General features: G+C 38.6%; 28 protein-coding genes, 7 long non-coding RNA genes, 1 other non-coding gene and 4 pseudogenes across 75 annotated transcripts; 16 read left to right on the forward strand and 24 right to left on the reverse strand.

The window, feature by feature from the left end:
- Positions 1 to 5,282: 5,282 nt before the first annotated feature.
- On the reverse strand, positions 5,283 to 13,147 carry LOC126610923 (uncharacterized). Of its 2 annotated transcripts, none has more exons than XM_050279083.1 (10): positions 12,860 to 13,147; positions 11,785 to 12,062; positions 9,873 to 11,576; positions 9,332 to 9,791; positions 9,050 to 9,119; positions 7,350 to 8,914; positions 7,159 to 7,207; positions 6,805 to 7,052; positions 6,558 to 6,665; positions 5,283 to 6,132 (listed from the first exon to the last, which is right to left on the reverse strand). In XM_050279083.1, the coding sequence occupies exons 2-10, from the start codon at positions 11,936 to 11,938 to the stop codon at positions 5,904 to 5,906; spliced, it is 4,587 nt and encodes a 1,528-aa protein (XP_050135040.1). In that variant the 5' UTR covers positions 11,939 to 12,062; positions 12,860 to 13,147; the 3' UTR covers positions 5,283 to 5,903. The 2 variants fall into 2 exon arrangements, with proteins under 2 accessions (XP_050135040.1, XP_050135039.1); XM_050279082.1 differs by having other exon boundaries at positions 9,050 to 9,122.
- A 1,962-nt stretch (positions 13,148 to 15,109) lies between these two features.
- On the forward strand, positions 15,110 to 15,182 carry TRNAA-UGC (transfer RNA alanine (anticodon UGC)). The gene has a single exon. It is a non-coding gene; the product is annotated as a tRNA-Ala (tRNA).
- A 405-nt stretch (positions 15,183 to 15,587) lies between these two features.
- Positions 15,588 to 22,278, reverse strand: LOC126610925 (uncharacterized). The gene is made up of 15 exons (XM_050279088.1): positions 22,075 to 22,278; positions 21,305 to 21,462; positions 21,080 to 21,140; positions 19,493 to 20,990; positions 19,351 to 19,382; positions 18,948 to 19,080; positions 18,478 to 18,575; positions 18,129 to 18,173; positions 17,883 to 17,988; positions 17,419 to 17,545; positions 17,156 to 17,271; positions 16,865 to 16,941; positions 16,476 to 16,610; positions 16,234 to 16,302; positions 15,588 to 16,160 (listed from the first exon to the last, which is right to left on the reverse strand). Exons 2-15 carry the CDS (start codon positions 21,454 to 21,456, stop codon positions 15,888 to 15,890), a joined length of 2,922 nt encoding a protein of 973 aa, XP_050135045.1. The 5' UTR covers positions 21,457 to 21,462; positions 22,075 to 22,278; the 3' UTR covers positions 15,588 to 15,887.
- A 2,864-nt stretch (positions 22,279 to 25,142) lies between these two features.
- LOC126610937 (uncharacterized) lies at positions 25,143 to 27,761 on the forward strand. Its single transcript, XM_050279110.1, has 2 exons — positions 25,143 to 25,263; positions 27,051 to 27,761. The coding sequence occupies exons 1-2, from the start codon at positions 25,178 to 25,180 to the stop codon at positions 27,634 to 27,636; spliced, it is 672 nt and encodes a 223-aa protein (XP_050135067.1). The 5' UTR covers positions 25,143 to 25,177; the 3' UTR covers positions 27,637 to 27,761.
- A 2,714-nt stretch (positions 27,762 to 30,475) lies between these two features.
- LOC126610941 (ribosome biogenesis protein WDR12 homolog) lies at positions 30,476 to 35,690 on the reverse strand (annotated as a pseudogene).
- LOC126610943 (uncharacterized) lies at positions 34,854 to 50,303 on the forward strand. Its single transcript, XR_007618651.1, has 2 exons — positions 34,854 to 34,996; positions 50,162 to 50,303. It is a non-coding gene; the product is annotated as an uncharacterized LOC126610943 (long non-coding RNA).
- On the reverse strand, positions 36,598 to 57,984 carry LOC126610936 (uncharacterized). 7 transcript variants are annotated; one of them, XM_050279106.1, is made up of 11 exons: positions 57,557 to 57,983; positions 39,804 to 40,363; positions 38,825 to 38,919; positions 38,643 to 38,740; positions 38,451 to 38,500; positions 38,145 to 38,240; positions 37,955 to 38,044; positions 37,776 to 37,868; positions 37,535 to 37,630; positions 37,365 to 37,430; positions 36,598 to 37,043 (listed from the first exon to the last, which is right to left on the reverse strand). In XM_050279106.1, the coding sequence occupies exons 2-11, from the start codon at positions 40,026 to 40,028 to the stop codon at positions 36,915 to 36,917; spliced, it is 1,038 nt and encodes a 345-aa protein (XP_050135063.1). In that variant the 5' UTR covers positions 40,029 to 40,363; positions 57,557 to 57,983; the 3' UTR covers positions 36,598 to 36,914. The 7 variants fall into 7 exon arrangements, with proteins under 7 accessions (XP_050135063.1, XP_050135061.1, XP_050135065.1 ...); XM_050279104.1 differs by lacking the exon at positions 57,557 to 57,983 and adding an exon at positions 46,815 to 48,144; XM_050279108.1 differs by lacking the exon at positions 39,804 to 40,363 and having other exon boundaries at positions 57,001 to 57,984.
- LOC126610927 (exocyst complex component EXO70E2-like) lies at positions 48,270 to 62,737 on the reverse strand. 2 transcript variants are annotated; one of them, XM_050279092.1, is made up of 3 exons: positions 62,486 to 62,737; positions 60,486 to 62,287; positions 48,270 to 49,084 (listed from the first exon to the last, which is right to left on the reverse strand). In XM_050279092.1, exons 2-3 carry the CDS (start codon positions 61,958 to 61,960, stop codon positions 48,838 to 48,840), a joined length of 1,722 nt encoding a protein of 573 aa, XP_050135049.1. In that variant the 5' UTR covers positions 61,961 to 62,287; positions 62,486 to 62,737; the 3' UTR covers positions 48,270 to 48,837. The 2 variants fall into 2 exon arrangements, with proteins under 2 accessions (XP_050135049.1, XP_050135048.1); XM_050279091.1 differs by lacking the exon at positions 48,270 to 49,084 and having other exon boundaries at positions 59,717 to 62,064; positions 62,148 to 62,287; positions 62,486 to 62,733.
- LOC126610940 (ribosome biogenesis protein WDR12 homolog) lies at positions 49,900 to 51,053 on the reverse strand (annotated as a pseudogene).
- Positions 62,738 to 67,499: 4,762 nt separating the features above from the next.
- LOC126610938 (uncharacterized) lies at positions 67,500 to 68,570 on the forward strand. The gene is made up of 3 exons (XM_050279112.1): positions 67,500 to 67,813; positions 67,975 to 68,090; positions 68,193 to 68,570. The coding sequence occupies exons 1-3, from the start codon at positions 67,626 to 67,628 to the stop codon at positions 68,252 to 68,254; spliced, it is 366 nt and encodes a 121-aa protein (XP_050135069.1). The 5' UTR covers positions 67,500 to 67,625; the 3' UTR covers positions 68,255 to 68,570.
- A 155-nt stretch (positions 68,571 to 68,725) lies between these two features.
- On the reverse strand, positions 68,726 to 70,176 carry LOC126610942 (uncharacterized). 2 transcript variants are annotated; one of them, XR_007618650.1, is made up of 3 exons: positions 69,552 to 70,175; positions 69,096 to 69,300; positions 68,726 to 68,991 (listed from the first exon to the last, which is right to left on the reverse strand). It is a non-coding gene; the product is annotated as an uncharacterized LOC126610942 (long non-coding RNA). The 2 variants fall into 2 exon arrangements; XR_007618649.1 differs by having other exon boundaries at positions 68,726 to 69,300; positions 69,552 to 70,176.
- Positions 70,177 to 70,746: 570 nt separating this feature from the next.
- LOC126610935 (uncharacterized) lies at positions 70,747 to 72,409 on the forward strand. The gene is made up of 2 exons (XM_050279101.1): positions 70,747 to 71,668; positions 71,889 to 72,409. The coding sequence occupies exons 1-2, from the start codon at positions 70,815 to 70,817 to the stop codon at positions 72,079 to 72,081; spliced, it is 1,047 nt and encodes a 348-aa protein (XP_050135058.1). The 5' UTR covers positions 70,747 to 70,814; the 3' UTR covers positions 72,082 to 72,409.
- Positions 72,410 to 74,948: 2,539 nt separating this feature from the next.
- On the forward strand, positions 74,949 to 79,223 carry LOC126610924 (LRR receptor-like serine/threonine-protein kinase RPK2). Of its 4 annotated transcripts, none has more exons than XM_050279087.1 (3): positions 74,949 to 75,096; positions 75,218 to 75,356; positions 75,453 to 79,223. In XM_050279087.1, exon 3 carries the CDS (start codon positions 75,484 to 75,486, stop codon positions 78,913 to 78,915), a length of 3,432 nt encoding a protein of 1,143 aa, XP_050135044.1. In that variant the 5' UTR covers positions 74,949 to 75,096; positions 75,218 to 75,356; positions 75,453 to 75,483; the 3' UTR covers positions 78,916 to 79,223. The 4 variants fall into 4 exon arrangements, with proteins under 4 accessions (XP_050135044.1, XP_050135042.1, XP_050135043.1 ...); XM_050279085.1 differs by having other exon boundaries at positions 75,218 to 75,347; XM_050279086.1 differs by having other exon boundaries at positions 74,951 to 75,096; positions 75,260 to 75,356.
- Positions 74,957 to 91,022, forward strand: LOC126610933 (LRR receptor-like serine/threonine-protein kinase RPK2). The gene is given in 4 exon segments (XM_050279099.1): positions 74,957 to 75,096; positions 88,674 to 88,760; positions 88,878 to 89,088; positions 89,194 to 91,022. A coding segment is annotated over 1 exon segment (1,152 nt). The 5' UTR covers positions 74,957 to 75,096; positions 88,674 to 88,760; positions 88,878 to 89,088; positions 89,194 to 89,219; the 3' UTR covers positions 90,372 to 91,022.
- A 583-nt stretch (positions 91,023 to 91,605) lies between these two features.
- LOC126610934 (ninja-family protein AFP3-like) lies at positions 91,606 to 94,948 on the reverse strand. The gene is made up of 3 exons (XM_050279100.1): positions 94,758 to 94,948; positions 93,512 to 94,687; positions 91,606 to 92,296 (listed from the first exon to the last, which is right to left on the reverse strand). The coding sequence occupies exons 2-3, from the start codon at positions 94,176 to 94,178 to the stop codon at positions 91,890 to 91,892; spliced, it is 1,074 nt and encodes a 357-aa protein (XP_050135057.1). The 5' UTR covers positions 94,179 to 94,687; positions 94,758 to 94,948; the 3' UTR covers positions 91,606 to 91,889.
- Positions 94,949 to 99,282: 4,334 nt separating this feature from the next.
- Positions 99,283 to 101,472, forward strand: LOC126610944 (uncharacterized). Its single transcript, XR_007618652.1, has 3 exons — positions 99,283 to 99,711; positions 100,113 to 100,171; positions 101,207 to 101,472. It is a non-coding gene; the product is annotated as an uncharacterized LOC126610944 (long non-coding RNA).
- Positions 101,473 to 104,057: 2,585 nt separating this feature from the next.
- Positions 104,058 to 108,442, forward strand: LOC126610705 (receptor-like protein kinase FERONIA). Its single transcript, XM_050278816.1, has 2 exons — positions 104,058 to 105,101; positions 108,313 to 108,442. Exon 1 carries the CDS (start codon positions 104,058 to 104,060, stop codon positions 104,670 to 104,672), a length of 615 nt encoding a protein of 204 aa, XP_050134773.1. The 3' UTR covers positions 104,673 to 105,101; positions 108,313 to 108,442.
- On the reverse strand, positions 104,702 to 105,244 carry LOC126610939 (eukaryotic translation initiation factor 3 subunit M-like). The gene is made up of 2 exons (XM_050279113.1): positions 104,908 to 105,244; positions 104,702 to 104,818 (listed from the first exon to the last, which is right to left on the reverse strand). Exons 1-2 carry the CDS (start codon positions 105,162 to 105,164, stop codon positions 104,767 to 104,769), a joined length of 309 nt encoding a protein of 102 aa, XP_050135070.1. The 5' UTR covers positions 105,165 to 105,244; the 3' UTR covers positions 104,702 to 104,766.
- A 1,650-nt stretch (positions 108,443 to 110,092) lies between the features above and the next one.
- LOC126610926 (receptor-like protein kinase FERONIA) lies at positions 110,093 to 113,001 on the forward strand. The gene has a single exon (XM_050279089.1). The coding sequence runs from the start codon at positions 110,187 to 110,189 to the stop codon at positions 112,713 to 112,715; it is 2,529 nt and encodes an 842-aa protein (XP_050135046.1). The 5' UTR covers positions 110,093 to 110,186; the 3' UTR covers positions 112,716 to 113,001.
- Positions 113,002 to 113,986: 985 nt separating this feature from the next.
- On the reverse strand, positions 113,987 to 118,204 carry LOC126610928 (nuclear transport factor 2-like). 3 transcript variants are annotated; one of them, XM_050279093.1, is made up of 9 exons: positions 117,874 to 118,204; positions 116,778 to 116,964; positions 116,193 to 116,487; positions 115,867 to 116,099; positions 115,604 to 115,784; positions 115,317 to 115,438; positions 115,157 to 115,222; positions 114,692 to 114,755; positions 113,987 to 114,586 (listed from the first exon to the last, which is right to left on the reverse strand). In XM_050279093.1, the coding sequence occupies exons 1-9, from the start codon at positions 118,164 to 118,166 to the stop codon at positions 114,345 to 114,347; spliced, it is 1,683 nt and encodes a 560-aa protein (XP_050135050.1). In that variant the 5' UTR covers positions 118,167 to 118,204; the 3' UTR covers positions 113,987 to 114,344. The 3 variants fall into 3 exon arrangements, with proteins under 3 accessions (XP_050135050.1, XP_050135051.1, XP_050135052.1); XM_050279094.1 differs by having other exon boundaries at positions 117,807 to 117,915; XM_050279095.1 differs by lacking the exon at positions 117,874 to 118,204 and adding an exon at positions 117,123 to 117,735.
- A 914-nt stretch (positions 118,205 to 119,118) lies between these two features.
- Positions 119,119 to 121,004, reverse strand: LOC126609754 (BAHD acyltransferase At3g29680-like; annotated as a pseudogene).
- A 252-nt stretch (positions 121,005 to 121,256) lies between these two features.
- LOC126609755 (phenolic glucoside malonyltransferase 1-like) lies at positions 121,257 to 123,058 on the reverse strand. The gene has a single exon (XM_050277672.1). The coding sequence runs from the start codon at positions 122,926 to 122,928 to the stop codon at positions 121,369 to 121,371; it is 1,560 nt and encodes a 519-aa protein (XP_050133629.1). The 5' UTR covers positions 122,929 to 123,058; the 3' UTR covers positions 121,257 to 121,368.
- A 792-nt stretch (positions 123,059 to 123,850) lies between these two features.
- LOC126611709 (phenolic glucoside malonyltransferase 1-like) lies at positions 123,851 to 125,941 on the reverse strand. The gene has a single exon (XM_050280089.1). The coding sequence runs from the start codon at positions 125,372 to 125,374 to the stop codon at positions 123,983 to 123,985; it is 1,392 nt and encodes a 463-aa protein (XP_050136046.1). The 5' UTR covers positions 125,375 to 125,941; the 3' UTR covers positions 123,851 to 123,982.
- Positions 125,942 to 127,934: 1,993 nt separating this feature from the next.
- On the reverse strand, positions 127,935 to 129,531 carry LOC126609561 (phenolic glucoside malonyltransferase 2-like). Its single transcript, XM_050277408.1, has one exon. The coding sequence runs from the start codon at positions 129,529 to 129,531 to the stop codon at positions 128,140 to 128,142; it is 1,392 nt and encodes a 463-aa protein (XP_050133365.1). The 3' UTR covers positions 127,935 to 128,139.
- Positions 129,532 to 132,180: 2,649 nt separating this feature from the next.
- Positions 132,181 to 133,820, reverse strand: LOC126609562 (phenolic glucoside malonyltransferase 2-like). Its single transcript, XM_050277409.1, has one exon. It carries the CDS (start codon positions 133,789 to 133,791, stop codon positions 132,433 to 132,435), a length of 1,359 nt encoding a protein of 452 aa, XP_050133366.1. The 5' UTR covers positions 133,792 to 133,820; the 3' UTR covers positions 132,181 to 132,432.
- A 2,269-nt stretch (positions 133,821 to 136,089) lies between these two features.
- Positions 136,090 to 136,802, forward strand: LOC126609563 (uncharacterized). The gene is made up of 2 exons (XR_007618198.1): positions 136,090 to 136,280; positions 136,408 to 136,802. It is a non-coding gene; the product is annotated as an uncharacterized LOC126609563 (long non-coding RNA).
- A 2,115-nt stretch (positions 136,803 to 138,917) lies between these two features.
- LOC126610706 (uncharacterized) lies at positions 138,918 to 140,902 on the reverse strand (annotated as a pseudogene).
- An 872-nt stretch (positions 140,903 to 141,774) lies between these two features.
- Positions 141,775 to 143,455, reverse strand: LOC126609902 (phenolic glucoside malonyltransferase 2-like). Its single transcript, XM_050277831.1, has one exon. It carries the CDS (start codon positions 143,376 to 143,378, stop codon positions 142,017 to 142,019), a length of 1,362 nt encoding a protein of 453 aa, XP_050133788.1. The 5' UTR covers positions 143,379 to 143,455; the 3' UTR covers positions 141,775 to 142,016.
- Positions 143,456 to 160,450: 16,995 nt separating this feature from the next.
- Positions 160,451 to 161,472, reverse strand: LOC126610321 (uncharacterized). Its single transcript, XR_007618470.1, has 3 exons — positions 161,141 to 161,472; positions 160,960 to 161,057; positions 160,451 to 160,784 (listed from the first exon to the last, which is right to left on the reverse strand). It is a non-coding gene; the product is annotated as an uncharacterized LOC126610321 (long non-coding RNA).
- An 11,175-nt stretch (positions 161,473 to 172,647) lies between these two features.
- Positions 172,648 to 174,844, forward strand: LOC126610311 (transcription factor TCP13-like). Of its 4 annotated transcripts, none has more exons than XM_050278354.1 (2): positions 172,648 to 172,924; positions 173,286 to 174,844. In XM_050278354.1, exon 2 carries the CDS (start codon positions 173,433 to 173,435, stop codon positions 174,573 to 174,575), a length of 1,143 nt encoding a protein of 380 aa, XP_050134311.1. In that variant the 5' UTR covers positions 172,648 to 172,924; positions 173,286 to 173,432; the 3' UTR covers positions 174,576 to 174,844. The 4 variants fall into 4 exon arrangements, with proteins under 4 accessions (XP_050134311.1, XP_050134314.1, XP_050134312.1 ...); XM_050278357.1 differs by having other exon boundaries at positions 173,289 to 174,844; XM_050278355.1 differs by having other exon boundaries at positions 172,648 to 172,904.
- Positions 174,845 to 177,369: 2,525 nt separating this feature from the next.
- On the forward strand, positions 177,370 to 179,515 carry LOC126610313 (transcription initiation factor TFIID subunit 8-like). The gene is made up of 2 exons (XM_050278359.1): positions 177,370 to 177,644; positions 178,041 to 179,515. The coding sequence occupies exon 2, from the start codon at positions 178,160 to 178,162 to the stop codon at positions 179,291 to 179,293; it is 1,134 nt and encodes a 377-aa protein (XP_050134316.1). The 5' UTR covers positions 177,370 to 177,644; positions 178,041 to 178,159; the 3' UTR covers positions 179,294 to 179,515.
- Positions 179,516 to 179,695: 180 nt separating this feature from the next.
- On the reverse strand, positions 179,696 to 184,711 carry LOC126610301 (protein LONGIFOLIA 1-like). Of its 3 annotated transcripts, XM_050278321.1 has the most exons (6): positions 184,329 to 184,709; positions 183,786 to 184,008; positions 183,355 to 183,404; positions 181,231 to 183,240; positions 180,999 to 181,149; positions 179,696 to 180,911 (listed from the first exon to the last, which is right to left on the reverse strand). In XM_050278321.1, the coding sequence occupies exons 2-6, from the start codon at positions 183,937 to 183,939 to the stop codon at positions 180,121 to 180,123; spliced, it is 3,156 nt and encodes a 1,051-aa protein (XP_050134278.1). In that variant the 5' UTR covers positions 183,940 to 184,008; positions 184,329 to 184,709; the 3' UTR covers positions 179,696 to 180,120. The 3 variants fall into 3 exon arrangements, with proteins under 3 accessions (XP_050134278.1, XP_050134277.1, XP_050134276.1); XM_050278320.1 differs by having other exon boundaries at positions 180,999 to 183,240; positions 184,472 to 184,711; XM_050278319.1 differs by having other exon boundaries at positions 180,999 to 183,240; positions 184,329 to 184,711.
- An 11,186-nt stretch (positions 184,712 to 195,897) lies between these two features.
- LOC126610314 (uncharacterized) lies at positions 195,898 to 205,415 on the reverse strand. 2 transcript variants are annotated; one of them, XM_050278360.1, is made up of 7 exons: positions 205,281 to 205,414; positions 198,137 to 198,749; positions 197,961 to 198,042; positions 197,712 to 197,778; positions 197,152 to 197,337; positions 196,997 to 197,057; positions 195,898 to 196,386 (listed from the first exon to the last, which is right to left on the reverse strand). In XM_050278360.1, the coding sequence occupies exons 2-7, from the start codon at positions 198,645 to 198,647 to the stop codon at positions 196,187 to 196,189; spliced, it is 1,107 nt and encodes a 368-aa protein (XP_050134317.1). In that variant the 5' UTR covers positions 198,648 to 198,749; positions 205,281 to 205,414; the 3' UTR covers positions 195,898 to 196,186. The 2 variants fall into 2 exon arrangements, with proteins under 2 accessions (XP_050134317.1, XP_050134318.1); XM_050278361.1 differs by having other exon boundaries at positions 196,260 to 196,386; positions 196,997 to 197,044; positions 205,281 to 205,415.
- A 5,722-nt stretch (positions 205,416 to 211,137) lies between these two features.
- On the forward strand, positions 211,138 to 214,244 carry LOC126610312 (putative methylesterase 11, chloroplastic). Its single transcript, XM_050278358.1, has 5 exons — positions 211,138 to 211,651; positions 212,324 to 212,560; positions 212,991 to 213,134; positions 213,467 to 213,598; positions 213,716 to 214,244. The coding sequence occupies exons 1-5, from the start codon at positions 211,304 to 211,306 to the stop codon at positions 213,992 to 213,994; spliced, it is 1,140 nt and encodes a 379-aa protein (XP_050134315.1). The 5' UTR covers positions 211,138 to 211,303; the 3' UTR covers positions 213,995 to 214,244.
- Positions 214,245 to 214,829: 585 nt separating this feature from the next.
- Positions 214,830 to 216,493, forward strand: LOC126610317 (protein SPIRAL1-like 2). Its single transcript, XM_050278370.1, has 3 exons — positions 214,830 to 215,004; positions 215,627 to 215,914; positions 216,186 to 216,493. The coding sequence occupies exons 2-3, from the start codon at positions 215,645 to 215,647 to the stop codon at positions 216,267 to 216,269; spliced, it is 354 nt and encodes a 117-aa protein (XP_050134327.1). The 5' UTR covers positions 214,830 to 215,004; positions 215,627 to 215,644; the 3' UTR covers positions 216,270 to 216,493.
- A 992-nt stretch (positions 216,494 to 217,485) lies between these two features.
- Positions 217,486 to 248,693, forward strand: LOC126610310 (uncharacterized). 20 transcript variants are annotated; one of them, XM_050278336.1, is made up of 11 exons: positions 217,495 to 217,698; positions 218,299 to 218,428; positions 218,775 to 218,913; positions 218,992 to 219,204; positions 219,294 to 219,432; positions 219,844 to 219,994; positions 220,080 to 220,189; positions 220,272 to 220,369; positions 220,478 to 220,547; positions 220,692 to 220,803; positions 235,140 to 235,267. In XM_050278336.1, exons 1-10 carry the CDS (start codon positions 217,606 to 217,608, stop codon positions 220,779 to 220,781), a joined length of 1,233 nt encoding a protein of 410 aa, XP_050134293.1. In that variant the 5' UTR covers positions 217,495 to 217,605; the 3' UTR covers positions 220,782 to 220,803; positions 235,140 to 235,267. The 20 variants fall into 20 exon arrangements, with proteins under 20 accessions (XP_050134304.1, XP_050134305.1, XP_050134303.1 ...); XM_050278338.1 differs by lacking the exon at positions 235,140 to 235,267 and adding an exon at positions 235,040 to 235,091; XM_050278331.1 differs by lacking the exon at positions 235,140 to 235,267 and adding an exon at positions 234,947 to 235,065.
- Positions 221,199 to 263,282, reverse strand: LOC126610306 (receptor-like protein kinase FERONIA). Its single transcript, XM_050278328.1, has 3 exons — positions 262,920 to 263,282; positions 256,515 to 256,755; positions 221,199 to 223,290 (listed from the first exon to the last, which is right to left on the reverse strand). The coding sequence occupies exons 1-3, from the start codon at positions 263,251 to 263,253 to the stop codon at positions 221,343 to 221,345; spliced, it is 2,523 nt and encodes an 840-aa protein (XP_050134285.1). The 5' UTR covers positions 263,254 to 263,282; the 3' UTR covers positions 221,199 to 221,342.
- Positions 228,650 to 230,694, reverse strand: LOC126610320 (uncharacterized). The gene is made up of 3 exons (XR_007618469.1): positions 230,429 to 230,694; positions 230,243 to 230,341; positions 228,650 to 228,830 (listed from the first exon to the last, which is right to left on the reverse strand). It is a non-coding gene; the product is annotated as an uncharacterized LOC126610320 (long non-coding RNA).
- Positions 235,342 to 238,094, reverse strand: LOC126610305 (receptor-like protein kinase FERONIA). The gene is made up of 2 exons (XM_050278327.1): positions 237,228 to 238,094; positions 235,342 to 237,128 (listed from the first exon to the last, which is right to left on the reverse strand). The coding sequence occupies exons 1-2, from the start codon at positions 238,018 to 238,020 to the stop codon at positions 235,486 to 235,488; spliced, it is 2,436 nt and encodes an 811-aa protein (XP_050134284.1). The 5' UTR covers positions 238,021 to 238,094; the 3' UTR covers positions 235,342 to 235,485.
- Positions 263,283 to 264,779: 1,497 nt separating the features above from the next.
- LOC126610318 (uncharacterized) lies at positions 264,780 to 265,314 on the reverse strand. Its single transcript, XR_007618463.1, has 3 exons — positions 265,072 to 265,314; positions 264,936 to 264,967; positions 264,780 to 264,848 (listed from the first exon to the last, which is right to left on the reverse strand). It is a non-coding gene; the product is annotated as an uncharacterized LOC126610318 (long non-coding RNA).
- Positions 265,315 to 280,322: the final 15,008 nt, after the last annotated feature.

Here is a 280,322-nt window from a genome sequence, read left to right on the forward strand (position 1 = left end):
GCTTATTAATTCTTGTTTGTTGTTCAAGAAATTGGATTTGTGATTTATATGTTATTGAGGAATAATTAATCTGCTCAAAAGTGTTTTCTTATTCAGTACAACTATAAATCAATATATAGTGAAACATGGAATTGACAAGATTGTATATACTTCATCTGCTCAAAAGTGTTAAAGCTATATAAGTTTACCCTTGTATTTTATGTTTTAGCCATGCAAACCTAATATAATTAGTTTATGTCCAGAGATGATTATGGAATTATATGCTTTTGATGCGATAAGAAAACATTTAGTTAAAGTTTTCTATTTCTGTCAAATGTTAGATGACCAATACTAACCAAATGATTTTGTATAGTTTTTCAGTCATAAGAGTCACTTCCTTACAGATATCTAGAATAAAGATGTTGAGCTCACAAATTTTATGTTCTAGATCCCATGACTAATTGTTTTTCAATGGGAGTATGTGAAAGGTATCTGTTTCATTTTGTAGACATTTACAAAGTTTTGTTTTACTCTCTTAATCAGTGGGAGTAATAATAATTTATCTATATAATTTTGTCTCTGTTAATCAGTGGGAGTAAGAGATGACCTTTTGTGTTAAAAATTTTGAAGTGTTAGTGGCTGATACTTTAAGAGTAAATTTTGTTTAAATCTTGTTCATAAGTTTTAATAAGAGGTCCTGATTTTGTAAACAATATGTCGTATTTTACTTGTTCTCTTATTATATTCTAAATTGACAGAAAAGTTGAATTTTGTTACCAACCTTGTTGAGTTCTTTTGTGAACTACTTTTGTATTGAAATATATTTTCATATTTTCAGTTCGACTATTGTGAGCTAATGTTTTGACTATTAGCTCTTGACACCATGATTTTGTTAGCAACAAAGTGCTTTAAGTTGAATGTGTATGTGATCTTGGAGTGCAAGGAATAGACCAAGTTGTTCTTTGTTTTCTTTGGTTCTGCATTCGATTCAAAGTGACTGGTTGCTAGGAAAGGTTATTACATACTTATGAAGACTCAGTGATCACCATGAGTTCTTATTTTGTTAGGATGAATCATTGACATTCAAGTGGGAAAATGTAAGATTGTGAATGACAATGAATGTTGTATTGGATCATTTTGTTGTAAGCAAGTTGTTAGCAACCAAAGTGATCCGATAGTCCTAACATAATAAGGATTATGGAGTCTTATCCCTTGCAATTAACCTAGAGGAAATCTGATAGATTTTATTACGAAGATGTAGAATCATGGTGGGACTTAAACACTAGAGAGATAGGGTCAATCTTCACAGCCAATGATAGGTCGGCTGTGTTAAAAACCCTAACGATATAAATACCACGGTTAAGTCCCTACTTCCATACGCTTGTACTCTTAATCACGCCAAAACCTATTCACGGTAGAGAGACATTTTGAAGTACTGGAAGTAGAAGATAACCTATGAACTCAAGCCACCATGTCCCCAATCGGTACAGGTTAGTGTCATTCATCTCCTTCTTGTCATTATCATGATGCATGTTAAATTGTGATCCTAGAACCATGTTGTATTAGTCCACCTTACAAAGTCATCTATCATTTCTTCCAATCGACAAAACTATTCAAATTTTTGTTTGAGACGCCACCTTCTTCGACACTCCTTTTTCTTGATATCCAAAGCCCTTGGTCTTATTCCGTCATCCCCTAGCAGTTGCTCCACCTTGTTTCTAACCATAAGTTGAAACACATTCTTCTGCAGAGCCTTACTGCCAAGGCATGCCCACACAAACTTTGATGTGTTCATGCCAAGCATTTCTGGTGGTAATTTAATTACTTGTTTCTTTGTGGGAGTTCCTACAAATACAAGTCACAGTTGAAGGTTTCAATACAAGCACTATTATACTTTACACTAATCTAAACTGCAGCAAAGGGGATCCGAACTTGGGTGCATGGAGAGAGCACATTCGCTCTAGCCGATGTGGCTACGCCCACGTCTACAAGTCATAATTGAAGTTGGTCATGGTAAAGAGCTTTCATTTGTTTGCTACATTTAATGGTATATTCCTTGCAGACGTGGAAGAGCGGATGTTGCTCCCAACATCCACAAAACATGCTTCCAAAGTCCAAAAGCAAACCTACTTTTGCTTTTCCTTTGTAGCACTCCACATGGTTGAGAGAAAATGGTTGCCAACTCATAATTATATGAGCCAAACACAACACTACGCTCCGGAGTTTGAACTTTGAATCCCTTCTCTGTCGTTAAAAAGAAAAAAAAGATATATTTCATAATTTTCATCTGCTAGTGTTCCATTATATTGTCCTGCAGTTGACTATGAAAATTTAGACATAAGAAAGTGTTACTACTCACCATCATTCGCAACAATCCCTCATCAATCAGCTTTGGGATGCTAAATCCAAGCACCAAGAGTGCAGCTGCTGCCGGGCAGACGGCAGCGTGCTTGATCACCTTCTACTTGGAAATTTCCAGGGCCCATCCAAGACTCTGATCAGCAAGAACACAAGTGATCTGATTCCCATTTCCTCCATTAATCTGCTCGATAAGCTCCTCGAATTTTCCGGGCGTAACCTGGGCGATTGCTGCAGAAAACTTGCCTGGTTTTGCCCTATCTTCCAAGGATTCTAACCCATCAGAAATAAACACATGATGAATTTTACTCCCTATGCTCTGTTCACAAAGTGAACTTGATACCGTGTTTTGCAAGGCATCTTGAAAGCTCAGACAAAGGAATTACATGCCCTTGTGCTGGATAAGGAATCACCAAAACATGTGGGTTGGCCATTTCTCCTTTTGTTTTCTTGGCTAGGTTTTTTTTTTTAGCACAACGATATTCAAACTACTTTAATTTATAAGGAGAAATATTCGAACTTAGGTATAAGGAGATGGGAATAGTGACTTGATCAACTTGTCTAACTCATATATGTTTACGATGTTCAATCTCAAGTTTGTATCATTTTTAAAGAGAGGTTGGGCGTATAAGACCAAAAGGTCAAGAAGTTGCCTTGATATTAATTGGAATCAACTATTAAACTAATCCTAACCACCACGTTATGGCCTGTATTCCACACGATACGTCTTGGGTGCGATTCGTGGCACATGTGAATCACACAATTGTGGTCAGGAGAGACTGAAATTCCTCTGTCTTCCTGAGTGTCGTGGCTTCGAAATTCATTATTGTCCTTTATTTTGGTGTTATTTTCTGGTTTATATGCTTCATTGCTTTTTGAAACGGGCCTTGGGCCACATTTGTGAAAGTCTGGGCTGGTTCCTAGAAACTTTGGAAACTCTGGGCCTTGGGCCACTCCCCCCCCATCTTCTGACTTTGACAAATGTCAAATTCAATAAAGAGAAAAATAGAATTTCTTTATTTCGAAAAATTTCAAATTTAGTCTTACTAACATTATTTATTGATTAATAATACGCCAAGGAATTAAACTACAGACCTGATGAAAAAAAAAATCATAATTAACTAGAACAAGGAAACCAAAACATTATGGTACAAGGAAATACAAAATCACGCAAACCTTGATCTTTCTTACAAATTTAAAAGTCAAACCTATATTTTTCTAAAGAGCACTTGAGCGAGCAACGAATATACAAAACTAACTTGTTGCCCTTCCTTATGCCATAATTTGTTCTTGGACGCGTGCTTTCTTTGTATTTCTTTCTTGTCTAAGTATAATATCATTTTTTTTAGTTAATTCACAATTTTAATTTTATAACTTTACCCAACGGAGTGTTTTAATGTTCCGAATTTCCTGTCCCAAAACCCTCTTCTCTGTTAGGAGTTTTGCAACGTTGTAGACCAAATACCAATTCAAATTAAGCTTTTGACTTAAAAATTTTGCAGTTAGTAAAATAATCATAATCCCCAAAACTGACTAAAAGTGGAAATTAAGCCAAATATCCCAACATTCTAGTCCGATCAGTTTCTTGCTCTCATCGAACACATTCAAGCAGGAGTGGTGTGAAGTCTGTTGAAGTTCTCCGACTAGGAAGGCCAGAATCTCCTTGTGTGTGCTCCTAATTGTCCCCATCGCAACATCAGTTACTTGATGCACATCTTCAATAGTTTAGCCATTCGAAAGACGTAGCGCTATCATGTACAAAACCGTTGCCACGACAGATGCCGGGCTTCTTCTTATGTCGAACTTCTTCAAATTCTTCAGAGTCTCCTCCACAGCGTTCCTATCTCGAATACTATTCATACCAAGATTCGAGCAATATCTCCCCCAAAGGTTCTCGGCGTCTGTAGCTTTGGAACCGATCTCCAGCTCTTTCTCCAACAGCTTTACCATTTTGTTAATTTCTTTCCTAGAGGGTCCGTTGGGAGCCTTGGCAATTTCATTGGATGTTCGCGAGTTATGGTTTTCCTGGCAAGCAAGAAAGAGGCAAGCGGTCAATTATGTGCTTCTTGTAAGAAGCATTTCAAGTATTTTTTCAGGTACCAAAAACATTTTTCTTGAATCATCAACTGCTACGTAAAAAGTGAAAGAAAAAAAATTGTTTCAAGAGATTTTTAATCAGGTCAAAAATAATCTTTTAATAGCAGAACTAAGCGTAGGCTCGTGGCCGAACTAAATCATGACTACATCCTTTGCACTCAAGTTTCAAAGAAAAAAAAACACTTTCTTCCAAACGAATTAAGCTAGGCACAGAGTCAGAGACTCCCTCTTTTGCGCTTAAGTTTCAATAGAAACTCCTTTGTAGTTTAAATTAAAATATCAGTCGTGTTTGTAATTGTACGAGCAATATAGGGCTGACCTGGACCACACAAATGGTACACAGTCAAAGGAATTAACCATCCGACATACATTCCATGAGCAATCTAGGGCTTGGTAATTCAGGTCCCACATTCCACGTGGCAGCAAGTCCCATGTCCTAATCTAAACCCACGTGGAGAACAGAAAATGATGGTGAAATTTACAGTAAAAACACCAAATCCATGGTGTTGTCAGCAGTCAACATTTCTGTTGGGAAAGTGCCAAAAAATCCCACCAAATCCCAAGCTTCTTCGTACAAAACCAACCAATCAAGCAAGCAACCCCACAGAATTTTATCGTCATTTTCGTCAAAAATAAAAAAATAAAACACTTTGGTGGATCATCAAGTGATTAGATTCTGATGATGCAGACAGACAGACAGACAACACAAGTACTTTTCAAGAGAACAACAAAAGACAAACAAATGATTTTTAAAATCCCCATGAAGTTGGAAGCTTCGGCAACCTTTTCAGATAGATTTTCTGTGTTCCCCCACCGAAAATTCAAGGGCCAAATTATTAATGTCAGAATAAAGAAAGATACTATCATTAATGTCAGAAAAAAAAAAGTTAAAATTACAACCAACTTTCATAATATTATTCAATTTTCCTAACTAACTTGGAACTGTTTTTCATCTTCAACATCTCAACTCTCTCTCCCGGTTCATCCAGCACAGCTTTATGCAGAAAAAGACCTGTGAAAACGGTGAAAAGAGCGGCGGAGGAAGAGAAAAAGAGAGGGAATACGACAGTGACAGTGCCCGTAGCTACCGGAGATTCTTGTATAAATTAGGTATGGCTAGATTAAAATCTAATTTATGCAACTTAGGGCAACTAAGAGACACATCCAACGACGATCCTCCTGCTACTTCAGGCACTCTACCTATTCTCCTCAGCAACTTCATCAAAATATACAAGAGAACCATATGTACTTTCTCAAAAATGACAACAATAGGTGTTGGTTCAAAAATGAACGAGCCGCCTTTGTTACTTGGGGTCAACTTCCTGCATTCCATCTTTTTCAATCTTCTTTCTTCAATGCCAGCATATATGTCAGTAAAAGCGATCATAAACGAGTGCATGAGCGGGATATGGAATGCATATGGATGAAAAGGGGAGAGCATTCAGGCGGGAGGAGCATTCAATTCAGAATCACAGTGAAAGACAATGAACCCCTTCTGGTAGATGTCTTGGCAGTGGCTGTCCAGTGACATATCGTTGGGGAAATGGTTTTGGTGCGGTTGGAACTGTACCGGATGAAGAAGAGATGCCAGACGTAGCTGCTTGGGGGATATGGAACCTGGCAAACCGGTTGATGACGGAAAATCTTTCCAACTCCTGGCATTCCAGTCTTAAGTCTAGAATTGATACCTTGTCTAACCTGCATCATTAAAAGATAGCATGATTCATGATACAAAAGAAATTTAACTAAACGGCCGAAGACATAGCTACATATACCAAATGTGGTTATTCTGGCAGATTGACGAGGCATAGTTCTAAGGATTTATCCAATTTTCGCACATTCAAAGGATGTAGTTCTGAATCCAAAAGCACCTTTTCTTTTTACCCTTAGAAATAGGGTAAGTACCTGACGTCTGACATAACTAACATCTCTGACTATACCAGAATTTGAAAAAAAAATGGTTGAGTACCCCTGTAAACTTCTAGCAGAGTTGCAGATCTGGTTATTAAGGAAAAAGCATGCACAACCGAGCCTCAGTCCAACTGCTTACGGTCAGTTACAAGAAACATTTTTCTACCATTCATTCCCAATGAAGACTTCATGAACAGAAAACTTTGGCATACCTCAGTAAGTCATTTTCCAGCTTCTTCGATCTATACGTGAACTCTTCCACAGCTTTTGACAAGTACTGCTGATCAATATTTTCAGAAACTTTAGGCTTTTCCGCAATCCTACAAAACATTTGCAGAGGAATTAATTCTTAGAAGGCTAAAACCTCAAACCATACAACTCGAAGCACTAGAACTTTTTATAAACTTCATATTTAAATCTCTCTCTGGCTCTCTCAAAAAACCATGAAAGGCAACTTACATATCACTGTCGTTCAGTGGCGCATGAATACTTTTTCTTTTGCTGCAGGTCAGGGTGCATGCATCTCCTAATGATAATTTGGCAACAAAATATGCCACACTATCATAGTACAGCACAGCGTCTGCTGAGAGAATGGATGCTGGTGCAGGGCCGAGCAATTGCTGCAGAAACTGTGTTGTGAAGATAAGCCTTCTCTTAGATCGAAGGATCGGACGTCCATCTTCAATCATTTCAAACTCATGTCCAACCTGCCATTAAAAATGAACAATACATAAACACTTGGATCCAAATACCTGGGAAATGTTTTAAAGTGGAATGAATTGCATGGTGTGACCCATTTAACTAGAAGCTCACTTTCTCAATCAGCCGATTGCATGCCAAGGCCCATTCTTGCTCTGCCATACTGCATAAACAAATGCAATTCAAAAGTTAATAAACAAGCAGAAACAACCCAAGGGTTGTGCGCTTCAATGAACAAAGGAGTAACTCATCTTCTACACACCAAATTTGACATAAGAAAATAAATGGGGAGCAACAGTAAATACCTGACATCTTGAACCCTTTTGGAACCTTGTGTCACTTTGTGCCATGGTAGAAGTTCTGATGTTTCAATTTTGCGTTTCTTTGGTCTCACAATACCCATACTTTCATCAATGGTATCTGAAGGTAACACACAAGGATCTATGAAGGGTTCACTTGTTATCAAATTCGTCGCTGTACTTGGCCAGACTCTGTTGCTTTGACTAGCATTAGAAGCATCTATCTGTTCCACAGAAGAATGTATGTTTAGGCTCTGAGAAGGCTTCATAAGTGAGAACTGCCCCGTAGCAGGCCTTGCATCATACATTGGTTGCATCTGCCCATTTCTGAAAGTCCCATACTGTTTAAACCAGTTTGATGCCATGCTTAGATTGGCCTGAGAAGTTTCACCATTATGAGATAGCACATTATTGCCAGTAGATTGGCTCTGAGAATCACTTTCACCAAATGCAACCATGCCTTGGGCTTGGAAAGCAGCTTGTGAAGAAGTTTTTACACTTGGACCTTCTCTTGCATCTGCCAGGAAACTTGGTGCATTGGAATTTCCAAGTGGTGATAACTTGTGAGTTGATGTAGAATTCAGTTCACCATCATTGTTATGACCATAAATTGACTGCTGTCCTTCCATAGCAGTTACCTGTTGTACATCCAGATCCCTCCTACTTGGATCGGCCTCTTCATTCTTCGTAGCCTGCACTTGGTGTAGCCGGGAGTAGTCATGATGAAATCCATGTGAATGTTTTAAAGCATGGCCAAGAAATCCAAGATTTCTTGCAGAGGGAGCCAGGCCATTGTTGTTGCTATGTTGTATTCCACCAAGATCCTGCAGTTGCGAATGATTCAACAATGAACCAGAGGCAAAAGCACTAGGATCAGAGACATTCCTTACCCCTGTCTGTGAAGCATCAAGCATCCTCTCCTTCCCTTGCTGCTCTTGTGCAGAAATGAAGCCTTGTAAACTTGTAGTGGAATGGCCAAATTCAGAGGACCCATATCCACCATCCTGGGTATTCAGACCATTTAGCTCCTTCGAAGCCAACGAAGTAGTTTCCATGCCAGAAAGATGTTGCTGACTTGGGTTATTCGTCCATAAACTCTGTGGCTTCACTGATACTCCACCCCGTGCAGGCATGCCTGACATAAAAGGAGGCTGAGAAACTGGAGCAGCTTCAAGAACAGGGAATTGTTGACCACCAGAGTTGACAAAAGACTGCTGAGAAGTATCTTGAGATAGAGCAAGGTTGGAAGGTGGATGTCTTGCAGCAGAACCAGTTAATGTTGTCTGATTAGATGGACCAGGTACATTAAACAGATGTTGCGTTTGAAGTTGATTCCTTGAAAATGTAGGACTGGATGTAATTTCTGCAATAGAGCTTCCATGCATATAAGATGTAGGGATGCTCGATTGTCCACCGATACTAAATTTATCATCCCAACGGGATCTCGGTGATGATTCATGTGATTGGGGCAAAGATTGAGAAGGGGACGGAGTAGACCAGGTCTGATTTTTCTCTCTTAAACTAGAATCCATTTGCATTTGATTGGAATTAGTAGCTGGTTGGATCATACCCTGAGAAGAGAAAAGAGTGTTTGAATTGGATTATTGTTGAGATGGAGAAGCAAATTTCAAAGCAAAACCTTGAGATGCAGAAGACTGATTGTAGATATGAGAACCAGAAGCTCCAGGAGTTTTTGCCTCAGTTACCTCAGATAATGGATTAAATCCAGAAGGGCCAAACTGTGCGATAGAACTATTCTCCTTCGACTGGTCAACCCTGCTAAGAAGATGAAGCATATTTTGACTGTTGCGGTTAAGCCATCCAAATATTCCACAAGAATATACAAAATAGACGAGAGTGAATGTACAATAAAATTATATTGGAACAACGCAATAGTAAATATGCTAACGAATGCGAATACGTAAGGTATAATAAGGAAGGCTGCAGAGAGAATGTTTAATGTTCATTAGTATTCAAAAGAAAACTACCTTGTTTGTGCAGTCACACGCATGCCACTAGAATCCTCTGATTTCCAGTCATACAAGTTGTCCCTCTGGTAGCAATTTTGCTGCTGCTCATATGTTCCACCTTCCCTCCCATAAGAGTTATGCATAACACGAGAGCTGTCACTCATTTGACGCTGTTTTTCTCCAATGGCCTCATTATCCTCCTTGTTGCTAGATATAAAATGTTTCCCGTAATCAAGCTTATTATTATATTGGACTTGGTGACTGGTTTCTTGATGGACATTAGTCATGTGTGAATTTTGCACGGAATGAAAGTTAAAAATATTTGAATTTTCTCTGTTCCTAAGAGTATCCTCTGAGCCCGATTGTCCTTGCTCCAATTGTCCAGTTGGTCTGGAAAATGAAGTTACCCTGGAATCACCTCCCCTATTCCACATATGACTCTCAGAGTTCCTATTGTACGTGCCTTCGTGAATATCACCTGTCCAACAATCACCCACAATGTCAGGGAAACGTAAACAAGCTTCATTTCCATTACAGGGTCGAAAATGAACAATCTTACCTTCTGGTTTACTGCTTTGACTGGTCCATGTGCCGTCCAAACGCATATGTGGCTGAACCTGCTGAGGGTTACAATCCAACCACTCGCTAGAGTTTTTGGGAGACTTCTGATTGGATTCATGAGATTCATCCTGGTGAATCCCTTCTTGATGCTCAGATGTGAATTGGATGTCTGGCTGCGGAAAGCCGGGGAAGCTAGAATTAACACTTGAGTCATTAAGCATGGGAAAAGGTTTTGAACTTAAGGAAGAGACACTCTGCAGATTGTTATCAGCCCAACTTCCTTGTTGGTTCTCATTGTCCATGATGTTTGAAGGCTGATTACCAGTTGACAGCTCGGTATTCTGAAAAGTCAAACCACTCCACTCTTCTTGTTGGCCAGTATCACTACTAGAAGCTTCTGCTACAGCAGACTGCATAAGCGCACTCCAGCTTCCACTTTGGAGAGAAGGAAATGAACTTTCGAATGCATCTCCAAAGCCTCCAGCCCCAATATCACTGTGCTTTACCATAGAAGGATCCCAAGTACTATCATCCATGTTAAACAAAATCTTCTCTTCCATTGGATCAAGGGGAACCAAACTCTGTGAAGGGCCATGCTGCATTGTTTTTTGCTGACAGGTTCCCAGCCAGCCAGCTTGATCTTGCTTTCCACTGAGTTCTTGAAGTGATGTATTTGTTTGCAAGGTATTCCCTAGCTGGAGGTTACCCAAAGGGGATCCACAATTTGAACCCTGAGTAATAACGTGTCCAAATACATTTTTTCCCTGAAAGTCTTGTCGGGATACGAAACCCCCTTGAGGTGAGCAAATCTGGTCCGGAGAAGCAGTCATACAATGATCACCTACAAAGGGGTTACTGAAGGCTGATGACTGCATAGCAGGCTTCTGCATTTGATCATTAGCCTTGGTCAACAAATTTTCAGAATCCTGAGACATCGCCGGGAGATGGTACTGATTCATAGTCCCTCTTCCACTAGCAACAGGAGTACCATATAAAGATACATCAAACTGCTGAGAAGCAAGACCCATTGAGCTCAAAGTTTGACCTTGCTCTTGAGAAAAAATAACTCTATTAGAAACATTTTGTCCTGCTGGCGATCCACCCCGCTGCATCCAATTCATAAACATTTGTGGCGTATCATTAACGGGTGTTCCATTGATTAGTGGTGAAAAATGAACCCCAGAACCCTGCTTATTGATTGCAGAGAGCTGATTTACTGCATTATGTTGCCTCACATCTCCGAACTGTTGCACTTGCTGCTGCCTCTGAAGTTCTTGCAGTTTCTTAAACATCAGGTGCTGCTGCAACATCTGCATGTCATTGTACCCAGACTGCTGCATTGAGTGAAGCTGTGGAATGCCTTGTTGTTGTCCCCTCACAAGTTGTTGCTGCCTTCCAATGAAGTTAAACTCGCTGGAAGCTTCAGTAATTTCAGACCTTTCTGAATTGGTAGTTAAAGTGGGACTATCGCATGATGCATTTTCTTGCTCTGATTGAAGGATAGATAAGCCTCTTGAGGTTAAAGTATGTGGAATGAAAACTGAGCTATCACCAAAAAACTGGCTTTCCTGCAAATCCTGCCGTCCAAGCATAAACCCATTCGTCTCCAGAAGTTGGTTTCTAGACAATTCCGGTCTCTGAGACAACTGTGTATAGTTTTTATCAAACCTCAAGGACTCACCACCCCGTCCTCTCCCAGAATCTGCAAATACCACAACAGATACATTAGGGCATTCAAAAACACAAACTTGGTATTTAATACATTACATTATGCAATTGTCCTGGGGGAAAATTCAAAGATTTATCCACTAATTGGGAAACAGATTGCGAATTCCAATGCAGACATGACAATGAAAACACAGAACCTATAAAGCAATCAAGAAGACCATAAAAGGTGAAGCCACTTATACCTAGTTGCTGTACATTACTCGTCTCTCTTTGATTTCCCTGCCATTGATTATATATATGCGCAGGCCAATTACCGTCTGCAACTTGAGATTGACGGGAATAGTTGTCTAGCTCATAAAAATTATGGATCCTGCCTTCAATTTCGTTACCAGGCATTAAATTCCCAGGCACCAAATTTTCTCAGCTAATTGTTTCTGTGAAAAATAGCTACGACTATATATGAGACCATTATGCATACGGCACCTTTATCCCGCCAATTCTGGGCACTCTCCAAATTGTCCTGCATATTTCATTGGACAAATTGAGATGAGAAGTACTGACAGACAATTTGACAAAAGACCAAATAATAAATATTGAAAATTTAAACACGAAAACCTCGAAAATACAGTTACATCAGATTTCAAACTCAAGCCGGTCTCATTACAGAGAACCGCCAAAACAGTTTGCCAATTGGTACCCGCTACAACAAAGTTGCATGTGTCTTATTCGATTGCTTGCATAATAAAATTTATGAGAGAGAGAGAGAGAGAGAGAGAGAGAGATCAAATTAGGGACTTGGATGTCCAGCTACAAGATTCAAACTTTCTTCAACATCTGAAATGAAAACAGATTCGAACTTTTCGATATTCACAGTTTCTTTTCAGCACCCCAAATTTACGAATCTTATGAGAGTATGACAGCTAATATCAAAACATACGAAAGATAGCAAATTCAGCAGAAAATTATGTTAATGCGAACTCGGGATTTCAAAAACAAATCAAAGACTAAACACAAAGCACTTAAACTCTATAATTAAGCAACAGAAACCCAAATTAAATCAAAACCAAGATTCAAACTTTCCACTCAAAAACCCTAAAAAAATCCAACAAAATCTTACCCAACAACCAATGGAACCTCAATTCTCCCAAAAATACTAAGAAACCACTTGAATTTAACAAATTCCCAGGTAATTTGACTAAAATTAGAAACAGAAGACCTTAACAGCTCCAACTCTAATGTCTCATTCTTACAAGCTAAAGCAACAGAGTGTGAACTCAAAACCACAAACGAGCACAAAGCGGAGAGTTGGGAGCTCACAGTGTGATCCAAGCCAGGAGAACTAGGGTTCTTCAAAATCGCGGACAGTACGGCGTCGTTCTGCTTCTTTGCAGCTCCCAATTCACACAGCAGTTGCTTAAGCTCCAAAACGACGTCGCAAATGGCTCTCTCTCTCTCTCTCTCTCTCTCTCTCTCTCTCTCTCTCTCCGGTACTGAAGTTTCTCTCTCTAGGACTGGAGGAGTGAGAAACCGAAATTCATTTTTCGGACCCGAAGCCGAAGATAAAGCGATCCAACCAAAACACCGCTCCGAAAAATTTGTCTTGCAACAAACACTGCAGAGAGTCTCAGAAGAAAACGCCTCCCCAGCCTCGGAATCCGCACCTCAGGTTCGGACAAGGTTCGAGTAACCGAACCTACGGCAAGGGGTTAGAGGCGTTAGTGTGCTTCGCGGGTGTTCGTGCGCCGTGATTTTTCAACCGTTTGATCAATAAATTTGGATGATCGACGGTTGGCTTAGTGGGGAGACGTACTCTGTAGCAAGAGTGCGTATTGCTTGTGGCTTTGAAAGGAAAAGTGGACGGGATATTCGGATGTCACGCGCTTTTGTGCACGCGTGGAGCGGTGCACTTTATTTTCAAGCCAAACTTTTGAGCTTTTTGTTTTTTTTTTTTAAGAATTTTGTAGATAATAAGTTTATATTATTTCTTATTATTTCGGTTTATTTTCCCGCCGCTGGTTTAAGCAATCCAAGTGGGTTTAAGGAAATACATCTTTTCCGGATCTCTTCTATTAAGATCACGGAATTAAGTGATTTATACTTTTGAAATTTGATCAAACGGTTAAAAATATGGGTCATTTTCATTTGATCAAATTTCAAAGGTCTGGATCATTTGATCTGATGACCTAAGATCTCTTTCTTGGGTTTAATGGCAATAGATAAGAGAACACGTCAACAATAATTGTGTTATTTGAGATAAACTTTAGAAAGGTGTATTTTTATAGTCGAGATAAACAACTTTAACATAAATATAATTTTGAATCCACCTCCTTCCAACTCCTAATCAATTAAATTTAATTTCTCTCATTTTAATTACTGATTAAACAACGAGCCGTAAGTGTTTAATTGTCTGGGGTTGTTATAGGTTTGGGCCAAGCCACCTAACTTTCAAGGCCCAATAGTGAATAAATCGATAGATCAACATTCTTGGCAACTATAATTGTGGAAGAGAAACACAAAAATGCAACCATATTTGGTCAATTCGTGTTTATGTATTGGTTAAGCTAAACCAAAACATGGGTTTAACTAATCTGAGGACCAACTACGAAATGAGGTATATAACGTCTGCTGAATTGAAATAGTGGGCTTTATCATGAAGCTTTATATTAGCTAAATTAACAAGTTTCAGATGAACGGAACTCAAACATGACATTTATAACAGTGTACATCATCGTCTTCTAGGCCCCAGTTGATTCTATCATAAAGGTCAATGATGGACAATAGCATTCCCATGAACACAACTTACAAGTGGACTTTTGTAACCATTGATGCAGGTAGTAAACAAACTCAAAATGTTGATATCCACTACAGAGTAGCTATTGCGTTTTAGGCTTTGTCTATAATAGAAGTCAATGATAGACAACAACCTTCTTCCAAACACAGCTTAAAATTGACAATTTCGAACTGTTAGTGCATGTATGATTCGTAATTTATGAACAATGCGTTAGCAATGATGAAGAACATCTACATAACCAAGTTGTTTGATTGTAATATATAACATGTGTTTATGTAGTGGTAGAGTGGATTTTGATACTTCCTAGTCTAGATAAAAAATTTAGTGTGCTGGGAACACAATTTGGTATACTAAGTGTCATAATATACGTGGTTGAAATTTTTTTCAAGTATCCAACTACTTGTATAACACTTAGTATACTTAATTGTATTGCCAACACAGTAAAAAATCTCTCTCTCGTTTATGTTTAAAGATAGGGAAAGAGAGATCCTCAACAATCTCTTCCACTAAGGCCACCGGATTAAGTGATCCGAGCCTTCCAAATTTCATCCAATGGTCCATCTATTTTGATCCCTTAAAAGCTGTGATAATTTTTGATTGTTGGATGAAATTTGGAAGGCTCGGATCACTTGATTTGGTGGAAAAGATCCAGAGATGATCTCTTTCCTAAAGATAGTAGAGTATTGCAGAGTTGGTGATAGAGATTTTGATTCTTAGCACACCAATCATGCCACAATAAGATTAATTATAATTGTTTTTAGTACAAACACCAAAACGGGGATGTAGCTCAAATGGTAGAGCGCCCGCTTTGCATGCGGGAGGTACAGGGTTCGATCCCCTGCATCTCCAAGTCATTTAGTTTTTATGTATGTTTTATTATTATTAATTTTCTAAAATAAACAGTTTTGCTGCTATCTCATGCTCACAGGAAGGAGAGCGATTGGATGTCGGACAAGTATATCAACACATTATTGACTATCCGCATGTCGTTCACATTGCTTCGTATGTTTTATACATGTTTGAAATGTTTGTGAGTATAAATGAAAAGTAAATAACGATGTCATCATTCAGTTTTTATGTATTTTTTTTATTATTATTTTTCTAAAATAATCAGTTTCGCTGCTATCTCATGCTCACAGGAAGGAGAGCGATTGGATGTCGGACAAGTATATCAACACATTATTGACTATCTGCATGTCGTTCATATTGCTTCGTATGTTTTATACATGTTTGAAATGTTTGTGAGTCTAAATGAAAAGTAAATAACGATGTAACATCATTTCATCATGCAGTTAAACAATCCAAACCTAAGAATTCCCCCACGACCACAAATGTAAATGACGATGTGATATCATTTCATCATACGGTTAACAATCCAAACCTAAGAACTCCCCCACGAACACAAATCCACAAACATCACCGCGTAAACAGAGGCAAATGTGGGTGAACTGATTTACACACCCATCTATTTTGCACTTATTTCTGGTGCCAAGGAGTTACAATTATAAATTAATCCCAGGTTTTACAAGTATATATGTATCCATTTGAATCGGACTATTGTCGTACCCACAATTTATAATCCGATCCTTTGTCAACAAACGTCTGCCAGCTCCCTTCCAAATGGTTTTCCTTCGACGGATTCCAATCGAAATCTCCAAGCTTCATTACCAGTGTATCACCTATCTGTGCAACGTAACCTTCATTGTTCGCGTGGTATATCTTCACTGAGCTCCGGCAATGGATCCCGGCCCTTCTCCGAGCGTCTATTAGCTCGGTTAGGATGTCATGGAGACCAAAGTCGTATAAATGGTCATAGAAAATGACAGGCTGCAACAGAGGTAAAGATTGCAAAGTTAAATAGCAGCCATTTGTAATGGCAACTAAGGGATTAAGAACTCACTGTTCCAGGATGCGTCAGGATGTATGCGTATCCCTGCGTAAGCTTATCTCGTGGAAACGGCCAATGGCCCTGAAATAAAATGAAAGAAAGTTCCTACATTAGGTGTCTAGCACTTAAAAACCAGTAATTGGCTTCTTGTGCTTCGTTAATGGCACCATGACATCGAATAAGGGGATATTTGGGTTCAGTGCTCGTGTGCGTGCGTGTGCATGCGTGTGTGCGAGAGAAAAGGGAAGAGGGACCTGTGTTGATCCTGTGTCGTGGTTCTCCAAAAACGTGACAGCACGAGAGGGCCACCATCCCAGAACTCCAGTTGGTTTACCTTGAGGATCTATTAACCTCCAGTATTGGTTATGAAGAGCGGAGTGGAGTATTCCCTGAAAAATGCAATACTAAGTATGCATTGGGCTAAAATATGCAGCCGCATAACATAAATTTCACCATTAGGTAAATTATCAGATATAACTTTCGTTTTTATTTATAAAAAGATAACAAAGGTTTGACAAGCAAAACCATATCAATTGTCACATTACTTTTCAAATTTTCCCCGTGGCCCGAGTGACAATGTTCTTAGCCTTGTTTCTGTGGGTCAAACTAATATAGGATGTAGCAGATGCAGTCTAGCAAGTACCTTTGTAGTGACATCAAATGCAGAGGAAGTACCGCCTGTGGCATTGATCCAATTAACAATTCGTTGCCGGTGAGCATCTACAGAACCAGAAAAGTTAATTTTTTTCGTTAAGTTCACCATGCTAAGAAAAACAGTAATCACATCGTTGCTTCTGGCCACAAAGGAGTTTTACTAAGTTAAGGAGGCATATAATTGTATCTCGCAGTAACAATATTGTGGTTATCTTCTTTGTTACTCTTCTATCTTCTTGTTCAACGTTGTAAATTCAATCTAGGGTTCACAAGTTCATACCTTGATTGTAACACAAGTTTCCATTTTCATAATCCAAGCTGTCCCAATATTCTCCAATAGCAAACGCAGGAACCGAAGCTTCAATATATTCTTTTACATAGGTACCCGAAAAGCCTCTGGAACAACACAAAAGGAGTTAATCGCATGCTATGGATTAAAAGGAGAAAGAAATTTCTAAAGAGTTCAGACATCTGCACTTTGGGTCAAACTAAGAAAAGACCTTGAACCTTCGCCCCCCCCCCCCCAAAAGAAAGCACTTTCACCTTACAAAGTCAAGTCGCCATCCATCAAAACCAATATCACTTCGAAGCCAATTTAGCAACTCCTTTATGTCATTTCTTACGAAGTCCTTCGAATGATCAATATTGGGTGCTGCATGGAATATATCCCCTACGCACAGCATTAACAGCAGATGAGTACACGGGTAAGCTTAAAATTTCAGCAGCCTCTAGGACATGCATATACTTGTAAACTTCATGAGGTTATCCCAACATTCCCACACTGATGTGGGGTGGTAAATAGCATGTCTTGTTCAGGTCTGAACTGTTTTAGGTAAACTAAACCAAACAATCAAGACCAGAAGTGAAGCGTAGATTATGTCTCATAGACTCTCACCCTTTCCATCTTAATCATAAAGTCGATTGGAAGGGATTCTAAAACAATCAAAACGATGAACCCTTCCAAGGATCATAAAATTTACACAACAATCAAAGAAAAAATAAAGTACCACTTGAAGGATTTCCTTGGCCCTGAAAATTTGGATCATCACAAACAATTGCTTCAGGCCCCCAAGCAAGCTTCCCACCAAAAATGTTCCAAATGCCATTTGGACTCTGAAATCGGCAAGAATGTGAGTTTTACCAAGAGGAGTGACAACACATATGACCAACCGAGCATGCAACATGAAAATAATGATCTAATGTCATAAAATACCCTAAAGTTTCGAAACAGGAACAGTAAATCAAGTGTTTACCTGTTTATGTGCACATCTATGATTTAGGACAACATCTCCCAGGGCCTGCTCACAGGAAAAATACGTTACTTATCCAACACGACTATTCACGTGATAATCAAACAGAAAAAAAATTAAAGCAGATAATATTCCTATACATATCCACTGCATCATTCTCACTTGGCCCCATGATTTGATTATCCAAAAACGATTTCTGTTTTGAGCCTATGATGAGCCAAATTCACTTTCTTAACAACTTTTACTTTTTTGAACAAAGAGAACAAAAGAATAATAAAGGAAACCTCTTATCAAACAAAAAACCCATTAAATAGTTCAAGAATTGACCTTCGATGCCTAAGATTATACATACCAGAAGATTGTGGGAATGCATTTCCTGAATGCAGTGTTTAAGTTCATCCACGGTACCATACGATGAGTTCAAATTGTACAGGTCAGAAGGCATATAACCTGCAGGCCATTTCATATTGGTTACAAATTCTGTACAATTATTGAAGAGCCGCAAACTTCATCAAATCATGTTTTAATGCTATCAAATATACTAATGCAGGTCCTAAGTATATTTCTACAGTTAAACACACACATGCAGGGGGCATGTTAACACTACACAAATATTAAGAACATAAACAAAAGAAATGTACTTCAGACAAGATAAGTTGTTAGGAGTGCAACATTGTTAATAACACCTAAACGGTATCATTGCCATCCAGAATGATTATATGCATGCACAGGAATATCTAAAAAAGGCATTAATCTTGCTATATTTAAATTCGATAACAAGACAGATAAAAAAAAAACAAAGTGGACGAGGAAGAGATGAACCTTGAGGAGCAACAGATTCTGTTGGTGGTGGGAACCACACTGCCGTTACCCCAATTTTTGATAAATCAGCAGCTTTAGGAGCTAAGTCCAGGTACCACTGCCTTCTCCAGCTTTCCCAATTGAAGCCTTGAAACTTCAAAAGCAATAGAATAACAGTCGGTAGAAGAAACAATCTAGGAATTGCATCTTTATCCCGTGTAAAACAATCAAATATAGGGAGGGAGGGAGAGAGAGAGAGAGAGAGAGAGAGAGAGAGAGAGAGCAGGCACATTTTGATCAAAGTAAACTTGAAGACCTTTGGGGGAAAAACTTGAAAATCTAGTCTTGCATAACCAATCTTCACTACAATTGGGATGACATATTGGTATTTCAAGATTCAACCAACGGGTATGAAAATACATACCACGATTTCACGTCCGGTTCCAGTTCCTGGCTCTGCATTGAAGTCAATGCACAATTTCAAGTCAGGTACAGGCCTTGTTTGGGAATTGGGACATATGTTTTCTCGGTAACATTAGCAATTTTACGAATACAAGAAAACTAACCTAAATTTGTTTGTTCCTCGGTGCTCTGCCATTGTATGGTCTTCCTCTCAAGAACATGCTCCAGAGCTTTTCGTTTCTTTTCTATTGTTTCTTTCTCACGCACATGCTCAATAAGGGTATCGCCCTCCTTTGGCTTTTCCTGAGCTATAGACCATACTTCATCTGGTTTGGGCAAGTTCAAAGATCTGAACTTTGAACTGGAGGCTTCAGCTACATCGATCTTTCTTGGTGGGAACCTGGGACGGATAGTACGAATTTTCCTAGCCATCCATTGAGGTATCTCTCGGCGAGGGCCATCACTTAAAAGTTTCCATTTCAGTGAATCATCATCTGTTAAAAGATCTATCCGTCCACCATTAACAACATAAATGGAATCTTCATCCCCCTCACCCAGCAGTCTTTCCTTCAACAACAATGATTCTGCCATTTCTCCTCTCTGTCTCCACATCTTTGTAGTAGCTTCAGATGCCTTCAATGATCTTTGCAGTGCTTCACATCTTCTCAAGTATGCGTCATCTTTCGCACTTGCCATTTCTTTGGCAGCACCAATAGCATCCATAATGCTTTGCAACTCAGCCTTGAAAGCCTTGGAAGAAGACTTCTTTCTTTCTGATGAATCTTTCTTCATTTTCTCCAACAAAGACATAATCTCCTCCTCTTTCTGGAGAGTATTTTTCCTGCTTGATTCCTGAAATTCAAGCAATGATTTCTCAGCGTCGTTAGCTCGGAGCTCAAACGCATTTGCATGTGCATGGGCCTTTTCCAACTCCAACTTCAACCTATCAATGTCACTTCTTGTAAGCAACGACTGAGATTCTAAATCATTTATGGCACCCTGTAACATCATATTTTTTGACTGGAGGGAAGCAAGCTCATCCAGTGGACTCATACCTTCAGTATATTCTAATACTGCTTTTGATGCATGCTCACCAGCTTTTTCCGCCACATCCAGTGCCTTCTCTATTGCAAGTTTTGACTGTTCCACAATTGACAATATACTACCTTCTGTCACCTCCTTAATTTGTTTTTCGATCTGATAAGCTGCTTCAGCAGCTGTAGTTTCTGCCGCCGAAACCCTCATCTGGGCATCTTCTAGAATGTGAGATGTGGCCTGCTGGAAAGCAATTTCCGCTAACTTTTCTACTTGTACTGCAAGTTCGACCGCATCCTGTTTTGCAAGAACTAACTTAGATTCTAAGCTGAACTTCTCTTCAACAGATTCCTGCAGCTTCTGATGGAACCGTGACTTGGCTGCCTCAAGTCCTGCAATAGCCAATTCCTTGTCGTGCAATATGCTAGCAACATATTCCCGTTCTTTTCCCTCGGAACAGGCCAACTCTTCAAGCAATTGATCTCTCTCTTTCTCAGTGGCTTCTTGTTTAGCTTGGGCCTCCAAAAGACCTTTTCTAGTTGTCATTAATTCATCTTCTTCTATATTCAACACTTCACTACTTCCTGAAGTATCAACCACTTCGCTAAAAGTGTCATTGGAATCATCCTGTCATAAAAATCAGAAGCCATGAGTCGCAAAAACCGTGAATACTATGAGGAGAAATGCATCCTTCCTTTAACATGAAGAGACATTACCATGCTTGAAAAAATACTTGTTCTTGATTTACATAACCAATGCGGCGTGCAGAAAAGGTTCCTGCACGAATTTCATTTTGGTCATGATATTGAAAACGCAACCTTCACATAACTTGCAACAGTTTCCGCCACACGTAAAAGAAGGAAACATAGTAAAATGTCAACAAACAATACAGGAATGAAATTACAAATTCACAGGAGCATCAGTGGAGAGAAATTGCGCACTTTTCTCTATTCGAATTAGTTCTGAAGACAAGAGGGCGCAGCCGCCCCAGGCGGCATAAACTCCTATCATACTTGCAATGTGGACCTGAAGATGCAATGGGGCAGCGGTGAATAACCCCAACTGCCATTTCAGGCAATGAAATTGTATTCATCTCTTCCTGCAAGGAATTCAAAGTTTTGATCTTTAGCAAGATATCAGGCACACAAAAACATAAACATAAATAAACGATCTTGTACCAACAAAACCCAGGTTCTACAATTTAAGTTCCACAATTTTCAATTACAAGTAAAATTTAAACAATGTAAACACAGAAAACTTATTTCATCAAATTACAGAGTAAAAAGAGCGATCCAAGCCAACTAGGCTCCCCGCTTTGCGAGGGTAGAGTTAACGTCTATTGTACGGAGGCTTACCTTGCTTTGCAAGGGACTGAAAGGAGAAATATTCACTTCAAATTGTTTGATTTTACAATAAAATATTACAAACAACAAAAATAAAAATATGATTTTTTCCAAGAAAACTCAAATCTATAATTCCAGGTTACATAGTATTCAAGTAAAATTTCAAAAATTCAAGCAACAATAACCCAGAAAACCAAATTCATCAAACAGCATGCATGTGTACATTAACGACCACAGAACATTTTACATCAAATTTTCACATCAAACACTTGATCAGCTGATTTGATCCATTTTTTTCTTGAGATTCCCAATAAATTCATGCGCAGAAAGAAATATAATCATATATAAAAATGTATAGATATAAAAACCTGATGGAAAAATGGTGGAGCTAATCTGAAAGGAACTTGAGAGACCCCATGATTTTGGGAAGATAAGAAAAATGGTGGAGAATTGTTAGTGTGGATGGATTATTGGATTCTTGTATTAGGATGCGAGAGAGAGACAGAGCAGAGAAATAGGAGGAGAAGGAAATGCAATGGCGCGCAGACTGAGAGGCTTCCAATCAAGCTCGGGGCTCCCTTGTGTTTGACCATCCTTGTAATGACATTAATGCCCCTCGATTATTTGTATGCATCTTCACAAAGAGACCGACAAATGTTAGTGGGTTAAATAGTTAGATGCTAAGAAAAAGAGGAAACGGAGGGGGTTGTGAACTTGATTGCAAAGAGACGGACAATTTTCCTTGGGTAATCGACCTTCCAATAAATTAAGGACAATTGGGCGAGTCAAAATTTAGAGTCTATCGAAAAGGGTCTAAATATTAACTTCAAATTAATTTTTTTTACTATTGTCTGAATCAAACTATTAAAAGTTCATGTTTTAAATAAATTATTATTGGTTAAAATTAAGCAAATTTGAAGTTTTAAAAATAGCGTAAGCGTACAATGAGCAAAAAAAATGAACTCGAAATGACACACAACAATGTAAATTTTAAGAGACCTTTTTTAGTTACAAAACACGACAAGTAAGAATTGATTCAGAAGATCGAATTAAAATTTTAAAATTATTATTTGATACAAGTAGAACTGTTTCCTACAATAAAATGATCAAAAATATCTATTAGAATAAAAAAATTAATAAAAATGTTTCTCGATGGTCATAGTAATTAATCAATGATTTTGAACAACATGAGGAAAAAACTGAAGAAACTGTGATAGAGAATCATCTCAAAAAAATCTTTTTTCTCGAGCAACTAGAATGCTACTCCCCTACCCAAGAACTCAATTCATTTCTTTAGTAGTCAAATTCTTGATATCGTGTGAGCATCGATTGAAATTTTGAGATAAGTAAACACGTTATTAGAGTTTAAAGTATTTATTAGTTAATATGAAAATTACTTATATTATCACTCATTAATGATATTTTAGTCATATTGTAAGGATAGTTCGGTCATTTTAACGGTTGTGCTTAGGCCTGGCAAACGGGTCGTGTTTGTCGTATTCGTGTCGTTTTCGTGTAACACATGTTATTTTAATGGATCGTGTCGTGTCACACCTTGGGTAAAGTGACTCGACTCTTTATGACCCGTTAAGAAAAATATTTTTTTTTCTTAAATTTGCACATACCATACTTTGCCACATAAATATTAATTCAAAACCACCTCTTAAGCTCTTAAGCTGGCGTGTCCGGATCTCTAACTCTCTCTCTCTCTCTCTCTCTCTCTCATTACACTGATCGGTTAAAACCGCCTCTAACAAACTTATCAACGGAAGTCGCTATATATCCATTAACACTCGGCTTTTGTCTGCAGGGGTAAAATAGGAATTTGAAAATATATTGGGATTGGGTAGGAAGAGAGATTTAATTGGTACAAATAGAACCTGTAACTCCATCAGGCACCTCATGCCACAAAAAATGAAAGTAATGGTTGTGAATTTGTGACATAGGCAAGTTTGTGCTATCCTTATACCTTTATGCCCCCTCACTTCATGCAATAAAAAATGTTAAACTAAGAATTAAATAATTTAAAAAGAAATTATAAAAACACAGTGGGCCCCAAAAGAAATTATAAAAACACAATGGGCCCCACTCCATAGGCAAGTACATCCTTTCTAGCTTTTTTTTTTTTTTTTAATCAAACGATATTACAGAGAAGGTTAATTTAGTCTCATAATGGGCTAGCAATAATATGGTTTAAATTCGTCTTTGGTGATAATTGGACCTAAGACCTCTCACTTACAAGTGAAAAAGAATATCACTAAATCGTAGTATTAAGTGAGATGCACGCACGGTAATGATCAAAAAAAAAAAAAAAGGAAAAAAAAGATGCCCAGTAATTTTATTATTCTTGTCACTTGCCATGTATAAACGCTTCTTACCTGAATATAATTTTGTGGAGAAAGGGGTTTGGCATGTACAACAATACGAATATGATGATTGAAGCAGCTGGAAACCTTTCTGTGACAGTGAGCAGTATTACCCCTTCATCTTCGTCTTCATCTAATCATGCGTAAGTACATTCTATCTAGCTTCTTAAATGCCCAGTAATTTTTTTTTCTTTTTTTTCTTTTTTTTTTTTGCCTTGCTATGCATAAACGCTGCTTACCTGAATATATTTTTGTGCAATTCGCAGTTACGATGCGGCTTCTTACCTTAATATATTTTGGTGGTCTTTTTGACCATTTGGTGGTTATTTGGCTGCAAGTGGTTATTTGACTGAGTAATTTGATTGCAAGAAAGAGATGGTTATTAAGGCGCTTTCATGCAACAAAGAGATGGTTATTTGACTGAGTAATTTGACTTTCATGCAAGAATTAAAGAAAGAGACTTTCATGCAAGAATGAAAGAAAGGAGAGATGTTTCAGTATAACCGAAACACGGAGTGTTACATTATATGTCATTATGCAAATAGTAAGGTATATGTGTTAAAAATTTAATGGCTTAAAAATTAAAATTTTCTACCACTTCAAGAAAGACATGGTTATTAAGGGGCTTTCATGCAAGAAAGAGATGGTAATTTGACTGAGTAATTTGACTTTCATGCAAGAATGCAAGAAAGAGACTTTCATGCAAGAATGAAAGAAAGGAGAAATGTTTCAGTATAGCCGAAACATAGAGTGTTACATCATATATTATTATGTAAATAGTAAGATATATGTGTTAAAAAGTTAATAGCTTAAAAAATAAAATTTTCTATTACTTATATAAAAGCTCGTGATGTATCAGAAAAAATTTCTGACAAGAAAGGGACTGATAATTTGATTGCAGGAATGCAAGAAGGGGAGTTTTTGCCGAGCAAGAGGGCAAACGACTTCTGACAAGAAATTTTCTGAATCAGAGTGGGCCCCACTCCATTACATTTGTCTGAACAATTTTCAGTTGCCGTGCTATAAATAGCTTCTTACCTGAATTGCTTTCTGTGGAGTTTCCAAAAAAAGAAAAAAAGAATCGCTTTCTGGGGAAAGATCTTTTATGAATACGATGATTCAAGCAGGTGGCAACCTTCCTGTGACTGTGAGCAGTAGTACCCCTTCATCTTCATCTTCATCTCATCAAAAGTAAGTACATCCTATACATCTGGCTTATTATTGCTTAGCTGCTCTTATATATATACTTTAAACTACTATGTTAAACAAGTATTTTTGCCCAATATCACCCTTGTAGATGTTGTTGTTGCAGAAAAACTACCCTTTGTCGCCATGAACTTTTCAGAGATCTGCTACTATCTTGATTACAAAAATGCTTGCAAATATTATCTCCCTATTAGGAATATATTTGCAACTAGCATATTTATCACTGTAGAAACTTCAAAATCGAAACAATTCACTTTTTTTAATTATGATATAATGATTATCTTTACAAAACATCAATCAAATCGAAAATCTTAAAAAGATGCATATAAATTGATTAGAAACAATCTCCATTTTTCTTTTTTAGAAATGATCCTTAAATGATAATTAAGAAAATAAACAATTTTAATTATAAACTTCGTGATAAAAACACGTTACTCTAAAAAAGATAGATAAGATCATGCATCACTTATACTTTGTAAACCCCATATCTTAGATGTGTGGCAGAGTACGTATGTGTAACAAGAGATTTCACTCATACGTTTTTTTGTCTAAGATGGGCTTGAAAAGTAAGATTACAAAATATTTTCCAACAAAAGATATGTTTAATTATAAAGAATAAGTACAATTTTTCTTCCTTTCACAAAAATAAGTAGAAAGTTCCAAATTATTAGCATTTGCTTTCTTCAGTCAATGTATCCAAGCACACAATATCAAAGCGCAACTTACAAAATATTTTCCAACAAAAGATATGTTTAATTATAAAGAATAAGTACAATTTTTCTTCCTTTCACAAAAATAAGTAGAAAGTTCCAAATTATTAGCATTTGCTTTCTTCAGTCAATGTATCCAAGCACACAATATCAAAGCGCAACTTAATAGGTTCCCCATATAATAATATATAGACTTACCTCTATTTCTGTACAAATGAGGTTGTCACTATATCCACGATGCAGGCATATGTTTTTAATTATTAGGAACTTTAACGAAAAATTTATGATACTTTTTATTTTAACGAAAAATCATATTTTTACACTAAAAAATCAATCCTGATACTATTCACTTTACCCTTTATTTTGTCCTTATCGTTAAAACTCAAAGTTTTCAAACCCTTTTCATTAGTTTTCCTTTTAATTATTGGTTGTTTCTTTTCTTTAAATTAGTTGCCAAAGTTTTACATTTAAAATACGGGATATTTTATTTTTAATATTAGCGAGGTTTTTTATGATAAAATTCAATACATAGTAATATGTATTTAAGTTGGAACCATGTCGATGATGTTATTGATGATCCATGATACGTTTAAAAAGTTTGTCACTATAAACCTAGAAGGAAAATGCTTATAACGCATTTGCTTTCTTCAGTCAATGTTATCAAATAATAGTAGTGACTTACATCTATCTGTGTACAAGTGAAGCTGTCACTATATCCACCCGGTACTGTTCACTTTAACGAAAAACCACATTTTTACACTAAAAAGTCAATCCTGGTACTATTCACTTTACCTTTTATTTTGTCCTTATCATTAAAACTCAAAGTTTTCAAGCCCTTTTCATTAGTTTTCCTTTGTTTCTATTCTTTAAATTATTTGTCAAAGTTTCACATTTGAAATACAGGATATTTATTTTTAATATCAGCGAAGCTCTTTATAATAAAATTCAACACTTGGTAATATGTACTTAAGTTGGAATCATGTCATGATGTTAGTGGTTAACTATGATACGGAAAATGCTTATAACGCAATATAATTTTCTAACCATATAATTATAATATAGCACAAGCGGGGGTTGGCAACATTATCGTCAAAGTTCTTCAAAGGCATTGCACAAGTATATTATCCCTGCCATCACCATTCTGGCCGTGTTTGTCCAGCTCAGGAACGGAGTTGGAGCCGCAGTATCTCTGTTTTTCACGGAATACGTCACGGTTGTGGCGTTTATTGTTGCTTTTTTGGTTTACATCAGTTCATTGGCTGTCGAGATACTCCAGGCTCGTGAAAATACAGATTTGTCTGAGTTCATGGATAAGATTAGCCTATCGTCTGGGACACTTGCCATAACCTTAGAATTGTTGATCATGGTTCCAGCTTTGGGGTGGTTCACCATCACAGCATGGAGCATTTGCCTTGTGATTGCAGTAACAAAGCCGTACCGTGAAATTGCAGTTGTTTTGAAAAGATTGTATCAGAGAGCCCTTGAACATCTTCTTCAGGTGTTTGACAAATTGAAAGAGTTGTTCATGAGTATTGGTGCAAGCGCATCACTTTCTAATGCCTTTAACAGATTGAAAGAGCCCTTCGTGATCAGGAATGTTGACAACCAGTTGGCCATGGAATCCGATCAGCAGAACGGGCTTCTTTAATCAGTTATATGGCCTTTTGATCTACTTAATTAATAGTTAATATGTATTATACGTTTTGCCACCTCTGTGTTTTAGGGGCTTCCCTATATGTATACTTATAATGTAGGTGTGAATGTAATGAATAAAAACTAGAGAACTTTAAAGAAAAGTTTTCGATACTGTTTATTTTAACGAAAAATGTGATTTTTTTTAAAAATAAATAATACCAGGAACTTTTTGTTAAAGTTCTCTAAAAACTATTGGTCAATCTACTGTTTATTTTCAATCAATTCTTCTGGAGAATTTTTCGCAAATAACATCTGCAGCCTAAGAGAAGATAAGTAAGCTACCTTTGCATACTTCCCATGTAGGGACCCACTCCTTAAAAAAATGAAAAAATAAATAAAGGGAAATTGACGGAAACACCCATTAACATTGCTAATCCTCACTCTTCCTTGGGTTACTTACCGCAAGCTGATCGCGATGATCTCAACATCTTAGCATACGATGATCTCCTCCAAACAAAAACACAATTATTCGAAACCCAAACTTCCTCAAGACGTTTAATGACACTGGGTCGTCTTCGGTTTCGTCGAGTATGCCATTCTTGGAGAGCCGCTGTTGATAAGTAAATGTCAGTTGCAAGCAAGGGCTCAACCTCCGTGGCTTATGCTACGCTCTCCTCGCTTCTCCCTGTACAAGAAGACGGGATTGGTCGCGCTTAGCGGTGTCCTCCTGAGGATTTTCTGAAAAAAGCTCGGTCTTTCGACTTCTTACTGCCTGATCATGATCAGGAATCTGTCAACTATTTCTAGAATCCAATTTGAAAATCTTTAAACAAATAGACGGTTCATCACGGAAGACACAAGCATTATCCACTAAGTAAAACGTAAATTCTTCTTTTATTATTATTGTAATGGATTATTAATACATCAAGATTCTAAAAAGTACCAATGTCTCAAGAAGTCCGATACAATCACTATATCTCCTCACCATGCATGCACCTTCTTGACCTCGCGGAAAGTAATACAAACCCTAAGCCAAGCCTAGCCTAATAAGCCAAGCCTAGCCTAATAAGCCTAGCATAGCCTAAGATCTCGCGGAAATTAAAGAAACAATCATCAGAGGCCTCCTACATAGCCGGAAGAATGTTTTTGATGATGAAAAAAGCGCCCACACCGACTGCGATAGCAAAAAGTACGACACAGAAGAACTCGGTGCCCGGAGAAATGTGCTTGATAGGAGTCTTGATGGGGCGGACGATCAGCCTTTGTTTCCTTCCACGGCCCACCGTCTCCACTGTACAGATGCGCGAGTAACCACGGGCAATGAATCCTCTCAAGTTGTCGAAGCCGAGCGCTTGGTGATCGATTTCGAAGCCAGTCTCGAAGCGGAAATCTTGTTTGAGAGACGCCAGTGGATATCCGTCGGCCCAACTTCTTTCAGTCTGGCAGAGGCGGTCGAGCAGATTGAGAAACCACACCTCAAAGTAAATCAGCCAGTCAGGTCTCAGTTCGGTGGCCGCAGTGGCGGTTCCTTCCATGATGTGCAAGAAGCACGGAAACAAGAGAAAAGCGACAAGGAGAACGAAAGAAGATGAGAGAGAGAGAGAGAGAGAGAGAGAGAGAGAGAGAGAGAGAGAGGCAGAGATGTAGAGGGTTTCTGGGAAGGTTTGGGAAATTCAGAGAGAATCAAAGTTGAAGGCCAGTGTGCTATGAAGAACTATGAAGAAATGAACTAGCTACGTACTGCTATATATATTCTCTCTCTCTCTAACTCACTCTCACACTCTCCCTCTCTCTCTCTCTCTCTCTCTAATTACACTGATCAGTTAAAACCGCCTCTAAGTAACAAACTTATCAACGGAAGTGAACCGCCTCTAACAAACTCATTAACGGAAGTCGTTATCCAATAACACTCGGGCATTGTCTGCAGGGGTGAAATAGGAACTTCAAAACACTAGGATTGGGTAGGAAGAGATATTAATGGGTACAAATAGAAGCACCCGTAACTAATTAACTGAACTCTCGCGCCAAAATTCATCCCCTACCCGAGAAGGGGTGGCAATTTCAACCCAACCCAATAACCGGACCGCACCCAACTCATCCGTTTAAATCAACATTTGGGAGGAGAATTGATGGATCGGGTTGTTAACATTCCGGTTTGAACCTGAAGTTAAACATGATTTGAAAATCCTAGCTACGCCATGCATTCAATACAAATTCTCGATTGGACCTGTTAATCATTTGTTTTTTTTTCTGGCTGGTCTCAGGTGAATCCGCAAACCCGTTAACCATCTGTTAACTTAGGGTGTTTTTGTAAATTCGTTAAAACAAAAAACCTATTCTCCTCTCCCGCCGACTTCGATTCTCAGACTTACACAGTTACAAAATTCAAGCAAACCTCCAGGAGTACAGAATTACCAAAAGAATTTGTAAGATATAAATCATTCAATTGTACATCGAGCGCACGTATAAAGAAGTCAGTCTGTTGCTGTTGCTCAAGCCATAGTATCCGCCTTGGACCGAAATATAGCTCCGAGACTAAATATATCCTCCGGCCATGTTACAACCGAGCACCAAAAATCCCGGTCAAACCTCCCCACTGGACACAATACTTAAGACGGCCCATTCTCACTACCAATTTCCAGAAGATCATGAAAAATGTAGAGAGAGCTCCAACGACGTGCCAAACTATGCAAAAGTCCTTCCGCCTTCAAATCACTCTTCTGCTTATAGATGGAAACAAAGGCAAAAGTACCGAAATTATAGCCCCAGAAAAAGCACAAATTAACGCAAATATGCACCCAGATGAACAAAGAAAAGGCATAGAACTGATAGATATATGTTATCTTGTTCCTCTAATGAGCGTAGTAACTTTCTGTGCTTTGATAGTTGGGAGGGACAGAAACCCCGGACGTCATGCAAAGCTTGAAATCTGCACCACCACTAAGCACAGTATCACCTTTCCACCAGTCGGCGCATAGCGCCTGATTACAGCAAAGATCACCGAATTATAAAAAGTAGATTGAATTTTCGAACACTGACGGAAAAAGAAAAGAAAAATGATAGAAAGAATAACATTGCATCTTGTCCTTGTGTGAATCAAAGATAAACAAGGGCCACTGCAAGAGAAAACACTATTATTGAGTAACGAATTTATCTACAGTTCATGCTGGGCAGCGGTCGTGAACTGTTGATAGAAAACAAAAACAAGAAGAAAACATACAGCAGTTCTCGTATCCCACAGCATAACTTTTCCATCATGAGATGCAGAGACTAAATGAAACGGAGACTTGTCATGCCACTTGCACGCCGTAACCCAAGAAGTGTGAGATGAGAAAGTTTTGATAGAAGCAGAGGTTCCTACAAAAATAATAAAAGCTTTTATGTCAGATGCTTGTGTTCTTCAGTTTGTTTGTGTGCATGGAAGAGAGAGAGAGACATGGCCGGCCCTGAGAATTTGGGGGTTCTAGGCGAACCTTCGAAGTGGGGTCCTAAAATTCTCTGATCTCCGGTTCTTTGTGTATTGATTTGTATAAAAAAAAATTTGCTAAATACATAAAAAGTTCTATTTTCACATCAAATATCATTAAAAATTAATATCAAAAGAAGATAAATATACAAACATTATTTAAACATTACATGATTCACGTTTTTAGACACAAATGTACTAAATGTTTGCAGTCAAAAGTTTAAGATTGAGAGTGAAGAACAATAAAACTTGATGATCAAGAGAGTAAATAACAATAAAACTTTATTGACGAGTATAATAAATTCAACGCCAATTGTTTCTATTGTGTTTATTTTTCTTCTTCTAAAATCAACATCACACTAACGAATTGAATACTAAAATAATCCATTGAATACAAAGTTATTGAAAAGAAAAATATATAATTCAAAGTTTTGATTACCTTAAAGTGCAATCTGTAAGACAATATGATAGTTGGTTTAAACATTCAATAGAAATGGAGAGAATGTGAAGTTGGTTTAAACATTTGATAGAAATGGAGAGTTGAGTTTTATAACTTTATATGCATTTGGACAGATGGATTGGCAGTAAATTTGAAAAACAAGAAAAATCTAGTGACTAATAAGGCAGCTTCGTGTTTCAAACTCAACACCCCAAAGAAAAATGAAGCCAACATTTCCACTGCACTAACAAATGAATTATGATATTTCTTACTTTTTTTGTATTTATATGTTAATTACAGGATATAAATTTTTTTTGGGAGCCATTCCGAAGTGGGGGCCCTAGGCGGGCGCCTACTTGGGCTACCCTCAGGGCCGGCCGTGGAGAGAGAGAGAGAGAGAGAGAGAGAGAGAGAGAGAGAGAGAGAGAGAGAGAGAGAGAGAGAGAGAGAGAGAGAACATATCACTTGACTCATCTAACGGACCTGGTTTACGAGGATCCCATACCCTAACAATAGGGTCAGAACCACCAGCAGCAATCAAAGCAGAACCTTCACCTCCAATATCAATGCAGTTGAGTACTTTATCATGGTACTGTCACCAGGAGAATGTTTATCATACAAACATTTATTAACTCTGAGAGAACAAATGCCAGATATTGAGTGATTTGATGCCACAGAACGAATGCAAGCATGATTATGAAAAAGACTTCAGACAACAGAAAACTAAGGCTATTTGTACTTACAATTGTCGACGTGGCTGTGCCTCTCTCGACATTCCACTCTTTAATAGAATGGTCCCATGATGCAGAATAGATTGTTTTAGGCTCTGGCCACTTTACGGAAGATACGCATTGTGTATGACCTACTAGAGAAGAAACAGCCTCTCCTTGTGACGTAATATAATGTACAATAACTATCAATGAACAGGGAAAACAATCTGGCTCACTAAAATCTTAATATTATAATATTTTCATAAGAAAAAAAAATTGTCAAAAAGGACACAAGCTAGTCTAATTTAAAATGAAAATTTTGAAAAAGTAAAGTGACATAGGATGTCAGACCAGGATGATTGATGCAATAATCTTTTAAATCTTAATAAAAAGGAAACATTTCATTTATTTCTAGCTCAACAACTCTCAAAGAAATAACCAAGCAGTTAGACATCCTGTTCAAGGAAATAATTGAACCTCTTTTTCTTACATAGATATTTCCTTTAAATGACAATCTTTCCATTACTTATGGCAGAACCAAAGAAACCATCAAGAATTCACTAGTGCAAAAATTTCAATCGATAACAAAATGTTAAGCCATTTGTTAGGGCTCGGAAGTTGTATATACCGTGTGCACCCCGAGTTAAATATTTAATAAGCCTATCTAGACTTAGTCAACTGGTCACCCCAAAATTATTAAACCCCTTTATAGAAATTAATAAACGCATATCACATACCTCCAACTGCAATTCCTTTTCTTGACCAGTCTTTTTTCTCTTCTTTGTTGACACAGTATCACCTTCTGCATCAGGCTCATTTGTCTGCCATAAATTGATAGTGGAATCCCAAGAGCCTGAACATACCTAAGCATATGTAAGAAGACAAAAGAAAAGGTAAATTATAGACTTATGCCAAATCCCAATCTCACATACATTACTTGTCAAATTATATATTGGAAATTAGAAGTAGACAAGACCATGTTTCCAGAGGTCTGAGCAGCAACACTTTGAACAGCTGCTATATGTCCATGTAAAATTTTGAATGCTCTTATCCTCAAAGGACTTTTTCGGGTCTCTTCTGCATTGAACTTCCCCAAAAAACAAATAATAAAGATTTAGTATACACGTCATACTATCCTTATAAAAACAGTATGGTCGTCCAATTAAGTTCCACAGCCTCAGTGTCCGATCTTTCGAAGCAGTAGCTACGGTAACACTTTCTCCACCTTCATAAAAAAATGAATACCAGCTTAAGCACTTGCGACAAGATAGATACTGGGAACTGCACTACCCAAGCAGCTACCATGTAAAGACCACCTCCCTAACACAAACAGAAATTCATGCACAGAAGTATCCCATTAGACATGAAAAGGTTTTCAAATCCAAAAGCAAAAACAATGAGGATGCCATAATAACTTGGTCCTCTAAAGGCCAGAACTGAAAAATTGTAAGTAGTTGACAGTGCCAACTGACATTCACTAGAGAACTGATAACAACAGTATCCTGGCCATATTCAACAAGGAATAAGCCAATCGTGAACACTTATATCTTGTAGCTACCTTTTGGATTGATTATACTAACTGAAGTAACAGGTCCTCTGTGTCCTTCCAGTATATGTGTACATGCTCCAGGGGCTTTCCACACCCTAAAAGATGATAAATTCAAAAAATCACATATCAAGCTTCCGTATTATGTATCCACATAAGAAATCGCAAGGTACACAAGAAAAGAAAAAAAAATAGTGCAATTACCTTCCCAAGCCATCATAGCAGCCTGTCAAAAAGAACCTGCCACATAATACAAATTACAGGAGTTTCAAACTACTTTAGGGCCAAAACAAGAATATAAAATTTAGAATAATGTTTTCAGAGATAACTTCATATTGTGCCGGGATGCAAGAAAATATATCCAATGAATACCAAACATTTTGAAAAAGGACAATTGGAGGTTTCCTCTGAAGAGATTTGGAGTTGAACTGAAAGGAGCTACTCCATGCTACCTTATTTAATAGTACGAGGACCTAACTAAAACTTCCCAGCTCAGATAAATCACTCTAACTTTAAATTTTATTAGCAACAGATATATCCTTATTGTTTACTTAAATCACCTAGCATCATGTGAACAGTAAATTTATTTGAGAGGTGAAAACCCAAGCCATGCAGATTGTAGGATAAGAAGTGAAGCAATGAAGTACACATTACAAATTGTGATGTGCGTACCTGGGACTAGAACCATCAACTGCACTAACCCATTCATTGTGTAAAGAAGGTTCTTCTTCTTTCCGTGGGACCACAGCCCGTATATATTCGATCTCCAATATCCTCTCCTGTCATAGTCATAAACCCATCATTAGATATCAAATAAGAAGGCGGGTAAAATGACAATGATGAAAATTACTTCTCTCAAATCAGCTTGTTAGAGCAACAAATGCAACCCTAGAGCTGCACTTGACACTAAAGCACCAAAAATAAACCCTAATTCCAAACTCAACCAGTAAATTTAAACGCAAAAATAATCGGTGAAATCAATTTTTCATAGTTGTGAAACCGAAAAAATAATTGAAAAACTCATATTATGTGGCTAACTGGAATAATTTATCCAATTAGCTTAACTCTTGTTGGTTTCTTAGCCCCAGTTTGGATTCAGAACTTCAATACGGGATTTAATGGTATACGGGATGTACAAATCCCAAATCTTTCACGTATCCCATTTGGCAACTCTGAAACTGAATTTCCTGAGTTCAATTTACGCCTAACAAGGTGTAGTTCAGAAAACCCCGCTATCGTTAACCAAGCTGGTAACTTTCTAACTTCCGCTGTTCCAATCCCGTCATTTATTACCATTCTCTCACTTCACTTCTATCCATTCTCTCAGCATTGCTTTCTATTTCACGTTGCTTGCAATTGCATAACATACAGCATTTTATCAGAAAACTTATGCACACAATTCACACAACAAATTACAAATTGCAAATTGAATCCGAAAAATTGGAGATACACACCGCGGAAATGTTCTTGGCAAGAAGGAACTTTTCAATCGACATCCGAACCAGCTCATGCTTGATAAGGAAATCGAAAGGCTCCGATTCCCAATCAGGGTTTCCTGATCACAATCACTAATCAAAGCTTCAGAACACCAAAAAGTAAAATCTTTTTTTTTTCCTCAGACAGCGGCCAATCAGAGAATCAACGGCGGAGGGAAAAACACGTGTAAGCACATGAGAGGCTACCTGATGTAATGAGGTTGTTGACGACGGTGGAGAGGCCGAAGCGGGTGAGACTGGCGGGGATGGAAATGGAGGATTCTGGAACTTTGTAGGGGTGGCCGAGGTCCGTTTTGAAGCGGACGAGGACCAACCGCGATGGCTCTTCGGAATTTCCGTCGGCGTCCATCGCTTTGCTTCTGGTGGAAGAGATTGTAGAGAGAGAAAGAAGAGAGAGAGAGAGAGAGGTGGTAGCAGGTTAGCAGCAGGGTTTAAGACGAAAGCGAGGGAAGGAAACTAGGGTTTAGTAACTGAAAGTAACAAGAGCCGTTCGAAACGCAGCGTTTTGGTTAAGAGAGAATTATTTTTCCAATATTTAGTAGATTTTTGAACCAATAATTATTTAGTTCTTCAATAGTAAATATGAACACAAATAAAATAAGGAATTGTTATTGTGACTAAAAAAAAATCTCATTTTGTACTTCAAACTTTCTATAATTAGAAAGAAAAATACGTGTAGAATGAAATTTTGAAGTGCTAATAACAGTTCTCATAATATATTAGCTAGAGCAATGTTTTGTTCTTGCACCAAGCTCGAATCTTCTCTCGTAGTTTAGATTAATTTAAACTAGAGTGTGAGAAAACATTTGAAGCTTAAAACACACCAATGTTCTAAACGAAATCAAAAATAGAATTGACTATGGATTTGAGCCATAGCACATGGTTTAAAAAACCATAAGATTTTCCCAATCTAAATAAAGTAGGTTTACCGAATAATATCTAGGTCCGGCTACAATAGTGTGTATTACCCAATAGTATAAGTTTTACGCAAGATCTAACTGCTACAAAAATCTATAGTTCTATTAGATTCATATATGCAAGATCTAACTATTAATTTTTCGGACCACTCAATCATATGCACCATTGAACAAACATTGCAATTTTTCTTTCATGTTATGTTAGAAGTGTGAAGAAAAAGTAAGGTTGCAAGTCTCTACAAGTCTCTTGATATTTTACTGAGTGAAAGATGCAAACCAATATTTTGCTATTTTTTGTATTTTTCAACAGAAGTGATATTCGTTGAGGGAAATTCGAACACAAGACTTGTATATCGAACTATTTAATCGTAATTATTTTGTGTCTCTAATATTCATAATATTTCTTGGCTAGCTGTTCAATCTCTTATTCAGATTCAAATTATATAAGAAAATATGATAAATGTGTAAGTCATGGAACTCCAACTATAAAAATAAGTACAACAACAACAACAACAAAACCTCATCCCATTAAGTGGAGTCGGCTGTATGAACTATATAACGCCACTGTGCTCGGTTTTGCGCTAAGTCTTCCATTAGCTCACAACTATAAAAAGAAGTGTTTAAAGAGAAACTTAGTATTGCCAAGAAGAAGAACGGGCCTCTTAGCAGGGAGTAAGTCCTATAATTCTGCCACAAAGGACCAGAGGAGGGATTCTCTCAGCAACGACCGTTCAGAGCAAACCCTGCAATTAGTTTTGCGATGGAGGCGGGATTATCAACGTGAGGGAGATGTCCGCTATCCGGTATTAGCCGCATGATTGCAGACGAAAGCTCACAACGCAGCCTCTGCATTTTGATTATACAACAAGAAGAAGACTCATTAAGGAATGCATATATGTTGACATCTTAGCATGTGTTCCAGTTTCTACTTTATAGCAACCGGCAATGTCAGTGGTCGCACAATATATTTCGCCTCAAGTTTTCCAAAACACTTCAAACAGGCCTATCGAGTATTTGCAACGATTTTGAAGTAGGGTTTGCAATCTCTCGTGCGCTTTTTAAGATTAAGAGAATAAATTAAGTCCTCCATCTTAAAATGATTGCGAAACATGCTTGGTTTAAGTACGACAGGAAAAGTTTAGTAGCAGGTAGGAGCTCAAAACTCACCAATATTTGTTTGTAGCTGATAATATTGTCTTGCTCGCTGCAAATCACTAGTACTTTCTGCTTCACCTGTAAAATAAGGTTTCAGAATACAAGCTTACTATTGCCTACCCGACCTGCCGAATTTTGCATACCACTTATATACCGTACTCATTAAGATGGCGAGAGTTTACCTGTTTTATTTGGGAAACGACATTATAGCCTCCGCTACTCATAAAACTGACTGTTGCATCTTTCCACCAAGGCAGCAGACAGTGTAAGCGTCCGACCTAAATATGGCACGATCTCTGTTAGCTTTCCATTACACATACTTCAAAAATCTAAGACAAAGATGCCAAGATAAAAATTTCGACAATATACTAGATGCCTGTTTCAGTTGGAAACTTGAGTATATTAACAGAAATATTATCTTACATTAGTCCAATCAAAGGTTGTAGCTAATGAAATGTCGTTGAAGGCCAGCATATTTGCGTAGAAGCGTAGAGGGGTGCTCTTCAATAAAGAAACCTGGTGAATAAAAAGATCAGAACATTAGGCAAGCAAGCTAAGAGAATTCACATAGGGTTGAAATACCACTGTAAGGGGACACCAACCCCAGCGTAGGCCGCAGCTTTAGGTAGCTTTGCCATGTCTCCGGTGCCTTCTGCGTAGACGCTTGCGTTGATTAAAACCAGCTTTTCAACCTGAAAATAGAAAACAAGAATTAAATTTATCAAATGGACACTATATAATTTCTGAAACAACGCATCTAGAGCTAAGGAGCTCAATATGATAGACACTCACAGCTACTGGATAGTGGTATGCAAAGTCAATTGCAACAGAACCACCGAGGCTTGGCCCAACTAATACCATCGGTCTTCTGATGTAGGACTTCCAAAACTATAATTCGAATGTGAAATCCAGTTATATCTCCGAGCTCAAACAATAAGATTAGATTCGAATTTTCTCAACAGATGATGAAAAATGTAGACCATTTTCGACTTAAAGTAATTAACATAACAAAATATCAAAACCATTGCAGATAGACCGAAACAATATTCACTGGAGCAACAAAAGAATAAAGAAAAGAATATCACACTCAATATATACCTGATAGAGGTGATGCCGCTTGGTTGCCGCGCTGCATGGTGGACACCTTTCTAGTACAGATAACAGATAACAAATGATTAAACGGATGAACATTAAGCACTTGTTGCTAGAAAGAGACTGGAAGTATATAATCATATCCAGCCGGAAAAAAAAAAAAAAAAAAAACAATGAGGAAAAGGCGGGTAAACGAACCTAAATCAGAGAAGCCCCACCCAAGAACATCAACAGCCCAAGCCTCCAAACCGGCCTCTTCAAGCAGAGGGTACGCGCACCTCCATTCTAAACAAGAACTAAAAGATACAAACATGACGAAACATGTTCAGCACAAAATCACCTTGTAACGGGTCAATCTGCAATTAGCAAGCATTACAAACCTGTCAAAGCAATGGAGGAGAACCACCGGATTGATCTCACTTTGTTTTAGAGGCCTTACACAACTACTCATGATACAACTTTCCGACGACCCAATCTGCAATCGCAACCGGCTTGCCCCATTAGTCACACTATGTTAGTACGGGTAATACCCCTACATTAAAGAGAGAAATGAGAAAAGATTCAAAGTCAATGAGTAACTTCAAAATGGACAAGAAAATTGAGAATCATCAGTTCATCACATGCCACGTGCCACATACAGTTTCAATGAATATTTGAACTCAATCACATATTGAAAATCCTAGTTCCGTCACTGATCGCAACTAAAGTTTTATTAAACAAAAACTTGGAAAAATTAGTACCTTTAGATTGATTATTTTGTATTCACAAACCATAGTTTCATGCAAAGAATATTCCCACCATATGGAAATGACTATTATCACCTTGTATCGATCACTCCAAAGTTGAGTGAGTTCACTGTTCACCATCCCACAAAAGGCAAAAAGTACTTATTCCTTTCGTTGAATCACAACAAATAATCAAGTAAAAACAAAAATGCACTTATTCAACCACTTCCCAGTTTTGGCTGCATGCTCAAGTACTTCCCAGCTTTTGAGTCAGATGTTCTCGAAGAAGATGATGAAAATGATAAGAACAGAGAATCCCCTTAATCGGTAGAAAATTGATTTCGCACATTCATTTTCTTCTTAAAACTTCTTAAGAAGTACACAAAAAAATAATAATAATAGCATGCGAAAATCATCTTCAGAATAAGCCCAAGTACTTTATGAAAAAATACATCGTAATTAGTGGCATTAAGCATACATGTGTTATAACTTATATGTGGATTAGACCAGTTTACGAGTTCATCAAACTCCCTCTAGTTCTAAATTAGTGAATTAGAGTAGTTTAAACTATTGTCTTCGTAAAGAAACGAAATTAGTCAGATTAACAAAAATGAGAACGAGATTAGTGGGTTACCGACACAGGGAGCCTCTCCATCCTCTGAGCCAACTTTCTGGCATATGGGTCCTTAATTTTCTCAACCTCCTTTGGAAGGAACGATGGGAACCCATTATTTGTACCTGCACCCCTCATATTGATCACCACACTCCTAAAGCTTCCATCTTTCTTTGCCATTAACGTACCCACCACTGCTTCCGGCGGTGGCGACGGTGGCGCAGAACACCACATTAGCGGCATCATTCTGATTCTTCCGTTGATCTGGCAGCAGCAGAATGCCGTGCGGATTGTGCAGCTGGTTTTTGCTTTCCACTGGAAGTGAAAAACTAGAGAGAGAGAGAGAGAGTGTGTGTGCTGTCAAATAGAAAAACAAACAAAACAGAAAGGAGAGGGGATTTCTACTTGGATTGCTTAGGGCGTGACAGCACAGCAAGGTGCTCAGAAATTTGTCAACTTTTATAGCCGTAGTTTCGTTGAACGGCTTGTATCAATTTAAGAAGAGCAACTAACATTAAACACATTAACAGTTACGTCTCATCCTGATTTACAAACTTGATGGCGAACTCGTCTAAATTTACCTTACGTGCAAACCTCCGACAACTGGATGATAAAAGTTAATTTAGGTAGACAAGGGGTGTCAGATGTCAAATTTTGAGATGGGCTAAGTCTTCATACTATATATGCTATGTGTGCGGGAGCAGCAACTCGTATAAGGCAAGTAACTCAATCGCATGACATTAACATGGATTAGATGATCAACTAAATATAGAGAATCTTGCTATATTGTGAGGGGTGTCGGACGAGAAATTTTTCAAAGTCACTGGTATTCAAACGGATACTCTACGTTGAGAAGTTCGAGTTCCGATCTGTGCATAGGCTCTTAAATTTCAGGTAGATGGGTCATGGGCCCATTCCAACAACACCGATATTGTCTTCACTTGGTCACCTGCTCAATCCGTCATGTATGAGGTTTTAATACAAAAGGCCTCGATGTTAGTTAGAGTAGAGTAATTCTATTTAAAAGGCTTGTTCTCAAGCTCCATGGTCGATGTGGTACAGAGGAATTCTAACATAGGTAGTGATCATAGAAGGGTTGATCAGAGGACTTGACATCTTCTACAATGGAGTGGGAGTTCCATGGGAAGAGGGAAATTCAAAAAAAGAGAAAGAAAAGAAGAAGATTGAATGGATTATCCTGAACCCACCAGCACTATCGCACGAACCATTTATGATGACCGCATCTAGGTGGATTATGGTGTGTCATAAAATAAGTGGAGGGGCACGAAAAGAATATGTTTTTGTCACTGTAACGAAGTTGAATCTTATACAGACTTGATATGTTAATTTTATTTTAGTTTAGTTTAGTTTTAGTTTAGTTTGAAATGCAAATTTTGCGCTACTACTGATATTTCCAGTTGCATTGGCATAAAAGTCGCAGTGGTGTTGATGGTTGAAAATTGGCTGTCGACGTTGTTGGAGCAACTATGGGTCTGTTCTTGCTCATGGAATCCGTGGAGCAAGTCTAGCTCAATACTTGCTAATGAAACATAATATTTACAACTACCTTTTTCTATCCTTTTCCTCCTGTACCCTTCCAAGACGCAGTACGCAAAAACAACAATATTATAGAGAGTCGCTTGTTGACTACATGACGCATTCTTTCTCCTCTTTTATATGAGCTTAAGATTGGCAGTGTAAGATAAATTTATACAGACGAAGTTAAGACACAGTACACAACTAACCTTGTATTTTTTCACATAAACCTTCACTTTTTTTGGTTATTTAGCTGTTAGTTTTTGTTGTGCGAGAAAAGTGAAGGTTTATGTAAAAAATTCTTTGGGATTCAGCTTTGCCCCGACCAGGTTCACAGGTCATCAATATAACCATTGATACAACGGTCAATCCCTCTCATATGATGGGCACAACTGGTCTCACGCGGGTTCTACCACCGGTCATGTGTTAAGTACAACTGGTGAACACGAGAATTTATCCATGAAAATAGACAAATAAAGGAACGACTAAATCAAGTAGTTGGAAAATAAATGAGGTTGAAGAAGTGAGAAAAACAGAAAACAGTAGATTTTTACTAGGTCTGCTGCAGTGGTGCAAAATACTCGTTCAATGTCACTTGTATTTGTAATTTGAACGGGGTTCTAGGGAGGCACTCAGCCCTTAGGGCTTCTTCTCATCCACAAAATCATAGTACCTCTCCATTTATATCTCCAACCACCACTAGGGACCTATCATTACATTACAGGACATTGATGGCATTTCCTAATAAAAGCAAACTTTTCCAGGGACCTACAGGTTATAAAATTTCTTCGGAGATTCAGCTTTGCCTCGACTTGGATCACATGTCACCAATATAACTATTGATACAACGATCCAGTCCCCCTTTTATGATGGGCACAACTGGTCTCATGCGGGTTCTACCACCCTGTCATGTGTCAAATACAACTAAATCAAGTAGTTGGAAAATAAATGAAGTTGAAGAAGTGAGAAAACAGAAAACACTAAATTTTACTAGATCATGCTGCGATGGTGCAAAATACTCGTCCAATGTCACTTGTATTTGTAATTTGAACAGGGTTCTTTGGAGGCATGACTTAGCCCTTAGGGCTTCTTCTCAGCCACAAAAATCATAGTACCTCTCCATTTATATCTCCAACCACCACTAGGGACCTAACATTACACTACAGGACATTGATAGCATTTTATAACAATAGCAAACTTTTCCAGGGACCTACATTAGACCTGGCAGTTTCTAACACGATACGAAAACAACACGAAAATAATAGGTTTCGGGTTAACACGATAACTTATCAGGTCATTATCTGGTGACCCGTTAAGAACCCGTTAATAATGGGTTCTTAACGGGTATACATGTGGGTAGCCCGTTTCGACCCGTTAAGAAAAAATTTATTTTGATAATTTTAAAGTTTAATTACTAAAAGATTTATTATAGCCATATTAATCTATACAATATATTCTATATTAAATATATAGTTTTGTATTATTATTCTATATAAGTTTTTAAAAAAAAGTTTTAGTCATTATTTATTTTTATTATGAGAGTTCCTTATTATCATTATTAGGATAAATTTTACTTAACATGTTGTTGTCCAAAATTAAAATAAACTAATATAGTATTTGTATAGGTAAGCACTAAGAAGACATGCATACAAGTATAAAAAATGTGAAAGAATATATAAACACTAGTGATTCATCATTATTCCTCCACGAGTAGATAATGGTTACACTTACATTATCGTTTAGATTTTTAAAATCCTCCAAACCTTCATGAATAATGTTTTTTATTTGAGGGAAAAATTAATAAAATTAATAATAATTATTGTAGAAGTGTAAAAAATGTATAAAATAAATAATAAAAAATATATATATATATATATATATATATATATATATATAATCACTCATAATGACAACTTTACAACTTTTATGAAGGGGTCAGCTTCGAAATCCAACACTATAATTCATAAACCTTAAATTTATATTTAACCGTCGATTGTCATTTACGCTTTATTCTTCTTACTAAATTTCGTTTTTTAAATTTTCTTTTTTGAAAACATGATCATATGGCGGATGTAAGAAGATGAACGGTTCAGATCTTTGATCATTTCGATATTTATGGTTAACTGAAATATGAGTCGATGTCATATAATTTGTAGAAACTTTATAAACATTAAGTAATATTTTCACTAACCATATAACTCTGAATATAATATCAACGATCCAAACCGTTCATCTTCCTACATCCTCTAATAGATCAAGTTTTCAAAAAAGAAAATCTGAAAAAAACAAAATTTGATGAGAATTGTTTATATCATACTTAGGGCCTCCGTATTTAGATCTCGTACAAATACTCGGAGGACTTAAATGTAATTATGTAATAAAGGAATGAGGCAAATATGTAATAAGTGAAGAGCCCTTATTCTATAAAACGACTCCTCACCCTCATAATTGGGGGATGCCATTTCTGAGGCCACACCCTCACCCTCTCAAAGCTCTCACTCTCATAGAGAAGCTCTCTCTCTCCCTCAGAAATACAATAATCAGTGTGGACGTAGCCCAAACATTAGGGTGAACCACGATACATCTTGTGTTATTTACATTTCTTGCAGATTCACGGTCGGATTTACGTTGTTCCAATACCTCCGGTTTTGTGCATCAACATTTGGCGCCGTCTGTGGGAATCGATAAGAAAAGTTGTGTCGGTTCTCTTTCTTTTTTTCATCTCCGCCGTGAATCTGCAAACAACTTCCAGTACTATCAAATGGTCGCCTTACAACTCTTCTCATTATTTTTACTTTTCGTGATTTTCTTCTTCCATCCAACAGCTACGAAAACAAAAAGAAACCCAGAAAATTTTGAGCATATATTCTTTGACTTGACTCAAGCATTTTCAGATCTACTAACCTTCTTTCCGTGGGACCACAGCCCGTATATATTTGATCTCCAATATCCTCTCCTGTCATAGTCACAAACCCATCACCTAAATCAGAGAAGCCCCACCCAAGAACATCAACAGCCCAAGCCTCCAACCCGGCCTCTTCAAGCAGGGGGTACGCACACCTCCATTCTAAACAAGAACTAAAAGATACAAACATGACGAAACATGTTCAGCACGAAATCACCTTGTAACGGTCAATCTGCAATTTGCAAGCATTACAAACCTGTCAAAGCAATGGAGGAGAACCACCGGATTGATCTCACTTTGTTTTCGTGGCCTTACACAACTACTCATGATACAACTTTCCGACGACGCAATCTGCAATTGCAACCGGCTTGCCCCATTAGTCAAAATAAAAATCACCGCCTAGGCGCTAGACGGCTGGCCACCGCCCCGATTAATGCCTAGGCGTTTGAAAATTAAGAAATGACGCTTAGACCTGTTGAGGCACCCGTTAGACCCGCCTAGGTCGCGACTCAATTAGACATACAATATATAACTTTAATTTCACATTTTATTTTTTACAGTAAATTGTAAGAAACTTGTTGCATACTTAAATGAACACACATTATATCCTTGGTCCCCACGTTTTCATTATGTTCCAATACTTCATATGTCTTCTATTTTGTAGTTTATAATGAAATTATATATATTTTAAATATAAGCTAACACTTATTTATGCGAAATATAATAGATTTACTTAAGTTCGCCTAGGCGCTAGGCCCTAACCTGCCGCCCGATTAGCGCCTAGGGTCTTTTAGAACCTTGGGCAGGGGTAATACCCCTACATTAAAGAAAGAAATGAGATATTATTCAAAGTCAATGAGTAACTTCAAAATGGACGAGAAAATTGGCAATCATCAGTTCATCACATGCCGTACTAGTTTGGTACTAAAGTGCTTTTATAAAAAGTGAGTATAAAAAAAAACTGAGCTAAAAAAGGTATTTGGTAAACACTTAAAAACAGCTTATTTTCATAGTTTTAGATGAAAAAAACTGAAAACGTGAAACAATAAAAATGAGCTTATTCTCACAGCACAGCAGAAACAATTTTTTTTTTCAAAGCACAACAATACCAAACCAATCCGCCATGTGCCACATACAATTTCAATAAATATTTCAACTCAATCACATACTAAAAATCCTACTTCCGTCACTGATCGCAACTAAAGTTTTATTAAACAAAAACTTGGAAAAAATAGTACCTTTAGCTTGATTATTTTGTATTCACAAACCATAGTTTCATGCAAAGAATATTCCCACCATACGGAAATGACTATTATGACCTTGTATCGTTCACTCCAAAGTTGAGTTGAGTTCACCGGAAAAGGATCTATGGAATCCTAGGATCCCGTAATCGTGACCGTTTATCGTACATTATGCGGTCAGAAATCATTTCAAAATTTAAAATTTAAAATTAAATATAAATAGTATATAACAAAAATTGACTGCACGATGTACGATGAACGGTCACGATTACAGATGTCTGGATCCCCACGAAAAGAATCTGTCAAGGATCAGATCCTTTTCCGAGTTCACCATCCCACGAACGGCAAAAAGTACTTATTCCTTTCGTTGAATCACGTCAAATAATAAGGTAAAAACAAAATTGACTTATCCAACCACTTCCCAGTTTTGGCTGAAAGCTCAAGCACTTCCCAGCCTTGGAGTTAGACGTTCTAGAAGAAGATGATGAAAATGATAAGAATAGAGAATCCATTTAATCCGTAGAAAAATTGATTCCCTTACATTCATTTTCTTCTCAAAAGGTACACAAAAATAAAAATAAAAATAAAAATAAAAATAAAAATGGCATGCGGAAATCATCTTCAGAATAAACCCTCCAAGTTCTTCATGAAAAAATGTACATCATAATTAGTGGCATTAAGCATACATGGGTTATACTTGGATTAGACCAGTTTACGAGCTCATCAAACTCCCACTCCCTCTAGTTCTAAATTAGTAAATTAGAGTAGTTTAAACTAAGGTCTTTGTAAAGAAACGAAATTAGTGAGATTAACAAAAATGAGGAGATTAGCGCGTTACCGGCACAGGGAGCCTCTCCATCCTCTGAGCCAACGTTCTGGCATATGGGTCCTTAATTTTCTCAACCTCCTTTGGAAGGAACGATGGGAACCCATTATTTGTACCTGCACCCCTCATATTGATCACCACACTCCTAAAGCTTCCATCTTTCTTTGCCATTAACGTACCCACCACCGCTTCCGGCGGTGGCGACAGTGGGGCAGAAGACCACATTAGCGGCATCATTCTGATTCTTCCGTTGATCTGGCAGCTGCAAAGCAGAATGCCGTGCGGATTGTGCAGCTGGTTTTTGCTTTCCACTGAAATGAAAAACTAGAGAGAGAGAGTGTGTGCTGCCAAAAAGAAAAACAAAACAAAACATGAAGGAGAGGGGATTTCTACTTGGATTGCTTAGGGCGTGACAGCACAGTAAGGTGCTCAGAAATTTGTCAACTTTGACGGCCGTAGTTTCGTTGAACGGCTCACGTCTCATCCTGATTTACGCACCTGATGGTGAACTCGTCTAAATTTACCTTACGTGCAAACCTCCGACAACTCGATGATAAAAGTGAATTTAGGTAGACAAGGGGTGTCAGATGTCAAATTTTGAGATGGGCTAAGTCTTCATACTGTATATGCTATTTTTCTCTCAAAAAAAGCATGGGTTTGTTCTTGTGTGGAGCAGCAACTCGTATAAGGCAACTAACTCAATCGCATGACATTAACATGGATTATGATCAACTAAATATAGAGAATCTTGCTATATTTTAAGGGGTGTCGGACGAGAAATTTTTCAAAGTCACCGGTATTCAAACGGATACTCTACGTTGAGAAGTTTGAGTTCTGATCTGTGCATAGGCAGTGATCATAGAAGGGTCGATCAGAGGACTTGACATCTTCTTCAATGGTGTAAAGAGGGGGAGTTCCATGGGAAGAGGAAAATTCAAAAAAAGAGAAAGAAAAGAAGATTGAATGGATTATCCCGAACCCCGCCTTGCACGAACCATTTATGATGACCGTATCTAGGTGGATTGTGGTGTGTCATAAAATAAGTGGAGGGGCACAAAAACAATATATTTTTGTCACTGTAACGAAGTTAAATCTTGTACAGACTTGATATGTTAATTTTAGTTTAGTTTAGTTTAGGTTAGTTTGAAATGCAAATTTTGGGCTACTACTGATATTTCAGTTGCTTTGTCATAAAAGTCGCATTGGTGTTGATGGTTGAAAATTGGACGCTGGTGGAGCAACCCTTGGTCTGTTCTTGCTCATGGAATCCGTGGAGCAAGTCTAGCTCAATACTTGTTGATGGAACATAATATTTAAAACTACCTTTTTCTAACATTTTCCTCCCGTACCCTTCCTAGACGCAGTACGCAAAAACAACAATATTATAGGGAGTCGCTTGTCGACTACCTGACGCACTCTTCCCCCTTTTTTATTCAGACTTAGAACCGGTAGTATAAGATAAACTTATACAGGCAAAATTAAGACGCAATACACAACTAACCTTGTATTTTATCACATAAACCTTCACTTTTTCGGTTATTTAGCTGTTAGTTTTTGTTGAGCGAGAAAAGTGAAGGTTTATGTAAAAAGGGTGTGATATCCACACATCCTATTTTACTTCTCACACACTTTTTTAATTTTCCGCCGTCGGATCGGATGAATTGAAAAAGATCAAGGGACATAAATTATCAAGGGGTGTGAGAAGTAAAATGGGGTGTGTGGATAGCACACCCCTATGTAAAAATTTCTTTGAAGATTCAGCTTTGCCCCGACCAGGCTCACAAGTCATCAATATAACCATTGATACAACGGTCCAGTCCCTCTCATATGATGGGCACAACTGGTCTCACGCGGGTTCTACTACCGGTCATGTGTTAAATACAGCTAGTGGACACAAGAACTTCTCCATGAAAATAGACAAATAAAGGAAGAACTAAATAAAGTAGTTGGAAAATAAATGAGGTTGAAGAAGTGAGAAAAACAGAAAACAGTAGATTTTACTAGATCATGCTGCAATGGTGCAAAATACTCGTTCAATGTCACTTGTATTTGTAATTTGAACGGGGTTCTTTGGAGGCATGACTCAGCCCTTAGGGCTTCTTCTCAGCCACAAAAATCAGACATAGTAGCTCTCCATTTATATCTCCAACCACCACTAGGGACCTACCATTACATTGATGGCATTTTATAATAAAACCAAACTTTTCCAGGGACCTACATGTAATACAAGTTAGCAGTCCTACCAATTCTCGGTGGTTCAAGTGGTAAGGAGCTTGTTGCCCTTAAGCAAGATCTCGAGTTCGAGCCTTGCGAGCCTCCCCCAAATCAGGTCCGACTCGGCTCGAGGGATTAGTCCTCGGCAATATGCGGGGGATACCCTGGATTCATCCAAAAAAAGTTAGCAGTCCGGTCCTTGAGTCCTTGTCAAATGTGAACTTCTGTTAACCTGGACTGGACCAGAAAAAATGAAATACAATGTACTTTGGGACTCCATGTTGTTTGGCTCTTGTAGATCTCTTCGAACACAAGATAAAAGCTGCAGATCCTTTACTTGAGGGTTTTTGAGATAGAATTTGAACCGGGATTCTGAATGCCCTCCTCTTTGAGCAAATTAAGGATGGAACTCCAACTAGATCTCTGATAGTTCAATGCTTGCAGTTGAACTTTCCCGTTGCACTTCCTAAGCCAGCCGTCTCCGAAAATCGGCCTCAGTTCATCCCCCTTAACCTTCTGAGCCATGTACCGTAGATTGTTCATCAAAATTACGTGGTGCAAGGAAGGATCCTTATATAACCTGGACTTTTCGTCAAGGTTGCCTTCCAGAGTTCAAGTAAGTGATCGGAAGTGGCGAACCATTGGGAAAATTCTGCCTGGAGAATCAGTGCCTCGTCTGAGGTAGGACTCGTGTCAGGCGACAGCGAAATGGAATCAGCATCAGCACTGTCCTCAAAGAGAAAATTAAGGGTCTCTCCATAGTCTGTGAGAATCCTCAAGTAATTCATCACATATTTGGTGAGAGGATGTATTCCTCCTCCAGCAACAGGGTTACTAAATGTTGCCTTCACAGACTCACCCAATTTCATCAGAACCACATGAGATTCAATTCTTACAGAAGTATCCCATTAGAGGTTTCCTCTGAAGAGATTTGGAGTTGAACTGAAAATTATACTTTCCAAGAGAGCTACTCCATGCTACCTTATTTAATAGTACGAGGACCTAACTACAACTCCCCAGCTCAAATAAATTACTAACTTTAAATTTTATTAGCAACAGATATATCCTTATTTTTTACTTACATCACCTAGCATCATGTGAACGGTAAATTTATTAGCCATGCAGATTGTAGGATAAGAAATGAAGCAATGAAGTACACATTACAAATTGTGATCTGCGTACCTGGGACCACAGCCCATATATTTGATCTCCAATATCCTCTCCTGTCATAGTCACAAACCCATCAATAGATATCAAATAAGAAGGCGGATAAAATGACAATGATGAAAATTACTTCTCTCAAATCAGCTTGTTAGAGCAACATATGCAACCCTAGAGCTGCACTTGACACTAAAGCACAAAAAATAAACCCTAATTCCAAACTCAACCAGTAAATTTAAACGCAATAAATAATCGGTGAAATCAATTTTTCATAGTTGTGAAACCAAAAAAATAATTGAAAAACTCATATTATGTGGCTAACTGGAATAATTTATCCAATTAGCTTAACTCTTGTTGGTTTCTTAGCCCCAGTTTGGATTCAGAACTTCAATACGGGATTTAATGGTATACGGAATGTACAAATCCCAAATCTTTCAAGTATCCCATTTGGCAACTCTGAAACTGAATTTCCTGAGTTCAATTCACGCCTAACAAGGTGTAGTTCAGAAAACCCCGCTAACGAATGGAAATCGATGTTTCTTTTTCTCAAAGTTTACTTCAGTTTGTTTTAAGATGGAACAAGTAAATTACAAATCTGCAGTGAAACCCTATCATTAACCAAGCTGATAACTTTCTAACTTCCGCTGTTCCAATCCCGTCATTTATTACCATTCTCTCAGTTCACTTTTATCCATTCTCTCAGCATTGCTTTCTATTTCACGTTGCTTGCAATTGCATAACATACAGCATTTTATCAGAAAACTTAAGCACACAATTCACACAACAAATTGCAAATTGAATCCGAAAAATTGGAGATACACACCGCGGAAATGTTCTAGGCAAGAAGGAACTTTTCAAGCCACATCCGAACCAGCTCATTCTTGATAAGGAAATCGAAAGGCTCCGATTCCCATTAAGGGTTTACTGATCACAATCACCAATCAAAGCTTTAGAACACCAAAATGTAAAATCCTTTTTTTAGAGAATCAATCGCGGAGGGAAAAACACGTGTAAGCACATGAGAGGCTACCTGATGTAATGAGGTTGTTGACGACGGTGGAGAGGCCGAAGCGGGTAAGACTGGCGGGGATGGAAATGGAGGATTCTGGAACTTTGTAGGGGTGGCCGAGGTCCGTTTTGAAGAGGACGAGGACCAACAGCGACGGCTCTTCAGAATTTCCGTCGGCTTCCATCGCTTTGCTTCTGGCGGAAGAGATTGTAGAGAGAGAAAGAGGAGGAGGAGGTGGAGGTGGAGAGAGAGAGAGAGAGAGAGAGAGAGAGGTGGTAGCAGGGAAGGAAACTAGGGTTTAGTAACTGAAAGTAACAAGAGCCGTTCGCAACGCACCGTTTTGGTTAAGAGAGAAAATTATTTTTCCAATATTTAGTGGATTTTTGAACCAATAATTGTTTAGTTCTTTAAAATATATGATAGTAATTTAGTAAATAAGAAGACAAATAATATATTAGCTAGAGCAATGTTTTGTTCCTGCACCAAGCTCGAATCTTCTCTCGTTGTTTAAATTAATTTAAAGTACAATGTGAGTAAACATTTAAAGCGTAAAACACACCAATGTTCCAAATGAAACCTGAATTATCCGAATATCGGAAGTAGAAATAAATTTGACTATGGATTTGAGCCATAGCTGTCACATCCCGGCCCGGGGTGGATCACTTCCCGGGCCATCTTCACCACCGTAGCACGATATTGTCCGTTTTGGGCTTACCATTCCCTCACGGTTTTGTTTTTGGGAATTCACGAGCAACTTCCTAGTGGGTTACCCACCCATCCTGGGAGTGCTCTGGCCTTCTTCTCGCTTAACTTCGGAGTTCCGACGGAACCCGAAGCCAGTGAGCTCCCAAAAGGCCTCGTGCTAGGTAGGGATGGGAATATACATTTAAGGATCACTCCCCTGGGCAATGTGGGATGTTACAATCCACCCCCCTTATGGGCCCGACGTCCTCGTCCGCACACTTCCGGCCAGGGATTGGCTCTGATACCATTTGTCACATCCCGACCCGGGGTGGATCACTTCCTGGGCCATCTTCACCACCGTAGCACGATATTGTCCGCTTTGGGCTTACCATTCCCTCACGGTTTTATTTTTGGAAACTCACAAGTAACTTCCCAATGGGTCACCCATCATGGGAGTGCTCTGGTCTTCTTCCCGCTTAACTTCGGAGTTCCGACGGAACCCGAAGTCAATGAGCTCCCAAAAGGCCTCGTGCTAGGTAGGGATGAGAATATACATTTAAGGATCACTCCCCTGGGCGATGTGAGATGTTACAATCCACCCCCCTTAGGGGCCCGACGTCCTCGTCGGCACACTTCCGACCAGGGATTGGCTCTGATACCATTTGTCACATCCTGGCCCGGGGCGGATCACTTCCCGGGTCATCTTCACCACCGTAGCACGATATCGTCCGTTTTGGGCTTACCATTCCTTCACGGTTTTGTTTTTTGGAACTCACGAGCGACTTCTCAGTGGGTCACCCATCCTAGGAGTGCTCTGGCCTTCTTCTCGCTTAACTTCGGAGTTCCGACAAAACCCGAAGCTAGTGAGCTCCCAAAAAGCCTCGTGCTAGGTAGGGATGAGAATATACATTTAAGGATCACTCCACTGGGAGATGTGGGATGTTACAATAGCTCATGGTTTAAAAAAACCGTACGGTTTTCCTGATCTATATAAAGTAGGTTTACCGAATGATACCTAGGTCTAGCTACAATAGCGCATATTATTCAATAGTATAAGTTTTACGCAAGATCTAACTGTTACAAAAATTTATTGTTCTATTAGATTCATATATGCAAGATCTAACTATTAATTTTTCGGATCACTCAATCATACGCACCACATAACAAACATTGCAATTTTTCTTTCATATTATGTTAGAAGTGTGAAGAAAAAATAAGATTGCAAGTATCTACAATTCTGTTGATATTTTACTGAGCGAAAGATGCAAACCAATATTTTTTGTATTTTTCAATAGAAGTGATATTAGTTAAGGGAAATTCGAACACAAGACTTGTATACCGAACTATTTAATTCTAATTATTTTTTGTCTCTAATATTCATAATATTTCTTGGCTAGTTGTTCAATCTCTTATTCAGATTCACATTATATAAACAAATATCATAAATGTTAAGTCCTGGAACTACAACCACAACTATAAAAATAAGTACAACGACAACAACGAAGCCTAGTGGGGTCGGCTATATGAACTATATAACGTCATTACGCTTGGTTTTGCGCTAAATCTTCCTTTAGCTCACAACTATAAAAGGAAGTGTTTAAAGAAAAACTTAGTATTGCTAAGAAGAAGAACTGGCCTCTTAGCAGGGAGTAAGTCCTATAATTCTGCCACATAGGACCAGAGGAGGGATTCTCTCAGCAATGACCGTTCCGAGCAAACCCTGCAATTAGTTTTGCGATGGAGGCGGGATTATCAACGTGAGGGAGATGTCCGCTATCCGGTATTAGCCGCATGATTGCAGACGAAAGCTCACAACGCAGCCTCTGCATTTTGATTACAACAAGAAGAAGACTCATTAAGGAATGCATATATGTTGACATCTTAGCATGTGTTCCTATTTCTACTTTATAGCAATCGGCAATGTCAGTGGTCGCACAATATATTTCGCCTCAAGTTTTCCAAAACGCTTCAAACAGGCCTATCGAGTATTTGCAACGATTTTGAAGTAGGGTTTGCAATCCCTCATGCGCTTTTTAAGATTAAGAGAATAAATTAAGTTCTCCGTCTTAAAATGATTGCGAAATATGCTTGGTTTAAGTACGACAGGAAAAGTTAAGTAGCAGGTAGGAGCTCAAAACTCACCAATATTTGTTTGTAGCTGATAATATTGTCTTGCTCGCTGCAAATCACTAGTACTTTCTGCTTCACCTGTAAAATAAGGTTTCAGACTACAAGCTTCCTATTGCCTACCCGACTTGCCGAATTCTGCGTACCACTTATATACCCTACTCACTAAGATGGCGAGAGTTTACCTGTTTTATTTGGGAAACGACATTATAGCCTCCGCTACTCATAAAACTGACTGTTGCATCTTTCCACCAAGGCAGCAGACAGTGTAAGCGTCCGACCTAAATATGGCACGATCTCTGTTAGCTTTCCATTACACATACTTAAAAAATCCAAGACAAAGATGCTAAGATAAAAATTTCGACAATATACTAGATGCCTGTTTCAGTTGAAAACTTGAGTATATTAACAGAAAGATTATCTTACATTAGTCCAATCAAAGGTTGTAGCTAATGAAATGTCGTTGAAGGCCAGCATATTTGCGTAGAAGCGTAGAGGGGTGCTCTTCAATAAAGAAACCTGGTGAATAAAAAGATCAGAACATTAGGCAAGCAAACTAAGAGAATTCACATAGGGTTGAAATATCGATGTAAGGGGACACCAACCCCAGCGTAGGCCGCAGCTTTAGGTAACTTTGCCATGTCTCCGGTGCCTTCTGCGTAGACGCTTGCATTGATTAAAACCAGCTTTTCAACCTGAAAATAGAAAACAAGAATTAAATTTATGAATTGGACACTACATAATTTCTGAAACAACGCATCTAGAGCGAAGGAGCTTAATATGATAGACACTCACAGCTACTGGATAGTGGTATGCAAAGTCAATTGCAACAGAACCACCTAGGCTTGGTCCAACTAATACCATCGGTCTTCTGATGTAGGACTTCCAAAACTATAATTCGAATGTGAAATCCAGTTATATCTCCGAGCTCAAACAATAAGATTAGATTCGAATTTTCTCAACAGATGATGAAAAATGTAGACCATTTTCGACTTAAAGTAATTAACATAACAAGATATCAAAACCATTGCAGATAGACTGAAACAATATTCACTGGAGCAACAAAAGAATAAAGAAAAGAATATCACACTGCATATATACCTGATAGAGGTGATGCCGCTTGGTTGCCGCGCTGCATGGTGGACACCTTTCTAGTACAGATAACAGATAACAAATGATTAAACGGATGAACATTAAGCACTTGTTGCAAGAAAGAGACTGGAAGTATATAATCATATCCAGCAGGAAAAAATAAAAAAAATAAAACAATGACGAAAACGCAGGTAAACGAACCTAAATCAGAGAAGCCCCACCCAAGAACATCAACAGCCCAAGCCTCCAACCCGGCCTCTTCAAGCAGGGGGTATGCGCACCTCCATTCTAAACAAGAACTAAAAGACACAAACATGACGAAACATGTTCAGCACTAAATCACCTTGTAACGGGTCAATCTGCAATTTGCAAGAATTACAAACCTGTCAAAGCAATGGAGGAGAACCACCGGATTGATCTCACTTTGTTTTAGAGGCCTTACACAACTACTCATGATACAACTTTCCGACGACCCAATCTGCAATCACAACCGGCTTGCCCCATTAGTCACACTATGTTAGCAGGGGTAATACCCCTACATTAAAGAGAGAAATGAGAAATTATTCAAAGTCAATGAGTAACTTCAAAGTGGACGAGAATATTTCAAAATCATCTGTTCATCACATGCCACGTGCCACATACAGTTTCAATGAATATTTCAACTCAATCACATATTGAAAATCCTAATTCCGTCACTGAGCGCAACTAAAGTTTTATTAAACAAAAACTTGGAAAAATTAGTACATTTAGCTTGATTATTTTGTATTCACAAAAAATAGTTTCATGCAAAGAATATTCCCACCATATGGAAATGACTATTATCACCTTATATCGATCACTCCAAAGTTGAGTGAGTTCACTGTTCACCATCCCACAAAAGGCAAAAAGTACTTAGGCCATCTCTAACCGAAGGGTCCAGAGGGCCAGAGGGCCGAAAATAACCCTAAAACCGTCTCCAACCGAGGGCTAGGCCAGAGGGCTCGAGAATCTAGGAAGGCCCCACGGAATTTCAAAGGGCCAAAGGGCTGGCTGGCTATTTTTTTTTTTTTATATAGTTTTGTTATTCCTGTCAGTTAATACATGCTATTATTTAATATACTAAATAATGGTGTATTCCTGTAGGTTATAACCGACAGGATTTTTTTAAAAAAAATTCAAATGAAACGGCTACTAGCCGTTGCATTTGATTTGATTTTTTTTTACATTATTATTATTTTTTTTTATTTACAAAAATTTTCATATAACTTCTATTTTTTCCTATAACTTCTATTTCACAAAATTTGGTTCATATTTCTTTTTTAAATTCCATTTTTTTCCTATAACTTCTATTTCACAAAATTTGTTTCATATTTTTTTTTCCTATAACTTATATTTCACAAAATTTATTTCATATTTTTTTAACTCCATTTTTTTCCTATAACTTCTATTTTACAAAATTTATTTCATATTGTTTTTTAAATTCCATTTTTTTTCCTATAACTTCTATTTCACAAAATTTGTTTCATATATTTTTTTTAAATTCCATTTTTTTTCCTATAACTTCTATTTGAGAAAATTTGTTTCATATTTTTTTTAAATTCTATTTTTTTCCTATAACTTCCTAAGCCATTATACAACATTAAATTAAATTAAGTAACATGAAACAACATTAAACAATATTAAACAACTTTAAATAACATTAACCAACATAAAAATTATACAACATGAAAATTAAACAACATTTTAGTTGTAGTTTTTAAATTATAAATTATGTTTGGCCCTATGGCCCTTTGGCCCTCGGTTGGAGATGGTTTTTTGTGACAGGGCTAAAACGAGCCCTCTGGCCCTTTGGCCCTCGGTTGGAGACGAGGCAAATATGGCCATGTACTGTTCATTAAAATATTAATATCTTGGGGAATCTTGGAAGGCCAGAGGGCTAAAACGAGCCTTCTGGCCAGCCCTCGGTTAGAGATGGCCTTATTCCTTTCATTGAATCACGACAAATAATCAAGTAAAAACAAAAATGCACTTATTCAACCACTTCCCAGTTTTGGCTGCAAGCTCAAGTACTTCCCAGCTTTTGAGTCAGATGTTCTTGAAGAAGATGATGAAAATGAAAAAAACAGGAATCCCCTTAATCGGTAGAAAATTAATTTTCGCATATTCATTTTCTTTTTAAAATTTCTCGAGAAGTACACAAAAAGAAAAATAACAATAGCATGCGAAAATCATCTTAGGAATAAGCCCAAGTACTTCATGAAAAAATGTACATCATAATTAGTGGCATTAAGCATACATGTGTTATAACTTATATGTGGATTAGACCAGTTTAAGTGCTCATCAAACTCCCTTTAGTTCCAAATTAGTAAATTAAAGTAATTTAAACTCGTAAATAAACGAAATTAGTCAGATTAACAAAAATGAGAACGAGATTAGTGGGTTACCGACACAGGGAGCCTCTCCATCCTCTGAGCCAACTTTCTGGCATATGGGTCCTTAATTTTCTCAACCTCCTTTGGAAGGAACGATGGGAACCCATTATTTGTACCTGCACCCCTCATATTGATCACCACACTCCTAGAGCTTCCATCTTTCTTTGCCATTAACGTACCCACCATCGCTTCCGGCGGTGGCGACGGTGGCGCAGAACACCACATTAGCGGCATCATTCTGATTCTTCCGTTGATCTGGCAGCAGCAGAATGCCGTGCGGATTGTGCAGCTGGTTTTTGCTTTCCACTGGAAGTGAAAAACTAGAGAGAGACAGAGTGTGTGTGCTGCCAAACAGAAAAACAAAACAAAACAGAAAGGAGAGGGGATTTCTACTTGGATTGCTTAGGGCGTGACAGCACAGTAAGGTGCTCAGAAATTTTTCAACTTTTACAGCCGTAGTTTCGTTGAACGGCTTGTATCAATTTAAGAAGAGCAACTAACATTAAACACATTAACTGTTACGTCTCATCTTGATTTACACACTTGATGGCGAACCGTCTAAATTTACCTTACGTGCAAACCTCCGACAACTCGATGATAAAAGTGAATTTAGGTAGACAAGGGGTGTCAGATGTCAAATTTTGAGATGGGCTAAGTCTTCATACTATATATGCTATGTGTGCGAGAGCAGCAACTCGTATAAGGCAACTAACTCAATCGCATGACATTAACATGGATTAGATGATCAACTAAATATAGAGAATCTTGCTATATTGTAAGGGGTGTCGGACGAGAAATTTTTCAAAGTCACTGGTATTCAAACGGATACTCTACGTTGAGAAGTTCGAGTTCTGATCTGTGCATAGGCAGTGATCATAGAAGGGTCGTCAGAGGACTTGACATCTTCTTCAATGGTGTAAAGAGGAGGAGTTCCATGGGAAGAGGAAAATTAAAAAAAAAGAGAAAGAAAAGAAGAAGATTGAATGGAGTATCCTGAACCCGCCTCCGGCATTATCGCACAAACCATTTATGATGACCACGTCTAGGTGGATTGTGGTGTGTCATAAATAAGTGGAGGGGCACAAAAAAAAATATTTTTTTGTCACTGTAATGAAGTTGAATCTTGTACAGACTTGATATGTTAATTTTAGTTTAATTTAGTTTAGTTTTAGTTTAGTTTGAAATGCAAATTTTGAGCTACTACTGATATTTCCGGTTGCATTGGCATAAAAGTCGCATTGGTGTTGATGTTTGAAAATTGGCTGTCGACGCTGGTGGAGCAACTATTGGTCTGTTCTTGCTCATGGAATCCGTGGAGCAAGTCTAGCTCAATACTTGCTAATGGAACATAATATTTACAACTACCTTTTTCTATCCTTGTCCTCCTGTACCCTTCCAAGACGCAGTACGCAAAAACAACAATATTATAAGGAGTTGCTTGTCGACTACCTGACACACTCTTCCTCCTCTTTTATCCGGGATTAGGACCGGCAGTGTAAGATAAACTTATACAAGCAAAGTTAAGACGCAGTACACAACTAACCTTGTATTTTTTCACATAAACCTTCACTTTTCGGTTATTTAGCTGTTAGTTTTTGCTGTGCGAGAAAAGTAAAGGTTTATGTAAAAATTTCTTTGGAGATTCAGCTTTGCCCCGACCAAGCTCACAGGTCATCAATAAAATCATTCATACAAAGGTCCAGTCCCTCTAGTATGATGGGTACAACCGGTTCTCGCGGGTTCTACTACCGGTCATGTGTTAATACAGCTGGCAGACACAAAGAATTTCTCCATTTAAAGAGACAAATAAAGGAACGACTAAATCAAGTAGTTGGAAAATAAATGAGGTTGAAGAAGTGAGAAAAACAGAAAACAATTGATTTTTGCTGCAATGGTGCAAAATACTCTTTCAATGTCACTTGTATTTGTAATTTGAATGGGGTTCTTGGGAGGCATGACTCAGCCCTTAGGACTTCTTCTCAGCCACAAAAATCAGACAGAGTAGCTCTCCATTTATATCTCCAACCACCACTACGGACCTAACATTACATTACAGGACATTGATGGCATTTCCTAACAAAAGCAAACTTCTCCAGGGACCTACAGGTAATAAAAGTTAGCAGTCCGGTCCTTGAGTCCTTGTCAAATGTGAACTGGAAAATTCTGTTAACCTGGACTGGACCTAAAAAACTGAAACACAATGTACTTGTGACTCCATTTTGACTAGTCTTGCTGAACAATCTTACTGCGACTTGGACATCAACTTCGAGAGGAAAATGCGGATGCAGCAGATAATATATCCACGTATGTATATCTTGCTCACGTGACTTCCTTTATTTTGTTTGTGAGTGAAGCGATTGCTCAAATAAATTAGCCTTTCAAGCCTTTTTGAAGAATTTTTCGTGCAACCAGTGATTACCGTATGTCTGTCTCAAGCGTCACGTGACCTTATGATGAATCACCAGTAATAAGAGATGAAACTTTGAGTTGGTATGGACTACTGGGGCCAAATCTACAAACATGGTATCATAGTCTTGAGTTTGCTGCAACAGCTGAAGCATAGAACTTTATGACAGAATCACCACCCAATTTTGACAAACTTGAAGAGAAACAGATTCGGCAAAAGCACATAAAGTTGCATACGAAAATCTGCTTCGCTCAATCTTATATCAGTTAGGACAGCCAATGCAGAGGTCAGAAAAATAAACCGAATTCATCACATTAAAAATGATACACACGCGAAAACTTGCTTCATTCAATCTTATATCAGTTAGGATATCCAATGCAGAGGTCAGAAAAGTGAACTGAATTCATCACATTACAAACGTTACACACACGAAAACTACCGAGGGAAAGAATCCCTTTTCAATTTTCATGGGGCAATCCTGGCCAGTTGGAACAATCAAAACATATATGAGCATGAAATGAAAAGCCTTCCTCTGCTGTAAATAATAACATGACAATAGTCACAATACTACATATTATGCTGTCACCTCCTGCTGGAATTTTGTAATGATTTTGGGGATCCCTCAAAGAGATCCAAGAGGTAATTCTGCAAATCGTCCGCACTGTACTTGATGAGCTTGTCACTTATGTCGTTTGAATGTCTTCCCACAAATGTCCTATAAGCTTGGATTACATTCAGGGATGCTGAGATTTGCACATCTTCTCGAAGCTGAGGATCCGGAATGAACCATGTTGTTTGGCTCTTGTAGATCTCTTCGAACACAAGATAAAAGCTGCGGAGCCTTTCCTTGAGGGTTTTTGAGATAGAATTTGAACCGGGATTCTGAATGCCCTCCTCTTTGAGCAAATTAAGGATGGAACTCCAACTAGATCTCTGGTAGTTCAATGCTTGCTGTTGAACTTTCCCGTTGCACTTCCTAAGCCAGCCGTCTCCGAAAATGGGCCTCAGTTCATCCCCCTTAACCTTCTGAGCCATGTACCGTAAATTGTTCATCAAAAATACGTGTTGCAAGGAAGGATCCTTGTATAACCTGGACTTTTCGTCAAGGTTGCCTTCCAGAGTTGAAGTAAGTGATCGGAAGTGGCGAACCATTGGGAAAATTCTGCCTGGAGAATCAGTGGGTTTGTTTTCCTCGTCTGAGGTAGGACTCATGTCAGGCGACAGCGAAATGGAATCAGCATCAGCACTGTCCTCGAAGAGATAATTAAGGGTCTCTCCATAGTCTGTGAGAATCCTCAAGTAATTCATCACATATTTGGTGAGAGGATGTATTCCTCCTCCAGCAACCGGGTTAGTCGAGGGGTTTGATGCAATGGCGCTCTCGAATTTACTAAATGTTGCCTTCACAGACTCACCCAATTTCATCAGAACCTCATGACACTCAATTCTTACAGAAGAACCAGCCTCGTCTGCGTATAAAGCATCTATGTCGGGAAGAACATCTGCAAGCACCTCATACATGTCAAGAATGCGGAACAACTTTTCCGGTTGGTGGGGGCCAATAGACATGGCTTCACCAAAATTCAGAAGCTGCAGCATTGAAGCCTTTGATGCCTCAACAAAACAATCCAAATAAATCGCTCCAAGCTCCCCAAAAATCTGATCGCTGAGCGATCTCTCGCTAGCTAGATAAACTCGCACGAAGATCTTCATACCCCAGACCCATCTTCTGATTTTGGAATTCAAGGAGGCCCACTCCATCTTCAGCACATCCTCAATACTCAGCTTCTGGATTTCGAGAATGGAGAGGCACTCATCCAATGCCTCCTTTCGGATGATGGTATAAGCTTGCATGCACTCCTGATCATAATTGCAATTGAACATCAAATTTGCAATGCCTCTGAGCTCAGGAACTATATCCGGATGAACCAAATCAATGATGACTTCCTCAGACGCTCTGCTGACACTATCCCTTTGAAGTGAGTCCTCAATCGAATCATCCCCAAAAGAGATTATCGAGCTTCCATCCACAATATCGTCTTCACTCGAACGAAAAGACATGTGCTCGGGTTCAAAGGGTTGCCTGTTCTGAACAAGCATGTACTTGAACTCTTCCTCTAGCCTAGCCATTGCCGTTTGAAGAACATCATGAGCTCTATCTAACACCTCATACTCTTCATCATTTTTATCCAAACACGACCTTTCCAATCTTTCGATCAATCTCCGAGCCTCCTCCACAGCCTTCATATACTCCAGAGACTCATTCGGGCTCGAATCCCATATCATAGACTGATCGGCCTCCCAACTCATGATCCTCTCCTGAATCCAGTTAAGGCGATCTTCGACCTCACTGATCTTTTTATCCTTATTCTCATCATCTCTCTTACTGAGTCCCATCATGCTGGACAATTGGGTGCCAAGATTAGCCAAAATCTCCCTCTCACCATCTGTAAGGTTCTTCTTCGACCCCAAGGCCCTCACTATGTTCTTTGCCGAAGCAATCAAATCGCATTCTCCTTCCATTTCCGGGTTCATAGATTTACAATCCCAATCCCCCCTCAACATTCAATAAAAACACCCAAAAATGAACCAACAAATCCAACTCAAATCTTTTCGGTTTTGGGATCAAGGACAACAGTTGAACTTCAGGCCCTTCCTAGTTCAAAATCCTTACCAAGGTACAAGAAACAACTTCAGCAATTGAACCAAAACCCTCCAATTTTATCAAAAAAAACAGAAAAGTAAAAGATACCCTTTTGGTGGAACAACTGCAGAATCAAAGCTTTTTGCATCCACTGAAGTAGTCTATGTTGAAAATTGGCAAATACCCAACAAACACCACTCTCCAAAATTAAGTGGGAACCCAAAAGGCGATTGAGGATAAGAAAAGTCCTGCAATCAAAAGGAATCGTCAAATTAGAATAAAGGGGCAATCTTTTTATCGTCGAATTAGCAAAAAAGACCAGTCTTTTCAAAAAGTTGGTCATCAGTGGCAAATGGCAATCACCATAAACAATACGATGCAGAAAAAGCAACCCCAAAGTTGAACCTAAAAAAGCAATTAACAGTAGAAAAAAAAGGAAATCTTACCTCTTACTCTTTGCAGGATTCGAACTTTTTGCAGGTTGCAGATTTGCAATACGTACAAAAAGGAGAGACCCCAAAATTCTGCTTCAGAAATGGTTGAAGCAAAAGATGTAGCAGCCAGCAAAAGCATTCAGATGAACTGTACGGACATTTTCTCTGGGAAAACACAGAGAAGCCAACTTTCTCGGATAAGAATTATTGGGCTCTACTTTGCGTAACCTTTCTCGATTTGTCTTTTGCACTTTACGGTCTGTTTTTTTTTTTAATAACGCCAATTGGGCTTGGATGCTTTGACCTGCTCGGTTTGAGTCTACCCTCCGCCTAGTAATGCAGACAACAATGTTTTTTTTTTTTTTTTTAAGTTTATTATTAACGTTAGGGTGTGGTAGTTCGAAATTATTATCTCTATTAATCTCTACTGATTAATAAAACACTTATTATTAATCAAAATTATATAAAATTATCAATTTAACCCTCTAATTAAAATAGAACATGAATAAGAAATATGGAACAGAAATATAATTTCACACAATCAAATTTTGGTTTTTTTTTTTTCAAAACCTCACATACATGTAATCATAACATATTTCTAAATAAAAAATAAAAAAAATTTCTCACTCCCACATTCTCTCTATCACTCTCTTCCTCTCTCCTTCTATTTTAAAAACAAAAATAAAAAATTTTCTCACACACTTTGTGTGTGCCCATATGCTAGTCTGTTCTATAAAGAGAACCCTCCTTGTTAACTTTTTGCCCCTCTTTTTTCATATTTTGCCCTCATTTTGATACACAATATTGACATGAGGAGGGCAAAACAGTAATTTTGTATCTTTTGAGAAAATGACAATCATATCCCTATTTTTCCTATTTCACCCTTATTTAAAAAAAATGACAATCATATTCCTATTTTTCCAATTTTACCCTCACTTTTGATACACAATATTTACATAAAGAAGACAAAACATTAATTATGTAATATTAAGAAAAAATATGCACTTATTATCATTATTTCATACACTTTTTAAAATTTTAAAAATTAATCACACTCCTTAATAAAAAACAAAAAATAAAATGAAATTGTTCACACACACAAAGTGTGTGCTCATTTGCTAATAATAATTAAGAGAAGATAATTTTGAATTCGAGATGTTAGAAACCAACACCCTGCTATGCTTAACGAACAATATTATATTTTAATAAAAAAAGAATATTATATGAACAACTTATCTAAAAACCGAATATGTGACGTATTATTAGAAATTTAGCATAATGTTAGTCTTACCAGTTAACATGGTGGTGCCTCCACTTCTCAGGTGGACATTATTTAATAAAATCACATATTTCGATTTATTTGATATAAATCACACACACCAACTTCTTGTGCTTGAAGAATATTTGCACAAACCAAAAACCTCTATATACTTTACTATTGTTTTTGAAATCACTAGTTTTCTTTTACATAGTTCATGCCAAAGTAATCTTTAAAAATAATACCAGAGTTGTCAAATTTAGTTCTCAAATTTGTTCACTAATTGATTTGTTAATATTAAATATGTTACTTGTAAGTACTAATACTAGATTTCTAGTAAACATATTTAAATCAATTTAATAATGACATTATTTTGCGAACGAAAATTGGTGAAATTTATTTTGTTAGTTTAAATTCGTGTATACACATTAACAAAATAAAATCGTGTATATAGACATATTAACATAGTTTTTGAAAATTGCTTATATTTTCTGTAGCATTTAAATAATTCATTAAAATATTAATTTGTTTAAATCAAACATAAACGCATGTTAAACATGTGTATGTGTACTTACTTTTCACGCATGAATGTTTCACATATTTTTCAAGAAAGCTATCTTGTAATACTTTTAGTAACTATATTCCGTATTACCAAAACTAATGGTACTCAATTTTATTGCGTAAGGTATCTGTCTTTCCTTCTAAAAAAAAAGGTATTTGTTTTTCAATTAAAGATGGGTCTTAGCAATTTCATTTTTTTAATAACTTTCTTTTTAAAGACATTTTTCTAATAATTAAAATAATAATTTTCAAAATGAATTCTTGTCCTGGAAGTCATTTTCAAAATGAAAAAAAGTAAAGGAGGCAGATTCTCTGCCCTTTCGTGCCCTTTTGTTTATGTGGTCACGATTAAGCCACGTCAACATTTTATATTACTATTCATTTTTGTCTTATTATATTTATAAAAAATAATATAAAATGTTTACGTGGCTTAACCGTGACCACACAAAATAGGAGGGCACAGGAAGCGGAGGGCAGAGAATCTGCTTCCAAAAGTAAAAGTTGATTCCTTCCTCCTGTGCCCTCCTGTTTGTATGGTCACGGTTAAGTCATGTCAACATTTTATATTACTATTCATTTTTGTCTTATTATCTCTATAAAAAAATAATATAAAATATTAACGTGGCTTAATCGTGATCACACAAAACAGAAGGGCACGGAAAGTGGAAGGGCAGAGAATCTGCTTTTGTCAATATATTGACTATTTACAGAGACATCTGTTGTTGTCACCTTCACTACGTATCCTCACCTTAGTCATCGTCTCCAATTTCTCCACTTACACACAATATTATATATATATATATATATATATATATATATATATATTCATTTATATACACACACATATACATATACATATACATATATATGTGTGTGTGGTTGTAGTAATTTTCTTTTTGTCAAACAAAATATCTTCTTATCTTTTTCTTATTCAAAACTTATTCAAAAGGTTGTTTTCTAGAAGAAGTCATTGTTGTCCTTTATACAATGTTTTGCTTCCAAAACCAAACTCTCAAAAGTCCAAGTCAACATCCAAATTCATGAATTTGTAATTTCACACCAAATACACGTTTCTAAAATACCATCACGAGTGACTCAGTGGTTGGGACGAATTCCAACCTCATATTATACATGATACGTTTTAAGTTTGATTATTGACGCTAATAAATCACATAATAGTATATAAGGAAAGGCTGAAATATCTTTATGAATCTTCTCAGCCCCTAAAAAATAAAGTGAAAACTAAAAAAAAGTCCCAAAAAAACTTTAATTTTAATGAAAAATGACAAATAAATGTATAGTGAATAGTACCAGGGAAAGGTAAAAATGTGGTTTTTCGTTAAAAGTGAACAGTACCATAAGTGTTTTGTTAAAACTCCCAAAAATAAATTGTCGTGACAAAGCTACCAACTATTCTCCATTCTAAAAAATTGAATAAATAGACAAAATAAAAAGAAGCGAAAGTGTATGAAATCCAAATGAAGCTCTAAGCGAATAGTATATATTAAAGGACAAAGTAGTTTACAACATCTAATTAACAACCCCGGTTAATATATCATACGAAATGTTGGTTGTGAAATCAATTAGCATACGACTAATTGGAAAGAAAACAAGTTTTTAAGTAGAAAACCAACCATTTAATTAAACCTAGCTACTTAAAATTATAGCACTATCTACATTATAAGATTGGCTACTTATAATGTAGAACATATGGAAGAATGCATCCAAGAATAACGCAACTGATAAATATAAGTTCAACATGGTCCACAATCACTGTTATTGATATGTCTCAACTTAATCATCCATTAATAAGTGTTGAGTTTGATGTGGGGTCACAATGGAAACCAATTTCCACTTTGAGAATGGGTCAAGTCATTATACCGAAGCTAATGCAACTTTTCAAGAGCGCGATCATCATTCACAGATTATGGTCGAGGGTCTAGTAATTCAATATCCTTAAACTGGGTGCAATTTTTCGAAAACCCAACTTAAGAAGTCAAACTCAAGCCTAGTAAATGGAGGACTTGCTATGTTACCATGATAAACTTTGTAGCCTATGTGTCCACTACCGACATAAACGACATTATCCCAAGTTAACCACCTATTACTATGTATTGGGTTTTATCACAAAAGGGTCTTGGTGATATTAGGGGTGAAAACTCCCAAATATTAATTATGCATTATTTTGTTATATAACAGATGTGGGATGGTATTCTCCAACAATAACAAGAGCAAATCCAACAAGACGATTCAAGCATTGTAGACTCCAATGTCTGATTTTGACCCAAGTATATTGTTGTTTGAATATTTGAATCATCAATTGACACTTTAATAAGCATCAAACACCCCCATCAATGGAACATTTTCTTGTTTCTCAAACATAGTCATACCCTCTTTTCTCTCCACTTGTTTCTCTACACTAGTGGAACATTTTCTTATCTACCTGAGGGCAATAAAAATACAGAAGACCAATTGGGGTTAAAATTGACAAGCAATAATTTTTCCTGTTCATGATTGTATATTTATCATCTTTTTTTTTTTTTTCAATTTTCATGAGGATTTTGGAAGAGGCCTCCCTTGAATAAATGATCTGAAAAGCTCAGGAGCCTCTGTCCACCCTCCCATCTTCACACTATATATTTGGGACCTAGATTGTCTGCCCTCCTCATCTCATACCCTTCTCATTCCCTCATATTTATGTGACCACGGTTAAGCCACGTCAACATTTTATATTTATTTTTTATAGAAATAATAATACCAAAAGCAATAGAAATATAAAATGTTGACGTGGCTTAACCGTGACCACATAAATAGGAGGGGATGGAAAGGGTATGGGATAGGGGAGGGCAGACAATCCAGATCCATATATTTGTACCATCTCTCTATAAAAGATGAGACTCACATGTATTGTGGGCCCTTCTTTATTAGATAAATGATACAAATATGTGTGGTAAGTGTAGCGTCACTCTTACCGTAATAAGTAAAGAGCTATTATCTGGATTTCGAAAAAAAAAACATTTTGCACTTTCAAAATGCAAATTTTTTTCTTCGTATGGTATGCATGATGATTTGTTTGCAGTTATATTCTCAATTGGACCTTAAGATGTTGGGCCTCCACCCGAAAAACTAATTTCTTACTAACTTTATTTTGAATCTCAAAATCGACCAAAACCTGATCCTGACAAACCCAAAATTCGACCGTTGAAATTTTTTATATTCCTCATCCCAAACGGTAACCTCTCGCATCAAATTTGCACACTTCCTCTCAGTATTTAAATTCCACCTGAATTTATTAGAATTTGCAGTTCAATCTTCTCTCTCACACATCACACTATGGAGAATCTACCAGAAATGCCTCCTACGAGCCCGACTCAATCAGAGAAGATATTTTCCGAGTGCAAATCGCCACCGCCTCCACTCCAACACAAGGATGAAAATTCTCAAAACTCCGGCAACGATTTACGCAAAACCACCACGCCGGACCACCTTAAAGTCCCCAAGGCATTTAAATTCCCAGAAAGGTATTAAATCTTCCATTCATATTGTCATATAAGATTACTCTGCACACACACATATATATGTTATCGATAATATCTCGATATTGATGCGGGTCTGTTCTTATTAGACATCCTATACACAAGATTTATGATTTATGTGTTATATATTTTCTTAAATTTTGTAGGTATACAAGCCCAACAGATATGAAATTGTCCCCTGTAACAAAAGGCCTTCTTGCCAGAAACAGAAAGGGTGGTGCCCTCTTGCCCCCTAGCAAAAATTTACTCAAACCTCCTCGAGGTACATACATACACACATACATACATATTATATCACTGCATGAACATTATTAAAAAGTTGATGCAGGAAATTCAATTGGTTTTTTTTGGGTCACTGCTGCAGATTCAGGAGTTGCAGGTGTGGATGGTCCAGCTTCAGAAGTAAAGTTTGGGTGCAATAATTGAAGGCTATGAGGAGAAGCACTTTTGTGACTTTTTTTCCAACAGCTTTTTTCTTGTTTTTTGTTTCAGCTTTCACTGTTTCAAACTTGGTGGAATTTGATGCATTTTGGAACAGTTGTGTTTCTGGTGATGAGATTTTTCAACGTGTCCTCAATTCCTCATGCTCACTCACTCATGTTTGATTGTACCAAAAACTTGTGTCAATGATTTTGTACTTGCCCTTGTACTGGTTGAAACCATGCCTTGTTTCTGTTAGAATTCGAGCTTTCGACTCAAAACCAATTGATAATGTGTGTCTAGACAGAAGACCGTTTATGCACTTTATGTCAGACTCTTATCTCTAATGTGGGATACTCTCAACATGTCTCTTTAGTTTCTCGAGTCTAACACGTGTTCAGTTTTTATTAGGTGAAGTGAGAACTCATATATGCTCTTCTAGTAGGATGTTACAATGTGGGATAATCTCAACATGTCTTTTTAGTGTCTCGAGCCTAACACGTGTTCAATTTTTATTAGGTGACGTGAGAACTACAGTTTGTGATTATGCTTTGTTAACTACTAATTTCAGTAAATACAATCAAACTCTCAATTCTTTGAGCCAAAAGAAACTTTTAATCTTCAAGGCTTGAATGATTTTCTCAGCTCATCATCTGAAACAAACTTCTCATCCTCTCCTGGCTCCAGTAACACATAAGTTTCACTGTTATGGTATATATCCTTCTCCGCCTCACTGCACAAACCTGTCCAAAAATTGCAACACAAATTTTAAATCTAGGATTTCATGCTGAAGTAAAAACTTGTTCTTGTTGATTCAAGCGGTATTCTACTTTAATTGAATCTTAACTATGGGAAGGGAGATATCCACTCTAGCCAACATGACTACGTCTAGGTTTGCAGGGAGAGGGGGGGGGGAAGCACATCGGCTCTAGCCAACATGACTACGCTATGTTTGCTGACGAAGTACTTCATGTACTCAGACTCATCATTTTTTCGTGTCGCCATTAATTGAATTACGGGAGCTCGAATCCGGCTCTTTGTACCTTCTTTGCCTGCAATTATAGTGCTGTTAGTGATGTTAGAATACACTGTTTTGTATAACTAAAGTTAGCAACATCATCATTGCCTGCAGCTTACTCATAAAACATTGTACGGCCATTGGGAGTCACCGGTTGTATACAACTATGTGCATACCTCTTATCACGTAACCATGATTGTATCTCGGTGGTAGGATATAATTGTTCTAAGATATATATACATTTAGTTTCAAAAGGTCTAAGATATAAAAGAGAGTACAGCTTACAGTTAAAAGCCAGAAATCCACCATGGAATAACTGTTTCTTCAAAACTCCTTCCACTGGAACCATTTTTCCTGCAAATTCCAAATCCAAAAGCATGTGAATCAAAACAAGATCCTGCAGATAGCATGCTAAAACTCAGCCTCTGGTAGTCTAAACTTGTCACCCTCATATTCCATTGTATTTCCAATTCTACCCCTCCCATCCCTCAGAGGCTCAGACAATTTTCATTTGGGCTTCAAAATGGGCCTACCCCACAAGTGGGCCGACTTCTAGACCCTCATCTTTTCTTTCCCGCGTGAACCGGTTAGTTCGTTAATTTAGCATTTTGGTTCACAAGAGTTCCAGTCAGTTAATCAGTTAGTAAAAATGGCGACAGAAGACCTTCCATCTGATCCGTTGGTTACTTTTGTTTCACAATAACAAAGTAAGAAACCCTCCGAGGTTGTCTCCCACCCCTTTTTAGCTCCTTTATTTCTCTCTTACTCTCACCCCAAACTCCTTTTCTTCCCAAACCCAAATTGTACCATCTTTTGAATCACAACCATTGTGATGTTCAAGGGTATTCAACTTTTATGTTAAAGAGCTCCTGGGTTTGATTTGATTTACGGGTTCGACATCGAAATGGGTTTTCGAAGATTCAAGTAACGGCCTTTTGTTTATATGTGATGATTGTTTTGGTTCTCTATTTAGTGGTAAGTTTGCTGCTCAAAACCCAGTTTCCAGAATCTAAGATATGCATCTCTTTAGAGTTTGATTTGTGATTAACCTTTATGCATGGTTCAAACCAAGATTAGGGTTTTGCTTGAAATTTTAAAAGATTGAGCCTCTCTGATTGTAAAAATATATGATTGTGATGATTTTTCTTCTTCTATAATCTACTCTAATTTACGGGGAGTGGGATTAAAACTTGGTAAAACAAGGTATGCATACTACCCTGCCAACTGGCCTAGTCTACGTCTGCATATGGTTACAATGTTTAAAGTGCTACCATATGTGAAAGTATGCTTGTGATGTTATTGAAACGTTGCATTTAGCTCTCAACGTGTTTGCATGAAGTCGAGTAATTAACCATATTTGATATTGTTCATACCATGCAGTTAAATATCAATTATTGTTGATGTGCTCTTTCCTTTCTGTTGTCGCATTGTGTATAAGTAGTTAATTATTGTTGATATTGTTCATATCATGCAGTTAAATAACAATTAGAGACAGGCAAAGGAGATTTGATTCTCTGAAGATAATCAACTGTTGCAAATTAAAAAGTCATGGATGATGCATATAGGGATGCAAGTGGTAGTAAGCATCCAAGGGTGCATTTTGAAAGCGATCTGGTTAATCACCACCGAAATTCAAGCTTCCCATCATCCTCGTCATCATCACCATCGTCCTCATCATCGTCATCTCCACGTTCATCGCTGGAATCATCTGTCAATGGTACAGAAGGTGGTAACAATCCCTGCGTAACAACGACACGACCAGACCACGAGTCTCAGGGGGCTCTGTCATTACCAGAGGGTTATTCTTCTCCGATTCTGCCTTGGAGCATGCAAAGCGGATCATCCGCGCAATCCTCTCAGTTTCAGATGATGGGAAGGCCTGCAGGATATGACCCGAGTCGAATCCCATCGAATATTTTTTCCAGTAAACCGGCAGCAGGCATGGATTGGAGTGTTGCTTCAAATGAATCATTATTTAGTCTTCATGTGGGGAACAACAGCTTCTCGAGAGATCAGTTTGCTTTTCTGAATAAATCCGGAGAGCTTTATAAATCCGGTGAACTGACGCGGCATGATGAATTATTCTACATTCCAACTCCACTTCCCACAGTTACTGAGGCAGAAACTATTGAAATTAAGATTCACAATGTGGAGAAAGAGAAGGTTGAAAACAAGGCTCCGAACGTGGAGGCAAAAATCGAGGAAAATGAGAGTGCAAATGTGGAGATATATAAGGTTGAAAGTGTGAGGGAAAATGTGGAAAAGGAATCAGTAGAAGAAACAGAAGGACCAGATGAATCCGCAAAGACAGAAGCCATAAAACCCAAGGAAATCTGGAATTCTGTCGCTTCAAACCGGTCTGATGGGAGCAATAACAGCACCAAGTCATTCCGGTTCCCAGTGTAAGCATTGTTAACTTCATTCCTTGCAGTTAGGATTATCCGGTATTTGTTCATGGCCGGAATAGAATACTTGAAAATTATTGCATATGGTTCTTGCACGGCAGACATTCTCAGTGCAAGACGTCCACCCTTTATTAAAGGGCGGATTTGTATCAATGTTGTCGATATGTATCAATAAATTGTCAGTACGCTTGAACTGATAGCAGTTGGTGTTTTTCAGGTTGGCAGGTCATGAGGTTGAAAAAAATATCCCTGCAGAGATGGACTCAGGAAAGCTAGAGTCAGAGCCGCACGCACAGCAGGAGATGCATAAGCAAGTAGAGCACGAAGCCCCCGAAACACCCCTAAATGCCGCCACAACTCAAACAACCAGTTGGTTTTCGTGCTTCTGTTGTTGCACCCCCTGCCGTTGATCTAAAAAGCCTTCCTAGGTAGATGCTTTGGATTTCAAAGTTGCTTCCTTGCCAAGTTTCAAAGAACCTCAAGGCTTGTCCAAGTGGTGGAGTTCCCATTAGGTTAGGTTTGGGACTCCAACTAGGGTTTGGGTTGAAGAGAAGGCCATAGAAAATGAAGAAACCAAAAGAGCGATGAACAAGTGAGAGTTGATGTACATAGAGATCTGCACTATATAATGTTTAATGGTAGATTGAAAAATGTTGTATATAGATCTATATCATGTACATAGAGCAATAGGTTCTTCACTTTACACTATTATTTATATAAAGGAATTTTAACGAAAAACTTCTAGTACTGTTCACTTTAACGAAAAACCTTGCTTTCGAGTAAGATTGATAACAAACATAACCACAATAGTATTACCAAGAGTTTCTTAGTCAGATAACTAAAATTGACATATACCCCCAAGGAGAATCTCTGCAATTCATTTAAATTTATGATATATCGTACCACTATATTATAATACGTGTTTTGGTAACAAGCGTGTGATATACAACTACTACTAGGTGTTTAGTGTGCAAGTTAGAGAACGTCACTCCTACATCGGGATTGTGTAATCTACATGTTCAAAATTCAAATTTAGAGAACGTCATTCCTACATCAGGATTGCGTAATCTACATGTTCAAAATTCAACATATTAAGTTGGCTTTTTCTTATGAGGTCACGGTGTGAACTTTCTGTTTAAGAACTTTAGGTACATGACAAAAGAGCTAAAAAGCATTATTTCTGGATGCTGAGAAAAGCCTACAATTTATATAATCAGTTTGCTTTCTTCACAAGAGTATGTTTTTCTTCAACAGAGTATGTAATTTATATAATCAGTTTGCTTTCTTCACTAGAGTATGTTTTTCTTCAATAGAGTATGTTTATGGAATAGGATCATTTTCGGATTCTCTTCGGATCCTTTTTATCTAGATATCCTAGATATTTTATTTTTGTCTGTTCAATCAAAAATCAAACAGCCAAGAAAACGATCAAACGGCCTGGACACAATTGAAATGAGAAGAAGCTGCGATGGTAGCAGCGGCCATGGGATCCTCCACATCGAGATCCGCGACGCTGTTGTTGACGACGACATCATTGGAATCGGAGTCGTTATCAATTTTTTCGCGGCACTGTACAAGGAAGGAGAAGAAGCTTCAATGACTTCACGGCCCTGCTCGAGGTAAGGCATGTAGGCAATCTTGAAGGTCCGGAGGATCCGGATGGAAGGGATCTAGAGAGGATCCTTTCCCTATGTACATACGTGCATCAATCCTATGCCCACCATCCACAACTCTATACGATCTGATCAGGTTTGAGTATCTGAATTATTTTGTAATAAATAAGCAGTATCAATTTTGTTTAGAATCGAGAAACCAATCACACATGCACAATTCTTTGAACAAAAAAGAAGTTTAAAAGCAACAAAAAGACATGAACATTCAGAGCATTATGATCATTAGATTACTTGCAACACTAATCTTCAATGCCGTAGTAATAAATCTGAATCACTTGCGTCACAAGTCTCGTGCTAAGCAGAATCGATCTTAACCACGAAATAAGGGATCACAACCTTTATGTGGTGGAGGGTTCACATGCACTTCTCTCCCCTTTCATGTTCTTTTGGGATTTTTCTCGTATTTTGGGTAAAAGTAGCAAGTACATACCATATCTCTATCAATCGCGTTCCAAGCTTGTTGCTTTCCAAAAAATTAAATCACATTAAATCATAGATATGGACGGGCGTGGCTCCATGAGCTAAAATCCCAGTGGAATCCAGTACATACACATTGGCTCCCCACCCTCTCCTTTGCCCATCTGGACCTCATCCGCACTAGAGTAAGGAAGACCCCCAATAACCCATCAAAAGGTCTTGTGGGCCCCACTCCTCCCTTCTGGAAGGACATCCCACGTGGTTTCCATCTTGTGCAGCCACGTGTGTAGAGGTCTTCATCAGCCTTGATGAGTCTTTTTTTCCTCTCTTCCTTCCCCTTTCTCACTCACTTAACCACATATATATGGTCTCCTCAAGGACGGTCACCTTACTACAATAAAATGTGTTTGTTCTGGTATTTCAAACTAATCAAACGACATTTGTGTGTTAAGTTAAACAACATGAAGACTTGTGACATCGTTAAGTGTCTCAATAGCATGCAAGTTTATTTCTAAACTCAAAAAAGAAACTTAAGAAATACTCAATCGTAGTAGTATTTTTTAACGAGTTATGCATTTGTAGTTAAACTGAATATCTGTAATAGTATCTTAAAATAATCATACGCTTTTGCATAAGCGAAACATCTAACATTCCGTTATCTGTTGACGAAAGCATTACTGATATGCTTTTGCGCAAACGAAACATCTAACATTCCGTTATCTGTTGACGAAACCGTCACAGTAACGCATCCGATGTAAGTCCGCCATTACGAGTGCATTTATTGTCCGGCGGTGGACCCCATTCCCTCTATGGTCCCAACACCCACCAAATACGACAATACCGTGAAAATGTAAAGAATTTACCTTTTTTTTAAATAAAAAAACGGACGAAGGCACGTGAAACGGGAAAAAAAAAAAAAAAAAAAAAAAAAAAAAAAAAAGAAGAACGCGTTTTCTTCCCAAAAGAAACACAGCTGAATGACTCCTCCGCTCTCTCTCTCTCTCTCTCCTCCTCCGCTCTCTACCTCTCTCTCATCAGGGACCAACAAAATTAGGGTTAGGTTTCCATAAACCCCTTTTTACTCTTTCTGTGCAAGTCCAAGGGAAGGAAAGGGTTTTTGGGGTTTTGATCTCTTGGGTTCCGGAGACCCTTTTCTCTGCGGCAGGATCGACATGAATTCCCCAATTTTCAAGAGGAATACGCAGTCTCTGAGCAAAATCCGAGTAGCGGCACCGCGCCGGTAGCTTTCCACTGTTTCGATTTGAATTTCAGGGCAAGAAAAAAAAAAGCAGATTTCAAAGGAAAGTCAAAGGATTTTACTCCCACTGATGCGAGGTACATATAGTCTGATGTTAAATTTACCAAAAATTTTAGGTTTGGATTTAGTTCATAGTTTTGGGAGGTTTGACTGTTTCGGTAGAGCATTAGTGAAAGCAGTCGTTTTGTGTCCGTACAGTTGGTAGTGGGAAATGAAAATTGCCCTGTTAATTTGTTGCAGCCGCCATGGCCTCCGAAAGACGGCATTCATGTAAGAGCAAGAAGCGGTCGAGCTACTGACGAATTATAGTCATAATCTAGCTGAAATTGTAAGAACTGTGAGTTAAATTGCAATGCTTTTTCGAATCGTTATAGTGTTGAGTCATTTCCTTAATTTCAAGCTGAAATTGTGTGTGATTTTGTAATTTTTGCAGTGAACCGCTTAACTGAAAGAGTTTTTGAGAGATGGGTTTTTCTCTATCTTCCTCTTCGGTCATCAAAGGACATGTTTTTCGCAGACCCACTTCTCCAGTGTTTGTTCTGAAGCTTGTTTTGCTCTTGTGGGTGTTCTTTACTTCTCAGAACTGTGCTGTTCTCGCTGATACTGACGCATCGGTGCTTCTTGAGCTAAAAAACTCTGTCTTGGATCCGTCGGGCTTGCTTTCTGGCTGGGATGGTCGGCTCAATTCTGGTCATTGCTCATGGCCTGGCGTCTTCTGCAACTCAAATTCTCGGGTGGTTTCACTCAACATTACTGGGAATGGAGGAGAAACCGAAGGTAGATCGAAAACTATTGCATGCTCAGATTTTGCTCAGTTGCCGCTTTATGGATTTGGAATCAGGAGGAGCTGTGAGGGTAGTAGAGGAAGATTGGCTGGGAAGCTCCCGCCTGTAATTGGTAAGCTCACTGAGCTTAGGGTTTTGTCCCTCCCCTTCAATGGTTTTGAGGGTGAAATTCCTAGTGAAGTTTTGGGCTTGGAAAATTTGGAGGTTCTTGATCTTGAGGGAAACTCGATAACTGGGTCGCTGCCCTTTCCGCTTAATCCAAATTTGAGGGTTCTTAATCTGGGGTTTAATAGGATTGAAGGTGAGATACCGACCTCGTGGTCAAATTATATGAGCCTAGAGATCTTGAATTTAGCTGGGAATCTCGTAAACGGGACAATTCCAGGTTTCATTGGTAGGTTAAAGGCGGTGTACTTGTCATACAATTCACTTAGTGGAGATGTTCCCAGCGAGATTGGAGCCAAGTGTGGGAAGCTTGAGCATCTTGATTTGGCGGGTAATTTCTTGGTTCATAAAATTCCAAGCAGTTTGGGAAATTGCAGCCAGTTGAGGACGTTGTTGCTGTATTCAAATATGTTTGAAGAGGGTATTCCAGCTGAACTTGGACGGCTTCAAGCTCTGGAAGTGTTGGATGTGTCGAGGAATAGCCTGAGTAGTTCATTACCACCCGAGCTGGGGAATTGTTCTCAGTTGTCTGCCCTTGTGCTGTCATCTATGTTTAATCCACTTCCACTAGTCAATGATACTGTAGTGGACTCTTTGCTGGAGCAGTTGAATGCTATGAGTGACGACTTCAATTACTTTCAAGGTACAATGCCTGTAGAAATTACAACCCTTCCAAAGCTAAGGATCTTGTGGGCACCAAGGGCAAGTATTGAGGGCACTTTCCCAAGCAATTGGGGTGGTTGTGAGTACTTAGAGATGATCAATTTGGCTCAGAACTTTTTGACTGGGGAAATTCCTAGCGGACTTAGTCGCTGCAGGAACCTTCAATTTCTTGACGTGAGCTCTAACAGGCTTAGTGGGGAGCTTTTTCAGGATCTTCATGTTCCTTGTATGGATATGTTTGATATCAGCGGAAACATCTTGTCAGGTTCAATACCTGAATATTTCAACAAAACTTGTGGTTCTCCTTTGAGAGATTTTTCTTTCAAGTATGAGGATCCGTCCTCACACTATGTAGCATTTTTTGCTTCTAAATCCCAAGTTGGAAACCCATTGCAAATGCATGGGGAGGTTGATGGTCTTATAGTAGCACACAACTTTGCGCACAATAATTTTACTGGCACTTTGCAGACACTGCCTATTGCACCTGAAAGACTTGGGAAGCAAACTTTTTATGCATTCTTTGCTGGAGAAAACAAGCTTTCTGGAGAATTTCCAGGTAACTTATTTGGCAAGTGTGAGGGATTGGAGTGGCTGATTGTTAATGTTAGCCACAACAAGTTAGAAGGTCAGATTCCTGCTGAATTTGGCACTATGTGCAAATCTCTTAAAGTTTTAGATGCATCTCGGAATCAGATGGTTGGTCCTATTCCCCCTACCATTGGGAAATTGTCTCTTGTCGCCCTTAATTTGAGTTGGAACATGTTGAAGGGTGAAATACCAACCAGTCTTGGCCAGATAACTGATCTGACGTATCTATCCTTATCTGGCAATCTCCTTACAGGTGTCATTCCGTCTAGCTTGGGGCAGCTTTCCTCTTTAGAAGTGCTTGAACTTTCTTCAAACTATCTCACTGGCGAGATACCAAATGATCTTGTGAATCTGCGAAACCTGACTGTTCTTCTGCTGGACAAGAATAATATTTCTGGTCAGATTCCATCTGGATTGGCAAATATGACCACACTGTCATCTTTCAATGTGTCTTTCAATAACATATCAGGTTCACTGCCTGCGAATAATAACCTGATGAAATGCAGTGCTGCTATTGGAAACCCAAATCTACACTCTTGCCCCATGTTGTCTCAGACACAGCCAGCTTTGGATTCCCAAGGAAGAGTTGGCGATTCACAACCTCTTGCTGCTTCACCAATGGGAGGTCCAGCTCAGAGGAGTGGGAATGGTTTCAGTCCAATTGAGATAGCATCCATTACATCTGCATCGGCCATAGTTTCAGTGCTGCTTGCTCTTGTTGTTCTGTTCTTGTATACACGGAAATGGAATCCAAAGTCTGGAACTCAAGTGTCTACCCGGAAGGAAGTTACAGTTTTCACAAACATTGGGGTTCCGTTGACCTTTGAGAATGTTGTGCGAGGCACAGGAAGTTTCAATGCTAGCAACTGCATCGGGAATGGAGGTTTTGGAGCTACCTACAAGGCAGAGATATCACCTGGAATCGTGGTGGCAATTAAACGGCTTTCAGTTGGAAGGTTCCAAGGAGTTCAACAGTTTCATGCAGAAATTAAAACCCTTGGTAGGCTTCGGCATCCAAATCTTGTCACTTTGCTTGGTTATCACGCCAGTGATACAGAGATGTTTCTAATATACAACTATTTGGCGGGTGGTAATTTGGAAAAGTTTATTCAGGAAAGGTCTACAAGGGCTGTGGATTGGAGGGTACTTCACAAGATTGCTTTGGACATAGCCCGTGCACTTGCCTACCTACATGATCAATGCGTACCACGTGTTCTTCATCGGGACGTCAAGCCGAGCAATATTTTGTTGGATGATGATTTTAATGCGTATCTCTCAGACTTTGGTTTGGCCAGACTTCTGGGAACTTCAGAGACTCATGCTACTACCGGTGTTGCTGGAACGTTTGGATATGTTGCCCCGGAATATGCAATGACTTGCCGAGTTTCAGATAAGGCTGATGTATATAGTTATGGCGTTGTGCTACTGGAGTTACTCTCTGACAAGAAGGCACTGGATCCCTCCTTCTCTTCGTATGGAAATGGATTCAACATCGTTCAGTGGTCATGTATGCTTCTTCGGCAAGGCCGGGCAAAGGAATTCTTCACCGCTGGGTTATGGGATGCAGGTCCCCATGATGACTTAGTAGAAGTTCTTCACTTGGCAGTAGTGTGCACGGTTGACTCTCTCTCAACTAGGCCTACAATGAGGCAAGTTGTACGACGGCTTAAGCAACTTCAGCCTCCATCTTGCTAGCTGCTTTACAAGGTTTGTAGTGGTTAACATTAGTAGTCTGTAGAAAGAGGAGCTCCATTTGTCACATGTGCCTGCGCATTCGGTGCGCTTTGGTGACACTGGTGCTAGGTTGATTTCTAAACCTTAGTGATCCAACTTGTACATTGTATGATAGTTCTGCCCCCAATTTTTTTCAATGTTTCTTCTCCGAATAGGGGCCTGGCCAGCGAATCTGCAGAAGAATGCAGATATTCCATTTCCTCGTCTTATACGTGTATATTCAGCTTCATTTGTTCAATAAAACATAGAGTTGATATGTTTTCTGGAAATTATAGAAACTTTTTAGCATCGTCAAGTTATTCATATCTGTTTTATGATGCGCAGAAATGGTCGGTCATTGACCTGTCCAAGGATCGAGGAACAAATCACACATGCATCAACATCTTCAGTTCTTTGAACGAAAACGAACTTTAAAAGCGACATAAAGACATGGACACTTACAGTATCATGATCATTCGCTTGCGACATTTATAACATACATGAGCATGCAATCGTCTTTAAAACACTGATCACCAATGCCGGAATACTGATTCTCAATCACTTGCGTTACAAGCCTCTTGCCAAGCAGAGTCGATCTTAACTACAAAACAAGGGATCAGAATCTTTCTTTGGTGGACGGAACACATACGCTTCCCTAGCCATTCGTGTTCTTTTGGGATTTTTCTCTTGTACACACGCATTGGCCCTCCCTCCTTTGCCTGTCTGGACCTCGTCAACAACACTAGGGTATGTCCCCAACGTCCCATCTAAAGGTTTTGTGGGCCCCACTCCTCCCTTCTGGGAGGACATACCACGCGGGTTCCTTTTTCTTCGGCCACCTGTGCAGAGGTCTTCAGTCTTGAGGAATCCTTTTTTCTTCTTATTCCTTCCCTTTCTCACTCACTTATAAATCTGGTAAGTTTTTACACAATCCGTTAACAAGACACGTAAAGAACCCGTTAATAACAGATCTTTAACAGATTTACACAAGAATGACAAGCAAGTAACCCATTCTGATACGTTAAGAAAAAAAATTATTTTGATGATTTTAATTTTTTAAACTATTAAAAAAAACTTGCTATAAAGTACAATAGCCGTAGTGTATATGTAATTATGTATATATGGTGTATTAAAAATGTATTATTATATATAAATTTTAATATTTTAAGATTTATTATTTATTTGAGTAAATTACACAGTAACCCTTCAGGTTTGAGGTATTGCACAAACTCATACAACATCTTTAAAACATTTCACTTTCATACCTTATGTACCATTTTATTTCAAAATAATACCTTCGTTACATTTTTCATCCATTAATCCGTTAAATGCTGACGTGGCAGCCACGTGACAAATTTTTTTTTATTTTAAAAAAAAAAAACCTAAATCTTCTAAATAAATATTAAAAAAAAAAAAAAAAAAAAAACTGAAACCTTCCCTTATCCTCCTCTCCAAAGGGAAGGAAAAAAAAAACCCATATCACGTCTACGCCGCCATCACCGGGTTCGTGAGTTGGAATCGGGTGCAAGGGTAGGTGCGGGTGCTAGGGGAAGACGAACTGGGTTGTTTTTTTTTTTTTTTTTTTTTTGGGTTGTAGGAAGGTGTTTTGGGGGAAGAAGATGAACATGGAGGAATGAGAAGGGGAAGGAGAATGGTGGGGTGGGGTGAGGGTAGGGGTGGGGGTGTGGGGGGTTATCATTTATGGGCTTCTGGTTTGAGGGGGACGCGGGTGGGGTGGGGTGGGGGGGGGGGTACGGGGGTGGTTTATTTCAGTTTATTTTTTATTTTTTATATTTATTTAGAAGATTTAGGTTTTTTTTTTTTAAATTAAAAACTTTTTTTGCCACGTGACACACATTTGGCAGCCATGTGGTAGCCACGTCAGCACTTAACGGATTAATAGATGAAAAATGTAATGGAGGTATTATTTTGAAATAAAATGGTACGTGAAGTATGAAAGTGAAATGTTTTAAAGATGTTGTATGGGTTTGTGCAAGACCTCAAACCTGAGGGGTTACTGTGTAATTTACCCTATTTATTTTTATAGTATACCATAGGCAAAGAGTGAGATTAAAAAAATTATAAGACACATTAGAAATAAAAATATAATTTAAAAATACCAAATGCAACTCTCTTCATTTTGCATATCCTTGAACATTTGGTATTTGTAATAATATACTAATGTTTTTTCATTAGGCTCTTATTTTGGGGTATGTAAACTTGATAGACAAATGTTTTATTTTATTTTATTTTTTATTTTAATGTTTTGAAGTAATTTACGTGACAATGTGGCATGCATATACTAATTTTTAGTATTGTATTTTTCAATTTTTTTTTGTAAAATTATGTTTTGCATTTTCATTATTTATTGATTTAAAATATATCTTCTTTAACATGTAACATGTCGGGTCATATTACCTGATAATATTAACGGGGGGTCATATTACTCGTTTACTTTAACGGGTATTACACAACACGACCGGTTAAGGTATCAGATATGTCACGAAAATGACACGAACACAAAAAACACGACACGAATGAGAAGTCTACTCATTTAACAACAAAGAGCTTTCACAAGGAGAATCACCTTACAACAACCAAAATGTGTTTGGAGGCGTTATTTCAAATTAATCAATCAATGTTTATGTGGTAAGTAAAAAAAATTCAACAGCCACCAAATACAACAAAACCATGAAAATATAAGAGCCTGTTTGATATCCTATAAAAAAAATTCATCATTTCTCAAAAACACTTCTCAAGAATATCTCTTAACAACTCTTGAAAATAATTTTTTTAAGACTCAAAAACTTGTTTAGTATGAGATTTAAAATTGGTTTTATATCTTAAAACTTAAACTGGACACAAAAATCCAAAGAGAGAGTCACATGAAAGGGAGAATGAGGAAAGAGGAGGAAATAAACAAATAGAGGATCATATAAGAGAAAAAGACGAGATAAGATCAAAGGAGATAGATAAGAGGAGAGAAAGAAGAAAAAAGAAAGAAAATGAAGAGAATGGAATGTAGGAGAGAGAAAATTGAAAAAAACAATGAGAAAGAGGAGAGAGAATAAAAAAGACAGTGGATTTTAAGTTTAAAATATTTTGGTGCTTTTGGAGAATTGATTATTTTTTAAGTTAATATGAGTTTAATTTTTTAAAAACAGTCGTGCCAAACAAAAGTTTAAGGCTTAAAACTCAAAAAGTACTTTTGAATTAAAAAAGTTGAATTCAAATAGAATGATGGGTAAATCCTAAAAAAATTTAACTTTAAAAAGAATGGAAAAAACAAAGTAGAGGAGGAAGAAACATGTAATAGAAAAAGAAGAGAATGTTGTAAAATCGACTGTATGTGTGCGGTGGAACATAAAGTAGACGAGACACAATATTTACGAGGTTCGGCAAGTGTGCCTACGTCCTCAGGCAGCAGTAATACTTTCTTTCATTACGCGAAATAATAGGAGTACAAAGATAACTCTCACTATTTTCTTTCTTCTCTCTAGCCCAGCTCACTGGTATTTTATTTTGTATCACTCTTCTTTCTTTTCCTCTTCTCCTCTATTATTTTCTTTCTTTCTTTTCTCTTCCTTCCGTATGTGTCTTTCTTCCACATGCTCCTTTGTTTTATAGGCAAAACAAGAGCACTGAAAGCAAGCAGCAGCAGCTCTTAGTGGAATGGCATGTTATGGAGGACAACCTTATTTCCACTTGCTTGTTTAGTGGACAACTATCTTGATTCCTTTGTTGAGTGGACATCTAATATTTACAACACTCCCATTGGATGGCCATATGTTAATATTGGCCACCTCGTTAAAATCTACAGAGGACGGTGCCATTCCACCAACGAACCTAGACACATATAGAGACCACTTAGTAAAACTCTACTAAAATGGTTGAATTTGGATAAACAAACAACGGATTTGGATTCGGATTTGGCACGTCGAGAAACCTAAGGAGGGACCTCGGGTTCTTTCACACGCCACCACGAGGCAGCGGCTCGAAAAGCCACGTGCCACCACGCACCTAGTTGACCTGTCGAAAAGTTCATCGGAAGAGTCTACGGCGGTAGAGGCGCATGTGCTCCATGTCCAGGCCATGACTATTCTCCACGTGGACCCACATGCAGCCCACGCGTCGACATATGATCTGGGTTTTAGGCTCGGGTCGGGTCGGATCCAAATCGGATCTGGGCTTGGGTTGCTAGGTTGGGGCGGGTAGCTAGGTTAGGCTAAGTAGTGGGTTTTGGATCTGGGTTCTAGGTTAATGGATTGAGCCTGGGCTTGGTCCGGGATACATGGTCCAAGGGTTTGGGCTGGTTTGGGATTACGGGTCGGGTCAATTCGATTTCAGGTTGTGGTTCGGCCAGACTCTACGAAGAAGAAAGCCGGAGCTTCCCAAGCTCCGATCAACCCCAAAAGTTAACTAAAACTAGTCATTCAATATACCAATTTGAAGCCTAAAAATAACAAAGGGTTAGTCGGAAAATAGCCTACAAGTTTTGGGTTCTCATCGGAAAACTAGGGAACTTTCCTCCAAGGTGTATTTCTATGTCAAACGATACAATGAGGCCAGAAACAACATGAAATTATGATCTAGGAGAACCCACATCGGTTTTGAAGCTTACCTTGCTCGTAATTGATAGTCAACATGAAATTGATAGTTCGCCGAGAACTCAACGGGAAAGTCGGGACATCGAGACACCATGTTCTCAGCCTGGGTTCAAGACACCGAGATTCCTAAGATGATGGTGGTCTCGGTGGTGTTGTCGAAGAGGGAGGGATAAGGAAGAGATGAAGAATGTTTATTGGGAAGAGACAAAAAGAGAGAGATGTCACGGGAGAGAAGAATGAGACACCACAGAAATGGGAAAGGAAATTGCCACGGGTCAGCACATGAGTGACCCAAAGTGGTAAGTATCTCCACTTCAAAAATTACCAAAATGCCCTTATCGTTTTGAGTTTCGTCAAATATTCGTTCTAACTTCAAATTCGATTCCACTTGATTCCATACGTTTGTGACGACGAGTACTATAAGGATACACCAAGGAAAAGAGCCTTACGTGTCACAACATGGCAATAAACAAAAATTAACGTTTTTACCTCGAAGGGCATTTTTGTAATTTCATGCTATAAAATTATAAAAACTGTAATATTTGGAAACAGGTCATTACATTGAGACTTCAATCCATGAGGCAACTCTGTAACTTGTAATCAATTAGTAATTTTCATTACCTTTTTGTACATCATGTGAATTATATAAACTGATAGTGTTTGTTGGGGTTGTGAGTAGGATTCCATCATTGAACTTTAGCCTTCCATTCACTTAGTTAGCCACCATTTTTTTCCTTTTGGACTTCTATGGCCTCATCGTTGATCTTTCTGCTTTAGTCTCTTGCACAGTAGAAGTGGTGCGCAACCTTTGCCCTAGGATGGTCCATCACTTCTTGGTGACTCATCCATGCTTGGCATCTTTAGTGTAAAGAGCCAATAGCGTACTAATTATTCTGCGATGTTGGTGACTTGAGACCTAGCTCCAACAATAGTTGAAGATGACTACTCGAGAGCAATGCAAGGAAAGCAATCTGGGAAAGGTCCTAGGAAGTCAGTTCCTGACTGGAAGTTTGATTTCAGGTTCTAACTGATTGCTTTCTTTCTCTTTGCCTTGCAAGTAAGAGCAAGGGCAAAGAAAAAGATAGGGAAATAGCATGATATGAGATACTCTTGTTCTTGACCATGATGATATGAGATACTTTTGCTCTTGAAGATAAACAGTAGAAGGATTTGATGTTGATGTAAACCTTCTCGATCGAAATGGGTTTCTTGCTGAGAAAGTGAGTTTGACATTTTGAAGGACATGGTTGAACAAGTGTTCAAGAGAAGGAAGACTGAATATGTTGAAAGTTTTGGCTGCAGATGCATTCTCGGCAAGGAAGATGAGTTAGGCGTTTTGGAGGTGTGCCTTGCCATGGAGGATGAAGGTCGACATATATAGGGATTTCCCAATTGCAGGTAGTGGTGCGAATGTGGCCTTGTCACCCACGATTGTTGGCAACAGTGGTGTAGTTGGAATAATTAACTTTATGCATTTTAACTTTGCCAGAGATATTTTGACAAAGTTGTCATTGATATCCTGAAAGCTGAGATTGCATCTGAGAAGTGTTGATGAACTTTATTTAGGAAAATCCGGTTTTTAAAATTCAGAAAGCGATATCTCTTCGATTTTTGAACATGTGGTTGTGTTGCCTCTCATAATATTGCCCGCCTGTAAAAATCGTCTATGTTGTATTTCTGAGATTTCACTCTACCCAACCCTTTTCTTTCAACATTTCTGAAAATGGCTTGCTCATCCAACCTTTGTTTAGATTTGAGTCTTGGGGGAGATGCACATGAGCTGCGTTAGGATAATATATGGCGCCTATCCTTTTTATCTTCTAATGACCCTCTTACAGTTGGAGACTTTATGACGAGATATGATATAACAGCTACAATAGTAGGTAGAAACATTCTCACTCCCAAAGATAATAGAATTCTTTCAAAGAAGTCTGATGAATTGTCTGTTTAAGACTCTTTGGCTTTCAGTGTTCGATGTGCAGGTTCTGTATCCAATATGAGCCAACGTCTACTTGCTCGAACTCGCCAAGTCGAAACATTAATGGCGCAAGTCTTAGACAAGAAATTAGAGGGCTCAAACACGAGAATAAAGAGTTGCACAAACTTGCAAATATTTACTCGACGAGCATGAAAAGAAAGCTCGACCAGCTACTGGAATCCGAAAGTCGGATTCAAAGTGATCACCAGAGATTCGTGGCTAGGGTGTCACATGATTAATCTTCAGTGCCTCCTCCTTTTGGGGTATTGCCAATTAATAAGGCTTCACATGAGCAACCTTTGTGAAGGCCCCCACCCCCCAAATTTTTTGTTTTTTGTTTTTGTAGTTGTAACTCACATATATGTATAAAAAAATAAAATAAAAATCTCCCATTTGATTTTATACATGTCTGAAAGCTTATACTTTAGCTTGTTATATATGGGAATTGGGAACCCATGAAAACTTTTGGTTCCATCAACATGATTCAATGAGCTTTTAAGTATAAATATTTTCTAATATCATGTGCTTCCACATGAGTTCTCGAGCATTATGAATTCATGAAAGTATCTCTTGTGTAAGATGTCGATGGTCACAAAGTTAGGTTTTGCTAAGTTCACCATTTTCTTATTCCCAAAAGGAAGAAATTCAGGTATGATGGAAATTGCGATAATTAACTCATACCACATATAACACATGTCTACACAAAATGTTAGAACTTCAATTCTTCACATTATTCATATTTTGAACATCAGGTCAAAATATTATTCATATGTACTCGAAATTTATTTTCAAAATCGACATCATTAGAACCTATAGGTTCATATTTTTGGAATTCATACTCATACTTAATCTGTACATGGATTAAAAAACTTATGATCTTACATGAATCAAGGAACTTCTGACCCTCATTTAATAGTTTGTGGACTAAGGTGCTTATGGCCATCACTTTATTTTAATTGAGGAACTGCTGCTCTCTCAGTTGATTCAAAACTTCAGGTTTTGATTTTTGATCAAGGAACTTCGGATCCGATCTTTTTATATGATGAGGATCAAGAAACTTCAGGTTCTGATTTGATTAAGGAACTTCAGATCCTTTAAATACTCATCATAACAAAATGTGATACACTAAATAAATTAAAGCAATAGACTGTAATTTCAGCTATGATAAATAAATTGCTTTTAAGTAAATAAAACTTGTGACAATAGCGTTGATTCAGCTCGATTTGCATAAATATCAAAACTTTAATGCAAAATTTCACCCATCGTAAATAAATAGAACTTGTGATGAAGTTTTAAACCAGCACCACTCGCATAAATATACCAAAACAGAAGATGCAGTGATTAAGTCTCCATCTTTTTTTTATTTTTTTTATTCATCTCACATGGTATAATGCACCATTCCAAAAGCTTTGGCCTCATTTCCCTTTTTATAATTTTTATTCTCTTGGACTGGATTGTTCGTCCAGGTTCTGGAAATGTAAATGGGGACTTTAATCCTTTGGTCATCATTTGGTGCACCCCAAGTTATCTGGGTGTTCTGTGCTTCGCCGGCAAACTGCCATCTCCGACATATGGAGTACCAGGGCCGAGCTCAATCAAGGCTCAAGGCCATCGTCCGTGAAACCTTCGAGGACGATACGACCTTCTACGATCTCATTCGAGCCTGGGTCGTCATCGATCTTGTCACCAGAAACCATGGTGATTCCAAGCGCCTCAGGCGCTGGATGTCGACAAGAAGGTATACAAGTTCGAGATTGCTTCAGGCGTTGGGCTGTGGAATTGATTCCAATCTCTCACCTTTTTCTTTCTTTAAATAACCACCACTAATTTCCTGCTCTAAAAATCACTGATGGGTTGTGAAGCCCAAAAGTTCAACAATCTTTGGGACTTTGTTGGGATTTGGAAGTGGGAACCTGCAAGCAGAGCCTTCCCCTCCTTTTTCCTTTTTTTTTAAATATTTTTTTTTTCTTTTCTTATTGGAATTTTCACCATCATCTTTCCCAGGTGCATAGTTGAATTTGCACCATGTATGTACTCCTTTATTATGCAAATAATAGAAGTCATATAACAAGATATATGTCAAATTAATCGTATTGAGATATGAAAATAAAATGAGAAGATTTTCTTGTCTGTGAAATTTTAGTCAACAACAGAGAGATGAGAGGTAGGGAGTGCTTCATCGGATTTGTGGGGTGTGATTTTTACTGATATAAGAATTTCTCGTACTTATAATATGTTGTAAAACTAACGGTATATGTGTAATGAAACATAAAGTAAATGAGACAATATTTACGAAATTCGGTAAATGAGCTTAGGTTCTCGGACTAACAATAGTATTTTCATCCATTACATGAAATAATAAAAGTACAAAATAACTCCTCTTATTTTCTCTTTTCTTTTTTAACTCAGCTCACTAGTAATTTATTCTGTATCTCTTTTCTTTCTCTTCTTCTCTCTCTCTTTTTTCCTTTCTTTTCTCTTCATTCCGTACGTGTCTTCCTTCCATAAGCTCCTCTATTTTATAGGCAAAGCAGGAGCACCGAAAGCAAGCAGCGGCAGCTCCTAGTGGAAGGACATATTCTTGATTCCTTTGTTGAGTGGACATCCAATATTTACAACAGAGGAAAGGAAGAAGGCGGTTTCTTCCCAAAAGAAACACAGCTGAATGGCTTGTTCTTCTCTCTCTCTCAACCTCTCTCAACCTCCCTCTATCTCTCTCTACCTCTCTCTCTCAACAGGGATCAACAAAATTAGGGTTCGGATTTCCATAAACCCCTTTTTACTCTTTCTGTGCAAGTCCAAGGAAAGGAAGGGGTTTTTGGGTTTTGATCTCTTGGGTTCCGAAGACCCTTTTCTCAGCGGCAGGATCGATATGAATTCCCCAATTTTCAAGAGGAATCCGCAGTCTCTGAGCAAAATCCGAGTAGCGACACCGCGCCTGTAGCTTCCGCTGATTCGATTGAATTCCAGGGCAAGAAAAAGAAAATTTCAAGGTACGTACAATGTGATGTTAAATTTATCCAATTTTTCGATTTGGATTTAGTTGATAGTTTTTGGGGTTTTGACTTTTCAGTAGAGCATTAGTTAAAGCAGTTATCTTTGTGTCCATAAAGTTGGTAGCGGGAAATGAAAATTACCCTGTTAATTTGTTGCAGCCGCCATGGCCTCCGAAAGAAGCATTCGTGTAAGAGCAACAAGGGCTCGAGCTACTGACGAATTATAGTCATAATCTAGCTGAAATTGTAAGAATTGTGAGTTAAATTTCAATGCTTTCGAATCGTTATAGTGCTAAGTCATTTCCTTAATATCAAGCTTTATGCTGAAATTATATACGATTTTGTGATCTGAACATGTTTCAGGGTGAAAAAAATCCCAACCAGTCTCGGCCAAATAAGTGATCTGACGTATCTATCCTTATCTGGCAATCTCCTTATTGGTGTCATTCCGTCTAGTTTGGGGCTGCTTGCCTCTTTAGAAGTGCTTGAACTTTCTTCAAACTATCTCACTGGTGAGATACCGAAAGATATTGTGAATCTGCTGTTCTTCTGCTCGACAAGAATAATATTTCTGGTCAGATTCCATCTCTCACACTGTCATCTTTCAATGTGTCTTTCAATAACATATCAGGTTCACTGCCTGCGAATAATAACCTGATGAAATGCAATGCTGATATAGGAAACCCGTATCTACACTCTTGCGCCATGTTTTCTCTGTCACAGGCAGCTTCTGATTTTCAAGGAAGAGTTGGCGATTCACAACCTTTTGCTGCTTCACCAATGGGAGGTCCAACTCAGGAGAGTGGGAACGGTTTCAGTCCAATTGAGATAGCATCCATTACTTCTGCAGTGGCCATAGTTTCAGTGCTGCTTGCTCTTGTTGTTCTGTTCTTATATACACGGAAATGGAATCCAAAGTCTGGAACTCAAGGGTCTACCAGGAAGGAAGTTACAGTTTTCACAGACATTGGGGTTCCGTTGACCTTTGAGAATGTTGTGTGAGGCACAGGAAGTTTCATTGCTAGCAACTGCATCGGGAATGGAGGTTTTGGAGCTACCTACAAGGCAGAGATATCACCTGGAATCGTGGTGGCAATTAAACGGCTTTCAGTTGGAAGGTTCCCAGGAGTCCAACAGTTTCACGCAGAAATTAAAACCCTTGGAAGGCTTCGGCATCCAAATCTTGTCACTTTGCTTGGTTATCACGCCAGTGATACAGAGATGTTTCTAATATACAACTATTTGGCGGGTGGTAATTTGGAAAAGTTTATTCAGGAAAGGTCTACAAGGGATGTGGATTGGAGGGTACTTCACAAGATTGCTTTGGACATAGCCCGTGCACTTGCCTACCTACATGATCAATGCGTACCACGTGTCCTTCATCGGGATGTCAAGCCGAGCAATATTTTGTTGGATGATGATTTTAATGCGTATCTCTCAGGCTTTGGTTTGGCCAGACTTCTGGGAACTTCAGAGACCCATGCTACTACCGGCGTTGCTGGAACTATTGGATATATTGCCCCAGAATATGCAATGACTTGCCGTGTTTCAGATAAGGCTGATGTATATAGTTATGGCGTTGTGCTACTGGAGTTACTCTCTGACAAGAAGGCACTGGATCCCTCCTTCTCTTCGTATGGAAATGGATTCAACATCGTTCAGTGGTCATGTATGCTTCTTCGGCAAGGCCGGGCAAAGGAATTCTTCACCGCTGGGTTATGGGATGCAGGTCCCCATGATGACTTAGTAGAAGTTCTTCACTTGGCAGTAGTGTGCACGGTTGACTCTCTCTCAACCAGGCCTACAATGAGGCAAGTTGTACGACGGCTTAAGCAACTTCAGCCTCCATCTTGCTAGCTGCATTACAAGGTTTGTACTGGTTAACATTAGTAGTCTGTAGAAAGAGGAGCTCCATTTGTCATATGTGTCTGCGCATTCGGTGCGCTTTGGATATTTCTTATCCAACCATTTCAGCCTTTGTTTCCAGCCAGACAGACAAGAGGCAGCTTCGTTCGCCATGGATGCATTAAAAGAGATTCAACATTGCTACTTAGGCCCGAGGGACCAAAGGAGGTTCGACATTGTAGCATGGGCTATATGCTTCTTCGACATGGCCGTGTAAAGGAATTCATTATAGCTGTGTTATGGTATGCAGGTCCTCATGATGCAGTTTTCTCGACAAGGCTTACAGTGGCGAATTGAGTCATGGTGTAAGCAACTTCAGCCCTCTGTCTTGTTAGCTGACCAACAAGGGTTGGATCGGTTAACATTAGTAATCTGTATGGCCTCAGGTTAAGAGTATTTGCTTCTGCACCCGTGGTCCTGTAATATATATCGTGTCAAAGTAAAAGAACGTAATAAAAGTATAGTAATTTCTGTGCTGATGTTCTGTTGCTTGGTTTATAGGCGTGTTACTGAATTATTCTTCCACTTTGAATTGTAAAAAGAGTAATGTTTGTCACTTTTACAAATGGGAGGGTCCTGGTTGGTAGGAAGCTATTGGCAACATATTCTTCTTTGGTCATAAGTTTCGTTCTAGCCAAATGCGAATTTAAACCATATTATTGCTAGCCTATTGTAATGTTTAATCTGCTCCGGTTTTAGTATAGATAATATTGTTTGTTAAAAAAAAAAAAAACCTTTTCTTTACTGCATACACAAAATCCCTTGCTTTCCCATCACCTCATTCTATTGGAGGAGAAATTTTTTTAAGTGTACGGTGTTTAACTGAGTACTTCAAGTGTCATAAAATAAATTATGAGACACGGAAAAATATATAATTTTTCTACTTGTATTATGATTTCTTGAGTGTCGGTTAAATACCCGGTACTTGAAAAAAAAATCTCTCCTAATGAAAATTTATGTTATAGCACCTTGTCAAATCATTCCGACGAAAACAACAAAGATCCACATTCTTTGCAGAAGTTACTCCTAGTCATCTTTGGACACCTCTATTTGGGAAGTAACTTTTGCACATTCTTTTTTAATCCTGCTCGTCGAAATTGATATGCATAAATCATTTGGGCACCGAGATAGAATTAAGGTCAAGCTCATAAAAAGCCGGACATAATTAAGTATTGAACTCGATATCTATAAAAATCGAACTTAAAACGTTCCACTTGTAAATAAAAATATATACAGTTAGACCATAGTGTTGGCGGGGTAAAATGCCTCTTGGGAGCCCTTTGTTCTAAGGTTAGAGCCTTCCAACAAGAAGCTTCATGTACCGAGTTCAATACAAGTGCCCACAAATCCATTGAAAGACCGAATTTAAACAAACCAAACAAAGAGTAAAAGCAACATTGATGAATCTTTCCCTACTTTCTCCCTCGTGCTCACGTCTAGGTTTTGACATGGCCACAAGGGCACTAGCAACTACAAAAACGGACTAGGGTTCACCACTATATGCTTCAACGGGTGCGCCACGTCACCACCGCCGGCATGCTTCACAAACTCCGCTGGCGAGAGAAAGCTGCCATGGCAAACGCACAGTATCCTCACTTCCTCACCCTTCTTGTATCTGTAAAGAAACCCTTCTATTCTTTTCCCGTCAGGGCCATCTCCTGTCGTAGACACACACGGCATGTTCTCCAACACATTCCTCATGATTTCGTTGGCACCATTTTCTGGAACTGGGGGTTTATTACAGTTGATTTCCGTTTGGACGCCATTGAACTGGCCCGATCTTTGAGCGGTTATCATTCTTGGGGTGGCTAACAGTTCATCCTCTGTCTTTGGCGAAGATTGAGAATCGACATGGCTTCTTGCTTGGGTGTGCACTCCTGCATATGCATATTGAGATGTAAAATGTGAAAAAAAAAGGGAACAAGAGCTGTGACAAACCAGTCTAAAAATAGATTTTCAAGTGATCCTAGGTATCGGCAAGAAGAGGAAATTGGTAGACAAACATCAACCGAATCTATCATATTGATATGATATAAATACAAGATCATTTGTCTACAATGTTCTTCTTCTTCATATCACAAAATCAATGGCATATCATTTCTCGTGGACACTTTAAGAGACAAAGTTCTTACTAAAGGCCTTCAGTCTGGGAAAGGGATCCTCTCTAGATCCCTTCCTCTTAATCCACCAAGTTCAGGAACCAGGCCATTGAAATTTGATCCAACGGCTTAGTCCTTGTTTGTAGCCGTTGGATCAAATTTCAATGGCCAGGATCCCCGGACTTGGTGGATTAGGAGGAAGGGATCCAAAGAGGATCCCTTTCCTTCATTATGCACTTCAAAATCAATCATGTGAAAGTAAAGTGGATAAGGATATTTGGCGTTGGGGAAAGTAAAGCAACATGGAGGGGATCTAAGGGACCACCGTAGCTGCCCCTGTCGAATGTAAAAGGCACCTAAACAAAGTCAATCATGGGACACTCCTAATCTAGAATTTCACTCGAGACGATTTTCATAACTAGGTTTCGTATAAAACTTAGGCTTCGTAGTTTTGAAGTTAGACCAGCTACTGAATAGAACACTTTGATATGAAAATTATATTGGACCAAACTACACATAAACCCCTAATCGGACCAAGAACATGGCTAGCAGCACCATCAATCGGTTTGTTAAGGAAGGCAATTCCGAAGTACCTAATTGGATAGACATACCATTACACAAATTGGATAGACATTTAGTACCTAATTGGGAAGGGAAGGGGAGACCTAAAGCCATTTTTTCAAAAACTCGAAAAACATAAAACCGTAATCCTCCTAAGAATTCAAGAACCTACACAATCACTCACAAAATTTATAACATACACCAAACAACGGTAAAAAGAGTCCAATTTCCCGACTTTTGGATGATACAAAATTTCACACAGATCACATAGCAAACTAATTACAATGAAAAACACGTACAAGAATTGAAACCAATTGTAATTAAATTGAAACGATGCAGACTTGTGCGTAGCTAAATTGCCTAGAGCAGTATAAAGTAGTTTAGAATAGAATATCGCTCAACTCGGAAAAAGAAGTTTTGAAATGAGAATACCTTGAGACGTGGCAGCAACTTGGTTCTCGGATTCAGAAACCCCAGTTGAGCCACTTCCTTGAGATGCCGCCGGTGGCGGCGGAACAGGACAATTGGGTATCCCCATAGCTCTAAACTCATCTACAACCTTCACAAACTGCTCCCTCCTATGAACCCCATTCGCCACCTCCCCCGTCTTCTCCTCCACGCCGCCGTTCTCTCGGCTCCGATCTCTCGGTACCTTCAAGTTCCTCAGCTGCTTCTCCGACCTCTTCCTCTTCGCCTCCATTCTCCTCAAGCTCTGCAGCTCCTTCCGCTTCCTCCACTCGTCCTCTGTCTCCGTTGGAAGCGAACAAGTCCTCATCAGAGGCACCGCCCGCGACGGCGCGGACACACGACACTTCGTTTCTTCTTCTCTTGCCGGGGTGAAACCGAAATCAGATATTGACGACGAGCGTTTCAGCGCCACCGTTTTGGCTCTGGCGGGGTCCACCCCGAACCGACCGTTCAGAGACAGCCCAAGGCTCAGCTCAATCTCCTCGGAATCCTCGCCGGTTGGCTCCCCGAATTTCCCCGGAAAATCGTTCCTGGCAACCATTTTCCCGTACAAATCGCCCGGAAAAGTACTCACTTGCTTTGGGAACACCTGCTGGGTTGCTCTGTTCCCGCCTTCCTCTGTTTGCGCCATTGAAAAAAAAAATTGCAGAAACTCGGCGGAACCCAAATCAAATTAATCGAATTCAATCAAAGCTACCCAGATCAATTTTTTTTCACGATTTCAAAACCCAGAAGTATAATTTCACCAGAAAATTTTGAAAATCTGAGAAATTGCAGAACCGCCGGAAACCCAAATCGAATTGGTCAAATTCAGAGCTACCCGGATGAAATTTTTGCACTTTTCAGAACCGGGAAGTAGAAATTCAGCAGAAAAATTCAAAATCTGAGAAATTGGGTAAATTTTAATTTAATTTATCATATGGTTTACATCGAACGATGATTCCAGCCATGTTTCCACCGAACACTGCAACAAAACTCCCACATTTTCCCGCACTTTCTCGGCGCGAATTTTCCATGGAAACGGCGAGAAATTCCATCTCAGTTGCACCAGAGGACGAAGACCATGAAGCAGAAGAAGATCGGCACGCAATCAGCGACCCCGCCAGAAGCAGTTCCTCAAGTTGATTGAAAACAAATTGACTGAACACAGAAAAAATTAAAAAGTAAAAATAAATCTCTTTTTTACGGAAGATAAAGAAATAGGGAATACCGAAAAAGCCCCTGAGAATCGCGGACTGGAGACATGTGGCGGACATGAAGAGCGCCGACAACCACGTGGCTTGCAGAAACGCAGATCTGAGTGACGCACCGAACATGCGACGCCTACTAGTTGGGTTTTACTAGATTAGGGTGCGAAGGGACACGTGTCGTGTCGGAGACGATGTGGCGTAGGTGGGCGCCACGTAGCGCGGAAATATCCCGGCGTTGTAGAGAGCCGCAATTCCCTCTATCCGATGCCTTAATATCTATGAATAAACGAGCTGGACTCCAGAGCTGGGAAAACGTACGCTCTGCGGGAGGACACGTGGATGATGCCTGGGGAGTCGGGTCGGGGCCGTTTCGTTTCCTTGAAGGAATATTGTCGCCGCGAGTGTGGTCATCATTGCTATTCGCTTTATGCTAGTTAAAGTTCAACAAAACGTATTTCTTTGATAATTTGTTGGATTAGTATTAATTCGCTTGAATTCCCGTTTAAAATATTAGTATCAGTAGAAATATCAATACATAAATTCGTAAAAATATTGACATATTTATCGAATATTGATATCAGATCAATATTTGTTGTTTTTTTTTATAGAATATGGAGATTTAGAATAAAATTGTAGGAATTGTCAAACATTGGTTTTGTATGAAATATAAGAGCTTCTTCAATATTTAATAAATGTGTCTAAAATATCGACAATATCTTTCGATTTTAGCATAAAACTTAAAGAGTTTCTTTGATATAAAGTGTAGTTTAGAGTTCACAGGCCATTTTCCTATCTTTCTTTTATTTTTGGGATGTTTTCTGAAAGTATCAACCAAATGAAAGAAATTCTAAACTTTGACTTCTTAATTAAGTAATAAATTATGCTAGAGCCAAAATTTTAAATTAAATTTATAAATAATATGTCATCAATGTGAAATAGATATTTTAATTAACACTTAATTAATAATCTAATCATACATAATCACATAATTTAATTTTAAAATTTTAATTCATCTAGCATTACATTTAACTAATTAATAAAAAAATGTAATAATAAGGTGGAGTAAGACGGAAGAATCCATGGAGGAGGTGAGGAGGTGAGAGTGACACGCAAAAGGGCCTGTGACCTGGTCAGGTGTGGACCCCTCCAAGAGGGCCAAGAGGGCCAACTTGCACTCATTTTTATCCAGTAGGGGATGTTATGCAATCAGTGAAATGCCACGTGTTAACATGCAGTCAGAGTGCATCGTGTCCGGAGAGAAATGGATGGAGACAGCGAAGCCAAGTTGCAGGTGCAGACAAGGTGTCCAAAGAGTACTTGTCCACTACGCGTGTCCTACGCACGCGTCATGTCAGACTAATTATTACACAAGGAATTATAAAATAGAAAATATCTGATGTTGATATAATTGAATATCAGAGTGTGCAACGAACGAAACTAACAAAATAATAGAAATATTATTAAACAAACCAGAATGTCGAAAGGGCTACAAAACCCTAAGAGACTACATTGTGACTGACTTGTTAAAACTAACTAATATAAGCACTATTATATATAGTGAAAACTAAAACAAACCCTAATCCTTAAAGGATATAGAAAACTAAAGCACAATCATAATCCTTAAAGGATATAGAAAATTCTAACATCCTAGTCCCACAAGAAAACCATAAAAAAAAAAAAACTAATAACTAATTTTCCAACACTCCCTGTCAAACTCATGGTGGTACACGTCATGAGTTTGCCAACAAGTAGATGCAGATGCAAGACTCCAAATTTCAGTGCTAGTGTCAATGCCAATGCCAATGCCAATGTCAATGCCAGTGCCAATACCGATGTCGATGCCGATACCGATGCCGATACCGATGCCGATGCCGATACCGATGCCGATGTCAACTTCCGAACAAACAAACAAAAAATCCAACCAAACTTTTTTTTTTCTCTTTGCCCGCATGGGCCTTAAATAAGCAACCAATTTTCTCTTGTTTCTTCCTTTTTTTTTTACTCCCCTTTTTTTCCTTTTTTTTTCGTTCCATTCTACTTTTTCCACTTTTTTTCTTTGCAGCAATACAAACTTGCGGATACTCTTGCGAGTTGCGGCGTTCAAAGGTGCAGAAGTAGAGTCATGGGACAAAAAACAAAAAACGAACGAACAATTTTTTTCTTCTTGCAAACAATCAATACCAACTAACAATCTGAACACAAATGACAACGGAAACAAGCAAACAGATACCAACCCGAAGCAGATTAAATCTCGAAGGATCAAACCTGGCTCTGATACCAAGTTGAATATTAGAGTGCGCAACGAACAAGACTAACAAAATAATAGAAATATTATTAAACAAACGAGAATGCCGAAATGGCTACAAAACCCTAAGAGACTACATTGTGACTGACTTGTTAAAACTAACTAATACAAGCAGTATTATATATAGTGAAAACTAAAGCAAACCCTAATCCTTAAAGGATATAGAAAACTAAAGCACAATCCTAATCCTTAAAGGATATAGAAAATTCTAACATCCTTGTCCCACAAGAAAACCATAAACAAAAATAAACTAATAACTAATTTTCCAATAGATATATTGTTTTCTCCCTCGAGAAATGATGGAGAAAATTTTCTCAAAAACGGAATTCTTTATCGTCTCGTGTTATTTAGTTGGTACGAAATTAGCGTTACACTAGAAGTGTGTTTGTTTACCTTAATTAAGCCTTACTAGACTGAACTAATAGTTAGTCCAAGTCCATGTTTGTTAGCAACAAGGACTACGTTTAATGGTATTAACCGAGACTCGCGTCGACTAAAACTTTTGCTAGGGGTCTTAGCGAGAACCCTCAAGAGCGAGCAAACTGCTAGTCTCGTTCTCTCCCTTCTCCTTCGCACCTTCGCCCCTTTGCCCTTTTGTCTTCTTCTTCCTCGTCGCACCTTCGCCCTCTCGTCTTCTGCTCCCTTGTGGGTTTCCAGCCACGTACTCTACGTTCGCCACCAAAGGCTTACTCGAGTGGGCAAATAAACACTGCGTTCGCCGCCAAAGGCCCCCCTCACCGACCCATTCTCCAACCCCAACAACCTATTAATTAGGTTTGTGTTAATGGGGTTTGATGAATTTATGTCAATTTGGGTTAAATTTTGTTAATTTGGATAAATCTGTGAGAGGTACAATTGCTTGTGTATGATTCTTAGAGTGATGCTCTATATGTAATTTAGAATCTTAGAATTGATTTAAATTTGAATGATGTAGGTAGATGTGAAGTAGGTTAATTTAATGGTTGAATTGGTGGCGGTGGTGGGTGCAGGTAGGGGTGGACATGGTGGCAGATCTGGTTGGAGTTACATTGGGTTCAAAAGGAAGGAATGTGGTGCTGCAAAATAAGTATGGACCTCCAAGATTGTCAATGACGGTGAAACTCTCCTCAAATAGGTAATTGGTTCCACATTTGAATTAGCCAATTGGTGTTTTAGTATTTTAGAATCTTCGAATTGATTTAAATTTTAATACCGACATAAATTAAGTTGTCCTTGGTGGCATTAGTTTAACTTTAGTGTTAATAAATAACACTCAAAATATTATCTATCAAATTATCGTTCATTGCTCATGTGTTCTAGTTAGCATTTGTATTTGCAAGTCTGCATGAGCATCTCTTTATGGTTCCCCTTGTATTGCACACTGACTGCCCACAAAAGTTTGATCTTCCAGCTCCATTTGTATTGCACACTACGGGACCATAGACAATTGTTGCATTCTATTTATGATGATGCAATATGTGCATTTGGAAGGCTTGGCTACATGTATAGGTGTGACAAATACAACATTTAACTAGACCTTGTATCTGTGGTAAATGCTCTTCTTCTGAATATATGCCAATCAGCGTTCTTGTGAGCCTAGAAGTTTCAGATGTCATATCCTCTCAAAGTAGCAAGCTTGGTTCTTTTTCTCATGGGATTACATATTCTGGACACCCCGTAGCATGTGCAATTGCAATCGAAGTACTCAAGATCTACATAAGTAGTTGAAGGGCATTGAAGAATATGTGAATGAACTCAAGTTTAAGCACAAGTAGTTGCAACTTGTATATGTATTGATAGCTGATGATGGTGAAAAAAATATGTAGATTTTCATGTAAAAGCATGTGAAATCCCATCCCTGGAATTTCACCATTTATTATGTATCTCATATTTTAAATTCGTATTTCACGCTTACGTTATCTTTATTAGTTAATTTTAATTCCGTTAATTTTAAGTTAGTAATTGATTATTTATCGAGTTGGAAGTTTCATAAGAAATCTTTATTTTTCGTTGACATTTCGAAGTTGCAACTAGTGTTTTTAAATAGATCTCGAACCCACGAACACATAGGCGAAAGCCGTTTGCAAGTTCGAATTATAACGGTATAGTTGCTGACGTTTAAAGTTGTGAAACTATAGATTATGGGAATTATTTTAAATTCCACTTGGGGGTAAAAGGCCAAACACTTTTGGGATTAAAGGGCCGGCTATTATAAGGGAATTGGGAAAAAAAAATTAGAAAGGAAAAAGGAAGAGAAGAAAAGAAGAAGGGGGATTTTCTTTTCTTCCATTCGGCTACTGTGCACCACAACACCATATCTTCAGCAGGTCCAAACAACCATCTTCCACCATATTTTCGGGTAATCTTCAACCATCCCACACCTGCCACATCTTCCACAACCTTCCATCTTCTATCTCCACCAAAAACAAAAATCAAAGGTTTTAAGGCCAAATTCAGGTAGAACTCCATAGGAGAACCCGGAGGGTTCTCGACGACGAATTGTCATTCCGGAGAGTATCACCATTAACCATCACCCTTAATCAACTTCCCCTGGACCCAGGAACAAGACCCAATTGGTGGTTGGGGCGTTGGAACACCAAGGAAGCCGAATTGAAGGACACCCACCTTAGGGTTTCGTTGAGTGTGAGCCAATTTGAGGGCCTTCTTGGCCAAATTGGACTCGGTCACAGGTATAAAGTTTACTCTACTTGTTGAAATCTTTATTTCTGTAAAATTTGAGAATTTTTTGAGAAAGTCAAATTTTCCGGTGTGTAACATTCGATTTATAAAAATATTGTTGGTTGAGTATTTTATTGATAAGCTCCGCCACTTGATTATTCTAGTGATTGATGGTCTTACCATTGAATTGACACCACTTTTAGTATGCTATGGTGGATAATGTTTAAGGACCTTAGGGACTTACAAGTTAAAATCTAGTGATTGGATATTATGGAATAAGTGACGTAAGATCATGGACCCTACCTTAGAATGACAGTTTGATTCCTCATTAAATGTTGTTGTGGGAAATATATAAGAGTTTTAAGTATGTGGATTATCGAAGGAAATCTAAATGCGATTTGTACCTTGTTAGGCGGTGATAGAACGTGATGCCTTGACTTTCGTGTTTGAGTGCGTTAGTGTGGATCTCAGGTGAGTGATTCTAATCTATGTGTTATGGTTATTGCTTTGAAATCTTATGTGCTAATAAACTGTGTATTTACACTATGGATTCTTAAAATAGTTCTGATGCTAAATAATTGTTGCTTTTAAGTTGTCGTCGATCTACTTATGAAACATTAGGTGACTAGGATATTTGAACTGTGATGGATTGTGTTTTGAGATATATATGTGATGGTTGATAAAAATGATGGATTGTGTTTTGGGATATATATGTGATGGATGATAAAAATGATGGATTGTGAAGGACCATTACCCTAGTGTTATGGGGTTAGGTGACACTAAGTCTGCACCACGTAGCAATGGTCCTGGATGGTCCTGCTTGGTTTATCTGCGTTAAGGGACTATACTATTTGTGGATCGCGCTTGGTTAATCCGCATTGGGCGATCCTTATAGCCTAGGTATGGCCATACACATTTAAAGGTGGTCATGCTTGGTTAATCTGCATTGGGTGATCACCTTCCAATAGTTATAGGAGTGACTCTGCTTGGTTAATCCACATTGGGGGGTCACTACCTATTTGATTATTTTCTTAGGAGTGACTCTGCTTGGTTAATCCGCATTGGGGGGTCACTACCTATTTGGTTATTTTCTTAAGGGTGACTCTGTTTGGTTAATCTGCATTGGGGGGTCACTACCTACTTGGTTACTTTCTTAGGGGTGGCTTTGCTTGGTTGATCCGTTTTGGGGGGCCACTTCCTATTTGGTTATTGTGTAGGCTTCGACCGAATAACGTCTCTCTAAATCTAGTTTTGAATATATATGTGAATGTGGCTTTGAGAACTCTGAGTTTTGATTTAGAAATCTCGTTGATGTATGTGTGAGCCTTTCGGAGGTTGCAAGGTTTGGTAGCGATTTCTTATAAATGATTTATATTCAAGGTTTATAATTGTGAATGATGGTTGGTTTTATTATTAGTATCATATACTTGTATTATTTATCGCTCACACAAGCTTCGTAGCTTATCCGGGTTGTTGTTTGCCCGGTGCACCATTTCGATGGTGTAGGCACTGATCTTACAGGTAACAAGTCTGAGTAGCTTCGAGAGGTTCGTAGGTGGGATAGCGGTACAATTATCAGAGATTTGGAGTGCTAGGTTACCCTTATATCCTATCTTGTGCTTTATCTTTGGGACTTTCTTTTGAGCACCTCAATCTTTTTCTTAGTAAAGCAAAGATTATGCTTCTTTTTGGGATGTACATATTTGTAAATATTTTGTGGAGAACTTAGTCACCTTCATATTATTTTGGTTTATCAGTTAAAGTATTTTATTTCGTAAGTTATACCGTATTCAACGAACGTTATTTTCCTTGTCACGTGTCGATTCTCGACGTATGTTGGGATCGGGGCGTGATAAAGCAAAATCCTTTCCCTGTTTTGTTTGTGAGATGAATGATATTTTCAACAAGGCCAAATCGGAAAAATGATCCCTGTGGTCATAAGGTATTCGGAAGATAGCCCATGTGCTAAAAAAACTTGGATTTAAACCCCTGTGGTGTACTCCGTTAGCAAATTTAGTCCAAAAGTGATTTTTCCGTTAACTATCTGTTAATACATGGGAAAAATTGTACTTTGACGTGTGCACCTTTTTCTTCCTCATCTTTATACTGTCCAATGTATAAGAACAAGGTATGTAATTTGTACTTTCACAACACCATGTCCGAGAAGTATGGATAAGAAGAAGGTTTGTAATTTGTATTTATACAACACCATGTCTGATTCAAATTCAATAAGCATAAACTTGCCAGCACAAATGTCATGTCAGTTTGTCTCAAATTATCTTGTCAATTGTTGTATCGCAATCACAAACAGATTAAGAGGTCTTCGATTCCAACTCTGGTATCTACCATTACAAAAGTAGAACACAAAATCGAACCGAACGAAAATCATCATAACAGCTTTCGAATAAATTTCGATTTCTTCGAAACAAATCAAAGTTTCCTCTCAGAAATGTGATTTCCTTTCAATTCTCCACAACTTCATTATAAAATTAAACCAACAAGCACAAAGAAAATAGGCAAAACCAACATTGCATTCAATTTGAAGTGAAATTCAGCAACTTTACCTGGTCAAACGTCGTAGGAAAGTCGGTCGAGCAGTTCGGCATCACCGAAATCTCAGTGAAGAAACCAATAACCTCATTCATTATTCCCGGCATGTGACCACCGCCATCATCAACAGCTTCAGGTCATCTCCAACCGAGGGCTGGCCAGAGGGCTCGTTTTAGCCTTCTGGCCCTCCAAGATATTAATATTTTAATGAACAGTACATCACCATATTTGCCTCCATCTCCAACCGAGGGCCAAATGAGTATAGGGCTCGTTTTAGCCATGTCACAAAAAGCTGTCTTCAACCAAGGGTCAAAGGACCATAGAGTCAAACATAATTTATTATTTAAATTTAATGTTGTTTCATGTTACTTAATTTAATTTAATGTTGTATAATGACTTAGGAAGTTATAGAATTTAAAACAAATATGAAACAAATTTTGTAAAATAGAAGTTATAGGAAAAAAAATATGAAACAAATTTTGTAAAATAGAAGTTATAGAAAAAAATAGAATTTAAAAATAGAAGTTATAGGAAAAAAATTTTGTAAAAAAAAAAATGTAAAAATAAAATAAAAAATAACGGCTAGCTGACATCAGCTAGCTGTTACATTTGAAAATTTGGTCTAGCATTCATGTCGGATATACATATTCCTATCGGTTATACTCGACAGGAATGCTTACATTTCTGGCCAACCCGGGGCTGGCTGTATTGAGCCAGCCTTTTGGCCCTTTCAAATTTCGTGGGGCCCACGAGCCTTCTGGCCTAGCCCTTGGTTGGAGACGGTTTTCAGGCGTTTTTTGGCTCTTTGGCCATTTGGACTTTTCGGTTGGAGATGGCTTCACCTTCTTCTACAAGTTTGTTCTGAAGCTGCAGAGAGCCCGAAGCGAACTTGGAGATCTCAGTGACGGCTTTCTTGCTGTTCGTAGAAAGCAACGAGAGGCCAGTTTTGAAGCTTCATGCCGATCGCAATGATCGCTTTCTCAAAACTGGTTTTGTGAAAATTTAAATTAAAGAGAGAGTAAAGAGACGAGGAAGAGTGCACATGTCAAAGTACAATTTTACCCATGTATTAACAGATAGTTAACAGAAAAATCACTTTTGGACTAAATTTGATAATGGAGTGCACCACAAGGGTTTAAATTTGAGTTTTTTTAGCATAGGTCATTTATCTGATTTGGCCTTTCAATAAAGCATCTTTTATATCTTTAAAAAAATGTTTTTTAAACAAGAAAGTGGAAGTTTTCATATTAAATATAAAAAATAAAAATTTAGTCATGTCTAGTCCGGTACTACACCAAACGCTTAACAATTTGAGTACTGCTTAGTCCAAGCCAAGTCAATCCAGCTTAGTCCCTGAAATTAGTCCAGTTCGAGATAGTCCGGTGCAACAAATGCACAGAAGATAGAAAACTCATAAAGAGTCTCAATTTAAGAAAGTTTTCTTATCATTTCTCTTTTCACTATTTCTTATTAATTCTTTTGAAAAGATAAAAACACTCACTCTCTCTTTTTTTTATTTATTTATTTTCTTCACTTTTCAATTCAATCACGTCGTTTTTATTTTAAAGTATTCAATTCAACGACTAAGCAAGATATTAAAGTAATCGTTGATGGACATACAATGCGAGTAGGCAGTGTAAACGGCCTCATCAAGAGACTCCAAATTCCAGTGAGAAAATGAGTTAAACAGGCAACACCTCACGCTTTCTATGTTTTTCTTACAATCACGAAGAACCCCATCAGCAAACACCCTAATAAAACTCTCACTCTTCTCCTTCCCCTTTTTGTCCACATGATAACTGTCCACATGGCCGGGGCCTCACGCCAATCTACGTTCCGTTTGAACAAATCACCCTTCAATGTGGCTCTTTCGGTAACAAATCCCGCCTTGAATGCCTACACATTTCCACTCTCTTCCAGCCCAAAGTTCATCCGCTTGTATTTCTTCCCAGCTTCATACGCCCCCAACTTCGACCGATCCCAAGCCGTCTTCTCAGTCAAAGCCGGTGGCTTTACCCTTCTCCACGACTTCAACGCTTCAGCCACGGCTGATGCTTCTGCCTCGGATACTATATACAGAGAGTTCTGCTTCCACACTGAGTCAGGACAGAATTTGAATATCACGTTCAGTCCAGGCAAAGCAAGCCCAGATGCCTACGCGTTTATCAATGGGATTGAAATTCTCTCCATGCCCCCATATCTTTTCTACACTTCACCCCAGAGCCCGGATGGGGTTGCTTATGTAGGCAGCGCAAAGACGATTCGCATCGAGAACAACACTGCTCAGGAGATGGTGTACCGAATCAATATCGGTGACGAAAGCCGGATCTATTCCTATCAGGATACTGGTATGCACCGCAATTGGGATGGTTCTGGAGACGAGTACAGCTACTTAGACGATTTAAGTAGGAAGTTTACCTAACCGGAGTAAATAAGGATGAACAGTCACCAAAGAGAAACATGTCTTTGAAATTCCACAAGATCCTACAAAAATACCTGAAACATGTCTGGGGCCATCAAAAAGTCGCCAAGTACTTGGCCAGGAATTTGAAAGACTCCTTTGCCAGACTAAAAATACAACAGAAAATGTAATTAATTGTTCTTAAAACAAATCGAGGAGAGACATGTACATGTAGAAAAAAGATTACAAAGCATACTTTTTGTGTTCTTTCAGTACATTAGCGACGGTCAGAAATAACTGCTTCTGATCAGAGATCCCAATATTCCACTCTTTCAAAAAACTTTCCACATTTTTGAATGAAGGGATGACATGTTCAGTGACCCTCCGATTGATAGCCAAATTAAGAGCACTCAAGTAGACTAAGAACCGGCTATATGGGTTCTCCAGTAGGTTGTACAGATTGAACAAACTGTAAACAAAATGCTTCATCTGGACTTTCAGACTTTGTAACATTGCGGATAACAGTGAATATGCACTAAAAAATACATGAATTTGTGTATGATGAGCATTGACAAAACCGTTCAGATGCCATTTAATTGTCGTTATTAATTGAATAAGTTGACACTAAGTCCATATCGTCTAGTATTGATAATAAGAACGTTTTAAAGAATATTAGCAATTTCAATTTCTACAAGGGTAAGCATCTATGTAATTGACCAAAAACGCATGCAGAATTTTGAAGTACTTAGGCTAGGGAGCTTCAAGCAAACAATCTTTCAAATTTTGTTAAAATTGAAGATAAAAATGAATTAGTCGTGAAGGAATATTATCCCCTCCAAATTAAGTTAAATATCTCGATCAATACATTAAGGATGCTTAATTTTCAAGTGTGCAGAAAGAATGAGTGGAGCACAAATATCTAGAGTGCAGATTTAAAGATCATGCTTAATTCATTGTGTAGTAGAGGTTCGACATCAACGACATGCTAAAAACTTAAGGGTCGTTTTCGGGTGGATGCTATATAATGGAAGAGATTGAATCTCTACATGTGGTTGATAGACCATCACTCCTATTCTTGTACTCCTGGGGTTGAGGTACTCGGTTAGGGAGTAGGATTCTCTCCCCTCTTATTCTCATCAAGCAGCAAGTATCACATCCATATTCAAAGAAGCACCCTCGGCATCGTCTTCTATCCGCAAAGTTTCATGCTCCACACATCACAGATTTCTCACTCCGATTTTACTTGCAGAATATTTAACCTCACTACTCCCGGCCAAAGCTACTTGTGTCGTTCATTGGGAATCAAACAAAATATTTAAGTCGGGTCTGTTATCCCATAGTCAAGAACACAAGTCTTAGTAAAAGTAAACACATCATGACAGGAAGATACATCCATCCAATGTGATAGAGGAAAAGGAATGGAAATTGCCCAAGTGATGCTTCAGCGCAAGTCTTTTCTATGCAAAGACTTTGAACAAACCCTGGCTGACTCTTCCTGTTTACCTTTCCTTGTTTGCGTTTGCACACCATTGTCACCCCTATTGTACGTCCACCATGTATGGACTTGTAAATAAGTTGTGCTTTTTTCCATATTGCCAATTGGTTTTATGGTGGAACATTAACTTTTTTTAGGAGATTCGCCAACGATCTACATTCCGGTGAAAGATATCACCATAAAATGTGGCTATTCCGGCAGCATATTCGATCACTATGATAAATGAAATTGGAATGGAGATGCTTACTTAAACATTTTCTCCATTAGAAGCACACCAAGCAGTTGGTATCACATCCATATCCAAAGCACCACCTTCAATGTTGTCGTCCTCCGTCCGCCAAGTGCCATACACCACAACACTTGTATCATAGTAGCGTACAATTCTTCATTAGTTCATTTTCCTTCAATTCTTCCAGATGAAGTTGGGCTTTCCTGGACCACCTGTCCTGATGGAGAAGAAGGATTTCCTAGTTGATCTGTCATTTTTAACAAATCTTGAAACGATTCGTATTTTGTCCTCTTTTTGACACACGAGATTGAAACAGAAATCCCACCGGGCGTGCCAAAACTATGTTCGTGGCTAGAATTTCCGTCGGGGATGTTTCCTAGCCGACAAGCACACAGCTCTCCGAGAGGTTGGCGCCAGTTGATGGTTTCTGTCGGGCTTCTGCTTACTGGCGGGCTTGTCGGGCAAATCTTGTCGGGTAAGGCTTGTTGGGCAAGGCTGAAAGAGAAGGATAGGGTTAACTTTGAAAGGTGCCTTTGTAGGGCCTTAGGTATAGGCCTTGAGGCTCACAATCAAGATTAACTTTTAGGTATTCAGGCGTGCCACTGCCATCTTTAGCATGGCAGATGTAAAACAGATGTTGAGTTTTAATTGTATATATACCCGAGAGGTTGTTTTAGTTATGAAAGGTGCCTTTGTGGGGCCTTAGGTGTAGGCCTTGAGGCTTCCCATCAATAACTAACTCAGTACTCGAACATATAATGTCTATTTCATTGGTTGCAGAAGTGTTATGACTATTATACTTCTAATTACCCGAGCCCGAAGAGCCAAATGCATCCAAATAGGTGCCTTTGTAGGGCCTTAGGTATAAGCCTTGAGGCTTCCCATCAGAATTACTTCTATACTCAAATGTTCTACGATAATCATAATATAACAGAAATAAAACTTAGGAAATCGGTCGATTACTTGCGCCCCAAGTAACTTCGGACTTCTTGTTATCAAAGATTGTCGTGGATGGGTTAAGTCCACATAAGGTTCTTTTTTATGCCTTGAGACCGAGGACTTTTGAATGATCAATCTTACATGCCCAAGGGTTTAGAACTTAGATCTGATTTAAGTTGTGACTACATATTCCAATCGGAATCAAGGACTGAGGAGTCTTTTAATCATCAACTTGCTGGAACTAACTTGGATACAAATGGAAGTATACAATATATTACTAGACTTATGAATGAAAAGACCAAAAAACAAAGAGGGTCGGGCAAGGTTTCACCTTGTCAGGCAAGACTAGTCGTCTTGCAACTTCCTATCATGTGATTTATGGAGGGGCTTGAGAGCTTTAGAAAGAGGGCTGGGGAGGTGAGTTTACATAAGGAAATCGATATTACAACAAGATTTATGCAAGGTAGCAAAACTTTTACAAAGGCTTTGGGTGAGGGTTGATCCCGAAAGGGATGAAGGTTTGGGCTGACTACAGCTTCGTTGAAAGCAAATCTGGCTTGAGCAGAGTTTGTGTTTGTATTTGTTTGTTTGTTTGAGTGTCCTCATCTCTGATTTCTCTTTCTTCTTTTATAGGCAGTTTGGCTTGGCCTCCTGTAGCTTTAATCTTGCCCGAATGCAGCTTGAAGGGCAATGACTCATCAACTTTTTACTTGTACTGCCACTGTAAAGTGCTTTTGGGCTGATTAGCTGGCTGGTCTACACCACTTGATCTCTAGGTAGGTGAACAAGTAGTGCAAATGATCTGCAGTCGGAAAAAAGCCCTTTTCTTCCTTCTGGGCTTTGGCTGGGCTTCGGGCCCCTTTCCTCCTAGTCCTCTTGCTGGGCTGACTCCCTTTTGAGCCCAAAGTTCAAGTTTTAACCCAAACAACCCTCCCATTGATAGCCAAATTAAGAGCACTCCAGTAGACTAAGAACCGGCTATATGGGTTCTCCAGTAGGTTGTACAGATTGAACAAACTGTAAACAAAATGCTTCATCTGGACTTTCAGACTTTGTAACAACATTGCCGATAACAGTGAATATGCACTCAAAGATCTGGAAGGAAACAAAAATACATGAATTTGTGTATGATGAGCATTGACAAAACCGTTCAGATGCCATTTAATTGTCGTTATTAATTGAATAAGTTGACACTACGTCCATATCGTCTAATATTGATAATAAGAACGTTTTAAAGAATATTAGCAATTTCAATTTCTACAAGGGTAAGCATCTATGTAATTCACCAAAAACGCATGCAGAATTTTGAAGTAATTAGGCTAGGGAGCTTCAAGCAAACAATCTTTCAAATTTTGTCAAAAATTGAAGATAAAAATGAATTAGTCGTGAAGGAATATTATCCCCTTCAAATTAAGTTAAATATCTTGATCAGAACATTAAGGATGCTTAATTTTCAAGTGTGCAGAAAGAATGAGTGAAGCACAAATATCTTAAGTGCAGATTTAAAGATCATGCTTAATTCAGCATGTAGTAGAGGTTCGACATCAACATGCTAAAAACTTAAAGGTCGTTTTCGGGTGGATGCTATATTAATGGAAGAGATTGAATCTCTACATGTGGTTGATTTTGATAGACCATCACTCCTATTCTTGTGCTCCTGGGGTTGAGGTACTCGGTTAGGAGTAAGATTCTCTCCCCTCCTATTCTCATCAAGCAGCAAGTATCACATCCATTTTCAAAGAAGCACCTTCGGCATCGTCTTCTATCCGCAAAGTTCAATGCTCCACACATCACAGATTTCTCACTCCGATTGTGCTTGCAGAATATTTAACCTCACTACTCCCGGCCAAAGCTACTTGTGTCGTTCATTGGGAATCAAACAAAATATTTAAGTCGGGTTTGTTATCCCATGGTCAAGAACACAAGTCTTAGTAAAAGTAAACACATCATGACAGGAAGATACATCCATCCAATGTGATAGAGGAAAAGGAATGGAAATTGCCCAAGTGATGCTTCAGCTCAAGTCTTTTCTATGCAAAGACTTTGAACAAACCCTGGCTGACTCTTCTTGTTTACCTTTCCTTGTTTGTTTTTGCACACCATTGTCACCCCTATTGTACGTCCACCATGTATGGACTTGTAAATAAGTTGCGCTAATCTTCATATTACCAATTGGTTTTATGGTAGAACATCAACTTTTTTTAGGAGATTCGCCAACGATCTACATTCCGGTGAAAGATATCACCATGTGGCTATTCCGGCAGCATATTCTATCACTATGATAAACGAAATTGGAATGGAGATACTAAAACATTTTCTCCTTTAGAAGCACACCAAGCAGTTGGTATCACATCCATATCCAAAGCACCACCTTCAATGTTGTCGTCCTCCGTCCGCCGAGTGCCATGCACCACAGCACATCATTCTAGCTCCGATTTTACTTACAGAGTAGAAGCTGCTCATAAAGCTGATGCTAATAACAATTTTGGTTTGCACAAAAGTCGTTCTTTTCTACATCAAAGGCCAACGCTGATCTGAAGAATTTTATGATGATGTGACAATAAACGCACAAGCAAATAATAAGAGATTTGACTGTCTCTCCAGAAAGGTGGTATTATTTCTCCAACCACATCCTCTAATTGAATTGACGAGAACCACGTACTACGCCAAGCAGATAAACATCGAGTGAGTCATTCTTCACCGCACGAAGACTTTGTGTAGACTTGTAGCTAAGCAAGATATTTAAAATGATCATTCACAGACATACAATGCTAATAGCAGTGTAAACGGCCTCATCAAGAGACTCCAAATTCCAGTGAGAAAATGAGTTAAACAGGCAACACCTCACCCTTTCTATGTTTTTCTTACAATCATGAACAACCCTATCAGCAAACACCCTAATAAAACTCCCACTCCTCTTCTCCTTCCCCTTTTTTTCCACATGATAACCATGTGCATGGCCGGGGACTCGCCGCCAATCTACCGTCCGTCTGAACAAATCACCCTTCAATGTGGCTCTTCCGGTACCAAATTCGGCCAAGACTCCCGATATTGGGATGGAGATATTGACACATCTTTTTTTCCATTCGGAGCAGCTGGTAACAAATCCATATTCAAAGAAGCACCTTCTCCCTCTTCTTCCGGCCAAGTGCCTTACAGCACAGCAAGGCTTTCCCGCTTTGAATTTACCTACACATTTCCACTCTCTTCCGGCCCAAAGTTCATCCGCTTGTATTTCTACCCAGCATCATACGCCCCCAACTTCAACCGATCCCAAGCCCTCTTCTCAGTCAAAGCCGGTGGCTTTACCCTTCTCCACGACTTCAACGCTTCAGCCACGGCTGATGCTTCTGCCTCGGATACTATATACAGAGAGTTCTGCCTCCACACCGAGTCAGGACAGAATTTGAGTATCACATTCACTCCAAGCAAAGCAAGCCCAGATGCCTACGCGTTTATCAATGGGATTGAAATTATCTCCATGCCCCCATATCTTTACTACACTTCACCCCAGAGCCCAGTTGGGGTTGCTTATGTAGGCAGCAAAAACACGATTCGCATCGAGAACAACACTGCTCTGGAGATGGTGTACCGAATCAATATCGGTGACGAAAGGCGGATCTATTCCGATCAGGACACTGGTATGTACCGCAATTGGGATGGTTTGGGAGACGATTACAACTACTTAGACGATTTAAGTAGGAAGTTTAGTGTTTTACCACATAACAGTAGCGTTCAGCTTGACTTTTCTGGAATACCAGAGTACTCTGCTCCGAAAGAAGTTTACCAAACCGGCCGCTCAATGGGCATGAACAAGACCATAAACAAGAGCTACAATCTCACCTGGGAATTCCCTGTGGATTCAATGTTTGCTTACTTGGTTAGGCTTCATTTTTGTGAGTTTGATGCTTATGTTACGATGCCCCAAGACAGGCTATTTCATATCTACATCTCCAATCAATCCGTTGAGCAAATGGCAGATATAATCTTGTGGAGCGGTGGAAATGGAAAACCAGTGTACAGAGACTACGTTGTGTTCATGTCGGGGAACCCTGCAATCCCAAAGAAAGTCAATCTCTTTCTTGCACTGGAAGCAAGCAAGCAGGATTGGTTGACTAAATACAACGACGCAATCTTGAACGGACTCGAAATGTTCAAACTCAGTACAAATCAGAATCTCGCCAGACAAAGCCCCGACCCACCTCCTATAGCCCCAACAAACGGGACATCAAAACCAAGCACCAGGTCAAGAACTCCTTTGCTTGCCACGGTCATTGGTGTAGCTTCCGGCATACTTGGACTCTCTGTTCTTGGGTTCTTGGTTTTTAGGCGGTGGCAGAAAGTCAAGGACACTGGCTCGGATGGGTCGTCATCTTTACCACCACATTTGTGTCGTTGCTTTTCACTGTCGGAGATAAAAGCCGCCACCCAAAACTTCAGCCAGGGTTTCATTGTTGGTGTTGGAGGCTTTGGTCACGTGTACAAAGGGCATATCGACGGCGGGGCCACTCCCGTTGCGATCAAACGGCTGAAACCCGAGTCAAAGCAGGGAGCCTGTGAGTTCAAGACGGAAATCGAACTGCTCTCGCAACTCAGACACCGCCATTTGGTGTCTCTCATTGGGTACTGTACCGATAAAAATGAGATGATTTTGGTGTACGATTACATGTCTCGTGGGACACTCGCTGATCATCTCTACCACAACGACAACCCACCTCTCTCCTGGGGACAACGGCTCCAAATTTGCATTGGCGCCGCACGAGGGTTGCGCTACCTTCACAGCGATGCGCAGGGCACTATCATCCACCGTGACGTGAAGAGCACAAACATTTTATTGGATGAGAAATGGGTGGCCAAGGTTTCGGATTTTGGATTGTCGAAAATGGGCACGACCACCATGTCCAAGACCCACATTAGCACGGCCGTGAAAGGCAGTTTCGGTTACCTAGACCCGGAATACTACCGACGTCAACAACTAACGGTGAAGTCCGATGTGTACTCATTCGGTGTAGTGTTGTGTGAAGTACTGTGCTCAAGACCAGCCGTGGTGCATGCAGTGGAGACAAGGCAAATGAACTTGGCTGAATGGGCCAAGAGCTGCCATCGCGACAGGGAACTTGATCAAATTATTGATCCGAACATGAAGGGTAAGATTGAAACCGAGTGTTTGAACAAGTTTGTGGAAATTGCTATGAGTTGCATCAATGATAATGGGATCGAGCGGCCGACAATGAATGATGTTGTGAGAGGGCTTGAGTTTGCATTGCAACTACACCAGAAGTGCGGTGAAAGGAACGACGAGTATGCCTTGGCTAGTGTGCCAGGTTGCGCTACGAATGAATCCGTTCAGTGCATATCCAGGAAGATCTTCTCAGAAATCAACAATTCGAATGGGAGATGATGAGCAACATTAGAGTAATCTGGCTAGAATTATATGTTGTGTTAGCAAGCCAGTAACCATTTCTTATCAATTGTGTTTGTACCGAAACGAATGCTGAATTACTTGCAGTGCCTCACATTGTGTTGTTCTGCTTCTGGAACAGCTAATAGCACTTTCTACCAACAAACTGCACTTATGGCTGCGCTACTGCTCAAGCGAATATATTGCATGTGATCCAATATCTTACTGGATGTAGTGTTGGGTTTCTACCTATGCGTTCCGAATTTAAAACTCTTCCTCCCCTTAATTGTTGTAATATTTTCAAATCCTCCATCTTCCCTTAATAATGATCATTTTTTTTTAATTTAAAAAAAAAAACTTTCCACATATTTGAACTAAGGGATGACATGTACAGTGACCCTCCCATTGATAGCCAAATTAAGAGCACTAAAGTAGACTAAGAATCGGCTATATGGGTTCTCCAGTAGGTTGTACAGATTGAACAAACTGTAAACAAAATTCTTCATCTGGACTTTCAGACTTTGTAACAACATTGCAGATAACAGTGAATACGCACTCAAAGATCTGGAAGGAAACAAAAATACATGAATTTGTGTATGATGAGCATTGACAAAACCGTTAGGATGGATAAAAACACTCATTCTCTTTTTATTTGAAGTATTCAATTCAACGACTAGAAATATCGAGTAGTGAGTACAAGTAAAATTGTGCGATGGCAAGTGCCTTCGTCCATGGGCGGTAGGTCTCGGGTTCGAGACTTGGGAGCAGCCTCTCCATAAATGGGGGTAAGGCTAGCCGACATTCACCTCTCCCAGACCCTGCGTAAAGCGAGAGCCTTGTGCACTGGGTACGACCAGATTGTTGTCAAATACTCATGTTATAGCATGTCAAATTAAGATACTATCACTTTACGATCCAAATTTAAGAACAGACTCATGTGGTAATACAAATTCACTTATGTTATAACACGTAAATTAATAACACTACGTAACAATTTGAACATTGTACAAAAAGTTTCTCCACTTGCCCATTGATTTAGGACCCAATGCAACTTTGGGCAACTATTAAACATCAAAATCATTGGGGACAAGGTTTATTAAACAAGGTGTTAGGTCACATCGTCACAGGATACTGCTAATCCGCTTATGTTATAGCATGTGAATTAATAACACTGCAGTCTGGCCATCACAGTAAACAATTTCTCCAACAAGAAGAATATCCGAAACTTGAAACCAAACAATCAATGGTGAATCCATGAACAATTCAAAGCATACCAAAAAATAATCTCATCTATTTAACTCTTAAGGTCTTCTGGTTACAGCCACTAGACACTACAACTATGCAGGAAAAATAATTAATTAAAAAAGCAGCACTAAAACTAAGCAAACCCCATCACAGGAATCTCAAAAGCTTCTGGTAAAACGAGAAGACCTCAAGTTTCTGGTAAAAATAATCCTAAACCTACAGCAAAATGCCTCTTCATCTCATTACCACAATGTCAGCGTCTTAGCTTTTCACTCATTAGATTATGATTAAACTACTTACCATCAACACTTCCGAGCGTGCCAATCACGAAACCAATCTTGTTGAAATATTCCCGCAAAAAAATCCCGATGCACGTATTAGCTTTTATGCAGAAACAGCATTCTGGTTTGCTTCACTTGAGCGTCCGCCCCTCCCTCGTGCCTGATAACCATATCCACTGCGCCCAGCTGGGCCACCCCTGCCTCGGCCTGAGAATTCGCCCCTTCTCACATATTCGTTTCTGCCAAAGCTCCGGCCACCGCCATAGTTCCCACGGCCTCTAAAGCTGTCATTTCGGAACCCACCCCTTCCAGCAGGAGGAAATCTACCTCTTTCACTGCTACCAACTGGAAACACAAGCAGTCTTCTTGCATGAGCTTTTCAAATATCTTCAGATGACACATTCTATTGAATTAGTGAAGGATAACAGCATAGACTGTATGTCCACTTACCTCGAGTGGTAGTTCTCTTTATCTCGATGACAGCTTGACGGCCACCAATAGTGATTGGTGAAGCCTAAAACATTAGGTTCTCTTATTAGATACACAAGAAACCCAATCAAACATCAGAAATAATATAAACGAAACATGAATGAAGTTCCAAAGGCACTCCTGGAAACATGAAACTATGACAACTCAAACTACATGCACTTAGAGCTTAAACTAACACACTGCGAAGATTGTATTACCCATTAGCTACGGTGAAAGAACATCTAAACTTGATTGAACAGAGTACCAAAATACAAGGCCAATAAGAAGATGATAAGAAATAATTCCCATATCCTATTCATACTGTTCAAATCAGTCTGACTTGATTTTCATGAGGGAGAGCAATCAAAAGTTAGAATCATAGAAATTAATAATACTGCATCCAGATTCTATAGAAAATCATATTTCAAAGAACGCAAAATAACCTACCTGAATGGCACTATTCATGGAACTTGAAGACTCGAACTCAACAAATCCAAAACAGTGGCCCTGGAGCTGCACACACACAAAATAACATGCAAGGGTTGATAAATCTATCAGAAAATCCAGAGCCGAGCGGGAGATACTTTTGGGATGCAAAAACACTAACTTTCTTATTTCGGACTTGGACGCCTCCTTGCTTTATTGGTCCAAATTTCTTGAATTCTTCCTGAAGCTGATCAGTCGTCACGTTTAAGGGCAAATTCCTTATGTAAATAGAATAGCCCTCAACTATAACAAATGCAATTGTTTCATTACAGAAACAAGATAAAACGATTAAATTTAGATAAATACAAATTTACAAAATATATTTTAGTTTTATGAAGATTTTCAAAAGGAAACTTGCAAATATACAGAGAAGAAAAAAGGGGAAAAAGTCAGAAAAGCCAAGCATACCTTCCTCATTAGTATCACTACTCTCTAAGGCACTAGTGCTAGTTGGGGCTGATGCTTCAGGCACAGAAGCAGGTGCAGTTGGCCCAGGCAAATTAGTTTCCGCTTTCTTAGAAGCCACTCTTACAGTATTAGTAGGCACATAAACCTTACTTGGTCCCGGACTCCCTTTAGGAACTTTAACCTACAATAAAATTTGATTAGTTTTTGTAACTATTTAAGAAAAATTCTGCCTAAAACGGAAAAATTTGTTCCCCTTAACTCACAATTGATGCATACGACTTCTTCGAACTATCCTCTTGGGCTGTCGTAGAAGCCGGCTCAACTGCCACAGTGACATCGTTCCCATTTGAATAAGACGGGGGTTCCATGTCAGATTCTGTAGTGTATTGTCTCTCATGGTCTGATGTGTCATAAGTTTCCTCAACCATAATTGGATTCTCTTCAACTTGAGTAGTTTCCAGATCAGGTGCAGGAGGATCAGGAACATGAGTTGCCTCTGCAAACAAATAATAGGAAGTGTAAACAAGTTCCTGCTGCAATACCAAAACTAGAGTAACAAAAAAGAACAGAAAATGTAAGATATGATTACCTGGATCCTGGCTTGAGAGGATTGTTGCAGCATCATTAACTTCATTAACTGAATGGTTTTCTAAAAGATCTCCATCTTCCACAAATCTAAAGACATCATTCAATACAAAGAACCCATTGTCTTGAGGGGCAAGAAAAAATGATTGGGCGAATTTCCTTTTCAAGTTATCCTTGCCTGTTAAACAACCAGTAACTAACACAGTCACCCCATCTTCATAAGACTTCTGAGCATCAGCAGTCTTTATCTCAGCCTTATATTTGTTGTAATTTAAGGAAAGGATCTTCTCATTGATTCCCTGCTCGAAGAAAACATTGACAGAAAATAAGACTGTTGACCTTGAGAATTTGAGAGCATGAAACAGATCAAACTTAAAGGGACCACGCGCAAATGATCAGGTAAACAATCAATGTGCTTCAATAGTTCGGCGGACCATACGGTATCCAAATCAACAAACATAAAAGAACTGCCTATATCAAGCGCCAACATGCATTTGTTTATTAATGTACTCTTTGATGGTTTTAGCACATTTTTCAACAAATGTTCCTTACAAAAGGTAGAACCAAGTAATAGACCATTGGTACTTACTTGCATAGTGGTCACTGATGTCATCACGCCATTGGAATCAGGCCGGCTTAGTATGCTTGAATCCTGATAAAACCGATGGACCAGGCCTGGGTTATTATGAAGAATATGGTAATACTGCTCAATGAAAGCATTTCCAACAAGTTGGGCACTAGGAGTGGGTCGAGAAATTGCATTCTGCAAGGCCATTCTGCGCAAAAAATCCAGAAATAAAATACCACTAAACAATTGTTCATATCTCATTAAACCAATCATTAAGATAACTAATTGAAAACCACAAGGGGTAGTGAGTAAGAGATATGAAGAAACGTTCAGAAAATTCCATAAATAAAACATAGAAATAAGCACCTATAATGTATCAAAGGTACTAAAGAACCCGTGCTGAAGACTAATCCTTCTTTCCAAGAAAGAAAGAAAAGAAAATGCCAAAAGTAAAGTAATAACTGCCAATAGATAGTAGGAACTAAGAACTTAGCGACCAATTTCGATTACATTGTATGGACACAAAACACGAAGGAGCTAGCGATATAAAATACAACTTTCTTATAAAGAAAACCGAAGAGCCAATCGCAGAGAGAGCTGAAACCACCACATTCTGAGAAAGGCCCTACAATCACCATAAATTACAACCATTTTCCACAAAAACGAGAACCACATATCTGCTCAGTGAGCACTGAAAATTTAGGCAAATTCCAACATTTGGGGGAACAAACTGATAAAACCTAAATCCTCAGAAGCAGCAGACCCACATAACCTGGATCCAAACCCAGTAAACCTCAAGAACTAAACCCTAAAACCAACCTCATACCCCAAAATAAACAAAACCCATCTCACAAAACCAGAGAAATTGACAAATCAATCAATAACCCGCCCAACATTCACACCCACCGAGCATAAAATCACAAAATTAACTCGATTAATCCTCCAATTAGGGCAATGCTCGATCACAGAAACTAGTAAAAATCCGAGCAATAATTCGATTCAAATAACAGAAAGAAAGAAAAAAAAGCTTCATGAAATCCAAAATACAACCTTGAAAATCATACGGTAAGTAAAGTTAGATGGAATAATCAGAGAAATGAAAGCGAATAGAAGTTACCCTTTTGTGGGAATGCTATATTGGTTTGGGAGAGACAGAGCTTTGGGGACGGTGGAGATGGTAGGGTACCTTCCGCCAAACAAGAGTGAGCGAGTGAGACAGACTGAGAGCGAACGAGCGAGAGAGAGAGAGACAGAGAGAGAGACAGAGAGAGGGACAGACGAACAGTTAGCGCACGATAAAAAGGAAGAGTCTTTGGTAGACGCCAACAACCAACCCTGATGCAAATTCACACTTTGGGTTTGGAGTGCCCAGAATGGTTCAAGTATAACTCTTTTACACTTTTCGAACATTTTTATTTTTACTTTTTAGAAATTAGGGTTTTGGTCGTCCAATTAGAAATTTCTTCGATGCTACGTACCATTGAAAATAAAAGAGTCTTAAGGGTGAAGCTTCATCTATCAAATTCGTGCATCAAATTATATGACACAAACGCCGAAATAGTTATTAAGGTTATTAAACGAAAAAAAAGATAAAGAGTGAAAAGATGCAAAATGACTAAATTTTTTTTTCTTCTTTTTGAGATGGTAAATTTTAAGTTCTGATAATAATATTATAAAAAAAGTGCCTATAATAATTCTCATGTTGAAAACACTGGCAATGTTGAAACCGTTGGCAGTTTAATGAATGCCCGTATAGATTTTCAATACCCACACAAAGTGATGTAGACTTTGGAAATAAAGGAGATCGTATTTTCAAAGTCATGTGCTGTAAATTTCAAAATGTAAGAATATGTTTGTATGAAGTTGCTCTATAAATAGAGCGTTCCGACTGCTATCAAAACATACAGAGAAAAGGGAAAGATAAATAACATCATTATCTATCCCTCCATCTTTTATTTGTCATCCCCTTGTGTTATAGTTACAGTGTAATATTTTACTTCTACTTCGTTCCTGTCACTAGTAAAGGTTATCTCTCTAACTTTTACTTATTTATAACATCTCAATTGTTTTTGTTTACTAAATCTTCTATTAACGTATTCAAGGTCCGGTGGTTAGGGCATTTTTTTTCACTAATTCTCAATTAGTGTAAAAGGGCTTTATACTAATTCTCAATTAGTGTAAAATAGGATTTGTAATAAAAAAAATATATTATTAATAGGAATTAGGATTTTGAAAGCTTTTAAATATTGGTTTTAGAATTGGATGTTTTGTTAACTTAGTTTTCTACACATGTATGTAAAGGTTCTAAAAAATGTTAGTTGTTAATCAAGCGGCTCGTTGAATTTGGCAACTAAGCAAAGACTAAGCAGGGGCGAACTCGACATATTCAAGTAAATTTACACCAATTCATAACAAACATAAAAGAAAAACAGAGATTCAACCTGCTCCAAAGAACAAACACCTTCTCTCAGTTGACGAGTACATATGAAATGAGGCTTCAAACTTCAAAGGGTTTCAAGACCTTTGGCATATAGAGATGCAAAAGCCTCCATATGATGTTTTTCCAAAACCAACCCAATGTCAACAGCGCCACCACCGTTCTTGCCATTTGAAAAAGTGATCGCTCCGGTGCCATTTTTTCGAAACACTTCAGTACTCCTCGGCCTTCTCCATCCAAAATCAGTGCCACAAATGTCAAACCGATGCGATCCAGTCGTATATACTCTGTGAGGTTCAGCAGCACTACTATTCTGTCCATCAGAGAGGTACAATCTTGAAACCAAATCTTCCTCGCCATTCAAAACACCCCCGTTGTCCAAACCTTTAATGGCTTCACTGATCGCATTTACCGCCACAACCAACCCGTCTTCTCCCAAAAGTCCTTTTCCTTCTGCAACTGTTCGACAGGACGTTACAGAGTTTCCGAAAGTTTGCAGGTTAAGGAGGGTCTAAGCGTGACCGTCAGTCCACGCTAATAAACATACGTATTTTGTCCCCCTTCATTTTTTCTTCCTCTCCTTGTTCTACTTTTACTAAGCATACCCATGTGTACGCGCACGTTAGCGAAAACGTTGACATATGAAACGATGGATCACGTTCTTGTTGCTGTTTGTGCTGATCTCTTTCATTCTGGTCATGACATATTTCCGTAAAGCTTGTATCTTCGCGCTTGTGAATTCGAAGCTGCCTCGAAAGGAATTTGGTACCGCTGGAGATTTATAGTGGGCTGCGACCTTCAGGCTTCGATTGTTTTGTCTTCTGTCCATGTTTAGAAACTGGTTCAAGTAGATCGCTTCGAGTTGGAGACCGATCGGGTGTTGGATTACGCTTCTGTCATAAAATGGTTTGAGCTGATCCGGTAACAAAATATCATTAGATTGATGAAATTGTTTGCATATGTGATCCCATGATTTCAGAAACAAGAAGAGAGTGTTGCCGCTGCATGGTGCATCGATATGCCAAGGAAAAGCCGCCGCTGTTGGGAAAGATGGTGATTTGCAACGCCATAACGGCTGCTTTTTCATGAGATACGGCCAGTTGGGGTACAAAAGGATGGTATTCTTTGGGTTCGATTTTAAAGTCATTGCTTGTGAGGTGGTGGAAATCGGCATCAGATTCGGCTACTGTGAGCGAAAGGGTGTCGCCTTGGACGTAATTGAGGGTGGGTTTGGGGGAGTTTTCGGGCCACGTGATGTTTCCCGCTAGAGGTAGAAAATGTTGGAGGGTGATAGAGAGCGAGTTTTCGAGTTTTGGAATAATTGTTGAATGAAAGAAGAGTAAAGTGTCTGCAGGTGAAGAGCAAGGCAATATTTCATAGAAGAAAAGGCGATGGAAGGGTGGAAACCTTATCCATAGGAGGTCGAAGAAGGTTAGCGGAAGAGACCACTCGTGAAGTATTAGTTCGGTGCGTGATTGACTTGCGATACGGCTGAAACGGTACCATCTTTGTCGCAGGTAGGATTCTCTCCTTGAGATGAGATTGTTGAGTTTGATGAGCCAGGTTTTGGTTGTGGAGCTACTTTACAAACTTCAACGACTTTCACCGAGTTATTTGGGTCTGTCATTGGACTGTTGAAGTGGAATTTGAAATCATATTAAGAACTTTATTAATGAAATGTTTATCTGATGATGATCAGAATTCAGAGGACTTCCTAACCCTTATATAATGGAATTTCTGGGACAAGTGTAATCTAGTAGTTAGTAGATTAATAACTCAGCCACCGATTCAAGACAAAAATATATATATGTGGGCACCCATTAAAGAAAAAGAATAGCAACGTAGCCAGAATTTGATCAAAAGTCAGACTTTTACATTATATGGTTGGTGCTAATCTGAGAGAATGTGAAGGAAAGAAGTCTCATAACATTAACTAAGCGGACTAGGCATATAGCATATTTAAGTAAATTTATACCGATTCGTCAGAAGACGTGTCATGACTTGTCTTTGACATGCCAATAACAAGTCAAGACTCGCAAAATGTCGATCATAGCATGCCAAAATTTCGAAACAGAGGTTCTTGCTCCAAAGAACATCGTCATCACAATATTAACCATGAAAAGGAAGCATACAATTTTTCAGTTTACCAGTACACATGAAATGAGGGTTCAAGCTTCAAAGGGTTTCAAGACCCTTAGCAAATAGAGAAGCAAATGCCTCCATATGATGTTTTTCCAAAACCACCCCAATGTCAACAGCGCCACCACCGTTCTTGCCATCTGCAAAAGTGATCGCTCCGGTACTATTTTTCCGAACCACTTCGGTACTCCTCGGCCTTCCCCATCCAAAATCAGTGCCATACATGTCAAACCGATGCGATCCAGCGGTCGTAAATACTGTGCGAGGATCAGATGTACTCTTCTGTTCATCAGAGAGGTACAATCGTGAAACCAAATCTTCCACGCCATTCAAACCCCCGTTGTCCAAACCTTTAATGGCTTCACTGATCGCAATTATCGCCATAACCAACCCGTCTTCTCCCAAAAGTCCTTTTCTTTCTGCAACTGTTAGGTAGGCCGTGACTATGTTTCCGAAAAAGTTTGCAGGTAAAGGAGGGGCTAAGCGTGACCGGCAGTCCACGCTAATAAACAAAGGTATCTTGTCCCCTTTTATTTCTTCTTCCTCCCCTTGTTCTGCTTTTACTAAGCAAACCCATGTGTAAGCGCACGTTAGCGAAAAAGTTGACATATGAACCGATGGATCACGTTCTTGTTGTTGGTTGGTGGTGATCTCTTTCATTCTGGTCGTGACCCTTTTCCGTAAAGCTTGTATGTTCGCGCTTGTGAATTCGAAGATGCCTCGAAAGGAATTCGGTACCACTAGAGATTTATATTGAGCTGCAACCATCAAGCTTCGATTGTTTTGTCTTCCGTCCATGTTTAGAAACTGGTTCAAGTAGATCGCTTCGAGTTGGAGACCGATCGGGTGTTGGATTACGCTTCTGTCATAAAATGGTTTGAGCTGATCAGGTAACAAAATATCATCAGATTGATGAACATGTTTGCATATGTGAGCCCATGATTTCAGAAACAAGAAGAGAGTCTTGCCGTCAATAGCTGCATGGTGCATCGATATGCCAATGGAAAAACCGCCGCTGGGAAAGATGGTGATTTGCAAAGCCATCACGGCCGCTTTTTCATGAGATACTGCCAGTTGGGGTACGAGGGGATAGTATTCTTTGGATTCGATTTTAAAGTCATTGCTTGAGAGGTGGTGGAAATCGGCATCAGATTCGGATACCGTGAGCGAAAGGGTGTCACCTTGGACGTAATCGAGGGTGGGTTTGTGGGAGTTCTCGGGCCACGTGATGTTTCCAGCTAGAGGTAGAAAATGTTGGAGGGTGATAGAGAGCGACGTTTTGAGTTTTGGAATAATTGTTGAATGAAAAAAGAGTAAAGTGTCTGCAGGTGAAGAGCATGGCAATATTTCATAGAACAAAAGGCGATGGAAGGGCGGAAACCTTATCCATAGGAGGTCGAAGAGGGTTAGCGGAAGAGACAACTCGTGAGGCACCAGTGTGTGATTGATTTGGAATACTGCTGAAACGGGACCATCTTTGTTGTAGGTAAGATTCTCTACTCCTGATGAGAATGCTGAGTCTGATGAGCCAGGTTTTGTTTGTGGAGCTACCCTACAAACTTCAACGACTTTCAGAGAGTTATTTGGGTCTGTCATAGGACTGTTGAATTGGAATTTGAAATCAACTTAAGAACCTTTTAATGAAAAATGTTTATCAGATGATGATCAGAATTCAGATTAGGACTTGCTAACCCTATATATAATCGAATTACGGGGACAAGTGTAATCTAGTAGTTAGTAGATAAACACTTCAACCACCGGTTCAAGAAAAAAAAAATATAAATGTGGGCACCCATTCAAGAAAAAGAACAGTAATGTAGCCAGAAGATCAAAAGTCAGACTTTTCATCATATATTTCATTTATAAAGTTGAGCATCTAACAAGTTGCAATATAAAATTATTCAAAGCTATCTATATCTTAAACTTAGAAAATTTAAAACAGAACAAAGCAGAAAAGCAAAGGAGGAATAAAACAAAAAGGAAAGAAAACTATAAAATTGTTCTAATGAAATAAAACCATACAAAGATGATCCTGATAGGATGCTGACTGGATACTGACTGGCACTATCAATTGGTTGTTTTGTATGTGAGGACTAGGATGTGAGAATCCGGATCCTCTTTGTGAGGATCTTGGAAATCCGTGAATCATATTCGTTCATGGTCAGAAATTATTTCAAATATTTTTATTTAAAATTAAATACAAATAATAACTAACAAAAACTGATCATATGATGTACGATAAACAGACATAATTTACAAATCTCCAGAACCCTCGTCAAAAGCATCAGAAGATGATCCTGTTGTGGATGTGATAAGGTTGGCTAGTTAGGTATGATTAGAGATAAAGATGTTAGTCGGTTTCTTAGTGGTCAAGTGAGCTTGGTTACTGTATTAGGTAAGCTGTAAGAATGGAAGTTTGTTGTTAAGAAAGTAATATTGTAATGAATACACTGTTTTACTGTTAAATTGAGTATAAGACGCAAAGCAAGGGTTCTATCAGATTCAGTTTGTGCAAACTTTTAACAGATTGATTATGAAATAATAAGTAATGTTACATTTATCACATATGAAATAAATATTACGATCGAAAACCCACCGCCACACGAACCCTAGACAGATGTACCCAATCACTGTATAAATATTTTAAATATCATATGTACTCAAGACCTTTGGCAAACAGAGAAGCAAAAACATCCATGTGATGTTTTTTCAAAACCAACCCTATCTCAACTCCTCCGCCACCATTCTTGCTATCTGCAAGAGAGATCGCTCCGGTCCTGTCTATCGAAACGACGTCTGTCTTCCTCGGCCTTCCCCATCCAAAATCAGTGTCGTAAATCTTAAACCGATGTGAGCCAGCAACGGAAAATTTTGTACGATCTTTGCTACGCACGCCACTGTACAAACTTGAAACCCGATTCTCTGCCCCTTTCAAGACCCCCTCATCCAAACTTTTTATGGCTTCACTAATTGCACTCACAGCCACAACCAAGCCATCTTCTCCCAGTAGCTCTTTTGTCACTGCAATTGCATTACGGCCAGTTAAGCAGTTGCCAAAATAGTTTGCTGGTAGAGGAGGGTCAAAGCGGGACCTACAATCAACACTAAAGAACATGAGTGATACGCCAGCTTTCATCTCCTCAACCTTGACTAAGCAAACCCATGCGTAGGCACATATGAGAGAAAACGTTGACAAGTGAATCGATTGATATTGTTCTTGTTGTTCCTTCTTGGACATCACCGTTTGCCTTAGGGCTTCAACTTTTGTGCGCGTAACTTGGAACGTGCCTCGAATTAGGTCAAGTGAAACAGGATCTGTACGCACTTTAGTCATCAAGCTTCTATTGTTGGGTCGGTCCATGTTGAGAAATTGGTTTGAGTAAATCGACGCGAGCCGGGCATGATCCTCGACGACCATTCTGCCGTAAAATGGTGTTAGCTGATTCGGTAACGAATTAGACGTTGAGATTAATCCTCCATGTCTACAGAGGTAAGCCCATGATTTTACAAATAGGGTTGAAGTGTTGCCGTCGAGGACTGCATGGTGCATGGATGTTCCGATAGAAAAGCCGTGGTTAGCAAATAGAGTGATTTGCAATGCCATGGCCGTGGCTTTTTCGTCGGATATTGGCAAATGGGGCACAAGCATCTGGTATTGTTTGGCTTCAACAAAATCATTACTCGAAAGATGGTGGAAATGATCAGCCTGATTAGACTCGGCTATTGTGAGTGAAACGGTGTCGCCTCGGACGTAGCTGAGAATAGGTTTGTGGGAATTTTGAGGCCAAGTGAGGTTTCCTGCTAGAGGTAGAAAGTGTTGGAGGGTAGTAGAGAGGGATGCTTTGAGCTTGGGAAGTATGTGATCGAAGTCGGTGAAAGGAGGGATTTCATAGAAGAATATGCGTTGAAAAGGTGGAAACCTTAGCCAGAATAAGTCAGAGAAAGTAAGATCAAGAAGGAAGTACTCTTGTGTGCCTTGTTGTTCTGGAGCTACCCTGCAAACCTCAGTTACCTTCAACAGGTTTGGGTCTGCCTCTGCCATTGAAGGGAGAGACGGAAACAAGTGTAATGGCAATGATTTAATGTTTAGTTGGAGATGGAAACAAATAACTTATACAAATATTATATATTATATAAACTAAATCATAAAATCAACTAAAACACTGTTCCTTGAACAGTGTGTCCGCAATTTTGCCCCTATTTGATTTGCTTTTTCATTTCTGCCAAAATCCCAGTTGGTACCTCTCTGTGCGCTACTTCTCATATACACGTGTTGGTGGATGTACAAGTGTTGGTAATCCTGGAAAAAAAAAATGGAAAAGTTGAGCTTTTCCATTTGCTTCCATAAACCACGGGATCTCTTGCAGCAGCAACCATTAGCTTTCTTTCGCAGAAACTACGAACCCATCTCGACTTCTCTCTCGGAACCCAGCTCGAGTCCTTGAGTAAAACTCATCTTCTTTCTTGGTTTTTTCTTCTTAGCATCTTACAGTACTCTTTCTTTCTTCATATATCTTTATATTAGCTGAAATTCTGAGTTGCCGACTCTCTAAACACTATTTTTACATTCAAAATGCGAAATTGGTTCAAATATTTTTAGGTAGTTGGTGGTATATTTTTTTCTCTCTTTTCCTTTAGGACTAAGAGCATTTGTAATGGTGTCGGCAAAAGAAATAGGAAATTGTATTATAATAGTTAACGCGGGAAGTTCTACTTTGTCTCATAGAAAAATTGTGTCGCAGGAATGAAATAGGCAAATTTTATTTTATCATCTTATTTTATCTTTGACATCTACTTTTAGCCTTTATTTTAGATTCCTCCACATGAATGCCAAATCGCCGATAATGTTGAAAGTAAGCAACATTGCCAACTTTGTGGGTGTTGAAAAAATTTGCTTATCCAATTGACTAAGCCATTGGAGCATATTTTTGTCTACTTGTTTCTTCAAAAATGGATTTGACTATCCATTTGCTTACTCCATTTGAGAAGAAATTCTTCAACACGGTGAATGGAACAGTGGCCATACGACTCCGCACACCAAATCACCCCTATCCCACCCTCCTGATTTTTTTCATATTCATCCGGCACCGTTTGTGTCATCCTCCCTTCCTCACACGGCACTGTCACGGAGAGGCGACTAACGGTGACCGCTCCCAAGAGCTTCTTCCATTAGAAATGGCCTAGTAGATTTTATTGACTGAAAAAGTTAGTGGATTCTAGTAGACATGTTTGTCCATATCCAAATTATTAATTAAAAATTTGCCCAAAAAATGATGATTGATAAATTCAAAGATATTGGACAATATATAACTACTTTTTTGCCTTTTCAATTTTTGGAAAGGAAAGTCAGCAAAATTGAGCATCTAGAAGTCTTGAATATGTGGGATGGTAAGAAATAGTATTATAAGAGTATTTGTTGCACTAGACTATCTCGGAATATATTAGATTTATGGACTAATATATTAGATTTATGGACTAAGTTAGATTGATTTAGACTAGATTATGTTGAATTAATTTAATGAAGCATTTGGTTCAATATCAAACTAATAAGCAGAATAATAAAGATAATAAAAATTAATTTTCTTTTTCTTTTTTTTTTCTATTTTTTTTCATTTTGCTTTCCTTTTTCTAGAACACTCCAACTCTCTCGAAAGCTGTCCCGTAACCACGGTAAAAACGTGGGAGAAATTTAGTTTTGTAGAGCTTTAATGGTACCTTGGTTTTGGTTATTTCATTTTGAAATTGAGGCCATAAAATTTCCCTATCAAGTCTGGGTTTTGCAGGGCTTCAGACGAATTTAGTTTTGCAATTCTAATCTGAGGTTTGCAATTCGAATATGGGTTTCGCAATTTGAATTTGGGTTTTGCAATTCCAGCATACCTGAGTTTACGTTGCTGAAAAGTGATTTTTTTTTCTCAATATGACCTCTAATGGTTTCGTGACCTTCTGAAGAAGTGTTCAGATTATTCCACGCTTCAAGGTGAGCTATCATGGGTCGGATTTGAAGCAGATATGGAACCAAAGCGGGCTGGACAGATTCTGGACGAATTTTACTAGTCAATTTAGGATTAATTTTCCTAATTTATTTTAATTTATTTAGACAGATTCCAAATAAATTAGTTCCGTTGTGTCTTTTGTTTTTTTTTTCCTTCTTATCTCTTTTTTCTAGTTGGACCCACTATCTTCTCTCTAAATATTTTTTATCCCATTCTGCCGTTTGTCCCTTTTTTATATCCCTACAATATATTGAAAGCTAAACATAATTGTAACCTTTTAAATTAATAGCCTTCACCTCATAATTATTAATATCTTATAAGAAATAAAACCTTTTCATTTATTAGTATTCTTAAAAAAAAAAAAAAAAAACTTTTCAATTTACTAGTTCTTCAAGAAAATTGGCCCTAAATATTGTACTAAGGCTTTTAATCTTTGAAAGATAATTATTAATATCTTATAAGAAATAAAACCTTTTCATTTAATAGTATTCTTAAAAAAAAAAAAACTTTTCAATTGACTAGTTCTTCAAGAAAATTGGCCCTAAATATTGTAGTAAGGCTTTTAATCTTTGAAAGACAAAACAAGGCTGCCATATACACACAAAGTGCTCAACGAAGTGTTCATTGAAAAAATAGAGAAAATTTTTTACCTGCTACACACTATTTCTGTCTACAAAATCTTTAAATCTTTTATACTAGGACCATCCGATGTTGGAATCCTGCATCTACCACTGATGACACATTATTTAGAAACAAAAGAAAAATAATTAAAATAAACCATAAAATTTGAGAAGACGCAACAAATTAGTCTTCAAAGGTTTTCAAGGCCTTTAGCAAAGAGAGAAGCAAAAATTTCCATGTGACGTTTTTTCATTACCAACCCAATATCCAGACCTCCAGCACCATCTTTAGATTCCGAGATGGACATAGCTCCCGTCCCTTCTATGGAAACAATCTCGACCTTCTTCGGTCTTCCCCATCCGAAATCCGTATCATATATCTCAAAGCGAGGTGAACCGGCCGTCGAAAATATACTCTCATCAGTACCCACAGAGTACAATAATGGAATCCAATCCTCAGCCCCATTCAAAGCCCCATCGTCCAAACTTTTTACAGCCTCACTGATCGCATCGACCGCCACAACCAACCCCTCTCCTCCTAAGAGCTCTTTTGTTTCTGCAACTGCCATCCGAAGCACTAAGCAATTCCCAACATAGTTTGTAGGTATAGGAGGGTCTAACCGAGACCTAGCGTCCACAGTAAATCCCATCACTGCATTTTTGGCTTGCATTTCTTCTGCCTTGATTAAGCAAATCCATATGTACGCACATGTTAGACAGAACGTGGACAAATATTGAACCGCTTGATGACCGTGTTGTTGTTTCTTCTCTTTCACCAACTGCCTCAGTGCTTCTATATTTGCCCGTGTGAACACAAACGTGCCACGAATTGAACTCGGTACTAAAACTTTAAACTTGGAAGACATCAAGCTTCTGTTGTCGGGCCGGTCCATGTTTCGAAATTGGTTCGCGTAGATCTCTTCTAGGCCGGCGGGGTCTTTGATGACGCTTCTGTCTAAAAAAGGTTTGAGCTGTTCCGGCAACAAATTGGAATCTTCGTGTTTGCAAATGTGAGCCCATGTTTTCACAAAAATGGTTGAGGTCTTGCCGTCTAGGATTGCATGGTGCATGGATGTTCCAATACAGAAGCCACGGTTAGGAAATATGGTGATCTGCAATGCAATGGCCGCGGCTTTTTCGTGAGACATAGGCATCTGGGGTATGAGAGGATGGTAATCTTTGGCTTCAATGTTGAAGCTGTTGGTTGAAACTATATGGTGGAAATCACAATCGGACTCAGCTATGGTGAGCAAAACCCCGTCTCCTCGGACGTAACGGAGAACAGGTTTAGGGGACTCTTTGGGCCATATGACGTTTCCGGCTAGAGGCAGAAATTGTTGGAGGGTGAGAGAGAGTGAGGCTTTGAGTTTCGGAATGAGTGTTGAATGGGTGAAGCTGGTGTCGGAGGAGTTAGGGTTACTGATTTCATAGAAGAAAAGGCGTTGGACGGGTGCAAATCGTAGCCAGAGCAAGTCGAACAAGGTTAGAGGAAGGGACTCAGGGATGGCTGATGAGTCCGGCGTGCTTGGTTGTGGTGCTACTTTGCAAACCTCAACCACTTTCACCGAGTTTAGATCTGCCATATTGCAAATGGAGAAAGCAAAACAAGTTAATAGTTTATCATTCAGGTAAATAATGGCCCCCCTTTTTTAATGACGGCCAATGTGGTTTGTTGGATCATTTTTTATTCTTTTTGGTACTAAGCTAGAAGCAGCGGGATCCCCAAGGAGCCGCTTATACAGTGAAATTATGAGTATGCCAGAAAGATATCATATTTAAGAAATGATGTGATATTCACACATCTCATTTTATTTCTCACACATATTTTTAATTTTCGATCATCAGATCGAATGAATTGAAGAATATCAACGAACATGAATTATCAAAAGATGTGTGAAAAGTAAAATGGGGTGTGGATAGCACCAGAAAACTCTGATAAAGTGAGACTCATACATGAGCATGGCTGATGTCCTTGCATAGCTATTTTGCAAACCTCAATTTTTTTTTTTTAACTAACGATATTATTTATACAAAATGAGATGAGGTGGTCTTAACCTTACAATGAACTAGCAATAATATGATTTAAATTCATTTTTAACGAAAATCAAATTTAAAACATCTTACTTACAAATAAAGAAGAATATCATGTTATTATAAATCTTAACCACTTTTCTTCTTGCATATTGGTAATGGAGAATGTAAAACAAGTTAACCTTTTATAATTGATGTAGATAATGTCCTATGGTTTGGTGAATGATTTTTTATTTTTTGGGACTATAAGTCTTGCAAGTTGTGAGCACCGTTATTAAATTCAAGCATGATAATGTGCGTTACATGCATGAACTACTAAATTCCATTGACATCAAATTTAAGTATCACTCTATAAAATATCTGGAGCATTTTTGTTCATCATCATAACTATGGTGTATATTTACTATACTCCTAATCATCTCTTACGTATCATTTTATTTAATTCTGATTAACCTTTATATTAAATGTTACTTTTTTAATTTTGAAAGAAATTAATCAAGGTTAAATGATAAGATACATGACAAATAATTATGTATATAATGAGCATATTCCATAATTTATGATGGTGAACAAAAATACTTCCAATAAAATAAGGCAAATTTGAGATTTTGTCAACCAATTTTTACGAGTGAGTATTTTTGCTCATATATTTAAGTGTAGGATATGCTTACCACGCATCTTATAGCTTGCCATGTGTTCTAATGACTAATCAAAGTTAACTTTTTATTTAATTACTTTATTATAATTTTCAAACATATTTAAAATTTAAAACTAAACATAAAATAATTAAGAAAATTTAATGCTGTGGGCCCCACCCCACTCCATCGCACCCTTCTTCCCCACTCATACGTCGTCTCCCCCACTATTTTTCCAACTACTGCTGCAATTAAAATTTTATCAGATTTAATCTTCGATACTTCGCTATTATTGTTCTTGCCGTTGCAGATCGGAGCCTGCAAATCCTAGAATTCGAAACTCACAGTATATGAAGTTCGTTCACGAAATCGTAAGAGATTGATGGGGAAGCCAGCGAATCCATGGATGGGATGCAGAAGAACAAATGGTCGTTGCTGGTTTTGGCACTGTTACTGCTGCAATTAAAAATTTATCAGATTTAATTACTTTATTATTGTTCTTGCTGTTTCCACAGCCATGGTTTACTTCATGAGAACTGAGTTTGATTTGTGCGGGCTAACACTGGAAGTCGTTTCGGCGATGGAAGTGATAGAACCGCCGACATAGTCCACTCGCCGCTGGTCTAGCCGTCGGGATTCGCTGGTGGCGAATTTGAAGCTCTGTGGATTTGTTTTTATTTTATTTTTTGCTTTATTTCAGTGGGGAAGGAGGAGGAAGGAGGAAAGAGGAAAGAATGGGGGAAGACGGATGAGTGGGGAAGAAGGGTGGGAAGACCGATTGGTAGAGTGGGGTCCAATATTTAATTTTCTTAATATTTTATGTTTAGTTTTAAATTTTAAATATGTTTCAAAATTAAAATAAAGTAATTAATTTAAAAAAAAGTTAGTTAGTTAGTGGGACACATGTTAAGCTATAAGATAAGATGAGTGATGAGCATATCCTATAATCAAGGGTGATGAGAAAAAGGACTTGGATTCTCTGCCCTCCCGTGCCCTTCTGTTTGTGTGATCACGGTTAAATCACGTCAATATTTTATATTACTATTTTTTTTTGTCTTATTATTTTTATAAAAAACAATATAAAATGTTAGCATGGATTAACCGTGACCACACAAAACAGGAGGGCACGTGAGGGCACCGAAATGGGAGGGCAGAGAATCCAAGTCCTGAGAAAAAATACTCACTTTTTATCAAGTGCAAATATCTTCTTATTTACGCTACACAAAATATAAAGAAATTTAATATATAAAGAAGAATTGTAGTGTAGAATTTCAATTTTCCAAATAGTGTAGTGTAGAATTTCAATTTTCCAAATAGTATCGTGTAAGTTCACACATATATGTGTTGATTTTAATATTAACTCACGTTTTTTCACATCATTTAGCGTGTGTTGTTTATGTCTTAAGCTTAAATGACCCCGCATATGAAGAGAGTGTTTGGATGGCTGCGTTTAGAGCAATAGCATTAATAAATTAAATAATTAGTTGTAATGAAGAAATAAATCAATGAATATCGAATCCGCACGACAATGTATAAGCATAATTACTTTTTGCCATTTTAGTAAAATGCGTTGTAAAAATATTTGATATATTAGAGATGGAAACAAACAATGTATATAAATAACTATACATATAAAAATTAAACATTAATTGCATTACATTCGCATTATGTGATATGCATGTAGATAAAATTTATATATTAAATAATGTGCCACAACATGAATGAGCACGTTTATTAAAGCGGTAATTTGCGGCTTTCGTCATTTCCAGGCTGAGGGTATCAACCGATCTCCGACAGGATAGTTTCAAGAACACGGCTTCAAAGGTCTTCGAACCCTTTAGCAAATAGAGAAGCAAAAGCCTCCATACGTTGTTTTTTCAAAACAACCCCAATCTCAATACCACCATCGCCATCTTTGCTATCTGAGAAATAGATAGCCCCAGTCCTATCAATCGAAACGACTTCGCTCTTCCTTGGCCTTCCCCATCCAAAATTAGTATCATAAATCCTAAACAGGTGTGAACCAGCAACAAAAAAGAGTTGATCGGCCTGTGGTTGCATAATTTCCATCCAAGCCTCCGCCCCATTCAGAAGTCGATTATTTAAACCTTCTAAGGCTTCACTGATTGCATTTACAGCCACAACCAGCCCGTCTTCCCCAAGTATGCCTTCGCTTTCTGCAACTGCTATGCGTGGGGCTATGCAGTTACCAAAATAGTTTTCAGATATTTGTGGGTCCAAGCGAGACCTACAATCCACACTAAAAGTCAATCGTATTTTTTCGGATTTTATTTCCTCTGTCTTGACTAAGCAAATCCATGCATACGCAGTTGTGACGCAAAACGTGGACAAATGAACCGATTGATGTTGTTGTTTCTTGTCTTTCACCAACTGCCTTATTGCTTCTATTTTTGCAGGTGTGAATTGGAAGCACCCTCGAACCGAGTTTGGTGGTGGAGATTGAAATTGGAAAGGCATCAAGCTTCGATTGTTGGGTCGCTCCAAATCCATATTTAGAAAGTGGTTCGAATAAATTAAATCGATCCTGGTCGGGTCAGGGACCCTTCGGTCGTAAAATGGTTTGAGCTGGTCTGGTACCGAATCGGATTCGTGTTTACAAATGTAAGCCCATGATTTCAAAAACAAGGTTGCTATCTTGCCGTCTAGGGCAGCATGGTGCGCGGATGTTCCAATAGAAAAGCCGTGGTTTGGGAAGAGAGTGATTTGCAGTGCAAGTGCTGCAGCTTTTTCGTGATACACTTCCAATCGGGGCACGAGAGGATGGTATTCTTTGGCTTCAATGTTAATGTTGTTGCTTGAAACTAGACGGTGGAAATCAGCATCGGACTCAGCTACAGCGACCGAAACGGCGTCCCCTCGGTGGTAACTGAGGATTGGTTTAGGGGAGTCTTGGGGCCAAATGATGTTTCCTGCTAAAGGTGGAAAGTGGTTGAGGGTAAGAGACAACGAGGTTTTGAGCTTTGGAAGTATAGAATCGAAGGAGGAGGTATTTTTTGAGGAAGGCAATATTTCGTAGAAGTAAAGGCATTGGACAGGTGGAAACTTTAACCAAAGTATGTCGAAGAAAGTTAGAGGAAGGGAAAACTCTTGATCTGCATGTTGTGGAGCAACTCTGCAAATTTCAACTAATTTCGTTGATTTGTTTGGGTCTGCCATTGCTGTTGGGGGATGGATGGTGTAAAGCTTGATGAATCGCTTAATATATATAATAAAATAAACCTGTTTTATTTTTATTAATAAAAATATGTTTTATAATAAATAAAGAGTTGCAACATTATCTACTACAAGTCCCACCCAATTTCTTTGATAAGTATTGTTAGAGAGACTAAATTTATAGACTAAATTTTAGAAACTTAAAAACATGGAAATTGATGATTGATTTCTTACTTAAGCGTTGATAAACGTGTTTATTCCTATTGATAACATATTATTTAGTTTGCAAATTTAGTCTCCTAGCATTACTTATTCTTTGAGTGTCATGAGTCATGATATAATATTATTTTTTCAAAAATTAAAAAAAAAGGGACAAAATTGGACAATGTTGTATGTGGCACAACTGAAACAACACGTTCATATTTCATCTTTGTGTTTTTTATAGAGAACTTTAACAAAAAATCTCGGTACTGTTCATTTTAATAAAAAATCACATTTTTACACTAAATCTTGATATTATTCACTTTAACCTTTATTTTGTCATTATCATTAAACTTAAAAAATTTCAAGCTTTTTTCATTAGTTTTGATGTTCAATTTCATATAATATCTTTAAAATATTTTAATTTCATATATTTATTTATTATTTTGTTCAACTTCAATAACCGTTGGTTAATTTGTTAATTAACAATTAAAATATGATGTGGAAAGCGCAGCCTACATTTTGCACGTTGTGGAGCAACTCTGCAAATTTCAACTAATTTGATTGATTTATTTGGGTCTGCCATTGCTGTTAGGGGATGGATGGTGTGGCCCTTGCCGGATCTTCTAATCACATCCGTTCATCGTATATCATGCGGTCAGAAATTATTGTAAATTTTTTTATTTAAAATTGAAAATGAACAGTACCTGATAAAAACTGATCACATGATGTACGATGAACGGATGTGATCCAACGAGAATCCTTTCTCGGTGTAAAGCTTGATGGATCGTCTAATATATATACTAGTATTTGCCTACACACTTTCTATGTATGAACATATTTTTTTTAAATGAGAATGAGAGAGGGAGAGAGAGAGAGAGAGAACGGGGGAGTAGAAGGTTTTTGTTTTGGGTTTTTTTTTTTGGTTTTTTTTTTTAAAATGTTGGAGATATTTTAATATCACCTGTGAAATTACATTATTGGCTATCATTTTTTTGTGTGATAGAAGACTAAATTATCTTTTCATCATCTTTTGATTGACAAATAGGGTTTTATTAATTAATAAAGATACATATAACCTATTTTTATTTTTATTAATAAAAAATGTTTTATAATCAATAAACAGTTGAAACATTGTCCATCACAAGTCACACCCAACTTCTCTCAGTGTCATGAGATTTGATATAGTACTATTTTAAAAAAAAGTAAACATGGTTTAAATTGGACAGTGTTGTATGTGGCACAACTGAAACAACACGTTCATATTTCATCTTCGCGTTTTTATCACATACTGTCTCTGAATTGTTTTTCAATCCAACGCATAATTTGTATTTATGTGCTTCATATGCGTTTGGAGTTTGCTTCTAAAAATATAGCTATACGTACTGCTCACGTCAATTTCACATGCCATTCATTTGATAAGAAATAAAAAGAAGGATCAAGAATTCGAGTGGCTATTTAAAAATTGCCTTATGAATTAAAAATATTTAAATAATGAAAAGAAAAAAAAGAGGATGGGTGGGTGATCTCTTCATCCCGGACTTGGGATTGTCTGCCCTCTTAGTTATGGTGCCCTTCCATGCTCTCATATTTTGTGCGGTCACGGTTAAGCCACGTCAATATTTTATATTAATTTTTTAATAAGATAATAAGAAAAAAAATAATAAAAATATAAAATATTGACGTGGCTTAACCGTGACCGCACAAAATAGGAAGGCATGAAAGGGCACCACAACTAGGAGGGCAGACAATCCAAGTCCCTTCATCCCGTGCATAACCATTTTAAAATTAGATTTTTAAAATGAAACAAGTTCATGTTTCATTTTCTTTTGTGTTTAATTGAAATAAAAAGGTTTACAATTTTTTAATAGGAAAACTAATGAAAAGGGCTTGAAAACTTTGAGTTTTAATGATAAGGACAAAATAAAGGGTAAAGTGAATAGTACCAGGATTGACTTTTTAGTGTAAAAATGTGATTTTTCGTTAAAGTGAACAGTACCAGGTGCTTTTCGTTAAAGTTCCCTTTTTTAATACCGTGGGCCCCACCCCACTCCATCGCACCCTTATTCCCCACTCATCCGTCTCTCCCACTATTTTTTCAACTACTGCTGCAATTAAAAATTTATCAGATTTAATCTTCGACACTTCGCTATTATTGTTCTTGCCGTTGCAGATCGGAGCCTGCAAATCCTAGAATTCGAAACTCACAGTATATGAAGTTCATTCATGAAATCGTAAAAGATTGATGGGGAAGCCAGCGAATCCATGGATGGGATGCAGAAGAACAAATGGTTGTTGCTGATTTTCGCACTGTTACTGCTGCAATAAAGAATTTATCAGATTTAATTAGTTTATTATTATTCTTGCTGTTTCCACAGCCATGGTTTTCTTCATATGAACTGAGTTTGATTTGTGCAGGCGAACACTAGAAGACGTTTCGGCGATGGAAGTGATAGAATTGCCGACATAGTCCACTCGCCGCTGGTCTAGCCGTCGGGATTGGCTGGTGGCGAATTTGAAGCTCGTGGATTTGTTTTTATTTTATCTTTTGCTTTATTTCAGTGGGGAAGGAGGAGGAAGGAGGAAAGAGGGAAGAATGGGGGAAGACGGATGAGTCGGGAAGAAGGGTGAGAAGATGGGTTGGTAGAGTGGGGCCCAATATTGAATTTTCTTAATATGTTATGTTTAGTTTATGTTTGGTGGTATTCAACATTTAGTACATCAAGTTTTTTTTGTCCCAGAGTCATACCTAAAGTGTAAATTTTGGGACAGTTTCATACATCCATTAGTTAAACTGTTAAATTTTCCGTTAACTGTGACGTGACGCTCACATGGATAATGATTGGGCGCCACGTTGATTTTATTTTTAATTTTTAGAGAAGGGTTCAAAAAAAGATTTCCCACCCAAATTTTTTTTCCCACAACCATGTCTTACATTGTTTCCCGCCAAAATTTTTTGAAAAAAAAAAAGGGGAAAAAACCACAACTTTCTATTCAAAATCTGCAAGTTCAATTCCTAACAAACTTTGAATTATAAATCTGCAAATTCATCATTTAAACTACCAACAAAGTTCAATTGTCAACAACTTTCAATTCACAACAAAGTTCAATATACACCCTATAATTCACATAAAAGTATCAAAGGACCACAACTTTTACAACTAATGGGTCAAGGTGTTCTTCCAAAACCACTAAAGATCTGTCCAAAAAATGTCCAAAACACTAATGGGTCAACTTTAACAACTAATTGAACTCTGTCCAAAACACTAAAGATCTATCGGATAGTTGTTTCCAAAAAAACTAAGGGCAAATTCAACTATAACAAAATGAACCCTTAAACAACCTAAAGCATTAAAGTGCATCTTGGAACATTCCTACTCCTTTTCTGACCTTTTGCAGTAGACTTTGAAGTGGTTTGAGAGGCTTGAGTTGGTTGAGATAAAGGTTGTGGAGCTTCCTGAGTGCATGGTTGCAATGACTTAGTGGGTTGTGATGCCTTTGATGTTGATGCCTAAAGAATGAACTCATATAGCATTAACACTGACATATACTACACTTCACAAATAACAAATTCACTTAAGAAATGAAAAATCAACAAAAAATATCAAAATTATACCTCATTTTCCTTGTTTTTTCTTCATTTTCTAGCAGCTGGAAGAAGATGAGTGGTAGGGCATCTGGCCTTGTTGTGTCCCGAGGCCTTGCAAACACTACACTTCACACTTTTTTGCCATCTCTTGCTTAACTTGAATTCATTTTCATCACCCTCCTTATGTTTCCTCTTTTTTGGTCTCCCCGATTACCTTTTAAAAGTTGGAGGAAGAATGCATTTGTTTTCAGATGGCTCCCAAAATTTCATGCATTGGACTGGTTGAATCAAGTTTTTGTAAGCTTCAAAGTACTTCTCCTTCTTGTACCAAGAGGAAACAAATTCCTCAGGCTGTCTCCTTGCATAATAGATAGTCGAGCAACTATGTATGCAAGGAAAACCTGTCAAATCCCATCTTCTACATGAGCAAGTGCACCCATTCAAATCCACCACAAATATATTGCCTCTACCTTCATCCACTTCAAAATTTTCTTCTCCAGACCATATAGCTATAGTGTGTGAGCTTTTCAATTTGTACTCCTCCAACTTCTTCTAGATTTTTGGGCAGATAACTCCTTTATCCTTCCTCATTGCATCTCTTCTCAACCATATCCTCTTAATCAATAAAACTTTTATAGTTTCCTGCACGGTAATAATAGACTTGTCCCTAGACGTTGAAGCTCTCACAGAGGTTGTTTAAGAGAACGTCACACTGAGTGTGTGTCTCAAAGTGTGAACTACTTCAATGCAAGGCTGGCCACTTCTCCAACCATTTATAAGCTTCTTCATTCAGCCTATTCACATCAGCCATACTTTCTCTAAAATCAACGATAGTTATTGCCTTGACAGTATTCCATAAGGCATCCTTTAATTATTTCCCTTTAAACCCATATGCCTTATAGTTGGTGTATAAGTGCCTAACATAGAACCGATGATTACAATTAGGCAGCATCTTCTCAAAAGCTGGTATTAAACCCTTTTGTTTGTCAGAAATGAAAGTCCAAGCATGCTGGTTCACAATTCCTAAGTCAGCAACTAGTAGTTCTAGAAACCAAACCCAAATGTCTTTGTTCTCGAGCTCTAATATAGCATATGAAATAACCCAAGTTTGGTTATTTGCATCCATTCCCACTGCTTACAGTAACTGGCCCTTGAAAACTCCCTTTAAGTGACAACCATCCAACCCTACAAACTGCCTACATCCATTCTTAAATCCATTTTTGCAAGGCCCCAAACAAATATAAATCCTCTGAAATATCACATGAGCATCATCATAGGGCAGCACCTTCATCTGAACTGTACTACCCGGGTTTGTCCTCCTAAGCTCATCACAGTACTCCTACAACTTTGTGTACTGATCCATATTACTCTCCTCAAGGATTTTCAAACATTGTGCTCTCACTCTATAGGCTGTCTTGAGGTAGATCTCAACCATTCTTTCCTCATAACTGTCTCCATAAATGTAGTGATGGGCATGCTTGGGTTGAGTCTGAACTTGTCCACATACCTCTTCACAAGCCATGCCACTTTGTAGTTAGGATTTTCCCTCCAAATCTTCGGACATTCATGTTTCCCAACATAGGTTTTCACTTGCATTGAATCTTCATTGTACATCCTAGAAGCATACAATTTCCATGGACAGTTTTTCTCACACCTTGCACTAATCTTCCATTTCTCATTCCTTTTTAGCTTAATAGAAGATGCACCATGCTTAATGGAGTGAGACCATACTGCATCTATTAACTATGCAGCATCTGAACTTCAATCCCTTTTCAAACTTTGGATCATCCCTGTTGGTTTCTTCTTTAAATTCAAGGTAGCTGACCTTCTCATCACATTCTGAACCTGAATGGTCAACACTTTGCAGACCATCTAAGTCTTGTCTCTCATCATCAAAAGGAACGTCTTCTACATCCCTTGCATCAATAACGTTGTCTAGATATTAGTTCCCAACCTCTTCACCCATTTCAGCATCTCCAACAACACTTTCTACAGTCGTATCATCTACTGCACGACGATCATTATCTTTTAAACTATAGTCACTATCCACAAACTCACTATTTGTAGTGTCATCATCTGCATTTATTGCCACAAACAATGCATATTTGTTAAAAACCTAAACTTTGCAAGAATAATTGAATACTGAAATTAAAATTGTAAAACTAAATGTTTCAAAAATTTTACCTTTATTAGCTTCTACTTCGGTCCCATCTTCAGTCTTATTAACTTCTTAAGCTTCGTGACCTTTTTCATCACCTTCATTATCAACATTGAGATGACCATTTTCAGCCTCATCTCCACTTCCTTGTCCTCCCTCAGTTGTTTCAGCCTCATGTTCATCATCACCATTGTAGGCTATGTCATTCAAAAGACATAGCTATTTTTCGAAGTCATCTGCACCCCCTTTTGCTCTACCCTTCTTCAGTTTTGATCCACTTCCCTTTGTAATCAAAATCGCCACCCTTGATTCCTCATTATCTTCTATAATGACACCATTTTTTTTAATATGGCACTCTCATCTAGATTCATCAAAAGCTTAGGTTTCAAGGCAGCTTGCTTCGGACTTAGATGTTCTAGGTACATTTCTATTTCCCTAACCCCTGGAACATACTTGCACATTTCAGCCACATCTTGGTCATGTTCAATAAGCCTTAATCCCTCCCAATAAGACATCCCAGGAATCCTATAGTGATACAACATAAACCCATCATATCCTAACTCCTTAACCATTTCATCAATCTCGAAAAAAGACATGAAGTCTTTGTCTACGTAATCAAATCAAGCCTCAAATCCTTCCGTATATGCACTTTCAAACCACTTCCCACCGTGGTTAATTTTAAGGCTAAATAATTCGGGCATGCCTGCAAAGTCAATGAGAAAGGTGAAACAACATAAAATCCTAGAGGCACATGGGGAAAAAGGTGAAAACACTAGTATGACCATGAGGAAAAAAGGTGAAAACAAAACTATGGAGACCATGAATACTGTTCCACCTTTTTTCCTGAAACCATAGAAAAAAGGTGAAAACAAAACCATGTGGACCACGATTGAAGACAAAACCACATGCACAACCCATTACAAAACACAATTCCAGAAACCATAGAAAGAAAAAAAAGGGATTGGAACTCACATATCCCTAATCCCTAAAATTCAAAATTGAAAAATCGAAAAACCTAAACCCCATATTATCTACACTTTGAAAAAGGTAGGTTACTTACAATAAAGTGGTGTTTCACCCACTTCAATCCTCATTTTATCCCACCTCATCACCAGTGATGGCTTCACAACAATCTTTCCCAAAAACGTGTGCACAATGTACGACATTGTGCGAGGTGGAGCAACGGTGAGGTCGAGTGGCGGCCCGTTGGTAGGGTTTCAGACAAAGATGGGGGGTCGCGATTTTCTGGGGGAGTTGAGGGGTCGCGAATTTTGAATTTTGAATTTTTTTTTTTTTTTTACTGAAACCCCTTCTCTAAAAAAATGTATATATCCACGTGGACCCACGTGACGCCAAATCATTGTCCACGTTGGTGCCATATCACAGTTAAAAGAAGACTTAATAGTTTGACTAACGGATGTATAAGACTGTCCCAAAATTTACACCTTAGGTATGACTCTGGGACGAAACAAACTTGATGTACTAAATGTTGAAAACCACAAAATATGATGGTAGTAAACAGAGATTTACCCTAAATTTTAAATATGTTTCAAAATTAAAATAAATAAATAAATTAAAAAGTTAACTTTAGTTAGTTAGTGAGACACATATCAAGTTATAAGTTGGGTGGTGAGCATATTCTATAGTTAAGAGTGGTCAGCAAAAATGATCATTTTTTATGAAGTGCAAATATCTTCTTATTTACACTACACAAAATATAAAGAAATTTAATATATAAAGAAGAATTGTAGTGTAGAATTTCAATTTTCCAAATAGTATTGTGTAAGCTCACTCACGTGTTGATTTTAATATGAACTTATGTTTTTTTACGTCATTCAACATGCGTTGTTTATGTCTTAAGCTTAAATGACCCCACATATGAGGGGTGTGTTTGGAGGGGTGCGTTTAGAGTGATAACATTATTGAATTAAATAATTAGTTGTTATGGAGAAATGAATCAAAGAAGATCAGATCGGCATGAAAATGTATAAATATAATTACTTTCTGCCACTTTAGTAAAATGTAATTTTTAAAAATATTTGATATATTGGAGATGGAAACAAACAATTTATTAAACATTAATTGCATTACATTCGCATTATGTGATATGCTTCTAAAAGGATAATGCTAGAAAGACTAAAATTGTAGAAAAATTTTATAAAGTAAATGATGTGTCATAGTATGAATGATCACGTTTATTAAAGACAATCTGCGGCTTTCGTCTTTTCCAGGCTGAGGGTATTATCCGATATCCGACGGGATAGTTTAAAAAACATGGCTTCAAAGGTCTTCGATTCCTTTAGCAAATAAAGAAGCAAAAACCTCCATACATTGTTTTTTCAAAACAACCCCAATCTCGATACTACCATCGCCATCTTTGCTATCTGAGAAAGAGATAGCCCCGGTCCTATCAATCGTAACGACTTCGCTCTTCCTTGGCCTTCCCCATCCAAAATCAGTATCATAAATCCTAAACCGGTGTGAACCAGCAACAGAAAAAAGTTTATCGGCTTGTGGTTGCATAATTTCCATCCAAGCCTCCGCCCCATTCAGAAGTCGATTATTTAAACCTTCTAGGGCTTCACTGATTGCATTTACAGCCATAACCAGCCCGTCTTCTCCAAGTATGCCTTCGCTTTCTGCAACTGCTATGCGTGGGGCTATGCAGTTTCCAAAATAGTTTTCAGATATTTGTGGGTCCAATCGAGACCTACAATCCACACTAAAAATCAATCGTATTTTTTCAGATTTGAATTCCTCTGCCTTGACTAAGCAAATCCATGCATACGCAGTTGCGACGCAAAACGTGGACAAATGAACCGATTGATGTTGTTGTTTCTTCTCTTTCACCAACTGCCTTATTGCTTCAATTTTGGTTGGTGTGAACTGGAAGCACCCTCGAACCGAGTCTGGTTGTGGTGCTTTAAATTGGAAAGGCATCAAGCTACGATTGTTGGGTCCCTCCAAATCCATATTTAGAAAGTGGTTCGAATAAATTAAGTCGATCCTGGTCGGGTCAGGGATGACCCTTCGGTCGTAAAATGGTTTGAGCTGGTCTGGTACCAAATCGGATTCGTGTTTACATATGTAAGCCCATGATTTCACAAACATGGTTGACATCTTGCCGTCTAGGGCAGCATGGTGCACGGATGTTCCAATAGAAAAGCCGTTGTTTGGGAAGAGAGTGATTTGCAACGCAAGTGCTGCGGCTTTTTCGTGACAAACTTCCAATCGGGGCACGAGAGGATGGTATTCTTTGGCTTCAATGTTAAAGCTGTTGCTTGAAACTAGGTGGTGGAAATCAGCATCGGACTCAGCTACAGTGACCGAAACGGCGTCCCCTCGGAGGTAACTGAGGATTGGTTTAGGGGAGTCTTGGGGCCAAGTGATGTTTCCTGCTAAAGGTGGAAAGTGGTGGAGGGTAAGAGATAACGATGTTTTGAGCTTTGGAAGTATAGAATCGAAGAAGAATGTGTTTTTTGAGGAAGACAATATTTCGTAGAAGTAAAGGCGTTGGATGGGTGGAAACTTTAACCAAATTATGTCGAAGAAAGTTAGAGGAAGAGAGAACTCTTGATCTGCATGTTGTGGAGCAACTCTGCAAATTTCAACTATTTTGACTGAGTTATTTGGGTCTGCCATTGCTGTTGGGGGATGGATGTAAATTTTGATGGATCGTCTAATATATAATAAAAAAACCTATTTTTATTTTTATTAATAAAAAATGTTTTATAATCAATAAATAGTTGAAACATTGTCTACCACAAGTCCCAGCTAACTTCTTGGGGTGTCATGATATACTGTTATTTTGTTAAAAGTACACATGGTGTAAATAGGACAGTGTTGTATGTGGCACAACTGAAACAACACGTTCATATTTCATCTTTGCGTTTTGATCACATACTGTTCTCTAAATTGTTTTTTTTCCAACGTATAATTTGTATCCATTCCTTCGAATGAGCTTTTATGATTTTAATAAATTATTTTAAAATTCTAATTGAATAAATCTTGAATTTTAAAAAATTATTTAAAATTCTAATCGAATACTTCTAGATTTATTAAAAAAATTAAAATCTTTGAAAACCCTAATTGAATACACCCCTTAGATTTTTAAAATGAAACAAATTCTTGTTTCATTTTCTTTTTTGTTTAATTGAATAAAAAAAAGAAGTTTACAATTGCAACTTTGCAAAGATAAAATTAGGATAACTTATGTTTTATCTCCTCGTGTTTTAATGCAATTACAATCTTACGTAACATTTTAAAAATATTTTAACCTTATATATTTACTTATTATTTTGTTCAGTTTCATATCACAGCTAGTTAATTTACTAAATTAACGGTTAAATGATAATATGACAACCGCTAAACTCATATTTTTCTGATTTAAATTTCAAATTTGTGCCGTGGTTAATTCATTTAATTATTTTATCTATAAGAAAAACCCCAAATAATTAAGAAAACCTTACACAAGATCTTCGTCTTAGCAAGAACCCAGTCCCCAACCCATCCATCGGCTCAATGCAGTCTCAGTGCATGTTTGTTTTCTCTGCAACCATAGCCCAACACAGAAAGATAATAATCAACAGAAATAACCCATTTGAGCTACTCCACATCGTCTCTTCTCTTCTCTCTCTGAGGCTTTTAAATCCTAGAAAATACATTCCAGAAATCCGAGGGCAATGGAATCAATGGTTAAAGACATTGTAAGAAGTTACAATTACATCTAAACCTAAGGGTATAAAATATAATTTGCTCGTAAAATTAATATGGAAGAAGATAATACCGAATATATTGCTGAGAGAAAAGGAAATCTAGGTTTTCATTCTCATGTCCCAATTGCTTTATAATCAATAATAATTAATATTTCAAAGGCCTTCGAGCCCTTTAGCAAATAGAGAAGCAAGGTAATTCTATTCTCCGTGAGAGTCCTCCGCTGTGAATGTCTTTCTCTCCTCCGTGGGAGTCCGTAAGGTTTGCCGTCTGCTTTCAAACCAACCCAACTACCCAATTTCACTGTCACTGCACCCCCTGCAACATACCGACTCAATTAAGTTTTCACCATACCCCCTGCATCCTTCCCACCCCCAATTAATTGCAGGATAGCCCTTCTATATCTGAATTCCGTGATTTGACTGAATCGATGGGGGGTAGGCGGCATCTTAACCACCTAAAAGACAAATGGGTAGAGAAAGCTTTGAATACCTCCGGATCTGGAATCCAGGGGGCATTAAATGTTGAGGACCAACCCCACCTACTCACTAATAGGGTGTTTAGTGTAACAATGAGTTAAATTTCGATTAAGGAGTATTGACCCGTTTACTAATTTTGGAGGAAACAAAAGTATGGTTGGGCCCACACGAAAGAAGGAGTCCAACTCCCCATATTAGAGGGATTGAACTTCCTATATGGATGTGGTATTTGAGTTCCGGAAGAGTGAGGTAATGGAAATGCATTTGTCCTGCCTATTATGATGTATGCTTATTTTTTATAATTTCAAGTCTACCACTCAACTCACTGCTCTCCACCGCTCCTTGTGCACTCTCCCTTCATGCGGCAAATGGCACACCTCACCTTCCAGTTCCACCTCCCCATGGGACCTTCTCTACCCAACCTATCAACTTACCCTTGTGCGACCTTGACTACCTAACCCACCAACTCAAGAACCTTATCCACATATCTTGAAACCGAAAAAAAAAATCAATCACCCAGACCCCTGAAAATAAACAATTCAAACCAAACCGAAACCCACAGTAGCCGGGAAGCAACCACTTAAAAACCCAAAAAATTATTAAATACTTTGCAGGGAGAAGAGGTGGTGGCTATGGGGTAGGGTGAGTGGGGAAGATGGAGGTGAGGGCAGGGTTAAAAGATACGAAAAATTGCAGGGAGAGAGGAGTGTTCTATTCAACCGGGTTTGAATAAGGGCATTATTGATACCACGGGTCTCCAGAATCGTGGCTCTAGTGAAGAGCACTGGTACTTCTAAGGGAAGCAGGGAATGATGAGATTTGCAGAGATTTTCTAATAAATTTGTATACAAATTTAAATTTTTTTTAAGAAGGGCATTATAGTAATCACACTGATTTTCATTTCGATTCAGGTGAATTAGTAAACAACTTATACGAATTTAGTACTATTTTTATTCCAATTCCAGAATATTTAAGTAAACAACTTCAACATGAATCTGATTCTAATTCCTCCTCATTTCAATTCCTCATCAATTCAATTCCTCCTCAATTCAATTCTTCTTGTTTTGATTCCGGTTACATAAACGGGTCATAAGAGTAATGAAGAGGAAGAACGGCCAACTACCGACAACAATAGCATTAATGGCGAGAAGTGTGAAATCCCATTCCTGGATTTCACTGTAGTAATCTACGTATTTGTATTATTGAGATTTTATATTATTTTTCAGGAATTTATAATAATTTATTTGAATTGAGGTTTTAATTAAACTAGTTATGAGGGTTGAAGTTTCGAAATTAATTATTTAAATTCCGTAGACCTTTCGAGGGCATAATTTATATTTTTGAATAGAGCTCAATCTCACGAACGCGTAGGCGAAAACCGTTCGTGAAATGGAGTTATAACGAAGAAATTAGAGATGTTTTAGTTGTTGAGAAATAAATAAATAAATGTTTAGATGTTGCCAAGTGGCAGCAAGGAGAGAGTGCTGGAAAGAAAGAAGGGGAGCAACCCAATCAGAAAGGGGAGCAAGGAGGGGAAAGAAGAGAGGAAGAAAGGGGGAAAACGGGTTGACCCGCATTCCCCATCAAACCTGCGTGATTTTCCGACCATTTTTCGTCGGTTTTCCGGCGATCCATACCCCATCATCACCTGAAAACACCATCCCGCTTCTTCTCCTTCATTGATCATCAAATATTCGACGGGATTAGGCCCGTTTTGGGATGTACGATGACGACAGCACCATAAGGTGCTTGGTGATAATTCGCCAATTTTGAATGAAATTTTGTCGACTTCCACCACCCTTAGACTCCCCATGAGCCCTGGAACAAAGCCCAATCATCTATAGGGGCGGCGAAACACCGAGGAAGGAGAATCGAAGCTCACCCATTCTAGGGTTTCCGGCGGGTTTGAGTGGAATTGGTGACTTTCCCGCCCAAATTGGCCTTGGTCATAGGTATGAAACTTGCTCTAATCATTGAAATCTTCATTTCTGCAAAATTTGGTAATTTTTAGAAATAGTTGAATTTTCTGGCGAGTCGAGGCGGCCAACCGTCACCTGCGGCGGCTTGAGCGGCAGCGCGTGGTCAGTGGGTTGACGATGTCTTTCTAAGTCCAATTAGATGCATTGAATTCATAATTGAAATCCGTATGAAGTGGTTTGATTGTTTGAACTTAGTTTCATTATGATACATGACTTGATCAAAATTTGAATCGACGATTCGACCGGTGGATTATCACCAAACTTTAATGAGTTATGGAACATAATATTTGAGGATAGCTAGAACTAACGGATCCGGAATCCGATATACGGATCTTTCCGAATTGGATTTCTAAGTTAGTAAAATTAATTGTTGAACGCCTCTTGATTTGGCAATTGACGGAGATCCGTCCGTTGGATCATAATGAAATTTTAGTATGTGGTTCTAGAAGTGTAATGTGTATTTTGGGAAGTGACAGATCAAAAATATGATAGGCGGATCTTCCAGTTTAGATTTCTAGGGTTGTGAACGGTACTATCGACCTTGATCGACGATTGGCTCTTTAGTCAACTAGTCCAAGTTCTTCTAGTGTGTCAGCTATCGTAGAGTGTGGTTGAGATTTCATGGAACTTGATGGGCTCATTGTGGTGGCGTGTCCTTCTCGCTTGACGCATGTCTCGAACCTTTTATAAAGTTAAAATTAGTATTATTAGAGGCTCCGTGAGGCTTTGCGGCTTATCTCGGTGAGTTACTTTAATATATGTGATATGGTGATTACCCGATTCTTTATATTAGTATCCTCTGTGGATATGACATGGTTTTATAAATGTGTTTTCTGTTAAAATGTGATTCTTTTATGATTGGCCATCGATCTATTTTCATTAAATGTGATTTTTATATATTTAGCCATAGACCTATGTTTATGAAACATGATTTGGCTAGTGTACTGTTGATGGTTGTGATATATGTGTGTTTAATTATCTCTTTTTAGCAATGTGAATGATAAGTATGATAAATGCTATGACTATGTGATCTTAGAATCCTATTAGAAGTATTATGTAGAATTTATATGATTGTGTGATGTATTAGTTGGTGGCCATGAGAAGTTAATGGTGTAGTGACTACGTTGTAACCCATAGGGGTTGAATTGTGGGTAGGTTGTGTGTTGAATTTCCTACACCATGTAGCAGTGGTACATGGATGATCCTGCTTGGTTAATCCGCATTGGGGGACCATACTATATGTGGATTGCGCTTGGTTAATCCGCGTTGGGCGATCCTTATGGCTATTTATACTTAGGGGTGATCATGCTTGGTTAATCCGCGTTGGGTGATCACTGCCTAACAATTCTGTAGGTGTGACTCTGCTTGGTTAATCCGCATTAGGGGATCACTACCTACTTGATTATCTTGACTCTGCTTGATTAATCCGCATTGGGGGGTGACTAGTGGTCCTGCTTGGTTAATCCGCTTTAAGGGACCATAATATGTATGGATCGCGCTTGGTTAATCCGCGTTGGACGATCCTTATGGCCATGTATGCTTATGAGTGATCATGCTTAGTTAATCCGCATTGGGTGATCACTTCCTAATACATGTGAGAGTGACTCTGCTTGGTTAATTTGCATTGAGGGGGTCACTGCCTACTTGGTAATTTTTTCGTGATGGCTCTACTTGGTTAATCCGCTTTGGGGGGCCACTTCCTGTTTGGTTACTTATGTAGACTTCGGCCGAACTGGCATCCCTCTAACCCTAGTTTTTAGTGTATTGATGAACTATGGATTTGAGAATCTTGTGGTTTGAATTAGAAAAATCGTTGGATGTCTGGGTGACTCATTCGGAGTTTTCAGCGACTTAACTATGAATTCATAAAAATATGATTTTATAGTCTATAAACCGTGATCGATTGTCTGTTTTTATTTATTATCACATATGTTGTATTATTGTCACTCACACAAGCTTCGCAACCTATCCGAGTTCTTGATGCCAATGTACCATTCCTATGGTGTAGGCACTGATTGTACAAATGTCAGGCCTTAAGAGATTACAAGAGGTCACTTGGTATTTTTTGTTGGATTCCGTTGAGTGGTCCAAAATCCCTACTCTTGCTCATTTCCATAAAGGTAGTCCGACCCTAGAATCGAGTGAATATGAATTGCTCACATTAGACATTATGTATCAATTAAACTTATCATGTTAATACTTGGAATCTAGGTGGGAAATTATGTAGGGTTCCTTTATTAAAATTTGTGAATTGATATGGGACCTTATTGATTAAATAACATGGTAACTATTGATATCTTGCATCTTTGATTTTTTTAGGATTGATTAATTAGAATGATTGTGGAATGATGTGGGATATGATTGTTATTATTATGATTAGTGTCGTTGCTCAATGTGGCTTGAGAATAATATTGTGCTTTGTTGGTTCTTGGATATGTTACATGTTGTGGAATAAGGTTTCATGTTGAAAGCATAGTGATTTATATGATGGATGAAGTGGAAATGTTGATTGTCATATTGGATTGTTATGTAGCCCTGAATCTAGTACTTCCATACTTGTCAAGTTCTAATAATTGATTGAGGAATGTTATATCTTTCGACTTGAACATACTGTGGTAAATATAGATGGGTAGTGAATAATGAACTACGAATGGCTTGATCCCTATTTAGGGTACGTAGGCAGTCTAACGAAGATGTTAGATGCAGCCATAAAGACTATGAAGAATTATTACGCAGTTGGATCTTAAGTTATGTTTTGCCTTTTCCCGGAGGCGGGGTATGTTAGAGATATGGGTATTTGGTGAAGTCACGTGTCGATCCTGGACGTATATCGGGATCGGGGCCTGATAAGAAGAATGATAAGCTCATTAGGACATGTACCTACATCCTTCAATTCTCTTTGTAGTTTGTGTGTACTTGCAACAAGGGTTACAAAAAGAAGCTGGACGGAAAAAACAAGGGAACTTTAACGAAAAGCTCCCGGTATTGTTCATTTTAACGAAAAACCATATTTTTACACTAAAAAGTCAATTCTGGTAAATCATTAAAACTTAAAGTTTTCAAGCCATTTTCATTAGTTTTCCTAAAAAACAAAGAAGAGGAAAATTCCAGTTGTAAAGTTAGGTAGGGTTTCAACTGTTTATTTATCGTACACATCAGTACAGATAGCTCAAGCCACACGTCACATTTAAAGGGTTGGAGTTGGTCTAAGAAGTAAGTATGAATTATTAAAGTGACCATTTATGGCTTTCGTCTTTTCCAGGCTGAAGGTATTAAATATTAACTGATCTCCGGTAGCATAATTTTAAGAAATTATGGAGTGATACAGTATCACCACATCAACTTTGATACTTTCACTCGAAATCTACCATATGTACATCTTATACACAGTTGGATTAATATTTATTTTACTTTTACAACATAAATTAAAAAAAAATGAAAAATAGTTGTGCAGGGACAACAACGCCGCCTACATCGCAGCAATGGACGGAGCCATATTGGGGCCAAAGGGAGCGGAGGCCCTCACTTATCTTTTTTTTTTGTTTTGTTTGAAAAAATGCAATGCATATAGCAATCCCACTTGATACGGCATTTTTGGATATGAAATTTATGAAGAATCGACTATGAAATCGAATGGAGATTAATAGATGAATGATAACATGATTATTTTTATAGAAAGATGTTGGATGATATTGGTAATGAAGTTGTCATACAACATTTTTTTTTAAATGAAAATGTGTCGAGAGATATTATAATATATATGTTGTATGAAAACCTTATGGATTAATATATGTGTTTTGTTTAGTAAATTCTTGTTCTTCTTAATTTATGACTTTGTTGTTTGAGGACGCCTCCATCCATATAGATTTTTTACTTCGTCCCTAGTCGTAGCTGTCAGCGACAACGACGAGGATGTGGGGGTCGTAGCAGTCGGGGCTTCATCAAACCTTGTATGCAGGTAGACAGGCCTTGAGAGCCATGCCGACAACGACTCCTTTGGTGTACCCTAGAGTAAACGCTAAAAAAATGAATCGTCTGGTGGCGATCTAAACCATGTGAGTCTCATGACCGTCAAAGTATCTAAGGGAGCAGTACTCCGTGGTCTTATTCATCTTGCCATTAGTGGATTTAAATCCAGTGGAGAAGAAACGGGTGCTGATGTGCTTGCAGTTGCAGAGGTTGGCCAGAAAATCCTTCATAGCAATGCAACTGCCTTTCCATTTAATGGGGATGGGCCCATTTCATGAAATGGTTATGTCCAATTCAGGTCCCTGATTAGTGGTCTAAATTAAAGGTTATTTATAATTGACAATTTATCATATGAAGAAATCGTTGAGGTTTTTGGGAAGAGATAGAGAGGGGTGACAACCACAACAGGGGGGAAGCTATGGGGACTAGGAGATGGCTATAGGGCTATAAGCTAAAATCTAGCCCAAAATGCTCCAAAACTCAACTCCAATAGAGGGTTGGGCCAAAAAAAAAAAGGACCCACAAGCCAAGCTTTAGCCCTTTAGCCATCATGCTAGATATTCTTAGCCATATGGGTAGCCCTTTGAAGGCCCTCTTTTTTTTTTTTAGGCCAAAATTTTAATAAAAAAAATTAAAACTTCTGATTTTTTTTCTCTTATAAATACATAAGCCATTTCTACATCATTTCTCACATCCTTTTCATTAACACCCCTCCCTTACCTCTTCCAATAATCTAAATTAAAATGTTTCCATATTTTTCGAATTGCCATATCTTCAACCAAAAGGATAAGAAATCCGAAGCTTATTCATTTAGCGACAAGTGACACTCAAAATATGTCTAGAAACCTTATTTTAATATGATAGTTTAATTCAATTAACCAATAAAATTAAAGAATAAACTTAAAATAATAAATTATTGAGATGGCTAATAGCCCTCTTTGGTTAGAGATGGTATATAAATATGGTCTGACACTGTTCATTAAAAAATAATTTCTTGTATGGCTATAATAGCCCCCTTGAGTTACATGGGCTTGAAAACCTAGAGGAACTTGCAGAGTAGTGAAAGAAACCCTTGATAGCCAGAAGTGTCAGAAAGCTGAACTGGAGATGGTGTAACAGGATACTGAAATTGAGAAGAATAATCTTGAAATGCATAGTTAGCACTGAGTGAAGGAGGATGAGGAGCCCATTAGTAAGCATAGTTACCCATGTGTCGACAATCAATGGCAATATGGCCCATCTTGCCATAAATATGACATTCTTGCACAACCTGAGTAGTTTTATTTCTGTACAGACAAGTCACTGTTGTATGCTGCTTCCTTTCACAAATCTGACATTAAGGAACTACATTCTATCTATTTGAAGTATTACCAAAATGATTTCTAGGCCCACTAAAACCATTAGCATTATTAGGAGGAAACTGATGATAAGACTGAGAAGTTGAACCACCTGAATTAAAAGAATCAGGAACAACAAGACCAAAGCCAAAGTTGGGTGGAAATGGCACAAAAGATGTAGAACTAGTGGAAGGACTAAATGCATGTGAAACTGACTGATATGTAGAATTACCACCAGAAGAAGATGAAATTGAACCATTAACATACATAGCTGCCATGCTTTGAACAAGAGAATGCATCCTAGCTTCTATAGTCTTTTCAGCCCCTAAGAGTTAAGCCTTGAATTCTTTCAATGAAATAAGTGTTTATGTGGCTAATACCACAGTTCTGATCATATCAAACTCAACAGAACCAGTTAATGCAGTAATAACCAAATCATTATATGTGTGATCTTTTCACCAGCTGCAATGAGTTTCACGAGTAGTTTTACAACCAACAATATATTCCATGGCATCATCACTCAAAGTGGCAATAAGAAAATTCAAAAGAGCCATATCAGTTTTAATCCATGCTTTATATGCAGTACTAATTTCAGTGGTAACCCCCAATTCAGAACAAACTTGGGAGGACAAGGAGATTCACTAGTAAAATGGTCAAACAAATCATAGCCACGAAGAACAGAGCAAAATTGAAAATTCCGCTTGATGAAATTGTCATCATTCAACTTGTTTGTACCATACTTGACCAATCCCGAAACTACCGAGCACCGGCCAACGCTATACTGTCAAGGACCCAGAAGAGTTCCCCTCCGACCAGGAGGCCAATCACTACTCGACACGTGTCAAGATTAGAAGCCAATCAGAGCGCAGCACGTGTCAACATCAAGAACCAATCATAACATGACACATGTCAATGTGACAAAGCTACAAGTTTTTCTATAAATAGGGGTCATTCCCCCACAATATGGCCTAATGCCATTTTGTGTTAAATCATTCACAAGAACTCACTAAATTGAGAGCTTGATCCTTTGTACTTGTGTAAGCCCTTCACTACTAATAAGAACTCCTCTACTCCGTGGACGTAGCCAATCTGGGTGAACCACGTACATCCTGTGTTTGCTTCTCTGTCTCTATTCATTTACGTACTTATCCTCACTAGTGACTGAAGCAACCAAGCAACCAAGCGAAGGTCACAAAACCTGACACTTTCTGTTGTACCAAAGTCTTCGCTGATTTTGTGCATCAACATTTGGCGCCGTCTGTGGGAAACGACACTTATTCCTACTCTCTTCAGCTGTGTCAAGCTGGTTTCTATCATTCGTACACTTTCTTTTGATCAGGCATCCCTCTCCAACATGGGAAGCGAAGGAAGCCACAGCACACAGAATGACACCCCCCTTGCACATAGTGCGAAACAACGAAAGAAGGAAGGAAAACGAGTTCTTCTTCAAGCTAAAGTCGATGAGTTGGAAGCTCAGAACAACAAGATAGCAATGAGGAATGAGGTCCTCCAGGAGCAATATGAGAAGCTCTTCGAGACACTCCACAAAGCTAGGCAAGCTCAGACACGCGAGCTTGTTGCCCCCGTGGGAGAGCTTGTTGCCCCCGTGGAAGTCAACCATCAACTGGGTGCCCTCCAACATGGAGGGTCACATGCATTCGACATAGATATCCCTGATGGGGAACAGATTACCCCTCGACTTGATAATCAACATGAGGCTTCTCTTAACCCAGTTGCTTCGACCCGAACCATGAGAAGTGGAGGGAGACACCTCTTTGCTGAAGGGGCAGAAGGATCGAAAGCCGTCTTTCGCGATTGTCGGGATTTCCTGAAGCAACGTCGAGAGAATTCCATCCATATAAGCTCAAAGATCAATGACCCAAGGATTTCTGAGCGACTCGGTCCCCTGCCACGGCCCAAGCCGGCCACCAATTTGGGGAAGGGGCAACAAGTCCTAGAGAGACATGAGGGTACAGGGGACTCAGAGGTGTTCCGACAGACATACCCTGGAAGCCAGTACAGCGAGTCCAGGGAAAAATCACATGCCCTTGATCAAACCTTCCTAATTCCAATAGGAGATGGAGATTTACGAAAGAAAGCTCCAGTGACACATAACTCCGCTCAGGACCCCCTTGTCCTACAACTTCTTGAGGAAGTAAACAAGTTGAAGGCTGAACGTCAGGCTGAAATACCTGACTGGAACCAACCCAGGCCTGGCCCTCTTACAAGGAGGATCCTCAACACCCCCCTTCAAGCAAAGACAAAGCAAAAGCTTGGCTTGCAACTTTATACTGGAAAAGAGGACCCGATTGAGCACCTTAACCTCTTTGAGTCCACCATGGCATACCGGATGCACACCGACGAAGAGCGATGTCTTCTCTTCCCCTCCACCCTCTCTAGTGGAGCTCTAAATTGGTATTGTCGTCTTACACCTGAGACGGTAGACTCATTTGAGGAATTGAGGAAACTATTTGTTTCCCAACACATTTTCCAAACCGATCGCTTGCACTCTGCAGATGACTTGTACACTATCCGCCAGAAGCCAGACGAGTCATTACGTATGTATGCTGGCCGCTTCAGCCATGAATACTCCCGGTGTGCCGAGGCAGACGACAAGACTGCCCTCAAAGCCTTCACGGCAGGCCTACGTGATTGTTTCTTTAAATACATGATCAATGCCAATACTTGGAAGACTTACTCTGAGGTGATGGCGCAGGCTTATAACCATGCCTCCGCCGAGGCAAAGACATATCAGGAGAAACCCCCTACAACCATCCTTTATCAACAAGTGGGAGGTGGAAGCCAGACTCACCTAAATGAGAAGACCTCGACTTTCCAAACAGCAGTGGCACCTCCCCATGCCTTGCATAATGCTTCACCGAATCAACAGACATATCAATTTCAAGGCAAGAGGAAGGATTTCCATCCTCACCACTCTCCTTTCAGTAAAAAGAGTAAGGGACACTATCCCGATAACCAAGGGTATCGCCACAATAACGCTCGCCCCCAGGCAGTCAATGCAGTGGGTCAAACCCGCGTCAAGATACCCCCTACCCCAAGGTATGAGACATACACGCCCTTGAATACCACATGCGCGGCCATTTACCCCAGCATAGCTCACCTGATACCAAAGCCAAAGCCGAGGCACCCAGATTACACGCCCCCGAATAGCGCGGGCATGTTTTGTTGCTACCATGAGCATAACGGCCATGATAGCGAGAAATGTATCATCCTCCGTGATCGTATTGAAGCTTTGGCACGAGAAGGAAAAATTGATCAATTCCTCCTTCACCCTCAAAGGGATAACCGTAACCAACGCCAGGTGAATGTCATATATTCCATAAGCGGCGGCACACCCATATCTGAATCTTCCAATAGGGCCATGAAAAACAGTGAACGAATTCTGAGGCCTGGTCACCAAGTGTTTCACGTGGAAGACATCAGGGGAGGGAAGTATCAAAAGCCTAACTGGGATCCGATATGTTTCTACCCTGAGGAAGAAAGAGGCATCATCTACCCTCATAACGACCCATTGATCGTGGAGGCTCACATAGCCAACTTTGATGTTCGACGAATCCTCGTAGACACAGGGGCTTCGGTCAATATCATGTTTGCCGAAGCTTTCAGGGCACTCAGTGTAGCTGAACACTTGCTTGATCGCTCGATTTCTCCTCTGATAAGCTTCTCCGGTGATATCGTGCAACCCTTAGGGAGCATACATTTACCCTTTACTATTGGTACAGGCCCTTACACGGCTACCATTACCACTAACTTCCTAGTGGTTGACTGCCCAACGACATACAATGTCATCTTTGGGCGCACAGGCATCAATGATCTCAAGGCTATGGTATCCACGCATATGCTGTTGATGAAATTTCCAACCCCCCATGGCAACGGCTACATCAGAGGAGATCAGCTTAGTGCACGATCATGTTACAACACTTCAGTTAAGCAACAACACTTGCCCGGACCCAAGGAAACCCTGTCTGTACATGACCAAGTCACAAAGACCAGCCTAGATGAAGCGAACTTGGATCTTCCTGATAGCAACAATCAACCCGATGATCCTCGAGATGACTCTTTCACCCAGCAAACCCAACCTGCTGAAGAGTTGGAGAAGGTACCTATCTCAAGAGATTATCCAGATCGCATGGTGAAGATTGGCACCACATTGTCACCACCCCTTCGGTTAGCATTGATATCTTTTTTGAAAGAGAACACTGAAGTCTTCGCCTGGTCATACGAGGACATGCCAGGCATCTCTCCCGATGTCATCTGTCATCGTTTGAGTATTGACCCCAAGATCAAGCCGGTGAGACAGAAGCGAAGATCTTATGACGCTGAACGATACGAGGCAATGAAAGCAGAAGTTGAAAAACTCAAAGGCATAGGCTTTGTCCGCGAAGTCAATTACCCGACATGGGTAGCAAATGTGGTCCTTGTTAAGAAAAATCCGACCAAAGAAAGTCTTTTGCTTCAAAAGGTCTTGTGGAGAATGTGTGTTGACTACACCGACCTAAACAAAGGGTGTCCGAAAGATAGCTTCCCTCTTCCTCTTATTGACAGACTTATAGACTCTACGGCCGGGTGTGAACTCCTGAGCTTCATGGATGCTTACTCAGGATACAACCAAATCCTCATGAACCCTTCGGATCAAGAACACACAGCCTTCACTACCGACAGAGGACTATACTGCTATAAAGTCATGCCTTTCGGCCTAAAGAATGCAGGAGCGACTTATCAGAGACTAGTCAACTCAATGTTCGCCGAGCAGATTGGGAAGAGCATGGAAGTTTACGTTGATGATATGTTAGTCAAGAGCAAACATGCTGACCAACACATCACCAACCTATCTGAAACTTTCACTATTTTGAAGAGGTATCGAATGAGGTTAAACCCCAACAAATGTGCCTTCGGCGTAGGCTCTGGCAAATTCTTAGGTTTCATGATTAGCCAACGAGGCATTGAAGCTAATCCCGAGAAGATCAAAGCAATCCTCGACATGAAGGAACCGGTAACTTCAAAGGACATCCAGAGCCTTACTGGCAAGGTGGCAGCCTTAACCAGGTTCATTTCTAAGGCCACAGACAAATGTGCTCCCTTTTTTAAAGCACTTAAGGGAAGTAGGAAGTACATTACATGGACTGATGAATGTGCCGAGGCATTCAAAAACCTCAAGGAGTACATGAGTAAAGCCCCTCTACTCTCCAAGCCCGAGGTAGGAGACATTCTCATTATCTACCTATCAGTATCAGCTTCAGCCGTAAGTTCCGTTCTCATTCGAAAGGATGGGAATATTGAGCGACCTGTCTACTACGCTAGCAAAGCCTTACAAGATGCGGAGACACGATACTCCAACATTGAGAAATTAGCTCTAGCATTGGTCATGTCTGCTCGGAAACTTCGCCCTTATTTCCAAGCACACGCCATCATCGTGCTTACCAATCACCCTCTTCGACAGATACTCCAGAGTCCTGACACGTCTGGACGAATGATCAAATGGGCAATAGCGTTGGGTGAGTTTGACATCTCCTACCAACCAAAGCCAGCTGAGAAGGGCCAAGCAGTGGCAGACTTCATTGCCGACTTCACATATCCGGTTGACATTGCTTCTACACCTGAAGCAGTGGCTTCATTACCCCCGGAAGCTCAGAAGATAGAACCAACAACCCCAGCATGGAGTCTGTATGTTGATGGCTCATCCAACCAACAGGGCTGTGGAGCGGGACTAGTCTTGACTACACCCGACAAAGTAGCAATGGAGTATGCTCTTCGTTTCAAATTCAAGGCATCAAATAATGAGGCCGAGTATGAAGCCCTTCTAGCAGGATTACGTTTGGCCAAACACCTCGGGGTTAAACAAATTGATATTTTCAGTGACTCCCAATTAGTGGTCAACCAGGTTACCAACAACTTTGATGCTAAGGAGAGCTCCATGGCAGCATATCTTGCGCAAACACAACTTTTGCTCAAGCACTTCCACTACCAGATCACCCAAGTTCCTCGAGCGGCAAACAGTCATGCAGACGCCCTGGCTCGCCTTGCCTCAGCTGTGGAAGACAAGATTGGAAGAAAAATTCATGTCGAACTGTTGGCAACACCAAGCACCATGGCCGCAGAAGTATGCAACTTACAACGGGGGGATAGTTGGATCACCCCGATCTATAATTTCCTTGCTCATGGCACCCTCCCAAATGATAAAGTCCAGGCTAAGCAAATTCGATACAAGTCTACCCGCTACCTGATCATCAATGATCAACTCTATAAGCGAGGTTTTAGCCTGCCATACTTAAGGTGTCTTACGCCTGCCGAGGCGGAAATCGTCCTTCGGGAAATACATGAGGGAGTCTGTGGAGATCATGCTGGATCTCGGTCCCTAGCACACAAGACTTTTCGCCAAGGATATTACTGGCCAACACTCCACCAGGATGCCATCAAAGTATCCCGCTCATGTGACAAATGTCAACGATATGCGACTATTCCTCATTCCCCTCCAGAGCCTCTTACTCCTATGATCAGCCCTTGGCCCTTCGCCCAGTGGGGACTTGATTTGATCGGCCCAATGCCGGCAGGGAAGGGCAAAGTCTGTTACGCAGTCGTTGCAGTGGACTACTTCACAAAGTGGGCCGAAGTAGAACCCTTGGCAACCATTACTGAGGCAAAGATAGAAGACTTCGTGTGGAAGAACATCCTTTGTAGATTCGGCATTCCCAATGCGATAGTCACTGACAATGGGCGACAGTTTGACAACAAGAAGTTCAGGTTGTTCTGCTCTAAGTTCAACATCAACTTATGCTTTGCCTCTCCAGCTCATCCCCAGTCTAATGGACAAGTTGAGGCCATCAACAAAATAATCAAGCGCACTTTGAAAACCAGCTTGGACAAAGCTAAAGGCTGTTGGCCAGAATTTGTACCCCAAGTTCTTTGGTCATATCGCACTTCATATCGGACTTCAACAGGAGAAACTCCATTCTCACTTGCCTTTGGCACAGAGGCGGTTGTCCCTGTTGAGCTCGAGCAAGCAACATTCCGAGTCCAGAACTACATTCAAAGTGAAAATGACAAACAACTCACCCTCAACTTGGATTTAGTCGAGGAACACAGAAACCAAGCTCACTTGAGGAATGTCGCCTACAAGCAGCGCATCTCCAACTATTATGACTCTAGGGTCAAGCCTCGTTCTTTCAAAATAGGAGACTGGGTCTTAAAGAAAAGATTACTCTGTGACAGAGTCCCGAGTGAAGGCACACTTAGTCCAAACTGGGATGGACCGTATGAAGTCATTGACATCAGTCGCCCTGGCTCTTACACACTTAGAAGCTCCGATGGCAAGACCCTTGGCCATCCATGGAACGCTGATCACTTGAAGTACTACTACAAATAGACTCACGATGTACAAGTGTTGAGCTATAGCCGTTTAGCATCCTATGTAATGAAGGCCATTTGGCAATGAATTCAATAAAGAGGTAATTTAGCCAACTCAGCCCTCACTCTTTTACATTCATAGCAAGCGATGCCGGAACCCTTCTCAATCAGAAAGCAATCCGTCTTCCACAGTCACTACAAAACAAGCAAATGAAGACCGTGTCAAGCGCCAAAAAAAAAAAAAAAAAAAAAAAAAACAGCTTCATCCAAAAAGCTTCACCCGAAAAGCTTCACCCACAAAGCTTCACCTAAAAAGCTTCACCCAAAAAGCTTCACCCGAAAAGCTTCACCTCCAAAGCTTCACCCGCAAAGCTTCACCTAAAAAGCTTCACCCAAAAAGCTTCACCCGAAAAGCTTCACTTAAAAAAGCTTCACCTACAAAGCTTCACCTAAAAAGCTTCACCCAAAAAGCTTCACCCGAAAAGCTTCACTTAAAAAAGCTTCACCTACAAAGCTTCACCTAAAAAATCTTCACCTAGAAAGCTTCATCTACAAAGCTTCATCTACAAAGCTTCACCATCAAAGCTTCACCCAGAAAGCTTCATCTACAAAGCTTCACCATCAAAGCTTCACCTCGAAAGCTTCATCTACAAAGCTTCAACACCAAAGCTTCACCTACAAAGCTTCAACACAAAACCTTGCTCCAAATAAACAAATTTTGTTCACAAAACCCAAGATGCCCTTGAACTTGTACAAAAACACTTGGGTAAACATAAACATTTTTTGTTTTACACCCACAAGGGCCCAAAATTTTCCTTCTTATTTATTCACTTATATATGTTCCCAAACATATTATAATAGATCCAACAACAAGCCAAAGTCCCAAGTTTCATAATGGACAAAAGTACAAGCAATTCATCAATAATGAAGGTGCTACAAAAATTGGAATCTGCCCCAAAATAGAAATCCAACCCAAGAGACTTTTTCTCTCTCTCCCTCTTCCGCCTCCTTTCATCTATCAAATTTCTGCAACCTCTGCTCTTCTCCAATGGAGCTGAATTTTGGACACCCTATAGTTCTTGAGCATATGAACAACTTTCAAGAAGGAACCATTTCTGTTTGAGCGACGGAAATTAAAGTGTTGAAGCTCCAAACATGACAGTCGGATTCTTGCAGATTTCGAAGCTGCTGTGATGTTTCGAAGATCTGGAAATATTTAACCATTAGTTCATTCTGAATTTTTGATATGTTATGAAAGAGACGATGAGGAACAACTTCAATGAAGAAAGCATGCCGATCTGAACAATAGAAAATGGAGTTTCGAAGCTCACAACAAATCTGACGGGTTGACAGAAAAATAATAACCAGTCATTCATCATACCTGGATTTCTGGAGTTATACTGCTCCGAGGGATCTCAAATTTGGATATGTTGTAGTTCACGAGCTGAGGAACAACTTCAATGAAGAAAGCATACCGATCTGAACAAGCGAAAATGGAGTTTCGAAGCTCACAATAAATCTGACGGGTTGACAGAAAAATAATAACCAGTCATTCATCATACCTGGATTTCTGGAGTTATACTGCTCCGAGGGATCTCAAATTTGGATATGTTGTAGTTCACAAGCTGAGGAACAACTTCAATGAAGAAAGTATGTTGATCTAAGCAAGAGAAAATGGAGTTTTTGAAGCTCACAACAGGTCTGACGTGTTGACAGACAAATGATGAACAATCACTCGTCGTACCTGCATTTCTCGAGTTGTACTGATCTGATGGCTCTCAAATTTGGATATGTTGTAGTTAAGGAATTAAAGAACAACTTTCATGAAGACAACTTTGTGATTCGAGCTACAGATGATGGTCTTATATTGAAAACCAATTCAGGGTGTTAGGGGAAATGAAAAACAATTCCACCAAGGAAACATCATTATGATGTTTCATCATTATGGTGTTTTCATCATTATGATGCTTTCATCATTGTGATGCTTCCATCATTGTGATGCTTCCATTATGATTGTAATGCACCAACGGTTACACCCTCTATCATAGCAGTATGTGTGTGTATCTCCCTATAGTCATCATGTGCAAGACTATCGTAGTCAGATGGCTTTCCATAAAACAGCTACCAACCGTTACACCTTCTGCAATTCCACTTATTCGGGCCTAGCAACCTTCATAAACAAAATATATGAAGAAAAAGTCCGGGGCTACCACTTAGCAAACAAAAGAATGAAGTTTTGGTACTTACGACATGGACTATTAGCAAGACACCTCATTCGTCAACTCCCTCGACTAGAGACTTGGGGGACTCCCACCATATGCTACTACGCCTTGGTACTCAAAAGTTCGTGACTACTCAGTGACTTGGATTTTTCAAGTCTCCAACCGAGAAGTTTTCCTCACTCGGGAAATTAAGGGAACACTACCTCAAACTACATGCTTCACTCACAAAGCTTCAACAATACAGGTTTCAACAAAAGCAAAAATTCAAAGAACTTTATGAAGAAGGCTTTGGTGTATTTAACACAATATGTTGAAATGAAGCAAAGCTTATTTATTAATATTTTCGATAAGCCACAAATATGTACATATACATGAGTCAAAATAAACAAACAAAAGGGAGCCTTCACAAAGGTTGCTTAGGGGAAGTCTCAGCAGTCGGTAGAGCCCCAGAAAGAGAAAGCACCGGAGGGTGGTTATCCGGAGCCTCAGTACTTGACAAAACCCCAGAAGGAGGAGGCATTGGAGGTTCATCATTTGAAGCTTCATTACCAGGTACAGCCCCAGAGGACGAAGGCAATAAATGCCTTTGGAACAAACCCACAAACCGCTGATGATCAAGTAAAACCTTACCATCAGATTCCTTCATCTGGTCAAGCTTCCTCTTCATGTTTGTAGCATAGTCATGGGCGAGCCGGTGCAACTGCTTATTCTCATGCTTGAGCCCTCTAATCTCCTGTTTGAGACTCATCACTTCAGCAGCCAATGATTCAACTTGGCGGGTTCTAGCAAATAGGCGTTGGGCCATATTAGACACAGAACCTGCACACTGAACACTAAGAGCCAGAGAGTCCTTAACAGCCAACTCATCAGACCGTTTGGAAAGTAGTCTGTTATCTTTGGGAGTGAGAAGGTTCCTGGCCACCACTGCAGCGGTCATATCATTCTTCATCACAGAATCCCCAACGGTAAGAGGACCAGTAGGGGATATGAAGGATGGGCGCCATATGTTGTCTGGAGAAGGCGTGGCTGTCTCTTCTCCAAGGTTCAAGTCAAAACGACGGTCGGAGGGTCCAGACATTTTCAAATGTGTTGAAGAAGGAAGAGGTCAGACAAATCAAGATCTTAGAAGTGCAAGAAATGAGCTTCTACTGGTAGAGATTCAAGTGTGCTGTGGAACTTAATGCCAGCCTCTATAAAAATCTGCACTCGACGGAGCTTCAGAAATCGAAGAGGCGTTTGCTTTCTCAAAAGCTGGGCTGCTCAGAGACCACGAGGGCCGATCTTAGAAATCGAAGAGGCGAATGCTTTCTCAAAAGCTGGGCTGCTCAGAGACCACGAGGGCCGATCTCAGAAATCGAAGAAGCACCTGCTTTTGCAGCCTCGTCAGCACCTGTCACATGCACAATCAGCTTTGCGGAAATTACGGGCAATCTGTCGAAGATTTCTGGTGAAGTAGAAAGCACGTGAATCTTACTGATCAATCACCGCTCTCCATATGCACCATCAACTCCTCGGGTACCACATATAACTTTGTCAAAGATCTCTGACAAAGTTTAGGCACGAGAATTTCGAAGTGCCAGCTACCCTACTATTACCCATAAGGGTAAAGGAACAGCACCACTGCTTGACAACTGGAAAGTCCCTATGTGTGTCGACCTCCGTGTTTTGTGGCAAGACAGGTTGGCAAGAACGACCAACCTTTACTCACATTCGAGAAAAGACTCCCAACATAATTACTTTCTCAAAAACCGGAGTAGCACCGCTTTCCGAATCTCGAGAGTCAGATCCTCGACGGGATTGCTTGTTCGAAAACCGAAGAGGCACAACTCTCAGAACTTCGAGAGCCAGATTTCCTTAGATAAAGCTTGTCTGTAATCTCCACACGTAATATCAGCTTTCCAGATACCACATACCACTTTTTCAAAGTGCTCTGACAAAATTAAAACACGTGAAGCTGGCAGCTCCCACTACATTGCTGTGACCAAGAAGGGTAAAGGAATAGCATTACTACTTGTTATTGGGAAATCCCTATATACATTGACCTCCCTCCTCAACGGACAGGCAAACCTGCAAAAATGCTCAACCCTTTCTCACATTCGAAAAGGCACCCTCAACATAACCTCTCGAAATACTCAGCTTTATTTCCCCCCGATAATACCTCAGCAAATAAGCCACACCAAGAACAAGAGTATCTCATATCATCAGGGTCGAAAGCAAGAGTATCCCATATCATGCTTTCTCCCTGTCTTTGTCTTTGTCCTTGTCCACACCTGCAGGACAAGGAGAAAGAGAGCAGTCAGTCGGAACCTGAAATCAAACCTCCAATTTGGAACTGACTGCCTGGAGCCTTTGCCTGGTTGCTTACTTAGCATTGCTCTCGAGTACTCATCCTCAACTGCTGTCAAGGTCACGAATTCCACCGGCAAATACCTCATGACAGTTGATCAGATATTGGCTCTTTACACTGAAGCTGCCAAGCGTGGATGAGTCACTATGAAGGAATGTTCTGAAGGACCATTTAAATGCAAAGGTTGCACACCACTTCTGCCATGCAAAAGATTGAAGCAGAAGGTTCAACGGTGAGCTGAAACAGATCACTACAGCACGACACCTTTCCATACCACATTCATTATTCCGTCAACAGCAAAAGTATCCCATATCATCAAGGTCGAACGTACTCTAGATTTGATGGACTTGTTTTGACCCTCAAATTTTTGAGTCGGCCTTATACTCTGAAGGGCACCAGAAAACCCTCCAGCACAGTTCAAGAATAAGCCTGTGGAAAGTTACTTCTTCAAAAGCAAAAGTATCTCATATCATCTCTTATCCATTTGCTTCTCCTTATCCTGGCAGTTGAATGAGAGACAAGGAGAATGAGAACAATCAACCGGAAGCCGACGTCAAACCTCTGATCCTGGGTTGCTTACTTGGAAGTTTGACTGCTTACCTTGTCTGTCACCTCTTTCGGCAGATCTCCTAGCTCGGCGACTTGGGGGACTCCTACTATAGGGTTTGTATCACACTTGACTAAGCCCGAAACTACAACTAAGCTTCAAGTGAAATTGATACATTACCTTGTGCGTCAACATCAGCTAAGTACACCATTCCCGGATGGAGGAAAGGTACTTCCAGAGAAGGGCAGATGAAGATCAGACCACACTTCGGTACTTAGAAGTTTCGTGATTACTCAAGGGATTGGATCTTGCAAGTCCCCAACCGAGGAGTTTCCCTCACTCGGGAACTTAGGGGAGCACTGTTTGTACCATACTTGACCAATCCCGAAACTACCGAGCACCGGCCAACGCTATACTGTCAAGGACCCAGAAGAGTTCCCCTCCGACCAGGAGGCCAATCACTACTCGACACGTGTCAAGATTAGAAGCCAATCAGAGCGCAGCACGTGTCAACATCAAGAACCAATCATAACATGACACATGTCAATGTGACAAAGCTACAAGTTTTTCTATAAATAGGGGTCATTCCCCCACAATATGGCCTAATGCCATTTTGTGTTAAATCATTCACAAGAACTCACTAAATTGAGAGCTTGATCCTTTGTACTTGTGTAAGCCCTTCACTACTAATAAGAACTCCTCTACTCCGTGGACGTAGCCAATCTGGGTGAACCACGTACATCCTGTGTTTGCTTCTCTGTCTCTATTCATTTACGTACTTATCCTCACTAGTGACTGAAGCAACCAAGCAACCAAGCGAAGGTCACAAAACCTGACACTTTCTGTTGTACCAAAGTCTTCGCTGATTTTGTGCATCAACACAACTTAATAGTCAACATTCCCAAAAAATTTCAAGTTTAACCCAGTCAGTCAACTTGCTTGAGTAAATTAACAATAAGAATCTACGATCGTGATGAACAATTGGTTATTGACCTTAATTCATCAACCACTATGAGATTAATTGGCATTGACCTTCAAGAAAGCAATTAGATCTTCAACTAAAAAATAAGATATGTAATGGTTCATCTAGGCATCAGCCTTTAACATAGATGAATCCAAGATTGTAAACAAACAATTGAAATCTGGAAAAAAAAAATCCCAAATTTTCACCACAACAGAAATATAAAATCGAAAGAGAGAATCAAGAAAATCTCACTAAACAGAGCAGCGGAAAAAAACCCATCTAGAATCAATCGCATAAGCATATATGCTCATGATACCATCTTAACAATCTTGTATGAATTGAAGAAGCTATGAGATGAACAAACCCTAGTAATCTTGTAGAAGAAGAAAAAAGAGCTCAAATGTATTTCTCTGAATATTCTGTTTACAATATGACTGACTTAACTAATGAAAAGAGAAGGAAAGCCTATTTATACAATATCTCAAAGGTAGCTTATATCTGAAGCTAATGCTGACCTGTCAATTGCTTTATGTGGCACATGTATATCCAATAACTTTATTTGAGTAGTCATGATGACATAATTTATTTATTTTTTTAAAGAAAACATGGATAAAATCAGACAAAGTTGTATGTTGCACAACTGAAACAATGTTCATATTTCTATTTTTTTTTTTTTTATCATCTGAATGAATTTCATTTCATAATAATAAATAGGATTACAAACAATGTTGTATATCTAGGAAGCAAGAGTATTTTAGTTTAGTTTTAGTTTCTCGTTTCTTTTCAAAAATTTAAAAAAAAAAAATGAAGAAGAAGAAGAGTATTTTACTATTTTAGTTTCAGAATTGCATCTACTAGAAAAAGTGACATGTGAGTATTGAGAAAACACTTCAATTTGATGTTTTTATCAAGAAAAAAAAAAGTTTAAAGCGCCCAACAAAGTGTGAGTACCCAAATAAAATCAATTAGCAACAAATGAAAAGGCTCAAGATCCTTTAGACACTTAATGCATAACTTGCATTTCGCACAATATTATTCCTATCTGAGCCATAGCAAGTCAAGCAAGGTTAGAGGAAGTGAATCAGGGGTGGGTAATGAGTTCGGTGAGCATGGTTGCGGAGCTACTTTGCAAACTTCAACCACTTTTAGATCTTGCATGTTGGTAATGGAGAATGTAAAACAAGTTAACAGTTTATAATTGATGTCAATAATGTCCTTAATTCCTTTTTAAAGCCGACCATATGGTTTGGTGGGTCATTTTTTATTTTTTGGGACTATAAGTCTTGCAACTTACTGTTATTAAATTCAAACATGATAATGTCAGTCACATGCATTAGTAGAACTTGTGAATTCCACTGACATCAAATTTAAGTAATACTCTATAAAATAAGGCAAATTTGAGATTTATCAACCAATTTTATGAATTGCGAATATCTTCTTACTTACACTACACAAAATATAAAGAAATTTAATATATAAAGAAAATAGTAGTGTAGAACTTTAATTTTCTTAATAGTATCGAGTAAGTTAACTCATGTGTTGATTTTAATATTAACTCACGTTTTGCACGTCATTCAAAATGTGTTGTTTAAGTGTTATACTTAAATGATCCAAACGTGAGAAACATGTTTAAAGTGTGAATCGCACATACATTTCATGTGTTTATAAGAAGTTGAGGTTAATTTTCATGTTACCAATTGATTCACATATTTTAATTAACTTTAATTAAATTCCATCAATTTATTGTTATTTATGAAATTCGTATTTATAATGGTTGATGGAATAACTAGCTATCTCAACTTTGTTTCTAATGGTCTCCTAATTTTTATTTTAAAACGTAGTGTTTTTTTCCTGAAACAGTTGACCTAGAAAATTCTGATTTGATCTCTCCAACACATACCGGCATGTACCCGTATAGCACCAGAAAAGAAATTGAACATATGATCTATTGAATTTTACCCTAGAAATTAGGGCATGTTTGATATACTTCTCGCATCCAATTTATTGCTTCTGAAACTAATGAGTACTAAATAAATATACCAACATTCATAATTGTCTATTGCCATTTGGTGTTGAGTATACTGGCCAGACAGACAGAGGTACTCGAAACCCTAGAGTGCTGGAGTGATCAAGCCATTCAGCAACGGCCCATTACAAATGAGACCTTCCAAAAGGTGAGCCATTTAATTGTTCTTGTAGACCTGGGTAGTTTTTTTCGGTAGTAAAGGAATGGCTTTCTGTCCAATCAGCGTTGGCAAGCAAGTAAAGATCTCTGTACCTTAGATAGCCAATCAAGTAAATAGACTCGGTGTTAGACGTCTCATTCAATAGAGGCCCTCAACCTCTCAACCTAAATTCCTTGCCAATTAGAGCTAATAAAATTTGTTGCTATTATATAGTTTTGTATCGACTAAATTAACGAGTTTTTTGTTTTTGTTTTTTTAATAGCACTGCTCATCATATCGGTCATCGTCTCTAGAGAACATTATTACTTGATCCTGTACTATATGTAAAACTAATACGTTGATTGAAACTAAGCTATCTCTGCACAGTGACATTTAAGATTGGTCTGCAATAAGATTACTAAATTAAAGGGGATACTCTTATTCTCTACAAAGGTAAAAATGTCCCAGTAACAATATTGTTAGAATGTCCCTAACACAATGAACGTTTTGATGGTAGGAATTATAATGTATACTTTAAAAAGCTAAATATTAGTAAGATTTCTGTAATTAATTCAAACTCTGCCCTCGTTTTTCTTTCTCATTTTCTCTTATAACTAACTTTCATTGACATATTATAACTTAATTAACTTCTTCATATTTCACTTGGAATCTGTGTGATAGTTTTAGCCTACATTGTCGCATTTGTGTAATTAAAAATAATATGTTAGGGACACCAAATTTATATATGCACTCAAGCCTGAAGATAACACTAACCTACCTAAACAATCAAGTCTTGCGACCTCACCGTCTCAATGTCGTGTCGTCGCACCACTTGATAATGAGTTTCGATCTTATATATTTCTAGTACTCACAACCGGATGTAAACAAATCTTCTCTTTATATAAATTTGGCTAAATAGCCAAAATGGTCTCTGAGATTTGCATAACTCATCACTTTGGTCCCTAACATTTCAAATCGATAAAAGTGGTTCCTGAGATTGTCTACCATCCATCATTTTGGTCATTCCGTTAAAAACTCCGTTAAGTGTTTCGGAGCTCTTGGCCGGAAGTTTGGGCAATTTTTAAAGCTTCGTAACTCAATCGTTTCTTAACCAAATTCGACCCATAATATATCAAAATGAAGATAGGAAAGTGTAGAATAAGATTATACCTATTTGGAAGTCCAATGGCGGCCGGAGATGGTCCGAAAATAGCCTCAGAGTTGACTGGTCAAAGGGAAAACTGGAAAACTCGCCGGAAACTGGGTAAACTTTAAACGTTCATAACTTCTTCAATACTCAATGAAATCAAGTGACTCAAAACGAAAATCATACTTCTCGACGAGACGAAGAGAATGGTACATTTTTCGATAGCTAACTCACAGTGGTTTGGCCGGAAAATGGCTCAAAAGTGGCTAACTCGAGACTAAGACAGCCACTTTCGAGCCGTTTTCTGGCCAAAACACAGCGAGTTAGCTGTCAAAAAAGGTACCATTCTTTTCGTCCCGTCGAGAAGTATGATTTTCGTTTTTGAATCACTTGATTTCGTTGAGTATTGAAGAAGTTATGAACGTTTAAAGTTTACCCAGTTTCCGGCGAGTTTTCCAGTTTTTCTTCGGACCAGTCAACTTTGAGGCTATTTTCCGGCTATCTCCGGCAGCCATTGGGCTTTCAAATATGTATAATCGTATTCTACACTTTACTATCTTCATTTTGATATATTATGGGTCGAATTTGGTTAAGAAACAATTGAGTTACGAAGCTTTGAAAATTGTCCAAACTTCCGGCCAAGAGCTCCGGGACACTTAACAGAGTTTGTAACGGAATGACCAAAATGATGGATGGTGGACAATCTCAGGGACTACTTTTATCGATTTGAAATGTTAGAGACCAAAGTGATGAGTTATGCAAATCTCAAGGACCATTTTGGCTATTTAGCCTATAAATTTCGATTCACAGAAACATACTTCAAGTGCATCGACTAATAATTCAAAATTGTTATATAAAAGTTTAGCCATGGTCTTAAATAAGGAGCAATTTTATTTCGACATAGCCATGGTTGGTACCAATATAAGAAGATTATATAAAATTTCAATAGTTTTACTGGGCTTCGTGTCTGGCTAAAAGTTATTCTCTTCCTTTTATAATATAGACTCTATTAGAATTGATATAGCCCAAAAATGCCATACTCATATAATTGAGATCAGTTGTCTGCGATATAGGGCAGCAACGTGTGAAGGTGGGCGATGGCGATGGTTTTTTCTGCAGCTTTTTTAATTAGGTTTAAACTGTTTTTTTTTTCTTTCTAGAAGGATTTAATAAGTCCAGATTAGTATATATGCTGGTGGCAAGTTTAGTGTTTAGCATTGCCCTTAAAAAATAGAATGATTCAGTATCTAGAAAAAAAAATGAACTTTTCCCTTCAAATAGTGGTAGAATACTTAATTACTTATCAATCTTTTCTTCTAGTTGGGAAAAAAAGGCGAGACGGGCAAAACTCAAAAGACATGCTGGTTGGGAAAAACTGAAAAGTGGAACGAGTAATATATTGCAGGTAGATTCAGAAGGTTTGTTTTTTTTTTGGTCGAAGTAGATTCAGAAGGTTGAGCGTGATGACTCAAGAGGTGAAAGAAAACTTGTGTCTGGAATCCAGGGACCATTTATTGGGGCAAACGCCCTTCATTGTCAGTTTGTAAACATATAGCTCTGTACATACTGTGCCCGATCTTGAGATGCCCGCCAGTACTGCTTGTTTTTGAGCTCTTTGCACACAGAGATGAAAACCCTAAAAGTCTTTCTGTCCTGTCTCTTTCTTCCCCTGCAGAAGAAGCAGTGAAGGGCCTCCCTCTGTTTAATTTTCTCCTCTCTCAAACACATACACAGGCTGCAGTGTTATTCGATCTGTGAATATGCAAAATAACTATGTATGCAGTGCAGCTCTAGTTGAATCCCAACAGAAAACTCTTCCGCTGAGACTTCCAAAGTAATTAGGGTTTTTTAAGCTTAGGGGGAAAAACTAGGGTTGTGAAGTTTCTTGTTAGTGTTCTCACTTAACTTCTGGGATAATTAACTAGGGTTTTTTAAGTTCTGGGAAAATAAAATTAGCCAACGCCATAATGGTGCAACTCGGGTTTTGGAGTTCTAAGATCACGATTACGTCTTCAAATAGGAAATATACCTAATCGTTCTGAGTTAAAGCACTAATATTTGACATTTAAGGACTAAAAAGAAACAATTGAGAAAGAACCTTGCATACGTGTCTATAGATCATCGAGAAGATCATTACTTTCAATGATTTAATAACTTGGTTTTGTTGAAAAGAGCAATGCAAATTTCGTTATGGCTGGGTAGGGTGTCAGCTGCTATGTCATCAAGTCTTCAATTACTTCGTGCATATCTCTCTGCAAGAAAAAGTTGTGTGGTCCTATTCGTACTCACTACTCAGTGGATCTTTTAAAAGAAAACGCATGTATTGGTCCCTCACATCTTAGGCAGCTTCTCATTGTTCGAAGTACCTATCATACACATGCTAATGCTTAGAGTTATAGACCACAAATTTTTGTACCCCATGGTAAAGCCAAGTGGATATATATATATATATATATATATATATATTTCTAATAAAAAATTGATCTTCATATATATGAAATCTGCTTGTATGTAGAACAGTTGGCTAATGATTGAGGAACAGCTTGATAATCGTAGTTCATTAACGGCAAAAATTATTTTTAGATTTGGGTTCGAACTTTAATTTGACACATAATACGTCCCTTCAATATAAAAAATGATGAGGTCCTAACTCACATATATTCCGTAACATATGAGTATTTTGCCCTCAAATTCTATTGTTAGGTAAAAAGGATTTTAATTTCATTGATATTTTCTTGAATTTTGTCGTCTTTGTTTTTCACATGATGTTCTAAGGCGTTGCTTGATTTTCCTTTACATATTATACACTGAGTCACTTGTCCATCTATTTTCTTCTCCTTATCCTCCCTTATAGTTCAAATGTGTACGCTTTTTTTTTCAAGAAACCTCGATATTTATTGAGTTGGAAAAAAATTCCACCTAGACAAACGATCGAGAACATAAACTTTATTCCTCATGGTTCAATTGGAGACCATATAGAAAAATAAGAAAAAAGAAAAATACATGAAAAGATGGGCATAAAAACAAAGCGGGGATAGTTTAAGTGTGTGATGCAATTAGAGAGAAAAGGGATAAATAGTTATATATATAGTTAGGCTGCATATGAATATGTCAATTCCAATGATTGATTAATTGGAATCATTTATTTTTGAAGTGTACTCACACAACCTAACATATATATGTGATCGAGTCATTGTTAAAATTGGACCACACATCTTGAGTATTTGGACGTGGGAGGAAAACTTCAGCTTACTATAAGGCTTTGTCCACATGAACATGTTCATCTTCCTTGGTACTTTAGGCGTGCATGTGAAAGGGATATATCTAAAACCTTTAATTTGTTAATTGTCGATAAAGCAACACTCACCACTTTCGAATGTGCAACATCCATATGGTCCCCAATTGAAATTTCCTAATTTTGTATTTCATGTATATAATCATATGTTGCTCACAAGACGTGTCATATCTAATGTGATTTTAGCAGCTAGCTGGAGATTTTAAGATTATTAGCCCTCCTAAACTAATTGTTATTGTGACGACGATTGTTTAACCTTATGCATGCGTGATGAGAAAAATGATGACATATCGACTAAGTTGATGGTGAGAGTGCCACGTGGCAGGGTATGTACCACTGCTTTATCTTTCCTTGTGGCATGGTCGGTGGAATTCCGGCGCCCTCCTTTTCCTTTCAACTTGCTCTCTACTTCTTCTTCTTGAACAAGTTTATTCTCATCTTCTCCACATACTTGCAGAATCATTTAATCTTCAAAAGTACAGGCGGCTGCTTGGTTGGTTTTAGTAGTTCTCTACCAAACTCACAAAGTCAATTTAGCTGAGAAATTCAAAACCATATATACCTTTCTGTGTAGTGCTGTATATCATCAAGCACCAAAATCTATCTGCAAAACAAGAAGCAGAAAATGTTCACTTTAATGTAAGTTGGGTCAATTTCAAGTAAGTAGTTCAAAATCATCACCATATGCTGGTTGGGTAACCCTAGAGTACTTCATAATTATTAAATAATTAGCATCATATACCTAGCTTTATATTTGTTGCTTTACTTTGATTCGATTAACATATGTATGCGAGACAAGTGAACTTCGGATTCCTAGAATAAATATTTCAATAGCTTGTGAATTTTGAGATTCTTTTGAATTTTGTTCATGAAACAATTCATGAAAGCTGTATATATATTAGGTTTTTTATTTTGTGGATCATCATACAGACATGTCATAGATATTAGCTTAGCAGCAAACACTTTTTTTTGTTGATTTATTTTCTTTATAATTCATTTCTTTCATGATTGTTGGTGTAGCAGATCATGATAAAAAAAAAGAAAGCACATGAAGAAGAGAAGCATATCATGATTAATTCGTGAAGTTTGTCATCGCAAATAGAATAGAAATCTGGGTGTTGAGCTGAAATGATGAACCAATGACGAGAGGGTTCATAACAGCATAAGATGATTAAGAGTCCCATTACTGAAGCAGATTTGCAAGAAGCAGGAGCTGGCAGTTCAAGTCGTGATGACGAAGCCAATAAAGTTTCATCAAACCCTAATTTATCTCGTCCATCAACTCCATGGCTAAGGTTGAAGGACCCAAGGATTGTGCGTGTGTCCCGAGCTTTTGGAGGGAAGGACAGGCATAGCAAGGTTTGCACCATAAGAGGACTTCGAGATCGGCGGGTGAGGCTATCGGTACCTACTGCAATCCAATTGTATGATCTTCAAGAAAGGCTTGGTCTTAACCAGCCTAGCAAGGTTGTCGATTGGTTGCTTGATGCCGCAAAGCATGAAATCGATGAACTTCCTCCGCTGCCAATGCCATCACCTGGGAGTTTTGGTCTAAATCATCCATCATTAGGGCTCACTTCATCTCATGGTGACCAAACCAATGCTCATGCTCAGTTATCTCATAATCATAGTGGAGAAGGCCCTAGCAGTGGAATAGATAGATCAAATTTTTGGCCTACTGATTCGGATGCTCTTTGGCGAGCAAAGTCGAAAGAAATTGTAAGAGCCACAAGAAATGAGGACGAGGGAAATCAGAAAGATAATCTTGGAATATCAGATGATCAAGAACAAGCAGGCAATAATGTTGATGGTAATTCATCAAACACGTTCTTGAGAAGTAATACCAACCCTCCATTCTTTCCAGGTCTTCTGAATAGTTCTACGAATATGCCTTATGCTTATCATAATTGGGATCATTCTCATCAGACTTCAAATTTTCCACTATCTCAATTAGGAAGCCATGGATTCCAATCCCAAACTACAGATCTCCACAATTTCCTTAATGTTCTCTCGTTGCCATCCACATTGTCTTTATCAACGACACAATCTTATTTTCCTTCGCATAACACAGCGGCTACAGGAGAGCTGGATCCAAGACAATTCAACCACTTGCAAATGCTAAACTCTAGTAGTAGTACTAGTACTTCACAAAACCTATTGCCCAATTTTCTTTCTACACCAGCTCTATACCCTAGTAGCCAAACTCTGAGAGCACCCCATTTGAGTATGGTGACTAAGCTTGTGCATTCTTCAGACAACAATGGCAGTGGTCATCACCCAAATAAAAATCAGGAGCCTCCGTCTCGATGATGCGTAGCTGATGCTTTTAATTCAAAGACTCATGAAAGCCTAAGCTTGCTTTATGTCTCAGATTGGTCGTCTTTTGTAAATGGGAGCTAGGTTTAGTGCAGACAAAGGTACAAACACACATCGTACTTTACCGGGTTTAGTCGGTTTACTTAATGTCCATTTCAGATTAAAGATACCACATATGATTTGATTTCCTACTTAATTTTGGTTTATATTATGCGACATTTGCATTTAAATTAAAGTAAAAAGAAAGAGTTTTCGAGCATAAATTTGATTGAAGCATTGTTAATGGTGTGAAGCTACATCGTACATTCATTATTCATTTTTAATTGAATCTTGTTAGTTAGATTTCGGGGTGTATGCTACGTTGTTAGTTAGAGACAAATACGTTTTTTATAACTAATTTATATGCCAATGGGAATGTGCGCCATGGCATTCTCTCCTTGGAAATGGTCTTATACAACTTCATGAGATTGTTCTCTGTAACTATCATTAATTTTTCTCTCTAACTAGCTAGCAACTGCAAACAAAGATTATTTACCAAAAAAAAAAAAATAACTGCAAACAAAGATTTAAAACCCGAGAGAGAGAGAGAGAGAGAGAGATTGTAGGAGGTGTGACCTGAAATGTGTCTAAGCTTGCTTTCTTTTTAATTTCTGCTAGACATCAGGCAGGACTGCAAACATGAAAGGATGGAGTGAATGTAATAGTGTACGTTATTACCTGTTGAATAGGCTTCTGAAGAGAAGGAGGTAAAGTGAGAGAGAGAGATTGTAGGAGGTGTGACCTGAAATGTGTCTAAGCTTGCTTTCTTTTTAATTTCTGCTAGACATCAGGCAGGACTGCAAACATGAAAGGATGGAGTGAATGTAATAGTGTACGTTATTACCAGTTGAATAGGCTTCTGAAGAGAAGGAGGTAAAGTAAGTACGAAGATAGCAGCCTGCAGGCTTTAATTAATTAACGACCTAGAGTGAGGCGCATTATGAGAGGGATAGTTGAGAGCATAGCTAGTGTCAAAATCACATACACAAGATCCAACAACATAATTATATATATGTATGCTAGTTATATAGCTAAGGGTTATGAGTGTTTTGTGTTGATTATTACCTATATGTTGGAGTACTAGTGCAGATAATTTGAATCTGGTATTAAAAGAATATCAATTTTAATTTTAGTTACTTATACATATTGTTATTATCGCATACTGTCTTTGTTTTTTGTTGTAAGCGACTGAAGTGGTGTGCTTGAATATAACCAGTTTATATTTAACCCCATCTTGGTAGTTTCTAGTCCACCGTCAAGAAACAAGTAAAGTCCTTAACATGCAAGGCATTAATAAGAACCAAACTTGGCACAATCCTTTATAAAAGAAGTTTTATTACTTGTGGTGCAAGAACTCAATATACATACAATCTGTTCTAAAAACCTTTCTGTTGGCAGAAGCCAACGTACGTTTGATAATCAACAAACCAAAAGATTCACTAAGCCTCTTCAAAGGTCAAATTGTGAAGCCTATATATACCAACTGAGAAGGCATTTCCCTTTCTACAATACACTCGTGTATGAGATGCACTAGTGTTTGAACGGCTAGATTGAGATTGTCAAAATCCAAAGAAAGTAGAGAAAGAAAAAGGGTATGCATAAACCATTCCATTTCTACAATAACTTGTGTATGAGATGCAGTGTCTGAACGGTTAGATTAAAATTCTCAAAATCGAACTATTCAATGCACTAGAATATAGGATCCACGGGTGCATTGTAGAATTTTCACCATAACACGATATACATGTTTGTGTATGAATTGGTTAGTTAAGATAAAGGCCTTCATCACGAGTGGATGAGCAGTACTGCAAGTAGTTAGAACTGCAAAAGCTTTATGTGTTGCCTCCCTGATTAATTTGTTTTACATCGATATCATAGTTCAGTACTTTACAGGAGGTGCAGGACAGTGGTAGCACTGCTCCATGCAGATGTCGCATGATAACCAAGAAAAGAGGATTTACCAAACAAAACAAATAAAATTACAAAACCTAGAGAAGTGAAGTCGATCTGGTCATTTCTGGCAAAGCAGTAGTAAAAGAAAAATAACTCGTACTTCCCGTTCTTTCTGTTCTTTCTATAGTTCCCGTGAATCCAAAACCATTCATACTTTTTGATCTTGTTTCGTCAATCTCGCGTCACTGGTCGTCAAGTTTTGATTTGTTTTTTTTCTTTTATCATAGTTCACATCTTTCTACCCTAGTAGTGTTGGTGAGAATTTGAAGGCAAAATTGCAGTTTTTCCTCGGTACAACATGCATTGAGTGTCATTCCACAATTGACCGTCTTAGAACAAATTCAACCTTTTAATCCAACAATTTAAAAAACGTTGGCACTTAGTGCTTGTAGGTACCGAAAAAAAATCAACAAAATTGGCTTTATTAACAATTGTTCAAACGACTTAAAATTGGTGGCTAATGATTCCGGAATTTGATCCAACTAGCTTACAAAAACGTCAGCACTTAGTGCGTGTGGCTTTATCAACAATCAGAGCACAAATTAGTCGATGATCAAATGAGTTATGAATTTATTAAAATGATTTCCGCACTCATCTTTCTTTATCCTATATTTTTGGTTGACAGGTTGAATAAATAACAAAAACGATGAGAAAGAACGCAGGAGGATAAAATGAGAGCGAAAATTAGTACTCAATTTATTTAATGGCAGCTTTTTATGAGTAAAAACAAGTAATTAGAAAACTCATCAACAAGAACGAAACTCATAAAAAAACGACAAGTCGTACAAAAGCCTCTCTCTCCCTCTCTCTCTCCCGTTCGATTCCCTTCTTCTCGTTCGCAAGTATTGACAAACTTGAAAGCTCCCAAACTCCCATTCAAGATTCAACGTCCCTCTCGATCCAGAGGTTTTTCTAGGGTTTAGCCCAATCCCAAACTTCAACCTCTCTCTTTTTTTTGCTTTTGCTCGTTCGCAAATCGGATCGAATGGTGGTACGAGAGCCGCCGTATCTCTGAGCTCAGCCTCTGCTCGCCGGTGATTCTATTGGATCGTAAAAGCGTGGATTTCACCGGTAAGCCTCCGCCTCAAAGTTTCGCTCTTTCTTTCGCTTCCGCCTATTTTTCAACTCCGTTGGTTTGATTTCAATTCCTAGTTAGAAGTTTCAGGGTTTGCTTTTCTGCTCGAGAAAGCTCCAGAAAATTAAGCTTTGATCCATTTGGTTTCTTTATCTATTTCCAATTTTTTAAATAATTTGCAACGGCTGGTAGTTCCATTGATTGAAAGCTCCCTTTTGCTGAGAAAAGATTTCCTAAACGAAACGAAAAAAAAAGTCAAATCTTTGTATCAGGACCAGCTCAGTGAAGTTCTTTTTCCATTTTTCGTATTTGTATTCGGGTTTTCTTGTCTGTGTAGGGATAAGTTTTTTCCTATTTTGAATCTTATGTTGTTTTTACTTGCATTTTCGTAGGGAAAGACGGAGGCATCGATGATTTATTGCGGGTAGATAATGTGGGTTTAAGAGGACTTTCACCAAGAATGTTGGTTTTGAATGTACTGCTTTGGGTGGCCTGATATGAGGGGTTGAATATGACCAATGGGGGTGGGGAGAGTGGAAGAGAGCATGAACAACACAATAGAATGCAGAGCATATCGAGCGGTGATGAATTTGCAAAATCAATTGCGAAGATTGCTGTAGTGCAAGTATGTGAGATAGTGGGGTTTCAGACATTCCAGTTGTCTGCTCTCGAAACACTCTCTGATGTTGCTGTTCAGTACATTCATAACATCGGGAAGACTGCGCATTTATATGCTAATTTAGCTGGAAGAGTGGAATGTAATGTTTTTGATATCATTCAAGGGTTGGAAGATTTGGGCGTGGTGCAGGGATTTATAGGTGCTTCAGACGTTGATCATTGTCTTGCAAGTTCGGGGACGGTTAGGGAAATTGCTCAGTATGTTGCTGAAACTGAGCATATTCCATTTGCCTACTCTATTCCTCATTTCCCACTTGTTAAGGACCGAAAGCTGACTCCTAGTTTTTGGCAAAGAGGGGTAGAGACGCCTGGAGAGCATATACCTAGTTGGTTGCCTGCTTTTCCTGAATCCCATACATATGCTCAGTCACCAATATCCAATGAGAGAGCTATAGAACCTCACACTGACATGATTGAGCAAGAAAAACAACAGAGAAATGTGGAGCGGTCTCTGTACAATTTGCAGCGGAGGCTTTTATGCAATGGGTTGGAGGGACCTTCTGTTGGCCCTGAAGATGCTGATAAGGCAAAACAAGCAAGAGAAAGTAACCCTTTTCTTGCTACACCTCTGCAATATGGGGAGACAGAAATATCTCATGTTGCTCTTCCAGCTAAACTTTCAAGTGAAGCCACAGCACGAATTGTTGTTGCTGAGAACCATGTCCTGAATCAGTCTTCACTGCTGGAGGCCTTTGCTCCAGCTATTGAAGCAGTGAAGAGTGGATCGTGTGAATCAGAGGAGGGGGGAAAAGAGATTCTTTTGAGCAGGAGACCAATTGTGCAATTTAAGGTTGGAACCGCGAAGAAGTCCTTTGATACTAGGTTTCATTTGAGCCCACAAAACAAGGGTTTTCAGAAAACTGATTCCTGGTTTGAAAGAGAAAATGGGAAGGATGTAAAGAAAAGGAGGGCTGAGAAGATTCTGAAGGATTCCATGGAAAACCAAGAGGAGCTTGCTGAGTTGTAAATTAGGTTGTTTTTCGACTAGAATTCGTACACTTGTTTTAGGATACTAGCAGTGGAAGCGGGCTCGCATGGTGTTGTCTGCATCTGGACATTGTAGAATGGATATTACACAATTCTGGAGGGAATTTTCCCACTTTAACAAGTTTAAAGGTATGTTAGTGTCAGTTGCAGTGATACACCCAGTTAATGATTATTTCTAATTCAAATTCTTTTGTTTTCGTTATTTAGTGGTTCTACTCTGAATGCGCGCACAAGTATTATTCCTCATCTGTTGTGTACTTTGTTGCTATATCAATATGTAAACGGAAGAGAGTCAAATTTATGTTTAGTTTCATAATTATAGACTAATAAAAGGTTAATGTGTTTTCCAGTTCAATAAATTGTGCATAACTGGAACAAGAAATTGGAAGGGAAATATGCATACACCATAATTGTATTATAGATCTATGCCCTCTATCAAAGGTTTACATGTTAGAGAATAGCTGAAATTTTACCAGTAGTTATTTGTGGCTTTACAGAAGATAAAACTAAAGGATTATTGTGAAATGTATATAAAATACTCCCCCCTCTCCTGTTCTTTCCAACCAAAGCTGGAAAAGAAAAACAAAAGAAGAAAAGGACATCAAGGAAACAATTAAGACTTGGAACAATTCTTTTAGAAGAAAAAAATCAATGTTATCAACTGCTCCTTCTTGGCAAGCCTGCAATGCCTACCAGACTGATTCTGCAAACCAGCTACGTCACCACCGCTCAAAACTTCAGAAATGATGCTTAACAAACTACCTTCCTCGTCATCCAAGCGGCCAGTATGAGTTTTTGAAATCAATGTTAGCACAGCCCCTTCCCAGGAAACAGTTGCCTGCAATGCCCACCAGACCAACCATGCAGGCTAATTGAATCACCATTCACAATTTCATTTATCAAATCTTTAAAGATCAATCGCTCAACATCCAACACTACACCTGGAATTTCACTGTCACACTCTGTCCAATTCTTTGCTTGATCCGTGAAATCTTCCAACAAGATGTTTCTCAAACTTTCATCCTCGTCATCCAGGCTGCCATTCAAGTTCTTTGTTTGTAGCTGATCAACCTCTGAACACAATTCTTTCAGAAGCTGCTGGCTTCTTGGTTTCCAATCTGCCAGCTTGTGTGGTGGGAACCACTGCTTCAAAGAATCTTCCACCACTAGTTTTTGAACAAGGAATTCATTAATGACCTCAAATACTAGTTTTCTTTGAAGTTTCTCATCAGGTTTGGGCTGGAGATCAGAAGGCATTGTATTTGTTCTGATATCTTCCAGTGCAAGGAACAAATTAGGGTTGATCAGGTGGTCTGATGTGTGGAGCTCACTGGTTGTCCAGGGAGATTCGAGATATTCCAGAATACCTGATGCCAGCAATATTTCTGAAATGTACATGTGGTCTGGATTTGTACTGTCACAGAGGGGACCAGTGATGGGGTCCTCATGTGTCCTGCTCATGCATCGATGATTCTGAATCAGGTTCTCTAATCTTTTATGATCAATTTCTGCCCCAGGACTGGGCATTGTGTTGTTGGATAACAGAGATTGGTTCATTGGGTCATACCCTGCTATATCCAGAATTTGTGCTTCATCGTCTGCAGCAAGAAATTTGAGGAAATTTAGTATAAACGAGTCTTGCATTCTATACCACATATAAGGGATCAGTTGCACAAGAACTATACCTTTGAAGGCATTTGATATCTTCTTCACTGGAGATGGTGAGTCATCCCGGTAGAATGTAGAATCAAGAACAGAGACAGGGCTTGGTCGTTCAGAGGAAGCTTTCCTAGTTTCTGCCGTTGACCTATCATCAATCAACCCCACTGCTGGGTGCTGTGGGAAAGAAAACAGAACATCTGTCAACCCAGATAAGAAATAACTTACAGGAATGAATGAGAAGTGGGACACCCTTACCTTTATTTTTTGGTTATGCTGCTGGAAATGCGTGCCTGTGATCCTATCTGATTCGTGAACGCTTGTGGCTGTGTCTGTGTGCGAGGTCAAGCTGATGGTGCTTCCAGATTGCTGTGAAGTGGAATCATCGTGATGACTCATCCCTCTCATCTTGGTGCTAGTCTCCCTCAGTTGCGCATTACTTTGATGCAAACTGGGTGTCTTATGCCCAAGTTTTCTACCTGGGGTGGTTGCTTCTAATGGCTGCCTGGTGTGTTGTCTTCTGGTCATGCTTGAATTCAATGATGGCGTGCTTGGAGGAGATTGCTTCTCCAATCCAAGTCTTCTCTGTTGCATTTTCGGGCTAGTGATTTTTGAACTCCTACTTGAGCTGATGACTTGTTCTTCACTCATAGTTTGCGATGCCTTTGGTTTTTGTGCAGATTTCAAAGTTCTTGCGTTAGAATTATCATCAATGGAATGAAGGTATCGATTGAAAGGATCTCTGACATGACTGTTCCTTGGTGTCGGATCTTTGGCTGTATTATTGTCGACCAATCCCTTTCTGTTATCACCAGGGTCACTAGTCCGAAGCTTCCGAAGACCTAACATGTCATTCATGGAATCCACCATGGAAGCAGAGCTGTGGATTTTATCAACGAGTTTAGCTGGTTTCATTATGACGATGGGTGATTTATAGCTCTTTGGAGATTGGGAACCCTTGGCCGTGGCAGGAACTGATATGTTACTTTGTAGATTTCTCTGGCTTGCTTTTACTGTGCTGTCAGAGGAAATGCTTTCGTTGCTTATTGGAGATGCAAAATTTAAGGCGTGATCCTTTCTTGTATCTGTCATTCCTTTCGTCTTCTGCATCGCTTCAAGTATTTGTTTAAGAGCTCTGAGATCCTTTCCTGATTTTTTAAATTCAAGATCTGCTAGCCTTTTCTCCATTTCACCATATACTGAAGATGATGAGTTTGGAGCTTTTGTCGGTTCTTCTTGATGCTTGAAAGCGGATCGTTGAGAACCTTTGCTTCTATGCGGCTGCCTCCAAGGAGCTGTTTCTACTGGAAACTTAGAATTCGAGGTGGGCTTCATGACCGAATCAGTACTTCTCCTCTGGGGTGAGCTGAAGTCTTTCTTGGTATTCGCAAGGAGTATTCCGGAAAAAATATCTTGCTTGTTTTCAGTGGTTGCTCTTGATGATCTTGAGAAGGGATCAGATCTATCAGATGTGCCAGTATTAATCAGCCTTAATGGACTATCAGTGGTTGACACGGAATCTGATAGATCCAGTCCCATCAACTTTGCAACTACATTAGACGGTCTTTTAGCGCTTCCAGGTTCATGCTGCAGGTCAAGCATTTTGTTGCTGTTCCCATATTCTCTCTGCAGATCCTTGATGAAGTAATTTGCTTTTGTTTCTGGGTTACAACCCCTCCTTATGGAACGTTCTTTGCTGTCCAAAGAAAGCCTTGGGACTTCTTTGAGTTTTACGGTGGATTTTGATGCATCGCGCGACTCTCTTCCATCATAAGAGAACCTCCGAGCATCTTTTGGTACAAAACGTGTACCACCATCCTTCTCTTCATTTGAACTCCAAGGTGCGACCCGAAGCTTTCCAGGAACTTGAAATGACTCGTTACCACCAGAAAACCTTGTCTTGGTGGATTTTATTGGTGAAGGCCTCGGGGAGTCTATGTACTTCAATGCATGACCGGCTCCATCTTTAGATGCAGGTTTAACTGAAATGCCACGGGCTTCTCTGTACATTGAGTCTTTGACAAGATCTTGCAGATCAACAGATCTCCGGCGTATGTGCATCAAAACATTTGGTTGGTTCAGAGATAGGTCCCGAGCGTGTTTGTCGTTGGAAATGGCTTGGCCGGACAAAGATGGTTCTTGCTCAGCTGCCTTTTGATGTTCAAGAGACGAAAAGCTAGATGAACACGAAGAAGAAGCAACAGTGGTTTTCGATGATTCTGTGGAGTTTCGTTGTTTCTCTTTCACCGCCTTTTTTCGAATTTTTTCCTGCAAATTCCAAAATGCATGTAATGAATGTTTCTCTTTAATCTAATCAAAAGATTGAGAGTCAGGCTTCTAATTAAACTTTAAGTCCGCTAATGTGAAGTGCTGAATTCTTACGGTAGCTTTCTGCACTGTTCTTGGTTCTACTGCGTGGTTGCAATTCTCACCTGAAAAAAACAAAAAGTAAAAACATATAAATAATGATACATGTATTATGAAACTATAAATGCATATTAATAAAAAGAAAAATAAACATGTTATTAACAATTAGCTCAACGTTTAAGTAATAATTTTAATTTATAAAATTTAGTTTTCCGAGCATTATCTTTCTGTAAAAATATTTATTACTTAAATTTGATCAAATTCAAAGTCTTTACATTCATGAGCTGATGTAAATCATTCGCAAAAGGAAATAGCAAATCAATAAGAATCCAACTTCTCCTCATTTACAAAACCAATGGATTTTTTATTTTTTACTAAAAGCACTTTTTCTAGAACTGCTTTGAGCTTAACTGCACTTCCAAGCAAATGGTAGAAATAAGAAATACCTGGAGGGAGTCTCTTGTGGTTCTGGCCATTGATACGCCTGCCGGCGAGGAAATGGTGGCGATCAAAGAGCTGAAAAATTCCACTCATGCACCCAATTTGCTTATGGAGATCCCGGTTCTCATCCTTTAGAGAATGCAGAATCTTTGCAGACATTCTTCACTTCCACCTCCTTCCCCTATTGCTTTACAAACCCACCAGCTCACACCTTTGAAACTTCCATTTCTGCAAATTCCGGGCAGCAAAACGCTTATAAATAATTGGTTTCAAGAATTTTACACGACCCCAAAAAACATGCAGTTTCAAAAACGATACTGATTTTCTGTCTAGCCAAAAACAACAGATTTTTGTCTGAGTTTTGCTCGAGTCACCATTCTTCTAGCTAGTTACATAAACGGCATTGAGTTTTTTTCTCACTATATATTAATAATCTTCTTTTTCTTGGATTTTCTCTAAAATTTTTGTATAGAACAAAAAGGAGAGAATAAGAGAGCAAGAATATGTAAGAAAAAAACATGTTAATTGATCAGAAAAAAGTCCCTTACCTATGGAATATATAAAAATAAATGAAATTTTTGGGTTTCACAGAACAAGGGAGACAATATTCGACTGCAAAACCAAAAGGAACAAAAGAGACATATGGGAAGGGAGGGACCCAACACTCAACAATCACCCACAGCAGCCCCACCTTCCAAGGAGTTGTAAGGAGTAAGGAGGATGACTACTATCTATCAAAGAATACTAGTGCGCTGGCCAGAGCAGACGGATTAAGTTCGGCAGACCCAAGAAGAAATGTCTTTTTATTTTTTCTTATCTTTTGGGTTTTCTCACACAGCACAAAAGAATAACTTGTCCTTTGGCTCTCTCTAGGGAAGGCAGGCATACACACACACACACACACACACATAAGAGGGTTTGTGGTTGTATTTATTATATATGCTGTGCTCGATATCAGTTTGGCAAAGAATGAGAATTGGTGATTACCTTTTATATTATATCATGAGAGAGAAGTTTTTTGTGTCATTAAATTAATATTATAGTTTAATCTAAATTATCGGGAAAAGAATTCAAATTTAAGTACATAAGAGCATACTGTTTTAACTAATTTAACTACTCTTTATCAAAGAGCGAAATTCGAGTTTAAGTGCATACAATGAGAACACGATACTTTTGCTAATGTGATCACACCTAAATTTGTAGAAAGAGGCAGGATTTTAGAAACAAATTAAAATGAGAATTGCAGCTAGGATTATTTAAAGAAAATGACACAGTTTTCAGAACTTATAATTTAAAAAACATAAGAATTGGGATCTCAACCCTCTTAATTAAGTAATTCTTCAATGTTAGTTTTTCTCTATTAAAAGCAATTAGAAATCATAAGTTAAGAAACAAGTGCCATATTGGGTAAGAATTAGTGCTTGTACAAGTGAGTCATTTACATTTAAAACCCCTAATAAAGAGAATTACGGTAATAAGATATGAGGAAGGAGAGGGTGGGAAAGAGGTTGGAGAGATCGATGTGAATCGGTGGGTCAGATCACAGATGTGGTTTGTTCAATTTTTCTCCCCACTTCCATGTGTGTGGGTCTGGAAGGGCAGGACCTGTATCTACATAAGCATGTGGATTTGTCAGATGGTGGAAGAAATAAGAAAGTGGATTAATGTACTGGAAAGCAGCTTGCCAAGCCTAATAAAACCACATTTCCAGCCATTTCCCTAGCCAATTTACCAAGCTATCCTCCTCTGGATAATCTGAAACCCCTTGATGTTTCAATGACAACTTGACATAGGAAACTACAAATTAAGTGAAGGATAAGTTGGTGTTTGACCTCTTGAACTATTATTTTAATTGATATTAACCTTTAAATTATTTTTTTGGTAAATTAACTCTAAGAACTATTTGACATTAGCCAATTAATTCCTCTGACCATCAGATTTTGGTGAAATATCAATCACTGTGCCGTCAAATACTGACACAACTTTACCCTCAAGAGCGAATCACATACAGGTCACAAGTCAGTATTTAGCGACAAAGTGGATGAAATTTATTGAATTTGACGATGAGAGATTAATTGACTAATTTCAAATATAACAAAAAAAAATAGTCTAGATAGTTAATTTCAACTTGAGTAATAGTTCATGAAATCAAACGGCAATTTACTCAAATATTGAATACCATGTCACTTAATTTTTAGCTTCAATCAATAATCATTAAAGAAAATTAGATAATTATTGAATGGGATCTAAAAATTCTATGTAGCGAAGTATTAAATACTCCAGAATATTGTAATGCATCGTCACAAATTAAGTTAGAATTGTCATAAACAACTATATAATTCTTTTGATTATTACCACAAGGCCATTTTTACCATCATTCATGTCTTACAACATAGTTAGAATACAATTATTTGCACCACTTTGTTTGGCTGCTGAACAATTAGCGGGAACTCCTGCTAAATAGCCATATTGACTGCTAAGCGGTTTGACAAATATTCACTTCTTTTTTTCTTCTTTTAAAAATTATGCAATATTGAAAATATCATGAGCAGCCACATCAAGCTCCTGCTAATTGTTCCGCAGCCAATCAAGGTTCTTATTTGCATAATGATCATAAAATTCGAAGTTTCAAGTTCCTGTTTTAGTCAATTTATAACTTTATGCTGAAACCTGTTAGCAAGATCAGTACTGCAACTTTAAAGCATAAATCGATCAATAAGTTTTTGGGCGTTTTAACTTTAAGCTGTAGTCTCCAAAAGAGTGGTCCAATATATACGTTGTTTTTTTTAAAGGACCAATTGGTGGCCAAGTCACGACAGTTTACTTTTTCGGAAGTTGAAAACACTCACAGAGACATTTCAACTTCTAATCCATATGCGTTGATAAAAGTCATAAAAATTTTTTAAGCAGACATGCATACATCCTCAAGCCGCTGGACCACTAGTTTCCCAGGATTGTGCGGAAAAGACGCACGTTTCAGTGCTTATACTGCTTTGAGTCATCGAGTCGAGTCCCTTGTAAAAATGCATATTTTCTGTTTGAAGTTTACATTGGCACATGCATGGTACTTGCTGATGTATATGTTACAGGAGAAAGAAGAAGGTCCATGGACATATTATTGATGGAAATGGAAAAGAAATATAACTCTAGTTTTTTCGAAAATGACATGATCTTTGGCGCTACTATACCCAAACCTACCTTACATTATAGACTTATTTTTAGCTACACTACGAGGAACTCGATTTTAATCTCATTTTACTCCTTGTAACTCAAAGTTGTCATTTTACTCCCTAAAACTCAAAATTTGCTCCACTTTGCCACTTAGACCTCGATTTTGATCTCATTTTGCCCCTGAAACTTGAAAGTCGTTTTTATAAAACTCAAAATTCGCTTCACATTGCCTTAGATCTGTTAATTTCTTATATTTGTTTGATTTGGATGGGACAGGCTAATCAATTTCTTTTTTATTGTTTTCATATCTTCAATTTCTTTTAAACTTAATAATCTCTGATTGTTGAATATGTTAACGCATAATGGAGATTTATAATCAAATTTATTACACACGTGACATAGTCTTATTGGATGTTGGATCTCATACATATATATATATATATATATCAGGAGGCAACCTATAAGTTTCAGGGAGAAGAAAGAGTACAAGTCAAAGTGGAACAGTTTCAGGGAGTGAAGTGGTGACTTTTGAGTTACAAGGGGCAAAGTGAGCTCAAAATAGAGGTTGTAGCTAGAAATAAACCAACACTATACTATTAGTAAGAATGGTAGCTTTCAAAGTAAAACTACACTTTGGCCTTTAGACTCGCTTCAGCGACCAATATATATAGAGGTGTGCTATCCACATACATTTTTTTACTTCTTACATATCCCTTGTTAATTTTTGTTTGTTGATCTTCTTTAATTCATTTGATCCGACGGCCGAAAACTGAAAAGGTGTGAAAGAAGAAAAAAAGAGTGTGTGGATATCACACCCATATATATAGAGTCCGTCTACCATACCTTAATAAAAAAAAAAAGATATCGGTACAATTTAATTTAAACGACAAACTGTAATGCAATAACAATATTCAACTAAAATATAAAATATACGCAATATATAAATATATATATATATATTGGATAAACTTAAAAACATGTTCATCTCCTCAGCCTTATGTCATCTATTATGTACTGGATCAAACCTTATCTCAGGATTGTGCTCTCTCGCGCATGAACATGATTATTTTCACAACTGCGATAAAACGTCATTTACTTTTCTTAATGCATTTTTATGTGAATCTAATGGTTTAATTTCAAAATTTCCCTTATCGAGTTCTTGATAAATTTATTCAAGACAACATATAAACAACGAAATTAATGGGGGCTGTATGTGTCATAAAAAAATGGGGGCAATATGTTATGTAATCTTCTGGCGTTGAAGGTGCTTGTATTCATCCAAATGAAGATCGTATCTACCTTCTGCACGTTTTGGAAACCCTAGCTAGATGCCTAGATACGTGTAGGTCTGAAAGTACTACATAGAACATATTTAGGGCCGTCTCTAAGATTTTGGGAGCCATGTGAAAAATTTATAAAAGTGCCCATTCTTAAGATAGTTTTTTTTCTTCAGAAAAAGTAAGACAATGTACTGATGCTAGAAAGCAATATTTTAAATCAAAACAAACTTAAGAGTCACTGATTGTAAATTTATAAATGTCATTAAATAATAAGTAAAAAGAGTTACAAACATAACCTTCACTTATTAATTAAAATCACTTCAATCTTAAACAAGTAAACAAGAAAAAAAAAGCTTCAAAAACTCTAACTTCAAAGTTTCACTTCAACATATAGCATTATTATATCATAGAATTGAAAAAAAAACTCATTTTTAGGGTGTTGTTATTAGCACTTCAAATACCTAATTGTACACTCCAAATTTTTATATTTAGCAAGAAAAAAATTTACACTTACAAGGAGTCACAATGAAATTTTAAAGTGCTAATAAAAACAATTCTTACATATAAATTTTAGATGGAAATTTTTTTGAGGCCCTGTGTTATCACATCTTTCGCTTCTCCTCAACGCCCCCTCTAAACACATTATACACAGTTTTGTAAATATGTGTTGGACCACCCCTCTTTTGCTAATATGTACAAACTTAAGCTACTGCAGTCTGCAGCCATATACTTTGCTGTACGTGTTGGCATTGTGAAGAAAAATAACAAATAAGGTTGTAAAAAAAACAAACAAGTAGAAATGAAAAAAAAGGAACATTCTTGTGGATTCACTTATTCGGACATGCTTTTCCAATCAGCCATAAATCATAGAAATCTTTGTACACCTTTCTCTATCTGTCAGCTGATGCATTAACATGATGGCATTATAATTTTCTACATATGGACCTAATAAATATGTTGAACAAAATTTACAAGTACGAATCAAACGTTTACTCTCGTTGGATTATTGTGTGCAATTAGGCACATCTTTTAGAAAAGAGACAAATAATTGCTATTCATGCATTAAAGTGTAAACCCTAGCAATGTACAAAGTAGTGTTCTCGGTCGAGGCGCAGTATACTGGATATTATGCCGACGTATTTCGATTAGAAACTCCCTCATCTAAATTTTCCTTTTCCATTTTTCTTAATGCTTTATTATTTTTTGCAAAACGATAGCGTTAATGGGTTAAATAATGTTAGAGGATGAGGCAAATCGGTGGAAATCGAACCTATGCATGTTTATGCGTTTATTTCTGATTAGGTGCATGCACACAGCGCACGTTTTTGGTTAATTAAAATCGTGGTCTATATAGTAAAAGTGAGGACGCATTTAATAACCATTTTGTTTTATGTTTTCAATTTTTAATTTTTCTTTTTAGATATGAGAAAGGCATATATATGGGGAAAATGATGATGAAGAAGCGTGATGGAGAGAAGGAAAGAAAAAAGGAAGAAAAGATGAAAACAAAATCTTAAATATGCAAACAATTTAAAATAGTTTTTTATGTTTTTAGTTTTCATTTTGTGTGGTTTTCCTTGTATATTTCTTCTATATCTCTAAAGATGAAAACAAAATCTTGAATATGCAAACAATTTAAAATAGTTTTTTATGTTTTTAGTTTTCATTTTGTGTGGCTTTCCTTGTATATTTCTTCTATATCTCTCCCACCATCTTTTACCCACTCTTGTTTGTCCCTCACGTGTTTATTTTTCTCTTTATCACTAACACTAAAAATGAAAACAAAAAACTAAATAACTATCAAACAGACCTTAAATATTTAAGTAAATATTGATGTGGTCCTGGAAACCTAATACTGATTTTTTATGGTTTAATAGTGCTGTCTTTATTTGATACGATTTTGAGGTTACAACATGAAGAAAAGATACAAACCACACTAACTACAAATGGTAGCATTATCTTGACTAACCACTACTGGGATTAAACTAATCAGTGACTCAAACCTAAACCTAATGAATTAATCCATACAAAAGAAGTCGCATCGATGATAATCTCCATACAATATAAGCAAATTAATTAAGCGTTGTCACAAGGGCACGTGCTTTCTTCAACATGGAGTACGGATATAGTATGAGTCCTTAAAAGCTCGGATTTGACCCCTTAAACGAGCTAGGTGTGCGGAATATTATTAGCAATTAATTAATTAATTAAGAGTTGTAAAACGTCGAAGCTTAAAAAATTCAGAATAATATAAAACTAAAACGCCATGCAAAATTTCCTGGCTGCTTCATTGAATATGCCAAAGGTTCGAAATTAGTAGGAAAGTTGGCAGCCCTAATTGAATTGAAGATGATTCGATTCGTCAATGGAAACAATAGCTGTCTCTCCTGTCTCCAAATGGGAAAAATAGTTATTATGCAATTGGACTCCAATAGTAGACTATTTAAATTCGTCGATTTCGATTTAGTATGATTGATTCGATAGTTATTATTCAATTGGACTCCAATAGTAGACTATTTAAATTCGTTGATTTCGACGATTGATTCGATAGTTATTATTCAATTGGACTCCAATAGTAGACTATTTAAATTCGTCGATTTCGATTTAGTACGATGGATTCGATTTTTCGACTTCAAATCAGTTAGATTCGATTCTTTTACTCCGGTTCAAATCGATTAAAAGTTAACAATGCTAATTATTTAATTAAGCGGATTAACACACGTGCCAAATATTAGAGAAAAAAATATGTATGAGACACTAAAATGGGGACAGCCTAAGAGATCTGTACTTTTGGACACTTTCTTTTCCTTTTAAAAAGTTGAAGTGGTAGTGGAATAACAATGAGCATAATTCCGTTTTTACTAGATAATGGCAGAAAACTTATTCAATTGATGACTTCAATTGGAATTTTACAATCTTTAAGGGTTTAAATTTAGGAGTATCCAACACAAAATTTTAATAGATTCATATATATATATATATGTGTGTGTGTGTATTCAATTACAATTTGATTTAAAAAAAAAATTAAAGGTAATAATTTGAATGAAATTGAAGTGGTTTCATAGTGTATACCCAACCTTTCCAATTGAGATTTGAAAAATACACCCAAAATTCAAATAAAATATGTGAAAGTCCATTAAAATTCCATCAAACTTCTTGCATTTTTTTAAATTCTTCAAAACCCCATTTAAATACGCCTAATTAAAACTTTCTTGGCAAAAAGTGAGAACTCTTCGAAGTCATCGATTACTCCAACCTTTTTAAACCAAAAGCACATCTTACCTAATTAAGTATCGAAATATTAACGCTTAAGTCATCACTAACTTTTAGTTTTTGCTTCTTCCTAATGCCAGAGATCTACCTTTTTTGGGATTATAATGCACTTCTCCGTAGCCCTTTTGCTGCTTCAAACCTTTTGGAATCTGTGGACCAAAAAGTGTTAACTTTTAACCTCTTAACCTTTTAGCCTTTGAAGACGTTACTTGCTCAACTAAACATGCATGTTGGGTGCCAGCAAAAATGCCAAGCTCTCTATTTTGTTCATGGAAAGCGCGTAATGGAAGCATTTCAGCATTTTCCCATGCAGAAACCTTCTAGTTTCATAGAGAAAATACTTACTATTCTTGTATATAAATTAAAAGAAAAATAAAAGAAGAAAGGTTTATAATTTACTTCAACCACACAGCAGACAGCGCACATATATGAATGAATTTTAATTTAACATTTTTTCTTATTGACATGAAACGATAGAAAAATTCATTAATTAAGAACAACACAATACAAGATGGTGGCAAATGAGTATATTTATTCAGTGATTAATTTTTTTATTTGAAGAGTAGTCCACACAACTTGTAAACAAGGTGCCGTTAAAACCTTTACACAGCCAGTACAGAATCCAACAGCTACATAGCTTTAAGTTTTAGACGTGGGAGATAAACTAGCTAGTTTTGCTTGCATGGGGAATGTTAGCTTTTCAGCTTTAGATTATTAAATCTATTTATACATGAATTTCAGGGTGCACCTGGCTATCTAGCTAGCTACTTAATCATTTCGTCTAACTTGTGGAATCTTCATATGATAAAAGTGGTGATTGTGATAGTGATCAAACTTATAATTGAAATTGAGGAAAGGGTGTGGAGGGTGCAGGGCCACATGAAAAAATTGAAAGCATCACATGAGGATTTAGGCCTTGTTCATGCTTTTGAGAGCTAAAAGTGTTTCCTAAAGAGGAAAAATATTTCTATTTAAAGAATAGTTCGGCAAATTTTTAAAAAATACTTTGAGTAAGAAGTAGAAGCATTTGAAGTGATTTTTTGAAAAACACCTAAGAGGTGCTTTCTCTTATAAGTGTTGCCAAAGGAAAACACGGAGAGCACGTACTTGACCTATTTAATAAAAAATGTTATATGCCTAAGCTACCCTTATTTTTTTTAATTCAAAAGTCCAAAATGTCTCTCGCTTTCACAACAAAACCTCAGAACCGCCTTAGACTCTCTTACTCTCCCCGGGGGGGCGTCTGACCGCTCATAGATCTCGCACCGACCTCGCATGCATAAGTCGTGTGTAGAGGGATGGCGCATGGCATCTGTGAGCTCCTATGACGTCAAATTTTATTCACAGAGATAGGTTTCAAGCCAAGGGGCTATACTATTATATTGTGATAATCAAGCAGCATAGAGATAACCAATAATTCGATACAACATGATCGGAATAAACACATTGAGGTGGATTGACATTTCATCAAGGAGAATTTGGATGTTAAGTTAGCAGATATTCTGTTTGTGAAGACAGAAGTGAAGATAGCATATGTTCTAACACATGCAGTCTTTACTAGAGTCTTACATGACTTGCTTAACAAGTTTGGCTAAGGAGTTATTTGCGCACCAACTTAAAGGAGAGTGTTGACGTGAGTCAACTGAATGTTTTCAGTATGTAATTTACTAGGATTCCTTAATTGTCTTTTGTACTACAAGTTATGTGTAGCCTTGTACGTATATATAATTATATATACATATTGCCTCCGAGAGAAGAATACAACAATAAATTAAACCCTAAAATTTATCCCTTTGTATAAGTAAATTAGAAGCTTTGTGAAAGTCAACAAAATTATGAGCTTTGTAAAAGTCAACAAAAGGGGATAATTTCCCAATAATTTAATTAATTGTGCACAAAATAAACAATTATATGTGCACAGAATCACAAGGAGGGATTTTAAAAACAGGTAGTAGGGTAGGTTCCTATTCACATTCTTATTAGAAATTTCATGGAGGCTAGGACCCAAAATTGTGTGTCCATTAAACAAGGTGTGTGTGAATAATATATGATAGTTCCATGTTAGAGGGTTTTGTTCAATGTGGCTAATGAAGTCAATGCTCCATGCATATCTTATCCCCCAATTGTACGAGAGAGTGAGAACCTTCATCATATATATCGATCTCACAGAAACTTGGGGTGCAAGAAAACCACACAAAACAACTCAATTATTTGAAATCTTTTCTCTAATTTTTCGTTTTTCTGTGAAGCAAAACAAGCCAACGCTATGCTTCTTCATCAAGTGTGTATTTTTGCTAATTTTTTTAAGGGAAGAACGAGGGTTGAATTATTACAAGAGATACACATGATCGTTGCATAATGCAGGGACTTGGAATATAATTAGAATTATAAACCAAAAATAATAGCGTCACGTGTACTAAGAAGAGTGATATATTTGGCGATAGGTAATATGTCAAGCACCAAACATCCAATCAGTTTGCCAGGTCTTTGGGATCGAAAGTCGCCCACATCACATGCCATGCCTGATGTGTCAGGTTTGAATGTATATACTTAAAAGTATAAAAAAAACAACTGATGCAGTTTTGACAATTTCAAGTGATTAAAACTGGAAAATTCAAAGAAAAAGACCTCCTCATCCGTCTGCGTTTTATGAACTCCACATAATCTCCGAGAAAGATGCTTAGGGTTTCTTGGACCCTGTGCCCTCTAGTTAGAAGGAGCTTCTTACATATCATTAGAGTCGAGAGATATATTTTCATGTTCTTATAGCACTTATCATGTAATTTTATATTTTTAAAACGTTCAATCGTGTGATGTGACTAATGTAAATTACGATTGCATCCAAATCCTTTTTCTAGTCAAACAAACCATTGGAGCCCCAGCCCCATCTTGGTTTTTTCCTTGTGCATGGCCCCCCCCATATGTTGTTAGATGTATGTCCTTGTTTTCATCATACGAATTCAGAAGTGCCATAACGACTTTTGTGGACCATGCAGCGGCATCGTGATTTCATGTCAGTCCCCTTAAAATCGAGTACAAACTTACAGTACACATATGGGCACTCGACAAATAATGGTCGAAGAGTCAACAACTCTAGCTAAAATGTTGAGGAAGAGAGAACATTATTGCATCACAAAGTCGTGAGTGTTTGCACAAGTTGTGGTTCTCAGTGGCTTTGTCCAACTTTAGATAGAGATATTAAGGGCTGGTTTGGTATTGTTGTGCTTTGAAAAAAAACAATTTTTGTTATGTTGTGAAAATAAACAGTTGTGAAATAAAGCAACAAGGTGTTCGGTAAAAAAAGCTAGGCAAGCAAAAAAAGCTGGTTTTTCAAAACTAGGTTTTGCAACTTTGTATTTTTTTGTTTTTTTTTTATATCCATTTTTTTTAGAAGCACCTCAATGCCAAACCAAGGCTAAAGAAAACATTGGCATAGTACAAGTTCGATGAAAATATGCAGGAGACAGCGACAATCGTACACCCCTCTGTTGCACATTGCATGCGAAATCATCATCCAAAGCATGTATGGGAAAAATCAATGTCACTCACGAGTAGAGAGACTTCATCCCATGTAATATCTCCAGGCATCCCTTGCGTGGAGATTGTATATATCTTGGTAGTTGGTACATATTATTAGTTTTTCTATGGTATTATATTAAAATGGCCGGCATGTAAAGTCTTGGAGAAAAACTTGCACATATCTTGGGTTTTATGCAACATCTAAATATGTTTTTGCCCCCACGTGACATTTTCGTTCATCATGTGTGTAGAGAGATAGGTTTCTTTGCATTAGACCTTACTAAGGAAGAAGCAAATTTCGTTTAATCTTTCTCTATGTCTGAGTGTCATTGTGTAACTTTTCAGGTGGAATGCAAAACTCCACTATGAACATTTTCCAAATGTTAGGAAGGAGAAATATAACTAGAATAAGAGTTGATTCTCAATATTATCAACTTTTTTCTTTCAATAAATTGATTTATTTATCGAAATTTTGCAAATTATTATGTATAATATTGTGCATGCTTAAGAAAATTCAGATCTAATTGACCCAAAAAAAAAATGGCAGTGCGATAACGCAATCATGTCATTTAATAATGCAAAAAGATTTAATTCAACATGTTCTAGCCCATTATGAGGCTATGCCCAACCCCCTCCCCTTAGTGTAGGTATAATACTGTTTGTTCAGAAAACAGTGAGACCACATCCAAATTAATCACGTACCATAAGGAAGTTCTCGTAAAAAGTATACAAACATTAAAAAGAGAACTACCACTAGGCTAAAAGCTAGTTCGATGGAATAAATATGGTGAGCAAAATAACAACTCTTAGATGTTCCTTGCATCTATATGCAACTAATCCTCTTCAGCAACATCATAAAAATGTTCCAGAAAAATAAAATGAAAACCACCATGTGAATTGAATGTCGATATCTGATATCTGAAATGAAAACAATTTTCCAAAATGGATCTACCAGAAAGTAAATTTGCAGTATTTGTTCCAATAAACACTTCAATCACAGTTTCTTTACGAGGTCAATTTTCCAACAAGCTGTGGCTGTTCTGGCAAATCACCAGCTCCATTTGTTTGGCAAAGGTTTGGAAGAATACTCCCTTCGAGAATGAGAGAGGAGTTCCACACAAATGATCACCATAGCAAAAATACAAGTAATGTGTTTTTCATACCTAGCGCTTCACCGTAGAACTACAGGTTATGTTGGCGGTTTCTATGGCATACACCTTTCTAAGAACCTTGAGGTAGAATGGCCAAGATGCACTACTTTCATTAATAGGTCCTTGGCCAAATGGCTGTTGCTCTACAAATTCCTGTATATTTTCAGCTGCAGCCAACCGTTCCAGATAGACCCGAATATCACCTCCAGGACCTGCCATACATTACGGTCATTTTTATTTATCATTTGCCTCTACCCCGTTGAAGAATTGACATTTAATACCATCCAAACAACCAAAACAATGCAACCCAAGTGCAAAGTAAATATTTCAGTCATCAAGGAATGGAACCAGGTTAGATGCATTATTTAACAAAGGGGTGTCCTGCTAATTTCAGTTCCTCTTTTCTCCGTAATGTTGCCATTGACTTTCTAACCGACAAGTTATGAAAAGTCTTAGTAAGCAAAAAATGTGAAGTAATGTATAACTCCATCTCCTATATATTGGAGGTAGCTGGCAAGTCAATTTGTATTAAACTTATAACTATAACCTTCTCTTTTTTAGTACAATTTTTGGAGAACTTGTTTTTGCGCAGATAACCACAATCAAATGAACCAGACGATTCACACTAAAGAACAATTAACTGGGAAAATTCCATAAGTGTATCCCCACTCAACGTTTCTCAAAATTTTATCATGTGCAAACTTAAAAAAAGAAATATATATATCATTGAGGTTAAGCGACAGAAGCAGAATCTGCATTTTACGGTACATGTACATTTTCTGGAAATAAAGCAGTAAGGTACTAAGGAATATATTTTATTACCTAATGAAGTGTCGCTCCCTCGCTGGAACGTGAATGGATAAGGAAACACTGAAGTATGTGCCTATGAGACGAGAGTTAAATACAATCCAAAATTTAGAACTACTTAACTAAGTATCTCAAAAGAATGAGAACAGATAAATGAAAATGGAGCTTACAGGATTAAGCAAGGCTTTGTAGGGAGAATCATCCAACAACACTGTGTTTGATTCGTTATATGCGCCTTTCTCCCATGGAAGACTAGGGTCTTGTTTTTCCCATATTCTCCTCAGCTCCTTAAACACCAAGGTCTTATGCTTATTTTCTAGAGTCCTGAACCCTGTTGCAGTACAGTGGGATAGATCCTGCAACGCCATCATACAATCCATCAAGATGTCCAGAACTCGGATGCAAGGAAATCAATGTTCGAGCTATTTTATGGTTTCAGGAGCACCAATTGGTAGGAAAAGGAATCTATCTAGTGATAATTAGCGAAAATAGACTTCTTACTCGTTTAGACATAAAAATAAATAATCAATATACTTAGTAAATATATGTAGACAAATTTGCATGCCATACGAATCATGAAGATTCCTTGATTTTTATTCATTGCAAGATCATCCCATAGAGTACTTGAGGATAAGAGCAAGCAAGAAAGGTTGAACTGAGAACGTTATTGCAATTTCTACACACAAAATGCTAAATGATGCACAAAATGAACATGGATATAAGGCCTTACCCAACAAAACAGCAACTTGTGCTTCATATCACCCATCAGATAATCAATCACTTTTTCCACAATTCTCCTTCAACAAATTAATAGGTATTGTTGTCACTAATTATTCCTAAAACCAATGGATAACAACCGAGATACTGCTAAAGTAAAGAGAGACAGAAACAAAAAAAAAAGTAGTTCTTAAATTTAAAATAAAAAATAATTCAACATAAGCGAAATAAAAGAAAGAAATGATAGCAAACTATAGGTTACTTGGATCTTGAAGACCACACACCCACTTCGAAATGCTCAAAGCAGAACTTAAGAAAATCAAGATAGAAGGGCCTCTTGAAAACTGAACAAAAAAAGTAATGACGCAATTAAAGATGAAGAACAAACAAAGCATTTAGAGTTTATAAGTGAAGCAATAGTACAAAAAAGTTTCTCACTTGCTCGCCCTTGAATTCTTATGTCAGATGGAAGTCCCTTTGGAGGAGGAGATACTATATCTGCAAGTAGTCCATTTATATCAAGAATAAGAAGCTTTTTCTCTGTATCGCAAACAGGTGTTCTTACAATTGAGATATTTGAAATCCCAGATCTGTTGTCCTCTTCATTCATGGTTTTAACACGTCCTGATGAAATAACTACGACGTCATCACTTCTTTCATCAGATAGACTTAAAGTTGACAATCCATGCATATGATTAGCATCACTCTGACCATATGCCTGAGGCAGGTTCTCAGTTAGACCTGTGTATTGCAGTAAATTTGGCTTCTTCATCCTATGTCTCCTTCTTGTTTTCTTTTTCAACACTTGATTCGACTGCGCATGATTTTTTGTTGTTTCCGTACCTGTCTCCATAATTCTAATAATGGAAGGCCGAGGTCCTGCATTCACTAAGAGAATAACTTGGACTTCACACTTGGGCATTGTGAAGGAACTAGTACTCTTGATCATAAGCTATTATCTTCTTAGAATGACTGCTTTCTACTATCCGTCTAACAAGGTCAGTTTCCACACATTTTACAGAACCCTCGATCATTCCCTTTCTCTACTTCCCTGCAAGTTGCGGGCAGTATGAAAACAATGAGTTTTCCAACAAGATGAGAAAATGTAATCTTTCTCAATAATTATTTACACGCAAGTAAACTACTTTACAAGTCATTATATGCACCACATAATCCACAGAAACTGTCAATGTGAATAATTAAGAAAAGAGAGAAGTTCATCTTGTAGCTTATTTAAATCATAATTCTTTCCTTGATTACTGGCGATTGATTGTAACTGTATTGCTCCATATATCGGTGGTTGTATCTCTACTAATTTCCACTTCCTTTGCTTGTAGTCACACATAGGCACAGGCGAACCGCGTTAAATTTTCTTCTCTCATGCTTGCTTTATGGTTTTATTCACTATTTCAAGTTAGTATTTGGTTTGGTCCAATAAGTCATTACGATAGAAAGGATTAACTCAAGCGTCGTTCAACTGAACCTGCGAAAGACACGAACTTTCGAAAGAAAATTTGAGAATACAATTGAAGTACAAGAAACGTTAATCATCTGAGGTTGCAACTTAATTGAAGAATTACATCCGCACAATGAGCTACATTAATATGTAAGCTATGCTGATTGAATTTTTAGAAAATTCAACAACAATAACCAAGCCTTACCCACTAAGTGAGGTCGGCTATATGAATCCTAGAACGCCACTGCGCTCCGTTTTGTGTCATTTCTTCCATTAACTCCAAGTAATCCGTATTTTTAGAATACAACAACAACAACAACAACAAAGCCTTTTCCCACTAAGTGGGGTCGGCTATATGAATCCTAGAACGCCATTGCGCTCGGTTTTGTGTCATGTCCTCCGTTAGAACCAAGTACTCTAAGTCTTTTCTTAGAGTCTCTTCCAAAGTTTTCCTAGGTCTTCCTCTACCCCTTTGGCCCTGAACCTCTGTCCCGTAGTCACATCTTCGAACCGGAGCGTCAGTAGGCCTTCTTTGCACATGTCCAAATCACCGGAACCGATTTTCTCTCATCTTTCCTTCAATTTCGGCCACTCCTACTTTACCTCGAATATCCTCATTTCCAATCTTATCATTTCTTGTGTGCCCACACATCCCACGAAGCATCCTCGTCTCCGCCACACCCATTTTGTGTACGTGTTGATGCTTCACCGCCCAACATTCTGTGCCATACAACATCGCTGGCCTTATTGCCGTCCTATAAAATTTTCCCTTGAGCTTCAGTGGCCTACGACGGTTACACAACCCGCCGGATGCACTCTTACACTTCATCTATCCAACTTCTATTCTATGGTTGAGATCTCTCTAATTCTCCGTTCTCTTGCACGATATATCCTAGGTAGCGAAAACGGTCGCTTTTTGTGATCTTCGCTAGATTGCTCCGATCATTAGTGTGGATAAGTATATAAATGGATATAGATAGGAAAGCAAACACAAGATGTACGTGGTTCACCCAGATTGGCTACGTCCACGGAATAGAGGAGTTCTCATTAATTGTGAAGGGTTTACACAAGTACATAGGTTCAAGCTTTCCTTTAGTGAGTACAGGTGAATGATTTAGTACAAATGACATTAGGAAATATTGTGGGAGAATGATCTCGTAATCACGAAACTTCTAAGTATCGGAATGTGGTATCGTCTTGACTTGCCTTATCTGTCTCACAGGTAGATGTGGCATCTTCTCTGGAAGTACTCTTCCTCCATCCAGGGGTGGTATCTGTAACTGGTGGAGATGCACAAGGTAATGTATCAATTTCACTTGAAGCTTACTTGTAGTTTCAGGCTTGGTCAAGCGCGATACAAACCATGTAGTAGGAGTCCCTCAAGTTGCCGAGCTAGGGGATTTGCTGAAAGAGGTGACAGACAAGGTAAGCAATCAGAGCTCCGGCTGATTGTTCACATTCTCCCTATCTTGCAGGCAGCATGAAGGATAAAGAGAAGAAAAATGAGAAGAGATGATATGGGATACTTTTGCTTTTGAATAAGTAACTTTCCACAGGCTTATTCTTGAACTGAGCTGGAGGGTTTTCTGGTTTCCTCCAGAGTATAAGGCCGACTGAAGAATTTGAGGGTCAAAACAAGTCCATCAAATCTAGAGTACGTTCGACCCTACTGATATGGGATACTTTTGCTTTGACAGAGTAATGGATGTATCGGCACGTGTGCTGTTACGCTTGTCTCCACATGCTTCCTTGTATCCTTCTCACTTGCCCTATCTGTTCCTCAGGCAGATGCGGTATCTTCCCTGGAAGCATAAGATGTTGAAGATGAGTACTCGAGAGCAATGCCAGGTAAGTAAGTTCCAGGCAGTCAGTTCCTGGCTGGAAGCTTGATTCCAAGTGCTGACTGATTGCTCTCTTTCTCCTTGTCTTGCAGGTAAGAACAAGGCCAAAGGAAAAGACAGGGAAAAAGCATGATATGGGATACTCTTGCTTTTAACCCTGATGATATGAGATATTCTTGCTCTAGTATAACTTGTTTGCAGAGGTATTATCGGGGGGAAAGAAAGCTGAATATTTCGAAAGGCTTCGTTGAGAGTGCCCTCTCATATATGAGGAAGGGTTGAGCATTTTTGCAGGTCTGTCTGTCCGTTGGGGATGGAGGTTGACATATATAGGAGTCTCCTTAACAACAAGTAGTAATGCTATTCCTTTACCCTGTCAGAGCACTTTGAAAAAGTGGTCTGTGGTATGTGGAAAGCTGATGTTGCGTGTGAAGATTACAGACAGCTTTATCCAAGGAGATCCGGCTCTTGTAGTTGGGAAAGTGTTGCCTCTTCGGTTTTCGAACAAGCAATCCTATCAGGGATCTGGCTCTCGAGATTCGGAGAACGATGTCTCTTCGATTTTTGAGAAAGCAATCCTGCTGGGGGTCTGGCTCTCGAGATTCGGAGAGCGGTGTCTCTTCGATTTTTGAGAAGGTAATCATGTTGGGAGTCTGGCTCTCGAGATTCGGGGGGCGGTGCCTCTTCGATTTTGGAGCAAGCAATCTTGTTGGGAGTGTTTTCTCGAATGTGAGTAAAGGTTGGGCCTGTTTGCTAGTCTACCTTGCCACGAAGCACAGAGGTTGACACACAGGGACTTTCCAATTATCCAGCAATGGTACTGTTCCTTTACCCTCTCTTCGATTTTTGAGAAAGTAGTCATGTTGGGAGTCTGGCTCTCGAGATTCGGAGGACGGTGCCTCTTCGATTTTGGAGCAAGCAATCTTGTTGGGAGTGTTTTCTCGAATGTGAGTAAAGGTTGGGCATGTTTGCTAGTCTACCTTGCCACGAAGCACAGAGGTTGACACACAGGGACTTTCCAATTATCCAGCAGTGATACTGTTCCTTTACCCTTGTGGGTAATAATATGGGGTAGCTAGACCTTCAAAATTTATGTGTCTAAACTTTGTTAGTGCTGTTTCTTTGCTATTCTTTTACCCGTCTTGGTCAGAGCGATGTAGTGGAAGCTGCAAGCTTCACGTGCTCAACTTTGGCAGAGAACTTTGGCAAAGTTATCTGTGATACACATGAGCTACTATTGCGTGTGGGAAGTGGGTGATTGAACAGTAAGACTCATGTGCTTTCTACTTCACCAGAAGTCTTCGACAGAATGCCCATAATTTCCGCAAAGCTGAGTGTGCGTGTGACAGGTGCTGCCAAGGCTGGAAAAGTAGGTGCCTCTTCGATTTCTGAGATCGGCCCTCGTGGTCTCTGAGCAGCCCAACTTTTGAGAAAGCAAGCGCCTCTTCGATTTCTGAGATCGGCCTTCGTGGTCTTTGAGCAGCCCAACTTTTGAGAAAGCAGACGCCTCTTCGATTTCTGAGATCGACCCTCGTGGTCTCTGAGCAGCCCAGCTTTTGAGAAAGCAAACGCCTCTTCGATTTCTGAAGCTCCGTCGAGTGCAGATTTTTATAGGGCTGGCATTAAGTTCCAAAGCACACTTGAATCTCCACCAGTAGAAGCTCCATTCTTACACTTCTAAGATCTTGATTTGTTCGACCTCTTCTCTCTTCAACACCTTTGAAAATGTCTGGCCCCTCCGACCGTCGTTTTGACTTGAACCTTGTTGAAGAGGCAGCCCCGCCTTCTCCAGACAACATATGGCGCCCATCCTTCGTCTCCCCTACTGGTCCTCTTACCGTTGGGGATTCCGTTATGAAGAATGATATGACCGCTGCGGTGGTGGCCAGGAACCTTCTCACTCCCAAAGATAACAGACTACTTTCCAAACGATCTGATGAGTTAGCTGTTAAGGATTCTCTGGCTCTCAGTGTTCAGTGTGCAGGTTCTGTGTCTAATATGGCCCAACGCCTATTTGCTCGAACCCGCCAAGTTGAATCATTGGCGGCTGAAGTGATGAGTCTCAAACAGGAGATTAGAGGGCTCAAGCATGAGAATAAACAGTTGCACCGTCTCGCACATGACTATGCTACAAACATGAAGAGGAAGCTGGACCAGATGAAGGAATCTGATGGTCAGGTTTTACTTGATCATCAGAGATTTGTGGGTTTGTTCCAAAGGCATTTATTGCCTTCGTCTTCTGGGGCTGTACCGCGTAATGAAGCTCCAAATGATCAACCTCTGATGCCTCCTCCTTCTAGGGTTCTGTCCAGTACTGAGGCTCCGAATGATCCCCCTCCGGTGCCTTCTCTTTCTGGGGCTCTACCGACTGCTGCGACTTCTCCTAAGCAACCTTTGTGAAGGCTCTCTCTTGTTTGTTTATTTTGACTCATGTATATGTACATATTTGTAGCTTATCGGGGATATCAATAAATAAGCTTTCCTTCATTTCAACGTATTGTGTTAAATACACCAAAGCCTTCTTCTCTAAGTTCTTTGAATTTTCTTTTGTTGGAGCTTTGTGAGTGGAGCATGTAGGTTGAGGTAGTGTTCCCTTAATTTCCTGAGTGAGGAAAACTTCTCGGTTGGAGACTTGGAAAATCCAAGTCACTGAGTGGGATCGGCTACATGAATCTTAGAACGCCATTGTGCTCGGTCCTGTGTCATGTCCTCCGTTAGATCCAAGTACTCTAAGTCTTTTCTTAGAGTCTCTTCCAAAGTTTTCTTAGGTCTTCCTCTACCCCTTCGGCCCTGAACCTCTGTCCCATAGTCGCATCTTCTAATCGGAGCGTCAGTAGGCCTTCTTTGCACATGTCCAAACCACCGTAACCGATTTTCTCTCATCTTTCCTTCAATTTCGGCTACTCCTACTTTACCCCGGATATCCTCATTCCTAATCTTATCCTTTCTCGTGTGCCCACACATCCAACGAAGCATCCTCATCTCCGCTACACCCATTTTGTGTACGTGTTGATGCTTCACCGCCCAACATTCTGTGCCATACAGCATCGCCGGCCTTATTGCCGTCCTATAAAATTTTCCCTTGAGCTTCAGTGGCATACGGCGGTCACACAACACGCCGGATGCACTCTTCCACTTCATCCATCCAGCTTGTATTCTATGGTTGAGATCTCCATCTAATTCTCCGTTCTTTTGCAAGATAGATCCTAGGTAACGAAAACGATCGCTCTTTGGTATTTCTTGATCACCGATCCTCACCCCTAACTCGTTTTGGCCTCCATTTGCACTGAACTTGCACTCCATATATTCTGTCTTTGATCGGCTTAGGCGAAGACCTTTAGATTCCAACACTTCTTTCCAAAGGTTAAGCTTTGCATTTACCCCTTCCTGAGTTTCATCTATCAACACTATATCGTCTGCGAAAAGCATACACCAAGGAATATCATCTTGAATATGTCCTGTTAACTCATCCATTACCAACGCAAAAAGGTAAGGACTTAAGGATGAGCCTTGATGTAATCCTACAGTTATGGGAAAGCTTTCAGTTTGTCCTTCATGAGTTCTTACGGCAGTCTTTGCTCCTTCATACATATCCTTTATAGCTTGGATATATGCTACTCGTACTCCTTTCTTCTCTAAAATCCTCCAAAGAATGTCTCTTGGGACCCTATCGTACGCTTTCTCCAAATCTATAAAGACCATGTGTAAATCCTTTTTCCCATCTCTATATCTTTCCATCAATCTTCGTAAGAGATAGATTGCCTCCATGGTTGAGCGCCCTGGCATGAACCCGAATTGGTTGTCCGAAACCCGTGTCTCTTGCCTCAATCTATGCTCAATGACTCTCTCCCAAAGCTTCATTGTATGACTCATTAGCTTAATACCCCTATAGCTTAATACCCCTATAATCTAAAAAAATAATCTGCTTCTCTACAAGCTCCAACAAGAAACTCACCTAGTACCCATTAGAATTGACAATTTTACTCCCATATAACAAATGAATAGTAAATGAACCCACCAAACCAATAACCAAATGGAATTATTCGAACTTTTTAGTTTTTACAAGTTGGTATTTTTCCTACGTTATTTACTGGGGAAACAAACAGATTTCATCCAAACATCCAACAAATGTCAAAACTTTGGAACAGAGCAAATCGAAGTGCTAAAGGTAGTACCGTACATATATATATATATATATATTATATGGATTCATGATGCATATATAAATCTTGGATTTGAGAGATAGAGAGATAGAGAGAGAGAGAGAGAGAGAGAAAGATTTGACCTTTGGTATCCAGCGTCGCTGCGAAAGATGCTGACCTCTGAGCTCAGCGAGAGAGAGGGAGGGAGGGGAGGAGGAGGCGGATATTTTGAAGATTTCAAAGACAACAAATGACCACGTTTCAGCAATCAATTAAGACCAACCCACAACCTCAAATGTTAGGTCTTAGCCCCCGACCATTAGGCCCACTTTCTGCTATCCATATAAGATCCAGGCCCATGACTCGATCATTGGGTTATATATTGGCAAACAGTTTTAGGGCTTGTATGGTCGACGGTCTTCCATTTATGTGCAGATCCTGATTGTTAATGCATGTAGATTAATAATTGTATTATTGAAGGCTTGTAAAATTCTCAACATGATCGAGAGTTGTTACGACTACTTTCTGCGAACATTGGGTGATTCTCAATCTGCATATGCATGTTGACTCTATAATGGGATCAACAACTAAGAATCAGTCATGCGCAACTAATTCTAGCATTATCATAAGAAATGTCCACCCCTACGTTGATGTAAGCTTCTATAATCACGGATCGATTATACTCGAAAATTCCTTCACATCATCTAAATAACATTATGAACACTTATGGAAGTTAAATATGAGATTGGCTTTAGCATTCACCTTACACCATTACATCTTTACCTTCATATTTTTCAAGACTTGCTATGTTCTACGCCTATGTCCTGGAAAATTCTCTCAAAGTACAAATCCACTGCTGTCCCACTTCTTGAGATGCCCCCACGAACTATGATGATTGGTGCCTCAAGATCAAACTGTACGACGCCAACTATACTTCAGGTGACTTGCCGATCCAAGAAACCTTGGACCACAAGTCAACCATATGCCAATAATGTTTGAAAAATATAGGCACAAAAGGCAAATATTTCTATTTCATGAACAAATCTGCTAAGTTTAGAAATGCTCTATATATCTCTAGTACTTCTTGAGCTCTTTACTTCAAATGATCAGCTCGCATTCATGTGCTCAAATCTCTTAAAGTCTGAGTTGTGGCCAATTGGGTCTTTGCCACGTGTAACTTTGCACGAAGGTTATTAGGATCATGTGCATATCATGCATGCCATGATTATATATTCACAAGCTTTTCTATTAGATAATTCTTGAGCCTGCTCTGCCTGCATCTGCTTGCCCATCTGCTGACTGAAGCTATAGGTAGTAGCTTCCATCTAACATATGCTTTGCTATGATGCCTATGTGCAGTTTTTTTCTCTAGTTGCAGAATCCCCAATGGAATCAAAAGCATAAGTGGTCCTAAATTTATATGACTGTGGACATATTTGCCCATTAATTCTCAGATTTTCATATGATAGGGTGAAAGCATATAACATAAGCATATGAACGGCATTGGAGTAAGTTTTGAGTATTAGACGGGGTTGGTTGTGAAATGACTCGGTTTTGGATCGTGTGTCAGAAGAGATTTTCTCTTGTAACCAATTCATAGTTTTAGTGGTCTCACTTGGCATCAATGTTTGTCATGTGTTTAAAACATGATCGACCTGTTCAATAAGAAATTGTCATGTGGTTAATCGATGACAAGATTCACAATAATGTATCTCTCCTCAACTAGCAATAAATGAATCCGATTATTTCTAACTCTAGTCCAACATTTGAGTTTAGTAGTGTTATTAGTGGACCAAACACCAACCAAGATATACTAGAATGAGATTTCTTTATAGGAAGTAGTTTTGTTCATAAACATTTTTGCTATAAGTGTTTCTACTAGAAACACATTGAAGTTTTACTAAAAACCCAAGTTCTTTTAAAAAAGCACTTACGAATTGTTTCTTTAAAAAACACTTTTATAACCTATAAACACTTTCAAGTTTTCTATCAGACGTATTTGTTAAAAGCACTTTGGGTTGGTAGAATGCAATTCGGTTTTAACATAAACAGTCTCAAACATGTCCAAGCGATGCAATATACCGATCAAACTTACCCATCATCTCATTTTCTCTTCGCGAAACATCGTCTCTCATATAAGAAATCACATTACTTTGCCCACTCTCTTTTTCCATTTTTATATATTTTAGCTGCAGCTTACCTCTGATCAATATACCAATTAGGGACAAAACAACTTGATAAAGAAATTAATTGACCGTCTGGGGCCGCTGGGCCGTGGAGAGAGAGATGAGACATATGAATTGAGTATTTGATATGTGTGCAGTTGGTTGGTGATGCGGAAAATTAATTAAAATTTCTGCATGTATAAATTTATCTTTTGTTGTCAGTTCTAAATTCGGATATAAAAAAGAAAAAAGGAGACGACAGTTAATCGACAGTCGGTGCTCCATTTTCATGGAGAATTCCTATGATAATGGACAATGGAGGTTGGATGGGCATTAATATACGAAATCTGTAAAACCCAACCACCACTTTCCACCACCCCCATGCATGCCTTGCTTAAAAAGATAGGGAAAAACGTCGAGCAGTACTACTACTAGTCACCTACTGCAAGAACAATACATACATCAAAATTTAATATAACCAAAGCAATCATGCTACTCATCTACCTACTGATCAAACAAAATAATACAACTTTTTCAATTCTTTCTTACTTAAAACAAATTAGAAAGGAAAGGAGATTAAGAAATATTATGTTTTTTGGGTAAGGATAATACTTGCATTCTCCTCTTGGGGATGAGCTCATTCTTCCTTGTGAATAACGTATTTTAACCGTACAATTTTCATAAAATTAACTGTTTAATTTCTTAATCTTCATTTAAAGATCAACTCCACAAAAAATCATTTCAATTATAGATCATTTAGTCATTCAAATGTATAAAATAAATCAACGATATAAATACTAAGTAATATATTCATGATAAATTGTTGTAGGTACAAACTAATATATTCAAGATAAACCGTCCGTTTATTTGATATATGTGAATAATTAAACGATCTCCAATTCGAATGATTTAAGTAGGATTGATGTCACATCCCGGTCCACGATATTGTCTATTTTGGGCCCCGACTACGCCCTCACGATTTTGTTTATAGGAACTCACATGATAACTTCTCAGTGGGTCATCCATCATGAAATTGCTCTCGCGCGAACTCGCTTAACATCGGAGTTCCGATGGAACCCGAAGCCAGTGAGCTTCCAAAAAACTCATGATAGGTAGAGATGAGAATATACATATAAAGCTTACAGGATCCACTCCTCTGGACGATGTGAGATGTTACAATTGATCTTCAAATAAAGATTAATAAATTGAATGGTTATGATCGTTGATTTATTCGGTTAAGATACGTTATTCGTAAATAAAAGAATGTAAAAAGTTCTTCCTTGACAGTGCTGGAAATTTGGCAAACATTAAAAAAAACTTGGTACTAGAATTGATTAAAGTTGTAATCTATTTTCTTCTCGTGCTATAAGTTGGAAAAGGTTGTAATATTTGTGACTTTCCTGGCACCTTTCCCTTCATATTTGTCATGAAATTTGTGACATTAGGGAAGCGTTTTATACGATTCACATGAAGTCCAATAGTTGTTGCTTGTTATGATAAATTTAATGTACGTATCCCATTTATCATTCAAGTTTGTCATAAAAAGTAACCATACTTTTTTTTGAATGTGCATCAAGTGACTGAGTTCAGGTGGACTGTAATTGCCCTCTTACTTGTTTGGTGGCTTCTTTGTGCAATTTTTGAAGTTAGAGGGTTAAACCGTCAAATAATATAATTGGATCGATAATATTACAATGAGTGAATCAATAACATTAAGTTGTATTGTACTGCAGTGACGATTATGGGTGGTTCGGTATAGGATACTGAACCGAAACTAGTATCCCGAATCCCAAACCAAAATTTTTCGGGACGGGAATTTGAAAACCAATCTCAAACCAAATTTTCGGGAATCCCAAAATATTTTAGGAATTTCGGGACAAATCGGGAATCCCAAATTAAATATGAAATTATGAATTATTCTTCAAATAATTCAAGAACACATTCATGAACTAGGAATGTCATTGCATTCACACTACCATTTAATTGAACACTGGCATGCCTGACTATTTTTATCAGAGTCAAAATTCAAATTAATTAAACCCTTTTGGCAATCTGTTGAGAGACAAAAAATCAAGCCTCTTGAAATCATCAGCCATGACAGCAGTAATAATAAAATCCAAATGAATATTAAACAGAACATGAAAAATATGCAAGGTGTAGGACATTCTAGGTTGTAGAGCATGAATTAGAAACTACTAGCATTAATTATAAAAGAATAATATATAGGGAATTGTTATTAGTACTCCAAAAAATCTCATTGTACACTCCTCACAAGTATATTTTTTCTTTCTAATTATAGAAAGTTTGAAGTGTCAAATGAGATTCTTGAAGTGCTAATAACAATTCCTTAATATATATATATATATAAAATATGTGTAAATATATATAATAATTAATAATATATATTTTTGGTTTGGTATGGAATTCCCAAAATATCGAGAAGTCAATTTCAAATCTTGTACCAAAATTTCGGTTTGGAAATTTTTTTATTTGACATTGGAATTTTTTCAGTTCGATTCAGGATTTTCGGGATTTTTTTCCACCTCTAATGACGGTGGTATGAAGTAAATTTCGGGAGGGTAGTTGGTGGTACTTAGTCGAAACTGACAAAGTACTAGTCCCAAGGAATTACCTGATTAATTGCGCAAACAACAGCAAAAGGAATTACCAGATTAATTGCATAAGCAAACAACCGTAAAGCATATTAAACCTACTAATTAAATGCTCGCCAGAAATGCTGAAATTAGTCTCTTTCCTAAAACGTCACCGTCAAGTGTACTTCCAACGCCGACACACCATAAAATTCAAATCAAAGTATGCATGCATGTGCTTTCAAGTTTTAAGACAAATGGTAGTATCCAAATTCTTCAAGAACTTTTAATGAGCGGGTCTTAACTGCATTTCATAACTATAATATAATAAAGTTTTATTTTATTAAGTGAGGTTGATTGTATAAATAATACAAAATTTCAGCAACATCTCACAACTACCAACCCTAATTCATCATCAGTGAAGAAAATCGAGGCCACAACAAAATTCCAATATAATTGTGAGTGGTGGGTACCTAATTATCCATATGAACAATAACATACAATATATAGTTGTTTATTGGCGTTTTTAAGATACACAATAATGAATTTGTTACCAATATCTATATATAGACAAAATGCAAGTACAGAAAGCTTGAAAGAGAAAAAAAAAACCTATATTTCTAAACATTTCTCTCCAAAATTTTTTAGTGCAGGTTGACTATTTTGAAGTGATAATAATAACAGCCTAAGATTCACAATGTATAATATGTGTGTGTATGTGCGGAAAAACGTAATGAATGAGAGCCTTTATCTCAGTATAAATGTATAAACTCTCAAACGTATAAACTCTCAAACTTTAGAAAGTTTGAAATATAAAAATGATAACTATATTTCGAATTTTAAATTCACTTAATTTATGCTTCAAGTTACTGTCTCACGCATTATGGTGAAGTTGAGCATAGGGTTCAAACTTGAATGAGTTGTGAGCCACTTCCTACTTTCTAAAAAACGTGAGTTAAGCTAGTTCGGTAAAGTTGCATGCCTATTTTTATACTCAATTTCAAATTATAGAGATAAAGAATTTGATTGTAAAAGAAGTTTACAAATTATATTAATTAGAGTCAACAAGTTGACTGTTTCGATATAAAAGTATTATCTTAATCACCGAATGATCAAAAGACGAAATAAGAGACCAAAAAATAAAACAAGAGACTCGTAGTTCGGAGCATTAACCCAAAAGAGGTAAGCTCAAAAAAGTTATGAAGTTGCTAACCATAATACATTCCACACCCTCTCTATTAGTCTATAAATACATATATAAACCTCCTCACAAGTATCGACCAACCAACCCACGCAGCCACCTTGTCAACTCACGTATCTGCCATTTGCCACCACTCCCTTAGATCATCAGTCGTGACACTCCTCTCTGCCTCCTTTTAACTTCTCTCTCTACATGCTTTACCAATCACAATGGGCAACCTCTGCGCCATCCTCGCACCCAAACCCGCCAAGCGAAAGCCCATAAAGCGCCTCCCCAACCCGCCGCCGCAACCCAATTCCAGCAGCCGCTGGACCCGGGTGCGATCCTCCAGGAAAGAGAAGCTCGAGGACGCTCTAATCCAGGAACAAGCTCTCGCCGCCGCGATTCTGTTCCAGCAGCACCAGCAAAACGGCTCTCTGCCCTTTGATCGCTCCACCTCCCTCCGCTACCCCAACTCCAGCTCCAAAAAGGGCAGCAACGCCCTGCCCCGCAGCTCCAGCTCCCGCGCCAGGTCCCTCACCGACCCCCTCCTCCAGCCCCACCAGCTTGTTAATCAGGTTTGTGTTAGCGGGGCTTGATTAAATTCTGTTAAATTAGATTAAAATTCTGTTAATATTGAATTAAAATTTGGAACTTGTAGTGGATTATGGAGTTAATTTGCAATTTCCCTTCTGAGTATTTTGGAAATTTAGGATTTGATTGTGGGTTAGTTAGTGATTAATGATTGTGATTATTTAGAAAATTCCCCCTTTTTTTCTTGGAATTGAAGAAATAACGACTGAAATGTGTAAACTTGGTGATTGTTTTTCTCTTTTCACACACGTGCACAAACTGACAAATACATGCATGTTTATATATGTACATGTGTATGCCTCTGTTTGTCTGCGTACGTATTTAAGGATGTTGGATTTTTGTTAAATTTCGTATGTAGGAGTTTGTTTTACCCTTTGGATGAAATTAACTTGCATTTTAAGGATGGCCGTGTATATTCCGAATGTCGGATAATGGCGGGTTTAAACTATCATGATCATGTAAATAATGGCGCAGAGAATCGCCGTGATGTTTATGATGTTGTTGTATGGAATTTCTTTGTTGTGATTGCTCAAATACGGTCCATTTTTCACTTATTTGATTGAGTTTTGTGCAGTTTCCGCAATTGAGTTCTCGGTTGTTTCCATTGATGAAATTCTTTTGGTTCCTAAGTCCTTACAAATTTTGTGTTTTGATAGGATGTTAATCTTGATGGTCTAGAAACCGACCATTTTGTCCTTGTACATGGAGGTGGCTTTGGTGCTTGGTGTTGGTATAAAACCATAGCACTTCTTGAGGAGGGTGGTTTTAAAGTTACCGCTGTAGACTTGACCGGCTCTGGAATTCATTCATCTGATACAAACAGCGTTACAAGTCTTTCACAATATGTGAAGCCTCTTTCTGATTTTCTTGAAAACCTTCCTGAGGGAAAAAAGGTAAATTCAATTGCATTCCAATTTTTTATCTTATTCGTAATGTTGTTTTAGCTTGAATTTCTTACCGTGGCATTTTTAACAATAGTTCAGTGCCAACTTCACTTATAATTGGCGAAATTGATATTGTACTATTCTCACTGTGTAAAGGATTTGTCGATAATTTGATATGCCGCTTGTATGACTTTCAAGATCTATGGCATTGTCAAGTTTGTGACTTTGCACACCTTTCATACTTTATAACTATCACATTTTTCAATGCCGTTCATATAAAGTTATAAACAAAACTAAATCAGTGATGACTGAAAAACATGTACTTGCTTTAAAGTCATGCGTAAAAATATGAGCTATATTTGTTGTTTGGTACAAAGATATTGGACTAGTATTTGTCTTCGGTACATAACTTTTTTCTTTTGGTTGCTGTATTATGCAGGTAATATTGGTGGGTCATGATTTTGGTGGTGCATGTATATCATATGCAATGGAGTTATTTCCACATAAAGTCGCAAAGGCCATTTTTATTGCTGCGGCAATGTTGAAGAACGGACAAAGTACTCTTGAAATGTTCTCCCAACAGGTTTTCCCTCATCCTTTATCGTTGGATTTGATAAATCTATAATTTTCCCTCATGTGAATGAAATTCAGAATCTGAAATTTGACGATCGATTTATATCCATTAAAACCTTAAATATGTGTAGATGAATTTGTTTAATCTATTTCCTCTGAATCTACTTAAAAGAACTCATTTTTCTTCTGTGTTTAATTTGCAATAGCATTTTGTATCGCGTCTGGTCGTGATGGACTATGGCATAGTTATTATTACAAACGAGTATCATAATTATAAACTGAACGACCTATATAAAGCTTTATATGAACTGTTTGAGTGACTAATGCTTAGAATTATTGCAGGCAAGTTCAGATGATCTTATGCGACAAGCTCAGGTATTTTTGTATGCAAATGGGAATGATCGGCCTCCGACTGCTATTGATCTAGATAAATCAATGCTGAAGGATTTATTATTCAACCAAAGTCCCAGCAAGGTAATGCCTCACTTCTTTTAACGCACCGAGCTTCCTATGAAAAACACGCAAGTGGTTTTCCATTTTTTCGTTTTCCTTATTAGTTTTACTAATTTCCTTTTGCTTATGTTGCTCTAGGATGTCGCGTTGGCATCCGTCTCTATGAGGCCAATTCCATTTGCCCCGGTTCTGGAGAAGCTTTCATTAACCGACTTGAAATATGGATTGGTGAGGCGGTTTTATATACAGACATCAGAAGACAATGCCATACCCATCACGGTCCAGGAGAGCATGATAAAAGAAAGCCCTCCCGAACAGGTCCTCCGCTTGAAAGGCGCCGATCACTCTCCTTTTTTCTCAAAGCCTCAAGCCCTGCACAAGTTATTGCTGGAGATTTCGAAGATTTCATCTACTTAGAAACACCGTCTTTTCCCGGCTAGATGTCCTCTAGAAAACCCTTCTCGATCTCCGCTGGCATATGATTGAAATGCCACCGGAATCATCCGTAATTTATGCAGTTGCGTAGCTAGGATCGCGAGTAAGCATGTAAATGCACATAGCTATAGGATAAAGTCGTGTGTTTGTGTTCATTTTATGAGACGTGTTCGCAAAAAGATATATTTTTGAGGTAATTTTCCGATCGAATGCAATTTCGTCACTGTGTTCAGAGGATTGTTTTTAGTAGGATAATATGAAGTTAACAACTTAACACTTGAACTTTGAGTAAACATACAAAAACCAGGCATGTCACGCCAAACCTTTGCGTACAGTGCAATTTCCAGATTTCCTTTCATTTAGAAGGGAACTTTATCGAAAAGCTTCCGGTACTGTTCACTTTAACGAAAATCGTTGGCAATATCTTGTACGACTAGTTAAACTCTACATGAAACAACATGAACATAACAGATTTCTGATCAACCCATTGACGAGTTTGGTGTTATCGGATCACCCATTATGAACTCATTAACAATTTAGGTTGTGATCGGGTCACCCCTTAAGAATCCAATAAAATATTGTTTGTTAGATCCAGACATTTGACATGACAATTTTTTTGTATGATCCGTTAACCGGAAACGAAATGACACAATATGTTAATGAATCGAGTTTTTATCAGATGACATGTTAAGAACTCATTGATATAATGGGTTTCACACAATAGGACACAAAAACAATACAAATATGACCCGTTTGCTAGGTCTAAATGTGAGTAGAAATGTAAAATACATTCTTCTCTCTCTCATAATGTGAGTTGAAGTCAGTTGGATCGTTAGATCCGAACTCACGCTGCGTGTGGATTCAAACCATATTGCCAGATCAGAAATTGACCATGTCTCTTTAGTTACAAAACAAAATCTAAACACGAACACATCTCCCAGTTGCTTTTGCACGGCACCAAAATTTAGGCCCCAAGAGGAAGCAAGAACAAAGTACGTTATCTATGCATTTTTTTTCTTTATATTTTCTATTTATTTTTCTATCTATGAAAATTTCAGATCAATTTCCATAGAGCATAGGGATCTAAGATGTTTTCTTTGCCATGATCTGAGCTTTTATTCTTTATAAATTTATGAATTCCGAACCATTTGTTTCTGTTTTTCCAATTTCATGTTCGTTCTCCCCTTTTTCTGGTAATATGTCAATGCCTTGTGCAATATTGTAATCATCTTTCATGCTTCATAAGATCGTACATTTTCTTCTACGGTTATTGATTTAATTTTCCTTGTCTAACCTCTGCACTCCTCCAATTGCGGAAAAAAGTTGCACAGTATTTAATTTGGAGTGCAAATGGCTAAATGAGGAGTGCCAAAATCACTATATTGTAATGCGCCGATAATCTGTTGCTATATGGATCATATAGCGTTCATCGGTATCTTCTAGCCGGGTTTTGCATACTTCATATCATGCCATAAATCGTACATTACCCAGTTTACTTGTCAAATATAGGTTTTCTAGTGAACAATTTCTACACGTTCTTGATGAAGTTTCAAGTACAAATGTTGCCATCCTTGTTAATAACATGTTTGGTTTGGGACTTGTTGCTGGAAATAGGACAAGAAAATAATAAAAATGGGGCGTGGACGTGGAGTCAGCTGTGGTGGTGGACAAAGCTCTTTGGGGTATTTGTTCGGAGGTGGAGAGACAGCTAATGCTAACAAAACCCCAAAAACTACTAACAACACACCACCACCACCACCTCGGAATGCTAACCCAGCTCCTGCTCCAGCTCCAGCTCCTGCTTCATCACCGATTGATAAGCAGCTTCCAGCCGGCATTCACAGCAAGCGTACGAACAATTACTTCCGAGTTGATGGCCAGAACTGCGGAAATTTCATCACGGTGCGTGGTCTTTCAATTAGTCTACTTGTTTCATTCGCTTATGGCTATAACTCTGTCTTTGTTGCATAACCATGACGTGCAAGTCTAGTCCTGCTAGGACATATGCGTCCGTTCTGTAATTGTGGATATATTATTGATATCATGTTGGTATCGTTGTAGCAAAAAATATTGTACCAACATGTTATCGTGCAATATCTAAAATACAGATACAATATTGATGACGACAATATTTTGGGGATGTGTTGTAAACTGGTTGTGCATGTGGATGCAGGATCGTCCATCGACCAAGGTTCACTCCGCTCCCGGCGGCGGATCATCCCTTGGCTACTTGTTTGGTGGTGGGAGTGGGAACTGATTCTTGCTTTTGTAGAAATCATCACATCAGCAACTGAATAATAGCAATGATAAGATATACAATTGTGTATATATACATATATATGTATATATAATTCAGAAATATGAATACCTATATACTCCAAAAATGTCATGTTTGCAAATTGTAATGTTGTATGATGGATGGAGATTTGATTACTAAATCCAAATGAAACTCATAATGCACTAGTTCTGCAGTTCTTTGTACTTTTTCCTTCATACATTCACTGACTCAAGTTTGTTTTTTAAATTACTTTTAAAAAATGTCAAAAACGCTTTCAGACAATTAAAAGCATTTTTAGCGACATTTGATGGAACAAGTTAAAAGATGTTTATTGAGAGAGTCTTTAAAAGTGCTTCCTACAAAAGCAATCACAAATGGTTGCAATTCATCTAAACATATAACTCAAGACTCAATCGGAATTTGTGATTAAAACTCGAACTTAATTAAGCTCAATCAAATTAATGATCTAAAATTTCTAGCAAGATAAATCTCTTATTTGCATTTCAATTTCTTGTTCGCATTTGAGGATTATTGGATCCTACCAACTGCCCAAAGAATGAAAGAGATAAAAACCAAGATCATGCAAAATAAATAGAGACTGAACAAGAAGAGAGAAAGAAACGTATTCCTTTCAGCTAGTACAAACGATATTTTATACTAATCTATATTATAATTTGAACCCGAGACGCAATGATCTGAAGAAGAGAAACTAATCTCCACAAAATAAAAATTGTATTGCAATTTTTGAATCCACAAGGAAAGCAAAATAGAAAATGCAATGCAGTTTTTATGCGCTTGTATGATTTTAAGTGTTTAATATTATTAAGGGACAAAAACATTACCTTTTTTTATATTATTTAAATAGGATTAGCTAGTGGTTTCGTCATGGCAGTTCATCATTTTGCGAGGGAACGAGAAGACTCATAAATGCATTTCAGTCTCTCTTGACCATCATCGTGTGATTCATCAATACAAAAAAGATTAAACTCTAAACATGCTATATGAAATACGAACTTATAATTTGTCTCTAATCACTAGACTAACCATGGTGGTTAACATTACCTTCCATTCACTAAATTATCGATTATTTTTAAAAATAAATAAATAACGACCCGAGTGAAAACGAAACTTATAGACGATAATAGCCGTCCATAATCGTACACGAAAATCCAACGTACTGAATTGATAGATAGACTTAAGCCTCGGCTAGGGTTTTCGTCTCTCTCTCTCTCTCTCTCTGTCTCTGCTGCAAAACATATCTCTGCGTCTCTGCTGCAAAACATATACCAAATTGCAGCTGCAGAGAGCTCTAACAATGACGACTGTGGTGCCAACCTCCGAGGAAGATCCCGCTCTCGCCGTCGTCCGATTCACCTCCGAGCTCGCCTGGGCCGACGCCGGCCACGAGGTACTCTCCTCTCTCCTCTTCCAATTTCGCTGCTCATTTTCCTCTGTGCATTTAGGTCAAGATGTGATTGTCTTGCAATTTATTCCATCTCTAATTTGGGGGTTGGATGCTTTCTGCCCGGTTTTTTGGATCGAGTAATTGAACTGAGTTTTTGGGTTTGCTAGTATTAATCTGTGATTAGATATTGGATTTTCCCCCTTAAATTTTAGTCCTTTATTGCATATTACGTGCTTAATCTCGAAACTCAGTTTTAATTGTAATGCTTTCCAATCCGAAACTTGGGTTTGCGGTGACAAAAACATTGGGCTAATGTATTTCCGAATTCTGCATTTGGTAATTGTGAAGTAAGAATTGATATTTCACCACCATTTTTGCCCAACGAAAGAAAACTGAAATACGCGTGTATGTAATATGTATATAGATACTGTGCATATGCATATCACTACGGAAGTTGGTGAATTTCCTGTAGGTCAATTCGGCAAATTTTTGCTCAATCTCTCATGGAGTAAAATTCTCATCAGTACGAGTCAAGGGAATGGCCCTTGTTCTTTGATTTCCATATAAAGGAAGAGATTTATCTTTGTCATGATTATCTGCCAGGTTGCTGAGCCGCAAGTTACTAGACTATGTGCTGAAGCCCAAGAATGCGTGGTAATGGACAGGTGGTTCGATTTGGTGTCCCTTATGCTTACTTCGGCTGAGGTCATATTGTCAAAGGTCTCAGAAAAAGGTACAATCTGTATTGTTAGATGTTTATGTACCTCTTTAAATGGATAAAGAGGCTTAGTATTGCAGAGGTTTTTCTTCCAATTCTCGTTCATCCACTATATCAATGTTTGCTTTAAGTTCCTTAGTCTAATTACTTCAAAATTCTGCACGTGTTTTTGGTCAGTTACGTGGATGCTACCATTGTAGAAATTGAAATTGCTAATATTCTTTAAAATGTTCTTATTAACAATTTTGGATGATATGGACTTAGTGTCAACTCATTCAATTAGTAACGACAATTAAATGCCATCTTAACGGTTTTGTCAATGTTCATCATAACAAATTTATGTATTTTTTTTTCCTTCCAGATCTTGAGTGCATATTCACTGTTATCTGCAATGTTGTTACAAAGTCTGAAAGTCCAGATGAAGCACTGGAGATGGCAAAACTTATATCCTCAAAGATTACTCAAAAACCAACCGACAAGCCTGCGTTGCGCTTAAAGATGTATGATACCATTGTGATCATGACCTTAGCTTTTTATTATTTTGAATGTACATTTGACCGTTTTTGTTTTGTTTACAGTTTGTTCAATCTGTACAACCTACTGGAGAACCCATATAGCCGGTTCTTAGTCTACTTGAGTGCTCTTAATTTGGCTATCAATGGGAGGGTCACTGAACATGTCATCCCTTCATTCAAAAATGTGGAAAGTTTTTTGAAAGAGTGGAATATTGGGATCTCTGATCAGAGGCAGTTATTTTTGACCATCGCTAATGTTCTGAAAGAACACAAAAAGTATGCTTTGTAATCTTTTTTCTATATGTACATGTCTTTCCTCGATTTGTTTTAAGAACAGTTAATTATATTTTCTGTTGTATTTTCAGCATGACAAAGGAGTCTTTCAAATTCCTGACCAAGTACTTGGCGACATTTTCTGGTGAAGATGTGCATACGTTGAGTGAAGCCAAAGAGGAAGCTATACGTACAATTGTGGAATTTGTGAAGGCCCCAGACATGTTTCAGGTATTTTTGTAGGATCTTTTGGAATTTCAAAGATTTTTTTGAACTAATTCTTTAGTCCATGTTTCTTTTTGGTGACTGTTCATCCTTATTTACACGTGTTAGATCCTTTACAAAGTATGTTTCTTTTTCTTGTTAAAAAACATTCTATTTTTATGTGGTGGACCCAGTTAATTGTGTAGTAGTTTAGAATCGACTCTTTATAGACATTATTCATTTTCTGGCATTTTGAAGAAGCTACTATGCTTCCTCTGCAGTTACATATAATATCTGTATAAACACGACGGTGTGCTGGCTTAATTTTATCACTTCAAAACAACTGGGTTTTTGGCAGTTGGCTCTGATGATCATATTCCCCCCTTCCATTAGGCATTTAGATAACTGATGTGTTGATTTGTTAATGTTATGCTGCAGTGTGATTTGCTAAATATGCCTGCTGTAGAGCAACTGGAGAAGGATGCTAAGCATGCATTGGCATATCAGCTTTTGAAGATCTTTCTGACTCAGAGGCTGGATGCTTACTTGGAGTTTCAGGCTGTAAATTCTGATTTACTGAAAAGCTACGGTAAAGTTTAGTTTCATCTGACTGTTTTCTTCGGATTATATACATTTTTCTGTTTGTCTAAATTATGCTTTCTGAAATGTTATAGGCCTTGTCCATGAAGACTGCATAACTAAGATGAGGTTGATTTCCTTGATGGATCTTGGTTCTGATGAATCTGGACGGATTCCTTACGGTGCTATCAGAGATACGCTTCAGGTTAGATTGGCTTACCTTTCTGGTTCTAGAAGTGTAAATCTGACATCATGGTTAATTATGCTTATGCACTTCTTTTTGGCAGATTAATGATGACGAGGTTGAACTTTGGGTGGTAAGGGCAATAACTGCCAAGTTGATGGACTGTAAAATGGACCAGATGAATCAAGTGGTGATTGTGAGGTTAGTTTGTGTTTCGTACCTTCTGCGTATGCACAAAGATGCATATAGTTGTTTATTCAATCTTTTAGGCTTCTTTGTTGTTGAACCGAATTGGCCTTTGATCTGCAGCCGCTGTAATGAGAGAGTATTTGGGGAAGAACAATGGCTTACACTAAGAACAAAGTTAGCAACTTGGAGGGTAAGTAACTTCAGCCGCTTTTTCATTATTAACTGCCCACTAAGAACTGATTCATTGCTACCATATAACAAACCACTCTTTGTATTGCATTGTCCATAAATCTTCATTATATAATCGTATATTGACAGAGTTTGTCATTGTCAGGGTAATATTGCAAACGTTATCAGCACCATTCGAGCCAACAGGATAGCTGACGATGGATCACAGGCAGTGCAAGGCTTAGTTATTCGTTAGAAACTTACGGATCTTAATGCAGGTGCTTGACTGACTTACGATAGTTTCAATGAACGAGTGTTATTGATTCCCCCTTATTTTGGAATTGAATCAAATGTTTTGAAAATTTTGGCAGGAAAATAGTTTCGTGTTGGTTAAAAATGGTATAACATTGTACTCTTGCGAAATGATGATCTACTGCTTATATCAGTGGTAACTTATGTTGCGTTTAACAGGAAAATTCTCTTGTCCGGAAGTTGTAATGGAGCATATTCCAGCCAAATTGGGGATCGTATGAAACTGTTTTTGTAAGCACTTTTGTTGACAAGTGCTTTTATTAAAAATACAGAAGGTTTTACAAAAATCAGGGTTTCTTGTGAAAAGGCTTGGGAGTGCTTTTTGGATAAGCATTCGGCATGTGCTTGTTCAGAAAAACTCTTCTATCTAGAAGCACGTTTTAAGTGCAAGTGATTCAGCATTCAATTGGGTTCAAACACAATAGATAAGAAAAAACATACTCATATCATGGTCAGGCTTACCCATAGCCTTTGTGTCCAGCCAAATTACTCCTAATGTTGCTCATCATCTTCCATTCGGATCGTTGATCTCTGAGAAGATCGTCTCAGATATGCACTGAACGGATTCATTAGTAGTGCAACCTGGCACACTAGCAAAGGCATCCTCGTTCCTTTCACCGCAGTTCTGATGTAGTTGCAATGCAAACTCAAGCCCCCTCACAACGTCGTTCATTGACGGCCTTTCCATCCCACTGTCATGGATGCAACTCATAGCAATTTCCACATACTTGTTCAAACACTCGGTTTCAATCTTACCCTTCATGTTCGGATCGATGATTTGATCAAGTTCCCCGTCGCGATGACAGCTCTTGGTCCACTCAGCCAAGTTCATTTGCCTCGTCTCCGTTGCATGCACCACAGCTGGTCTTGCGCACAACACTTCACACAACACTACACCGAATGAGTACACATCGGACTTCACCGTCAGTTGTTGACGTCGGTAGTATTCCGGGTCTAGATACCCGAAACTGCCTTTCACGGCCGTGCTAATGTGGGTCTTGGACATGGTGGCCGTGCCCACTTTCGACAATCCGAAATCCGAAACCTTGGCCACCCATTTCTCATCCAATAAAATGTTTGTGCTCTTCACATCACGGTGGATGATAGTGCCCTGCGCATCGCTGTGAAGGTAGCTCAAGCCTCGCGCGGCGCCAATGCAAATTTGGAGCCGTTGTCCCCAGGAGAGAGGTGGGTTGTCAGTTTGGTAGAGGTGATCAGCGAGGGTTCCACGTGCCATGTAATCGTACACCAAAATTATCTCATTTTTATCAGTACAATACCCAATGAGAGACACCAAATGACGGTGTCTAAGTTCTGAAAGCAGCTCGATTTCCGTCTTGAACTCGCGGGCTCCTTGCGATGAGTCGGGTTTCAGCCGTTTGATAGCAACGGGAGTGGCCCCGCCGTCAATATGCCCTTTGTACACGTGACCGAAGCCGCCTACACCAACAATGAAACTCTGGCTGAAGTTTTGGGTGGCGGCTTTGATCTCCGCCAGTGAAAAGTAACGACACAAATGTGTTGGTAAAGATGATGACCCATCAGAGGCAGTGCCCTTGACTTTCCGCCGCCGCCTAAAAACCAAGAACCCAAGGACAGAGAGTCCAAGTATTCCGCAAGCTACACCGACAACCGTGGCAAGCAAAGGAGTTCTTGATCTGGTGCTAGGTTTTGATGGTGTCCCCTTTGCTGGGGCTATAGGAGGTGGGTCAGGGCTTGGTCCGGCGAGACTCCGATTTGCACTGAGTTTGAACATTTCGAGTCCGTTCAAGATTGCCACCCAGTACCCATTCAACAAATCCGATTCCAGTGCAAGAAAGAGATTGACTTTCTTCGGGATTGCAGGGTTCCCCGACATGAACACAGCGTAGTCTCTGTACACTGGTCTTCCATTTCCACCACTCCACTCGATTATATCCGCCATTTTCTCAGCGGATTGATTGGCGATGTAGATGTTAAATACCCGGTCTCCCACCGTCACTACATCATCAAACTCACAAAAATGAAGCCTAACCAAGTAAGCAAACATTGAATCCACAGGGAATTCCCAGGTGAGATTGTACCTGTCGGTTATGGTCCCGCTGGGACTCTCGCCCATTGAGCGGCCTGATTGGTAAACTTCTTTCGGAGCAGAGTACTCTGGTATTTTAGAAAAGTTAAGCTGAATGCTACTGTTTTGCGGTAAAATACTATACTTCCTACTTAAATCGTCTAAGTAGTTGTACTCGTCTCGCAAACCATCCCAATTGCGGTACATACCAGTGTCCTGATCGGAATAGATCCGTCCTTGGCCACCGATATTGATTCGGTACACCATCTCCAGAGCAGTGTTGTTCTCGATGCGAATCGTTTTTGCGCTGCCTACATAAGCAACCCCATCTGGGCTCCGGGGTGAAGTGTAGTAAAGATATGGGGGCATGGAGAGAATTTCAATCCCATTGATAAACGCGTAGGTATCTGGGCTTGCTTTGCTTGGAGTGAAGCTGATATTCAAATCCTGTCCTGACTCAGTGTGGAGGCAGAACTCTCTGTATATAGTATCCGAGCCAGAAGCATCAGCCGTAGCTGAAGCGTTGAAGTCGTGGAGAAGGGTAAAGCCACCGGCTTTGACTGAGAAGACGGCTTGGGATCGGTCGAAGTTGGGGGCGTATGAAGCTGGGTAGAAATGCAAGCGGATGAACTTTGGGCCGGAAGAGAGTAGAAATGTGTAGGTAAATTCAAAGCGGGAAAGCCTTGCTGTGCCGTAAGGCACTTGGCCGGAAGAAGAGGGAGAAGGTGCTTCTTTGCTTATGGATTTGTTACCAGCTGCTTGGTTCTCGAATGGAAAATTTGTGTCAATATCTCCATCCCATAGTCGGTTGTCTTGGCCGAAATTGGTACCGAAGGAGCCACATTGAAGGGTGATTTGTTCAGACGGAACGTAGATTGGCGGTGAGGCCCCGGCCATGTGTATGGTTATCATGTGGAGAAAAAGGGGAAGGAGAAGAGGAGTGAGAGTTTTATTAGGGTTGTTGCTGATGGGGTTGTTCATGATTGTAAGAAAAACATAGAAAGGGTGAGGTGTTGCCTGTTTAACCAATTTTCTCACTGGAATTTGGAGTCTCTTGACGAAGCCGTTTACACTGCCTATCGCAATGTTTGTCTGTAAACGACCACTTTAAATGTCTTGCTTAATAACAAGTCTACTCAAAGTTGTTGCTAATTGATTTTACGTTGAATACTCATATTTCGTTGGGTGTTTTAATATTTTTTTTTATATAAAACATCAAATTGAAGTTTTTTTTTAATACTCACATGCACCTTTTCCATTAGATGCAACTCTAAAACTAAAATATTTTTGCTTCCTAGATATGTGAACATTTTTTGTAATCCTATTTATTATGAAATGAAAAATTCGTTCAGATACATTAAAACTTTGTCTAATTTTATCCATGTTTTATTAATATATATATCTCTCTACTAATTAATAAAACACTCATTGTGAACCAAAACCCAATGAAATTACCAGTTTAACCTTCTAACTAAAACAGAACATGAATAAGAAGTATGAGCATAAATGTAATTTCACACAAACAAATTTTGCTTTTTTTTTCAAAGTATTACCTGTATGTAATCCTAATATATCTCTAATTAAAAAATAAAAAAAATAATTAAAAAAAAAAAAACAAATAAACATCTCACTCCCACATTCTCTATCACCCTCTTCCTCTCTCATTCTATTTCAAAAATAAAAATAAAAATATTTCGCACACCCTTTGTTTGTGCACTAGTATATATTATAATGACTCATAGCACTCAAATAAAATAAGGTGGGACATAGTTCAATGATTTGTCATCTCAATTATTTCCCAACTCGTGTTACACAAAGCACAACGAGACAGAGGTGGTGGTTGCCCAAAAGGGAATTATAGTAAATCACTAAGGGTATAATGGGTAAGAAAAATAGATTCTGATTCCTTTGTGCTTCTGAAATTGAGGGCGTGTTTACATATCCGTAATCGGAATGAGAATGTTGAATTGAATTCCGATTACGGAGTACTCCAATGTTTACTAAACATGGAGAAATTAAAAAAGCAGTGGGACCCACACAAAATTTGGAATTCAATTCCTTGTATTGGTGGAATTGGATCCCCTAGATATAGGTGGTAATCAAATTCCTGATTATTTGGGTAATCGGAATGACACTTTTGTTCCCTTTATGCCCTCACTTGTATTTTATATTTCCAAGATTATCCTTTATAAACCTACTGAAGTGGGCATTTTAGTAATCATACTGGTTTATATTCTGATTCTATTTAATTAATAAATAGCTTTATGGAATTCTATTCCGATTCTAGAATATTTAAGTAAACAGCTTCAATAGGAATCTGATTTTGACTTCTCCTCATTCCAACTCCTCCTCAATTCAATTCCTCCTATTTTCATTACCGTTACTTAAACGTGCCATGAAATACCACCTCCAATCAGGAGTCCAATTCCTTTAAAATTGAATTCCACTTTGTGTAGGTCTCACTTTCCTTTTATCCCCTCAAATTTAGTAAACAAGGATATATCTTATTCCAACTCTGCATTTTGATTCTAATTATGAGTTCGTAAACATGATATAAGTGGGAGAATTCAAAATTACTACATTAATTTAGAGAAGGGAGAGAGTTCAAAATACTACATTTAGATATGATTAAAAAAATATATGAACAGTATTTCAACCGTGCCATATAGGAAAAGGATAATCACCGGATCCTTTTCCTGGAGATCCTAGGGATCATATGATCGTGACTGTTCATCGTACATCGTCCGGTCAGTTTTTGTTAGGTACTATTTATATTTAATTTTAAAATTTAAATTTTGAAATGATTTATGACCGTACAATGTACGATGAACGGTCACGATCACGAAATTCTCCGATTCCTAGGAAAATGATACAACGAAGATCCTTTTCCTGCCATATACAACTTTATCTATTATTGTCCATGTATCCTTTAAAAAAAATAATATTATATCATGACTCATGACACTCAAATAAAGTTTATGTGGGACTTGTAGTTGTAGCTCAATGATCTATTGTCTCAATTATTTCTTAACTCATGTTACACAATTATAATGCATTTTTTATTAATAAAAATAAAAATAAAAATGGAAGCTTTAATAAAAAGAATTTGGAGGAACTTTAATTTATTAAAAAACCATCTTAATTTTTTATTTAATGAAAAAAGCTTGAGATTTAATGAATACGACAAAAGTAACATACAATAGGCCAAAAAAATAAAAAAAAATCTCACGAGCTAAAGCAAAGCCAAACATGCAACATCAAATGTTTCTTCTAACTTTGCCCCTGACTGAGATTAACCCTTAACACAACTTCACATTATTTATGAAATTGCCATCGAGCCCGAAATGTCAAATAAAACCAAAACTAATTTTATTTTTTTTCTTCAACAAAAGGATGTCTCTATAAAAGAAGAAGCAACAGAGCCACTTGTTCAGAGATCGAAGAGGCACCGTTCTCCGAATTCCAAAAGCCAGATTTTCCTGAATGAAGTTCGTTGGCATTTTTCAGACACAATCTCAGTTTTTTCAGATATCACGTGCAACTTTGTCAAAGATCTCTGACAAAGTTGAAAACGCGTAAATCTTACTATTCCAACTATAACACTGTTGCCGACAAACATGGATGACAAAGCCATATCCACACCACTACCTGCTATTGGAGAAATCTCTATATATGTCGACCTTTGTTCTCTATAACAAGGCAGATTTGCAAGAATACTTAACTCTTCCTCATCTCCGAGAATGCAGATTCAACAAAGCATCTCGAAGTACTCAGTTTTCTTCCTCTCCGAGAATACCTCTTCGAATAAGTCACACCAGAACAAGAATATCTCATATCATCAGGGATGAGAGCAAAAATATCTCATATCATGCAATCTCTCTGTCATTTCCTTTGTCTTTGTTCTTACCTTCAAAGACAAGGATAAAAAAAAGCAATATGTCGGAACCTCCACTCAAACTCCCGGTAAGGAACCGACTGCCTAGAACCTTTCCTGATTGCTTACCTAGCATTGCTCTCAAGTAGTCATCTTCAACTGTTGTTGGAGCTGGGTCTCTAGTCACCAAGAAGTGATGAACCATCCAAATGCAAGGGTTGCATTCCACTCCTGCATCAGAAGGCAAATACTGCAGGAGAATATGCCACACATGTATGGGGGAAAACCAGGAAAAATACTACTTAAACAAGGGCAACAAGTAAGGCAAGTGAAAATGATACATTGAAGTATGTGGAGACAAGCACAACAAACACGTGCTGATTCATCCCTGACAAAGCTAAAGATCACTTGCCACGTGAAGCTCCTCACGGTACAACTTCATTCAAGATCAAGCTTCGAAGGTCCTTGAAGAAATCATAAGTTTGATTCAAGATCAAATGTCCACCACCCTTGAATTAAATTTAGCCCCAGATAAAAAAAGTAAATTCAGACCTTTGGAGGAAGTCTAGCAGAAGGCCCTCCAGCCCAGTTTAAGAACAAGCCTGTGGAAAGTTAACAACAAGTAAAACACCTATTTCAGCAACTCTGCTCGCTAAGGGATTGACGCATAATGATCAATGATTAGCCTAAAGAATTTGAAATCAGGGGGAGATACTCGTCAGGGGGAGCATCCAAAAAGAGATCAAGATTTTAACAAGTTAATTGAAGATTTATGTGGGCATCCAAGTAGGAGTGTTGTAAATAGTGGGTATGTATGCCCACTTGCATATAGTAAACCTTTCACAAGTTTAATAGTGTTTTGTTTGCTTTTCAAAATGTTTGCTCTATAAATAGAGCATTACAAGTGTTCAAAAGGTGGTAATAAAAAGAAGAAGAGAAGATGAAAGTGAGAGACTCACGGAAGAGGAAGAGAGAAATGAGAGGAAGAGGAAGAGAGAAAAGAGAGAAAGAGGAAGATAGATAATAGAGATAGTTATCTTTATACTCTTATTATTTCAGATTATAATGAAGGCATCACTGTTGTCCCAAGGATGTACTCCAGTCACACTGACGGTAGAGGAACCTCGTAAATTTTGTGTCTTGTTTATTTATTTCACTGCACATACCGTCGATGTTACAACAAGTGTAGCTTTGTTTAGATAAAGTACTTTTCTTGGAAGACATGATCTCAGCAGACGATATTATTATAATTTTTTTTCCCAAAAGGTTGCACATGTAGAAATTTGAATATTCCCACAAATTATTGTGAAATACGAGACGTCCTTGACCTTCTCAAATTTTATTGGAAGTTTGTTAGCGACTTTTTAGTTTTAGCGTTTCTCCTCACTTGTCGATCGAGGAAAATTAGTTTAGTTTGTGACGTTGATTATGAATAAATTTTTGACAACTGAAGTGTTGTCTCTTCTCGACCTTTATTTTTATACGTTTCTATGACATCAATAATTTTGAAATCCACAATGATGTTTTCTCCGAATGTTTTAGCTGTATAGATGCATCATGATGGAGTATTGCTTATATTTCCCAACAGTCGGAGCCGTACGAAATGAACCATCTTACTCATGACTTAGAGTCAATAGTTATCATCTTTACTTGAAAACCGGATGACACTTCTCTGTGGAGAAATGTGTCCAAAATCTTTACCAATCTGAAAAACTTCTCAAATACATCTTCATTTGAAAGGAGCCAAATTTCTGTTAGCGACTAACATGCATCGATCCCGATATTCTCCAAATACCAGGATAAGCACGTACTGGCCGACACCCAAAGGTGACGAAAGCCATTTATTAAATGCAAATGCTGAGACTAAGGAGTAAATAAGACTTATGAATGTAAAAGACCAATGAATATGCATTTAAGGAATGTATTCAGAGCACACGTCTAATCTAGAACATTAAAAGAATTAATGTAAAAATTGAATGAACATAGAAGTGGATCCTACATCGAGAGGACTCGAAGATACCGATACGGAAGTACCTGGATGCCGGGATTGTACGCCTCGATTCTAAGTCCTGAAGGAGGCGTAAAACAAACATGAGTGGACCAATTTGATATAAATATAATAAAACAGTTATCAACATACTAACCCCCAGGTTTATGAAAACACATATATAATGATAAACATAGTTTTTCCGAAACCTAGCATGATGTGCAGTGTCTCAAATTCATAACTTGTATAAGTAATAAACACTAGTGATTTGTCCAATAACCTCCAAGCCCCATGCCGGCTCCCCGTTTCTGAGTAGATAGTCAGAGGAAAATACACTTCAGGCCCCATGCCGGCTCCCCGTCCTTGTGCTAAATAGCCAGAGGAAACACATTCCAGACCCTATGCCAACCCCAAACCGTAGCTCGGGACGGACCAGAATCTATCCCTACGTCCCGTAGTGGAAAGGACCACTAGGTAAGTACAAAACCACAGAACATATATATATTGAAAAACAACTTCGTAGTATAAAGTCATCCATCATCTATACTACAAAGAGATGTTCTAAACATGTTCTAAATATCATATCGTCATCCATCGGATATTCTATAAGAACATGGGTTATAGGAAAAATAGTAATAATTCAATCTAGCCTCAGTAAACATACTATCTCATAAAGTACTTTATAAAACATAAGTATTAAATCATGCTTTTCATGTACACATTTCTATTATTAAAACATGCTTTTGAAGAGGTCCATTTATCGTACACCGATGGTGCAAAGCTGTACTAAAAAGGTATAGCGGAATCACTGTTAATAATTGCACCTATTCACATAAATGAGTACCTTTAGTCAAACTCTATTCAAACGATTGAATTTGGGAAAACGGACTTCAAAAACGGGTTCAGGACGTCGAAATTAGCCTAGGAGAGGTCCTGAACTTAACCCCGAAAAGTCAACTCAAAAGTCATAGTTGACCGTTGACTGGTCAAAGTCAACTCTGACAGTTGACCGAGTCAACGTTGACCGTTGACCGTTGACCGAGCGAACAGTCAAGGTCAGCTGGTCAGAGGTCAAAGTCAATGGGCTTTGAATTGGGTTGGGTCGAATAGGCCTTAAGGGTTTTGGGAAAGGGTTGAAAGCCCACCTTTTAAATGGCCTAAGGCCTTAATTTCCAAAACAGAAATTAATTAAAACCTTAAAAGGTTTTGGGTTGGGTCACGGGCTACATGCCCTAAACATAAACGGCCCGAGGGCCTTTAAGTCCTAAAATAAATTAATTAAATAAAAACAACTAAAATGAAACTGGGCTAGGACTTGGGCTTGCCTCACCACACGGGCCTAAGGCTCGCTTGCTTGGAATCGGCCTGGGAGGCCTGATCTCGCCGGAGAACAACCACCGGAGCTTCAACAGCTCCAGCCGACCACCACACACAACCCTAGACCCCGATCTAGGTATCAAAACGAAGAGCAAGATGAGGGGAGTAATTCTATACCTTCCTTTAGTCGTGGAACGGCCGGAGATGGCCGGAATCTCCCTTGACACCCTCGGTTCGCCGGAAATGGGTGTTCCTACACCCGAGTTCGATTCCGCTCTAAAACCTCCAAAAATCACGAATACAACTCAATTAAACCTCAATCTCACAAGAAACAAGGACGAAAAGAGAAAATTAGGGGCTTACCTAACCGAAGATTGAAAAATCTCGCCGGAGCTCATTTTCAAGTTTTTTGGAGTAGTGGGAACGAGGGAGAGAGAGAGAGAGAGAGAACAGGACGAGATGGTGATGGGTGATGGGTCTTCCTCACGTACGCTTGCGTGCGATGATGTGTGTGTGTTTTCGCGGTGCAGAGAAGAGAGAGATGAGATAGGGCCGAGAGGGAGAGAGACGAGACAGACGGAAAAAGAAGAAGAAAGAAGGAGGGTTCACGGGGGGGGGGGGGGAACAGTGAGAGAAGAGAGAAGAGTGAAGAGGGTGCTGCCACGTGGCAGCTTGAAAAAGAAAGGGAATTCAAAGCTTTAATTTCTGATAGGGTAGTCAAAGAGGATCAAATTGATATATTAAAAATGTTGAGGGGTTAAATACATCAATATATTTTACAAATAGGAGGTGGGTGTTACAGCGAAGATAGAAGAACCAAATCAATACCTACGATTGCACCATCTTGTATCACCCCAATTGTGCAAATGTAATTACTGTTTACCACATTAAAAGACATATTCAGTTTGTACTATCACATTTCAGCTAGAAGTCACGAGTATTGATACGACGTTATTTACAAATCATTAAGAAATCGCCCGAGTAGTTATAATTACTTTTCGTATCCGAATGGAGATGGGGAAATATCACCATAAGCTCTCGGTGCAAGGTATCTTGTACATGTGGATATTATGATGATGTTTCGGTGATTGTCGGGCATGGACACGATTTCGATTTCGATTCCATTGATGAAGGCATAGGCATCTGGACTTGCTCTGCTCGGAGTGAACGTGATGTTCAAGCTCTGTTCGGATGCAATGTTGAGACAGAACTCCCTGTATACTGTCTCCGACGAGGAAGTGTCGGCGGTGACGGAGGCGTTGAAGTCGCGGAGAAGGGTAAAGCCGCCGGCTTCGACTGAGAAGAGAGATTTAGATCGGTCGAACTCAGCGGCATAGGAAGTGGGGTAGAAGTACAAGCGGATGAACTTTTGGCCGCTGGTGAGTGGAAATGTGTATGTAAATTTGGAGCGAGAGAGCCGAGCTGTGGTGTAAGGCACTTGGCTGGGGGAGGAGATCGGGGTTGCTGCTTTGAATACTGATGAGCAGCAAGCTGCTTGGAAGGGGGAGAATTTTGAGTTGATATCGCCTCCTCCAATTTCCCTCCCCATGTTTCTCTGTGCATTTAGGCCAAGATGTGATTGTGCTGTAATTTATTCCATCTCTAATTCGGGGGTTGGATGCTTTCTGCCCAGTTTTTTGGATCGAGTAATTGCACTGAGTTTTTGGGTTTGCTATTATTAATCTGTGATTAGATATTGGATTCCCCCCCCCCTCCCCCTCCAAAATTTTAGTCCTTTATTGCGTATTACGTGCTTAATCTCGAAACTCAGTTTTAATTGTAATGCTTTCGAATCCGAAACTTGGGTTTGCAGTGACAACAACGTTGGGCTAATGTATTTCCGCATTCTGCATTTGGTAATTGTGAAGTAAGAATTGATATTTCACCACCATTTTTTCCCAACGAAAGAAAACCGAAATACGCGTGTATGTATTATGTATATAGATACTGTGCATATGCATATGACTACGGAAGTTGGTGAATTTCCTGTAGGCCAATTCGGCAACTTTTTGCTTAATCTCTCATGAAGTAAAATTCTCATCAGTACGAGTCGAGGGAATGACCCTTGTTCTTTAATTTCCTTATAAGGGAAGAGATTTATCTTTGTCATGATTATCTGCCAGGTTGCTGAGCGGCTGAGCCGCAAGTTGCTAGACTATGTACTGAAGCCCAAGAAGTGGTAATGGACAGGTGGTTCGATTTGGTGTCCCTTATGCTTACTTCTATTAACTACATTGTAAAAGATGAAGATTTGGTACAAAGGAAGGGAAAGAATTGGTAGAGAAAAACAAAAAAGATTGTATTGATTGATTAGGAAAAAGTACACACTGAACTTAATGAAATAATAGCTATACAGTTCCTTATATAGCCATATATCTCAATTACACTAATACCATTCTAATTATACTAACAAACTCCACTACTGAAATAGTACCATGTGGCATTTCTGTTATTGCTAAACATTTCTGTTATTAACTTCGGCTGTGGTCATATTGTCAAAGGTCTCAGAAAAAGGTGCAATCTGTATTGTTAGATGTTTCTGTACCTCTTTAAATGGATAAAGAGGCTTAGTATTGCATTGCACGACGCTGCAGAGGTTTTTCTTCCAATTCTCGTTCATCCACTATTATATCAATGTTTGCTTGAAGTTCCTTAGTCTAATTACTTCAAAATTCTGCACGTGTTTTTGGTCAGTTACGTGGATGCTACCATTGTAGAAGAAATTGCTAATATTCTTCAAAATGTTCTTATTAACAATTTTGGATGATATGGGCTTAGTGTCTCAATTAGTAACGACAATTAAATGCCATCTTAACGGTTTTGTCAATGTTCATCATAACAAATTCATGTATTTTTTTCCTTCCAGATCTTGAGTGCATATTCACTGTTATCTGCAATGTTGTTACAAAGTCTGAAAGTCCAGATGAAGCACTGGAGATGGCAAAACTTATATCCTCAAAGATTACTAAAAAACCAACCGACAATCCTGCGTTGCGCTTAAAGATGTATGATACCATTGTGATCATGAACTTAGCTATTTATTATTTTGTTTTTGTTTTGTTTGCAGTTTGTTCAATCTGTACAACCTACTGGAGAACCCATATAGCCGGTTCTTAGTCTACTTGAGTGCTCTTAATTTGGCTATCCGTGGGAAGGTCACTGAACATGTCATCCCTTCATTAAAAAATGTGGAAAGTTTTTTGAAAGAGTGGAATATTTGGATCTCTGATCAGAGGCAGTTATTTTTGACCATCGCTAATGTTCTGAAAGAACACAAAAAGTATGCTTTGTAATATTTTTTCTATATGTACATGTCTTTCCTCGATTTGTTTTAAGAACAGTTAATTATATTTTCTGTTGTATTTTCAGCATGACAAAGGAGTCTTTCAAATTCCTGACCAAGTACTTGGCGACATTTTCTGGTGAAGATGTGCATACGTTGAGTGAAGCCAAAGAGGAAGCTATACGTACAATTGTGGAATTTGTGAAGGCCCCAGACATGTTTCAGGTATTTTTGTAGGATCTTTTGGAATTTCAAAGATTTTTTTGAACTAATTCTTTAGTCCATGTTTCTTTTTGGTGACTGTTCATCCTTATTTACACGTGTTAGATCCTTTACAAAGTATGTTTCTTTTTCTTGTTAAAAAACATTCTATTTTTATGTGGTGGACCCAGTTAATTGTGTAGTAGTTTAGAATCGACTCTTTATAGACATTATTCATTTTCTGGCATTTTGAAGAAGCTACTATGCTTCCTCTGCAGTTACATATAATATCTGTATAAACACGACGGTGTGCTGGCTTAATTTTATCACTTCAAAACAACTGGGTTTTTGGCAGTTGGCTCTGATGATCATATTCCCCCCTTCCATTAGGCATTTAGATAACTGATGTGTTGATTTGTTAATGTTATGGTGCAGTGTGATTTGCTAAATATGCCTGCTGTAGAGCAACTGGAGAAGGATGCTAAGCATGCATTGGCATATCAGCTTTTGAAGATCTTTCTGACTCAGAGGCTGGATGCTTACTTGGAGTTTCAGGCTGTAAATTCTGACTTACTGAAAAGCTACGGTAAAGTTTAGTTTCATCTGACTGGGTTTTCTTCGGATTATATACATTTTTCTGTTCGTCTAAATTATGCTTTCTGAAATGTTATAGGTCTTGACCATGAAGACTGCATAACTAAGAGGAGGTTGATTTCCTTGATGGATCTTGGTTCTGATGAATCTGGACGGATTCCTTACGGTGCTATCAGAGATACGCTTCAGGTTAGATTGGCTTGCCTTTCTGGTTCTAGAAGTGTAAATCTGACATCATTGTTAATTATGCTTGTGCACTTCTTTTTGGCAGATTAATGATGACGAGGTTGAACTTTGGGTGGTAAAGGCAATAACTGCCAAGTTGATGGACTGTAAAATGGACCAGATGAATCAAGTGGTGATTGTGCGGTTAGTTTGTGTTTCGTACCTTCTGCGTACGCACAAAGATGCATATAGTTGTTTATTCAATCTTTTAGGCTTCTTTTTTGTTGAACCGAATTGGCCTTTGATCTGCAGCCGCTGTACTGAGAGAGTATTTGGGGAAGAACAATGGCTTACACTAAGAACAAAGTTAGCAACTTGGAGGGTAAGTAACTTCAGCCGCTTTTTCATTATTAACTGCCCACTAAGAACCGATTCATTGCTACCGTATATCAAACCACTCTTTGTATTGCATTGTCCGTAAATCTTCATTATATAATCATATATTGACAGAGTTTCTCATTGTCAGGGTAATATTGCAAATGTTATCAGCACCATTCGAGCTAACAGGATAGCTGACGATGGATCACAGGCAGTGCAAGGCTTAGTTATTCGTTAGAAACTTACGGATCTTAGTGTAGGTGCTTGACTGACTTACGAGAGTTTCAATGAACGAGTGTTATTGATTCCCCCTTATTTTGGAATTGAATCAAATGTTTTGAAAATTTTGGCAGGAAAATAGTTTCGTGTTGGTTACAAATGGTATAACATTGTACTCTTGCGAAATGATGATCGACTGCTTATATCAGTAGTAACCTCGGTTGCGTTTAACAGGAAAATTCTCTTGTCCGGAAGTTGTAATGGAGCATATTCCAGCCAAATTGGGGATCGTATGAAACTGTTTTTGTAAGCACTTTTGTTGACAAGTGCTTTTATTAAAAATACAGAAGGTTTTACAAAAATCAGGGTTTCTTGTGAAAAGGCTTGGGAGTGCTTTTTGGATAAGCATTCGGCATGTGCTTGTTCAGAAAAACTCTTCTATCTAGAAGCACGTTTTAAGTGCAAGTGATTCAGCATTCAATTGGGTTCAAACACAATAGATAAGAAAAAACATACTCATATCATGGTCAGGCTTACCCATAGCCTTTGTGTCCAGCCAAATTACTCCTAATGTTGCTCATCATCTTCCATTCGGATCGTTGATCTCTGAGAAGATCGTCTCAGATATGCACTGAACGGATTCATTAGTAGTGCAACCTGGCACACTAGCAAAGGCATCCTCGTTCCTTTCACCGCAGTTCTGATGTAGTTGCAATGCAAACTCAAGCCCCCTCACAACGTCGTTCATTGACGGCCTTTCCATCCCACTGTCATGGATGCAACTCATAGCAATTTCCACATACTTGTTCAAACACTCGGTTTCAATCTTACCCTTCATGTTCGGATCGATGATTTGATCAAGTTCCCCGTCGTGATGACAGCTCTTGGTCCACTCAGCCAAGTTCATTTGCCTCGTCTCCGTTGCATGCACCACAGCTGGTCTTGCGCACAGTACTTCACACAACACTACACCGAATGAGTACACATCGGACTTCACCGTCAGTTGTTGACGTCGGTAGTATTCCGGGTCTAGATACCCGAAACTGCCTTTCACGGCCGTGCTGATGTGGGTCTTGGACATGGTGGCCGTGCCCACTTTCGACAATCCGAAATCCGAAACCTTGGCAACCCATTTCTCATCCAATAAAATGTTTGTGCTCTTCACATCACGGTGGATGATTGTGCCCTGGGCATCGCTGTGAAGGTAGCGCAGCCCTCGCGCAGCGCCAATGCAAATTTGGAGCCGTTGTCCCCAGGAGAGAGGTGGGTTGTCAGTTTGGTAGAGGTGATCAGCGAGGGTTCCACGTGCCACGTAATCGTACACCAAAATCATCTCATTTTTATCAGTACAATACCCAATGAGAGACACCAAATGGCGGTGTCTGAGTTGTGAGAGCAGCTCGATTTCCGTCTTGAACTCGTGGGCTCCTTGCGATGACTCGGGTTTCAGCCGTTTGATAGCAACGGGAGTGGCCCCGCCGTCGATATGCCCTTTGTACACGTGACCGAAGCCGCCTACACCAACAATGAAACTCTGGTTGAAGTTTTGGGTGGCGGCTTTGAACTCTGCCAGTGAAAAGTAACGACACAAATGTGTTGGTAAAGATGATGACCCATCTGAGGCAGTGCTCTTGACTTTCCGCCGCCGCCTGAAAACCAAGAACCCAAGGACAGAGACTCCAAGTATTCCGCAAGCTACACCGACAACCGTGGCAAGCAAAGGAGTTCTTGATCTGGTGCTAGGTTTTGATGGTGTCCCCTTTGCTGGGGCTATAGGAGGTGGGTCAGGGCTTGGTCCGGCGAGACTCCGATTTGCACTGAGTTTGAACATTTCGAGTCCGTTCAAGATTGCCACCCAGTACCCATTCAACAAATCCGATTCCAGTTCAAGAAAGAGATTGACTTTCTTCGGGATTGCAGGGTTCCCCGACATGAACACAACATAGTCTCTGTACACTGGTCTTTCATTTCCACCAGTCCACTCGATTATATCCGCCATTTTCTCAGCGGATTGATTGTCGATGTAGATGTTAAATACACGGTATCCGGGCATCGTCACATCACCATCAAACTCACAAAAATGAAGCCTAACCAAGTAAGCAAACATTGAATCCACAGGGAATTTCCAGGTGAGATTGTACCTGTCGATTATGGTCACGTTCATGTCCGTGCTCGTGTCCTTTGAGCGGCTTGATTGGTAAACTTCTTTCGGAGCAGAGTACTCTGGTATTTTAGAAAAGTTAAGCTGAATGCTACTGTTTTGCTGTAAAATACTATACTTCCTACTTAAATCGTCTAGGTAGTTGGACTCGTCTCCCATACCTTCCCAATTGCGGTACATACCAGTGTCCTGATCAGAAGAGATCCACCTTTCGCCACCGATATTGATTCGGTACACCATCTCCAAGGCAGTGTTGTTGTTGATGCGAGTAGTGTTTTCACTGCCTACATGAGTAACCCCATCCCGGCTTTGGGGTGAAGTGTAGTAAAGATATGGGGGCATGGAGAGAATTTCAATCCCATTGATAAACGCGTAGGCATCTGGGCTTGCGTTGCTTGGAGTGAACGTGATATTCAAATTATGTCCTGACTCAGTGTGGAGGCAGAACTCTCTGTATATAGTATCCGAGGCAGAAGCATCAGCTGTGGCTGAAGCGTTGAAGTCGTGGAGAAGGGTAAAGCCACCGGCTTGGACTGAGAAGAGGGCCTGGGATCGGTTGAAGTTGGGGGCGTAAGAAGCTGGGTAGAAATACAAGCGGATGAACACTGGGCCGGCAGAGAGTGGAAATGTGTAGGTAAATTTAAAGCGGGAAAGCCTCGCTGAGCTGTAAGGCGGTTGTCCGGAATAAGAAGAGAGAGGTGAATCTTTGACTACGGAATTGTTACGAGCTGCTTGGTGCTCGAATGGAAAAAAAATTGAGCGGATATCTCCACCCCAATATCGGGAGTCTCGGACGAATTTGGGACCGGCAGAGCCACATTGAAGGCTGATTTGTTCAGACGGAACGTAGGGCGGTAAGGCCCCGGCCATGTGTATGGCTATCATGCGGAGAAAAAGGGGAAGGAGAAGAGGAGTGAGAGTTTTAATAGGGTGTTTGCTGATGGGGTTGTTCATGATTGTAAGAAAAACATAGAAAGGGTGAGGTGTTGCCTGTTTAACTCATTTTCTCACTGGAATTTGGAGGCTCTTGACGAGGCCGTTTACACTGCTATTCGCATTGTATGTCTGTGAATGATCATTTTAAATATCTTGCTTAACTACAAGTCTATACAAAGTCTTTGTGTGAAAAAAAAATTAAAAAAAAAAAATCCGTGCCCTGAAGAATGACCGGGAGCCGTTTCCATAATTTTTCCTCCACGCACTCGACGTATTGTTGTTAATATAGGTCCAGCCCATGATGAAAGCACAAAGAAAGATTTATGCATATGCTGGCGAATTATAGCACATTTTGTTGGTGGAGTAAATGAGCTAGAAAGTTCTAGCTACATTATATTATGAATAAATTATATTTTAGAGAACTTCATTTTAATTCTTAAAAAAGATGGGTTTTAGATTATAATCTTGTGTAAGATTAAAATCCAATTTTAGTCCCTAGTACATTTAATCATCTCATTTATTAGTTATATTTTGATGTTTTATTTATCTTTTATTTTTATTTTAATGTATTAATTACATTTAAATTTATTTTTTATTTCATTCAGCATAATATATTTTAATGTCCACATTTAGGCAACTTATTTTTTTATAATATATATTCCGATAACAATTTTGTATGTTCTTCATTTAGGTACATTAATACATTTGAATATTTCTGTATATCCATTGATACAAACATATACGTACATTAATTTAATATAATGCATTTCAGTATGTACATTTTGGTACACACATTTGAGTACTGACTTTTAGGTACATTCATTCAATATACTATATTTCGGTACGTACATTTTGGTACATACATTTCGGTATTAACATTTAGGTACATTAATTCAATATAATACATTTCAGTACATATATTTAGGTTCATTATAATATATTTCGGTACAATCATGTAGGTACAAATATTTCGGTACTAAAAAGTCAATTTTATATATTTTTGCACAGTCATTTCTGTACACTTATATATTTATATATTTTTGTATCACAAATTTCTTTTAATATTTTCTCATTTATGTTCATTTATAATTAAAGAACTAAATATGTGCATATTAATAAAATTAAAATTCAATGTGGAGAGATTAAATAAAAATACACATTAAATAAAAAAAATTGAATATAAATTTTGATAAAAGTACACTTTAAGGGATTAAATTGAATATGTAATTTAGCACCATATTTTTTTTAAAATTTTAATCTTTTGCAAGGACTAATGTTCAAAAATCCCATTATATTTTACTATCTCAAATTTAAATCACTGTGCTGCATATCTAATTTTTTTAATCATTGAAATGTTATATATATAACTTTCCAACTCTCAGAATGAATGGATAACTGTGACTTGCCACTCGTTGTCCTTTTAAAAAAAGTGTTATATATCAAGTTATCAATTTGTTGCAATGTCAAACTTCTATTAAATTTTTCATCAATTTGTTTTACATGTCGTGCGCAGAGTCCACCGCTTAATTGGATTAAAAAAGTAATTAAATATTAATAAATTAACAATAAAATAATTTAAATTTTTTTTATAAACCACAATTAGGGATAGACAACGGTTATGATGGGCGAATAATCGCAATTTTTATCATAACCATTTAATCTCATACCCCCATAATCGTTTACTAGTCAAGTAATTGCATAAACAGTTATACCAATATCTATAACCGTTTATAAACCGTTAACCATACTCATAACAAGATACTCATTCGACTATAACTACATACCGTTTACTCGTTTTTGTTCTATTTACCATTTTTTATTCGCATAACCGTTTAACAGTTTGGTTGCTTATCCAATGAAACCAAACCTCTCTCGTGTCGTGCGGAGCACAGTCTGTAGGAGGGGCCCACCGAAAGAAGATATGCTAGATTTTGGATGAAAGATCGAGAAGGGAAAGACCAAGTTTACTTTCTGTGAAAATGAGTTTTTTCCACAAGAACCAAAAGTTCGATTACAAGACTGAGAGTTCCACCCAAGAGTAGGAATGAACAAAATATCTACAGGTATAGGTACAGTTACCGGTCTATTTAAAATTTACGATTACGATTATGAATAACCGTTTAAATAAATAAACGGTTATGGATATAATTATTTATCTGTAAAATTTAAATAAATGATTATGGTTATTATCCGCGGGGATCGCGGATACTCATTTAACCATTTATATTAATATATGTAAAATGTAAAAAAAAAAAATCTAAAAACCCTAAAATTGTTCGACCTCCTCACTCCCGTTGCTCATCCCTCTCCTCGCCGCCGTCTCTCTCATCTCCGGCAAAACAGTGGATTCGTTGCCCATTTTTAGTCGTCGATGATGACGGCACCTCATTCCCACTTCCATCAACCACAAATTAATTTAGTGTTTATATTTCGGATTAATTAGAATGGAGGTTTGGATTGGTCTGACATGTGGTAAATAATTGAGGAAGGGAAGCAATTGTTTTTGGCTGCTGACTAATCTCCAGGCCAGAGTCCCAGACTGCTTAATTTATTTCATGGACACACTGAGTTCCTATTTTGATGCTCAGCATTTGTTTTATTTTCTCTTCCTTTTTTTTTTTATGATGATAGTAATCAATTGCCTACCACATAAGTTTCATAACGAGAACGACTTGCATGGCATGAGCATACAACAATAATATGGAATTTTTTTAAGAACTTAAATATTAAAATACGGAAATACATGTTAAATATACCTATAATGATGTTTAGTTGTCATAAAAACAAAATTATGAAATTTTTTTATTTTACGTTTCACGTTGTTAAAAAAACATGCAGCAGGTAAAACAAGGGGTAAATGGGTAAAAAAATTAGCTTTCACAAAACCAATGTGGCTTTCGCAAAGCATTACACAAAGTCAAAAGTGAAACATTACAACAACTCAATGTTAATTTATTGGTAATTCTCAGTTTAATATTTTGAAGTTTTTTGGCTCTTAACTTTTTATACATCAAGTTTTTCTCATCTCAGTTTGGTATTGACATGCTCTGATCCCAATATCATCCAAACACTAGGATTGGCACGTGTTGGCCGATACCCAAGGATGATGAAGCTATGTTAACATGAATGCAAGTTATGAAGAAAGGACGAATGTAAATAAAATAAGTAAATTTAAATATAATGAAATAGGTGAATGCGGGATCGTGTTAGAGTATACAACTAATCAATGATACTACAAAAGGAATATTATATAGCAATGAGATTACAAAGAAAAGGGAGTCCTACACCAAGAGGACTCGAAGGTATCGATACGGGTTTGCCTTGATGCCGGGATCGTACGTCTCAATTCTAAGTTCTGAAGAAAGCGCAAAACAAAATATGAGTGGACCAAAGTTTATAATAATAATAATAATAATAATAATCCGTTTTCTTTTTGAACATACTAACCATTTGTTTTGAAAACATTAGGTAATACTAAAACCGAACATACTAACCCTTTGTTTTGAAAACATTATATAATACTAAAACCATTTTCTTTCTGAACATACTAACCTCTGTTTTGAAAATATTATATAATACTACATAGTAGGTTTTTCTGAAAACTCTAACATGCCATGAAAACCTTCGTAGATAATAAAACCATGTTTAAAAGTGGTACCGAAATCGCCCAAAGGTAAATCCGAGAAAGCTCGTAAACACAAAATAATAAAGTACTCAATTAGGGGTATCATAGTCGTCCGAAGGCATAACCATCACTCGAAGGTGAAGTTGTACTACACTGGGTTACGCCAGTGAAGCAATATGGTAGGTCCTATCACCTGAAGGTGAAGCTGTACGACTCTGGGTTACGCCAGAGAATAAATATAACATAACACACCGACACTAGCCGTGGCTAGTGAAGCTGTCTGACACTGGTTTTGCCAATGAAGCTAGAAGTATGTAATAATATCTCACCGTTCCTCGACTATGTCCTATGACCATAAACATATACATACTCAAGTTGTGTGTATTATTGTATGATTACCTGCTAGATAAGCATCGAAAACATAAATAATAATCTTCCAAATCATCGGAGCTTAAATGCTCAAAATACTCCGTCGCCGAAGAGCCATTCAGGCATGGGAGGACGAGATCGCCACCAACAAACGCACATAAGCACATAAAGGGAACAATTAGTAAAACCCTACTAAGACGATTGAATTTGGGAAAACGGACGTCAGATTCAGATTTGGGACGTAAAAAAATGTAAGGAGGAACCTCAGTTTCTCTCACGTGTGGCCATGGGACGATGGCCCAAAAGGGCATGCACCATTGCTTGAGCTGATTTGGGTTGCAAAAAGTTGGCCGGAAAAGTCGCCGGAGACATCGTGGACGGCGACATAGCATAATACCTCCGTTGGAGGCGCGTGTGCTCCACGCACCTAGCACTGTAGCCCACTCGCAGCCTCACGCATCCGCGAGTACATGCGTACCCACCTTCCTCACGAGGCCTGAGGTTGGTCGATTTCTGGGCAACATTTCCAGAGTTCCGTTCGAGCTTATTTCTCTACTAAAATCGATGTTTCACCTATGGAAATGAAGCTTAGAATGAGGCGAAGAGGTTAGTACCAAAAAGAGGCCAAGTGGTGGCCAGAGATTGCCGAAAAACACTTGCAAAAGTTGTGATCCTTGTCCGAAAACTGGGGAAGGGTTCCCCGAGTTATAACTGCGTTCCAACAACACTCAAACAACTTAAAAACATCTTAACCATACCCACATACATGATCTACCAAATTTTTGGATGGTTTAAGCCTTACCTTTGCTAGAGACAGCGAGAACTAGCTGGGAAAACTCTGTGTACAGTGCAGCACGATATAAGGGGATTTTGAAGGGGTTTTTCTATCATTCCAGGTTTGAGGATCGTTATAAGAAGGTCCAGATGGTGGTGGTTCACCGGCATGAGTCTTGGTGGGAGGATTTTCGTTGTTGTTTGTTGTGTGCGAGCTCAAAGAGAGTTGCAAAGGTGATGGGGAGAGACAAGAAGAGAGAGAGAGTTCTAGATAGAGACTTTACCTGGGGAGAAAAATGATAGAAAAGAGAGGGAAAAAGAGACAAGAGGCACCACTCTTCGGATTTCAAGAAGGGGCCGTTTGTTCAAAAATCCAAGAGGCACCACTCTCCGGATTTCGAAAAGCAGATTTTCCTGAGTAAAATATGTCGACAATCCCTACGCGCAACATCAGCTCCTCGGGTACCACATATAACTTTGCCAAAGATCTCTGACAAAGTTTAGACATATAAATTTTAAAGGTCCAGCTACCCTACCATTACCCACAATGGTAAAGGAACAACACCACTGCTTGATAACTGGAAAGTCCCTATGTGTGTCAACCTCTGTGCTCCGTGGCAAGGCAGACTGGCAAAAATGCCCAACCTTTACTCATATCGAGAAAACACTCCCAACATGATTACTTTCTCAAAAATAAAAAAGGCACCGCTCCCCGAATCTCGAGAGTCAGACTCTCACCAGGATTGATTTCTCAAAAATCGAAGAGGAACCGCTATCCGAATCTCAAAAGCCAGACTCCCACCATGATTACTTTCTCAAAAATCGAAGAGGCATCGCTATCCGAATCTCGAGAGCCAGACTTCTACCAAGATAGCTTTCTCAAAAATCGAAGAGGCACCGCTATCTAAATCTCGAGAGACAAATCCCTAATAAGATTGCTTGTTCAAAAATCGAAGAGGCAACGTTATTTGAATCTCGAGAGCCAGATCCCCAACAGGATTGCTTGTTTGAAAACCGAAGAGGCACCGCTCTTCGAACTTCGAGAGCCAGATTTCCTTGGATAAAATTTGTCTGCAATCTTCACACGTAACATCAGCTTTCCAGATACCACAGACAACTTTTTCAAATTTCTTTGACAAAGTTAAAACACGTAAAGCTTGAAGCTCCCACTACATTGCTATGACCAAGAAGGGTAAAGGAATAACATTACTACTTGTTGTTAGGGAGACTCTTATATATGTCGACCTCCATCCTCCACGGACAGGCAGACCTGTAAAAATGCTCAACCCTTCCTCATATCTGAGAGGACACTCCCAACGAATCATCTCGAAATACTCAGCTTTCTTCCCCCCAATAATACCTATGCAAACCAGCCATACCAGAGTAAGAGTATTTCATATCATCAGGGTCAAAAGCAAGAGTATCCCATATCATGCTTTTTCCATGTCTTTTCCTTTGCCCTTGTTCTTACCTGCAAGAAAATGATAAAGAAAGTAATCAGTCAGCATTTGTAATTAAGCTTCCAGTCAGGAACTGATTACCTGGAACTCGTTGCCCGATTACTTACCTGGCATTGCTCTCGAGTACTCATCTTCAACATCTTATGCTTCCAGAAAAGATACCACATATGCCTGAGGAACAGATAGGGCAAGTGAGAAGGATACAAAGAAGCATGTGGAGACAAGCGCAACAGAACACGTGCCGATTCATCTATTACTTTGTCAACAACAAAAGTATCACATATCATTAAGGTCGAACGCACTCTTGATTTGATGGACTTGTTTTGACCCTCAAATTCTTGAGTCGGCCTTATACTCTGGAGGAAACCAGAAAACCCTTCAGACCAGTTCAAGAATAAGCTTGTGGAAAGTTACTTCTTCAAAAGCAAAAGTATCTCATATCATCTCTTCTCATTTTTCTTCTCTTTATCCTTCTTGCTGCCTGCAAGATAGAGAGAATGAGAACAATCAGCCGGAACTCGAAATCAAACTTCTGATTTGGGATTGATTGCTTGGAACTCTGATTGCTTACCTTGTTTGTTACTTCTTTCGGCAAATCTCCTAACTTGGCGACTTAGGGGACTCCTACTACATGGTCTGTATCGCGTTTGACCAAGCCTGAAACTACAAGTAAGCTTCAAGTAAAATTGATACATTACCTTGTACATCTCCACTGGTTAAAGATACCACCCCTGGATGGAGGAAAAATACTTCCAGAGAAGATACCACATCTACCTATGAGACAGAAAAGGCAAGTGAAAACAATACTACACTTCGGTACTTAGAAGTTTCGTGATTACTCAGCGGCTTGGATCTTGCAAGTCCCCAACCGAGGAGCTTCCCTCACTTGGGAACTTAGGGGAGCACTGTTTGTACCATACTTGACCAATCCCGAAACTACCGAGCACCGGTCAACGTTATACCGTTAACGACCCAGAAGAGTTTCCTTCCAACCAGGAGACCAATCACAGCACGATACGTGTCGACATCAGAAGCTAATCATAGCACGACATGTGTTGACATCAGAAGCCAATCACAACACGACACATGTCAATGTTAGAACAAAGCTAGAATCAAACTTCTGATCTGGAACTGATTGCCCGAAATCTTTGCATGGTTGCTTGCCTAACATTGCTCTTGAGTACTTATCCTCAACTGTTGTCAAGGTCACAAAGTCATTCGGCAAATACCTCATAACAGTTGATACGATATTGACGCTTTACACTGAAGCTGCCACGCATGGATGAGTCGATGAGGAGTAGTGCTCTGAAGGACCATTTAAATGCAAAGGTTGCGCACCACTTCTGCGATGCAAAAGATTGAAACAGAAGGTTCAACGATGAGCTGTAACATATCACTATAGCACGACGCTCTCCCTGCAGAACCGTATAATCTAGACGGAGGAGTCTAAGTCAAATCCAAGCTCAACATCGTTGCCCTATCTGAATAGCTCGAGAAGTTTCAACAACCTTTCACTGATGTCGTCGCCAAAGAGCAAAGCCTCGCCATGCCACATCCACTATTTTGTCAATAGCAAAAGTATCCCATATCATCACGGTCGAACGTACTCTAGATTTGATGGACTTGTTTTGACCCTCAAATTCTTGAGTCGGCCTTATACTCTGAAGGAAACCAGAAAACCCTCCAGCCCAATTCAAGAATAAACCTGTAGGACTTTGGTACAACGCTGACCGTACTTGACAAATATTGAAATGGAAATAATACAAGCCTACATGTCATTCACTAATATACATTTGGAAAATACAATTGGTTTTGTTTTGTTGCATGAGTACAATAATTGTGATTGATTTGTTGCATGCAAATCGTGAAGTATTTCGATTCGTCTGTTCAAAGTCGTTGTGGAAAAAAAAAAAAAAGTTAACAAAGAAATGAAAAGGACTTGCGTTGATGCGTCACTAGAGCAGTTTCCATTCTTTTTCCTGTCACTCATATTGGATGTATATCTTCTTATTTGCTATCGAGAGAGTGTGATGGAGATACGTCCCGAACGATGAATAATCAACATGAATCATGATGAAGTTAGTCGCTGAAGTTGACATCTACCTAAAATTATTTGGTTGTTGAAATGAAAAAATAACTTCGGCTGAGGTCATATTGCAAAGGTCTCGGCAAAAGGTACAATCTGTATTGTTAGATGTTTTTGTACTCTTTAAATGGATAAAGAGGCTTAGTATTGCATTGCACGACGGTGCAGAGGTTTTTCTTCCAATTCTCGTTCATCCACTATTATATCAATATTTGCTTGAAGTTCCTTAAGCCTAATTCCTTCAAAATTCTGCATGTGTTTTTGGTCAATTACTAAGATGCTTACCATTGTAAAAATCGAAATTACTAATATTCTTTAAAATGTTCTTATTATCAGTATTGCATGCATGATATGGACTTAGTGTCAACTTATTCAATTAAAAACGACAATTAAATGACATCTTAACGGTTTTGTCAATGCTCATCATACACAAATTCATGTTTTTTTTTTCCTTCCAGATCTTGAGTGCATATTCACTGTCATCTGCAATGTTGTTACGAAGTCTGAAAGTCAAGATGAAGCACTGGAGATGGCAGAACTTATATCCTCAAAGATTACTCAAAAACCAAGTGACAAGCCTGCATTGCGCTTAAAGATGTATGATACCATTGTGATCATGACTAACTTTTTTTTTTATAATTTTGAATGTACTTCTGACCATTTTCGTTTTTTTTACAGTTTGTTCAATCTGTACAACCTACTGGAGAACCCATATAGCTGGTTCTTAGTCTACTTGAGTGCTCTTAATTTGGCTATCCATGGGAAGGTCACTGAACATGTCATCCCTTCATTAAAAAATGTGGAAATTTTTTTGAAAGAGTGGAATATTGGGATCTCTGATCAGAGGCAGTCATTTCTGACCATCGCTAATGTTCTGAAAGAACACAAAAAGTATGCTTTGTAATCTTTTTTCTATATGTACATGTCTCTACTCGATTTGTTTTAAGAACAATTAATTATATTTTCTGTTGTATTTTTAGCTTGGCAAAGGAGTCTTTCAAATTCCTGACCAAAGAGGAAGCTGTACGCACAATTGTGGAATTTGTGAAAGCCTCAGACATGTTTCATGTATTTTTGTTGGATCTTGTGGAATTTGAAAGATTTTTTTAAACTAATTCTTTAGTCCTTGTTTCTCTTTGGTGACTGTTCATCCTTTACAAAGTATGTTTCTTTTTCTTGTTAAGAAACATTCTATTTTTATGTGGTGGAGTTTAGAATCGACTCTTTACGGACATTATTGTTTTTCTGGCATTTTGAAGAAGCTACTATGCTTCCTCTGCAGTTACATATAATATCTGTATAAACACGACGGAGTGCTGGTGTAATATCATCACTTCAAAACAACTGGGTGCTTGACATTAATTTGGCTCTGACGATGATCAAATTCCCCCCTTCCATTAGGCATTTAGATAACTGATATGTTGGTTTTGTTATGCTGCAGTGTGACTTGCTAAATATGCCTGCTGTAGAGCAACTGGAGAAGGATGCTAAGCATGCATTGGCATATCAGCTTATGAAGATCTTTCTGACTAAGAGGCTCGATGCTTACTTGGAGTTGCAGGCTGCAAATTCGGATTTACTGAAAAGCTACGGTAAAGTTTAGTTTCATCTGACTCTGTTTTCTTCGGATTATATACATTTTTCTGTTTGTCTAAATTATGCTTTCTGAAATGTTATATGTCTTGTCCATGAAAACTGCATAACTAAGATGAGGTTGATTTCCTTGATGGATCTTGGTTCTGATGAATCTGGATGGATTCCTTACGGTGCTATCAGAGATACTCTTCAGGTTAGGTTGGCTTACCTTTCTCGTCCCAGAAGTTATAATATGACATCATGGTTAATTATGCTTGTGCACTTCTTTTTGGCAGATTAATGATGACGAAGTTGATGCACTGTAAAATGGACCAGATGAATCAATTGGTGATTGTGAGGTTAGTTTGTGTTTCGTACCTTCTGCGTACGCACAAAGATGCATATATTTGTTTATTCTTTCTTTTAGGCTTCTTTGTTGTTGAACTGAATTGGCCTTTCATCCGCAGCCGCTGTAATGAGAGAGTATTTGGGGAAGAACAAAGTGAGCAACTTGAAGGGGTAAGTAACTTCAGCCGCTTTTTCATTATTAACTGCCCACTAAGAACCGATTCATTGCTACCGTATAACAAACCACTCTTTGTATTGCATTATCCATTCATTATGTAATCATATATTGACAGAGTTTCTCATTGTCAGGGTAATATTGCAAACGTTATCAGCACCATTCGAGCTAACAGGATAGCTGACGATGGATCACAGGCAGTGCAAGGCTTAGTTATTCGTTAGAAACTTACGAATCTTAATGTAGGTGCCTGATTGACTTTGCGAGAGTTTGAACGAACGAGTGTTATTTGTTAAAAGAGCCCAACACCAGCCATTCCACACAAATCCAAGCACCAAAGTCGGTGCAGCATGCAGACATGTCAATATGCTAGATAATTCTAGCATTATCTTATTAAGTCGGTGGATGTGTTTGTATAATCATGTGCTAGAAAGCTCTAGCAGCTTGTACAATTGTGTGGCTGCCATGCAAAGCTCAAAGGTGGCGGGCAATTGTAGTCGGCAAACACCACCTATAAATAGGTGTGTGATGTTGTGAAAGCAATCAACCAACAAGAAAGAAGTAATCAAGCAAGCAAGCAACCAAGTGTGAGTGAGAAGTAAGAGTAGTCTTGTGAGGAGTGTGAGTGATCTAGAGTTTGTCTCTAGAAAGTGAGTGAGTGTCATTGCTTCTAAAGTGTGTCTTTGTGTCATTTTGAGTGTTGTAATATTTTGTGTGTGTAATACAAGTAATTTGTTTACTTGTGTACTCTTAAGTTTTTTCTCAACAATTGGTATCAGAGTAGGACGGTCAGGGATCATTCTTGGTGGAGCTATCTTGAGTCGTGAGGAGTTTGGTACTCTGCAAGTTTGTTAGTCACGCTTGATCGGTATAGTCGAAGTCTTGTCGGCACGATGGGTGACCTTCAAGTAGTTGGAGAAATCAAGAAGCTCAACAACAAAAACTACAATACGTGGGCAACATGTATGGAGTCTTACTTACAAGGTCAGGACCTTTGGGAGGTTGTCGGTGGTGGTGAGGTTACACAACCGGCGGTAGAAGATGCCAATGGCATCTTGCGAAAGTGGAAAATTAAAGCAGGCAAAACGATGTTTGCTTTAAAGACTACAATTGAAGAAGAAATGTTGGAGCACATCCGGGATGCCAAAACGCCAAAGGAAGCATGCGACACTTTTGTTACACTATTTTCAAAGAAGAATGATACAAGGCTGCAACTTCTAGAGAACTAGCTGCTATCGATGGCGCAACGCGACATGATGATTGCCCAGTACTTTCACAAGGTGAAGTCGATATGCCGCGAAATTTCAGAGTTAGATCCAACAGCACCTATTGGGGAAACCAGGATGAAAAGAATAATTATCCATGGTTTGAGACCCGAATATCGAGGGTTTGTTGTCGCTATACAGGGATGGCCGACACAACCATCGCTTGTTGAGTTTGAAAATTTGCTTGCAGGTCAAGAAGCTATGGCCAAGCAAGTGGGAGGAGTCTCGCTGAAGGGTGAAGAGGAAGCGCTCTACACCAGCAAAAGCAAAGGCACTTTCAAGCGGTACACTGGTAGTGGATCTAAAAATGATGGAGACAAGGTGAAAAGTCACCAAGGAAATGGAGGCTCTCGTCCAGGGAGAGCTTCGAAGAATCGCGGTAATAGTAGAAAGTTTGATGGTGAGTGTTACAACTGTGGGAAGATGGGCCACATGGCGAAAGATTGTTGGACCAAGAAAGAGCCTGTTGAAAGTAATACTGCTACTTCCAGTTCGAAGGAGAATAGTGAAGATGGTTGGGATGCTGAAGCATTATTCGCTACGGAGGAAAAAGAATTAGCCCTCACGGTAACAACACAAGAACGGATTGACTACAAAAATGATTGGATCGTAGATTCGGGCTGCTCAAATCATATGACGGGTGATAGTTGCAAAACCTATCTGAATACAATGGAGGTCGTGTGGTGGTGACAGCCGATAACTCAAGGTTACCGATAGCTCACATCGGTAAGACAATAGTTACGCCTCGATATAATTCTAACCAGGTGCCACTTTAAGATGTTTATCATGTCCTAGGAATGAAAAAAAAATTGCTATATGTGGCCTAATTGACATCATCAGGCCACTATGTCTTATTCGGTCCACAAGATGTGAAGATGTATCGTGACCTCAAAATCTCAGAAATACCAACAATGGAGGGGCGACGATTGGAGTCAGCTTACGTAATGTCAGCAGAATCTGCATATGTAGATAGGACAAGGAAAAATGAGAGACCTGATCTATGGCACATGCAGTTAGGTCACGTTAGCTATTCCAAGCTAAGTGTGATGGTGAAAAAGTCGATGCTTAAGGGGCTTCCTCAACTTGACGTGCGAACAGACACAGTATGTGCGGGATGCCAGTATGGTAAAGCACACCAATTGCCATATGAGGAATTGAAGTTTAAAGCAAAATAACCATTAGAGTTAGTTCACTCTGATGTGTTCGGACCAGTTAAGCAACCGTCAATTAGTGGTATGCGGTACATGGTGACATTCATTGATGACTTCTCAAGGTATGTGTGGGTTTTCTTTATGAAAGAAAAATCTGACACATTCTCAAAGTTTAAAGAGTTCAGAGAGTCAACCGAAGGAGAAGTGGGAAAGAAGATCTGTTACATGCGCACAGATAATGGAAGAGAATATAGCTCAAGTGAGTTCTCTCAATACCTAAGGGAATGCCGAATACGTCATCAATACACGTGTGCCAACACACCGCAACAAAATGGTGTAGCTGAGAGAAAGAACCGACATCTTGCAGAAGTTTGTCGAAGTATGCTACATGCAAAGAATGTACCAGGAAGGTTTTGGGCTGAAGCAATGAGGACTGCAGCCTTTGTGATCAACAGACTTCCTCAACCGAGGTTAGAATTTGTCTCACCCTTTGAAAAACTGTAGGATATGAAACCTACAGTTAGTTACTTTGGAGTATTTGGCTGTGTATGTTATGTATTTGTTCCTGATCATTTACGGAGCAAGTGTGACAAGAAAGTTGTTAGATGTATCTTTGTGGGATACGACAACCAAAGAAAGGGGTGGAAATGTTGCGATCCAACAAGTGGAAGATGTTACACTTCACGAGATGTGGTGTTTGATGAAGCGTCTTCTTGGTGGTCCTCAGAGAAGGATGTGCTACCAGACTCCAGAGAGTTTGGAGAAAAGCTGCAACAGAAGATGATGGAGGATACTATCCAATTCCAACCAAGTTCAGATGAATCAGGAGATCCAAATGGCGATGATGTCGAACAAATAGTGGCTTAGAATCCTTGGCGAACTGGCGTGTATCAACAACAAAACGAAGAAGGTGGGCCTAGTGAAACGGAAAAATCAACTCCACAATCTCAACTCCGAAGGTCAACAAGAACACGAAGGATACGCCAATGCAGCCATAATTGAAGAAGCAACAGAGCCTGAGACGTTCGAAGAAGCATCACATAGTTCTGAGTGGATGGCAGCTATGAAAGAAGAGATCGATGCACTTCAGCAAAATCAGACTTGGGATATCGTGCCAAAGCCAAGAAATGTGAAACCCATATCATGCAAGTGGGTTTACAAGATAAAGTGTCGTCCAGATGGGTCAATCGAGAGGTACAAGGCACGATTGGTAGCTCGTGGTTTCTCTCAACAGTACGGACTAGACTATGATGAAACGTTTAGTCCAGTGGCAAAACTTACAACAGTATGAGTCCTACTTGGACTTGCAGCCAACAAAGACTGGAATCTATGGCAGATGGATGTGAAGAATGCTTTTCTTCATGGAGAGCTGGATCGGGAGATCTACATGATCCAACCAATGTGATTTCAGAGCCAAGATCATCCTGAATATGTGTGTAAACTGCGGAAAGCACTCTACGGATTGAAACAAGCACCCAGGGCGTGGTATGGTAAGATTGCTGAATTTCTAACACAAAGTGGTTATTCAGTAACACCTACAGATTCCAGCTTGTTTGTCAAAGCCAATGAAGGAAAGCTAGCTATCGTGTTAGTGTATGTGGATGACTTAATCATAACCGGTGATGATGAGGTAGAAATTCTTCGGACGAAGGAAAATTTATCAGTCCGTTTCCAGATGAAGGAACTTGGTCAACTCAAGCACTTCCTTGGTCTAGAGGTTGATCGCACACAAGAAGGAATATTTCTCTGTCAACAGAAGTATGCCAAAGATTTGTAGAAGAGGTTCAGAATGCTCGAATGCAAGTTGATTTCGATGCCGATGGAGCCAAATGCCAAAATGTGTGCATATGAAGGAAAATATTTGGAAGATGCGACGATGTATCGACAATTGGTAGGTAGTCTGATCTACTTAACCTTGACTCGACCTGACATTTCTTATGCAGTTGGTGTGATGAGTCGGTACATGTAAAATCCAAAGAAGCCTCACTTGGAAGCAGTTCGATGAATACTGAGATATGTGAAGAGTACGGTTGAATATGGTCTTTTCTACAAGAAAGGTGAAGATTGCAAGTTAGTTGGTTACTGTGATGCTGACTATGCAGGAGATCACGACACCAGGAGATCAACAACTGGGTATGTGTTTAAGCTTGGTTCCGGAACAATTTCTTGGTGTAGCAAGAGACAGTCGACGGTCTCATTATCAACCACTGAAGCTGAGAATAGAGCAGCAACAATGGCAGCTCAAGAGAATGCATGGCTAGTACAATTGACGAGTGATCTACATCAACCAGTAGATTATCCAGTACCATTGTACTGTGATAACCAATCGGCAATTCGCTTGGCGGAAAATCCAGTCTTTCATGCAAGAACTAAACATGTGGAGGTACACTATCATTTCATTAGAGAGAAGGTCTTGCAAGAAGAGATTGAGTGAGACAAATCAATACAGATGAACAAGTTGCGGACTTGTTCACTAAAGGTTTGAGTACTGGCAAGTTTGAAAAGTTTCGTCGTCAACTCAGCATGGAGAAAAGAATGAGCTGGTGTTGAGGGGGAGTGTTAAAAGAGCCCAACCCCAGCCCATTCCACACAAATCCAAGCACCAAAGTCGATGCAGCAGGCAGACATGTCAATATGCTAGATAATTCTAGCATTATCTTATTAAGTCGGTGGATGTGTGTATAATCATGTGCTAGAAAGCTCTAGCAGCTTGTACAATTGTGTGGCTGCCATGCAAAGCCCAAAGGTGATGGGCAATTGTAGTCGTCAAACACCGTGTGATGTTGTGAAAGCAATCAACCAACAAGAAAGAAGTAATCAAGCAAGCAAGCAACCAAGTGTGAGTGAGAAGTAAAAGTAGTCTTGTGAGGAGTGTGAGTGATCTAGAGTTTGTCTCTAGAAAGTGAGTGAGTGTCATTGCTTCTAAAGTGTGTCTTTGTGTCCTTTTAAGTGTTGTAATATTTTGTGTGTGTAATACAAGTAATTTGTTTACTTGTGTACTCTAAGTTTTTTCTCAACATTCCCCTTTATTTTGGAATTGGATAAAATGTTTTGAAAATTTTGACAGGAACGTAGTCTCGTGTTGGTTACAAGTGGTATAACATTGTACTCTTGCAAAATGATGATTTACTGGTTATATCAGTAGTAACTTCTGTTGCGTTTAACAGGAAAATTCTCTTGTCCGTAAGTTGTAATGGAGCATATTCCAGCCAAATTGGGGATCGTATGAAACTATTTTTGTAAGCACTTTTGTTGACAAGTGCTTTTATTGAAAATACACAAGGTAGATTATATTCACACACTCTAATTTACTTCTCCCATATCCTTTTAATTTTTTAATATTTTTCTATCAAGTGTTAATGGTGTGTAGAATATATTAAAAAATTAAAAAGGTGTGCGAGAAGTAATTTGTGGTGTGTGAATATAATTTCTCTTACTAAAATCAGTGTGTTTCTTGGAAAAAGGGTTGGGAGTGCTTTTTGGAGAAGCACTTGGCATGTGCTTGTTTAGAAAACGCTTCTATCTAGAAGCACTTTTAAGTTTCTCCCGCAATTGTGTAGTCGTAAGTGCAGTTTGTTTGTAGAAATAGTTCTGCAATATAAAGCAATGGCAGGCACTGCAAGTGATTCAACATTCAATTGGGTTCAAACACAATAGATAAGAAAAAAACATACTCGTATCATTGTCAGGCATACCCATAGCCCTTAAGTCTTAGGTCTAGCTAGATTACTCCTAATGTTGCTCATCATCTTCCATTCGGATCGTTGATCTCTGAGAAGATCGTCTCAGATATGCACTGAACGGATTCATTAGTAGCGCAACCTGGCACGCTAGCAAAGGCATCCTCGTTGTTCCTTTCACCGCAGTTCTGATGTTGTTGCAATGCAAACTCAAGCCCCCTCACAACGTCGTTCATTGACGGCCTTTCCATCCCACTGTCATTGATGCAACTCATAGCAATTTCCACATACTTGTTCAAACACTCGGTTTCAATCTTACCCATCATGTTCGGATCGATGATTTGATCAAGTTCCCCGTCGCGATAACAACTCTTGGTCCACTCAGCCAAGTTCCTCGTCTCCGCTGTATGCACCACAGCTGGTCTTGCGCACAGTACTTCACACAACACTACACCGAATGAGTACACATCGGACTTCACCGTCAGTTGTTGACGTCGGTAATATTCTGGGTCTAGATACCCGAAACTACCTTTCACGGCCGTGCTGATGTGGGTCTTGGACATGGTGGCCTTGCCCACTTTCGACAATCCGAAATCCGAAACCTTGGCCACCCATTTCTCATCCAATAAAATGTTTGTGCTCTTCACATCACGGTGGATGATAGTGCCCTGCGCATCGCTGTGAAGGTAGCTCAAGCCTCGCGCGGCGCCAATGCAAATTTGGAGCCGTTGTCCCCAGGAGAGAGGTGGGTTGTCAGTGTGGTAGAGGTGATCAGCGAGGGTCCCACGTGCCATGTAATCATACACCAAAATCATCTCATTTTTATCAGTACAATACCCAATGAGAGACACCAAATAACGGTGTCTAAGTTGTGAGAGCAGCTCGATTTCCGTCTTGAACTCGCGGGCTCCTTGCGATGACTCGGGTTTCAGCCGTTTGATAGCAACGGGAGTGGCCCCGCCGTCGATATGCCCTTTGTACACGTGACCGAAGCCGCCTACACCAACAATGAAACTCTGGCTGAAGTTTTGGGTGGCGGCTTTGATCTCCGCCAGTGAAAAGTAACGACACAAATGTGTGGGTAAAGATGATGACCCATCTGAGGCAGTGCCCTTGACTTTCCGCCGCCGCCTAAAAACCAAGAACCCAAGGACAGAGAGTCCAAGTATTCCGCAAGCTACACCGACAACCGTGGCAAGCAAAGGAGTTCTTGATCTGGTGCTAGGTTTTGATGGTGTCCCCTTTGCTGGGGCTATAGGAGGTCGGTCAGGGCTTGGTCCAGCGAGATTCCGATTTGCACTGAGTTTGAACATTTCGAGTCCGTTCAAGATTACCTCTTTGTACCCATGCAAAAAATCCGCTTCCAGTGCAAGAAAGAGATTGACTTTCTTCGACATGAACACAACGTAGTCTCTGTACACTGGTATTCCATTTCCACCAGTCCACTTGATTATATCCGCCATTTTCTCAGCGGATTGATTGGCGATGTAGATGTTAAATACCCGGTCTCCGGGCATCGTAACATAAGCATCAAACTCACAAAAATGAAGCCTAACCAAGTAAGCAAACATTGAATCCACAGGGAATTCCCAGGTGAGAATATTGTACCCGTCGATGTCGCTGTTGCTGTCGTTGCTTAGTAAACTTAAATCGATTGAGCGGCCGGTTTGGTAAACTTCTTCCGGAGCAGAGTACTCTGGTATTTTAGAAAAGTTTAGCTGAATGCTATTGTTTCGCGGAAAATTACTAAGCCTTAAATCGTCGAAGTAGTTGTACTCGTCTCTCAAACCATCCCACTTGCGGTGCATAGCAGCTGGGTCCTGATCGGGATTGAGCTGCGTTCCACCGATATTGATTCGGTACACCATCTCCAGAGCAGTTTTGTCGTCGATGCGAATCGTCTTTTCACTGCCTACATAAGCAACCCCATCCGGGCTCTGGGGTGAAGTGTAGTAAAGATATGGGGGCATGGAGTTAATTTCAATCCCATTGATAAACGCGTAGGCATCTGGGCTTGCTTTGCTTGGAGTGAACGTGATATTCAAATTCTGTCCTGCCTCAGCGTGGAGGCAGAACTCTTTGTATATGGTATCCGAGCCAGAAGCATCAGCCGTGACTGAAGCGTTGAAGTCGTGGAGAAGGGTAAAGCCACCGGCTTTGACTGAGAAGAGGGCTTGGGATCGGTTGAAGTTGGGGGCGTATGAAGCTGGGTAGAAATACAAGCGGATGAACTTTGGGCCGGAATGTAAGATTAGTTTAATACATAACTGATTCACTAAAACCAAATAACCACTAACCTGTAGAAACCATGTCGGCTAGAATGCGATCGAGATAGGCTTCTTCTGCAACTCGTCAATCTCAGAATGCAATGGCTCAATACTATGGGGCGTGAGGCTCTTTTATTGCGTGTCAATTGAGAGTGCAGGGACCCTATATTTATACCTTATGCAATGGTGTTCAACTAGGAGACTTCCCATAATGTTAGTCCTAATTGAACTCAACCTTATCATGCAATCCCAAGTATCCATATCAGATAATATAACAGTAGTATAGTTTATCAGGATTGTTTAGCTACATTCCTTATCGTACACACCTTTTGGTAGCTTACAAACAAAGTCATACTCGAACTCTATAACCTCAAACCTTAGATACATGTATTAACAAGTGTGCAGCTCTCATGAGACTTATATTCTCCCACTAGAGCCAACACTTGTTAATCATAGTAATACTGAAGAGAGATTATACTTAAGTGGCCATGAGTTTAGAGTTGAACATAAACCTGAAAATCCAGTTTCTGTCATTGCAGAGTATTCATAAAGAACTATAAGGAATTATATGCTCATCTCCAGAACAGCATCCCCATAATCACTTCATGAAACCATACCATACATGAAACTCCAACAAGACATGGAAATATGTAAATGTGACTGTACATATATATTTAAACACATTTGACATGTGGTCCTCCTTATGACTACCAACGTAGGCTTTCTTCATGCTTCATAAGAAACCTCAATGGTTGTTAATCTTTAAACAATAACTCAGATTGATATTCATGTATTAAAACATATCATTATAACTAATGCTGTATGCTTTAAGGGAACTTTGAACAACCAACAGCAACATCTTTATTAGTTATAAATATAACCTTATTCTCAATGCATAAATCTAAACATGCTAAATTAGAACTTAACAAATTGAACAAACACGACTCCCACTATTCCACAGCTTCAAAACCTGCTAGCACACCCATTTTAGCAACATGCCCTTTGAACACTGCAGCTGGCACCGGCTTATTCAAAGGATCTGCAATCATAGAACCAGTTGCCAAGTAATCAATCTTAACAAGTCCTGCCATTACCTTTTCTCGAGCAATGAGATATTTAATCTCCAAATTCCTTGTTGCAGTTGACCTTTTGTTGTTCTTAGAGAAAAAGATGGCTGCATTGTTATCACAGAATATCTGAATAGGCATTTGAATTGAGTCTACCACTCTCAATCCTGTAATAAAATTTTTCATCCACATTGCCTGATTGACTGTTTCACAACATGACAAGTACTCAGCAACCATAGTTGAGGCTGCAACTATATCTTGTTTAGAACTTTTCCACGACACAGCTCCTCCTGCCATAGTGAAGACAAAACCCGAAGTTGATTTTAAATCATCAGGACATCCTGCAAAGTCAGCATCACTATAACCTTCCAAAACCAAACGTTTACTTTTCTTGTAAATGAGCATGTGAGATTTAGTTCTTTGAAGGTATCTCATAACCCTTTTCCCTGCATTCCAATGTGCTTCTCCAGGGTTGGACTGAAATCTCCCTAGAACACTAATGGTAAATGCAAGGTCAGGCCTTGTACAGACCTGAACATACATCAAACTTCCCACTAATGAAGCATATGGTTTGTCCTTCATGTTCTCCCTTTCAATCTCGTTTCTTGGACTTTGTTCTTTGCTCAGTTTATCACCCTTCGAAATTGGCATTTCTGTGGTTCCACATGATGCCATATTGAATCTTTTTAACACTTTGTCTATGTACCCTTTCTGCGATAGTCCCAGAAGTCCTCTCTCTCTATCTCTTTTGATTTCAATTCCCAAGACATACGAAGCTTCACCCAAATCTTTCATTTCAAACTTGTACTGCAAGAAAGACTTAGTTTCATCCAATAGGCTAGAACAATTTGCTGCTAAAAGAATATCATCCACATAGAGCACTAATATGATATAAGTGCTCCCACTGACTTTCAAATATATACAAGCATCAGATGGATTTTCTGTAAACCCATGCTCCTTAACAACATGATGAAACTTCAAATACCACTGCCTAGATGCCTGTTTTAAACCGTAAATTGATTTATTCAGTTTACATACCATATTTTCTTTCCCTTCTTCTTTGAAGCCCTCAGGTTGTACCATATAAATATCCTCCTCTAATTCACCATTTAAGAAGGCTGTTTTTACATCCATTTGATGTAAAAACAAATCATAGTGTGCTACCATTGCCATGATGACTCTGAATGCATCTTTAGTAGACACTGGACTAAATGTTTCTTTGTAGTCAATGCCCTCTTTCTGTGTAAAACCCTTGGCAACAAGCCTTGCTTTGTGTCTTTCCACATTTCCATTTGAGTCTCTTTTGGTTTTAAAAACCCATTTACAACCTATGGGTTTTATTCCTTCTTTTAACTCTACCAAGCTCCAAACTTTGTTTTCCTCCATCGAGGACAACTCACTCCTCATTGCATCCATCCACTTATCTGCATGAATGTTTGAGGTTGCTTCTTTGTAACTCCCAGGATCATTAAACTGTGACATATTAAAGTCTAATTCTGCCATATATACAAAATCTGAACTTAAAGTGGATTTTCTTACCCTACTCGATTTCCTCACAAGCGGTGCAACCTCACTAATACCCATACCATCGTGTCGGTGTTCATTGCCATTCACCTCAACCATCTCCACGTGCTCTCCATAAACATTTGCATGCTGCTCTAGTCGGTGCTCCAGTCGGTGCTCTTGACGGTGCTCTTGTCGGTGCTCTTGTCGGTTCACATGGCTGCCATTTGCAGCTGCATTTTCCACGTGCCCTTCCTCATTATCTTCATGTTGTTCATCATTTAATAATGCCTCAATTTCATTACCATTCACTAGTGCGTGGTTGCTGCCATGTTGAATTAAATAATCATCATTTCCCATGCTATGGTCCACGTGATTTGGAAGTTCAACCACTGACTTGGGTACAGTTTGTTGTTGGTCATATTCAGCCCATATATCTCCTTGTTCTTCAAAAACAAATTCTTCTGTCCTCGAACAGTTTTCAGCATCCATCCCTAGTTCCATAAATATTGCTTTGCCAGTCTCAACAATTTTCATGTCATGATTGGGACAATAAAACCTAAAACCTTTAGACCTCTCAGCATATCCCACGAAATAACAAGAGAGTGTCTTAGGATCAAGCTTCTTGCCATTAGGGTTGTAAACCTTAGCTTCAGCCTTGCATCCCCAGATATGTAAATGATTAAGGCTAGGTCGCCTACCTGTCCACAATTCAAAAGGTGTATTCACAACTGCTTTGGATGGCACTCTGTTAATAATGTAGTTAGCAGTCTTGACTGCTTCTCCCCACAAAAAATTTGGCAAGTTCACCTTGCACATCATGCTTCTAACCATGTCCATAAGGGTTCTGTTTCTTCTCTCCGAGACTCCATTCTGCTCAGGTGTACCAGGAGTGGTATACTGTGCTACAATGCCATGATCTTGAAGATACAATGCAAATGGTCCTGGTTGCCTGCCAGTTTGACTCTGCTTACCATAGTACTCACCTCCTCTATCAGACCTAACCACTTTGATCTTCCTTTCCAATTGGTTTTCAGTTTCAGTTTTAAAAATTTTAAAGACTTCAAGAGCTTTTGACTTCTCAGGGATTAAATATATAAAACAGAAACGTGAAAAATCATCTATAAATGTTATAAAGTACTTGTTTCCATCGATTGTTTTTGTAGGAAAGGGGGCACAAATATCTGTATGAATGATCTCTAAAAGTTGTTTGCTTCTAGTCGATCCTTCTTTTCTTGAATTAGTCATTTTTCCCTTGATGCATTCTATACAAAGTTCGAAATCATTAAAATTCAAGGGTGGTAAAATTTCACTTTTGATCAAAAGTTCCATTCTCGGTTTTGAAACATGTCCGAGTCTTTTATGCCAAAGATGGGATGACTGTTGTGGTTTTTCATGATTCTTTTCAACATTAAAAATCACGTTTTCAACTCTTAATTTGAACTGAAACATCCCGTCACATATAGAACCAGTGCCAATGTGAGAAGAATTGTAAAAGATGTTGAAGCCAATTTTATTTAATGTAAAATAATAACCTAGCAAAACAAGTTTTGAAACCGATACTAATTTCCTCCTCATGGAAGGTACATAAGCAACATTTTCCAAATCCAAATGAAAACCAAATTCTAACTTAAGTCTAACAGTTCCTAAGGCTTTGACTTCAACCCTTCTTCCATTGCCCACCAAGACCTTCACTTCATCTTTATTTGGTGTTCTCCTTATTGTGAAGTCCTGCAATGAATTCGTAACATGAATAGAAGAGCCAGAGTCAAGCCACCATGCATTACTAGGTATGTCAACTGAATTAGACTCAAAACAAACGAAAACATTTTTACCTTTTTTCACTTCTTGCTTGGCAAGCCAAGCTTTGTATTTTGGACAATTTTTCTTCATGTGGCCTGCCTTTTTGCAGAAAAAACATTTGAAAATACTTGGTTTGTTAGGTTTAAAAACTTTCTTAGAGGAGGAAGCACTTCTGGTAGCATCTTTTCTGACAGTATCATGGTTACCATGCTTGGGGTTTTGGTTGTAGCTTTGGACATAATTCACTGATTCAGCCCTTTCTTTCTTAATTCTGACTTCCTCACCCACACATATGGAAATCAATTCATTGATGTCCCACTTAGCTTGCAGTGCATTATATGAGACTTTTAACTGAGTGTAACTTTCAGGTAGAGAATTCATAACTACATGAACCAAAAAGGTCTCAGAAATTGGTACCTCAAGCATCTTCAATTTTCCAGCAATGTCCACCACTTTGAGAATATATTCCCGAACACTTTCAACTCCATCATATCTAATAGTGGTGAGAGAATTCATCAGGTTACCTGTCTCGGTCTTCTCGGACTCCTTGTATTTTTCTTCAATGGATTTCATAAGATCCTTGGCTTTGGATGTTTCTGGGAAACCCCCGCGCACAACATCAGTCATGGTCCTTCTGATAATCATGAGAGAGATTCTGTTTGCTTTCTGCCATTTCTCATGCTTAGACCTTTGACTTGCTGTGCATCCTTCATCGGGCAGCAGTGGTTCATCACTCCTTAGTGCCAAATCCATATCCATCACCCCAAGAACAATCTCAAGGTCTTGCTTCCACTTCTTATAATTCATTCCAGTCAGTGGCTCAATGGTATTGAGATTCATGGAGCTTGGATTGACACCTTTAAAACCGCAATATGCAAAGAAATTAAACTTTAGTCCCATATCCATATGTCACAGTTTCAACATCTTTGAATGTTAAAATTTATGAACAATTTTCTTTATCACAATGCCAACATATCCCATGAACGAACCTGACTTTGATCATGACTATAAACCTTTGTGGTTTTGTGGTCATGTCGGTGCTCATTCATGGTTTTAATGAAGCATTCTGCCACTTAGAATTTGATATATAAACAACGGATCATCTTTAGATGATTAGTGTTTACATATCAAACTCTAGTGCAACTACTGATGTCCAAGTTTTTGAAGATATGCATTTGAACACAAACAGCTTTAGCTGATATATGCTTAATACATGAATTCCCTGATAACCTGTCATCAGTCCATAATCTGCAGTAAAAAATTGTTCTTGATGCTTTCATCTTAGGGTTAATTGGTATGTGAAAGCTCTGATACCAAATGTAAGATTAGTTTAATACATAACTGATTCACTAAAACCAAATAACCACTAACCTGTAGAAACCATGTCGGCTAGAATGCGATCGAGATAGGCTTCTTCTGCAACTCGTCAATCTCAGAATGCAATGGCTCAATACTATGGGGCGTGAGGCTCTTTTATTGCGTGTCAATTGAGAGTGCAGGGACCCTATATTTATACCTTATGCAATGGTGTTCAACTAGGAGACTTCCCATAATGTTAGTCCTAATTGAACTCAACCTTATCATGCAATCCCAAGTATCCATATCAGATAATATAACAGTAGTATAGTTTATCAGGATTGTTTAGCTACATTCCTTATCGTACACACCTTTTGGTAGCTTACAAACAAAGTCATACTCGAACTCTATAACCTCAAACCTTAGATACATGTATTAACAAGTGTGCAGCTCTCATGAGACTTACACGGAAGAGAGTGGAAATGTGTAGGTAAATTCAAAGCGGGAAAGCCTTGCTGTGCTGTAAGGCGCTTGGCCGGAAGAAGAGGGAGAAGGTGCTTCTTTGGATATGGATTTGTTACCAGCTGCTCCGAATGGAAAAAAAGATGTGTCAATATCTCCATTCCAATAGCGGGGGTATCGGCCGAGTTTGGTACCGGAAGAGCCACATTGAAGGGTGATTTGTTCAGACGGACGGTAGATTGGCGGCGAGTCCCCGGCCATGCACATGGTTATCATGTGGAAAAAAAGGGGAAGGAGAAGAGGAGTGAGAGTTTTATTAGGGTGTTTGCTGATGGGGTTCTTCATGATTGTAAGAAAGGAAAGAGATCCAACTGGAATTTGGAGTCTCTTGACGAAGCCGTTTACACTGCCTATCGCAATGTCTGTCTGTAAATGACCACTTTAATGTCCCTGAAGAATGACCCGGAGCAGTTTCCATACTTTTTCCTCCACGCACTCGACGACTTGACGTATTGTTGGTATAGGTCCAGCCCATGATGAAAGCACAAAGAAAGATTCATGCATACTCATGCATACGCTACCGAATTATAGCACATTACTAGTAAATTTTACCCGTTGTTGCGTGAGCAAAAATATAATTATCGATTATATTTTTAACATATACATAAGTAAAGACTAAGATAAACATTAAGTAGAAAATGGAGCAAATATTTTTACAAACTTGTCTAAGTTTATGTAACTTAGAGAAAAAGACATTGTCAAATGCCTTGTCATTGATATACAAAAATGGCTAGTCTAGTATTTCCCATCGACAGTCATCCCAGTGCTTCATTTGCATAATTACTTGAAAATAGAATATCCCATAAGAGCACATTTTCCTTGAAGCAGTCACTGCAAATAAAACAATTTGGATAAATCAAACATAAAACATAATTTTCATTTCAGAAGCTAATGATTGATCATTTATCTGGAAAAAAAATTAATGGGAAGCAAAGAACAAACATTGATTTATGAGTTACAGGATAAATCAAAACATTAGTTCATACGAAGATGTCAAACATAATAAGTTGTTTCTAGTTTTATCAAAAGCATTTAATTTCTATTGCAGCCAATTTAACCGCTTGAATGATAGTCACATACTCAGTTATAGCTTAAATTAAACCATTGATCTATCTGAAGAAGTTATGGATAATCAGCCATCCTTCCTTTTATTTGAAAATATTAAGGTATATCACATCAAATCCAACCATCATAACAATATACTCAGATACTTAACACCAAAATTGAACAGTTTGACACTGTACACAAAGGATTTACAAAATAAAAAAAAGAAACAAACCAAAACTTTCACCACAATAGATAACAATGTTAAGTTTTACTAAAATAAGTACTCACACAGAGTAGGCAACATTATTTAATCACAATTTTACACATTTTCAAATCTGCATATTTTTAGGTCTTGTATTTTTTCAACAAATATATTAGTTTGGCATTCTTAATCAGGGTCTTCAATCCAAAAACACTAAAATTGTTATCTTCACAACATTAAAGATTGCTGGTTGCCGTAGCCAGAGCGTTACCAATCATATAATCATATTGTCATTTTGGATTATTTACAATTAACTTGACCACAATTCATGCTAACTTTATTAATTGCAATGTAAATATTATTCAATCACTCACAACACACCATTTTCCCCTTTTCACAAAAAGCAGAGACACATTTTTCAATATTTATTGAGAAAAACTATTTGCAAATAGTCAAAACTGAAATATGCAAACAACAACCACAAAAAACTCACATGCAAACAAAACATAGTCCCTCCGAACAAAAAACAAAAAACCAAAAACGATTCAATCCAACAAAAATTATATAGCTTGACAATAAAGAGCTTGCAAAGCCGCAGAGAAAAACTGGAAAATTCGAGCAACAACGTTTGCTGCAAACCAAAAATCAAAGCAGATCAGTAAAGTACACCCAAAGCTTGAAAAAAATTAAATCACAGTCAGAAAAGTAGAATACTCACCAGTAAACGTTTGATCGTATCCTTAACTTTTCCTGAAACAAAAAATTCCTCTCTTTTTAAATTTTCAGGGAAAAATTGAACCACAAACAATCAAAATACCCAAATAAAAAATAAATTTAACAACAAAGAGATAAACCTGACCCAAAAAGGGCTTGCAAGCTTGCAGAATCAAAACCCTAAAATTCGAAGATGAATGTTTCCTGCAACCAAAAAACGAAATGAAACTAAAGAACCAGATGTAAAACACGAAGAAATAAAGAGAACGTAAGCAAAATAGGTGAAGAGCCGAACTATACAACAATCAATTAATTTCTTCCTAACCAAACAGAAAATAAAGCAACGCATGAACAAACACATCTAAACTAGAAGATATGGAGTGGAAGAGGTAGAAGACGAGCAAGAAACTCGTGTGAATTTCAATTAATAATACTCAAATATTAGTCTGAGGAGCAATGAGGCCATTGCTCCATTTAAGTAGCCTTTCCACTCAGAAATACCAACTCAGCATTCCATTACATAACCACTCACTAAAGGACAAACCCTTTTATTTACTAAATTGAAATTACGACAAAAGGAATAAAATGCATTTCCTAACATCACTCCCTCCTTAAAATCAACCTTGTCCACAAGGTTTCAGAGCTGAAATGTTGGGAATCTGGCATGAAAATCATCATAATCCTCCCAAGTAGCTGTGCTCTCTTCTTGTCCAACCCACTGTACTAGCAACTGAACACCTGCCTTGTCTTCCTTCTTGTAAATTCTCCTGGCAATTATTGCCAAAGGGGCATCTGATGGATGAGAGTCCCGCATCTGAGCTTCATCTGTCAGTGTTGGCAGAGCTGTTATGGGTGAATCCACATTTCCCATGTGCCTCTTGAGGCAGCTGACATGAAAAACAGGATGGATTTTTGTTCCCTCAGGTAGTTTGAGTTTGTAAGCAACAGGTCCTACTCTCTCCAATACCTCATAAGGACCGTAGTATCGAGGGTGTAGCTTGTGATAAGCATGTGAAGCCAATGTTTGCAACTGATATGGCAGTAGCTTGAGATAGACTAAGTCACCAACAGAAAACTCTCTCTCAGTCCTTTTCTTGTTTGCATGAACTGCCATTCGATTCTGAGCCATTGCTAAGTTAGACCTGAGTATGGTAAGCAACTTATCCCTCTCAATCAACTCTTGTTCCACCGAATCCATTTTTGCAGTACCTAACTCATAAGAAGTAACATGAGGATGAGGGTACCCATATACCAATTCAAATGGAGTAAATTTTGAAGAAGTATGATAGGAAGTATTATAGTTCCACTCTGCCCATGGTAACCATTTGACCCAATTCTTAGGTTTGTTTCCCACAAAGCACCTCAGATATGTTTCAACACACCTATTGACCACCTCAGTTTGTCCATCACTCTGAGGGTGGTACCCCGAGCTCATGCAAAGTTGTGATCCTTGCAACTTAAAGAACTCCTTCCAAAAAGAGCTTAGGAACAACGGATCTCTGTCACTCACAATTGTAGATGGCATTCCATGCAGCTTGAATATGTTATCAACAAACAACTGAGCAACAGTCACGGCAGTATAGGGATGAGCTAAAGCTAAGAAGTGAGCATACTTAGTAAGCCTATCTACTACCACAAAAATGACAGTTTTGCCTTTGCAAGATGGTAATCCCACAATGAAATCCATGCTTATATCAGTCCATATTTTTTTAGGAATTGGCAAAGGTTGAAGTAAACCAGGAGGAGATAGAGTTTCATACTTGTTTTGTTGGCAAGTATTACACTCTGAGATATATGTCTTTATGTCGCCCTTCATACCTGGCCAATAAAAACCCCTTTTTAGTCTATGATAGGTCTTCAATACACCTTGGTGCCCTGCTGCAGGTGTTGAATGATGCTCAGTTAAAAGCTTAAGCTTCCAAGTGGAATTGGGGCTGATTACTATCCTGGACTTGTACTTGAGTAAGCCATTATCAAGATGATAATGGGCTAACTTAGAATCACTGGTTGTTCCACTCCCCAAGGATGTAACCGCTGCCCTTTTTTGCTTGATCCAAGCATCTTCTTCATTGTATCTTCGTAATTCATCCAACCACCCAAAATAGGGGTAAGAGATAGCTTGACAACTCATGGATGAATGATTTACCCCATTAGAACACTGAGTGTCATGATCTGTGACTTGTCTTCTAGAGAGGGCATCAGCAACTACGTTATCAACCCCCTTCTTAAAATGAATTTCATAATCAAATCCCATCAATTTGGAAACCCACTTCTGTTGGAATGTTGTATGAGCCCTTTGGGTTAAAAAATATTTCAAGCTGCAGTGGTCAGTCTTGATGATAAAATGTCTACCCTGAAGATAGGACTGCCATTTCTTGACAGCATGTACAATTGCAATGAGTTCTCTCTCATAGGTGGAGAGAGCTTGATTCTTAGGTCCTAAGGCTCGACTGGTAAACGCAATGGGTCTCCCTTGTTGCTGGAGAACAGCACCAATGCCGTTATCCGAAGCATCACATTCCAACTCAAATGGCAATGTAAAATCAGGCAGAGCAAGGACCTGTGGAGAGGTCATAGTATCCTTGAGATTCTGGAAAGCTACTTCAGCTGCTGGGGTCCACAAAAAGCCATCTTTCTTAGTCATCTGGTAAAGGGGTTGGCAGATTTTGCCAAAACCAGGCACAAATTTCCTGTAATAACCTGTGAGACCAAGGAAACCTCTCAATTCTTTCACTGTAGTAGGCTTAGGCCAGTCCATGATAGCCTGAATCTTGGAGGGATCAGCCTCTACACCTTTGCTTGATATGACATGGCCCAAATATTCCACTCTACTTTGACCAAAAGCACATTTCTGCTTTTTAACATAAAGTTGGTGCTGCTGCAACACTTCAAAGGTCATTTTAAAATGTAACAAATGGTCCTCCCAAGTCTTACTGTAGACCAATATGTCATCGAAGAACACAAGAATGAAATGCCGCAAGTGGGGTCTGAATATATCATTCATAAGGCTTTGGAATGTCGCAGGAGCATTAGTGAGTCCAAAAGGCATCACTAAGAACTCATAGTGACCTTCATGGGTTCTGAAAGCAGTTTTTTCAATGTCTTGAGGATGCATCAAAAGTTGATGATAACTGGACCGTAAATCAAGCTTAGAGAAAAACAGAGCACCATGTAGTTCATCTAAGAGATCATCAATCAGAGGAATAGGGTACTTATCCTTGATTGTTATGGCATTAAGCTCCCTGTAGTCCATACACATTCTCCAGGTTCCTTCTTTTTTCTTCACAAGGAGAACTGGACAAGAGAAAGGACTGTGGCTTGGTCGGATAAAACCTGCCTTAAGGAGTTCTTGAACTGCTTTTTCAATCTCAGTCTTTTGCAAGGGACCATAATGGTAGGGTCGTATATTAGGGGGCTTAGATCCAGGAACGAGTGGAATTTGATGATTGTGAACCCTACTCGGCGGTAGCTCAGTAGGTAAGACAAAAATGGTGTCAAACTGCCCCAACACTTCTTGTAGTTGCTTAAGTTGCAAGGGGTTTAAATCACAAGCTTCAACCCTTTTATCTTCAATGGAGTAAAGGAACAAGCCCAAATTAGAGTTGAAAATCTCTTTGTCAAGCTGTTGAAGAGTCACCTCTTGAATCAGTGGAGCAGGTGAGTCACTATGAATGAGCTTATACTGAGAACCATTCTTGGCAAATTCCATAGTTAGTAGCTGGAAATCCCATAGAACCGGGCTAACTGAGGAAAGCCATTGGACCCCTAATACTATGTCACACCCTCCTAATGGCAAGGAGTATAGATCCACACCACATTCATAACCCCCAATTGATAAAGCAGCATCAGTGCAGCAACCTGAACTACTAACCTTACCCCCATCCGCAATCATCACTTCAAATGGTTTAGTAGGTTGAGTGTGCCAAGCAAATTTCTTAAGGAGTCTAGAATCCACAAAATTATGGGTGCTTCCAGAATCTAAGAGAACTGTGACTTGGTGACCATTCACTGAACCGATGACTTTCATTGTTTTCACAGTGGGCCTAGCAAGTGTGCCATAAAACGCACATTCACTAAGTTCCATTTGTAAAATTTCAGGTGGTGGTTCTTCTAGCAATGGGGTGGTGATCTCCTCTTCAGGGTAAGCTAGATCAAGCATGAGGAGTTGCTTATTAGCACAATTATGTCCCATGCGCCACTTTTCATCACAAAACCAGCACTAACCCTTCTCCCTTTTGCGCTGAATTTCCGCAGGGGTTAACCTCTTCACAGGGAAATTAAAGGGTTTAACACTAGGAGTGATGTGTGGTGTAGTAGGGGTGTGTAACCCACGAGGCTGTGGAAAAGGCTTAGTATAGCCACTCTTCAAATCACACAATTTAGCATCAAGTTGTAAGGCAATTGAAATGGCATCATGCACATCAGAAGGGCGCAGAAGCTTAACATCATATTTAAGTTCACGTTTCAATCCACCCAAGAAACAACTCTTTAACAATAGAGGCCCTAAATCATGGGTTCTATTTGCCAAACGCCTAAATTCAGTGATGTAATCTTTGAGAGTACCTGATTGTTTCAATTTGAAGAGCGCTTCGGCGCTGTCTTCAAACTCAGAGGGCCCAAATTCTTTGCACAATGCGTGTGTGAAATCCCCCCACCGAGGAGTGGTGCGCAAGCAATCGTGCCATCGAAACCACTGGAGTGCCTCTCCTTCCAAGTGAAACGAGACCGTTAAGACCTGCTGAAGCTCAGGAATGGAATAGTAGGTGAAAAACTGTTCCGATTTATAAATCCAAGCAAGTGGGTCTTCACCCGGAGTGAATCGGGGAAAATCGATGCGAGGTTGCCAGTTATGGCGAGGCCGATGAGGATCAAGGTCGCCGGAATCGTGAGGATTGGCGATGAGTGGTTGGGGAGGAGGATCAGTATCAGAAGTGGAACCTCCGCTCCCACGAGCACAAGCTTGCTCCGGACGAAATTGTTCGAAGAACATCGCCATTTTGGAATCGAAGGAATCGGAGAGTGCAGCAACAGAAGATTCCAAAGCAGCAACTCGAGCGTCCATGAGAGATAATCGAGTGTTGGGATTGTAGCGGGGCATACAAAGAGGGATCCAGGATCAAAATTGGGTGATACCAATGTTAAGAACCTGCTCAACCTGTACAATGTAGCAAGGAAGATATGGAGTGGAAGAGGTAGAAGACGAGCAAGAAACTCGTGTGAATTTCAATTAATAATACTCAAATATTAGTCTGAGGAGCAATGAGGCCATTGCTCCATTTAAGTAGCCTTTCCACTCAGAAATACCAACTCAGCATTCCATTACATAACCACTCACTAAAGGACAAACCCTTTTATTTACTAAATTGAAATTACGACAAAAGGAATAAAATGCATTTCCTAACACATCTAAACTAGAGCGATTCGTTAGTGGAAAACAGCGAGAAAAACAGGCCAAGCACACTTCCACACGATCCGATACAAATCAAAAGAAGACACACGGAGGAGAAATATAGAGAAACGGAAAGACTGAGAGAAGAAAAGAAAGGAAAGTGAAAAATGAAATGCACCTTGCCTGAAAAATGAAAGATGCTGGAAACATGTTCCTTGAAATATGAAAATCTTGAAAGCATCTTCCCTAGAAAAAACAAAACGCAAGGGAACAAAAATGAGGAGTACAAAGGACAAAACCGGGTGGGAATTGTTAATTAACAGTAGTTTTAATATTTTTTTAGTTTTTTTTATACTAAAAAACTTGTCGTGCCACGACGATGAGAGATTTTTCAGTGATTGGTGCACGGAAAAGTACGATCATTATACAAATGATGAGATATATGTGCTAAAAATTTAATAATTTAAAAAATAAAAATTTTCATCCCTTTCATTAAAACACGTCCCATCACAACTAAAAATTTCCTCACGCCCAGTTTAACTCACATTTTTAAAGGTTTTTTAGCCTTACGATCAGTTGCTTTATCACATTGAAAAGCAGGGAAAGAACCAGTTGATGACTGCTTTATCTATGAAACATAACCAAAAATGAAAAGTCGGGAAAGAAGAGCAATGATACATAATTTTTATTGTTTGTTGTGCCAATTTACATTGTTTAATATTTTTTTCTCTTGCCACCGGCATTTTTGTCACATTTTTAATATTTTGTTTTTGTTTTTTTTATAAATTTTTATTGTTTGTTGTGCCACAAACCATCTGGCCGGGATAAATTGTTCTTGCTTATTGTGCCATTCTCATTTTTTAATATTTTTATAAATATATATTTCTGTCACTTGCATTTATTATCACTTTTTTGAGAAATGAGCGTCTGTCACTACCATCAGACCTCTCATTCAAATGGAACCGGACCTCTTTCTCAGATGGAAAAGGATGATCAACACGTGGCATAATGTAAACAAAAACCAACCAAAACTTGCTTCTAGCATCTTTTCTACAAAACACAAAGCATACGCACCAAAGGATACGATTGAACGTGACCGACGCGTGGCAAACATGGGTAAAAGTGTCATCTCACTGTACCAAGCAGGTAAAACCACAGGAAACAAAGAAGACACTAAGGGGCATTTTAGCCATTACACTGCTCGTGAACAGTATTTTCCACCGGGTTTTAGTATATAGATAATGTCGGTGGAATAAATGAGCTATAAAGTTTTAGCTATACTATATTATGAATAAATTATATTTTACTACCTTAATTTTGTATTACTGTTATGCATATCTCATTTTTTTAATCATTGAAATGTTATATATCACTTTCCGGCTTTCGGATGAGATAGATAGCCGTGATTTGCTACTCATTGTTAGGGGTGGATTTTTTTGCCAAATTACCGTGCCAACCGAATTGCCAACCGTGCCATATCGATTTTGTACCAATCCGTAATGGTACGGTATTGTACCATACCGAAATTTCATGGTACGGTATTGGTAATGGATAACATTACCACGGTATTACCGTACCATACCGAAAATACAATATAATTTATAATTTATAAATTATATAATAGATAATTATATAACACATATTTATAATATTCCAATAATTTGAAAATAAAACCCTACTTATATTAGCATTGTTGTTGGTGACTTTGATCTCTTAAAATTGTGGAAATCAAACACAAAAGAGTTCCTAATTCTTTCACAAATAGCCAAAATATCTTTGTAACCCACACTTCTACTGTTGCTAGTGAAAATGCATTTAGCCTAGGGATGAGGGTTGTGGACCCTTTTAGGGTATCCTTAACTCCTTAAATAATGGAGGCACTAGTGCGTACTAGTGGTTGGCTTAGGGCAGATGAAGTAAACTTTTACAAGGAACCAACGGAATATATGCTTCAATTTTACAAGGAAATGGAAGAAGAGAAAACTAGAAAGATATGCTTTAATTTTTTTAGTAAATTTGTTATTAAATGGTTTTCAACTTTAATCATTCTTGCTACTAATAAATATGTTTTCTTTGTTTGTAATGTAGGCTTGACACAAACTCAATCTTCTACAAGTTCAATGTCTCCTCCAAAAGCTTCGATATCTCAAGCTTGAATAACTGATCAATGAATTCTCCTTTTTGAAGTTTACTTCCAATTTTCATTTGGTTTGAAACTTTAATTTCTATTTGGATTGTTAACTTCTATTTGTTTTGGTTTGTAACTTCTATTTGAATTGTAAGCTTAATTTTTATGATGAATCTTGATGCATCATTTGAATTATTATGTATGTGACTTGTGAATGATGAATAATAGATGAATTTAATTTATAATATATGAGATAAATGTACAAAAAAAGAGTTTTGCCCTTGAATTGGGTTAAAAAAACAAAAACATATTTTGTCCCAAAACAAAATGGCAATTACCATTGCCATACCATGTCAACCGAACTTCGGTATACCGAAAGTTTGGTACGGTAATGGTAATAGATTTTACTAAACCGAAAATTTGGTACAGTAATTGGTACAAGGATTTGGTACGGTAACCGTACTGAACCCACCCCTACTCATTGTCCCCTTTAAAAAAAAATGTTATATATCAAGTTATCAATTCATTGCAATGTCAAACTTCCATTAAATTTTTCATCAATTTGTCTGCTAACTGGTGACATGTTGTGCGCAGAATCCACCCCTAGCCTAATTGGATTAAAAAAATAATTAAATATTAATAAATTAAGAATCAAATAATTTTAAATTTTTTGTAAACCATAATTAGGAATAGACAACGATTATGGCGGACGAGTAACCACATGAACATAACCATTTAATCTTATACTTGCATAACCGTTTACTAGTTAAGTAATTATAAATAGTTATATCAATACCCATAATTATTTATAAATCGTTAACTATATCCACAATAGAGTACTCATTTAACTATAACCGCATACTGTTTAGTGTTTACTCGTTTTTGTCCCATTTACCATTTTTTATCTGCTTAACCGTTGTTTGGTTTCTTATCCAATGAAACCAAACCTCTCTCGTGTCGTGCGGAGCAGAGTTTGCAGGAGGGGCCCACCGAAAGAAGATATGCTAGATTTTGGATGAAAGATGGAGAAGGTAAAGACCTAGTTTACTTTCTGTAAAAATGAGTTTTTTTCGACAAGAACCGAATGTTCGATTACAAAACTGAGAGTTCCACCCAAGAGTAGGGACGGGCTAAATATCTACGAGTAACTGCAGTTATCAGTTTATTACTCTATTTAAAATACACTGTTACAATTATGGATAACCGTTTAAACAAATAAATGGTTATAAATATAACTGTTTATTCGTAAAATTTAAATAAATAGTAATGGTTATTATCGACGGTGATCACGGGTATTCATTTAACCGTTTATATTAATATATGTAAAATTAACATAAAAAAACAAAAAACCCTAAAATTGTTCGACCTCTTCAGTCCCGCTGCTCATCTCTCTCCTCGCCGCCATCTCTCGCCTCTAGCAGAACAGTGGATTCGTTGCCCATTTTTAATCGTTGATGATGACGGCACCTCATTCCAACTTCCATCAACCGCAAATTAATTCAGTGTTTATATTTCTGATTAATTAGAATGGAGGTTTGGATTGGTCTGACATGTGGTAAATAATTGAGGAAGGGAAGCAATTGTTTTTTGCAGCTGACTAATCTCCAGGACAGAGTCCCAGATTGCTTCTTAATTTAGGAATTAACTTGGCTGCTAAAAAATTCAGCAGCCATTCCTACTTACACCCAATCTCTTGTGAACACGTGTCCACCCGAGATTGGGTGTAAGCAGGAGTGGCTGCTGAATTTTCAGCAACCAAGTCTTGTTCCTTAATTTATTTCATGAACGCACTGAGTTCCTATTTTGATGCTCAATATTTGTTTTATTTTCTCTTTTTCTTATGATGATAGTAATCAATTGCCTACCACATAAGTTTCGTAACGAGAACGACTTGAATCACATGAGCATACAACAATCGTAACATTTTTCATCATGATACAATAATATGGAAACTTTTTGATGACTTAAAAGATTAAAATACGGAAATGCATGTTAAATATACCTATAACGATGCTTGATTGTCATAAAAAGAAAATTATGACAAATTTTTATTTTACATTTCAAGTTGTTAAAAAAACATGTGGACGGGTAAAACAAGGGGTAAATGTGTAAAAAATGGGTAAACGGGTTAAAAATGGGTAAATAATTACAGTTAAATGGGTACGGGGTTATGGCTATGGTTAACCGTTTATAAACGGTTATGGGTATAGGTATAACCGTTTATGCAATTACCCAACCGGTAAACGGTTATGCGTGTAAGAGCTTAAATGGTTATAAGTAAATAACTGAAATCGCCCAAAGGAAAATCCGAAAAGCTCGTAAACCCAAAATAATAAAGTGCTCAACTAGGTTCATAGTTGCCCGAAGGCATAACCATCACTCGAAGGTGAAGCTGTACAACACTGGGTTACACCAGTGAAGCAATATGGTAGGTCCCATCACCCGAAGGTAAAGTTGTAAGACTTTGGATTACGCCAGAGAAGAAATATAACATAACACACCGACACTAGCTGTGGCAAGTGAAGCTGTCCAACATTGGTTTCGCCAGTGAAGCTGAGAGTATGTAATAATATCTCATTGCTCCTCGACTGTGTCCTATGGCCATAGACGTATACATACTCAAGTTGTGTGTATGTGATGTATGATTACCCGCTAGATAAGCATCGAAAACATAAATAATAATCTTTCCAAATCATCAAAGCTCAAAAACTCAAAGCATCAATTCATAAACCATAATAAATCATATTTGTAAATCCGTAATATTTCATATGCGTAAATCCAATAATTCATAACGTTTCGTAAAACATAATTCGATAAAATCATAAATAATGCATAACGTAAAATCATGAAATCATGCTTTTCGTGAATGCAAGCCTAGCATTAATAAAAATTGTGCAATTTAAGAAGGGGTTCACTCATAGATATTCCGTCGCCGAAGAGCCGTTCGGGCAAGGGACGACGGGATCGCCACCAACAAACTCACATAAAGGAACCGATTAGTAAAACCCTACTAAGATGATTGAATTTGGGAAAACGGAGGTCGGATTCGGATTTGGGACCTCGAAAAACGTAAGGAGGGACATCAGTTTTTCCCACGCGCCGCCACGGGGCGGTGGCCCAAGAGGCCATACACCACTACACACGCCGATTTGGGTCGCAAAAAGTTGGCTAGAAAAGTCGCTAACGCCGCCGTGGACGACGACGAAGTATAGTACCTCCGGTGGAGGCACGTGTGCTCCACACAACGAGCACTGCAGTCCACATACAGCCTCACGCGTCCGTGAGTACAGGCGTACTCACCTTCTGTAACGACCCGTTCCCAAATATTACGAATTTTATAGTTTTAAAATATGAAATTATCAAAATACCCTTTGAGGTAAATGCGTTGACTTTTGTTGATCACCTTGTCATGTCACGTAAGATCTGTTTTCTTAGCATATCCTCATAGTACTCGTTGCTACAAACGCGTGGGCGCAAACGGAATGTAATTTGAAGTTATAACGAATGAGTTATTAACGATCGAAGTTAAGGGCAAAATGGTCATTTGACCATCATCTAGAAGGCTCCGGATTGTTGGAGCAAAGGTTTGTGAAGCCACGTGTGTGGCTGTGATGGAAAGAAAATGAGAGAAAATGGAGGAGTACATACCAATCAGGGAGGAATAAGGGGAGTGAACCAATAGGAGATGAGAGAAATGAGGGAAATGAGAGAAAGGGAAAGGAAGCCAAGGCTTGCCACCACCTAGAAAACATTCCCCATTGTTCCCTCTTTCTTTTCGATCCCAAAATCGATGAGATTTGGCACGATTTCACGATGAATCGCACCTGTGGGTGTGGTGGTTCCACGATGGCGATCCGCCAATCCTGAAGCTAAATCCGCCAACCACCATCACCAATAGACTTCCCTCAACCCTAGGAAGAATGCCCAAGCATTGGATGAGGCGTCGAAGTTCATTTAGGCATCGAATCGAGAACACTCATTTCTAAGGTTTTCGGTGGATCGGGGCATTTTCAGGCCACTTTTCGGCCTAATTGGACTTCGGCCCAAGTATGAAAGTTGTTCCTCTCATTAAGATTTGCATTCCTGTAAAATTTGGTAATTTTTGAAGCTGGTAGGAAATTTGGGTTTCCGTCGTCGGAAATCGCCGCATGCGGCGTCGCATGAGGGGGGAACCCGAGGTCCCTCTTTAAGTTTTTCAACGTGCCAAATGCGAATCCGCTATCCATTTTCCTAAATTCAACTATTTTAGTAGAGTTTTACTAAATGGTCTTAAATTGTGTTTAGGTGCGTTGGTGGGAGGCAACACCATCCTTTCTAGTTCGAGCGACTCTCGGGCAAATAAATATTTGTGAGTGGACCCCTTCTTAACTTATATGTTTTTATAAAATATTAACCTAGAATGCATTTCATATTTCATGAATTGAGTATGTTTTATAATATGTTTTATGGAGAATTTATAATTTCTTTATATTGCTTTTACGAAATATTTATGATTTATCGAATATTACGTTTACGAACAATTATGAATTATTGGATTTGCTTATATGAATTTCTATGGATTCCGAATATGACTTATTTTACGGATTTACGAATATGAGATTCCATGGATTTACATATATGACTTATTATGGATTTATGAATATGATTTACCATGGATTTACAAGTTAAGTTTTGAGCTTTTGAGCTCTGGATTGGAAATGAGATTTTGAGGTATGTTTTCGGTACTTATCTAGTGAGTTATCATACAGCACATCCACACAACATGGGTATGTAGATGTCTATGGCCATATGACACAGTTGAGGATATTGATGTTATATATTTCTTCTTCGGCGTAACCCAGAGTCGTACAGCTTCACCTTTGGGTGATGAGGCCTACCATGTTTCTTCATTGGTGTAACCCATTGTCGTACAGCTTCACCTTCGGGTGATGGATTGGTACTGCCTTCGGGCAAATGAGGAGTTGATGATATTGATGACATACCCCCAACTTCACTGCTAAAAGTAGTGTCGGACAGCTTCACTAGCCACGGCTAGTGTCGGTGTGTGATGTTATATATTTTTTCTCCGGTGTAACCCGGAGTCGTACAGCTTCACTTTCAGGTGATGGGGCCTACCATGTTTCTTTACTGGCTTAACCTAGTGTCGTACAGCTTCACCTTCAGGTGATGGACAAGTACTACCTTTGGGCGAATGATGAGTTGATGATATTGATGACATACCCCCAACTTCATTGCCGAAAGCAGCGTCGGACAGCTTCACTAGCCACGGCTAGTGTCGATGTGTGATGTTATATATTTCTTTTCCGGTGTAACCTAGAGTCGTACAGCTTCACCTTCGGGTGATGGGGCCTATCATGTTTCTTCACTGGCGTAACCTAGTGTCATACAACTTTACCTTCGAGTGATGGACAGGTACTGCATTCGGGCTACTATGATACCCCTAGAGAGAGTACAATATTGATGAGATTTATGGATTTGCCTTCGGGCGATGACAACACCGATATTGGGGCATGGTTTTTCATTATACATGTTTTATGAAAGTTTTCATTACATGCTAGAGTTTTCAGAAAATTTACCATGTAGTACTCTATATATGTTTTCAAAACAGGGGGTTAGTATGTTCATAAATAAAATGGTTTTCTTATTATCATTAGTATTATTATAAACTTTGTCCACTCACATTTTCTGTTTTGCGCTCCCTCAGGAGTTAGAGTCAAGGTATACTATCCTGGTGTCAGGGTATTTTCGTGTAAGGATCTTCGAGTCTCCTCTAATTAGGACCCATTCCTCAGTTTGTACCTTTCCATACTAATTCTTTCACATTATTCTTAATTAGTTGTATGCTCTGAACACGATTCTGCACTAGTGTATCTCTTTCTAATTACATATTTTATCGGTATGCATGTTTTTAATGGCTTCGTCACCCGCGGGTGTTGGCCAGCACGTGCCTACCTGATATTTGGGGATATTGGGGTTAGGGCGTGTCACCTTCCTCGCGAGGCCTAAGGTTGTTCGGTTTCTTGGCAACATTTTCAGAGCTCCGTGCAAGCTCATTTCTCCAATCGATGTTCTACCTATGGAAATGAAGCTTGGAATGAGGTGAAGAGGTTAGTACCAAAAAGAGGCAAAGTGGTGGTTGGAGTTGGCCGAAAAACACCTCCAAAGGTCGTGGTCCTCGCCGGAAAACTGGGGAAGGGTTCCCCGAGTTATAGCTGTGTTCCAACAACACTTAAACAACTTAAAAACATCTTAATCATACCCCCAAACACGATCTACCAATTTTTAGAAGGTTCAAGCCTTAACTTCGTCGGAGACGACCAGAACTCGTCGGGAAAACTCTGTGTGCAGTGCAGCGCGATGGAGGCGATTTCAAAGGGGTTTTTCTGTCACTCCAGGTCCGAGGATCGTGATAAGGAGGTCCAGAGGGTGGTGGTTCGCCGGCGCGAGTCGTGGTGGGAGGGTTTTCGTTGTGGTTTGTTGTGTGCGAGCTCAGAGAGAGTTGCAAAGGTGAAGGGGAGAGACAAGAAAAGGGAGAGTTCTAGAGAGAGACTTTACCTGGGGAGAAAAAGGAGAGAAAAGAGAGGGAAAAAGAGAGAGGGGGCCGGGAGACCAAAAAGAAAGGGTGGGCCTCACCGGCTCACCCAACAAGACCAAAAAAGACGAAATAGAAAAATATCCCGTGGACACAAAATTACCAAAATACCCCTAATGTTTCTTATTTCGTAAAATTCACGTTCTAACTCCAAATCCAATTCTTCTTGTGCCCACACGTTCGTAGCTACATATACTACAAGGATATGCTAACAGGTTGGGTTATACGTCTCACGATATGAGGGTCAACAAAGTCAATGATTTAGCCTCGAAGGGCATTTTCGTAAATTCACATTTTAAAATTCCAAAAACCGTAATATTTGAGGATTGGTCATTACAGGTATCTAAAATGATAATTTTAGGATACTTTCCTACATCCGTTAAGCTTTCTGTTAAAACATCCATTAACCTGTGACATGACACCCACATAGACAATAACTGAGTACTACGTGTCAATCTGATCCACATGGATATCAAAAAATTAAAAATTAAAAACCTAAAACAGAACTTCTATACTTAAACTATCTCTAGAGTGTTGTTTTCTATTTGGAACTTCTTTCTTCGGGTGCCTACATAATAAACACCATATATTGGCGCTTTGGGCAGGAGTGTAGTAAAGATTGTTTGGCATGGTTACAATCTCAATTCCATTGATAAACGCATACGCGTCTAGGCTTGCTTCTCTGATTGGACCAAATGTGATGTTTAGACTCTGTTCCTCGCCAATGTTCATACAGAACTCTCTGCACAACGTCTCCCCTACAGAAGCATCGGCAGTGACTGAAGCATTGAAGTCGTTGAGAAGTGTAAAGCCACCAGCTTTGACAGAGAAGAAGGCTGTGGAGCGGTCAAAGTCAGAGCCGTATAAAATAGGGTGGAAATACAAGCGGATGAACTTTTGGCCGGCAGTGAGGTTAAATTTGTAAGTAAATTCAGAGCGAGAAAGCCGAGCTGGGGACCTGGGGTGTAAGGAATATGGAAAACGGAGAACGAGCGAGGTGCTTCTTTGAACATGGATGTGTTGCTACCAGCTGCATGGTCTACATCTATGGGGAAACTTTGAGTTGATATCTCCACTCCAATTTTGTTTATCATATTTTTTTGTCAAACGATAAATTTGTTAGATTAAATATTAGATTAGGGAGCCGATGAAGTTCAAACCCACGTTATAATGCAAAGGAGACACTCCTCTCCATCAATGTGGTAGAGAGTCATTTGCAATTTCGTTTATCATATTTTTTTTTTAGTGAAACAATAGTAATAGTAAGTTAAATGTTAGATTA

The sequence above is a fragment of the Malus sylvestris genome, chromosome 17 (genome assembly GCF_916048215.2).
Source record: "Malus sylvestris chromosome 17, drMalSylv7.2, whole genome shotgun sequence".
Taxonomy (NCBI): domain Eukaryota; kingdom Viridiplantae; phylum Streptophyta; class Magnoliopsida; order Rosales; family Rosaceae; genus Malus; species Malus sylvestris.

Excerpts from the sequence above, each read along its gene's own strand:
- LOC126610923 (XM_050279082.1), bottom strand. The coding sequence starts at position 11,938 with ATGCCTGGTAACGAAATTGAAGGCAGGATCCATAATTTTTATGAGCTA. Across the intron at positions 11,577-11,784 it reads GAGTAATGTACAGCAACTAG|ATTCTGGGAGAGGACGGGGT; the intron begins GTATAAGTGGCT and ends TGGTATTTGCAG. Across the intron at positions 6,133-6,557 it reads CTGGAAAATGACTTACTGAG|GTTAGACAAGGTATCAATTC; the intron begins GTATGCCAAAGT and ends TTAATGATGCAG.
- LOC126610925 (XM_050279088.1), bottom strand. The coding sequence starts at position 21,456 with ATGAATACAATTTCATTGCCTGAAATGGCAGTTGGGGTTATTCACCGC. Across the intron at positions 21,141-21,304 it reads ACTAATTCGAATAGAGAAAA|GAACCTTTTCTGCACGCCGC; the intron begins GTGCGCAATTTC and ends AAATTCGTGCAG. Across the intron at positions 20,991-21,079 it reads CAAGTATTTTTTCAAGCATG|GATGATTCCAATGACACTTT; the intron begins GTAATGTCTCTT and ends TTTTTATGACAG.
- LOC126610937 (XM_050279110.1), top strand. The coding sequence starts at position 25,178 with ATGAATACGATGATTCAAGCAGGTGGCAACCTTCCTGTGACTGTGAGC. Across the intron at positions 25,264-27,050 it reads TCATCTTCATCTCATCAAAA|CACAAGCGGGGGTTGGCAAC; the intron begins GTAAGTACATCC and ends ATTATAATATAG.
- LOC126610936 (XM_050279108.1), bottom strand. The coding sequence starts at position 57,225 with ATGATGCCGCTAATGTGGTGTTCTGCGCCACCGTCGCCACCGCCGGAA. Across the intron at positions 38,920-57,000 it reads TGGAGAGGCTCCCTGTGTCG|ATTGGGTCGTCGGAAAGTTG; the intron begins GTAACCCACTAA and ends TTGCGATTGCAG. Across the intron at positions 37,044-37,364 it reads TCAGCTACAAACAAATATTG|AGGCTGCGTTGTGAGCTTTC; the intron begins GTGAGTTTTGAG and ends ATCAAAATGCAG.
- LOC126610927 (XM_050279091.1), bottom strand. The coding sequence starts at position 61,960 with ATGTTGAGGGGGGATTGGGATTGTAAATCTATGAACCCGGAAATGGAA.
- LOC126610938 (XM_050279112.1), top strand. The coding sequence starts at position 67,626 with ATGGAGAATCTACCAGAAATGCCTCCTACGAGCCCGACTCAATCAGAG. Across the intron at positions 67,814-67,974 it reads GCATTTAAATTCCCAGAAAG|GTATACAAGCCCAACAGATA; the intron begins GTATTAAATCTT and ends TAAATTTTGTAG. Across the intron at positions 68,091-68,192 it reads TTTACTCAAACCTCCTCGAG|ATTCAGGAGTTGCAGGTGTG; the intron begins GTACATACATAC and ends TCACTGCTGCAG.
- LOC126610935 (XM_050279101.1), top strand. The coding sequence starts at position 70,815 with ATGGATGATGCATATAGGGATGCAAGTGGTAGTAAGCATCCAAGGGTG. Across the intron at positions 71,669-71,888 it reads AAGTCATTCCGGTTCCCAGT|GTTGGCAGGTCATGAGGTTG; the intron begins GTAAGCATTGTT and ends GGTGTTTTTCAG.
- LOC126610924 (XM_050279087.1), top strand. The coding sequence starts at position 75,484 with ATGGGTTTTTCTCTATCTTCCTCTTCGGTCATCAAAGGACATGTTTTT.
- LOC126610934 (XM_050279100.1), bottom strand. The coding sequence starts at position 94,178 with ATGGCGCAAACAGAGGAAGGCGGGAACAGAGCAACCCAGCAGGTGTTC. Across the intron at positions 92,297-93,511 it reads AGTTGCTGCCACGTCTCAAG|GAGTGCACACCCAAGCAAGA; the intron begins GTATTCTCATTT and ends ATGCATATGCAG.
- LOC126610705 (XM_050278816.1), top strand. The coding sequence starts at position 104,058 with ATGGCCGGGGCCTCACGCCAATCTACGTTCCGTTTGAACAAATCACCC.
- LOC126610939 (XM_050279113.1), bottom strand. The coding sequence starts at position 105,164 with ATGTTACAAAGTCTGAAAGTCCAGATGAAGCATTTTGTTTACAGTTTG. Across the intron at positions 104,819-104,907 it reads GTACTGAAAGAACACAAAAA|TCTGGCAAAGGAGTCTTTCA; the intron begins GTATGCTTTGTA and ends TTGTATTTTTAG.
- LOC126610926 (XM_050279089.1), top strand. The coding sequence starts at position 110,187 with ATGAACAACCCTATCAGCAAACACCCTAATAAAACTCCCACTCCTCTT.
- LOC126610928 (XM_050279093.1), bottom strand. The coding sequence starts at position 118,166 with ATGTTCGAAAAGTGTAAAAGAGTTATACTTGAACCATTCTGGGCACTC. Across the intron at positions 116,100-116,192 it reads CCTCTCAAGCCAGGATCCAG|AGGCAACTCATGTTCCTGAT; the intron begins GTAATCATATCT and ends ATTTGTTTGCAG. Across the intron at positions 115,439-115,603 it reads TAGTGATACTAATGAGGAAG|TTGAGGGCTATTCTATTTAC; the intron begins GTATGCTTGGCT and ends CATTTGTTATAG.
- LOC126609755 (XM_050277672.1), bottom strand. The coding sequence starts at position 122,928 with ATGACAGACCCAAATAACTCTCTGAAAGTCGTTGAAGTTTGTAGGGTA.
- LOC126611709 (XM_050280089.1), bottom strand. The coding sequence starts at position 125,374 with ATGGCAGAGGCAGACCCAAACCTGTTGAAGGTAACTGAGGTTTGCAGG.
- LOC126609561 (XM_050277408.1), bottom strand. The coding sequence starts at position 129,531 with ATGGCAGATCTAAACTCGGTGAAAGTGGTTGAGGTTTGCAAAGTAGCA.
- LOC126609562 (XM_050277409.1), bottom strand. The coding sequence starts at position 133,791 with ATGGCAGACCCAAACAAATCAACGAAATTAGTTGAAATTTGCAGAGTT.
- LOC126609902 (XM_050277831.1), bottom strand. The coding sequence starts at position 143,378 with ATGGCAGACCCAAATAACTCAGTCAAAATAGTTGAAATTTGCAGAGTT.
- LOC126610311 (XM_050278354.1), top strand. The coding sequence starts at position 173,433 with ATGATTAAGAGTCCCATTACTGAAGCAGATTTGCAAGAAGCAGGAGCT.
- LOC126610313 (XM_050278359.1), top strand. The coding sequence starts at position 178,160 with ATGACCAATGGGGGTGGGGAGAGTGGAAGAGAGCATGAACAACACAAT.
- LOC126610301 (XM_050278320.1), bottom strand. The coding sequence starts at position 183,939 with ATGTCTGCAAAGATTCTGCATTCTCTAAAGGATGAGAACCGGGATCTC. Across the intron at positions 183,405-183,785 it reads CCACAAGAGACTCCCTCCAG|GTGAGAATTGCAACCACGCA; the intron begins GTATTTCTTATT and ends TGTTTTTTTCAG. Across the intron at positions 183,241-183,354 it reads GAACAGTGCAGAAAGCTACC|GAAAAAATTCGAAAAAAGGC; the intron begins GTAAGAATTCAG and ends TGGAATTTGCAG.
- LOC126610314 (XM_050278360.1), bottom strand. The coding sequence starts at position 198,647 with ATGATCAAGAGTACTAGTTCCTTCACAATGCCCAAGTGTGAAGTCCAA. Across the intron at positions 198,043-198,136 it reads AAGAATTCAAGGGCGAGCAA|TTTTCAAGAGGCCCTTCTAT; the intron begins GTGAGAAACTTT and ends TTTTTTGTTCAG. Across the intron at positions 197,058-197,151 it reads ACAAAGCCTTGCTTAATCCT|GCACATACTTCAGTGTTTCC; the intron begins GTAAGCTCCATT and ends CTCGTCTCATAG.
- LOC126610312 (XM_050278358.1), top strand. The coding sequence starts at position 211,304 with ATGGGCAACCTCTGCGCCATCCTCGCACCCAAACCCGCCAAGCGAAAG. Across the intron at positions 212,561-212,990 it reads ACCTTCCTGAGGGAAAAAAG|GTAATATTGGTGGGTCATGA; the intron begins GTAAATTCAATT and ends TGTATTATGCAG. Across the intron at positions 213,135-213,466 it reads TTGAAATGTTCTCCCAACAG|GCAAGTTCAGATGATCTTAT; the intron begins GTTTTCCCTCAT and ends GAATTATTGCAG.
- LOC126610317 (XM_050278370.1), top strand. The coding sequence starts at position 215,645 with ATGGGGCGTGGACGTGGAGTCAGCTGTGGTGGTGGACAAAGCTCTTTG. Across the intron at positions 215,915-216,185 it reads ACTGCGGAAATTTCATCACG|GATCGTCCATCGACCAAGGT; the intron begins GTGCGTGGTCTT and ends ATGTGGATGCAG.
- LOC126610310 (XM_050278347.1), top strand. The coding sequence starts at position 217,606 with ATGACGACTGTGGTGCCAACCTCCGAGGAAGATCCCGCTCTCGCCGTC. Across the intron at positions 234,136-234,222 it reads TGACTTACTGAAAAGCTACG|GTCTTGACCATGAAGACTGC; the intron begins GTAAAGTTTAGT and ends GAAATGTTATAG. Across the intron at positions 234,691-234,834 it reads CAAAGTTAGCAACTTGGAGG|GGTAATATTGCAAATGTTAT; the intron begins GTAAGTAACTTC and ends TCTCATTGTCAG.
- LOC126610305 (XM_050278327.1), bottom strand. The coding sequence starts at position 238,020 with ATGAACAACCCCATCAGCAAACACCCTATTAAAACTCTCACTCCTCTT. Across the intron at positions 237,129-237,227 it reads TATGTACCGCAATTGGGAAG|AGTACTCTGCTCCGAAAGAA; the intron begins GTATGGGAGACG and ends CTAAAATACCAG.
- LOC126610306 (XM_050278328.1), bottom strand. The coding sequence starts at position 263,253 with ATGAAGAACCCCATCAGCAAACACCCTAATAAAACTCTCACTCCTCTT. Across the intron at positions 256,756-262,919 it reads TACCTACACATTTCCACTCT|ATTCCGGCCCAAAGTTCATC; the intron begins CTTCCGTGTAAG and ends AACTAATCTTAC. Across the intron at positions 223,291-256,514 it reads AGCAAAGCAAGCCCAGATGC|CTACGCGTTTATCAATGGGA; the intron begins CTACGCGTTTAT and ends AAGCCCAGATAC.